We start from the raw sequence: 288,358 nt of genomic DNA on the forward strand, positions 1-288,358 counted from the left end.
TCCCATAAACTAAACCAAGTATCATTCCTACAATTTCTTTTTTCCTAGTTTGTGTGTACTAAATAGGTCTTTGTATTTAATCTTCCAAGTTGATAGTCAGTCTTCTTTTTCTTCACTAATAGAGAAATCCTAGAAGTAGAACATGAAGACTACTGTTCTAAGAAAGTATCAAAAGATATACTACATCATCTTACCTGGAAAAGCAGCAGATCTTTTAAAAAATCTAACACCTCGGGGCGCCTGGGTGGCTCAGTCGGTTAAGCATCTGACTTTGGCTCAGGTCATGATCTCGCAGTTTGTGAGCTCGTGTCCCACATCGGGTGAACCCTGCTTCTCTCCCTTTCCCTCTCTCTCTCCCCCTCGTTCACTGTGCCCTCTCTCTCTCTGAACCCCCCCACCCCCCAAAAAACCCCCAATACCTCAAAGAGAAAACAAAACCAGAGAAGTTAATATTAAAAAATGTGAAACCAGTTTATCCATTTGACAAATGAGTGCTACTATGGTTTATTAGTACTTACATGTAACATATATTTTGAAAATTAAGAAACAAATAGGTGAGCAGCTTTTTTAGGGAACTTGTGACCATTCTGTCTGCTTCACAGGTTCCAGGGGTCAGATGGGTTCCAAACTGGGCGGCACTTTACTCCTCCAGCTCCCTAGATTTCCACTCACGGCCCTCCAGCAATCAGTAAATAGTACAACTTGGGAGAATTTCAAAATACTGCTCTTTGGCCATAAAGAAATTCTCCCAATTGAAATTATAATTTGATAGGTTTAATTACTTTATAAAAGCTTCAAGTGAGATCATGAGGCTAACCAGATACTGATTTATTATACTAAAATATAGGCACGTTTTCCTTTAAATATTTGAGATCCTATCTACAGTGCCTCCGTTATATTCATTCAGATTATTCTTATATTCTAAAACAATGAAGCCTCTAAACTGGTGGAATGTTGCCAGAGGATTTCAACAGAGTCTGAAGGCAACATAACCAAAAGGCATAGTTTAAATTAGCTTAGGGAATGAATGGGCTCCTTATCAGGGCAGCTGAAGGCTGTACATAATTAACAGCCTCTGTCAACATTCACAGGGCCCCATATAGAACAGGCAGGCCCTACAGCCCCACCGAGCAGCAACCTCCAGCTTCTGGCACCTTAAAATCCACAAGACCTCAACAAAAAGACAGCCCCAACCCCTCACTAGAAGGATACATTTTAGTTACACTAGCAGGACCACAGAGCAACTGCTAATTAACGTTAATTACCTGGAATGATTGTGTTCACATTAGCATTGAGACTTCCAATTAGCTAGCTGTCCACAAAAATATAAAACACTATTTATGGAGACAAGTTTGTATTTGTAATTACTGATTTTATTTTATTTTTTAAAATTTTATTTATTTTGAGAGAGAGAGAGAGAGAGAGAGAGAGAGAGAGCATGGGAGGGGCAGAGAGACAGAGAGAGCATCCCAAGCAGGCTCTGCACTGTCAGCACAGAGCCCGACTCGGGGCTCGAACCCACAAACCATGAGATCATGACCCGAGCCGAAATCAAGAGTCAGTCACTTAACCGACTGTGCCACCCAGTAAAATCAGTAATTACCCCTGTAATTACTAATTTTAAAGTCTTTCTTGTGTTATTATTTATGAAGGGTATGAGAATGACCTATTAACCTTCCTTTTTTTATGACGCATCGTCCATTTAATTCAGCTTGGATATTTCTGTATCAAGAGTATTAAATTCATTCTATGGCAATTCTTAGTTGTTTTCGTATATATTGATCCCATTTCCCTCACGAACATGTACAAAAACCGAACCAAACCAATCCAGAGGAAGTTTCATTAAATAAATTTATTTGTTAAAATAATTTAACTCCAAATACAACTGTTGAATTTGCATTGAGTTATAACTACAATCCATGTTTTAATCGAAATGTCAAGGTTTAACAACTGACATTGTTACAAAACAATAAACTGTTGTTCAATTTTAAATGGTCAGTTGTATTAGAGCTCAACAATGAACTGTGAACTATATCTCTGGGAAACCCCAAATCAATAATGATAAGTCTGTTTCCAAAACCCACTGCGGTCATTCTTGAAACCCTGATCAAGATTTAATAGATGCACAATGACACGTTAATTAAAAAAAAAAAAAAAAAAAAAAAAAGACCCCCATAATCTCAAACGTTTGATTGGCCAAGGAGACAGGTAAAGCTTACCAGCGTGAACACAAGGCTAGTGAGAAGAACAACTAAAAACCAAAACAAACCAGCGGAAAACCAACAGCAACAAACAAAATAAGCACTTTCACATTCAGACATACACGGACAACATTCCCATCGGAAAACTCCTGAAAACACACAGCAGACATCCTTAGGCAACATTTCTTCACAAAGAAAAGCATAAAATATCAGTAGTTTTTCCACAGAAGAGTGACGGCAATTCTAGCACTTAGTCAAAAATTCAGTTCTAGTTCTACGAACCAAAGGAAAAGATCACGGAGCACCTTTCGATAGTTTAAGGAAGATTTTACGTAACGCTTTTGATCCGATGCTGGCGTGTATGTTGTAAATTGAACAAAATGAAAGGCATCCGTTACCATCACTATCACAGCTTGAAAAAGAACCCCCCCCCCCAAAAGCTGCAACATAAAAGGGGGGAAAAAAAGAACTTAAAAAACGCTGCCTGTGTTGAAAGTAAAACAACACAAAAGGAAAACAAAGGAAAAAGCTTATCACAAATAGCTAAAGAAAAAGTGGGTCTTTGGATCAAACCATAACATTTTTAAGGCATGTTAGAAAAACTTTCACTTATCTAGGTGCTAGTCTGATCAGGGCATAAAATAAATAGCGACACAAGGTCACCAACTTTTCTCTGTAGCCACGATGATTTGTGTGCCAACAAATTTAATCCTCCCGTTCTTAAGCTTGTTATTAACATCTCAACAAACACATTCATTCAAACCGAGTTATATTCATACCAGATGAAATACCAACAGTTAAGAGCACAAGAGGGTTCCCATGTTTCTGGATATCTTTGATGCTTTGTCACTAAATATGAAGGGCTGTGTGCAGACGCTGATCAGGCAGCCAAATCAGTTCTTATCAACATCTTTACAGTGAAAACCCACCTTACTGTCTGACGCAAACACGGGGGACGAAAATCCGGATTTTTAGTTAATCTTTCCACCTTACATTTTGCCATACTTTTCATATTTGACTTCTTTTTCTTGTCTGCATGGCAATCCATAGTGTAAAACTGTAGTCTTTACAGATGTTTTTAATATGTGCTCTTAGTTGTCTGTTAAATATGGAATTCTAAAAAAACAATCATTCTGAGAAGTTAGACGCTTCAAGTCTCAACCGATTCACTAACAAATACTTCTATTTTTCAGTAGATAAATCGTACTTCTTGAATCTCTGGTTTCTCTAAAGGTTTGAGTCAAATCAACTGTTACATACTGAAATCTGTTTCAGTAAAATGGGTTAGAACTTTCCATCCTGTAAACAAGGTGCTTCACAATTGGGGGTTATAAAAGAAACAAAAACAAAAACAAAAACCGATATTGAAGAATGCAAATGTTCACAATTCAAAGATTTTTAACAATCACAGCCTGGTTGGATCCACATATCTCTGTTTTCTCACCTATGAAAAGTACTATCCACCTTTCTGCTATTCGCTAAGCTTAATGCCAGCTCACTAAACACTTCGGTGTTACCAAGGATTTCAGAAAGTGTCAAAAACACGCAAATAATTTAAAAAAATGTTTTTCTACACTATATTCTGCAGTCGGGATGCTCAGTGTAGGCAATGATCTCTGACTTGTGCCAAATTCTCAGGAACAATAAACACACATGCACACGCAAACACACACTCCTCTCTCAGGTACCCACAGAAGACCAGCGGTTACTTGCCCAAGTGTGTGAAAGCAACAAAGTGTGGGGCAGGATGCAGATCGCAGGCTCAGCGCTATTGCAGTTCTGAAGGCCAAATCTATCTCCAGAGGATTCGCTCAGGATACTCTCTTCAGCATTTACAGCTCTGAAGTTTGCTCAAAACCCTTCTGCACTTGATTGTAAAACCTACGAATAGGTTTTTCCTGTGCCACTAGTCATGCAAATGATAAATACTTCACGGCTATGAAAACCCAAAATGTCAGAGCTTGAGCACCTTTTCAAAAGAAAATATTCTCTCTAGCTTTATTTGCCACTTCAGTAATCAGGGCAAAATTGTTATAAGAAAATCTTTATATAATTCCCCAGGAAAATTAAAGATAAAAGGGTTGGTGTTTTTTTGTTTTTGGTTTTGGTTTTTTTTGTCCCTTACCTTCCACTCTATAATTTATGTTCTACTTTTAAGCCCCAATTCACATGGTTATTCAATTTTTAGATGCCTGCAATAAAGCTCTGCTATAGCAAACGTGATTTCGAAAGCAGGTTAGCCAAGAATCACACCACAACCAGAGCCCTTAAAGGCAAGAAGGTCTGCTGCTTTAACGAACGTAAAAAATGCAAGATGTGTGTACTGTCCTGCGAGGTTTCTGCAAACGGGAACACGTGGATGCAACATGGCTTCATTTTCCTTACACGATGGTACTAGTTAATCTACCAGAACGCTTCTTGTGAGTAAGGCGAGGCAATCTTCCCATCACATCGTTTTCTTCTTGTCAATTAAGACCATGCCCGCTTTGTTAACAGAGGGTGGGCTTGGGGGTTGAATTTGGATCAAACCCTTGTGAGAGCCTCCATTTTGGGTGGCAAAGCAGGTGATTTAACACATTCGAAAGCCAGATCGTATTCGTACACAACCTGTTCTGATTTTTTTTGCTCTAGCAAGGATCGATGCACGAGTTAGTTCTGCGTCACACGTTAGGATAACATCTACAGTTAAGCATCAATTTTGAGGAACAGAAATGTGTCAGCTGAGGAAAGAATCTCTCCCTGTAATGCCGTTGGCAGGTCAGCTGTTACTGACTTGACGGAATACATTGGTTAGAAGCACTATCTCAAGTCCTGAAATTTCAGTACTCTCCATAGGAAAATATTTCTCCTTTACTTATTTTTTTTTTTTTTCAAAGAAGACAAAATATCTTAACCGCAAGTGGTCATAGGGATTCTTCCGGTTTCTCTCTCATGATTATTTTGAATTTATACAATAGTTGCTTCTGTCAACTCGGTGACAATGCCACCACAGCTTCCGAAGGAGATCACCCTGTAGACTGGCTATGCCTTCAGGTTGCAGGTGCGTCCAGGAGGCCGAGGACAACGGTGAAGACTGTAGCTACTGACCCCAAGTGGTACTCAGAGACCTCAACTGACAATCACTGCTCGACGCCGAACGAGGGTGGCCGTTGCACTGCAGAGTCACCCCCCACACCCTGCGGACTCCGCAGTCGTGTGGACGAGGTGCGCCCTCGCCTGCGGTAGCGGGCAAGGCCCGACCGGGGCGGCCGCATCGGACGCTATTGGATGTTACAGGCGGAACAGCACGGGTCGTCTTTGTTAGGCTGCGCGGCGTAGTTCATCTGCCTCACGATTTCGGCAAAGAGTTCGTCCACCATCGTTTTGCTCTTCGCAGAAGTCTCCATAAAGGGGCAGCCCCACTCTTCGGCGAGGGCCCTGCCTTCGTTGGATGACACCTCCCTCTCACTTTCCAGGTCCACTTTGTTCCCAACCAAGATGACTGGCACTTTCTCATACCTACAAGAGAGCAAACGAGACACAGACGTTATAAAAGTTGGCACTCAGAGGCTAAAACGTATCTTCTCTCTTTTCATTCTATTCTACCACAAACATTCTCTTTAGTTGCCCGAAACGTCATTTGCCTCACTTGGCTTGACATCTCCCTGAGGGCATTCAGGTGCTGCCCTCACAGTGGATAGTAAATGGGGTTTTGGAAACGAGGCTTTACATGAATCAATTATACAGCTTCGAAAATCAATTTACCTTTCCAGATATATTTGGAAAATTAGTCTCAGAATCTCAGAATAAATCCTGTTAGGTGGCTTAATTTAAACTTTTTCCATTCTAAGAGATGCTTACTCAAAATTTCGGTTGATGAAGTAATAGCTCTACTGAGCAAGCAAACGATTTATAATTGTCAGCATTTTACTCCGCTCCATAAATATACAAAACTGGTCATGTTGGAATAGTTCCTAAGACAAAAGACAGTAGAAATCATTAGGATGGAAACTATCAAATATGACTACATTCTATCCCTTTGATAAAACTGTTCCAGATTAGCCAGTTGAAAGACATCATGGTTCTTTTCAGCCTGCAAGGAGTAAACATTTCAGTCATTAGCTTTATTTGATGCCGTCCCTTCCTTCCTAACCAGCACAAGTGTGCCACAGGCCGAATGTTTGTGCCCCTTCTTCCCAGTGTTGAAGCCTAAGCCCCACTGTGATTGTATTTAAGAGTTTGGGGCTTTGGGGCAGTGATTTCATCATGGATGGGATTGGTGCCCTTTTATATGGAAAAGAGATAGGGGAGTGCTCCCTTGCCCCAACCCTATGTGAGGGCTCAGCAAAAAGATGAGTCCAAGAACGAGGGAAGCGGGCCCTCACCACACACAGAAGCTGGCAGAGGCTTGATCTTGGACTTCCTGCCTCCAAACTGTTGTTTAAGCCCCACATTCTGAGGTTTTTTGTTACAGCAGCCAGACAAAGATAAGGCGTCTGTGAGTTATGACATCTGGAAAAAAGCTAGACTAATAAGGATAACAAAACGGTATGAAAAGAACAAAGTAAAAAGGCCCTAAATCATTTTGATACCTAAAGCTGATCGATTCTCTTTATGATTGTTACTCACAGTGTAAAAATACATGGTGCTACTCTGCATAGTTATTTACTAATATTGTTTATGTTTGTTCTAAGAAATGTTGCTAATATATTTTCCTAAGGCTATCATTTTTACTTTAAACATCATTTATTTATTTTCTAATTTTTTTAAGTTTATGTATCTTTTAGAGAGAGAGCAAGAGAGCACGAGCAGGGAAGAGGCAGAGAGCCAGGAAGAGAGAGAATCCCAAGCAGGCTCCACGCTGTTAGTGCACAGCCAGACAGGGGCTTGATCTCATGAACCATGAGATCACGACCTGAGCCAAAATCAAGATCAGATGCTTAATCACATGAGCTACCCAAGTGCCCCAAATATCAGTTTAAAAGCTTCTCGTGATTTTAGTATAAATCAGTGTGTCTCTCTGTGTGTGTGTGTGTGTGTATGTGTGTACCTTCCCCTAAGCAGAATGCATCTCTAATCTATAAAGGAAGTAAACCACACCATTGCACATAAGGATAACAAATGTGACAGGACGCGGCCACTCCATCAGAAGAGAAAACTAACCACATAGGACTTCACTGAGGCGGGGTTCGTACAGAGTTTTTATCATTCAGGAAACTGAGTGCTGGGCAGGTGGTTAATATGAGTGAGAATCCTTCCACGGTCTCCTCACTCGGTGAAATTGGTTCTCTCCCCTCACTCACGCTTGTAAAGCAAACTATATTCCCACCAGAGTCTCACTTCTGTGTCTGGCACTCGGTCAAACTGAGAACTGTTTCAACAAGAGGGCTCCCAGCAGTGCGCCACTTAGCAATCTGGAACATAAAAACAACTTAAAAATGTGTGGGGACAACCGTATCAAAGGTAAATCTAGAACTTGGGTATTCTTTTGCAGGAAATGGATTTGGACAAACTCCAATGTGTATCAGTGGCTTTATCTGAATTTACTGTGGCCCAGCTGGGCCTTGTGCTTTGTGGCCTCAGATCCTACTGCGAGCTCTGGCCGTACGACACGCGGGTTTTTCACACCTTCTAGGACTCTTCCCTACAAACAATTATGTGTGCCCGGTGGCCTCTGCAAGGACAAGTGGCAGCAAGGTGAAGCTGCATTACAAACGCTGCGGACCAGCTGCTTTGCATATGAGCTCTCTCAGCCTTCCGACCTTATTTTACTCGCAAGCTTTTAACTGCATTTTGGTTTTCCTTATGAGAGTATATACACCGCAGCGTTACTTTAAATCACCTTGTTTGGCAGGGAAAGAACATAAACATGAATACAATCCCGAAAAATGTATTGGTTGAATTTAATCGGGTTAAAAATTAATTTCAATCTCTGTGGACCATCCTTAACAGGGAAAGTGATGACATCACTTTCTCTTATTAGTTAAGCAGTAAGTGTTTTAGAGACTATGTTTTTAGTTTAAATAAAGTATGAAATCATGTTTTATAGGTAAAGAAATAGTTCTTACACTTCTAACTAAACGCTACAGCTGTGTGGATTTTCAAAACTTGCAAACATATCAAATCATTAGCAGTTGTATCACACGCCGTTTGAATCAAGAATCTGAATAAATGTTGCCAACGGATTCTCAAAAGGGCAACAGGAACACTGCAAACATAAGTCCGTATGTAACAGCATTTAGTTAACTGTCCAGTGAAGGTGACAGTTTAGTAGCAGAGAGCCTGGCCATTATATCACTATCTGAATGGTCAGTGGTCTTCTCTAAGACCGAGATGCTAAAACGGCTGGAGCAATTCAGACTGATGTCCTCAGAAGACTTTCAAAGGTCTTCGGGAAAAAGAAGTATTCTCTACATCTCGGAATAGCAGACGGTAAGAAATTGTGTCTCTTGCTGTTAACATTAATACATGACACCGCAGAAAAGATTCGAAACTGGGATTTGGAGGCTCGGCTTCCAGCCTGGCCACTGAGGCTGCAAGACTGAGCAAACCTTGCACCGTATTCACCTGTAGTCACTTCCTTGTCGGTAAAAAGGGTGTCAGGGGATCTGTTCCCACTGAACGCACAGGTTGCTGTAAAGCTCACAGGATGCGCTAGAAAGCCCCGAGTGCCGGGGAAACGCGGGGCAGTGCTTCTTTCCTGTCCCGCCTGCCCGCTGCTGCGAGGACACAGCTTCTTAAAGTGTCAGAAGGGAGGTGAGGAGCTCCTGAGGACAGACAGGCAGGAGAGACTGACCCCGAGTCAAGGAACAAAGCAGCCACCTGCCGCCAGCCTTCGCCTTCTCCAGTCCCCTGGGCTGAGCAGGAGGGGAAGAGGAGCAAGCAGAGCAGGAAAGGCTTCTTTCTCCAGATACAGCTACCTGTGCGGAAGGGGAGGCGAGGCTTTGGGTTGGGTTGACGGAACGGGTCCTGTGTGGAGGGGGTAAGATTTGGGGAAACCAGGATCCTCCTCAAGGCGGGCGGGTGAGAAGGCAAAGGGAAAAAAGCAAAAAAGCCCTGTGTTGATGCAACAGAGGGGGAGCGTGGGGAAACCCTGCTCCCTGCTCCAGCAAGGGTGTGCTGAAAAACCAACAAAGCCAGACCAGGACTCCGGTCCCTGAACTGCCTCTAGCTAGTTCTGTGAATTTAGCAAATTAACTTCATCTCTTGGTTCCCAGTTTCTTGAACTATAAAGTGAGCTGGACTAGGTTTCCAAGGCGCGCTTCAGCTTCGAAGCTAAAAATCAGGACCTAGTGGGCCATTCCCACAATCAGTACGTATCATTGACCAAGTGATGGCTGACAGCTTAGCACTCTTCTTGGCACAACACCCAACAGGATGATCTTTTTTTTTTTTTAAGTGTTTAGTTTTGAGAGAGAGAGAGAGAGAGGAGACAGAGAATGGGGGAGGTGCAGAGAGAGGGAGACACAGCATCTGAAGCAGGCTCCAGGCTCTGAGCTGTTAGCACAGAGCCCGATGTGGGACTCGAACCCACGAACCGTGAGATCATGACCTGAGCTGAAGTCAAGAGTCAGACACTTAACCGACTCAGCCACCCAGGCGCCCCTCCTTGGTATTTCTTTTAAGAACGTGAGCAGGGTTATGGTCATGCAGCTCAAATAATCTTATATTTGTTTATAGTCTGCAAACAGTTGTTTTATCGACATGATTTTTACAGTGTTTATTGTATTCATGAGCATGATTACATGACGTATTGATGAATAAAACTAGCTCTGCCTAATGCACTGAATGGATCATGAGACACTCAGGCTTGAGTATCACTCAGCTGTAGAATGCCGACAGGCTTCTCAGTGAGGTAGCTTCACAGAGTTCACAACATTTGATGCTTGCCAATGGATTCCAGTGGTTTTTTAATGGCTTTCCAATAGTCTCATGTTGTTTTCTCTTTTTTGGTAACTGTCCTGATATGTGTGTATGCATATGTATGTGTGTATGTATGTTTTACTTCTGGTTGTGCCTAAACTTGGCCAATTGCCAAAATAATTGGGAATTTTAAAAAGTACTGATCCCCAGGCCCTACTCCAGACCTACTGGATCTGAACTTATGGGACCAGAGACCCACAAAGAGGCTATTAAAAAATATATATATCTACATGTGTAAGCTCTGAAGACTACTCGTGCGGGTCAGCAGGGTTTTAAAGACACTGGCCTAATCTGTTGCTTCGTGACCTCAAACCATACTGTGTTGACATAGTTCATAGTTTTCCACTGCGGCAAATCCAGAATCAATTCCTTCTTCCCTTCATTTATTCACCAGTGATAAGGTGTAGACAGAAACCACTACGGTCAGCGCCTTTAACTTCCTTTGGAGGGAAGCGTAGTGCTGAGGCGCCTGGGTGGCTCAGTCGGTTAAGTGGTTAGGCTCTTACCACTCTTGAATTCAGCTCAGGTCACGATCTCACAGTTTGTGTCATGCTGCATTCTTCTAAGTCACTTTTGCACAAGCAGGTTGAAGTACAATTGTCTCTGAATTCAGGAATGAAAATCAGGAAGATTTTTTTTTTTTTTTAACGTTTATTCATTTTTGAGACAGAGAGAGACAGAGCATGAATGGGGGAAGGTCAGAGAGAGAGGGAGACACAGAATCTGAAACAGGCTCCAGGCTCTGAGCTGTCAGCACAGAGCCCAACACGGGGCTCGAACTCACGGACCGTGAGATCATGACCTGAGCCAAAGTCGGACACCCAACCGACTGAGCCACCCAGGCGCCCCAAAATCAGGAAGATTTTTATAGGTCCCCTTAGTCAACCTTCCCCTCATGTTAAAAATCTCATCTACCAAGAGAGTCTCAAGGCAAAATGTCAAACCACTCGAGGCTCCAACCACTTCCATGACAACCTCACCAAATGGCTATATTTGAACATCATTAGTGATGCGGAACTCATATCTCAAACAACCCATTCTGTCCTTTCTGTCAGTTCTGTTAAACATTAGTGTTAAAAAGCCAGTGTTAAAAGGTTTATCCCTGTCTCGTGAGCTGTCATTTGTAACATCTTGGCCCTTCCCATAGGTCCTAGTTCTTGTACTCTTTAGAATATAGAAATCTGTTTCTCCAGAATGCAAATAGGTTTTCTTTCTCCTCTCCCTGCTCAAATTAAATAAGTACAGTCGACCCTGAACAATGTGGGAATTGGGGCGCTGACAGCATACAGACTTCCCCAAAACTTAACTGCTAGTAGCCTACTGTTGACTGGAAGCCTTACTGATAACAAAAGCAGTCATTTAACACATACTTTGTTATATGTATTATATACTTTATTCTTATAATAAAGTAAGCTAAAAAAAGAAAATGTTAAGAAAATCCTAAGAAAGAGGGGCACCTGGGTGGCTCAGTCGGTTAAGTGTCAGATTTCGGCTCAGTGGTTTTTTAATGGCTTTCGGTTTTTTAATCGGCTCAGGTCATGCTCTTGCGGTCCGTGGGTTCAAGCCCCACGTCAGGCTCTGTGCAGACAGCTCAGAGCCTGGAGCCTGTTTCAGATTCTGTGTCTCCCTCTCTCTCTGCCCCTCCCCTGCTCATGCTCTGTCTCTCTCTGTTTCAGAAATAAATAAATGTTAAAAAAATTAAAAAAAAATCCTAAGAAAGAGGGAACACATTTACAGTACTGTACTCTATTTATTGAAAAAAATCTGCATATAAGTGGATCTGCACTGTTCAAACCCATGCTGTTCAAGGGTCAGCCATAATAATGATAAAAATCCCAGCGATATTTAAATAGGTAAGGAGGAAAATGAAAGACATTTTTAATCCCATTTCCATGAGAATAATCTAACTTTCTGGTATATATCCTTCCAGACTATTTTCCTATATGAATCTACATAAACATAGATATTAGTTTTTGTAAAAAGAGACTATATCAATTATATTTGAAATTTCCATTTCAATAAATGATGTAAGTTTTATTAATGGCTAAGTAGTATTACATTTTATAGACTCTATACTCTAACTGTACCATAATTTAATTACTTCTTCCCCATTAATGCATTTTTTTTACTGATTCATTTTTTTTTTTACTAACATAAACAGCAGTCTGATGAGCTACACTTAGACGTGTGATTTCTGTCTCAAAGGTATATGTAATATGTGTGTAGGTGGGCCAGAAAAATCACATTTCTAAGTTCATCAGATTGTTGTGCACACACACAGAGTCTTAACTGGCATCCCAAAAGTTGTATTACAACCAGTAGTGTGTAAGTTAAGAGTGCCTGTTTCTGCAACCGTGGGACTGATATTTTTAATCTTTCAGTAAAGTATTGTGGCAGTCCTGAAGAAAAAGGATTGTTTTTGGCTAGGAGGTGACAGCTTCTACCACAGCTTGCTAGCACGAAATATCAATACTTCTTGTAAGGATGGAAACCATGAGCTAAGTAAGGCTGCTCTCTTCCTCTAGACTGACTTGTTTTGAAGTGACAAAATATTTCATCTTAAAAGGGCACTTCTGGTAATTTAGCTTGAATAATGAAACCACAGTCCTCTGCTCTGACTTTCTGCTGGTTTCAGAATGCATCCTGAAGAAGAGAGAGAAATCTGTAAATGTAATACAAAAATTAAGCATGGAGAATAATGACACTAAAAAGACATTCAAAGCTATCAGGGATACTCCACACCAAGGTTAATAAACATAATCTGCCTTCCTAGAAATTAAGAGCTGGCACTGTATCAGAAGAATCGATTCCTCATAGTTTGTGAGGGACCAATTGATCATGACAATGCAACTGAGGCATTTTAAATGTTGTATTAAAAACCAACTGAGGGAGAAAATATTTTTACATCTGATAAAGGATTTATTATCCAAAACATACAAAGGAGTCTTGAAACTCAACAATAAGAAAACCATCAACCCAATAAAAAATCAGTCAAAGACCTTAACAGACACCTCATCAAAGAAGATATACAGGTGGCAAATAAACATATGAAAAGATGCTCTACCATCATATGTCATCAGGGAAATGCAAACTAAAGCAATGAGATACTGCTACACTCCTACTAGAGTGGCCAAAATCCAGAACACTGACACCACCAAATGCTGAAGGATGTGAAGCTATAGGAAATCTCATTCACTTCTGGTGGGAATGCAAAATGTTTAGCCACTTGGGTGGTTTCCTACAAAACTACACATACTCTTACCACACAGTCTAGCAATCCCAAGTATTTACCCAAAGGAGCTGAAAACTTGTGTCCACATAAAAACCTGCACATGGATGTTTGTAGCAACCTCACACATAATTGCCAAGATTTGGAAGCAACCACGATATCCTTCAGTAGGTGAATGGATAAATAAACTGTGGTCCGTCCAGACAATGGGATTTCATTCAGCAGTAAAAAGGAGTCAGCTATCAAGCCATGAAAAGACAGGAAGGAACCCTAAATGTACATTACAAAGTGAAAGAAACCAATCTGGAAAGACTACATACTGTACGATTTCAGCTATATGATATTCTGCAAAAGACAAAACTATGGAGACAAGTTAACAGATCAAAGGTTGCCAGGAGTTGGGGTGGGAGACGGGAAGGGATGAACAGGTGCAACACAGTATTTTTAGGGCAGTGAAAATACTCTGTAGGATACCATAATGATGGATGCATGTTATTAAACATTCGTCCAAATCCACAGAATGTACAACACCAAGAGTAAACTCTAAGGTAAACTGTGGACTTTGGATGATTACGATGTGTCAATGCAGGTTCATCAATTGTCACAAATGTGCTACTGTGGTGGGAGATGTTGATAATGGGGGAGGCTATGCATGTGTAGGCAGGGATTATATGGGGAAATCTCTGTATGTTCCTCTCTTTTTCTTTTCTCCTTTCTATCTTCTGCCCACTTTGCTGGGAAGATGACCACAACTGTAGAAACTGTGTAGCAGTGCAAAAGGCTATTAAACAATTTATCTAACATTTATAAAACACTCCATGCAACAAAAGCAGAATATATTCTTCCCAAGTGCTCCTGGAACATTCACTAGGATAGACCATATTTGGGCTATAAAAACTGTAACAAATGTCAAAGAATTGAAATGATACAAAATATGTTCTCAGACCATAATGGAATTAAATGAAAAATTATTAACAGGAAGATATGAGAAAATCTACAAATGTTTGGAAACTGAACCATATACTTCTAAATAACCCATGGCTTAAAGAAGACATCACAAGGAAAACTAGGAAAGATTTAATGGAAAGAAAATAAAAATATACCCAAATTTGTGGGACACAGTTAAAGCAGGTCACAGAGAACTATCATAGCATTAAATGTCTATATTTGAAAAGAAGAAATGTCTCAAGCCAGTGATCTATGCTTCTACATTAAGAAACTAGAAAAAGCACAAAATAAATCCAAATTAAGCAGAAAGTAAAAATAATAAATAGGAAAAATCAAATAAATCAAAGACAGAAAAACAATATAGTAAATCTAAATAGAAATAGACCTAAATAGAAAACTAAAAAAACTAGTTCCACATCAGTAGAATTGACAAACCTCTAGCCACACTAAGAAAACAAGGACACAAATTAATGAGATCAGAATGAAATAGGAAAAATCACTACAGACCCTACAGACCTTGGAAGAATATGCTCCTGAAAGAGAAACTTAGGTGAAATGCACCAATTCCTTGCAATGATTAACTTACATGATGTCATCCATGCTCCCCTACTCAGGGGCTGACAACAGCTTTCCACTGTTAACCATGTCATATATAAACTTTTCCATTTAGTTCTTCAGCTATCCAAACTCTTGCCCTTCATATCTAATTCAACCTTATTTCCTACAACTTTCCAAAGAGAATCTTCTGCTCTTAATTCTGTCTCCTTGTTCATGGTGGTCATCTAACTATAGTGGTCCTCACCAATCAAGTTATTTTCAAGGTTTTATTTAAATTCCAATTAGTTAACATACAGTGTAATATGAGTTTCAGGTGTAGAATTTAGTGATTCATTACTTCCTACCAGTCAAATTCTAACTGCCATTCAAAGCTCAGGTCAAATTTCATCTCTTTTAAAATCTTCCCTTACTTTTGTAACCAATTAGTTCGGTTGTCTGAACTCTTATTTACATTTTATATTGAGCATAGGAGTGCTGGGTGTCTCTCTTTGTTGAGCATCTGACTTTAGCTCAGGTCATGATTTCACGGTTGGTGAGTTTGAGCCCCGCAATGGGCTCACTGCTGTCAGCATGGAGTCTGCTTTGGATCCTCTGTCCCCTTCTCTCTGCCCCTCCCATGCTTAAGCTCGCTCTCTCAAAAATGAATAAAACATTAAAAAAAAGAACTTGGGGTGCATAGGTTTTCATGAATACATCTCTTGAGTACCCACTAGGCATTGTGTGAGGCACTGGAGATATACGACAAATGAAGTCCCTGAAGTTTACATTCAAAAATTGGAGGAAACACTATACACAAACAGACAATATAACGCAAGACTGTGATGGCTGTTACAAAGAAAATCGATATTACTATGTAATAACCTGCGTAGGCCAATATTAATTACACTGGGTGATCAAAGAAGGCATTTCCAGGAGATGAAATCTAAGCACAAGCTTGAGGATTGAGAGTTGAATGAGCCATGGGAAAAACCAGGAATGATACCTTTTAGGCAGAAGAAGATTTTAAAGATAGGCAGTAGGAAAGTAGTAGGCTTATTCAAGGAACAAAAAGGAGACTAGCATGGTTACATCATAAAGAGCAAGGGGAGAGAAGAGCATGAGGGATGAAGAGGACCGATGGCTACTATTCTAAGGACAGGAGAAAGAGGAGAAAGCTACTGAAGGACTTTCGGCAGGGAAGTTACATGGCGTATGTGTTAAGAGATCAGTGTGGCTAACATACAGAAAATGGATTTTAGGGTCACGAAAGTAGCAGGAAGATAAAAGACACCTGAAGTGGTCTAGGCAGGAGACAGCAAGGACTTGAACTGGGATGATGGCAATGGCAGTAGAAAAAAAAAAAAAGACATAAAATATATTTGGAAATTGCACCAACAAGACATACTAAGGGCTGGTTGAAAGACACAGAGCAGGTAGTGGTTTTGACAAAAAAAGAGAAATCAGAAATGACTCATAGGTAAACTATTGTTTTTGTAAGTATAGTTTTATCGTATGACTAAGAATATAAGACCACAAAGGGAACTACCATATGCCTTCTACTACCCTGTTTCTAATACACTTTCGCTGTGACCGTGTTTAAAATGATCCTGGCTATCCAAATCACTACTTCTTACAAAGAAGATTCTGGTATATCATGGAGTTCTTAATGAGCATTAAAGACCACCTCCTCTTAGCATTTACAAAATGCTTAGAGTTTACAAAATGATGATTTTCCCATAGAACCGGCTACTTCCTTTTCCTACAAAATTTTTATTTTTAAAATATCCTACTCAGGTTATTCACTTCATGTTTCTATTAATATTACTTTAGATTTCCACCCATCCTTCACTGATTATACCTGGGAGTCTCTTTAAAGGCCTATATGTTTTTTCCATATGTGACATGTTATCTTACTGGGTAAGGTAACAATCATTTGCCACTCAAATTTTACCTTATTAAAGGTCTTCCCATATACTCTCAACTTACTATTAATAAAAAGAGAATGATATTTTAGCCTTCAACTCTTACCAGTTGGACATTTTGTTTACTTCTGAAAATCTGTGAATGATAATCATGCAACACTGTAATTGTACTATTTTTAAAGCTCCTTCTAAATTATTGCTTTAATGAAGTCTTAAAAGTCTTAAAAATATATTAAATAGGATACAAAAAAAGAACTAACCAAAAAAGGAAAGGTTAATAAACTGGGCTTTATTAAAATTAAGAATTTTTTTTAAATTTTTTTTTTTAATGTTTATTTATTTTTGAGACAGAGAGAGACAGAGCATGAACAGGGGAGGGGCAGAGAGAGAGGGAGACACAGAATCGGAAGCAGGCTCCAGGCTCTGAGCCATCAACCCAGAGCCCGACGCGGGGCTCGAACCCACGGACCGCGAGATCGTGACCTGAGCTGAAGTCGGACGCTTAACCGACTGAGCCACCCAGGCGCCCCTAAAATTAAGATTATGTTCATGTAAAGAAACTATTAAGCAAGTGAAAAGGTAAGCCAAAAATTGGGAAAAGGTATTTGCAATACATGTATCTAACACAGGACTTCTATCCAGAATGTATAAAGGACTTCTACAAAAGAGAAGAAAACAACAATACAATTTTTAAATGGACAAAGCACTGGAGTAGGTATTTCTTAGGAGAAGACACCCAAATCATCATGAAGCAAATGAAAAGGTGCTCAACACCATTACACACCAGGGAAACAAAAACTAAACTCACAACGAGGCACCACAGGAATCTTCCCAGGTTAGCTAAGATTAAGACGACTGACAATGTGAGCGCAAGATTAAGTTGGTACAAATACTTTGGAAAATCATTTGGCAGTATTTACTCACGCTGCAAATATGCATTCGTACCCAGTAATCCCATTCCGAGGTATACCCCCAAGAGAAAGTGTACATGAGTGCAACCCCAGATACGTACTAGAATGTTCACAGTAGCGTTAATGGTAACGGCCCCAACCCCCCTCCAGAAGAGATGACGGAATCGTGGTACGTCCATTTGAGGGGAACTACTGCGGCTTAGGAAAGAATTAGCTCCTGCTACCAGCAGCATAGATGAATCTCACGAAGGGTACCTGGAACAACAGAAGCCAGGAGCCCAGGAACAGACGTGACTGATTGTGCTGGTCTTTGGGCCTGCAGTGACAGGGTGGGACACAAGGGAAACCGCTGTGCTGCCTGAAATTTGTGTCCCGGACATTCAGCCGGGATTTGACTATACGGGAGAGGCATCCAGCTGGACATCTAAGATGTATGCACTTTACTGCACAGAAGTGATACTTCAATAAAAAATAATAATAAATTAAAACAGAAAAAAAATCAATAAAGAAGATAATTATCTAAATGATTTCCTCATTAAAATTGGAACAGAAAATAACCTTCAGGACAAATTGAGCGAGCATGCATGTTGGCTACGGGGTTTTTCAGTCACAGAAAGTGCAGGATTCAGTCGATCAGTTAGTTTATTACTCAGCTGAACACTGCTAATCAATTTTACATTTCTGTCCAAGTTCTGTGCTGTTTAATTTATATTCAAAATTGCCTGAGGACTGAAAGCGTAAGGAATGCTAATACTAAAGAGCACGTCACTGGAAATAAAAATGATAATTTTGAACATTTTCTTCACTCTCAGATTTATAAATTGGATCCAACTAACCTTAGTTCTTTTTGGGCATATCAAGATACCACAGTACTTCAAATACCTATGTTAGAAAGAAAAAAAAATCTTGATGACTACATTTAACCTGGCTTTTTATATATTAGAAGTGGGCATCTTCTACCCCAGGAATGTGCGTAAGGAAGTGTTCACAACTAGAAGCCTAAAACCTTGTCACTTAAAAACCAAATGCAAAAAATTAACCAGTTGATTCTCTTTTTTTTTTTTTTTAATTTTATGTTTATTTATATTTAAGAGAGACAGAGACAGAGACAGACAGACAGAGCACAAGCAGGGGAGGGGCAAAAAGAGAGGGAGACACACAATCTGAGGCAGGCTCCAGGCTCCGAGCTGCCAGCACAGAGCCCAATGCGGGGCTCGAACCCATTAACCGTGAGATCATGACCTGAGTCTAAGTCAGTCACTTAACTGACTGAGCCACCCAGGCGCCTTATTTTTTTTTTTTTAAAGCGTAATATCCAAGATACCCAAAATAAGGTATTAGAAAGCAGTTGTTGCTCTGTATTTGATACTTTAATATGCAGCTAAATTTTAGTGTGTGTTTTAATGTATATTTGGTCTACCAAATCAAAATCTATCGTTTTAAAAATCTGTCAACAAAGTATGGGTCTTCCTACATAATTTAAATAGCAGGGAAAGTTCACGTTGAGACACATAAATGAAGAACACACAGCTTTCATCTATCAAAGGAACAAATGTGTCCAGAAATAAAACGTGCGTTTTACCTTTAGTGAGAGTTGAAATCCGAAACCTGTGCATCACAAAACAAGTCCCGCTCTTGTTCTTGAGAAGACTACACTGAGTCAGCTGCTCAGGCACATGCAAGTTGTCTGAACGGTTACCTAACTCTCCGTTTATTAACTTATGGAATACGTCTTCTCGACACTTCTTCATTTTAGCATTTCTGATGAAAATGTTTATGAATGAGAATTCCTCTGTAGCTGGTACACAGTTAAAGTTCAATTACAAATACTTTTCAGAAGCCATCTCTCCGAATGGAGACGATTTAAAGATGCAGCAAAGCTATGAAGAGCTAAAACTTTTTAGGAACTTTTAAATTATGAACAAAAGAATATTTGCCTTGGGAGACTGTTCCACTATTGTAGTAAGATAATAAAATATTTCTTACTTTCCAAATTACAATACAAACAGCACCAGAAACACCTGGGTGGCTCAGTCAGTTAAGCGTCCAACTCTTGATTTCTTTCAGGTCACGATCCCATGGTTCGTGGGATCGAGCCCTGCACTGTGCTCTGGGCACAGGAGCCTGAGGCCTGCTTCGCACTGTACCTCTCCCTCTCCGTCTCTCTCTGCCCTTCCCCTGCTCGCGCTCTGTCTCCTTCTCAAAAATAAATAAACATTAAAAAATTGCACAATGAAGGAGCTGGAAACTGTCACCATTGGTGGAGATTATGGTGCCCGACAGCAACCATTGGAAATGAAGAGCTACAGATACTGTGGCAGAATTCAAACCAACCCTGAAGTGAAAGAAGTTATAAACCGTTCTAAGAAGTCTCTGTGGGAACCAGCAAGGGAGAGTGGCTGGTAAGCAAAAAACGTCTTCAACAGTCTTTAATAGTCATCAGGTTTGGGATGAGGGGCTGTAGTAGGTCTAGTGCGGTGATTACAGAGGATGAGGAGAGCAAGGATTATTGGACGTGAGACAATCTGTCCCTTCATTTACATTCCTGCTATAGAAACCCTTCCATTTCCAAAATAACTCATTCCTGAGCTAAGTAACCGCTTCCTAACTGGTCCCACCTCCAATTCTTCACCTCTGTACTCTATCCTATATGCCACTTCCACAACTATTATCTTAAAACATTGCACAGTTTTCTCCCCATCCCCCCAAGCCACTTGACTAGACAAGGCTTATCCCTAGGCTAAGAGTCAAGGTCAACTGCAATTTGGTCAACGGCTAAAATCCTCATGGAGTGCATTATAAGGGAGAGAGAACTGGATTTGGGTTTCAGGTAACTAGAAAAAGCCGAGCTCTGCTCCCTTGGATGTCATGTGACCTTTCTGAGCTGCAGGTTCCTTATTTGTGACAGAAATTTTAACGATACTTAGGAATTATGTTGAGGAACACGATGGTGATGACTTTACTAATAATAGCTAGCATCTGTAGACGGCTTAGTAGGGGCCAGTCACTGCACTAAGCACTTTACGTGAATTAGCCATTAAAGTATTATGGATACTGTAAAATACTACAGAAATGCTGATTACTCTTTTCTAAGTTCTCTCAAACCATCTGCCAGTCAGTCAGTTCTAGAATCTTAATTGTGGTGATATAGCTGTAAAAATGTACCAAAAATGTCAGACATAGTATCTTACCTCCTCTGTGTCTGGCTCCCATTCGCCTGGCAAGGACGGCCAAATCTAACCGTCTGCTGAAGACCATTTGGTTTTCGAAGAAAACAGAATAAATACTACTCCTTCTAATATCAAAGGCTGACAATCTTCTCCAAACCGAAGTTTCTTTTCTTACTCCGGTCACCTTCTCACCCCAAACACCGCTAAGTCGTTAGTATGAACCATGGCTCTGAAGCCCTAGTAAGTTAATGGAAGAAAATCGAAAACAAAACAAAACTCTAGGCCGAGTGAGGAGTTCTGAGATAAAGTCTTGTTTCTGCTTTACACCAGCTCTGCTACCTTTGCAGTTACATCAGGGGCCTCAGAAGGACGAGGGCTATGAACGTCCTACATATAGCTCTACCTCCAGTGCTGGAATCAATCCTCTTATAGACACACAAAATAAAGTGAGTTAGGGGCACCCGAGTGGCTCAGCTGGTTGAACATCTGGCTTTGGCTCAGGGCATGATCTCATGGTTCATGGGTTCGAGCCCCATGTCAGGCTCTGTGCTGACAGCTCGGAGCCTGGAGCCTGCTTCAGATTCTGTGTCTCCCTCTCTCTGCCCCTCCCCTGCTCGTGCTCTCTCTCAAAAAATAAAAAGCGAAAAAAATAAAAATAAAAAATAAATGGAATGAATTAATGAAATGATGATCTTCCAAGATGACAGCTTTTGCATGTAGACTACGGTGGAAATGTCACAGAAACAATGCAAGCATATCCAGGATCACCAGGCTGAAAAAAGCATTTTTGGATGTATACTACTGAGAATAGTTTCTTTTATGTTCTTTATCATGCCTTGCATTAGCTACTGAAATGCTTAACATGATTCATGGTGGCATGGGGGGGGGAGGGGGGTCTCCAGATATTTGGGAGCAAGAGGGCCAAAATCCAGAAATGTAATGACCTGAAGGGACCTTTACTAATTTGGCAAACTTTCTAAGTGTCAGGTGCTGGATAGCAAAATGGAAGCAGTTTAGCACCAAATAAATACATGAAAGAAACTTGTCTTGTTAACATAGATGGTAGTTTATGTCAAAGGGTATAAACCTATGCTTAGATTTTTCTGCGGAAACTAAACTTTAATATATTATGTTCTTAATACAATCAAATCTGCTCTTCAAAGTTAATTGTATGTAGGTGGGAACAGTAAAATGACACGGGGCAGGTACTCTGTGAGGACACGTACGCTGTGAGGGCAGGTGGTAGGTGCTCACATCAACCTGCCATCTTTTAAGAGTTAAGATACAACATCAACTCATTCACTTATTGTTTATCTTTAATAATATTTTAAGACCTTCACAGAGAAAGATAGTGCTCTTCTATCAAAGTAACTTCTTAAATAACATGTTTACCTAAACATGTTTTGTTGTTTCAGATAATTATTGCTGCATTTAAAAACCAAACAAAAATCCTGCTCCAAAACTTAATGGCTTGACATAACCATTTTCCTATTATTTCAGGAATTTAGGCAGAGCTGAGCTGGGCAGTTCTTCTGGCGGGGCTCACTCAGTGGTGCTCGGTTAGGGTTGGGCTGAGCGGAAGGTCAAAGATGGCCTCACCGCCAGCCTGGAATGTTGGTGGGCATGGCTAGTCTCCACTGTAGTCTCAGCCCTCTTCATGCATTCTCCAGCACGGCAGCTCAGGGCTTCCAATGACCATGGTGGAAGGTGCTTAGTCTTGTTAGTGACTAGGCCCAAGACTTGCTTAGCATCACTTTGGCCACACTCTGTTGGTCAAAGTAGTCGCAGGCCAGCCCAGATTCAAGGGGAACGGAAACGGATCCTCCTCTCAATGGGAGTTGTGTCAAAGAATGTGCAGCCATCTTTAATCCAGCATGCTTAGAGAAAATGATGTCATCTTTAAAAACCGAATAAAACGTCATCAGTATTTGTTGATCCAAATTAACAAATGCAGTACAAAAGGATGTTGGCCAGGTCAAAGGAAGAGACTCTATACATAGACTAGACATCATGAACATCTATTTAAATTGTGATGATACTAAAAACAGGGGATTTGAGGTAAGAGTGTAGAATGGGCATATAATTTATTGCCCAGAGACACTTCTGAGATAGAAATGGGTACTGTAAATAATGTGCCATGGACACAGGCAGACACCTGAACTGTCCAGGTAGTCCCCTTTGGAGAAAGGGGACCAGATCAAAGCAGTGATACTTAATCAAAGGAAAAGATATAAGGGATTGTGAGAAGCCAATCAGTATGGTCTACAAAGAAAAGCTTCCAGACTCATTATTTAAACAGGATGTGCTGATGAGAGCCATGGACCCAATCTCCTTTCCCCAAACAGTCCCTTCTTCCATAAACGTCCAAGCGTTTCTTTCAACGAAACCAGATGACGTGCTCAGGGTGGTCTTAGGAGTAAGCGTTTTCTGTCATCAAGGGTAGCCTTTCAAAGGTACGTACCTCTGGGACTGGGGTGCTGACTTGTTAGGCCTGGGTGTAAACGTGCCATGAGGGCTGCTTTCCTCTGGGCAACTGCTGCTGGTGGCCACGGCATGGTCCCTGCCGAGCCCGAACGCAGCCAGAGGATCCTTCCCACCCAGCGCCCCACGCAGCAGCTCAGGTCCTTCCTCACTAAAGGCCGCAGCACGCCGAACCCGGTTAATGGCCATTTGAGAGCAAGGACAGAGTTTATGCAAACGTTACTGTTCCTCAGCGTGAGACCACCGAAAAAGAAGTTGTGTGTCCTTACAATAGTGCACAAACTGAATTAACCATGAAGAAGTTCTTTCCTCATCTCCTGCTCTTCAAAAGTATGCTAATAAAGTTGTCTCAATTTCCAGTTAGCTCTGAAGCATGTGCGCATACATGTATTTAACTATCTGTCTGAGCCATGGCATCCAGCCCTCCACGGTACCAACAGTACTGATGGCCGGTGTTTGTTTGGAGTGTTGGTTCAAAAGCAGATAAAGAACAGTCTTGAGTGTATGTGGGTCATTTGAGTGGAGGTGGGGGTGACATTCTGGATAGTATAATTTTACATATACCGTATTTGGACATTTCAGTTTTGCTAAATGCAAAGACAAAAAAGATACAAAGGTAAAGCTTATTCATTTCTTTTTTTTTAATGGCTATTTATTTTTAAGAGAGAGCGAGTATGAGCGGGGGAGGGGCAGAGAGAGGGGACAGAGGATCCCAAGCAGGCTCTGCACTGACAGCAGTGAGCCCGATGTGGGGCTTGAAACCACGATCCCTGAGATTACGACCCGAGCAGAAGCTGGACGCTCCACCCACTGAGTCACTCAGGTGCCCCTACTCTTCATTTCTTAATCTATGTTCGACTATCCTTGATAATCAACTAGTATCTTTAACTAGTCCCCAGCTATCTTCCCGGAGGACTAGCTAATCTACTGTTCTTAATTTTCCACAAATTAGTTTACTTTTCTAATGCTTTCTAAAATAACAATTCTGCTCAAACCATTTTACAACCAAATATAAACAGAAAATAAGATTTCATTTCCAAGGAGGATCAAAATACACTAAACATAATGAAGTAAATATATAATCGTTGGCATTACTCTTACAGGCAAAGTTTTCATTTCTACAATGAGTTACAACACATGAAAAAAGTCCTTAGAAAAGGAGGTCCTGGTAAAAGCAATGTTTTTTGGTGGAAAAATATTTTGGAACTTAGAAATCAAATTGTTTTAAAAAGCATTTTGTCCCTCTCTCTATATATGTAATTAGCTCAACACTGTCAAATATATACTCACTTACAGTACATGCTGGCATACCAGAAGGCCAGATACTATCTTGTACTGATTTTGCTTAATGCCCAGGGCAATGTTATGCAAATGAAGATGAAGTGGGTTAAAGCATAGTATTTAATGTTGACAGTGATGACTTTTTTTAAAAATTTTTTTTAATGTTTATTTATTTTTGAGAGAGAGAGAGAGGAAGGGCCAGAGAGAGAGGGAGACACAGAATCTGAAGCAGGCTCCAGGCTCCGAGCCGTCAGCACAGAGCCCGATGCGGGGCTCGAACTCACGAACCGCGAGATCGTGACCTGAGCCGAAGTCGGACGCTTAACCGACTGAGCCACCCAGGCGCCCCGACAGTGATGACTTTTATACAAAGACAAATAAAACTTCTGGAATCAATTTATTAAAAAGCTCGGTCAACATTTCTCGGTCTCTAAACTATCTATCCCTACCTACCTACCTATCTAAACTGGCCATTGAAGAGTGTTAAAATGATCTTTAACCCCATGAATAGTTTCTGGTATTCATAAAAAGGTCTATTACCATTACCAACATTTTCAAGAAGAAGTGTTATTTAACAAATACTTACTATATGCCTCATCACTTTTTGTAATGTGTTCTTTGTACTTAAAATATATGTACTGAAAATCATCACAATTCTTTGTGAGTCACAAAAACATACTGTCACCAATTATAGCCAACACAGTCTCTACTGGAAGGCAAAGACAAAACCCCCAGAGTCTATGCTATAATTTCTATAACATACTGTACTAGGACTTCACACCCAGACGAGAAAGCAGTGGGAAAAAAATGGAAATGCAATACTAAATTAGCTATATAGCTATCTAGATACGGTAAGGCAAGTCTAACTCTGAAGAAAACGTGGGGCAGTATACTGTTTTATAAAGTCAGATGAATACTTAGACTTCATTCCTATTTGTGTGATTTTTGGCGAAACTTTACTACTGATATTTTAGGGTTACCATGTAAAGAAACACTACATTCATTACCTCATCAGTATTATACCCATATTACAGACAAGGCCGTTGAGATGCAGATAATGTTAACTTGCCTCTAATTACATGACTAAGTACTGCAACTCAGCTTTAACCAGATTAACACTTGCCATCTTTATAAATAAGATCAGTTTGCATAAAAAAAATAAAATGCCAAATCAGAGCAATTATCATATATACGGTAGTTGTTATATTCCCTGGAAATCTAAGGATGGATGTATTTAGAGTTTAGAACAAAACAACAAAATTCTCCATCCCGGGGCAGAGAAAAACACCTGAGATTTCATTTACAGAAAGCTGTAAAGATCCCTAATAGAGAAGAAAATACGAAAATGTAATGAATTATTAACATGATGAGGTATTTCCACATTTGAATTATTAATTTGTAAGGGTTGCTCCTTAGAAAAGCATGAGAGATAACACTCCTAAATGTTTTAAGTAAGGGTTTATGATGTTTCTCTTGGGCATTTCTCCTAAGTGATATCAAGATATATATATATAATTATGGTCATCTTTATCTATTTTTACTGTCACAGGGAGAGCTGAATCAATATCATCCTGGACAGAGGCAGCAAACCTCTTATAAAGATCACTTTCCAAAGCTTCTTCGGCAGCCTGTGGCAAAGCTGGACCATCCTGCAATCACACGTTCCAGTCTGAATGTCACTACAGCATCTCTTTCTGTCTTAAGTCTTCATGAGGCAGGAGCTATCCTGCCTTACCAGAATGAATAAAATTACACAAGAAATGAGAAAAATGTCATGTTTTTAACACGCACAAACACATGCTTCTTCAAAAGGCAGACTTTATGTATCTTTTTGTTTAGTGTCTGAACTTTATCTTTCTCTGTAACAGAGGTTAGCATGTTACTAACTCAGGTTAGGAAGTGTTTCATTTTTGTAGCATTTATGTAGGGCTGCTGGAAACTGGGAAAGCAGGAAGAAAAGATAAATGTTGCTTCAAACTATTACTGAGATCGTTGTATTTATTTTTTCTTGGAGGACAGACATTCTAGGACAGCCCTTTTCAAACTGTGTGATGAGATCAATTGAGTGGATCAAGAAGAACATTTAAAAACAATGAAATAAAAAAGAATAAAGTAGAAAAAATATTACAAGCAACATAGGAAATTTAACTATTATTTCACGAAACTCTGGTTTTAGTTAGACATATTTATGCTGTGCTCACGCATGTGTGCTGTGTCACAATGTAAAATGTATCTCTTAACTTAGGGCCACGATTAAGAAAATGTGACAGCCACTGCTGAGTGAATGCATGGAAGCAGATACAGAGATGTGTTATTTTTTCAATACTTTGGTTTTTTTGATAGATTATAACAATTAAAAAACAAAACATAAGCTACTGACGAAAGAAACTGAAGACACAAATAAACGGGGAAAACACTCCATGCTTGTGAATTGAAACAATACTGTTAAGATATCCGTACTGCTCACAGCAATCTACAGATTTGGTGCAATCCCTATCAAATCCAATGCCATTTTTCACAGAAATAGAACAAATCTAAAATTTGTGTGGAAGCACAGCCAAAGCAATCTTGAGAAAGAGCCAAACTGGAGGTGTCACACTTCCTGATTTCAAACTACATTCCAAAGCTAGAGTAACCAAAATTGTATGGCACTGACATAAAAAATAGACACAGAGATCAATGGAACAGACTAGAAAACCCAGAAATAAACATATGCATACATGGTCAACTAATTCACAACAAAAAAAGCCACAACTATACAATGGGGAAAGGATAGCCTCTTCAGTAAATAGTGTTGGAAAAACTGGACAGCCACATGCAGAAGAATGACACTGGATCAGTATCTCTACCATACACAAAAATCAACTCAAATAGATTAAAGACTTGAACAGAAGACCTGAAACCATAAAATTCTTTGAAGGAAATATAGAGAGTAAACTCCCTGAGACTGGTTTTGGCAAGGATTTTTGGGATTTCACACCAAAGCAAAGGTTAACAGAAGAAAAATAAATAAATGGGACCACATCAAACTAAAAAGCTTCTGCGTAGCAAAGAAAACCATCAACAAGATGAAAAGGCAATCTATGAAATGGGAGAAAGTATTTTCATACATAAATCTGGTAAGAGGTTAATATCTAAAATATACAAAGAACTCATACAACTTGATAGAAACAAAACTCAATTAAAAAAAAATGGGTAAAGGATCTGAATGGACATTTTCCCAAAGAGGATGTACAGATGGCCAACAAACATATGAAATGGTGCTTTAATCATCAAGGAAATACAGATCAAAACCACCATGAGATATCACCTTGCACCTGTTAGAATGGCAATTATCAAAACGGCAAGAGATAACAAATGTTGGCAAGGATGTGGAGAAAAAGAATCCTTGTGCACTACTGGTAGGAATGCAAACTGGTACAGCCACCATGCAAAACAGTATGGAGGTTCCTCAAAAAGTTAGAAGTAGAACTACATGTGATCTAGCAATTCTACTTCTGGGTATTTATACAAAGAAAACGAAATCACCATCTTGAAGAGGTATCTGCACTTCCACGGTCACTGAGGCATAATAGCCAAGACGTGGAGAAACCCAAGTGTCCACCAATGAATGAATGGACAGGGAAAACGTGGTATGTATGTATGTATGTATGTATGTATACACACACACACACACACACACACACACACACACACACAGAATATTATTCAGTCACAAAAAAAGAAGGAAATCCTGACATTTGAAGCAACATGGACAGACCTTGAGGACATTATGCTAAGTGAAGTATGTCAGAGTAAGACAAATACTGTATGATTTCACTTATATGTGGAATCTTAAAACAAAAACCTGAACTCATAGATACAGAGAACAGATTGATGGTTGGCAGAATGTGTGTGTGTGTATGTGTGTGCGTATGTGTATGAGAAAAAGAGAGAGAGAGAGGTAGTCAAAACGTACAGATTTCCAGTTATAACAGCATGGTGACTACAGTTAGAATAACTATATTTGAAAGCTGGTAAGAGAAAATTGTAAAAATTGTCATCACACACACAAAAATTACAGCTATATGTGGTGATGGATGTTAATTAAACTTACTGTAGTGATTGTTTTGCAATATATACACATATCAAATCATCATGTTTAAGGGGTAACAAACACTTCTAAATGTTTTAAATAACAGTTTACAATGTTTTTCTTGTGTAATTTCACTAAGTGAAAAAAATTGTCAGTTACAACTCATTTTTTATTTTATTTATATATATTAAATATATTATAAAATTATATATTATAGTCATATTACATTATATATATTATATTATAAAAAATTTTTAAGAAACAGAAAAATTATAAATCACTGTATTTTCCCTTAAGAAATCAATTTTAGTATGTTTTCAAGCCTTAAACATATTAAGATATTAGAGAAACTAAAAAACAGAACAAAGCAAAAACAACACACTATCCAATTCTGACAGTGAATATCTTTCAGCATTTTGAGTAAAAAGAATGTATAATTTCAAAGTGTACTTAATTTACACACTGTAATCTATTTAAAATAGCTTATTCAGATACAGTTTTTAGCAATGTGTAATATTTTCAACATCAGGTCAAAATGCATCAGATTCCAAAGACTTCCAATGTTGCTTTGTTACCGGACTTACCAAACCAAGACTTCAATACAATGTGCTGTTGATATTTGATTCAGAAACTCAATAATCTTCTTTTGATTCACAGGCCTAAATAAATTTTATTTCACAGCTGTGACCATTAATTTAAACTGAAATATATTAAAAATCAGGCTAATGTAGGTGTTTTGTTTTTGTTTTTTTTAGGGTTTTCCTACAAGAATAAAAGGTGAAATAGTTGGAATATTAGGTCCCATATTTCCAAAGAGATTTCAATCTTTTTTTTTAATTTTAACGTTTTTATTCATTTTTGAGACAGAGACCGAGTGCAAGCAGGGGAGGGGCAGAGAGAGAGGGAGACACAGAATCTGAAGCAGGCTCCAGGCTCTGAGCTGTCAGCACAGAGCCCAATGCGGGGCTTGAACCCATGAACCGCAAGATCATGACCTGAGCTGAAGTTAGACGCTTAACTGACTGAGCCACCCCAGGCACCCCAAGATTTCAATCTTTTGGAGGTTTACAGTTAAATCTATTCAAAGAGTATTTAGTACATACCATGTTAAAATCTTTGCGACTAGAGATATGTTATTTTTAGGTATTTTGATAATCTTAAAACTTTACCCATATGTTTATACCTAACTTATATACTTTATTGAAATGCAGTCATCTAAAGTCATAGCATTACCATTATTGGTATTATTCCCCCAAAAGGCACAATTTGATCTGGTAAAGCATAAAGGTATGTTTTAACTTCTCTGTCAGGCTGACAATAATTTTTTTAAGTGTATTTATTTTTGGGGGGAGAGAGCAAGCATGTGTGAGCATGCCCAAACAGGGGAGGGACAGAGAGGGAGGGAGAGAGAGAATCCCAAGCAGGCTCTGTACTGAAAGCTCAGAGCCGTATGCAGGGTCTCTATCCCATGACCATGAGATCATGACCAGAGCTGAAATCAAGAGTCGGTTCTCAACCAACTGGGCCACCCAGGTGCCCCTGAGAATAATTTTTAATATAATAAGCCCAGCTGTCAAAGTAACAAAAAGGCAAATATATATGGTGTATTTCTGCACGCTATTAAAATTTCATGATGCATTTCTTACAGAAATATCTCTACATTTATACTTTTGTAACTATTCTGTCTCTATCATTTGTATCTCGTTAGAATCTACTCATACCCAAACTGAAATATTTTTCCAAAAAAAAATGTAGCATACTTAGAATTCTTTTTATTCTGTAGGCCAGAAAAATATAAGTATATATGAAAATAGTAGGTAAGAACAGATGGAGAGAAACAGATAACAAGGAAAAGTCAAAACAGAAGCAAAAAAACCCCCTTAAGAGTGGAATCACACATCCTTCCCCAGGGGCTTAGGTTTGAAGACAATGGCTAAGAAAAAAAACTGTGTAACATAAAAATTATCCTTGAAAAAAAATCTCTTAAGTATGATATACATGCCTTTATGTCAAGTTCATTGCTTAGAAATATGTGTAAATGTATAATCTATGCATTGTAGTGTGCCACATATAATTTCCTGGAAGAGGACACAGAGAAAACACTCAAGTGTATTACTAACTGAAAAACTTTAACAAATAAAAAGATTCCAGCCTCGTTGGCTCTGCCTATTGGTTGAGTCATCTAGAACTATCTTATCAGTTCCTCCACCTCCTCCTTAGTGACCCTGTTCATTACCTGATCTTTTCCTAAAGGAACACTAGAAAGTCAAAATCATCCACTTGCCTGGTGACCAGAGTATTTCTCATTCAGTGGTCGGTGGTCAAATCATCCGTTTGTTCTTGTCAGAGGACTTACCAATATGCAGGGACAGTGGTATCTTTTGTCTGTGTGCAGTAGAATGGTTGGCTGGCTACTTAAATTACTTTTGACCCCTCTCCCTTAAAAAAAAATTATAATAATGATCTCTCTGATTACAGATTTCATTGACACAACTGTCACCAAATCTTAACCAGACAAGACTTGCAGGTCATGGGCTGCTGATTCTTTAAGGTTCATATTAAACTGTGCCTCTTCCCTCACCACGTCCACTAGAGAGAAGAACCAACAGAACGTTAGAGCCAAAGGGAGATCATCTGCTCCATCTGCAAAGTGAACTTAAAAAATTCCAGTCTTGGGATGGCAAGGAGAAAACTACAATATTGTAATGTTCTAATTTTACAATGCAGCAAAAACAAGTTTCGCTTCCAGGAAAACAACACTTGGGGCTATAAAAAGTGATGCATGGCTTCTAGGCTCTGTACCTTGGAGGCCAAACTTTCAATTATAATTTTGGTTACTGGAGGTATCAAACTGGGGAAGGATGTGTTTGTACAGTAAAGAATGGTAGCAGACTCTAGAAATTTCACTTACTTGGGACAAACAAGTCCCAAGTCCCTGGTTTCGGCTCTACAACACCAACCTGTCATGGGTCAAGATCTATGTGTAGAAACTGACAACCAGCTTCTGCTTTAGAGAAGGTTTTTATAGCTACTTATTGTGAAGAGGAAGAGTGCAAACTATCAGCTGGGTCACTTACAAACGATCACTTAAATGATATAAAAATATTAGTAAATATTAGAAATAATAGTAAAATAATAAAAAGTAGTAAAATAGTAAAAATATAGAAAAAAAATTTTACTTTGGGTAGTACAAATCAACCACCTTTCCCCGTTCTTCTTCCCAATCATAAAACGCCCCACACCTTCTAGCCTCTAGTAATGTGCAGTCTCCTCTGTATATCTTACAAGTTTCAAGTTCTATCCTTGGCCATATTCACTTACAATTTCTATTCCTGGCCATATCCACTCATTTCTCTCTCTTTATGTATACTCTACCCAGGAGGTTTCATCTACTCTCCACATCTGAACCACAGGGATGACCCTGAGTCTTTATATTCATAGATAACGGGAACAGATCTTTCAGGCTTTATCCAAATATTCTAATTACTTATTAGGTGCATCTATATGGATGACTGCCATGTCCAATGTTGAAATCATCTCCCCCAGCTATCCCTCCATGAAAGAAAGACAGAATCTTTCTACTTGGCACAGAAACTAGATTATCACAATATTGCACGACTATTCCTTCTGACTCTGGTCTATTGCCACTAAGCGGTCAATCACATCACCTCCATGTTACCATTTTTTATACCAATTTTGACCATGGTCCTTCACTACAAGATCAAGTCCAAAGTCTTCAATCTTCTGTAACTTAGCTTTACATTTTTTTAGCCTTACCTCCTTTCACACTTCTATATGAATTCCTAGTTTAGCCAATTTAGTCTATTTAACAGCCAGTAAACATATTCTATGCATTTCACATGCCACTTCCGCAAGACTCTGTCCTCCTGATTCTTCAAGGTTCTTATTAAACTTCACCCTTTCCGTGTCACCCTAACTAGATACAAGTGCCGTCACAGAATATTAGAGCTGAAGGGAGATCATCTACTTCATCTGTAAAATGGACTTCGAAGAATCATCTCCTCCATCTATAAAAGCAAAATGTTTGGGGAGGGGCGCCTGGGTGGCTCAATTGGTTAAGCGTCCGACTCTTGATTTCAGCTCAGGTCATGATCTCACAGTTTGTGAGTTTGAGCCCCGTGTTAGGCTCTCTGCTCACAGTGTGGGAGCCCTCTCTCTCCCTTGGGATTTTCTCCCTCTCCCTGCCCCTCCCCTGTATGCCCTCTTTCTCTCTCTCTCTCAAAATAAAAATAAATAAAACTAAACAAAACAAAAAAAAAAAAACTGTCTAGAGAAACTGAAGCCAAAGGACAATAAAAACACTTTTATTTCCAAATACTGTTTTTTTCCAATACATTTTTCCTGAGTGTTTCCTCTGTGCCAGGAGCTGCACTGGCCACACAGAATGAGAGTTTAATGAGAAAGACTGATTGCATGTCTATTATCACACAAATAGCTAGACTTCGGTGAGTGCTACGAGAAGAGGGAGTACAGCATGCCACTTATGTCTGAAGTATGACGGCTCAGGGAAGGAGTGAGGCATGAGGTTAACCTTGTGTGTGAAGGAGTTAACTCAGTTTGGGAAGACGAAGAAGGCTTCCCTGAGGAGGAAGAAATCTTTTAAGTAAGGGTGAAAGTGAGTAGGAATTAACTGCACAAGGTAAATGATTGCTACATGTAGAAGGGAAGCCCAGGCAAGCACTTCCAAGGAACTAAAAGAAGGTGTGGGTGCTGAGAGCTAAGGGACAAGGAAGACTGCACAAGGTGAGGCCGGAAAGGCAGGGATGGGCAGGAGCACACTGCACCTGGGAAGATCATGTGAGGATTCCTGGGCTTTATTCTAAGAACAACAGGCCTGGGACAGCATGTTCCAAGATACTTCAAGTCAGGACGATGGCTTACCCTAGGAGGCATGGGAAAAGCAACGTGAAATCAGAAAAAATTCTACCAGTTTTATTTCAATTGAAACATCTTCTGTATCCCTATCACACTTCCTGGAGTGTGTGTTCTCATCTGAAGTCATGTCAAAAAAGGGAACTCAGGTCAAAAAAGGAAAGCACGTGAATTTATAAATACTGCCATTTTTTAGTTGGTCCCCTTGGCTCGGACAGGAGGTAGTGTATGGATATGAATGTCTCTGCACCTGTCAACACTTAAGGCAGTACAGGCTTGTTTGACATTTTCTAAAAGCCCAATACTCCATACAAGGACAGTCCAATAAAAAGCTCTATTTCACTATCTGGCCATGAATTGGTGCTACACTTGAAGTTAAATCTTCATTCTCTTCCCCTTTCCCATAAAACCATTAATAAGGGAAAATATTTTGAGAATATACCAACAAAATTTTTTCAAGGTGTTGTTTTAATCCCCATTGCTTTTTGTTCTCATCTTGTCTACACCAGGTAATGAATTTCAAAATGCACTCACAATTTATTTCCTCTAAAATTACATTTATATCAAGGATAAAATTTAAAGAAGGTTGGGTGACAACGTTATTAATAAAAGAACAGGTGGAATTTTGGAGTGATTTCTCTGTTCAAGGTATTGTGCTAGACACCTGAAAATGGGTTATCTCATTTAATCCTAATAAAGACTTTGAAAGGCGCATCTATCTCACAGATAAGAAAACCGAGGCTTATTGTTTCCCTACAATATATACACCTTACACCTGTGTTGTCAGTATGGTAGCCTGCAGCCACATGTGGCTACTAAGCACCTGAAATATGGCTAGTCTGAATGAAGATGTGCTGTGAGTGTAAATTACACACCAGATTTCAAAAATTTAGCATAAAAAGTAAGATTTCTCAATTTTTGAATATTGATTACATGTTAAAATGGCAATATTTTACATAGTGTGTTAAATAAAATGCATTATTAAGATTAATTTTATCTGCTGTACTTTAAAAAAAATAAGCTACTAGAAATTTTTAAATTACATGTGTGGCTCACATTATACTTGTATTGAACGGTGCCAGCCCAGACCAAAAGCTGGATACTGAATTTGTCAGTAAACAACAAGTTCAAAGGCAGCCCGGTATAGAAGAAAAGAGTATATGGATTCTAACAGAACTCGGTTTAAATCCCTCCATCAATGACTAGTCTTGGGTAAAAGATCCAACATCTCTGCACTTCACCTTTGTCACTGGCATTATGGTGGTATTAAATATCCCCAAACAACTGTTGTATGTAATTATGTAAAGCAGCTAGTGGGCAGAAGGGAGGGAACACTTACTGAATACTTCCTATAACAACTAGTTAATTTAAAAATGGATTTCCCAAATGAGTAGAAAGTTCACTTATTTGAAAATCATATTTTATTCTCTTTAAGTGGGAAGAGTTAAATAACTAGCACATTTAATGCCTGCTTTAGCGTAGTATATGCATTATACACTGTACTGAAATATATATAATATACACAGATTCTTTCTTTCTATATAAGTTATTTAGAATATGTTCTAGGCTGGGGGGCCAGATGATAAAGTTAGGATGAGGTATAAAACGTGAGGACACAGAAGGGTCCACGGGGCCCTCACAGATACAACGGACGAATGCCAGTGAAAAGAGTTTATGAACTCTACTTCAGCTGATCCCTGGTCTTTTTACATCAAGAACTGAGACTAGTGAGTAAAAAGACATCTGGGCAAGTAGAATTTTCCTCTTTTCATAGGCAAACAAATAAATTGTTCAGTATGTATACCAAATTTAGACTAGCCTGCTATTAGTAATCTCCACTAAATCGTAAGAAACTACAAAATTACGTGGACTAAACTAAGGATATTTTACCATATTCTGTCTCCTAGGCTTTTGTCAAGAAGTTTGTCCTTTGTATGTGACTTTATCAATGTCTGAGTTATATGTATACGTTTAAATGTATACAGTAGTATACATTTAAATATGGAGCAGTTGGGGCATTTACTTTACTATTTGACATATGTTTATGGCTTAAGATTGCCATGTGACAATGTATCAGACTGCCCTGTTCTGTATTGTTGTTGTTGTTTTTAGTAGTATGGGGGAAGTATTAATTCAGGATTTGAGTCACTTCAACGTAGCCCCTTAAGAGTCAGACACCTATTAAATTTAGCACCAAAACTGTTCATTTGTTTCCTATAGCAATTAACTCTAAGAAAATGAGACTGGAGAAGTAAAAAGCTATCAGATTTGAAGATTTTAGAATAGCAAGAGGAGCCATGAAAATATTCACTTTATTCAAAAGTTTGAAATTTAACACAAGAAACTAATATACAAAATTTTAGTTTAGCTATTAAAGTGCATGTGCAATGAGTTAACAGGGGGATGGGGACATATGTTGCATTAAAAATCCCCTGTGATTTCTTATGTTGCATTAAAAATCCACGTCTTGTAATGAATTTTTGAGTACCCACTGAACACACGTGACTTGGGCTTTGCTCTTCCAGACTGACTTGAAATGTGATTATACCTACAGTATACTTACAACTACCTTTCAGTAAGTGTCTTCAAATGTGGAGCTACAGCTAGAATTAAGTAGGGAAAAAAATTACACTAAATCAAAATTATTAGCAATTATTAATAAGAATCAGACAAAATAATAATGTGTAACTAGTAATTAGAAAAATTTGCTAAAACCTTGAACTAAGATATTATTATCTTTCTGATGCTGGAAATTCTAGGAAATAAACATAAGAGAAAACAAATACTCGAAACCATTTAAGCTACCAACCGTATTTTCAAAATGCATGCTTAAAAAAAGAGTTCATATCAGGAAAAAGCTTACTTGCATTAACTTTAAATTAGCTAATACTTGAGTTACACCTTTGAAGAAACTTCTGTTTTGTTTCTAGGAATGCTTTTTTCACTTCCTTTTCTTTCTTTCTTCTTTTCCTTTCTTAGGGGGGGTAAGGCAGTTGGATTAAAAACAAAAAAGTTAAGCCACATTCTTTAACGTGAATGGCATATTTGTGCTCCTATATGCTAATAACTCTGAATCTCACTGAGCTGTTACGATGTCTTCAAATAATTTAATAACGTCTTCAAAGTTTCATCTTAATTGCAGAGTTCATTTTTGTAAAACGCCTTGGCACCACTCGATCTTTTAAGAGATGAGAAAGGTCTCTGTCCTCTGGACTTGACATTTTTTGCCGTATATGCGTGAGCAATTTTTGCTGTCAAATATTGCAAAGGTAGATTTTTTGCTGTTGCTCAATCTGAAAACGTCTCCACTATGCTTGCACAGCTCCCCTCTTCCCAGTACAGACCTGCCCAACCCTTTTCTCCCCCTGCAAGTTTTAAACTTTGTTTCCTTTGGGTTTCTGTACAACTGCTACTAACAATATCCAAGAGACAAAGAGCTGGGCTGTGGGTTCACGGGATGCCAAATTTGAGTTGTGAAACAAAGCACTCAAATTTAAGATTCAAGATGATGGTGGTGGTGATGCTGGCAAAACCCCCACATATTATTATAGAGCATGAGACCCCAGAGCCATCTCCCTAGACAGCTCCCCCTGCCCACCGCCACCCAGAGCACTGGGGAGTGCTGGCCCCGGGACGTCGGCTGCCGGCCGCATCGCGAAGCCCCCTGCCCGCCCCCGGCCCTCTCACCGCTTCACTCGGATGATCTGGTCCCGCATGGGCTTGATATCCTGGAAGCTCTGCTGGTTGACGAGGCTGTAGACGAGGATGAAGCCCTGGCCGTTCTTGATGTATAGGTCCCGCATGGACGCGAACTGCTCGGTGCCCGCCGTGTCCAGGATCTCCAGCACCGACGGCGACGAGTCCACCTCGATCTCCTTGCGGTAGAAGTCCTCGATGGTGGGGTCGTATTTCTCGATAAAGGTGCCGGTCACGAACTGCACGGTCAGGGCGGATTTGCCGACCCCGCCCGAGCCCAGCACCACCACTTTGTACTCGCGCATCGTCCCTCCGCGGCCGCCGCCGCCGCCGCCGCCCGCGACATAGACCTACGCCCGCCGCGCTGCGCCCCCGGACCCTGCGCCGGCGGCCGGCCCCGCCGCCTCCCGCGGCCGCCCCCACCTCACGGCCGCCGCGGCCCCCCGGGCGCCGGCGGAGGGAGCAGTAGCCCTGGGCATGGGCCGAGCAGGGCGGCAATCCGGCCCGCGGGCGCCGGCAGGCACTGAGCACGAGCTGCGAGCGGGAGCCGCCGGAGCCACCGGAGCCGCCCGAGCCGCGGGCCCGCAGTGCCACCCGCCCGCCCCGCCCCTCGCGCCTCCACGCCCAACTCCCCGCCCGCCGCCGCCGCCGCTTCCTCGGGCGCCGGAGCGCGCGCCCGAGCGGGAGCCGCAGCGCTGCCGGGGGCGGGGCCCGGCGGCAGGAGGCGGGGCTCCGCGGCGCAACCCCGCCCCTGCTCCCCGTCGCCTAGGCGACCGGCCGCGCGCGCTCCCGGGAGACTGCGCGGTGCGGAAGCCTCGGCTCGCGCTTAGATAAACAACCTCCTCTGCCACCCAACACCTTACCCCGCACGCCCCGTCGAACCCCAGGGCCTGCGTACTGGGCATGCGCAGTTCGTCTGCCTGAGCCGGGAACCTGGTCAACTTGAGAATCCCACGCTCGGCATTAGGGCGGAGGCAAGATGTTAGCGGGGCCAGAGCAGTCTGCAGGCTTTAACGTGAGGCTGAGAGTGAAAAGAAGAAACGGGCAAGGACCAAAAGGAGGTATTAGGGATTTTGCTTGACACCACCCAGTCTCTCTGTACCGCTGAGGGCTTCGGTGTTTTCTTGTATAAACATAAAGAGAAGCTTTTTTAAGAGGGCGCAAATACAACGGAGTGAGCCTTTTTTTAAGCATCAGAACACTGAAGGAGAGGACATACGGCCCCCAAAGCCACTGCCCGAGGCGGCAAAGGCGAGTCCGCGGAAGTCAGGCCCACGCCCGGTTACGTCGCCGGGGTCCCGCCCACCGCCCCCAGCCCCGCCCTTCTCCAGCGCCGGACTGGTGTCGAGCTCTTCCCACGCCCTCTCAGCTACGGGCGCCTGGAAAACCGGGAGAACAGAGCTCCAAGCCGCAAGAGAAGGCCCAGGGCCACCTCATAGCAACAGCTAGCTGGGGCACCTAGTAGGAAGCTGGATTCATTCCAACCAACCAGATCACGTTTCTGTACCCCATGGTACCATTCTCGGCCAATAGAGAGCCGCTTCATACCACGTGATGCCCACCCGTCAGCCAATGAGGAAAACTCTAGTCGCAGGATCAACCAACTCACCTCCCCTCGCCTGGCCAAGCTGGGCGTTTGTTCCTGAGCACTCTCTGCCAACCAATCGTAGGTGAGCTGACGAATGACGGAGGCTCGATCTGAGCCAACCAGGATTCGCGATTCCCTTGCCACCTAGAGCCGGTTGTATGGAGACGGGGCCACTGGTGGGATCCGGGAGGGGTCGGAGGATGAGGGACCGGTCGCTGTGCCCTGTGCTGGCAAGGAGCAAGGTGTGTTGCAGGCGAGAGTGATGAATTCAGACGTTTAACGTCGTCTGCTTGGCATTCTGCCTAAGTGATGGGCTTGGAAATGGTGCTGAGCGATGTGGGCTGAATCGTGGGATGAATAGAGAAAACAGGGACTTTTGTCTTTAGGGTGAGAAATTTCCTGGTACTTAAGGAGACGTACTGCAGCAGTTGGCACGGATCTTCCATGCGTGCCTCCTGAAACATTTTTTTTTTTTTTAACTACTTAGTTTTAAAACTTACCGTTAGGTCTTTGTAGCCTTGTATGTTACAGTGTCTCACGTCCATAATGTTAAATTTAGGAGAAGTTATATTCCCAAGTACTCCTGGATTGTATTTTGTAATAATGGGTTATTGGATTTACTTGATTTAAACTATGTCCTTCTCAGACTAGTCTACGTCCATAAGTTGCTAAATCACATTTCTCGGGAATAATAAATTTCTGCAGTTCTTACGTTTAGTCGTGGCATACCTCTTCGCCCTTTCCCTTCCCTACAAGGTCATCATGTAGAAAGGATTTTGGTCTGAGTTTCTCGAAAAACCAGGTGTTTCTTTACCGTCTTTTCTGCCAATTATCAAACTACTACAAAAGTGTACTCAGATTTAACAGTGTTCTATTGCCCTGTCCGTCCATTATATTAGAATGAAGAACTTAAGTTTGCATTATCTTGCTATAGAATAACATATACCAAGTTTTGGCTTAAAATAATTGAGGGCAAGTGTCCTGTCAAAAAGTGTAGTAAATATAACTCAGCCTTTATTTCTTGATTAAATATCGTCAAAGTATGAGAGGTAATATCCGAGCCTATGGAATCTGCAGATAAAGCAAACTGCAAAAGAACTAAGAATCAGAGGAACGTTTTAAGAGCATCGAAACTAAAGAGAATTCTAAACTAGTAGTGTGGAAAAGTGAATTAAAATGAAAGGAGCTCACATGGATGCATTATATCTGAGCTTTTTGGCAGGGATATTTCAAGAAGATGTTTATAAATGCAGTGTGCACCTAGCTTTTTACAAGTCTCATGTTTTGTGTGAAACATGTATGCTTATTTGAGATTACTTTAGCTTAGTAACAGCCACACTTCTTTTAAGAGCAAAGACAGACTGTCTCTTTAAGATCCAAATTGTGAATCATGGTGATAAGTTCCTAGGCTTTTTGAGGGTTAAATGGAGCCAAGAAGCATCAAACTTTCTTTGTATAGAGCATTACAACCCGTGTAGTACCTTAATTACAGTGGAACTGAAAAATCATTTACTTTGCAAGCAAAAAAAGATCCAGTGGCAGTTCGTTCTTTCTTTCTTTCTTTCTTTCTTTCTTTCTTTCTTTCTTTCTTTCTTTCTTTCTTTCTTTCTTTCTTTTTCTTCCTTCCTTCCTTCCTTCCTTCCTTCCTTCCTTCCTTCCTTCCTTCCTTCCTTCCTTCCTTCCTTCCTTTCTCTCTCTCTCTCTCTCTCTCTCTTCCTTCCTTCCTTCCTTCCTTCCTTCCTTCCTTCCTTCCTTCCTTTGTATTATTTTTTTTAGAAATTTCCATTGGGATTGTGGATCAAGAATGTAATCTTAAGCAGTTTTTTCACTTCCCAGGTCGCGAGAAGTTGAGAAGCTCTAGACTGTTGTGCATCTGATAGGAGTTGTCACACACAAAAAATAGTGAGTGGGCTCTCTAGCCACTCCACTTAGCATAATAAAGAATAGGAGAGCTTTTTGACATTTTTCAGGCTGTTTTCCCTGACCTTTCATTACTGCTGACTTTTCTTGATAAGGAGAGGTATACAGAATGCAGCCTCATTTATATTTCTCACGTTGATGTTCGATATTCATTCTTGATGAATTCATATTCATTTGATATTCATTCTCGATATTTATTCTCAATGTTGCCTTAAAGGTGGGTTTTTGATCACTAAGAGGCAAAAGAAACATGATAAGTAGGGCATATTTCCTTTTCTATTCTGCCTTATATGTGGTGGTACTTACCTAATTTGAAGCTGTATGTGAAATACTGGCTGAAGGATTAGCTGCCATAGGAAAGGATGTCAGAACGTGTAGAGAATTTTGAAGATCTGGTTTGGAGATGGGTATTTGTCTCCTGATTCCTTAATCGTGTTCATTTTTATGCCAGCATGAACTATCTATTCTGACAGTGATTTTGGAAATAAAAACTTATGTCTCCATTCATTTGTTTGTGGGAAAGACAAAATAGAAATGAGATACAATGAAATTGAATTTTCTCCAAGAGCTATAAATCTGTATGATAGTGAAAACACTGTATACTGACACTTTAGGGTCTCTTTAGCTTCAGAAGGACATTGCTGGGAGAGAAAAAAAAAAAAAGGAAAACTTCATTTCTCCACACTAAATCTGAGAGTTATCTCACCTATGCCCAGATAGCCTCAACTGTCACACTTGTGTTACCATGGAAACCTAGCTCCTTCCTTGGCTTCTGTGAAAGATGTTGGGAAAGGTGGGATGAGGTGGGAAATACACCGTGTTCTGGGACTTTCTAACTAGAGCAACAAGCAAGTATGCAAAGAATTTAATGTAAACAAGTTGGAAGAGGACGTTTGCAATAATAGCAGTGCTTCTTGTCTGTAAAACCCCAATGCCTATTGCTTCCTATTAAAGCCTGCATATATGTGATTAACCATAAAGGGGAAGGACAAGTGAAGTCTATTTTGCACCTATGAAATGCAGGCTGGCAGTTATAAAGAGAGCAGAAGACATTTTCATGGCCTCTGAGGCTCCTAATACAGTTGAGAAACAGAAATATATATATAAACAGTGGAAAGGAAGGAGCAAAAAAAAATGTTTCTTTTTAAAAAATGTGATGTGTTTTAGTGGTTTTGAAAAGAAAGAACTGAAGGCAGAAATTAAATGAGGATGTAAACAAGTCAATGAAAAAACCTTCTGGTCGAGATAGTGTTGCTGAAGGAAATGGCTTAATGATTAAGATATAGGAAATAAAAAGAAAAAGCTTGGAGAATCCTAAAAGCTTGAATGTTTGGAGGAAAATAGAGCTTCAGTGTGGTTTACTTAACACGGCCAAAGAGGAAACATGGTGTTGCTTGCATCCCCAGCAGTTTCCCTTTCTTTTGGCTGAAAAACATGGGATGAAACAGGATTGATCGTTAATGGCAGTCCTTTCCTCTCTGCCCCATAGTTAGTCCACAAGTAGGCACAGGACTTGGTTCTCATTACAACGGGAAGAAGTCCTTAGAACGGGAAGAGCTGGGGGATTCCTGGGATTCTGACAAGAATGAGTAGACATCGCCATTGTTTTGATGTCACTCCCCCTTCCTGCCTTGTACATTGAAATAAGAGACTGTGGCTGCCGTCTTTGGGCAATGATGCCTTATGGCTGAGGTTGAAACCCAGCAAGCTTTGGATGGTGAGGAAGGTGGGGAAGAATCCAGGCCCTGGAAGACAACACTGAACTGTCATACCAATGCTGGAAATGCCCACCTTTGAACTTGTTAACTAAGTACACAGCCAGCATCCTTTGGTTTAAGTCTGTGTTAAAGTCTGTTATGTTTTCTCCATCTTGGAGTCAAATATGTTCCAACTCTTATAGAAAGTGTGAGAGTTTCGAGACAAAATGTATTTAAAAAAATCAGCAAGCACTTGTGAGCCCTTTCATTCTATGTATATCCTGAATGGTATTTCAAAGACATTAGGGAATTAACTGAGCACTTAGTATGTATATTTTGTAGGTTCTGGGGATACAAAAATAGACAACTATCCAAAAGAGCTCGTAGTTATAGACATCATAAACAGAAGAGACTGATGTTGAACAACTGATCGCACACTTACATTACATAATAAGAGCTGACAATTCATGCTAATAAGAAAAAATTAGAGATTGCAAGGATGCAATAATAATATAAATAATAAAATATCACAAAATATATAACCACATAACTGAATAAAATTATAAAAACATACACTTTCAAGGACATGATATTATGTGTAGTTTATATATATGAATTCTTAGAGGCCAAGAGAAAGAGGAATAAACTGAAGTGGGTTTTAATTATGGAAATCTGTCTGAAGGAAATGAATTTGGAGCCAGGCTTTGATGGAACTAGCCACAGAATAGACAAGATTGGGCAGAAGGGAGCACTCTGGGTGCAAGGAGCCGTGAGCAAAGGAAGAAAGCAGAATGATGTAGGAGCAAAATAAGGTAAATACAGAATCACCGGATTCTTTAATTCTCTATAGCAATGCCATTCTAGGGACAACTAACTATCAGGGGGGAAGAATCAGAAGCTGGAAGTCTCAAGGCAAGATTACAAAAGGTATAAAAATAATGCAGGAAAAAATAATACAGAAGAAAAAGAAAGTACAGGGGTAGGTTTCAAGAAGTTAAGGCATTATTCAAAATGATGAATAATTTATACTGTAGGCATCATGAAATAAATGTCATAAGAGTAATTATGGACTTGAGGGCATCAAGAAGGTGGAATTCAAACTTTCACAAATAGAAGTAGAAGGAAAAATGAGGAGTAGCAAAAAATGAAGACAGCAACACAGTTTTTGCTTATGGGTATTTTTTCATGTAGCTGTTACTGGCGTGCTTTATGTAAAAATGAATGGAGTTTGATTGAAAAGAAAAATTTCAATGGGCCAGTAATATATAAAGATAGTCTTTTAGGTAAATAATGTAATTTAAAATGTTTTTCCTAGAGTGCCTTTTTGTACCTTACCATAGAAAAGTCTTTTCACTAAAGAAGCTGTAAGAAATAGGGGCGCCTGGGTGGCTCAGTTGGTTAACTGAGCCAACTTCAGTTCAGGTCATGATCTTGCCGTCTGTGAGTTCGAGCCCCGTGTCGGGCTCTGTGCTGACAGCTCGGAGCCTGGAGCCTGCTCCAGATTCTGTGTCTTGCTCTCTCTGCCCTTCCCCTTCTCGTTCTCTCTCTCTCTCTCTCTCAAAAATAAACATCAAAAAAAGAAAGAAGCTGTAAGGAATAATAAGTTACAGATTAGTGACGCATTTTGGAAATTAAAAAAAAAACACATTGATGTGCCAAATATAATAGTATAGCAACAATAATAAATACTTGTAACAAAAATCAGAAGCTTGCCAGATTTTCTGTGGTGTCTGGTCAATATGGTTGTCGCAATTTTTCTAATGCTATTTTCTGTACAAATATAAGAATATTTCTTAAAAATTAGGCTACAATAGGCATATGAACATTTCTCGATATTGTTTATAATAATGCAGTGAATAATTATTGTGCTTTGCCATTGCCGGAGCATGTCCTACATGTCCAAGAAGCTTTTCATTTTTTAATAAAGAGTGTAAAAATGATTAGGAGCCATCATACAAATTATGTGACTCCAAGATGCTGAACTAACATTATAACATTATTACTGCCCCTTCCTGCAAAGTCATGGAAGCTCTTCCTCAAGTGAAGAAAACGAAGAGGCGATGAGAGGATTTGAGGGAGCTGTTTGGTCAGGGGACTGGGAGAAGAGGGTGGTGGTTCAGGCGCCAGTAATGAGCAGCCAGCCACCCCACGGGAGAATCAAATAGGAAAAGAACATTACACATGTGCTTGTGCTTCTCACTCACTGGGAAAATCAGTGCCTGCCCCAACACGTGTGGTGACCCAGAGCTCTGGCCCAAACGGACTCAAGGGGAAAATCAGGGCCACACAGAAGCCCTCTGCTTGTCAGGAGCCAAGAAACTCTTAGGTCCTAACCAACTTGGAGCATTTGCCGGCCCACACGTTGTGCTCTTCCTTCCCGGGACTTGTGAACTGCACCCTCAGGGCTGTTCCTCTCTCCTCTCAGGGGAAGCAGAAGATGATCTCTAGACCTAAAGAGCGATCGGCTGTGATTTGCTTGGACTTGGGGTTCTCTGCTCTAGAGTTCATTTATTAAGTGACTCAGAATGGGTTCTGGAAAGGTGATCAACCATTTGGTTTACCTGGGATGGTCCTAGTTTTAGTCCAGCAGCCTGCAAAGCCTCCCTGAACCCTAGTGGGTCACCCTATGTCCTCATATGCTTTTGCAGAGGGAAGTGAATGCCCATGACAAGGTATTTTGAGAAGTACAACTATTTCAAAGGAGAAAAAGATTATAGATGCCATCAGAAGCACAAACATTAAAATGGACCGAGCATTTAAAATTAATCCAATAAACATGCTAAAAAAGGTAAGGGATAATGGGAGACTTATGAAAACAAAGACACGTAAAAGGAACCAAGTGGACATACTACAAATGGAATGTATAATCGTTGAAATAAAGAGCAAGAGAGAGAGGATAAGATGGCAGAAGGGACACCGTTAAGGAACACAGGAATGAACTGGAAAACCAGATTGAGGTCATCTCACAGAAGGAGAAACAGAAGTTCAAAGAAATAGAAAAAAGAATAACCGAGAGATGGAAAACAGAAGTGGCAGCATACAGATAATAGGAATTCTCCCAAAAAATGACTTCTTAGAGAAATGATAATGGGAAATTTCCCATGAATGAATGGATGGATAAACAGATAAAACACCTCAGGTTGAAGTTTCAACCTGGAGTTTCAAAGGAAAGTGATCTGGAAAACCTACACCTACACATATTATAGTGAAATTTGGGATATCCAAGACAGAAAATGTTTAGAATTTTAACAGTATGAAAGATTAACATCAGATTAAACATCAGACTTCTGAATAGCAGCATTAGAAGCAAGAAGAACAGTGGAGTAAGGTTTTTAAAATATTGAACAGAGAAGAGATTTAGAAACCGAAGTGTAATATTCAGCCAAAGTGACATTCAGGTGTGAGAATAAGGTACAAATATTCATAGGCATAGAAGGCCTCAGAATCTCAGAATATTGCCACACAGAGGCCCATGTTGAAAACAGTGGATAAACCCCTCTTACAGTGCATCTTTCTCAATTACTGATAACTCAAGCAGACAAAAACTACAGGGATACCAAAGGTTTGAATTAATAAAATTGAACTAGCAGACATATACAGAAAAATGTAACCTATGATTAGAGCATACATATTTGTTTCCGAGCACCTACAGAACATTTGCAAAAATTGATCATATGCTGGATCATAAGAAAACCTTAATACATTTATAAGAATAGATATCATTCAGGGGCGCCTGAGTGGCACAGTCGGTTAAGCATCCGACTTTGGTGCAGGTCATGATCTCTCAGTTCGTGAGTTTGAGCCCTGCGTCAGGCTCTGTGCTGACAGCTCAGAGCCTGAAGCCTGCCTCAAATTCTCTCTGTCCCTCCCCCTGCTCTCACTCTCTCTCTCTCTCTCTCAAAAATAAATAAACATTAAAAAGATATATTTTAAAAAAGGTATCATTCAGTCTCTGAATTCATAATTACATTAGAACTTTAAAAATAAGACAGACGAAGAACCATATATTCAGAAATTTAAAAACTCATAATCCTAAGTAACTCATGGGTTAAAAACAAATTTAAAAACACTTGGAACCTAGTGATAATGAAAATACCATCTATCAGAACTTGTGAGATACAACAAAGTGGTTCTTTGATGGAAATTTAGAGTTTTAATGTGTATACTAGAAAAGAAGATATCGGAAATTCCTGAACTTAACCTTCTCTCATGGACATGCTGCGTCTATAGCGACATGCAGAAAAATCCTCTCTTAAAAAAACCTAAAGGCTGTCTGAGTGATGACTATAAATTGGGCAAATGAGAAGAAAACCACACTGAAATGAGTAGGAGAGGCTGGAACACAATCTCTCTAATAAGCCCCGTACCTGGCACAGTGTCCCACAAGTAGGAGGGAACTCAAAATCCAGAGCTTTTTCCTAAGTAGTGAAGGGTTCAAACCCCACAGCAGAAAATTAAAACACTAACTCAAAAAGATATCTGAATTCCCATGTTCATTGTAGCATTATTTATAGTAGCCAAGACATGGATACAAGTGTCTATCAATGGATGAATGGATTAAAAAAAAGGTAGCATATATCTGCAGTGGAATATTATCCACCCATTAAAAAGGATAAAATCTGGCCTTTGTGACAACATGGATGGACTTTGAGGGTATTATGCTAAGTGAAATAAGTCCGAGAAAGACAAATACCATAGGATCTCTCCTATATGTGGAATTAAAACAAAACTTAAAAAAAAAAAAACAAGCTCACAGATGCAAAGAACAGATTGGTGGGTGCCAGAAGTGGTGAGTTGGGAGGTAGGAGAACTGGGTGAACTGTTTTTGTTTTAGTTTAAATAAATTGAATTTTTTATTTCATTTATTTTATTATTTAAGTTTACTTATTTTGGGGGAGAGAGAGAGAGAGATTGAGAGAGAGAGAGAGAGAGCAAGTGAGCATGTGCAAGTGGGAGGGAGAAGAAAGAGAGCATCCCAAGCAGGTTCCACACCACCAGCACAAGCCAGATGCAGGGCTCAAGCTAACAAACCATGACCTGATCTGAAATCAAGAGTTGAATGCCCAACTCACTGAGCCACCCAGATGCCCTGAAATAAACGGAATTTTTTTAAAAAGAGAGGCATCCTACAATTTAACTGACCAGTGCTTCTTAAAAATAAGAAAAGCCTGAAAAACTCTCACAGCCAAGATGAACCTAAAGAGACATGAAAACTAAATGTAACGTAACATCCTGGATTGGGATTCTGGAACAAAACAAGGACTTTAGGTAAAAACTAAGGTAATCTAAATAAATTATGGACTTTAATTATTGACATTGTATGACAAAAAAGAAAACCCTTGGGTTTTTAAAAATTAAATTCCAAAATAAAATACAACGGATAGCAAAAAAGTCAAACATAAAATTAATATTTAAAGTGTATTTTGCTTAATCCGATATATTATTATTTCAATGTATAATCAGGACAAAATTATTAAGATACTTTACCTTTTTTTCATACAAAACCTTTAAAATCTGGTGTGTGTTTTAGGCCTACAGCATCCTTACTGGACACATTTCAGATGATCAATAGTCCTATGTTGCTACTACATTGGTGATAGATGGTGAATTGTTCAGGGCAGCAATGGAGATAAGATTGAGAATCTGTTTTCTAGATATTGACAGGACTAGATGATGGTTTGGATGAAGAGGTAATGGGAAAGAAGAGAACTCAAGGAAAACTTTCAGATCTTTGGCCTGAACATACTAGTCTGTGTGTGGTCTCTGTGGTTGGGTCAGATTTTTAGAGTGGCTTTGCTTGGGATTCTCTAGACTTTTATTTCACTGGTTCCTTCCTATTTCCCAGGTTTCTCTTCAGATATCATCTCTTTGGAAAGACCTTTCTGAACCACACAATCTGGAGTAATCCCTATTTCAGGACACTGTGTTATATTACTGCTTTTTATACATCCATCATCACTCTCTGAAATTACCATTTAGATTATTTCTTCATTGTCTGTATACCCCACTAGAATGTAAGGTGTTGGTCTCTCTTGTTCCTTTTAATCCTCAGTACCTAGGTCAGTGCCTTGTACTAAGCAAATGCTTAATACATATCTCTTGAATGACTGAAAGGAATTTAGGTAAACAAATTACAATTCTTGCCAAAAACTTAGAAGATCAAATATTTGAATATCAATACTTCAAAAGTCAAAAGAGAATTAAAAAGATACCTGTGTTGGGGCACCTGGGTGGCTCAGTCAGTTAAGCATTGAACTCTTGATTTCAGCTCAGGTCATGATCTCATGGTCATGATCTCACAGTCGTGATATTGCACCCTGAGTCTGGCTCCATGCTGGGTGTGAAACCTGCTTAATATTCCCTTTACCCCTCACCTTGTGCATCCGCGTTCTCTCTCTCTCTCTCTCTCTCTCTCTCTCTCTCTCTCTTTCTCTCTCAAAAAAAAAAGATATTTGTTACAAAAATGTAAATTCTTACAACTCACATTATGCTATTTAGTTTCTAACATTAGCATTCAAGGGATAATTCTAGACGACTAACTATGTGTAAGGTACTATGCTAGGAATAAAAGGTGATTTTCTCCTATCAGATAGATAGATGGATGGATGGATGGATGGATGGATGGATGGATAGATAGGTAGGTAGATAGATAGATAACCAAGCATAATGTTAAAGATTAGATTTCACTTTGAAAAAGTGGCTTACAGAAGTGTAGGTGCAACCTTATTTAGGATACATCTCCACGTATGTATGGCCTATTCTCTAATTTTTTTCTTTCTGGTTTATGTTTAGGTTGTAAGTTTCACAATCCTTAGCATACTTTTGTGGTTAACCTAACAACTTTGATTGAGAACATAATTTTCCAAAATTACTTTTCCCATTTGAAGTAAGGGCAAGTGCTAGTTTCTTGCGGGGTTTATACTCTTCTTTTTTACACAGTGGGAGTAATGTCTTCTTTTTAGCTCGTATAGTTGTGTACACTGGAGATAGAATTTACTGCTTATTTCTTGTGACCCCTGCTGTAACCCTGAGCCGACTTCTGTCTTAACATCAATGGCACATTGCCATGCTGTCTTCTCTACTCACTGAAGATAGGAACAGTGTTCTGTTCATTTGGGTTTTAGCAGCACCTGGCACATTGTGTAAAACATTGTGGGAACTCATAAAATGTCTGTAAATAAATGAACGATTGAATGGACTTATAACTTTGCTTCTAAAGATCCTGTAACATCGAGGAGATGAAAACAAGGGAAGAGAATGGGGAGTTTCTCAATATCAAGGAGAGAGAGATATAAATATTTCTCTAAAACTGGCTTTATATCCCCCAAAGAAACTTCTAGCTCAGAAATAGGTCTGCAGTAGGCAAGGTAGGTGGCCGTCTTTGGGCTTTAGAAGTGCCAGGAATGATTTGGAAACTCAGCTTTTCTATTAACTGACTGCCGCCTGAAATTTTATACCTATGGTTTTAGTTTTTCGATGTGAAAGCTTTTTTTTTTTTTCCAGTTAAAATGTAAGTGGGAGCTAGGCAGTTAAATTGTACTATCTTTCTATAAACTCTGGGGGCATTCAGCTGTGCTTAATGGTCAGGAAGAGAAAACAAGGAAAATAAAATAGAAGAAAAGTAGTTAAATGGCACAAGTGCAAGTGTGTGTCGAAAGTGACCATGAGCAGGTCGTGGGGACCCATTATATTTTGTGCCATATAGTAATTTTTTTTAATAAGATTAATCTCCTCGCACGGTGTAACATGACTAGTAACAACCTTCTCAGTTACTGGATTCTTAGATGTGATTCAAATAGTATCTTTTTTCTAGTGATTACAAGAATTTTCCAGGCCTTGGAACTGTATCCCTCGTCTGTTTCCATCCATTTCTTCTGCTTCTCACACTATTACATTCAACAGTGATTTGGGGAGCCCTGGGGAAGACAGAGCAGTCACAGCTGAAGGCCTATCTGATTGTTCTTCTCAGCAGCCAGCCAGCTATTTTGTCAAGGAGAGTTATCCATCCTTCTTTCCAGGGTGATCTCCTCAAAACTCAGCTTCTGGCTCTTAACAGAACAGTACCTCCTCTTTTATTATTGTCTAGTTAATGCTTCTCACCCAGCTTCACAAAATATTAGCACTTAATGAGTAATTAACCACATGGAAATGGCTGCACTAGCGGAGAAGGAGAAATCTTGTTTACTTAATCAAAGCACTACCTCTGTGCAAATGGCACTGATGGCAAAATTGATTCCAGTTTACATCTGAATGAGAGAAGCTGAGGGAGACATTTCAGGGATACTTAGCCTTTCTATTTTCCTTGGCATGCCAGGTAGTTGAACAGGGTTAAACTATCCCATCATGCAAGTTGCCTTGACTTCATTCTGTGGGGGACTGGTCTCTGGGATTTTTTTTTTTTTTTTAAATGAAGACTTTGGTTATTTCCCATGCAAACTACTGTTGTTTCCAATGAAAAGATGCCACAACATATGTAAATTATCTAAAAAAATATTAATCTGTCAACATAATTAAGTTATATGAACAGCAGTCAGCTCCAAGACTAAAACCGAACATGTCCGTTTTGCACCAGATACTGACAAAGTCAAAGGAGCGAAAATAGGCAGCTTGTGGTGTGCTAAGGTTATGATCATGGCACTCAAAAGAAAGCAATTCAAGTAGAATTATTGAGAAAGGAGATCAATCAACAGCATATGTTACTCAGGTTTTACACGGAAAATGCAAAGCTCGAGGGGCTCAATGCTGCCTGTATTAGGGCTGTACATTGTCTGAAGCTGGAGCTGTTCTACCTGGATCTGTGACTAACGGAGTCAGGGAAGGGCTGAGACTCAGTAAGATGTTTAACTATGGCTGGGTGAATTACCTGTGCATAGGATTGGGCCTGTTTTCAGTATTCCTCAAATCCTGGCTCTCCAAAAGCAGAAATAAAGAGCACTAATTCATTCAGGTCACTAGCTATCCATCCAGATATCTATCATCAACTTATTTTTATTTATTTATGTATTTTTGCTCTACAAGTTTCCAGAAAGGACTAAAGTACATTTCATAAATACATCTAAGATAACCTTGAATAAAAATTAACTATAATGATACATTTTATAATTTTAAGAGTTAAATCATATCTTTCCAAGAAACTTGAACAGTTATCTGTCCAAAAAAAAGTATTTATAGAAACTATTTCACATTGAAGTTCATGTTAAAGCTTTCACCATGGCATTCACACTTTGTCTCACTTTGTGTGTGTGTGTGTGTGTGAGTCCCACTAGTTAAGAATATGGGGGACACAGGAGTGGGCTTATGTTTTTTGAGAATTGCATATTTGACAAAATATTCTAGATGATTCTGACACACCTCTGTGTTGAATATCAACGTGCCATACTAATTTTGTATTTTCTGAGGTAAAAATCATGCTTAGAGTAAGTGATGATCTTGAAAATTACTACTGAGGATATTGAATAACCAGATTACATACCTCAAGTCCAGAACCTAGTTAAAATTCTCTTTCCTCGTGTGTCCCTCAAATTAGAATTAATCTCTCTCTCTCTCTTTGCATTCCCCAAATACTTCATACTTCTCATATTTACTGCATTTTCTCTTGTATTTTGTTTATTTTACCTCCATCTGTTATGTGGACTCATGGATTTTTGGGCCAGTGGGGGAGAAGGATGGAGAAGGTACATTCCCCCCCCCCCCCCCCATCTCTTAATCTCTGTAATGCTTTGGCTAGTCAATAGTATGTATTCAATATATGGTGACTGGATTAAACATGAAATGATATTAAAATTATGATCAAGTCCCAAATTACTGAATTATTGTATTGCCCTCTCTATTAAAAGGTGTTATTTCTACTTTCATAGTACTTAAAATCAGTGATGTTTTAAAAATGAGTGAAGCCAACTAAAATTATAACAGAATATGTCTTCAAAAAGAGTAACTTTGGCTTAATTCACAAGAACGACAACTAAGTCACATCCTTTAGGTAATTATTTGTTAATTTTCAAGCCAAATCTTACATTGAAACACAAACTCTGGATTTGACAAAATAGTGGAAAATACAGAAAAGCGCCCATTTGCTATCTCGCTGTATATACATTCATTCTTAAAAGGAATCAATCACATCATGCTCTACTTCAGGAAAAATCACCAATAAGACAATTATAATCAGGTAAAAACACAATTATAAAACAAGTCACAAAGGCAAATGAGCTTTAAATGATATGAGTCTTCAAGTTTAAAAAATTAGGTAAATTTATAAAAACTCAAGCCTTTGGTATACTTTTGTCTGTGTCCTCTTAAAATTTCAGGAGCTTTTCATGTTGGTTGGAAATCGAGGATTTCTGAATGGCAAGACTAGAAAAGCTGCCTAACAATATATCTATTATGTCTTAAACCCTTTGTCAAAAAGACCCTATCTTCCCTCCAGCCTAAGGTCTGAGGTAAACAGGATAGGAAAACTTGGAGAAGGTGGGAGGCCCAGGAGTTTCATGGGGGCTCAGGCAAGAATAGCCAGATGACGACAGAGTAAGGAGTAATGAACACCACTGGCTTCCTCACTGTGAGTCCACAACGGGTGCCTTGGATGGCGCTCCTTGTATTGACTCTCACGAATTACATGATCTGATCTTCTGTACGGACGTTTCAGAGCATAGTTGAGTGTGCTAAAATGGCATTACTTTCTACTCAGAACCTGATGTTTTTCTGTGCCTGTTTATGGCCAACTTATTTCCAAATGCATTTTGGAAAAATAAAAAATAGGCTTCCTTGGGACTAGAGAAGTACAGTTAAAATGCACACAACCATTTTATACCCATTTGTAGGTTCCTTTGGGAATGTTTGCTCAAATCAGGCTCCTGAGGACCCATATTTGTATTTATTTATGTAAGTTCTCTTTGGTCGTAGCTCACTGGTACATCATGCCCAGCTCATGGGCCAGTCAGATTTGCTTCCTCCTGGGAATTTAGAATTGTGATCTAAGGGCTGGGTGTTTGAACAAGGAAATGACAGAAAGCTACAATGAGGATGCCTTTTGGGGGGCTCTGTATACAAAGAAATCAGCAAAGAATGCTAATATACAGAGGAAAGCCATAGAATGAAGCAGATTTATGTAGAAAGGTAGAGAAAAGCAGTGGTGACCCACTTTATTCCAGAGGTCATAGCTCACTTAGTTACTGAGAGCTTTCTGCCTCATGAGGAGATCTGATCACATTTTCCACCATTGATGTGTCTGATGCCTCTCCCACTCCAACCTTATACTAAATTTTTCTTTAAGCTAACATCAGTGGATTTTTATTACAACTGGAATATTCCTGACAAAGACAAGCTTATTCCATTAGGATGTGTTCCGCTAAACCTCTGGTAGGCTTACGCTGGAAATGAACAGCATTCTGCTGTCAGTGTGTCAGCATGAATTATATGTAATAGCCCAAGCGTTGTTCAGAACCTAACTATGTTCATGACAGTGACTTTAGGAGCTGCCGCTTGATGGTTAGTTAGAGGGTCCTGATATATTCTCTGGAGGATATCCTGCGTCCTTTCTGTAATGATGGAAATATTGTCCCTCATGTGTGTTACTATTTGCATTAATAACAGAATGCACCACAGAAGCTCCAGGCAAAAGCCAAGTCGTGCATTGTGAGGCCTGGGATGCGGCTTATCTCACAGACCCAGGCAGACGGGCCTCCAAGAGTGGACAGTCCAGGAGGGTTTGAATGTTTCCTGCAGCTATTCACGTAGAAGGAGGTGTTTTGCTTCAACTTAGCATGTCTGTTGTTATGTAAGTAGTGTCGTTGTGTTCTGGAAAGACTAAAAGTTCATCTGAAATCTTCTAGTTCCTCTGTAAGACAGCACATGGCTTACCTGGAACACAATTGGAGTTTTCTCCTGTGAACACAGGGAGCGCCTGCTGTCCTATCTGCAGGGCATGGAGGCTTCTAGATTGTAGCCTATATTGCATGTGTAAATTTGCCATCATCTCTAAAATAGCTTTATATTTAAATTTTTAATCAATTTGAAAATGAACTGCTTAGACCATACGTTCATCCATCCAAATTGGGACACTTTCTAGAGTAAAATGGATGGTATTGATAATAAAGCTACGTCACCAAGCACAAATTGGGGCCGCCCCAGGCAAACTGGATAGTATTGTCACCCTACCCTAGGCTTTTTTATTCACTTTCTGAGTACTCATGTATTGCGAAGCCCATGAAACATTTCAATTATATGTTCATTCGAAACCAGACAAGAACTTATACAGTAGGTGAATACATGTGATTGTGACTAGATAAATCATGTAGCGAGTGAAGAATGCTGTTGTTGTGCAGTGAACACAAAGACCACGTGTGTATGGATATAAGGTTGACCAGTGTGGTGGGGCCATTAGATTCAGTCCCCTAATTTTAATATAGTCATGTTGTTAACAATGATAATAATAACCTAGCTAACATTATGCTACACATAGTGCTATTTGTTTTGTTTATTTTATCTTCACAATTGGTATGGCTTTTCGCCAAATCACATTTTAGCTGTCATTTGGAAAACTGTTCACGATCTCACCACTAGTCAGTGGCCATATAAATTTGAACTTCTCTGGGGTATCAGTTTCCTCATCATTAAGATTAAGTGGGTTGAGGGGCACCTGGGTGGCTCAGTTAGTTAAGTGTCCGACTTGGGCTCAGGTCATCATCTCACAGTTTGTGAGTTCCAGCCCCATTTTGGGCTCTGTGCTGACAGCTCAGAGCCTGGAACCTGCTTTGGGTTCTGTGTCTCCCTCTCTCTCTGCCCCTATTCTGCTTGTGCTCTGTTTCTCTCTCTCAAAAATAAACATTAAAAAAAATTTTTAAAAAGATTAAGTGGGTTGTACTCCATAAGCCCTAACGTCCCTTTCAGCTTTTAACTGTCTGTATTCAGACAGATAAAATTCAAGATTTTATTTTTTTGCGGGGGGTGGGGGGGAGTTTTGATTATTTTGATTCTTGTCCTTAATACAAAATAGAGAATATACATGTTGATGAAAGAATATATTATAAATATGTTTTGTACACAAATACTTAGTATGAAAGCAACCTTAATGATGCATTTATAAAGTCACACTGGCAGTATGGTGTAGCATCAAACACCTGGACTAGAATTCAACTACTTACTTTCTCTGTGAATTTGCTAAAGTTACCCAGCCATCCTAAGCCTGAATGACTTCAACTGTAAAATGAGAATAAGAATAGAATCTTCTCAGTGATATTATGTGGATTAAGCAGTATGTAGTATGTGAAGTGTCTGCTATATACCAGATAAATAGATGTATCCAATCAAGAAATACTTTTTTCCTATCGGAATGATAGCATCATTACCGAATATTTATGTCATAAATGTATACCACATCTTCTTATAATTAAACTAAATATTGCCAATGGGCATCTCTATTGTCAATATTGACTTTTACTGTTAGAGGCAGTAATTACACTGGATAAATTTTTTTTTTTTTTTTTTTTTTTAACGTTTATTTATTTTTGAGACAGAGAGAGACAGAGCATGAACAGGGGAGGGGCAGAGAGAGAGGGAGACACAGAATCTGAAACAGGCTCCAGGCTCTGAGCTGTCAGCACAGAGCCCGACGCGGGGCTCGAACTCACGGACTGTGAGATCATGACCTGAGCCGAAGTCGGATGCTTAACCGACCGAGCCACCCAGGCACCCCCAATTACACTGGATAAAAGCACATCCATGATAATATACATTATCAGGGTCCAACATACCTGGACCCAAATGCTTTTCTCACCTTCCCAAAATGACCTTGGGAAGGTTGCATAGTCTGTTAACTCATTTGAAAGCAATGAATGAGTACTGTATATAAATTACATGTCGCAAGTCCTTGTTTACAGTTAATAATATGCACTATCATTACAGGTAAGATAAAATTGGGGGTGCCTGGGCAGCACAGTTGGTTAAGCATCTGATTCTTGATTTCAGCTCGGGTCATGATCTCATGGTTTGTGAGTTTGAGCCCTGTGTCGGTCTCTGCACTGACAGAGGGGAGCCTGCTTGGGATCCACTCTCTTCCTCTCTCTGCCCCTTCCCTGCTCTCTCTCTCTCTCTCTCTCTCTCTCTCAAAATAAGTAAATAAACATTAAAAAAAATAATGGAGAACAAAAGTCAAGCTAAACAGAGATGTTTCCCTAAGAAGAGCTTTATATGGTGCATGTACACTACCAAAGTGTCTGTAAGTGAAGAATGGTGTTTGAGAGAAGGAACCCACGGGCACTCCATCAGCACTGTGTTGTTCCCACAGAGCAGAATCTCATTCCCGGTCGTTGTTGAACCATCTGTCATGGACGGGCCGTGATGCTGCGACTCCAAAGAATCCCAACCGCTTGAGATTTACAGTAGGGTTGAAGTTACGTTTCTCCACACAGGGCACCTGACAGTGAAATCAAAGGCCTGATCAATGAACTCTGTAAACAGTGCTAAGCTGCCCTTAATCATTTTATTGATGAAGCAGAACAATTTGATTAATAATAAGCCAATCTTGCCTGAGCCCTACTTGCTTCTCTTGTGAATGTACTTTTGGGGGAATTCATTTCTATGGCTTGTTAATAAGAAATCTCTGTGCAGTTTTGATGATCATGTTTAGAGAATTATAACTGAGATATTAATTAGGACAGATAATGTGGATGATGATGGTGATTCATTTCATGTGCATAAGAAACAGAATTAACAAGGGTGCCTGGGTGGCTTAGTCGGTTAAGCATCTGACTCTTGATCTCAGCTCAGGTCATGATCTCATGGTTTGTGAGTTCGAGCCCCACGTCAGGCTCTGTGCTGACAGCTCAGAGCCTGGAGCCTGCTTTGGATTCTTTGTCTCCGTTTCTCTCTGCCCCTTTTCCGTGCATGGTCTCTCATTCTCTCCCTCAAAAATAAATAAGCATTTTTTAAAAATAAAAAAAAAAAACAGAATTAACAACTTGCGTTTACCTGCACTGTCTCAGTTAGTACTTATTTTTAAAAAAATGACTTCAACAAGGGTCAAATGTATCACTGTTTCATAAGGATTTTGAATTTTCTGGCCTTTTCCCCAGGCCTTTTCAACCGAGTCTTAAGTTTGCTGTCCAATTCTTCTTGAGGAGGAGGATCTAGACTTAGTATATTTTTGGTCAACTTCTGGTACCTACCTCATGAATTTGGCAGATGCCTTTGGGTTCTTTGCTGAGGTGGAAACTATGGAAACCAGATGGATGCTAAAAGCCCAACCTGGGGGCGCCTGGGTGGCTCAATCGGTTAATCGTCCAACTCTTGATTTTGGCTCACACAGTTCAAGGGTCGAGCCTTGTGTCAGGCTGTGCACCCTGACAGCAGGGAACCTGCATGGGATTCTCTGTGTCCTTTTCTCTCTGTCCCTCCCCCCCTCACACACTTGGTCTCTCCCTCTCAAAATAAGTAAATAAACTTTAAAACCCCAACCTGCTGGGGCACCTGGGTGGCTCAGTCGGTTAAGCATCCGACTTCAGCTCAGGTCATGATCACACAGCTCATGGGTTCAAGCCCCACACCGGGCTCTGTGCTGACAGCTCAGAGCCTGGAACCTGCTTCAGATTCTGTGTCTCCTTCTCTGCCCCTCCCTTGCTCATGCTCTGTCTCTCTCTCTTTCAAAAATAAATAAACATTAAAAAAATTTCAAACAAACAAACAAAAGCTCAACCTGCCCTCCATTCTCCAGGAGAACTTGTGTCAGGCTGCCTGGTGGACAGGCTAAGCCTCAATTCCTCCTTTCCATGCTAGGTTTGAATTTCTTCTCTGTTTCTGTATCCAGTGGTTTCCTATTCCATTTTCTAGTCTGGGCATTGACATAATTATATTTTATGTATTTTATATAACGTATATATGTTTGTAATGGGACCAGAGGCCTATCAGTTCCGTATTCAGTTTCAGCATAAATGAGGATTTGACTTCTCCTCATCTTCACATCTCCTGGAATACTGTGTCTACCTTGTTGCCATGAACAGAATTGGCACAAAGAAACCAGAGCCAATACCTAAAATCACAGATTCCATCACCACATGATAGGTTGTTTGGGAAGACAAAAGAAAGCAAAACAGTCTTCTTTCTACCCTAGAATCTTTAATATCTGAAATAAAACTCATAAACTTTAAACTTTGATGGCAGTGAGACTGCAAATTTTAACCTTTGGCGGGGAGTAACTGGGATTATTTGCTCTACTAGAGATAAGCACAAAAGGTCAGATAGTATTTGTGGAGTGTTCACTTTTGAGTAGGAGTCTCGCGGTCACCCCAGGAAGATACGCCAAATCCATGCAGCCTCTTGGGATGCAGAGTGCATTTGGGATAGAGATGTATGCCTACCCTTGTAGCGTCAGGGGTCGTCAGGGTTCCTACCCATCGTCACACTGTTCTCCATTTCTCAAGTTCTGCAATCTTTACCCCTTTTTTGTTTGGTACCCTTAATTATACTACTTAGTACCTTAACTGCCTTCTAGAGAAATGTAAATCTCTGCAGAAGCCTCTTGTTTTCCTTAAACACTAGTGTTCACATGTACACAGGGTTTTCCTTGTGTGTGTTTTCCCTGCAGGTTGAGCTGGCCGGCTTTTCTAGGCTCGGTGACAGTACTGGGCAGTCTGAGCAGGGCTGAGCTCTGACAGGGACAGATGAGACCTGGAGCAACAGAGATGTGCACAGACTAACAATATTCCGTTCTTTTTTTCCTTTCTGGTGTTTAAAAAGCGTCAGATTGCATCGTGAGTAAATCCATAGTGGAAGGTTGTTAAAGTGAGTGGGCACCGCTTTGCCAACTACGTAAATTCACGGGCTTCCCAGAGGAAAGCTGGCTGAAGGTCGTTTCGGGATGCCGGCACCTGCCTTCCCAGAGTCGGGTCTGTCTGTGTTCTGGTGCCTCTGATGGAACTGAGAGAAGGACTAAGTGAGGTTTTCCTGCACTTCCACTGCCCCCTCTCCTCTCCAGCCTCAGCACTCCCTTGTGAAAAAGGCAAGTTAGGAAACAACGGAAGTGTCCTTCAACAGACAGCAGATGTGGCCTAGCCATACACTGGAATATTCCACAGCCATGAAAAGGAAGGAAATCCTGACATATGCTACAACATGGACAAGCCTTGAGAAGATCATGCTCAGTAAAGTAAACTAGACACAAAAGAAATGTTGTGATGCCACTTACACGAAATATCTAGAATTGGAAAATTCATAGACATAGAAAGTAGACCAGAGGTTCCACGGGCAGGGACCGAGGGAAGGAGGGGCTGGGGAGTCATTGAGGTTCTGTTTGAGGCATGAAAACAGTTTGGAGACAGATACTGGCGGTGATCATACAACATTGTGAGTATCATCAGTGCCCCTGAGGTGTCATGTAGAAGTGATTAACCTGGCAAGTATGATATACATTTTACATTTTAACACACACACACATACACACACACACCACACACACACACACAGGGGCAAGTTAAGGGGACTATAACCTCTAGAAAGATGGAGTAGAATGCTTTTTCTATTTCTCCCACCAAGTACAGTAAAAACTCTAGGTAGGACATATCAAACTAAGAAGACTGAAAGGTAGAGAGAAGGCCAACCTGCCAGGGGCCTTGAGACCCAAGGAATGACCCAGTTGTGAGTTCTTGGGTTTTCTTTCTGCTTCTGTATACCCCACAATGGATTCTGGAGAAGTCAGCAGCCTGTGAACACCAACAGTTGTGGGCAAAAATATTCTTTTTAAGCCCTAAGAAAAGTCAGGTTGGCTTTGAAGGTGCCAAATTTGATGGGGGCAGGGCAGGGCTGGAGCTGACAACAGGGTGACTGTCTGTAGGCCTAGAGAGCAGCCCCCTGGGTTGTTGTGGCTACAAAACCTGCCAAAAGAGTCTTCAGAGACACCTATTCACTCCCCCAACACCCCCTTTGACTCAGACAGTGCAAACCCTGTGCTTTTTTTTTTAAATTTTTTTTTCTTAATGTTTTTATTTATTTTGAGACAGAGAGAGACAGAGCATGAACAGGGGAGGGGCAGAGAGAGAGAGGGAGACACAGAATCCGAAGCAGGCTCCAGGCTCTGAGCCATCAGCACAGAGCCTGACGCAGGGCTCAAACCCACAGACCGTGAGATCATGACCTGAGCCGAATGAGCTCAACCGAATGAGCCACCCAGGCGCCCCTGTGCTTTCATGTAAATTCTCACTCTTTTCTAATTGTCCCAGAAAATTTTCAAAGACCAGTTTAGTGCTACATGCAGTGAGGGACTTCTTGGTTATTATAGCTGAATACAATGCCTGTAGAGACCGAGCAATCTGCTATGTCTGAAGTCAATAGAGTAAATGTGGTTACTGGGGAGAATTTATACCCAGAGACATCAGTATTGTGGCGCTTTTAAACAAGAACCCAGGAATTCCTAAAATTCAAGCCATCATCTCTGGTAAAGATTAGTTAACTTTTAATCCTATGAGAAGAACAAAGTTTAACAACTTAAAGGACCCCCAGATGTAGTCTCTGCTTCTCCATAAAGAAATAGAATAGAGACTGAGATAAAGGCTAGAGGTTGAATTTCATTGTCCCTCACCGTCTTTGCTGCATTGGACAAATCACTCTGTGCTTTTGTTTTCTAATCTATAAAATGGGAATGATAGTCACAGTAAAGATTCTTCTAAAGGTGAAAAAAAGATAGGATTAGTTGCTTACAAGTCCATTATAAACAATTCTTCTAAATGCTTGGAAAGTAGAGACTCTCTTCATTTTTAGAATATTCCAGAAAAACCTAATCTTCTGCCTTGTAGACACTCAGGGAGGACTTCACCAACCCAGAGTCCAATGTTGTGCATTGAGTACCACCACTCAAGCACTCTCTGAACTGCTGAGGACCTCCCAGGACTCATCTGTTCATCCCTGGGGCCCAGAGATCCACACTGCCTGGTCACAGATCCTGCTCTTGTTGTTTTAGCGGCCTAACCACTCTTTAATTTCAGGCTGGAATATTCCCGTGGCAGGGCCAATGGGCACAGTTCTTCACTAAAGGCCCTAGAAAACAATCACATCATCCTTTATTTATATATCTCCCTGGGAGGATCTCGGGATTATCCTGACTTCCTCAAATCCAAATAAACCATGAAACCACCCTATGGAATGGACTTCTTATCCCTATCTTGCAAATAATGAAAGCTGAGGGGTTAAGTGATTTATGCTGATGAATTTTAAGCATGGGAGGATATAAACCAAGTTCATCACTTTACTCCCTATTTTATTCACTGGGTCCTACTCTCCTGGTTCCGAAGGAGAAGAATTCTTTTTTTTTTTTTTTTTTTTTTTTACATTTATTTATTTTTGAGAAACAGAGTGAGACAAAGCGTGAGCGTGGGAGGGGCAGAAAGAGAAGGAGACACAGAATCCGAAGCAGGCTCCAGGCTCTGAGCTGTCAGCACAGAGCCTGACACGGAGCTTGAACCCACGAATCATGAGATCATGACCTGAGCCGAAGTCAGACACTCAACCAACTGAGCCACCCAGGCGCCCCAAGAATTCTTAACACATATCCTTTTTGCTTGTTTTTTTTTTCCTTCTCTAGTTATGTGAGGGACTTTTAATTCCTGAAATCACAAGGTAGTAGTTCGACTCCAGTGTAAAAACAACCGTAGTCACAGTGATTCCTTTCTGAGGGGTCTAGATACCAAGAAAACCTCTAGATAAGGACAGATAACAGAATTTCCTTGATCTCTACACCAGTTTCTATTAGACAGTGGTTCGTTAAAATGTATTTATAGGACATCCTGAGTCAAGAGTTAATGAAATTTGTCATTTATTTCATCTGCTGTTGAAGGATAACCACACAACTTTATTCTTGGGTATCTTCTCTTGGTTATTTGCATGAATTATTTATTTTACGTCTGGAAATTTAATACATGTCATAGAGCTGCAAATTACGCAATCCATCTTAGGTTTTGTCGTTTGTTGTCTAAATGGGTCATCCATCTCCGCTATTAGTTTTATTTATTAAACCCAGCTCAAGAAGTAGAGGTCTGACCCCATTTTGCATTATGCTAAAAACATAGATACGGTTAGTCCGAGATGTTGGCTGCAGTGAAGGTAAGAAAGCAAACCAATTTAAGTGAGAGGTGAATTAGTGCTGTGCCAATCCTGCACAGCAGGACTCAATATTTGTTGCAGGGCTGTGGGAAGAGATTAATGTTATTGCGGGTGCCAGGGCACGAATCAAAACACGCTGGCCAGTAGGTACAAACATTGGACGAAATAACAGTTTCAAAAGTCATTCTGCATCAGTGAAACAAACTGGAAACGTCAAGAAATGTGCAGAATGAACCCGCTACTTTTTATCTGATTTTTTTTTTTTTTATCTGCTCTTTTCCATCACGGGATCTCCAGCAGAATGTACCAGAATACTACGTTAGCCTCGCTGGTAGGTCCGGTGACAGACTGCCCAGAGAAACGAGTCATGAAATCCTTTCTGAGTTGGCTTGTGCATGGCTGCCTTTCATTTGAAAGAAAAAGTACAGAATAAAGGAAAGGAAGATTTTGACCCTGTGACTGTGCATCTGAGCTCAGGGAGGAAGTGGAGGAAGCGGGGAGGAGTTTCAGAAACAGAAACAGAATTAAAAAAATTCAAACAGAAACAGAATTTAAAAAATTCAGGACACAGGTGTTGACATCTCTTTTTTTCCCTCCCTCCCTCCCTCCCTCCCTCCCTCCCTCCCTCCCTCCCTCCCTCCCTCATATTAGGACTTAGGTTTATCACCCAACTTCTTCAAACAGTCTGCAGTTTTAAGCTCTCCAAACTGCTAAGTAATTGACTTTTATTAAATAGAATAGTATGAAGGATCCCAGGAACTTGACCGCTGAAGATCTTGCAGACAGAGAAAGGAGAGGGTTCTGTGGTCACAATCATTGGCTTTTAAAGCTGTTTTTTCCTCAGTGTTCATAAATAGCTTTTCTCAAGGAGCAGAGCCTTTGTGTATGCTACTTTCTTGAACATCCCTCTCCTCACCCTCCCTGCAGTCTGCCGGTTTAACTTGGAATCAACCTTCAAATGTCAGAGGATGTGTCTTTTCTCGGAAGGATTTCTAGTTCTCTAGACTAACTCAAATTCCTTTGTTGCAGAGTCTCCTATACTTTCTTTCCATAAGACCTTCTTTCATAACCATTATATTTATGTGTGTCCAGGATTTTTTTTTTTTTTTTTGGTACCTGCCTCTCCCAACGGCAAGTAAACTCTATGCAGTCAGGGGCCACACCTGCTTTTTCTTATCATTTTGTCTCCAGCTCTTAGCACCGTGCTTATAGGGTAACAAGAACTCAATATTTGTTAAATAAATGGCTGAAAAGCAAGAGCAATTTTGCTTTTGAATTTGGTGGGAAGAGGAATGTAAAACACAAACTTTTGTGCCTTTCATTACAGAAGCAGTGTTCTCGTGACCAACACAAGAGTTCTCCGTAGTGTTTCAGCTCTGGGATGACCATGTAAATGAGCAGCACCTTCGTGATAAGAATGTCTGGCTAGTTTGGAAATAGTTATTTTACATGGTTGTTTCATTATTGTGCAACAAATACATAACTGGCTTTAAAACTCATGGCAATTTTCTATCATTTGGTGGAAAGAAGAGGCAGGAGAAAATTGAAATGGACCCATTGGGCACCTTGGTTACTTATAATTGTATCATTTCTGCCTTTTCCACCGTCATAACATCTGCTGACCTCCCATGACATATTTTATTGCCCTACTGAACAGAAGAGGTCAGCAACTGGACCGTCTTGTGGAGATTACAGTATGAGACTTCCTTTGTTCCATGACCTCCCCCTCCATCCCCCCTGTGACCCCTAATTCCTCTTTCCTTTGTCAGGGAAGGTGTCGTCTATGCGTTTCTTCTTCCAAACTGCAAACGAACTTCATAATTTTGTTCCTTTCCAGCTTGCTGCTTGGCTCAGTGACAAAACCCAGCTATTATTTTAAAGATAAATATAAAGTCGAGTGGTAAAAGTTGAGAAGAGTAAGAGGCTCTTTCTGGTTCCTTTTCATCTTCAATTAAGTCAATACATGTTTGTTGGCATGTCTTTGATACAGAAGGCACTATGGTATGTGTTGGCTAATAAAAAAGACTCACATGCTAATGGAGACATACAGGTGTAGCAATATAAGGCAGATGGTGATAAGTATTAAAATAGACAAAATATTATAGGAGCACAGGGGAAGGGAAGATTAATTCCAGTTTAAGGATTTTGAAAGACTTTGTGAGGGGTTTGGACCTTGAATGTGGGTTTTTAATAATGGGGAAGATTTCAGTGAGCTTAAAAAGGAAGAGAGCCTTCTAGGCAGAAGGAACAAGAGAAACTTGGACAAGAAGATAGGAGAACACAGGAAATACTTTAGAGATATATAATAATACAGTGTAACCGGAGTTCCCAATGTTTGGAGATAAAATGAGAGACGAGAAGGGCGCCTGGATGGCTCAGTCGGTAAAGATCTAACTCCTGATTTGAGCTCAGGTCATGATCCCATGGTTTGTGACATCAAGCACCGCATTGGGCTCTGTGCTGACAGTGTGGAGCCTACTTGGGATTCTGTCTCTCCCTCTCTCTCTGCCCCTCTCCCACCCTCTAAATAAATAAATATTAAAATATTAAAAAATTGAAAAAACTTCTAAGATAAAGCAGAAACAATAAAAAAGCTATAAGAGGCAAGACACAGTATGTATAAAGGAACAAATCAAATCAGCAGTGGACTTCTCATGTGTGATCTCTGAGTTCATAGATAACAGAAGACAGTGAAATATCTTTAAAATGCTTTAGGACAATTATGCTGTGTATCCACATATAGGTCATTCAAGAAAAAGCAAATATTCTCATACATTTCTAAGGAAGATTACCACTCACTGACTCTTCTAGTGGCTGCTAAGGGATTCACCTCAACTGAAAGGAAGCTGAAACTGAACCCAGAAGGATGGGTTAGGAAGCCAATATGTGTAGAAAATTGTTGATGTCTGAGCGGACCCTGCAGACCAGTGGGTAAAAGATGCATGGCTCACGAAATAGTGTGGAGCAGTCCATTATTCTCAAGGGAAAAACAAAATGAAATTGGGTACCTGCTTTACTCTAAATACAAAAATCAGTTCTCAGTGGAATAATTTGAAAGGCAAAATTATTACCGATGAAAATGTAGGAAGATATCTTTATGACCTTAGAGTAAGGAAGAATTTATTAAACTGTAAAGAAAAGGCTTGATAAATCTGACGATGTTAAAAACTCCCCCCTCAAAAAAAAAAAAAAAGATTAGCATGTAGAATAATTTTCAGAAAACTCAAATGGCCAGGAACTTATAGGAAAGAGGCTTAATGGTACTAGTAATTGGAGAAATGCAAATTAAATCACAATGGGATAGCAGACTGGCAAAACATATACATTGGCAATATCAAAAGTTGGAGAGGATTTAGTTCAAAAACTGGAAACAACTAATGCCCATTCATAGTAGTAAATGAATATTTACAGTATTTACTAATCAGGACATAAGTTATATTCACACAGTGGAATGCTATACAGCAGTGAAAACTAATGAACATCAACTCTATGAGCATGGGTAATTCTCATACATAATGCTGAGTGAGTAAAGCAAAAGTCGGGAGAATACATATTGTATGACATTTACATGAAGTTAAAAATTCAAAACAGTGTTGCATGTGGTTTGAGGATACGTACATGATAAAATTATGATGAGGTGCATGGGGTTGGTGTAGTTCAAATTTGGGAGGAAGAGGTATGCAATCTATCAGCGTTCACAGGAGTTTCCCCTGCCTGTACATATGTACATATGTTCCCCTTCCTGTACATATGTTATTTATTAGGCTGAGAGGTAGGTACATGGACATTTGTTGCTTTATTCTGTATACCTTTTTAAGTCTTCAATATCGCATAATGCTTTTCTAAAACAAGAAGTAAATCAGACATGAGGGAATGGAGGTGGCAAGTGAGGACTGTTTGTTCCACCGTTTTTTATACTGAGAAGGGAAGAAGAGAAGAGAATGTGTTTCTGTTTTTTGACATGAAATGATTTGGAAGGATTTGAAACTTTGTGCAGTTGTGTAGATAAATGGACACATGACGCTGCAAAATTATGAGCTCATACCCGATCTATTCAACTTTGTGAAGTACTTTTTGTTATTTGGATAGTGCTAGGTACAAGGTCTGAATTGTGAGACACACAACTTGGAATTGTGTTGAGTTGTTAGGAAACAGAGTTGTACATGATTTATTCCTTTTTATTCCTTCTTAATCTCTAAGTAACCTAGCTTTTTGAGAAGAACCAATAGGACACATATAGAAAGAGGACCAAAATTCAACATACTGAAAAAAAAAATCAACATATTGAATCATTGAAGATGTTTATAAAATATATTCTTCCAAAGAAGCTGAAATTTGATGATAGGAAGGTCTTAAAATCTGTCATCCAAATGTAGATTGTTTGTGGTTGAATTATTTTGTTTATTGTTTTCAATTCCATACACTGAACTGGGTATCTTTATACATTTTGTTTCATTTATTGGCCACAAAAGTTTCAAAAATGAAAGAACTCACCAACAGCATCCATATCTCTTTGGTAGGTTTGGGGTAGATATTTTTAAATGTGTGTTGAAAATTATATGCTTTAATTGCCTCCCCTTTAAAACTAAATCATTTTCTGAGTAGGGTACAGTGTGTTCTGTACCAAAGGAAAACCCCTGCTTGGAACAAAGGTGTTGCTGAATAGCTCTGCCAGAGACCTCTATTTCAAAGGCAGAATTTTATTTCACAGGAAATGTGAATCTGAAAGTATTTTACTAGTAATTAGCTTTTAAAATAGCAGAGACTTCATATTCTTCATTTATGCTTGGAAGCTGCACATGGAAAATGTGGGGATTTTTCCTGACTTGCATAAAATTGTTAGGAACATGCTCTATTCTAGCTTGGAAACCAACATATACCACACTTGGCCTTCACTTGAGACAGCAAATTGAGGGTGGTCTTGGGGAGGCAGCAAACCCAGAAGATGAGTAAGCTCTGGGTGTCCTCAGCAGGTGCTGTCCCAATCCGGGCCACCCCAAACCCCTTACACTTTCATCCTCATCTCCAGTGAAATTTTAAAAGAATTAGTAATCATAATAGCATTTATTAAATGTTCAGTCTTACTGTCCCCTTTTAGAGATGGTAAAACTCAGGCACAGAGAAGCTAAGGGTCTTGCAAAGGCCCACAGCTAGCAAGTGGCCAGAGTCAGGTTTAAACTCAGGCAATATGATTTCAAAACCACTCACTTAACCACCAGGCTATGCCTCTTGCCATATTTGAAGACATTAAACCACAGCACTGGTGTGAGTTACTGGTATAAGTAAGTTCTATCACAGTTTCGTTATCACTCCTGGCTGCTGTTATCACAGGTAAATTGGGGCTTCGATCTTCACTCCCAGCCTTTGACCCAAGCGATATGCTACTAGGTAGTAATGCTAAATAGTTTTGTAGAACAATGATACCAGTTTAAAGTCTGAACAACACTGTACGAGAGTATGCCTTGTTCCACATTTAAAGTTTTTACTGATCTGATGGGTGTGAAATGTTATCTCATTGTGGTTTTAAATTGCATTTCCTTGATTACTGATGCAGTGGAAAATTTTTCACATGTTTTTGGCCCATGCATACTTCCTCTTCTGTGAAATATCTGATCATGTCTTTTGCCCATTTTTACACTGAGTTGTTTTGTCTTTTTTCATATTGATGTGTAGGAGATTTTTACATATGCCAGATGCTAATCTTTTATCTTTACATATGTATCAAATATCTTTTCTTATTTGGGTCTTCTTGTCTTCCTTTAGATCGTCTTGATAAATAGAAGTTCTTAATTTTAAAGGCTTTAAATGTATCAGTCTTTTTCCTTTATGATTTAGAGCTTGAAAAAAAAATTTAATGTATCTTACCCTCCCCCCAAGATGGTGAAGATATTCTTACGTATTATCTTTTCAAAAATTTATGGTTCTGACCTCCCTCATTTAAGCCTTGAATCTAATTGGCACTGATGATTCTCATGTGTGGTGAGTGGTAGGGATCCAATCAAAAAAAATTTTTTTTATCCCTCATGGAGCCACATATCCCAGTACCATTTATTACATCGTTTCCCTGTTTCCACTGATTTTCAGGGTCTCTCTGTCACTCCGTCATGAGTGAATCTTTCTGATAAGGACAGATTATTTTTGGCCTTTTGTTCCATAGGTCTGCCTGTCTAACACCTTATCAGTTCCACATTGTCTTACTTACTATAGTTTTATAATTAGTTCAGCTGTGGGCTAGGGAAGTCCTTTACCATATTCTCCTGTGGGGGTTTTGGCATTCTTAGTGTTTTGCTTTTCCATATACATCTTGGAATTAGTTTGTCAGGTACCATAAACAACTTTGTTAGTATTTTTATTTGATTGCACGAAAGTTATCAGTTAATATGGGAAGAGGTGATATCTCAATGACACTGTTTTATGTCTCATTTGTGCACACGGGATATCCCTCTGTTTATTAAGGTTTTTTCCAAAAAGTTGAAAACCTTTCTCAAAAAGGTCTTGTACATCTTTTGTTAGAGAAATTCCTAGGTACTTTATACTTTTGTTGCTATTATCACTGATAATCTTGTTGAAAAATTAATTTTTAAACTGCCTTTGGGTACAGTTCTACAATTTTTATTTATTATGTGGCAGAGACAACCTTGCTTTTCACCCGAAGTGTTTCCCTTTCTCCAAGGACACACATTTTTTTCTCCCTGGCCATCCTTTCAATCAGGTTTGGTGTGGCCATATGACCTTGGCTGACCAATGGAATGTGGGCAGCTGTGATGTATACTTAGTTGAGGTCTGAGCCATGAAAACCTCCTCTACAGGGGCTCCTGAGTGGCTCAGTTGGTTGAGCATCTGACTTGGGCTCAGGTCATGATCTTGCGGTTCTTGAGTTCGAACTTCGCATTGGGTTTGCTGCTGTCAGCGAGAGCCTGCTTCTGATCTTTTGTCCCCCCCTCGCTCTCTGCCCCTCCCCCGTTCTCTCTCTCTCTCTCTCTGTATCTCTCTCAAAATTGAATAAACATTTAAAAAAATCTCTATAGCTCCCACTCCTTTTTGTATGTTGTTGGATGTTAATGCCAGGAAGGCTTCGGAAGCCACATATTGAATAGGGTGGCATCTCTATCAGCTGGATCCCTAAGAGACTGGGTGGAGCAGAACACTATTTCTCATCTGCTCCCACCGAATTAGCTTTACATGATGAGAAATGCATTGTTATTTTGTGAAGCTGCTGAGGTATATCTATTACAACAGCAAGATGATCTTAATTAATGCATATTAATTTTAATCCCAACAATTTTATAAGCACACCTATTAATCTACATATCTATTGATTCTTTGGTGTTTTCTGCAAAAAAAAAATCACGCCATCTGTAAATAAGGAGTTTTGTTTGTTTTCTTTCTTAGTTTTTCAGGCTTTATTTTTTTTCTTGTGCTACAGTACTAGCTAAGACCTCCTGTACAGTGTTGGACAAAAGCAACAATGGTTTGCAAGTTACCTTGTTCCTGGTAGTAAAGGGCAACTTTGAACATTTTATCATTAATTGTTATTTCAGGTGTAATTTTATGTCCTTTATCAAGGTATTGAAATTCCCCCTTTTATTTTTAAGTTTATTTATTTTGAGGGAGAAGAAGAGAGAGAGAGAGAGAGCGAGCCCTCACGTGCACATATGAATAACTGGGGGAGGGGCAGAGAGAGAGGGAGAGAGAGAAACCCAAGCAGGCTCTTTACTGTGAGTGCAGAGCCCCTTGTGGGGATTGAACTCACTAACAGTAAGATCATGACCTAAGCTGAAATCAAGAGTCAGATACTTAACTGATTGAGCCACCCAGGTGCACCTGGAATCCCCTTTTTATTACTAATTTGTCAAGTGATTTTTCATCACAAATGGATGTTATCTTATTTAATGATACATTTGCATCTTTCGGAAAAGCAGGGTTTTTTTCTCCATGAAACTGATAATGTGCTGATAGATCTGTTTTCAGGGGTGACATTCCCCATAATTTGAGCTGTCTTTTACTGTCCTTTCCTGATTTTGTCATTGTTTTGGTATTAACATGAATTAGGGCATGCTTCTATTTTTCTCTCATTACAAAAAAATTTGTTTAACATTGGATCTTCGGTTTCCTGAATATTTGGTAAAAATTACATATAAAGTTGGCTGTGCCTAATGATGTGTGTGCATGGGTGTGTATGATTAATTGGCTTTTTTTTTAACACTGATTCAATTATTTTGATTGACCAGTAGATTATAGAATCTGCTTTTATTTTCCATTTCTTTTTGGAGGAATTTTGGTAATTTGTGCTTTCCAGGGATTGTATTGGCATAAACTGTGTGTGTGATCTGTTTACTATCCTGTTAGTCTGCACTGTGATTTCATTTATGCCATTTCACCTTCATTATATTCTTTATTTATGCCTTCTCTCTCTGTTTGCTTGACTAATAATTTCAAAGGTTTGTCTGTTGAATTATTCTTTTCTGGTAGCTGCATATTTGATTTCCTGATTCTCTTTATTATAGCTTTTTTTTCTATTTTAGGGAAAATTTGTCTTATATTTATTATTCTCTTCTTGATGTGTTTTAGGGATTTTCATTGCTTTTTTTTTCTAACTTCTTAATTTGGATGTTGATTTACAAACTTGGGGCCTTTCTTTCATAACATAACTATTTAAGGGTATACATTTTCCTTTATCATTTTATTTGTACCTTTAAAGTGTGTGTTTATTTCATTATTGTTCTGCTCAGTGTTTTCTAATTTCCATTTATGCTTTCCCTCAGAGGACTATTTTTATATTTCTAAGCAAATAGAATTTCTCATTATTTTATCATTAATTTCTAACAGCTGCATTTTTTTATCAGAAAAAATGTGATTGGATGCGCAACACTTGTGATTTATTACTGAGACCTGCATTAATAGCCTGGCACAGAGTGAGTTTCTGTAAATATTTCCTATGTGCAAGAAGATAATTCATATTACTTCATTTTTGAGTTCTGTGTTTATTAGAACAAGCATATTGATAGTGTTATTTAGATATTTCAGATATTTCCTCATGTACTTGATCTTGCTTGATCAGTTAATTACTAAGCAGATATATTAAATTTCCTACCATGATGAGATCTTTCACAGTTCTATCAATTTTTGCTTATATAGTTTGCACTCATGTTTTTATGTACATACTGGTATAGAACCGATTTTTCTGGTGAATTGACCCTTTGATCATTAGAAAGTGACCTTGTAAAATCTCTAGTATTGCTTTGGCTTTAAATTTTATTTTATCTGATATCGGTGTAGTTATATCAGTGTTCTTTTGGTTCCTTTTTCCTAACACCCGCTCTTTCATTTTTTGATTTTCCAACTTTCTGTGTGTTTATGTTTTTGATATGCTTATTGTAAACATCATACCTAGATTTAAAAATAATCCAGTCTGGCAATAATAATATATACTAATAACATATTAATAAGTTATATTTATTGTCATTAGTGACATATTTATTTCTATTATCATATTTTGTGACTTCTATGTATTTTCTTTTTATAGTTTCTTTTTATTTCTCCTTTCTCACCTTCTTATGGATTGCTTAATTTTATTTTTCTCAACTTTTTTTTCCATTTGAAAGTTATACTTGCCATGGTTACTCTTAGTAGTTACCCTAGAATACTGTCTTTCAAACTGTGGGTGGTAAAATCAATTCCCACGGGTATTGATCAGGCCTTTCAAAAAATTCTATAGAAGAAAATAGTAAACAGAGAACAGTAAATAGAATAGTAAATGTATAATAGGGAAAATCTTGCTTTCATGACAATGTTCCTTCTCTCTGTATCTTAGAACAGAACTTACTGCCTCCTAAATCCATTGATTTTATTTTCAATCATTCAAACAATCACTCAAACACGGCCAGATTGCAGTTCCCTGTAGAGCCCTCTTGGAGCCTGAAGCAAAAGGAAGAATGTGTGCAATTTTCAAGATATCCTCTCATATTCTATATATATGCAATATATTTAATATATATATATATGTATATTAAAATAGCCTCTCACATTGTGGACCAAGGGAAAAAAGTTAATGAAAGTTCAACAATCGAAAAACATGACTACATATAGAGCCCCATGTGGCCTAATCTGATGTCAGGCCAGCGACTACCTTCACAAACCCACTTTGGGGTTGGGGGGTAGGGGGACCGGTGCCCGGATTAGAAAGGGCAGTTTCCCCTGCACAGTGACACTGGGCGGCAAGTCAAACAAATAGCAACAGTCTTTGTTCACGGTTTTGCTATTTTGTTCATCGTGGACTTTTTCCATTGTTTGGATTTTTAAAGATATTACATTAACAATTTTATTTAAAAATTTTTTTAATGTTTTATTTATTTTTGAGAGAGAGAGAGAGAGAGAGAGAGAGAGAGAGAGAGAGAGAACACACACTGGCGGGGGAGAGGCAGAGAGAGGAAAGGAGACACAGAATTGGAAGCAGGTTCCAGGTTCTGAGCTGTCAGCACAGAGCCCAACGCGGGGCTCAAACCCATGAACTGAGAGGTCATGACCTGAGCCGAAGTCAGATACTTAGCATACTGAGCCACTCGGTGCCTCTACATTAACAATATCCTTTATCTTGCTTACTGGTTTCTCTGGTGCCCAAGGCAGGCGAGAGAACATTACTCCAGCCCCAAAGGTAGGCCCTGGGGCTCTGGCTTCTGCCCACTCTGGCAGGACAGGTCCAGCCTTGCTTTTGGTCTCCTGGGCCACATGGAGATGCTAGTTCACTGGAGTTTGGGCACGTGCCACCAGGCAAAGGGTAGATTTGGTGCTAGCTCACAGGAAAGTCGTCCCTTTTTTTTTTTTTTTTTTTTTTTTGCCTTTCAGCATTTCTTACTTTCTTGATAGCTCCATAGTGCAAAGAGATGTTTTTAATATTTTATTCCTCTGTCTTTGTTATTTTCCACCAGGGACTCATTCATTGTATTTATTCTGTTGTGCCCCCAGAAATGCAAGTCTCTGGAAGCTTCATTACTGTGGGATATAAAATAAGAGGAGCTGTCCACTGAGCTCAGCCACTGTCCGATGACCGGCCACGCTGGTTTACCTCATTCCACTGGGAGGCAACCATGCTCTCCCAGTCAGTTTGCCAGGAGCACCAGGGAGAGGCTGTGTTGCTGGAGAAATGCTACACATGGAGAGAGGCTCCTTACAATTGGCTGACTTTTTCAAGTTTGATTTGGTTTTCAAAGCTAACTAGTGCTTTTAGGTTCCAGGCGCACCTCTAGGAGTTTTGTGTATATTAACTCACCTGCTTCTCATTGTCCCCTTATGTGCTCGATACTCCTGTTATCAGCTCCTTTTCACGGAATGAGGAGTTCATGCCCTCACTGAGGGTCACACAGACGGAAAGTGGAGAGCCAGGATTTGAACACAGCTTGCTGGGCTACCAACGCCACGCTCTTAACCACAGTGCTATGCTGCCGTTTAATGTCACAGGATGAAGTGTGGTTAGTGTTAGTCCTGACCAATGCTCAGCAAAGGGCTACCACACTGACCCAATTTCCTATCTCCCGCCATGGCTCCTGTGAGTAGAATATATGAAAGTTATAGTCCCCATGTTTTTAGCTAGTCAGGCACTAAATATATCAACTGATCTCTGTAAAGATATTTGCCAGAGCAAACCCACCAAATACGTGGTTTTTATTTGAAACGTGTTGATGACTCTTGGAGGAGTTGGGATAATCTCAATATTGATTATGTGTATATGCTTTCTTAATTACTCCTTGCTGTCTCAATGGAGATTTTCATCATCAATAGTGCATATCAACTATTAATTCCCAAGTGTGACCCACTTCAACTTGCAAATGCTATGAATGATATAGAAGAATCACTTCCATTAGCTTTGAAATGGCTTTGATGGGTTGAGCAGGCCACATTCTGGAGTTTTATGTTCTTTACGTTCTATAGCTGAATCTGGCTCTAGGATTGTAGTTGTCAAATGCAAACTTAGTGCGCTTTGTTTTAACCTTATATGAAGATGCTTGGCTTTCATAAGAACCAATTGGATCATTTTTCTGGTTTCTTTTCAAACAAGAATTGACATATAAAAGGAATATAAAATATTAAGAGTAAAAATTTGGACCAAGTTAAACCTGACTTTCACTGGTGTCTTTTTAATATAAAAGCTGTATTTCCCCTTACAGTATGTGAAATTTTATCGTGTTTTGGAATACATACTAGAAAATACTTCAGTTTTGACTTCTTTCTTATCATTCTCCTTTTTCTTCTATGATTAATTTGGTACTCTCTCAGGCAAGACACTTTTATAAGCAAATAATTTGTCAAAAATAATCAAATCATGACTTTAGATATATTTCTGGCCTCAGTTTAAAAGGAAATCAAATGCTTGCATAATGGAACTAATCAATGGTAGATTTGTTTCGGTATCAAAGTTTGGGTTCCCTGAGAAGCAGACTCTGAGGTGGAGAGTCCAACCCCATGTGGAGGGGAAGGGAGCAGGATTGAGCAGAGGAAGAAGCTGGGCTGTGAGACAGTCTCAACAAAGGCCTCAGCCCGCCCCATGGGCAGCAGGGGGTGAGCCTTCACTGCTGACTCAGTTGGGCAAAGTTGGGCCTGTGAACTCCATCAATCAACTGGACAAAGGCCATGCTGGGGAAGGGGGCAGATATTGGCCAAGGCAGCTCTCGTTAGTTCGTGAAATTCCAGTTGGTCAATGATTCTGCCATGTCCAGAGGGAGAAGACAAACATTTATGGCAAAGGAGCAGGGATTCAGGAGGCAGAAAGCTTCCAGAACTGGGAGAGAACACATTTCTGTTGTACGTGGCTCTCTGTGGTGTTTGTTTTGTTAGCCCTGGGAAACTAATCCAGTGTGCTGCATCCTTCCTCTGCTGCTCACAGGTTTATTTTTCCTCTTCCACCACACGGGAAGCTTCTTGAGGGTAGGGATGGGACTTTGCTTATGTTCACATCCCTTGAACAGCTTAACAGTGCTTAGTCAGGGCTCAGTGAGCATTTGTTGAATGGAAGTAATTGTAGGCTTCCACAGAAATAATGCGGTTCATTATTTGTTATTATAAATTCTCTATAATTTGCCTGTCAGCTCTTGACATTAATTGTCATCGACGAAATAGCAGAGGTGCCTCTTAGTTGCCAAGAGTTGTTTGGATAGGGCGAGGAAATAAATATTTACGGGGAAACACAAGAGCCTATTTTAATATTATTTTAAGAACAGTCACTAACATTCACTGAAGAGTCCGCTACGTGACAGGCTCTATTCTGTGGTCAGTGTGTATTCTTTTATTTAATCCTTACAATGTCCTGGTGAGGTAGACCCTATTGTCAGCCCCAGTGTACTGATGAAAAACACTGAAGCTTAGAGGATGTAAGGAAGCAGAGTTAAGAGTCCACCTTGGGCAACATGACTGGAAACTTGCTCTTAACCTAAGAGTCTTAACTTCGACTCTTAGGAAGCACAGAGCCTGATCTTCCCTTTGTGCAGAACTGAAACATCCTCAACTTTGTGTTTATGGATAACAAGTGTTTAATTTGTTCTCCATATAAATGTGTGTGTGTGTGAGAGAGAGAGAGAGAGAGAGAGAGAGAGAGAGAGAGAGAGTTGAATGTATATCTAATCTGTAGCGTGTTTGTTCTTTCTGTATATATCCTATCAGTTTGCTCAGACATCTTTAGAGCCTGGGAAGCAGGTCGTGCTGATGTACTTCTCTCCCTGTCTAAAACGACAGGTTTTCTAGTTAAGTGAGTGGGTCTCCAGCTCTGCACTGCCGAGTTGACCGGAAGCCGCAGCTCAGCAGGGGAGAGCCCCTCGCAATTTGAGCACGTCGCTCCTGTCTTGCCCGAGAACTTCTGTGGGGGAACGTTTTGTTTGAAGGAAGGCTTCTCTAGCAAAGGAAGAGTTAGACTTCCCTAATTTAGATCATCTTAGTTTACACATGAGGACTGGTAAATAAACTTCTTCCTCTGTTTATATAAACCAAAGTCCTGGGAAAACCCTAGTAGAGTTACCAGAGAGAGGAACACCACCAAAACCCAACTCCTCAGACTGTCTGGACTCAGGTTGGATTTTAGGGCTATGTGACCTCTGTGTGACCTTTGTCCAGAAATTCGTTCTTTCCAGGGGCTGCCCCATCATGATTTAATGACATGTCTTTCTTGAGAAAATGAGCAATGGCTTTCATTATTTTTTGATTTCAAGAGAAACGTATGGAAGCTTGATGAAAAAAGGGGGAGGGTGGGGAATAACACTGGAGAGGTGGTACAATGTAACATTCCTCCCAGGAGCCTCTGTTCCTAACATTGCCTTTTTTATGTTTATTTATTTTTGAGAGAGAGAGAGAGAGAGACAGAGCATGAGTGGGGGAGGGGCAGAGAGACAGGGAGACACAGAAGCCCAAGCAGGCTCCAGGCTCCAGGCTCTGAGCTGTCAGCACAGAGCCCAACATGGGGCTGGAACTCAGGAACCATGAGATCATGACCTGAGCCGAAGTTGGACGCTTAATCGACTGAGCCACCCAGGCACCTCTGTTCTTTTCTTTATTTATGTCTCTTAAAACAAAAAGGGGAAGAACGAAAAAAAAGAAAACCCCATAACCTTCTATGCTTTTGCTGTTGTTTTTTTAAAATTTTTTTAAACATTTATTTATTATTGAGAGAGAGAGAGACAGAGTGTGAGCAGGGGAGGGGCAGAGAGAGAGGGAGACACAGAATCCGAAGCAGGCTCCAGACTCTGAGCTGTCAGCACAGAGCCCAACGTGGGGCTCGAACCCACGGACCACGAGATCATGACCTGAGCCAAAGTCGGATGCTCAACCGACTGATCCACCCAGGCGCCCCACCTCTGGTCCTAATCAAGAACGAGGCTCCATCCCAAATCTACAATAGTACTGTGCAGCCATCGCTTCAAACTATTTCATAAATCATATTCTTGTGACAGGAAAGAAAACTAGTTTATATAACCTAGTAAAGGGTTCTTATTATAGTTTTACCTTAAGCCTGGACGGAGGCTTTAGTCTGATTCTTTTATGAAATTTTGACCGGAAGGGTGCTCCAAATAAACCTCATGTCAACCTGACCGTGGAGTATATAATAGCTCCTTCCTAATGCTAAGGAGTGTGTAAAGCATATGTGAACAAGGCAGAGTTACTGCCTGGTTATACCTTATTTCATGAAAACGGTTAGATGGGTTTTCACCAAATGTGGAGGAGATACCTGAATGGTTTGATTAAAATACAGGCCCAGTAGCACATGTAACATTTACACTGGGGGAGGGGGTGGATAGCGGGGCACCTCAAAAGGGGGGGGCAGTTACTTTTCAAAATAGCTGAATGAGAGGGAGACACCGAGGCCACACGCCATTGAAATGACCCAAGCCGAAGTTTTCGGCCGAGCTGTAGATCTAGTCAAACTGCGGACAGACGCCAAAAAGCAGTGTTGATCCAGAGTGAAGCTACTCTCACAGCAGAATCTTCTGTACAACTTGAGTAGGAATCTTTGTAAGTAGTTGGAATTTACATATCAGTTATTAGTAGTTCTGTTCAATGACACGGGGTGGGCTTGTTAGAAACCTATATAGACCGCTTAGCTTAGGACTTAGCACATAAATAGGTCCCTAGTGAACGTTCTCAATTCCACCCATTCTCCATTCCTGCCACCCACCTCCTCCACCAGGAGCATGTAGGGAAGCTTTAATCATGTTCCGTTTTGTATAAATCGTACTTAGTCATAGTGACTCAGTCATTTCTGTGGAGACAGACTGGTCCAACAACAATAATAGCCTAATATGGCAGACACGCTAGGATGTTTTGGGGGAAGAAGAAATCATTGTTTTAGCAAGCTAGTATCTTTATTCCCACAAATATTAGAATATTGAACTACATTTTGGTTTGCCCGGCTGCCCCTAAAGTGTTGAAAGTGCTGTGAAAGAACTTGAATTAATAACAAAAGAGCCGGGGCACCTGGGTGGCTCAGTCGGTTGAGCGTCCAACTTTGGCTCAGGTCATGAGCTCTTGGCTTGTTCGAGCCCCGCGTCGGGCTCTGTGCTGACAGCTCAGAGCCTGGAGCCCACTTCGGATTCTGTCTTCTTATCTCTCTGCCCCTCTCCCGCTCACACTCTGTCTCTCCCTCAAGAATAAATAAACATTACAAAAAAAAAAGACTTAAAAAAATAAGAGAGTATATTTTTGTGTTTGAAGCATTATTTTTAATTTGCCCCCACCCCAAACTGAAATGACGCTTTTTCTATTGGCAGATAAGTATAGAATAACGGATATTTTATATTGAAATATTTTCTATGCGGAGGAGATGAACTAGCCTTGCTCTCTCCCATTTAAGTTTCACTTTTGCTTTTGATGCGGTACCATAAAAAGTCAGTCTACTGATGGAAATGACACTTTATAAACCCAGGTGTGAAAATTTTAAGTACGATTTGTCTTAGATCTTTCCTTTAAAATAACAACTTGTTCTCTAAAGTCGATACCTTGAACTTAACTATTAACCGAGAATGTTTTCCTGTAATGCGTGACTGATATGATAGCAGCTTTTTTCTGCATTACGGTGAAAACATTGCTCATCCAGACAGGTAGCCAGTTTTTCCAACATCCACAAAGGCGTGAAAGTATTTTTTACCCATGGAAATCCCGATGGCACAGTTTAAAAATACAGGTGACTTTATTTTGCATCTGCCTGATGTGCTGCTGATTGTTTCCTACTCTTCCCTGTAAGGGCTTTCGTAACCACTCAGAGGGCTGAAGCTTCAAACCTGCTGTGGAGCAAACGTTCTTGTCTTCCCCCCGTTCCTGCCCTGGCACACAGAGGAGGTGATTTCTGCCAAACTCAGTGTGACAAGGACCGTTTCAACCCAACAGCTAATACCCCCCTCCTTGAGAAATACTGTGGGCCCCAAAGGGCTGAGGAAGGAGAAATGGGAGAAGGTACCCACCACCTCTTGGGGGAACTCTCTTTGTTGAACACCTGCCCTCAGGTGTCACGCTAAGTTTCTGTCCTCTCCTTAGCCCACCTGGCCAGGATGTCCGTATGGAACAGGACTCACCATTGTGCCTCTGCAGCCACGGGGCTGAGCCTGTTGTCCAGTCAGGCTCTCACCAGAAGCCTGTCTTGTGGATTAATGGGCACTTCCTTGTCTTAATGAAACATATTTTGTTCCCATTTGGTGGCTGCGGTTCTCTTCATTATCAGGCAGAATCCTGAAGAAGAGGGCTGAGTGGTGGGATTTATTGTTTATTATTTTTTAATTTTCTTAAATATGAAATTTATTGTCAAATTTGTTTCCACACAACACCCAGTGCTCCTCCCAACAGGTGCCCTCCTCAATGCCCATCATCCACCCTCCCCACTCTCCCACCCCCCATCAGCCCTCAGTTTGTTCTCAGTTTTTAAGAGTCTCTTATGGTTTGGCTCCCTCCCTCTCTAACTTTTTTTCCCCCTTCCCCTCCCCCATGGTCTTCTGTTAAGTTTCTCAGGATCCACATAAGAGTGAAAACATATGGTATCTGTCTTTCTCTGTATGACTTATTTCACTTAGCATAACACTCTCCAGTTCCATCCACATTGCTACAAAAGGCCAGATTTCATTCTTTCTCATTGGCAAGTAGTATTCCATTGTGTATATAAACCACAACTTCTTTATCCATTCGTCAGTTCATGGACAGTTAGGCTCTTTCCATAATTTGGCTATTGTTGAAAGTGCTGCTCTAAACATTGGGGTACAGGTGCCTGTACGCATCAGCACTCCTGTATCCCTTGGGTAAAATAAACAATAAATAGCACTGCTGGGAATTTACTGTTTATTTTAGTTTCAAGGAATACTAAAGGAACTTCCAAAGTGATCCCTTTAAATTGCTTTCCTTATGGTTAAAAAACCAAAGTTAAAAGCAAAACCTGTCAGTCTCCCATCTGAAGACCAGAGATTGCTCTTCTTTGAAGTCCCCAAATGTTTTCTGTGCGATTGTGGAGACTGTTTTGTTTGGCTAATTACCAGTCTGTCTCCACACAAAAAGGAGCAAGACTAGAAATGCTTTTAAATGCTTCTTTTATTTCATTGGTTGTACATTGGGTGAGTGAACTGAATATTACAACCAAAACATAGAGTTGATACAAATTAGACTCCTGTTTACACTGTAAGGTAATGAATGAGGGAATTCTTTAAGTGGTACAGAAAGATTTAGTAGAAATGTTACCAGTGGTATGGCTGAAAGAATATTTCGGTGAAGTGCTGTTATATCCTGAAAACCAAGAGTGAAATGTAGTTCCCATACAAGTGGTGAGTTCGTCTCTTAACTACAGTATTTGTTGAGTTGCTATCTTCGTGTCTTGGACATTGGTGATTTTATTTTTGTAATTAAACAAAGCATTTAAGATGTATTCATCATAGTCAGACTTCTGAATATAAACAAACTTTTGGCAAATAATATTTATACAGAAAAATAGTTTTAGATCCTCTCAAATCCCGGAATTATTCTATAAAATTACATTATAAATAAATAAAAAGCAAAATCTGTTGTACATATATTTGTACATCTATGCATTTGCCTTGCCTCCTCCTTATTGTAAATGGCATATTTATGACTCTTTGCATATTATAATCACAATTCTGGAAAATGGATATCATAGTAAAAATACAGTCTTCTATATTCATTTGGGGATACAGGTGATGTTTTTGATGCTGCATTATTAAAGGGCTGAAAATAGCTGTGTGCTAATAATTTTAAAAATCAAAATCATGAAACAAAAGAAAGAAAGACAATGTTACAACAATTAGTCTACAAAAATATTTCAGTGATTCCTGTAATTGACCTTTTAGTAACGCATACTATGTTTTCAATGAGTTTAAGTGAAATAACAAAGAAAAAAAAAGAAATGAAAAATGAAACAAGTTTGAATGTTTCAGGCAAGTTGTAGCATAACTACATTGTTATAGTTGAGAAAATTACAAATATCGATAATACATAAAGATGAAACTACCAAAGAAATACAAGTTAGATACGATACTTTCCCACAAATTAAAACAAATGCAACGATACAAGCACTATGTAAGATTACACTTAGAACGTGATTTTCTTTTGATGGGGTTATCAAATCTACAATAGAAAGAGAGTCATTAGACTTTGACCAACGTTAAGTAAAATGGCGGATTTCTTTTTGCTCAAACGAAAATGATATGGTTGGTGCATCCAGTTCTCAGAACAGGCAGTGATGCCAAAATTTAAAATATTTTACATTCAATCTCAAAAGTCAAAATACTTCAATCACTAATATGTTCACAAAGAAAATGGATGTTTTAAACAATTACACATAATATTCATTTATAACAGCTGTTTTGTTTTTTAAACAATAATTTAAAAACTATGTAGGTACTGTATAGGCTATGTGCAACATATAAAATGTGAAATATGAAATATTTGGTACGATAGTGCTTAAAATAAACTTTAAAACAAACTTTCTGAACAAAATTTAATTGTATCGCTATTACCTTGAAGATCAACCAAGTATTTAAAAAAGTAAACAACATTAAAATATGTTTCATCCATATATAGTATATATATGTATGTGTATATATAATATGTATGTACTTGTATTAAAGTTTTTTATACTTTTGAGACATAAAATATGCTTTAAGGTGAAAGAATTAAAAGAACTATTTTTTTTCCATGCTGTAGTCAGTTACAACCCTTTAATCCAACTTTTGAAATGCAAAACAGTAATGGATTTTTTAAAAAGTGAAGCTATCTACTTTTTGTTTACATAGTAATTTAGATTAAAGTCACAGTCAAATTTTCAGTGACTAAACTCAAACTTACTTAAATTAGAATATTATACAGATCTCCTCACCTACAGCTTCGTTGTTTGACTAGGTGTTTAGTTTAGAAGTTATTCTGTAACAGGCAACTGGATGGTGAGTTTGAAAAACTAATCCCTCCGATTAGACTGTTGGCATGGGCCTCTCATTCTGGTCAAGCTGGATGAAGTCTGGCAAAATCTAGGCACTTCTACAAAGTCTCTCTTATAAAACAACTTTAAAAATATACTTGTAAAATAATACCTTCAAGACTTTGTTTGGTGGGGTATGAAGCTCATACCGTGCAAAGTTTCTTTTTTCAATCTAGTTAATGTTATTCTAGAATCACATGATTCAATGCGGCATCTCCAGGCAAACCAAACAACCACACTTTGATGTGTCCCCCGTACTTGTGCTTGAACTTCCATTCAAATTTTAGACCTGCGGGACAGGCGTCCGTTTTACTTCACTTCCCACCTTTGCTGCAGCATTCATGTTGTGAAGAAGCGAAACATACTCTTTGATCCAGCGGGTAAATGAAATGACAGTAATTGGCGTTAGAACCTGCCCTCGGAATAGATTTTTTTTTTTTTTTTTTAACTAATGCTAATCGCTTATTGCTAACTTGGAAGTATTCTCAATCGAAATGAGTACATTGGTTGGACTTTCTGCATCAGCTATAGTTATGGAGATAAGACAATATTCCTAGGACAGAAACTATGTTTAGAAACCCTTGAAAAGTAAACTTTATTCTTTATGTCTTTAAACGTCACAGCTGGTCTCAGGTAGTTAACTATCTTAGGTTGGAATATACTAAGCATACCATATTTAATACTCATATATGATATAGCAGCACTAGCTTCTTACAGTTGTGGTCTGTCCAGAAGAACTAAATCTTTATTTAGCATGCAGTTTGTGGCAATTCTATTGAGGAGGAAACAGGATAGTATGTACAGTAACAATGTTTAGTTATTCTCAATGCGGATTCTTGGCATTCCATTCCGTTTCTGCTGATTATTTCAGAATTATCTGTTAAAGAAAAAGACAAGCATGCTTTAGACATCCTGCTGGGAGGGAACATAACGAGTTTCAGTTTTTTACTCTTTGAAAATAGGAATTTTCTTCAATTTCTCATTTTGATATATTGTGATCTTTTGATGCAATCGTCATCTTCAACGCTCCCCACCCTCCATGCTGAAAATTTTTATACTCAGGCGCTGCTGCTATGTGGCCGCTGTAAACAGCAGTGAGGCAAATGCACAGAATTTTATTTTCTGTAAAACTCTGATAGCGGATATGTGGGCATGCAGTGTGTTTAGACCCCTATCTCCTTTTTAGTCTTTGCCTCATATCTCTTTCTTGTATGTTCACATATTCATTCAATTAGTATTTGCTAAGGTGATCAGGGAGTCTAATCAGAGAATTCATTTGTACATGAAAAGTTGTGGGAAAAGTTTAAATATAAACATTTTTAAATGTATAACAAATTAAGTATTATCTATTATTTACGCGCATGTAAAATTCAGAGGTGTTTTCCCATCCAAAGTAATTTTGTTCCCAAGATATAATAACCAGTAGAGAATGTACGAACGTCCCAAATGAAAGAGAAAAAGGGACAATGTTCTAATAAAGCAGTTAAAGCATTCTTAATAAATCCAAAAGCACAGATAAAGCTAAACTATCAGATGCAAATCGTGGTCCCAGGAGTCTGATTTCCAAGCTCATTTCCAACTTCATACCTTTGCAAAAGACAGGGAGTTTGCCTTGGGTGACCCAGTCCTCTAAAGGTCAAGCATTTAAAAAGCCAAGCTTTTAACACGTTCTAACAAAAGTATTTATTCTTTGTGCAATACTTCAACCAAACTTTGTGCAATGAATGAAATATATATTTATCAAAGTGCTAAGAGTGTTTAGGAAAAAGCCAGTAAAAATTCTCTATGGCCAAGCTAATATTCCTGCACACTGGGATGCAACTCCCAATTAAAGCCTTACTTCTACAAGCATAATTTCTTATCCTATTATGTTAGAATTCACACGTGGATATTTTTTCCTTTTAAGTGGGTGCTCCTGCAGTTTACATAAAACAGTTTTAGTATATACGCAAATAGTACAAACTCAAATTAATTCCTCCCATGAAATAAACCATATCCTTTAATTTATTGGAACATACAGATGTGTGTGGAATTGATAAAAATAGAGGAAGAACTCATTTATATTAAATATTTATACTAAATATAAACTCAAAACTTCTCAGATACGTTCATTCTTTGTTTTGTTTTGTTTTTTTTTTTAAGTTCCTAGGAATTTAAAATTAACTGGGAAAAATAGCATTCCTTGTCTTGTATACTTATATACTGATGTCCTGGCACACTGATACACAAATAAAAATGAGATGTAATGATTTTATATGTAAATATTATCACAGTATCCTTGAAGAGCCCATTGCAAGTTGCTAATACCAAATTCAGCTGGTCGTATTGTAACTTCACTTTTGGATTTAGAGACTTGACTATTAAATAGAAATTATTCTATTTAATCCCTCAGCTTCAGTGCTGTCTATAAGGCTTCCAAATAAGAATGTGCCCCAGGACATCAAATCAGGTCCTTTTTCTCTTTATTCTTTTACTTCAGCAAGTCTCCCTAAAATATTTATGGGACAAAATTTTGCAATTTCTTAAACTGATACATAAATAATACATATTTTAGAATATATTTACATTCTTGCTTACTAAGTGACACTATATTGCCACATAGAGTGATATTCTGAACTGCCTGGAAAGGAAGGTATCCTACAGAAAGCCTAGCAAAGGGGAAATTTGTATGACAGAAATTAGTCGCAGCAACGCTTTGGACTTACATTTGACAAAGAGACATGTACAACCACTCGGGTTTAAAGGAATTGCAAATTAACCTTGAAGTTAACTGAGAGAGTTAACTGGACTCACCCAGCTTGCCTGGACCCTCCGCCTCAGTTTACCCAGGATTCGTTATATGGATAAAGACATAAACAAGAATGGCCGATGCTACTATCTGTCAGCTGTTACTGCCACCTGGCCTCTACACCGGGAAACTCTGGCCATGTCTTTGGCTAACTTGTGGACTATGGTATGTGGTATAAAAAAATGAATAACTCTTATGGCAGCCATGAGCTTCAAGAAGTCCAAGAGATTTGATTTTAGAAGAAAGCTTTGAGTGTTTCATTTTTTTGGATGGTAGCATTTTTCTTGAAAATGTAATTTGATTATTACTTTTTCTCCCCCCCTGAGAAATACAGCTTGCTGGTACAATCTGAATTAAGTGTACTCTGGGGTGAAATACAGTCTGGAGATGCAGACAGGAGTCCAGATGAGGAACAGTTACCAACTGAGTGCCTCTGATACAGCTACCGCCCATTTGACTGCTGCTTCTGATGGTATAGGATGTGGGACACGACAGGCCATGGGGCCCACGGAGGGGACAGAACAAGTTCCAGCTGGAGGGAGACCCCTGGAGGGAAGAGAAGAGCCAAGTGTGTGTGTGTGTGGGGGGGGGAGGGAGTATAGAGGGTAGGGTGTAGGGAAGCCATTTGGAAGTAAAGAGGACTCTTCTGTCTAGTTTGAAATCTGGTTTTTCTTTAGTCAGATTATATTTTTAATTCACAGCAAAGAAACATAATTTTAAAATAAAGACAAATAGGTACATTTTGTATGCTTCCCTGCTGCCTCTTCTCAGAGATTTTCTTACTAATTCTATATGGACATATAAAATTTGTTCTACACAAAAAGACTTCTTCAATCTCCGTTGTAATTTTAATGGCCAGCAGGATCAAAACCTTCCGTGGGTGTCTGAATATTTCAATTTAGGTACAAAATGTGCATTCTTAAAAGAACAGATTTATACGTGGCCCTGAAACATGGGCTATGAATCGGATTTTGACAAGTCCTAATCCTCAGCCTGTCCATTTTAAAGAGCAGTTAATTAAATCACAGTTCACCAAAGTGACCTCGATAGACTGGCTGTCAGTGGCACCCTTCTTGTCCTGCACTTGCCCAAACTGAGACTGATCTCCAAAGTTCCTTCCTCAACCTCCTGTGTTTTCTTGGAAGGGGCAATCGAAAATTCCCCTGGCCCCTGGGTCTGCCAGAATATATATATATATATATATATATATATATATATATATATATATATATGTCAGAGAGCTGGCTACCACACTGGATTCCCCAGAAATCTCCTCTCTGAAACATCATTGTTGTTTTGGTGTAATTTGAATAGATGCCTCCTTGATTTTCTGGGAGGCTCTGAGCGATTTTTACCGGAGCCCTAAGAGCTAGGTCAGTATTGCCAGTCGTATTTTGCAAACACACAGGAAAAGCAGCACAAACGGTTTTAACCGGCTTGCACGACGTACAAAGTGCTTGTGCAAACCAGCATGAGTTAGAGTTGTTGGCTCATTCTGTCTGCTGGCACGGGAGTCCCTTCCAGGGTATAGTGACAGTCTGCGATGACTGGGGAAAACAGTGATTCCAAAGGACATGTCTATACCTCTCATGGGGCCGGTGGAGATCAGTGCTCAGAAGAAGCCCTGTGGGAGCCTGGGAACCAGGGAAAGGCGGGGCCGTGGGCTAGAGTCTAGAGCAAACAGCATGGAGCCCTGTGTTGGAGGCAGCAGTGACTGTCCGCAGGAGCCATGTGGGGAGAAATTGCTGAGGGACCCTGGGGCTGCTTGGTCCTTGCCGGGGGAGGGGGTGGGGCGGCAACCACATCCTACCCAGGGCTCCTCCCGGTGGCTGTTGCACATGTGTCTGCTCACAGCAGTGGAAGCCCCTCCTCCCAGTCACAGGTCCACTGCTTCAGCCTCAGGGGACCCCAGTATGGTATGTGATGGGAAAGAAATCAAATACACTGAACAGGATGTACTTCTGTTCATCTCTCTGATAGACCAGTCTCTCAAATTTAAGTCTTTTCTCATAAAAGGAGAATCATGATGAAGAAGGGTCTAAAATAAGATTTTAGCCAATCTTGTATGGTAAATCAATATTTTGAACTTTTAAAAGTATTATTTTTAATTCCTTTTTCCACTAAAGGAGAACACACAAAAATGAGACTAGCTGATGTCCACAATATTGGGCAATTTAAAACATCTTAAAACTATTTTTAAAATAAAGACCCACACGATCTCAAATTATGAGGTCAGGGATAACTCTTTGGTGGACCCTCTAGTTGTAACAAGAGTATCAGTGATGCAAAAAATATTACTTGGCTGCAGTGGAGTCTACTTTTTAATTAGCATTTCCTTCAGGTGGTCAGATTTGAGAATCTGATGATTCTGCTTAATCCATATCCTTAAATTATTCCCATATGAACCCAGTATACAATTAGTCTAATACATATTTGCTGAAGACAAAGCATGAATGGCCCCAAAGAATATCAAATGGGTTGTTTTCTCCTCAAATGTGTTATGAGCAGCCATTTAATAATCTCTGCATCCTCCGGGAAGTGCGTATACCATTTGCTTCATAGTGCAACAGCAGTCAAATTTATTAAAAAGAAGACAGGGTCCCTGCATATTAAGCTGACTGACTGCGGGGCCCAGGCAGAAAATGCACATGAGTGAGTGGGTCAGGTAGGGAGTGTGGCAGATGGGAGGGCCCGTGCCTGGAAGGAATGGCGGAGCAGCTAGTCAGCTCCAGCCAATGGCTACCTGCAGAAACCTGGGCTCCACATTGCTTGGCCTTTCTGTTTTCCAAAAGAGGATGGGAATTCAGCAACTACTTGACATTATAGAAAACAACTCTGTGGGTCAAATATATCTTTGGGCTGAATGCTGGTTTGTGCCTTACTTACTGGGAGGAGAGATCCATTAAGCCTGGATTGCTAGCTTCCTGAGCCAGGTAACAGTCAATGCTGTAGGCAACACTGGGGAGTTAATCCTGCAACTTGCAGACATTTGACTTTCACCCAAAGGAATAGGGTACTTGACCAACAGGCACCCTCTAAGAAAAAAATACTGTCCCTCCCTTTACTGATTCACCGGATAGGAAATATCCACATTGCCTTCTCTCTTCCAAGATGATGTTAGATTTTGACTGAGCCAACCATATGCTCTTACCCTTGGTGGACACTTGAAAAACAGCTGGCCAGAGTAAGAAATGCACTTGGTTGAAAGCAAAATAGTCCATGCAGAGGCTGAAACACTGAACTTGAGTGCATCGGCATCATCCACTCAACCGCTGAACTAACTAGCCCTGGTTAGCTAGTTAGCCAAAGAAGAGAGATCAGCATAGGATTTCTCCAGGCTTCAGAGGCACCAAGTACTAACACTTTCTGAGTTTCCTGCCTCGTGATGGATAGCCAGGAACTGAACATATGAATACCCTAGGTTACAGTGAGCTTCCAGATGACTTCCAGAAATATTCATACTTGTTATATAAATGTGTTCATGACAAAGATTCACGGGATGCCAGATGAATTATCTTTCAAAATGTTAGCTCAATATTAAAGTCAGTAAGAACTCTTACTGCTTGGCTTAATTGATACGAAAAACATTTCAATGAAAAGACCAACTGTTCCTACGGATCCAAACCACAAAATAATTAGAAGAGAAGAACAATGTTTTACTTAAATCTTCCTGTGAATAGCCATCCAACAGTGTCTTTGTAGTGTTGAGTTTGATGATGTAGATAAAATATGCCTCATACAATGTTTGTATGGTTTTGCTGAAATCTGAAGGAATCTCAGTGGATCTGAATACTAGCATGGGATCTCTAATGCACATTTCTGAGCAAGGCTGTTGCATTAACTGGGTCCACAGCAAAGTTTTTAAGAATGAGGCCATGTTTCATTCATCTTTATATCTCTAGTGTCTAGGGAGGCACGTATTAACTGTTGGGTGCACGGAGCGCTTAAAAAGTATTTACTGAGGACACGATCCCACAAAGCTGCCATCAGTAGCATACCAACAGACCACTCACAAGTGCGATATAGTAATGGGGGCAGGAAAAGAACCCTTTGTGCAATATATATCTCTGCAGTCTTTCAGGGAAATTCAGGATTAGGGAATATTCGAGAAAAATAAACCATTCCCCTACTCCCTGTTATATATCGATAAGGGAAAAATATTCCAGGCTGGGGAAGAATCACTCACAAAGACGGAAACAAGGTGGATAAAAAAAAGAGCCACTTGAAGAAAACTTCTAGACTTGGTTGATTCCTTAGACAATCTGTTTCATGGTTACAAGGCCCTGTTTCCTTGGAAGGTAATTTTTAAAAGGATGTTTCGCTATCTTTTTAAACAGAACTTATTATTAATTAAAAAACTGAAAACCGAATGGCATTTCCTGCAACTATGGCCAAGCTAGGGAAGCTTGCTTGTTGCTCACCAGGCTAATATTTTTTTTCTTTATTTACGGGGTTTTTTTTTTCTTTCTATTCTGTCATGCATGTTCCTCTTCACTACTATCTACTGGCATCCCTCCCTCCTTCAGTCTGTCTACTGTTTAATATTCTCTCGGTCTTTTCTCTAGTACTTCTCATGTCAGTCACGACTGTCTGAAATTCCCTAATTTTGTCTGAGAGGCCAAACTTGTGAAGTATTTTGGTTGAGGCGAAATGTACAAAGGCAGAGGCCCATGGGTCCATTTTTGGCTGCAAACTCATTCTGTACTTAATCACAGAATGGATTACTAAAGTCAAAAGCAAAATGTCTTTGGTCTCAGTGACCATAACCTTATCAGAGCAGTTCTAATGATACGGGTTAATAAATGAACATTTGTAAGCACTCTGGCCTATTTCAAGACTATTTGTAAACTTGAACCACACAGACAATTCAAAGATAATTAGTGGTAGATGAAAACACACTTTGGAAAATAGTCCCAGTCATCATTTGGGGGAATAGTATTCTGAGAGAAGGCAACATCTTGTGCCACATTTGACTTGATTTCAAAATGGGCTTGCATGTATGTAGGAAGGCTAGGCACACGTGCGGGTTGCGGAAGAAAGTTCTCAAATATGGCAATGAGTTTCACACTCAAAAAGAGCAACCCAAGGCAGCCGGAATGCCCACAGTATTTAGCAGACCGTGAAGAGTAGTTTAGTCAGATGATTGTTTTGTCCTCTGTTCTTCACAGAAAGTTTACATTCAAAGTTCTAATTCCTTTGTTTTCAATGACATATCATTTTGCTGAGGACTCATTTCTAAAATTTTCTATCCTATAATATTTGAACAGAAAGATTCTTCAGATATACTTTCTAATACATAAAAATTGATCATTTAAAAATATTAATAATTGAGGTTTTGCATGAAAGTCAATAACCCTGGTCTCACTGAAGATTACTGACCAGGGTCCACACTGACAATTTGTATTATCTGGATTTATATGGATAAAATACATACATGGAAGTTCTTGATTTGAGTAAGACTGCACTTCTCACATGATTCCATGTCACATGTGGAAAAATCTAGATTCTTGTAAGTATGGGGTGAGGCTCTGCTCATGATCCCCTTATCTATCCCACACCTAGCCTCAACCAATCCAAGTCCCTTGAGGGGATTCTGAGGATCATTTCTGTTGGTTTTACAGTGAGATAGGAATCTAGCCCTCGTGTCGCCTAAAAATCCATAGATCATCCAAGGATGACTCTTTCTCCTGTAGGATGTAAATGAGAAAGAAGGAAAAGGCCTATGAGAGACTTTCTTTCCTCATGCTTCCCTGTAATGCTACAGAAGTGTTCAGGGGTGTTGGGTGCTCGTTCTGGAAGAGAGGAGCCATAACACCATGTTTGCTCTGCAAATGCCAGAGGAAGTCAAGACAAAACGAAAACGAAACCAGACCCTAGACTGGAAGGGCCACACGACAGCCAGGAAAAAAAAAAGAAGTGGGTGGATCAGGCCGTGGCAACCAAGGAAAATGGGAAGGAGGGTGGATGCATGCATCTGGTGGTCGGGTAGGGACAAGTCCCAGGTTTTCTCTTCCTATTCATGCCTGACACTTCTGTCTTCCACACTGTACATTGCATCCCTACCCTACCGACCTTCCCCAGCAAACATCCTAGTCAAGGAATTCACCGTGGGTGATGGTTCCTCTACTCCCAGAGGATAGAGAAAGTGAAGGACTTTTCTATCACACAGCTGTCTGGGGCTTTGAGTTAGGCATATGCTTTTGGCATCTCTCTTGAGTCTCAAAGATACAGAAATGTCCATGCACATGGTATTTGGCCTGTCCCATGCTGTTAGTACAGTATTATCCTTGAGCAATGTCATGAGCTAAGTAAACTATGATAGGCCAACCTGGAGACCTTACCATCAAGTTCCTCACTGTCTCTATGGGAAAATTATTTGAGTTTCAAACCAAGTGACAAAGGGAATTTTGAACAAACACTTTTAAAATCAAGGACTTTTTGGGGCGCCTGGGTGGCGCAGTCGGTTAAGCGTCCGACTTCAGCCAGGTCACGATCTCGAGGTCCGGGAGTTCGAGCCCCGCGTCAGGCTCTGGGCTGATGGCTCTGGGCTGATGGCTCTGGGCTGATGGCTCGGAGCCTGGAGCCTGTTTCCGATTCTGTGTCTCCCTCTCTCTCTGCCCCTCCCCCGTTCATGCTCTGTCTCTCTCTGTCCCAAAAATAAATAAACGTTGAAAAAAAAAAATAAAATAAAATAAAATAAAATCAAGGACTTTTTATATACGAAAGAAGGCTAAATTCCTCTACTATATCAGACACAGTATACAAGATTGGTACCACACTATTTGAGAAAATATTCTGGGGTGCCTGGGTGGCTCAGTTGGTTAAGCTTCCAACTCTTGATTTCGGCTCAGCTCATGATCTCACAGTTCGTGGGTTTGAGCCCCACGTCAGGCTCTGCCCTGACAGTGCAGAGCCTGCTTGGTATTCTCTCTCTCTCTCCCCCTCTCTCTCTCTGCCCGTCCCCCACTTGCACATGTGCGTGCTCTCTCTCTCTCTCAAAATAAATGAACTTAAAAAAATATTCTAAAACATTATAGGAAAAAATTAGAAAATATTTTTCTAAATATGACATTTCATATTTAGAATATTTTCAGTGAGATGTATAGCAAGTGAGGCTACCAGGGATGAAATAGGCTGCCAACCTCGGAGGCTATTTCACGGAAGGTGACCCCTGGACATGAAGGTGGAATCCAAGAAAACTTTTTTTATGCCTTTAAAAATCAGTTTATGCAGCAATGGAAAAGAGATTTCCAGAGCAGTCATTTATACCTGCTCTTTTCAATATGGGGTTTTGCTTCCAGTAATAAATTGAAGATTTGGGCCAAGAAAAAAATCACAGAAACAAGATCCTGTTGGATTCAACATAAAGTCCTCAATCCTGCTCAATACCCTGCTTTTATATCCACCTCCATTATGTTGGACTTAGAATCCCGAGCACATTTTGGCTGTGGTGTTCATTTTAACAGTGGAGCAGAATGTATAATCCAGCCTGCTAAGAACTGGCTTTTAGGACACTTAAAGGCGGAAAAGTAACCAAATGCTAAGATTCGGTAAAAGGAATGGTAAGATTAATGTTGCATGCAAGCCATGAAATGTGTCTCGTACTCATCTTGCACATTTCTGGAATTGGTGGGATGACCCTGCCATCTAACAAAATTTCCAGCAAAATTAGTATTTTTTTTCCTATTTTAGTTCTTTGCCTGTGTGTCTGCATATGTGAGTCAGAGAGAGAGAGAGAGAGAGAGAGAGAGAGAGAGAGAGAGAGAGAGAGAAGAGAAGGTGGTGAACAAAACTACTTAGTTGTGTGTAAAATCATGGCGCAAAGGAAAAATCAGAGTCCTGGACTGGAATTTCAGGAGGTTTATCTGTGCCATCAGCAAGCTTCGTGACCTTCTGAGCCTGGCTTTCTCACTCTGCTTGCACATAGTTGGTACCTCTGCAGGCTTGTGGGTAGCTAAACCAGGTTACCATCTGTCTTCCCTAATAACTCCCAGGGGGAGTCAAAATACCAAAAATGGAGACCGAAAAAAGAAAATATATGAAGAAAGCTCCTCTATATTCTCTTTTATTTCTTTATGGCTGTCCTCTGTCAAAACTCAGTGGCTAGAACCATTCTTTGAGCATTTCTACTTTTTGAGATGATCCTTATTATATGAGAAGTGCTTGGACTGTCACTGTTTGCATGTGGGTTTACTGCCTGGCACCCTCATTAGGTAAGATTCATGAGAACAGGGACTGTTTTGTTCAATACTGTATTCCCAGGAGTGCCTGGATGGCTCTGTCGGTTAAGCGGCTGACTCTTGATTTTGGCTCGGGGCCTGGTCTCATGGTTCGTGAGTCTGAGCCCCACATCGGGCTCTGCACTGACAGTGTGGAGCCTGCTTGGATTCTCTCTCTGCTCCTCCCTGCCTCTCTCTCTTTCAAAATAAATAAATGAACTTTGAAAATTTTTTGTAAATGCTGTATTCCCAGAAATGTCAATTTTACATGAAACATACTAGGTTCTTAGTAAATGTCTGTTGAGAAAAGGTATGAAGGTGCATTGCCACCGAGTGAACACTGGGCTGTTGTTACGGCCTCACATCTCAGCATAGACCCCGCTTCCAGCGAGGATGGCTCACTGAGGACAAATCTGCTTGTGTACGCAGCTGCCTGCTTTACGAAAACAGAACTCTTAAAAGACAACACAGCCACAAAAAATAATTTGTCAGGTAAAAATAACTTTATGCGATGGACCTAATAAAAGTACAATCACATGTCTTCTTTCCAATCCTAATCCCTGCTTGGTTGGAGAAATGTCTATTCAGATCCTTTTTCCAATTCAGAAAATTGTGGCAAATAGGCATAGGTTAAAATTTGCCATGTTGACCATTTTTAAATGTACAGTTCAATGGTGTAAGGACACTCACTGCTGAGCAACCATCAGCACCATCCATCTTCAGGCCTCTTCATCATTCCAAAATGGAACTCTATGCCCATTAAAGAATAACTCCTTACACCCCCTTTCCCCCCAATACTTATTTCCTTCTTCCTTTTTCCCTCTCTTCTCCCCATTTTTGGCTTTAAAATGGGACCCCTGGCTCTCTGTTTCATACCTGAATTGTCATCAGCTTCCTAGACTCACTTTCTAATTCAGCTCCCCGGCTTGCTTACAACCAGACATCCTCCTAGTGGCTCCTTTGAGTTGCCTCCTCCAAGCCACCCCAAATGTTTATTCCCAAGTAGTGATGTTCAATTCACCTGAGACAGGTGTGAAGGTAAGGTTCTATGGAGACTGGGAAGAAAAACAGTGTCTCTCCTTTTAAATTATCGTTGTTTAGGAGTGCCCGGGGGTTAAGCGTCCAACTCTTGATTTGGGCTCAGGTCATGATCTCACGGTTTGTGGGTTTCAGCTCCACGTTGGGCTCTGTGCTGATGGTGCCGAGCCTGCTTGGGATTCTCAACCCTGTCCCTCTCTCTCTCTCTGCCCCTCCCCTGCTTGTGCTCTTTCTCTTGCTCTCAAAATAAATAAACTTAAAAAAATCTTAAAGTTATCATTGTTTGAAAAATTAAAAAAATGAAAAGCCCTGGATGAGAGGACTCCTCTTGGTAGACTCTTTCCAGCCAGAAGTTATTTGCCAGTTTACCATCCTGGTAAGGGTGAAATGGTGACCTTGTCCATCTGCTTTCTAGCTGTTGTTTTCTGGACTAAAATTTGAATTTCCTTATGGTTTCATCAACCAACAGTATTTTCAGACTATTTCTGATACTGAGCTTGGATTTCAAGAGGTTTGTTTCTATTAGAACTTCCTTCTTAAATGGTTACAACTTTAAAAACTAATAGTTAAACTCAATAGTTAGACGTTTTAAAGGGAACCATATAAAGAGATTCATCCCAATCCTACATTGACCATAAACTGCAATCTCATTCTATGGTGGAGACCCAAGAGAACAGGATTTGGAGGCCAGTAAACCTGAATTCTAAAACTGTCCAGCCACTTCCTACCTGCTTGAATCTTAAACAATTTATTCTTTAATTTTTGCTCTCCTCTGGAAAATGGATAAGACACTTCACAGAGTTCTGTTGAATAGTAAATAAAACAATGTATAGTAAGTATCTGGTTTTGTTAAGTGTTGGTTCCCTTTTCTTAAAAGGGAAGGGAATAAATAAAATTTCGTTTCAGCTTCCATTTAAAATGGACATTCAAATAATAATATTGTGCATTTAAGTATTATATGATCTGTATTGCACTCCATCTATGTTGTTAATAAACCTGATTTTGATGATTTTAAGATACTAAAAATGTCAAATATAGTTACTCTCCTTTCTATATTTGTGTATCCTGACCTGTCACTGACAACTAAATAAATATAAGCTGGATTTCTCTGTTTATTCATGAAAGTCTTGACTGTCACTCATATTGATCATTTTTCAAACTAAAATCTTTGATTATAAAAGCATCAAGAGTCATCAGTGTATGATGATCAGCGTCCACTGTAGTAGAAAGTTAACATCCAATGACAGGCAGGATTCTTTTGAGTTAGATCCCGTCCAAGCCCGCTCTAGGCCCGTTCGATGTGTTATACGGGCAAGTGATTCAACACTTATCATTCTTAGTGTTCCTCATTTCTACAGTGTGGATCAAACATTGTCCCTAACTCATGAGTTGTGTGGATCAGATCATGTATTTAATGAGTGCCTAGTGGTAGGAAGCACGTGCGACCACTGTTATTTGGTAATATTTCACCTAAGTTAGCTTCCTAGGCCAGGCCACAAAACATGGATACTTTGACAAGGTATAGACAGCATTTACTAATAATTTGTGTATCGCTCTGCTTAGAGCAAACCACGATTTATGGACACTTCTGCACACCAGTCTCGTCTAACACACGTCCGTGCTTCTGTCTTCAAACCTTCACCTGTCCTGTCCTGGGGTCCCCTATATACCTGTCCTGTCCTGAGCCCCACATACACCTGTCTTTTCCTGGGCCTCACATACACCGCAGACAGGGGACTTATGTTATGACCTTATGTTAAAAAAAAAAAAAAAAAAAAAAAAAAGCAACACTTAAACACCTTTTTTTTTTCCAAGGCAAAGGAGTACAATGGGGTTTTCTTCTCGTTCTTGACATATTCCTTAGCTTTCCCTTTTTAAACCTCTCTCCTTGTTCCAGGCCATCCTTCACATTGCAAGGGCCAGAGAAGAGCAAAGAAAAGGTGAACAATAGGAATAGATTCAAGCAATTCCTTTTCTCCCGAATTCTCATAACTAAGGTGGTTCTCTGGCCCTTTCAAACATTTCAGTGTAACAATGACAAATGTTGAAAGAATGACTCATGCAAGAGCTATGAAATTATTATTGGAAAATATATTTGGAGAAAAAGAAGGAATCAAATTTAACATCCCTGGGTATCTTTTTGATTCCTCAAAAACTTTTCTAAGTTCTAAGAAGGAAGCAAAGCTATTGATTGTTCAAAAACAAATGTGTAGCTCACATATTCTTGCTGCGTTGTGGTTTGACAGTGGGGTAAGTGCAGTGTTAGGAGGGAAGTTTCGAACCCTCATGTAACCTTGAGCAAGTCACTTAACCATTCTAGGTCTTTCTCACTGCGCAATGGAAAGTTAGGGGCTTGGAAAAGTTCTGAATCTGGTTTTGCCACTTGACCGATGATCTCGGACAAGCCTCTCAGCTTCTTGAAACTAGTTTCCTCATTTGCATACTGGGGATAAGACTAGTCCCTTACAGGGCCATTTTGGGTTTTAATAATTCATACACAAGGCTTATTAGCACAACGTCTGGCTCTTGGAAAGTCCTCCATAAAGGAGAGCTGTTGAGTTGTCTGTGTGTTTTCTCTGCGCTCTCTACTTTGTGGCCACGGGAATGATCAGTTAAAGCACGTTCTCAGGAAGGCAGTGTGGTGAGAGAGAAAAAGCAGTACTCTCAGAAGGACACAGATAATTGGGTGCCAGCCCTGGCTCTGTCAATATCTGTGTGACTTGGATAAGTTGTCCTGCTCACCTGGGCTCCTGTTCCAATTTGTAACTTGCATTTTAGTTTCCTTTTTTATATTACTGTGGGAGTATGGCAGGACTGCAGTAAATTTCTCTTACGGTGTACTGTCTTTCATGACTGTGAAGAGTTGATGCAGGTCTGCAGTCAGACCTGCAATGCCTGATGTAACCATGACTATGGAAAAATGGGTGACATTTACAACGACCAGCTTAATGACGCTGCTTCCAGACTGTGGTGAACAGTGAAGAGTGTCTGTATTTGATGACAGGAAGCTCATCAACATAAACTCTGAGGATCTTTGAAAACGCCAGAGTGAAGGCAATGATAGAAAGAATAATATGATTTGATCACTGAAAGTGAAACAGACCAAAAGCTCCAGCAGATTAGATTCTAAATGCTACACTTTTTCATGAACCAATGTCAGAGAATAGTGGTCAACAAACTGGTCCTTCATAGTACAAATACAAGTGAAGATGTGTCAACAAGAACTGTTCTTATGTGAGTCATTGGAGAGATGTCTTAGAGAAGGCTGGTGTGGCAGGGAGGAGGAAGTTGGTGAAATCCAGACACTATAGAAGCGGAAGAAGACCCTTGGGAGGCCAAAGGATCAAAACGCGCCTTTGAACTTTCCTGATTCTTAATTATCCCTCCCCATATTTCCTCTTTTCTCTCCATCCCAAGTTCATCTTTTCATTGATGAGGTAGCTTCCTCCCCAGTGAACCTGCCCTCAGCCTGTCCCAGCTAGTTCCCCCCCACTCACTTGTGGTAGATTAGCGTTTCCTAGTCTCTGATTTAACACATCACTGCCCTGCTCCCATCCTGCCCTCCTAAGCCCTCCGTAACTAATCCCTTCTCACCTCCACAACTGAACTTTCTGGCCCTGCCCAAACGCACCCTCTCCTCTTTCTCCCACTCACTATGGCCTAGAGCTCTTCGTTTTGCCCATGTGAGCCAGGGTCCACCCGCCTCCTTTAGATCTGATAAAGTAATAGCTGTTCCATCTGCCTCTGTTGTAGGATAAAGTCCAGGACTGATTTTAAAACTCTTGTGTGAACCACATAGGCTACTGAGGAAGAATGCGGGGCAAAGGGGGAGGCATAGACTTCAGGGTCAGATGGACTTGGGGTCAAATGCAGGCTCTACTACTGATGGCACATGTGGCCAATCTAAGCCTTGATTTCACCACATGTAAAAGAAGAATAGGACCCGTCTGACAGGGTTAAATATGAGGACACACGTAAAGCAGAATGGTGGTACGTTCATATGGGTTGTCCCCTTTCCCCCTCACCCCATGCCCATCTCTGCCCCTTATGCTTCACAGTGGTCGTTATCTGTCAAATTCCTACACACCCCTCAAGACCTACTCCCCAGCCCCTTTAGGGCTGAGGCCCTGCCACGGAGCTTACCTCCCATATAGTAACGTTTGAGTATCCGACTATTTTGTTTGCTGGCATTCTCCCATTGCTCCGTGTTTCTCTGACTGGGCAGTAAACTCCTGATATCTAGCCCCTGTCCACAGTGGCAGCCTCCAGAATGATCAGCAGACTCAGCCAGGTCTGACCTTGGAGTCGTCACCCCCAGCGATGTGGCCCAGAGGGAATGCTAGCAGGGGCTGAGAGGCCAGACCAACTGGCAACTGTCTGTGACACGTGGTGGCGTCAGATCCAGTAAGTGAAGGAACAGTCGGGTCAGCTGGCTGTCCCTCCCCCCTCATCAGGAAGCGGTGGGGATGTCTCCTCTCCATCTGCCCACACAGAAAGGCTGCCAATGCCCCAAACATGCTGGTAAGAAGTGCAGGAAGGCGGGCGGCAGCGGTAGAACTTGGGGAGCTAAATGCCTATAAATCAAAATTGTACTCTGTTCCTAGCAACTTTTATTAAGAATGAGACCCCATTCATCTTTCAGCCCTTGAAAATGGATTTGAATTCCTGCGTGGTAGCTAGTCTCTTTCCGTGCAGGTCTACAGCTGAAATAAACACACATACAGGATGAACAGTACATTCACTCTGCTCAAAAGCGGAAACCTCAAATTAGGAAAGTTGAGCATGATTTTATTACCATCAACAGAAGCCAAAATACTACTGGGAAAAGAACTTCTCAATCTAAAAAGATTCCCCCCAAATTCCATCAAAATGCAAAAGAGGATGGGATTTGAGTCATAATAAGTAGGACAATCCACCAGGCAGTAAAGTCCCACATAAGGACCCTTGACATTTTCTCTTCAGCTGCACAAAATTGGAGCTGATATGTCTTTAGGTGCTCCATAGAAAAGAATTCTACCCAAGTTTCTCACCATGAGGTGTAAATTATTCATGAAAAATGAAAATGCACTAGATTACGACACTTACATAACTTAGCCTTTCCTTTGAGAATCTGCAGACACATTTATGAACTGAACCTCAGGGTCGTTTGGCCTGCAAAGCAGCTGCCTCTGAGGCAGAAAGCTAAAAGATCTATTGTCTTCTTATTTTCTGATTTCTTGAAGAGCAAAAACAATCTGCTTCTGTACGGTTCTCCTAGATCCAAGACCCACCCCTCCTCCAAAAGTGTTCTGACCCGGATCGTTCCCTCTGGATCCTGATGCCTGAGCTGCACTGCGCCATGGAATTTACACTTAAATTGTCAAGCAGCTTTAGCCAATAGCGTTAACTGAATGCAAGTCCTGCAGTTTCAAACATTTAGCTTTTTTTTTTTTTACTTAGAGCTATAGCAGGCTCCAATCTACCCCCCCCCCCCCCACGCTTATTCACTGCTGCCTCTTTCCACAAAATATTTAATATGGCAGTTCTGCCTCATTTGAAGCAACCTGATCCATTACTGAAACGGAACCCCCTTCTATTGTTAGGACATGAGCAAAACGTGCAAGGTGGCTAAGGAGCTTTAGCGGTGGGAAGTTAAATGCTGAGATGGATGTTCTCCACCTGAGTACTATTCACAAGGGCTTGATTTTGACACTTGCCCTCTGTGCCTCTCTGGAGCACAACATAGTTGGGTCCCAGCTGCTTTCTACAGTCTGTTCCCAGGAATGAGCAAATGGTGAGAAAGGAATTCGAGCATCCATACTTGGAGGCCAGTTACCACCGTGTGTTTTGGCAGAGGGTCTCCCAGGAACCCACTTCCCCCACACCAATGCTTTACAGAACCAAGATTTTTCTTGTGGGGGAAAAAAAAACAGGCTCCAAATGGGTCAAATGGTGAATAGTGGGGAGTGTTTAATGCCTCCTACGTTTATCTGAATATAGTCCTGGCAGATGGCTTTGCATAATAGATGTTTTATAAAACTCTTTGAGATGAGAGTTTAAGTAAAACATGACCTTACCTTTCTAGATTTCTTCATTAGTACAGGCTAACTTACATATCCAAAAATCTTTGTACAAATAGCTTTGAGGTTGTGTTCACATTTATTTGTGAGAAGTAAAATTTGATGCTTTTAATCTTTATTCTTCCCGCTCAAGTAATTTGTAGCAGGCCAGATAAAGCATACTATTATGAATCTAGTTGCATGTAATTTTTTTTTGGTACGATATTATTGAAGTTGATTATCAGATACAGTAAATTTATAACTGGCATGTATAGAAAATGGGATTTTTCTGACTTAGATATGTTCTCATAAATAGAGAATTATATGTGTATATTACTAATTTTCAATAAACTCTTCCTAAGGTCAACTTTTTGTTAAATGGATTTAATCTTTGGAGGAGTGTTTAGAAGATGTGACAAGACTTTGAGGTCATAATTTTAAACCTGAATCATCACTTTTTGTAGATATGACTGAGAGATTTTTAACATATTGCCAGAAATATAATTTGTTTTCCCTAGCTTTAAAGGTACTGGTTGGGGGGTGGGCACCTGGGTGGCTCAGTCATGATCTCACTCTTGACTTTGGCTCAGGTCATGATCTCACAGTTCAGTGGGTTTGAGCCCTGCATCGGGCTCTGTGCTGAAAGTGCAGACCCTGCTTGGGATTCTCTCTCTTCCTCTCTCTGCCCTTTCCCCCTCTCTGAAAATAAGTAAATAAACTTAAAAAAAAAAAAAGTTAACTGGTGGGGTGCTCTATAAAAAGCTTCCTAATATCCAAGTTCAAGAACTTTTTCTTCCTAGCACAGGCTCATTTCCCAGAATGAATTAGATGGATAATCGCCCTCACTGCCCATGTAGCTCTCACTGTGGAAACATGGGCGGTGTGTATTCACTCCAAATCTGGAGGGGCTCTTTCTTTTGAGCAAAGGCTTGGGAGGTCTTTGAGCTTCTGTGGCTCTGAAGTCTCATTTAGGAAGAAGTGGAAAGGCACATGTTAGGAGTAAGCACGCTGGAGACATGGGACCAGTGAGTCCACTCAACTGCTGTCCCTGAAGGGACTGAATTCAGGTCCTACGGGAGTGACTTCCTGTGGCTAATCTTTCACCTCAGCCCGAATTTCTTTTTGTGCCATAAGATCTTAATATTTGGATGCGTTTGCCATGGGATGAGTTTTTATGTTTCTCTTTGGTTAAAAGTAACTCTCCCCATGTATGTGGCAAAGGCAAGACAAAGTATGCCACTTGCCAGTGGCCACCGTCTCAGTTAAAACCTTTCAATGGTCTCCATAGACTCTCCGGCCTCAAATCTATCTGTTCACTCTCCCCAGACTTCTGTTCTGTCAACTATCCTGTTTAAAGACCTCTATTGGCCAAATCAGGCAAAACCCTTTGCCTTGGTCCTGTATGGTCAGAATCAAACCCAACTGCAGTCACCACCACCCCTCCCACCGGAAACTAAGGCTCTGACCAATCAGATTGCCTCCTCCCCGGAAACTGAGGCTCTGGCCAATCAGATTGTTAGGTCTTGGCCTCACCTTTTACACGCCCCCTGCCTGCCTGTGCGGGTGTGCGCTTGCCTTCCTTCTCTCCAGCGATGCTCCGAGGAGCGTGCAGGTAGAGTCCTTTCAGAACTCAGAGGCTAGAAAAAGCACTTCTAGCTGCCGGGATGAAGGGAAAGACTGTCAGTATAAACTGTATTTTAACTGGGTCTTCAAGGATGTTATTAGGTAAACTGAATGAACTCTGTATATAAATGAACTAAAACTTGAAGTGTATTTGTTCGGAAACTGTTTTCTCCCCTCTTGAAACAGAATGTAGGTTTGAAATAAAACATAGCAAAGCAATGACAGCATAGAGTCCTATAATAATTCAAGTTATAAGAATTTCAATCTGTACTCTTGTTAAATGAAATTTCTTGCAATATGAAAAAAAACTAGGCAATCCATATACTAAGCTGTATACCTCTACGTCTTTTAATGTGTACTCTGAGATCAAATATTTCCCAATATAGGCATCTATAGATTGATACATTCTATCTGTTGGGCTGAAACAGACCGCTTTATATGGTATTTTCATTTTCATGTCTGACCTTCCTTGTTACCAGGCCATTTGTTAGTTGATGGGCAGAAGTAAGAGTCAAGTCTGGGCAAGGGTTTCACCCAAAAGAAGCCCGTGAGCCTGCTTCACTAGGACTAAGGACGAATTCTTTTTGACTTTTTATCTTCTTACTTCTTATCTTACGTGTATAAATCCTGTTTGTAATTTTCACTCGACTCACTGTTATAATATTATGCAGAATATTCATATGTGGTTATATATTGCAATAGTGGATATCAGCTGTATGGTTTCCAAACACGACCTGGCAATTACATAACTAGCTCAAAGCTCAAGTTCAGGCCATCTCCCACCCCCCACCCCCACCCCCCACCCCCACCCCCCTTAGGATTCACCATAATTTGAGCTGCACAAGCAAGGCTTCTTCATTTCCTCCTATAGCAACAGAGTGTGTTGCTATTGGGTCTCACTTGAAAGATAGTTTTATTTGGGGAGGGAACTGACTTTTGTGTATTTATAATTATGAGAAAGGTGGTGTAGCACGGTGGTTAAGAGCAAGGCTTCTAGAGTCAGATTGCCCGGGGTTCAGTTCCAGCAAGACCCTTCATTCGCTGTTGAACTTTGGCTAAGGTAGTTAGTTAACCTCTGTTTCAGTCTTACCATCTGTGAAACAGAGATGCCCAAAGCTGTGCTCATAAGACTGTGATTAAGGCTTACATGAGTATATCTATACATACGTTCCCTCTCTCATATAATATAAAATATATGGCATGATATATAATGTAACATATATGAGAGAGAAACCATTTAGAATAGTATCTTGTGCAAAATAAGTAGTTGGTAAATAATAATCTTATTAGGTAATGATTATGTAATGTAATTTCTATAGTAAGGCCCAAAGACCTTAGCTGAAAGAGGAAATAGCTGCTAATAAATTTGTTCATTGCATCTTTGTTTATAAAGCTATGCCCAGAGTCAAACAACCAAAAGGATTATTTTATATTTCCCCCCAAATATTTGGATTTTGTCTTCACTGCATTTCAAACTACAAGGCTAAGTTCATTGAAAACTTTCATTGCTGGCCCCTTGATTCAGCCCTGAGAACATAATTTCGAGGTTTGTACCTGTTCATCTTGGCTCACCACGGGCTCACGTGTAAAGGAAGCCTGGACCAAAGGGTCTGTCGTGGGATGTTTTGGTCTATCTTTCTTCTATGAATGACTTGTCTCTAATTACAAATGCCTGTGAGGTTTGAACTGTTTGAACTGCCGGTATAAATTGATCAAATGCACTGAAAGACTGTCAAAACCCTAGCGCATTTTTTGTTAAAGACAGATCACTCCATGAAGGAAAAAGAAGGCAAGATGCTTATTGTGCCCTGAACTCTGAAATCGTTAGCACTACTTGCCATTCCGCTAGTGTCTAGCTTCATACATCCGATACTTTGGGTCCAGCATAGCAGCGAAGGGACCACAGGTTTTCTGGATCTTAGGGCTGAAAGGGACTTTGGGGTGATCTAATGCTGGGCTCCCTCTCCCAACTGAGGAAACTGAGACTTACTATGTTTAAAGGACACATCATTCACATGGATATGATTCCATTTGAGTTTAAAGGGTGAGATTAACAAGACAATGACTTGTCATTTAACGGCCATCAGCATCCTCTGAATTCTGAATTGTGGGGCACTGGAAGACATTCCAAGTTCTTGTTTGGCTGCTTCACTCTTTGAAACTTGTTGAAAATACGTAAAAAATATTCTATCTGAAAAATTTATATTTACGACTATTTCTTTTTCTGTGGTTTTCTTGAGCAAGCTGACCTTCCTGAAGAGCTGCTAAAGGATTTCTCTTCATCACTGAAGTGGAGCCCAGCAACTAGTATATCTGATAAACTGTAAGACACAGATTTAGGATTCTCGAAGCTACTGTCAGGTACTCCTTTAATAATATCTCTTTAAATGTAGCTGGAGTTAAACTTGTCAGTTCCCTTGCCAATCACAGTCTGCTGTAAAATGATATATCTTAGCCTTTGCATATCCCATGCTTCCTACCCCTGCCACCCTCCCACGTACAGAAACCCACACACGTGTGTGCAATCTCTCAAAGTTTTTCCCAGGAAAGGGAGCCAAAAAAAAAAAAATCACCAGGCTGGAAAAAATATTTATGATATGTGATTAAGTATTTACCATATGAATGGAACTTATGCCCAAACTCCACAGTGTTTCTTTATCTTGACTTCCTTTCCATTCTTAGGAAAGATCTCTCAGCATTAGAAGCACTTAGCTTGGGGTGCCCGAGTGGCTCAGTCGGTTGGTTAAGCATCCGACTTCAGGTCATGATCTCACTGTTGGTGGGTTCAAGCCCTGCGTCTGGCTCTGTGCTGACAGCTCCGACGGAGCCTGGATCCTGCTTCGGATTCTGTGTCTCCCTCTGTCTCTGCCCCTCCCCAACTTGCTCTACGTCTCTCAAAAATAAGTAAAATGTTAAAAAAAATAAAAACCCAAGTGCTTAACTTGCCATAAAGTATAGTAAAATTCCATCATAATGAATGCCAGTATATGATACTTCAAACTTGTTTGTTTAGGAGAGGACTTTCTCACAAAAATTCTGTCAACAACCACAAAAACATGGTTCAAGAAGGCAGGACTCAGACCTAAATATCCAAACATCCAGCTTCCTTATTACGAACGAGCAAATGAAAGGGAACCTAGTTATAGCTGTGAACCTAGTTATAGCAGGGATGAAAATTGTCTCTCCCTCTTCCAGGCCATCCTTTTCTTCTGAATCTTCTTCCCAGCTAAGAAACTTACTTGCTATTCTTTATCATATCTGTCTGGAAGCTGAGTTGGCTTTCCTTAGAGGTAATGTGGCACTTTTGAGGTGGTGAGGGAGAGCTGAAGCGTTATCACTAGTTTATATCTGCCTCTGAGAGCACGTGTGGGCCCCCCCCATCCCTGTCCCGCTTCATCACATTTCAGAGGACACAGTCGGACCTATCACGGGATTTTACTTTTATTCCTTCATTCAAGTACACTCACACTTGTCGCTTCCGTGATGGGACGCATAGCACTGGAATCACTTACGCACTTGAACATGGAAAGAAAGTGTGAATCGGCCCTTCTCACCTGCAAAATGCAGTCTGGAATCTGCATTTATGCCCTGACGTGATTTCTCCCAGTTTCTCCCATTAGCTCAGACCTTCCCTCCAGCCTACTCCTATATCTATTTTTATCTTTTATCAGTACGGTCGATTTTACTTTAAAAAAAAATTAAGCTAAAAAGCAGAACCAAAACCATTGCTCTTCTATGAAGGGAGGGCATGCGCAGTAATGTGTTTTTCTAGGCGAGGTTAAGAGTTTACCCTCACCAGTCCTCATGTGCCTCTCCCATGCGGGAGCACATGTTTGCAAGTTGGTTGGCTGGGGTTAGGGTGACAGTCAGCCTGTGATTACAGAGTGGGAAACAGCCAACTGGTTCTCACTGAGAAATAGGACATCCATGGTCTTTCCGGCACATGCGTTAAACCAACAGAGTTAAACACCCCTAATTAGTTATATCCAGCCTTTGTGAACTCAGTGCCTAGTATTTCTCTTCCAGTATGCTCTGGTTCTTAGGCCAATATCTCTACACAAATTGTGAAGTGGGGACCAGTGAGTTTGGGAGCACATACGACCAAGGCGAGATGTGGACAAGAATCATTCAGACCTCAAATTTGACATGAAAGAAAAAGGGGAGACTTTTCTCAGAGGAGAACTTTTTTCCTCCCCAGCAGGTGATAGGGTCTGAATGAACCGAATCGAAATATAGCCAGTTTTCCGGCTCAGCTTTTACAGTTTCTCTGTGGCAATTCACAAACCACTGGATACGTAATGCTGTACTAAAAGGAATTTAAGCCTGTCAGGTTAATTACACAATATTAGGTACGAAAACAAACAGTGCAACACAAAACATAGCTACATCATTATTTGCAGTAAATGTTAACTCTAAATAAGTGCAACCTGTCCATAAATGCTGGCTATAAACTAATTAAAAAAATAAAATTTGATGGATAAACATGAAAAAAAAATTCTCACCGAGAATTTTTTTTTTAAATATCAGCACTCATTTAGAGTTTGGGATTTGTGAAAGAAAGCTTTAAAAGGAGCAAACCTGATTGGCTGTGGCTGTTGCTGCGAAGGGGACACTTGTTGCAGGAGTTGTTGCTGCAGAGACAGTGGCTGACGTAGCGCTGTGCATCATGGGTACTTTCAGGAGGGGTACCATGGGAGCAATGAACAGGAGGGTGTAGCATTATGGTAATAGAAGTGGTATTTTGGCATGGTGAATATCAGAGCAGCAAGCCATCATGGGTTAAACCAGCAGATGGCATGCAATCACAATGCAAAGCAAGGAAGCATGGGAGAGAAATAAAAAAGGGAAAATAGCTTATTACAAGTACAATTAAAGGAAGTTTTAAAACATAATCAGTGATTCCCAGAAAGGCCAAAGCGGATCACTTTGGTTGATGTATTCATAAACATTTTACTTCTAACAATAGATCATTCCCAATCCGGCGTCTGTGGTTGTTACGTACTAATGGTCTCCTCTAAAAAAGTGACATGTAATGTCCAATGAAGTAAGGGTATACGATATTCATTTTTGTCATTCTAAAACATCCAAGGCTCAACGTGTAGGCCCAGTTTGGGGTAGGACATCCTTTGGAGTTCATTGTGGTGGGATGGAAAATTTTTGTCAATTTGGGGCTGCTTTTTTGAACTGAAATTGCTGGAGGTTGTGGGGTTTTTGGGGTTAATAAATGGTAGAGCAAAAACTCGAGGCCTTGGTGTTAATTCTAACACAGTTGCTGTGAAACAGCTCAGGAAATTTGGCCAATGTTTATTTCTCTTTATTCTAAATGGGACGAATCCGTGTGTCCTAAAGACGGACTTTTGTACCAAGGCACTGGATGTGTAGGGATAACTATGGATTATTAAAATTTAACATCTAAGGGAGTGCTAAGGTACAAATCATCATCACAAATAAGTCAACACTTAAAATTAAAAAATCGATAATAAAGCAAAGCAGTTCAGACATTGGTTTTCAAAATACATCCATTCATAATTTTAAAAAATAAATACTTCTGGGAAACTCTGATAACTCTAACACACAGCAAAGAGGAGATAAAGGCACACCACTATGAAATTTTAAAACACTGATGAAATTAGCCTGCCTTTCTGATAAAGTAAGCTTTTCTTTTTCTTATGCTAAACCATATAAACTATAAAGAGAAACAGAATACAGATCATTAAAAAAGCAATACTTGTGGTTTTATGTTTTGTAGTGGTTGCTCTGCTGTTCTGGTCACATTGAAATGGTCATTTTCTTCAAGTTACAAGTACATTTAAAAAAAAAAGAAACCTATACATTAACTCTAAAGCCAAATAAGCCTTCAGATCTACCATTTCCTCAAGCATTTCTACCATCTTGGAAATAAATTTCAAGCAAGTGAAGGTACTGTACACAATATAAAAGACACATAAAAAAAGGTTGAAACCTACCAATACTGGTAGCGGGTGTCATGCACAAAACTGACCCTGCATGTCATGCAATGGCAGGTGGAAAAAGTGAATAAAGGGAAAGAAACAGGTTAGCGGTTTAGAGTTAACATTCAAAGTGAGATTGAAGCACAACCAGAAATCAGTAGGGTTAGTTAACACAGTCTCTTAGAGTTACTCACATTTTTAGTACAGACACAAATATATCTGACTTATTGGAAGCCAATATTACTCAAAGCTCACTCTTTACTTTTCACACTTCTTATTCACATCCATCGAAATGATTCTTATAAGAATGACATGTGACAATGCTACAGTGTCCTTCCTCTAAGACCTCAAGGTATTTTACAGACAATATCAAGGTCATCCTCTAAGGTAGGAAGTAGGTATTTTACAGATGAAAAATCTGAGGCATAGTAACTACTCCAAGGTCATGCATAGTGTGAGTCAAGGGTAAGGCTCAAAATAGAATTCTATTCCTAAATCCAGGTCAGGTTTTGTATTTACTAGATTACGCTGACCTTACTGCATTAAAACTGTGCTTGTTTCGTGTCAAAAACAATATGAAAATAAAAGCAGTAATTAAGATTCCATATCCTCCAAATCAAATGCTCGCAGGTCATGTGAATTTGGGATTATTGCTCCTAAGCCCTACAGTTTAGGAAGACTGACATTCTTGTGACAAAATGACCTCGATGTGTATGTGATCTGTTTTCTGCTACGAGATTCATCATTATAAAGAAGTGGTGCTGGCAACAAAGCTTGAATAGCGTAGAGGCAAAATAGTGCAGAACTGGGGCTGAGTTAGGACCAGGGCTAGCGATTTTGTCATGGCTACTAGTCGGTGATCTCTGAGGGAGACCTTTGGCAAAACTAGGAAATCAGGTTGGCCTCCAGGTGGAGGGAGGGAGGGAAGATTTCATTCCTTCCAGGGGAATAGCTGCCTTCTCTGGGGGTGGTCGTATTAATGTGCTTGAATCAGAAAACTCTGACCATGAAGAGAAATGTGTGTTGTAGAGTACCGAAAAAAATGAATGACCTACTTCCGGTTCAGTTCCTTAGACTAAAAATCAAGGTAATGTAATATAAGATACCTGAAGGTTGGGGTCATGTAGGTGACAGAACATTCATTTGTAATGAATAAAGGAAAACTCTTTTTAACGAATGGATGTACACATTTAGGGTTTTAGAACTGTCTTCTGAGATACTAGGCGAAGAATCTGAGATGTGAAGGCCTTTATTCTCTCTGCCAAACTGTTCACACCTGACGGGTACTTTCTGCCTGATGTACATTTTGGTCAGGCTAACATTAACTAGTCAGGAAAAGAAGCTATTTAACTGGGCTTTTAATGGATTCTTCAGCAAACACGTGCTAATATGTCTGATTTAGCACACACACATACACACACACGCACATCTCAAAATCCTGTTGACGACAGGATTCTTTCTCCTTCTCTTTCTCTCACCCTATCTCTCTAATCTTCATAACCGAACTTCTGAAAAGTTACCTGCACAATAATTTTCACTTCCTCGACCCCACATATTCTTCAATCTTTTCCACTTTGGCTTTCATTTTCACGTCTTCCCTCCAACTGCTAATGTCACCAAGAACTCCGTATTTGTGCAATCAGTAGGAACTCTTCCACTTTCATCTAACTTCCTGAGTCTTGGTAACATTTGGCACTCAGCCCCTCCCTCCATAATAAACTAGTCTTTTCCCTTGGATTTTCTGATAACCCAGACACACACGTGCATGCACACACACACACATACTCTATATCTCTATATGCTGGAGTTTTTCAGGACTCACTTCTGGCTCCTTTTCACCTACTCTATGCTTTTTCCAGGCATCATTCAATTCATGATACCATTCAACCCGGGATTTAAATACTATCTATGAGCTCAAGGCTTCCACATTTATGCATCCGCCTTCCCTCTTGAAATTCCCTGCTCCGGCTCACCCAAAAGCCAAAGCAATCCTGCTTCTAAAATGCATCTTGCATTTGTCCGTCTGTGCGTCTCTACTGCCACTTCTCCGGTCCTGATCGCCATTGTCTCCAGGCTTGGCCCTGTAATGATGTCCTAACTGGTCTTCCTGCTTGCCTTCCTGTCTCCTGCCTAATCCAGTCTCCACTCTGCTGTCAGAGTAAACCTTTCTAAATACAGGTCTGTTCGCTTCTCCGCTGGAAACAATTCACTGCCTTCTCATTGCTTTTAGGATAAAGGTCCCCTAGGGTCCAGTGTCTATCTCCCTGGCTTGTTCTATACCCCTCTCTGGAGGCTGGCACTGTGACCCGGGCAGATTAGTCTATCATTTCTTTGAACCGAACACATCGCACTTTTGTCCTACTTTTGGGCTTCCCACAAGCTGTCCCCTCTGCCTGGAATTATCTTCGCCCTACTCTTTTCATCTTCCAGGTCTCAAGGCACATGCCACTTCTTTAGAAAACTGTTCAATTGCTCTTTTACCTACCTCCACATGCCATTTAAATCAGTTTTCTATTTTCAAGCGTATTGAACTCTACTTTTTCATTCATAGGATTTATAAAACATTTAAGTTACATATTTATACGGGCATTTCTTGAACATCCATCTCTCCTCCTCTGCTGTTAACTCTGGGAGGGCAGCGTTCATTGTCTGTCTAGGTCTTTGGGGCACACGGTAGGTGGACAGTCGGTTGAATGGGTGTTCTCTGCCATTAGTGAGTGCAGTGGGATCAACCTTTTCCTAAAATGTATGTACCCACTTTGTAAATGATTTCATTTCAGAGTGAACCATGGCTGGATTCAAAGTTAGGCCCATAAAAATTCTGTTGCATTCCCATGTGGAGGGGTTTTCTTGGAAGGCTTTCTTGTGTCACGGATGCGAATGTCACTGGGTTGAAAACCATCTACAGCAGCATCAGCAGCCACACTGAGCCGGGATTGAATGTGTCACTTCAGCTTCAGTTCAGGATGTGGTTGAAATGCTCAACCAAATTAATTTCATGAGCCTCTCTTTCTCTCTGTGTGCTCTACAAACGATATGAATATTGGAAACAAATAGCTTTTGCTCTGCGTGGCTGTCTTACTCAGTGCCAGATTCTGGTTCTCCTCTTCTTTTCTGCCCTTGCACCCTCCTCCTGCCCCTTAAATACTTTATGCTGCAGCTAAAACGGATAACTTGCTCGTCCTCGAATATGCTGTCCCCAACCTAGGTTGTCTCCCCTGCCTGGGATGCTCTTCCTCCGCTGGGAAAACGTTCCTTTCAAAGTCCTAAGCAAACTTCTTCTCCTTTGGAGAGTTCTTTCCTTCTCAGGATCCTTTGTCACCACCACCCACTGCACATGCTGATGGCCCTAATGCATTGCCTCTTGCTGCCCTCTCAAATAGCTTTGCTCATGCCCCAAGGGGCCCTTAACGCTCTGCATTGTATTGATTTTTGCCTCTTTGTTGTATTCTCATTACTGGATCTGGAACCCAGAACTTACTCTGTGTTCAAGAACTGTTTGCTGAATTAAGTGGGACAAATAGATTCTGCTGTGGTTGTACAGATACAGTTTCCACTGAATGCTGACAAATCTTTCACCAAGGTGTGTGATAACCTTACATAACATTATGGTTTCTGATCATTAGGCAATATTTGTGCTAACACTTTTCCTTGTTCTGGTTATTCTGTACATCCAGTACAATGAAATATATCAAGGAAAGAGTCGGTGGGTCGTTTTGTTCTGACCGGCTGAGGCATTTCACTAAGGCACTAACTCTCTCAACAAAGACTTCTCAACTATTCTCTGCTTTGGTTGCAGAAATATTCCAACTCTAGAATCTGTGAGTTAGGGTTCTCTGGATATTTCCATTAATTATATTTTCCACTTTGCAGCATAGATACAGCCTCGGTTTTTCCATCTGCAAAATGCCAATAATTACGCCTGCTGCTGCCAGAATGATCTTGAAGAATAATGAGAAAATGCCTATAAGAACACTTAGAGTAACTCAGAATAAACCTGTCAGAGAAATGCCAAGAATCATTACCCTGCTATTTTTGTAAGTGTGTGTGGTTTTTGCTGCTTTCCTAACATAGCAAAGAAAAAGTATAACTCCTAGATTAAAATAATCCCTATCAAAAAAAAAAAAAAAAAAAAAAGGGAGAAAAGGAAAAGTCCTACCCACCACAAACGTGCTAGGGCACCAACCAAGGTGATAATTATGTTAGCATGGTTTGGGAGAGGAATCCCATATTTTGCATGATATTTTACATTACTATCTCCACAGTCTGGAGGCAGAATTCCTAACATCCAAATTCATAATTCATACTGTGTCATTGGGAGAGTTCTAGTAACATATCAAAAACTTCACTATGGGTGACAGATGGTAGGTAGACATACTGTGGTGATCATTTCACAGTGTATACAAATATCAGATCATTATGTTGTACACCTGAAACTGATAGAGTGTTCCATGTCAATGATACCTCAGTGGGGAAAAAAAAAAAGAAATAAAAGTTAGGGATCTTAAAAAAAACAACCCCCAAAATTCCACTATGAATGACTTTTCGGTAAAGGGTGGCCTCCAGGAGAACACGAAATGCTTTTTGTTTCATATAGGATCGATATTAATATAAAGTAGTTATAGAAAAATCAAAATCTGTCATGTTAAAAATAATGGGCCCACCCATCTGCCAAGTTACAAAACTTATTTTTGAACATCATCACTTAATTTGCAGACGTTTAAGACAACAGTGATTAACAATGATCATTATCATTACCATTTTAAAATTAAGTTGAAAATGTGGTTTATGAGAAAGAAAGCCTGAAATAAAAGCTAGAGCCAAGGTAAACACTAAAATTTCTGTTCTGGGTTTAAGTGGGGGAAAGATTACACTAACTGCCTTTTGAGAAAATTATTTTCTCTTTCATCATTTAAGAAAAACATGTGAAAACTTCTTAGAAGTTGATATACCATTTCAGAGCACGAGAGCCACATGGTTGTTCACTATGATATTGATATCATGTTACAGATGGAAACACTTGTAACTCACAGAATTAAGTGGGCTAGGACCCACTTTTCGGCTCCCAAAGTGCACACAATTGAGGGTTGCCGGACACACGGACAGTTTTTAAACAATCCAGCAGGGGGCAGAAGTACTCAAGCACAGCAACCAGTACAGCCTATCGCTCCTCGATACAATCATTTCATCAGCAATAATCAGGTCACTGCATAAAGGATGTTATCCATTCTTGCTTTGGAAGTCTTTAAATGGTTTCCAGGTGAAACATTTTTAAGTGAGGGTTCTTTCAGTGATTTAATAGAGCAGTCATTATTGGATTGAAGTGTTAAATACGAGTTAAGAGGCCTTCACATTTTTACACGACTAAGTTCCAGGGTTTCAAAGGCATTCTCAGGAAATTGTTCTGAAATTATTACCCAGTCTCCAGAAACAGACTTGTCCTTTTATGTTTTACCCCTCTGTACATTCTTCCCTGATTTTTTTCTCTTCAAATATCTAGTGACGAGGTCTATAAAATAAGACGCTTCTAGAAATCCTATGAGACCTCAAGGTAAGTTTACCTACTAGTTATTATTTTACAAACATGTTATATCTAGTGGATTACAATGACAAGTCCTGCTGTGCTATCCCTGCACTGAAATGTCACTAGTTAAGGTTGTAATAGAACAGGAGGGAAGTCCCAATAAGTACTGATATAGAAACTCACTCCACAGGTCTATGAATCTACTTAAGAGAAAAGCGGAAGTAAAATAGGAAAACTAAACACTAAGAACCATTTTCCTCACATAACTTGTATCTTTACTGTAATAAATATTGTTAAAAGGTTGACAATTCATTTCAAACTGTAACTTTTACACAAAGAATACCACAGAAATAGCGATTCTACTCCCTCCCACGTTAATTCCTGATATGCTACAGGATTTAAAGAAATGGAAAATAAACCCAAAAAGTCCAACCATGTGGATTAGGACCAACAAGCTCTTTTGGATAAAACTGTTGTTCATCTATATTTACCTTCCAGTCACTATCATGGGATGAAAATTTTGACTTCCGAACTAAGAACTCAGTGGACCGTCTTCTCACAAAAGCCTAAGTCACTCTCTGATTCTTCTTCTTCGCTTTTTTTTTTTTTTTAAACAGTAGGAGGAGACTTTATTTATTTTGGGGACATTATCCCTGCTTCTAACACAGACTAAAAAGTCAATACCATGGTCAATATATGATGACTTTGTGTTCGTATATGGTGTGTGTAGGTCTGGGGTCAGGGAGGTGGGTACAAAAAGGAGGAGGGTTGACATGCTTTGCACTTCTGCTTCTTCACTTTTATCTGATGTTTTATGTCTGCCGAGCTGTAAGGGAGAACCCTGTGACTCCACATACGGAAGCCGGGTGGTGTCATGTCCCGGTACGTCGGACCGGTCACGGGGAAACTAGGTGCTGGGTCCTTGTCTCATTAGCTGTGCCACCTTGGGAAGTCACCTCACATTTAGGGGGCCTCAGTTTTCTCATCTGTAAAACGATTGACTGGATGAGGAGATCACTAAGAATCCTTTAAACTTCGAGATTCTGTGATTAATAGAATTCATCTTTTAGTGGAATGATACAGTTAATGGACCTGAGCAGCTAAGACTATCAGGCATTGGCTTAGAAACTGCGAGTAAGAGCCCTATCTATTTGTGCACTTGGTGAAGCTGAGAACGATGGAGAAAGAGAGAGAATGGATGTAAAATATGAGAAGAAGATCGCTTTAATTTGAACAGCCTTGGTTTTTTGTTTAGTGCTCTGAATAGGAATAGGGAAAAAAAAGGTTAGTATTTACTGGAATTGCTGTTTTTAGGTCATTCAGGGTTAATGACAAATCTGAACTGTCACACATAAAAAGGCCCTACTGACATAAACAATTTTACACAGCATGTGCAGATACAAGAAACCAAGAGGCCTAACTGACCACTCTTTGCGTCTCATGGGTTCAGTCTGTCACTCAACTCTCTAAAATATTTGGCTTTAGAAACCTGACAGTCTTTCACTATCATCCAAGCAAAGTAAACGTATCTAGCTAGCTAGGACAATGATGAGCTTCAGGCTGTACTGACTGTACCTTTACAAGCAAACTAGATGCCACCGAACAGCTTTGAGGGATGAGGAGAAAGCACATGACCGGAAGGGCACACGGACACGGGACTTGGAGCTGTCAGGGCACGTACCTGTTGGAATAAACGCCGTGTGTTGCTGCAGCTGGGCGCTGGTGAGAGCCTGCTGGTAGTGCAGCACGCTGGGATTGAACACCGTGCTGGCACCGTTGTTTTTTTCAAGTGCTTGTCTCTTTGGTAAAGGATGAAGAGCACCGGGGGGAAAGGCCTATGAGGAAAGAATCGGATAGGACATGTATAACTCAAAGTAACCACACCTTCCGTGTCCACAGAGATCATCAAGTCCAACATTCTCTTTCAAAATGACAGCTAAGGAGATGCCTCTGCCATGCACCTTAATTTAAACAGCGGCAATGTCGAATGAGTGAGAATTTGTTATTGAGAGCGGAAGCATGATTTCTGTAACCCAAAACGGTAGCATCTCAACTAAGGAAAAGAAAAACTATCAAGCAACACCAAAATAAATAAATAAATAAATAAATAAATAAATAAATAAATAATAATAAAATAAAAAATGACTTCAGCTTTTAAAACGAGTTAAACTATTCTAAGGGGGGAAAGAAGCATTTGTGTTATTATTAATACCTATTCTCTTCGTTAACTAAACGGCAATTTCTTGGATTTAAAGGTTAATAAGAATTATAATGCACATTTTTCCGAGGCAAGTAATCTAAATTTGCTTCACTCTTTTGGAAAAGGTATTAAAATTTGTTAGGATTAATTTATTTCACATATTACGTATGAAAATGAGATGGCTAAACACCTTATTTTTTTTCCATTAATTAATAATAATGATCATTTGCAACCAATTTTTACAAGTAATACAAATCTCAGATGGTTCTCTGAAAAGCTACATGCAAAGCGAAAGGTGAAAGGTCAAAGTACCAGGTCTACAGATGCTTCGAGAGGTCGCTTCATTGCTTTGGCAGTCGACTGAGTCTTTTAATAACAGGCAGCGAGCACATGATGGCAGTGGGCCAATGGGATTCAAGCGAATTAACATACAGGTAAACAGCAAGCAGAGGTGCATCATGGGAACGGCATTGCATTGTGGATAGGTGAGAAGGAAAAAAATATTCTGAATGCAATATACAACGTACAAAACACTAGGCATGCACAACAACAAAAATGTTCTCTAAAGAAATGAATATTACACCTTAAATTAGTATTGAAGCAAAAATGCATCTACTATACCTTAGTTAAAAGCATATAAGAGAGTAAAATATAGATGTTTGAAATTCAGGAAAGTTAATTAAAACAGCAGCTTGCATACACACCATAAGCATTTTTTATATTGCTTCAGAAAAAAAATGCAAAACTTTCAAGGGCCATAGGATTGATGAACTTCTGATAAGTTAGTTTTCAAACGTAAAATAATGAATGTACTAAGTGGAAGATCCAAGTGAAAAAAAGATATTATCTTTAACGTTCAGAAAAATAATTGTTAATGAAGATCTAGCCTAACAAAATGAAGTGGCAAACTGAGACAAAAAATTCAGGCAAAAAAATATTCAAACACAAGATTATTTGGGCAAAACTGTTTGGGTTTGGATCTTAATTTTTTGTCTGAATCATGTGGATAATTGTCTCAATTCTTCTCTTCACTCTGCTAGCATGGATCTGGCAACACGGAATAAGGTTCCAAACTTAACAAGTTTTGAATTTGAATAGTAAGTTTCTCAAATTTCCCACTCTCATCCCATTGTACTGTTTCTAATGACTAACTTATCATCCATTCTGTGTTTTCCACTACATTTGAAATTATAATTCAATTTATCTCAAACAACTTACCGGATTATGCTAAGAAAATACCCTTTAAAAAGGTATTTAGTGTTCTCAGGTATCAGAATAATCTCTATTTAATAATTCTATTTGTAATTTCAGCTATAATCAGTGACCAACCCAGTTAATGAGAAGTGGAACTCGTGGCTAGAACAAGTTACAACAGCTAAAAAGAGCAAATAGCTAAAAAAAAAAATAGCCAAGGACTGCTTGAAATATTAGATGTAAAATAATATTTTTAACTTATAACCATATTGGGGGGCAGACTGTCTCATTTAAGCAGCTGAAATAATAACAAATATTGATCGATTTAGACCATGGTGAAAAAATGTTCCTATTCCTGGATCATTGCTGTAAAAAATGGAAAATTCTATGATGGAATTCTGTGAAAATAAAAATAAAATAAAAGGAGTAGCTCCAATGCAAATAAAAAATGAAATACCCCTTTTTCAATGGGTAGCACAATAGGTAAATCCCTAAGGTTTGTGTAATCAATACAAAACGTGATATTCTAAAGTTCTGAGCTGGAACCATGGCATTTGCAATAATATGAGGTACTACTAAACTCTCAAAATGGGAAACAGTTAATGATATTTTCCTCTGCAGATAGAGGTCTTTTCATCATCATTTGATGATTCGAGATCAAAAGTATAGAGGTGCCAGGAGGTAAAGACGGGCAAGGTAGGCAGAAAGAAAGTGGGTGAGGAAAGGATTGAAGGCAGAGAAGAGATTTAGAATGTCCAACAGAGAAATGTTTGGGAAGGCAGTCTTAATAGAGGCCATCAAATAATATAAAATGAGTGTTCTGGAAGTAGAATTACAACATTTTTAAAACCCAGAGAGCCTCACAATAAGAAAGCTTCTTTGTACTGGATATTCTTTCTTCAGACGGAAGTTCCCCATTATGTAACTTCCATGACACCACATTATTTAAGATCTTCGGTTGCTGCAGAGTCTTGACACTGCTTGATAATGCATTTCTTTAAGCTTAAGTTTGTCTGTGCTAACTGTATAAGGCTGCACAGCCCGTTCTCACAAAGTGCACTGAGAACACAAACTCAGAATCAGTTTGGTCTCAACGTTCTGGACTCAGTTCTTCTCTTCCCTTTTCCAGTCCTTGGGAGTTCCAAAGCAGGTCTACTGTTGGGTTGATTTTGTCTGCTATGCTAACTGGAAGAGTGATCATGTCTCCAAAGGATGGCGTTTATGAATGAAATTTTGATTGAACAAAGCATCATTCAATGACGTCTCCAAGTAGAAGAAGAAATAGTAAACATGTCTCCCTAGGATCCTCACCTGGAAGGTTAATGCTCTTTTTTTTCTGATCTTAGATTGATGAAAGTTCATGTCCACAGAAATCAGAAGAACCTAGGAATGTGAGGACACTGAGAGCTCTAAACTGAGCTGGCCAGCATCTCCTTTTCTCCCACTGCATACTGTGAGTTATCTTTCCTAGACACAAATATTGTCTTTTCCTTTTTTTTAAAGTTTATATTTATTTATAAATAAATAAAACATCTCCCAGACAGGTTCTGCACTGTCAGCGCAGAGCCCAATGTGGGGTTCCAACTCACGAACCGTGAGACCGTGACCTGAGCCAAAGTCAAAAGTCGGACGCTTAACCGACTGAGCCACCCAGGCGCCCCATATCATGTCTTGTCAAGGAAACAGTAAGTTTTCAAAGGTTGGGCATACATATTAGTATCTTGCACACCTCATGCTTTGAAGCACATGCGTAGAATAAAGCTTAAAAAAATCTGTATGGATTAATAACCACGTTATAGTATGGCTTTGTAACACAGAGATACTCTGAGGTAGAAGAATGACTTGACTGCTGTCATATGTTTACCTACATTGAAAGGTCTTCAGGCTTAGACTAGACCAAGCATGGCTGGTCTTAGAAGCTTCCTTAGGTACCTAAGCAGAGAAAGACGTTCTTTATTTGGGCCTCTACTATGTGCCGGACACTTGGCATCCATTCCTGCTGGCCTCAACAACGTTTTGGACCCTCTGCCCTTTCTGGACCACCTGCAGGTTTGTGTACATCCAGCCAGATATTTCCTTCTCTGGATCAAAGAACAACTCAACCGCGAGTCAAGGCACGCAAACCAAGGGCCCGTGCCAGGCATTGTGGGCGAAGACCAACTCTGAGGAGTCAGAAAACCCCGGTGACAATAATCAGAGCTGCTGCCTTCTTGTGGAAGAAAGGGATGTAGACAAATAGGATGGAATTCAAAGTTCCTGTACATGTTTTCTTGAACGGTTGAAGCTTATCTAGCTGACGGCAGCTGGCCCTGTTTCCTTTCACAAAACAGGACTCTCCCATGTAGCCCCATGTTGTAGGATTGTGAAGAAAGACGGCTTGCTTAAAGATCACATACCCTTTGTGTGAAAATTACCAGAGAGACGCTCTGTCTGCCTTGTTTTCACATTTAAAAAAATTCTGGTGAGGATGAGGCCCACGTTTTAAGACGTATTATGAAAGAATAAGGCTCTAAAGGAAATAAATGTCTCCTTTTCTGGAATCAAAGCTTTAAATGTGTTTCAGGGTCCAATTAATCAAAAGAAGGGGAAATCCCTGGACAATAATACAAATTGCATTACAGAAATTCTTTGTGTTCAGATATGGAGCTCAGGTGAATGGAATATTAAGATCTTCTGACTGCAATCATCACTCTCATTTGTTCTTTTACTTAAGGAAATAAAATAAGAGGTTTTTTTTTTTTTTTTTCCGTGTGTTGGGCAATCTTGTTCCTAGAGTAAGAATACTTTGACTTTACCCAACTGCATCTCAGTGGGTTCACATGAGCCTCTCACTTCAACTAAAAAGACATGACAGACTCAATAATTTTCATGTCATTGTCAGAAAGAAGCTGGCTTTTCTTCTGAAACTACATTCCTTTGGCTTGTCTTTGACGATGTTGCAAGATCCCCTGAAATATCAGAACTCCAAATTTGGGTACAGTATAACTATCTGGGAAAATACGGTAACTACATATACTGACAGCCACTGCAATACCTCTTTGCATCTTGGTAAGTGTGATGTGAAAATGCGCAGAAGGGCACGTGGAAGTGCACACAGAGAAGGAGTCTTGACTTTAAAATACCAAGCTGAGGAAGGACGTGTTTGTGTAAATGCCTATTTCTTCTCTTATCCCCACCAACCCAAGTCACCTACCATTGACATAGAGTGGCTGCATTGTTCCTTCAGTGACTGAAGTATAGATAGATAGATAGATAGATAGATAGATAGTGGACATTACAATTGCTGCTTCTAATAAACAGCCAGATACAGTCAAGGCTCAGATAAATTCAGGGCTTAGCCCTAAGGTCACTATTACTACCAGTGGCTTGTTGTATCAACAGGTATTTGAGATAGAGGGACTAATTTTTTCATACTCCCAGAACCTCGTCGCCTACCCCAGTGGCCAGAGATGGCTGTTGTGACCCAGGCTGAGCCAATCATAGCACGCTCGTACTCTGACCATGAAGACAGCCCCCAAAATGACCTTTCATTGCTTTTTTAGTTTTTCTAATTAGAACTGCTGTAGTAGATACTGTTTTCTCTCTTGTTGAAAGACATAAGAATGTATCCCTATAGGTGTCTGGCCGTGGTCAATGTTGCATTGGAGAACTTGGTCTTAGAAAACAGAGTTGATACACCAAGAGAGGCAGAAAAGAGAAAAAAAGAGAGACCTACTGTTTTTCTAGTTTCTGGATGCAGGCATCCTGATCTCTGTTTTACTTCTACTCCCTTTGGAGGGCACCGCATGAAGTCCAAAGTTTTTATTTCAGCTACTTCGGTTGGGTTTTTGTCTCCTGCAACCGCAGTCCTCAGAGGAAAAAATGTGTTCTTTGGGCCTAACTGTCAATACACCGGTTAGGATAAATTGGGGCCGGCCTAAAACAATGATTGCAACGAAAACAGTTTTACTTCTTTTTTTTTTTTTTTTTTTTAGTTTTTTATTTATTTTTGAGAGACAGGAGGGGGCAGAAAGAGAGAGATTGGGAGAGAGAGAATCCCAGGCAGGCTCTGCACTGCCATTCCAAGCCCGAAGTGGGGCTCGATCCCACAAACCATGAGGTCATGACCTGAGCTGAAATCAAGAGTCGGATGCTTAACCGTCTGAGCCACCCAGGCTTTCACTTCTTATAGGATGAGATCTTCACTAAGAGGATGGGAAGGCAGATTCCACATAGGAGAAAGGTAGAAAAGACCCCACTTGCTCACTAGAAGAGTTCCTTTTCCATCAGCATTAAGTAACCAATTTACTCTCCTCCCCACCCCCACCCCCACCCCCATTCGGTTCCCAATTACAATCAGTTTTGCAAACTGCTCTTTTACTAGAACAAAAGGGAGGGAGAATTTCTCTATATTGTACGACAGACTCTCTCTCTTGTGGTTGCATACACCTGTGCATATATATAGAAACTCACACATTCAGAAAAATCACTGTTCTGTCCGGGGACATAAGACTAAGAAGATGTGAGGCAAAAGCACCAAAGCCTCAGAGACTCTGAGGAGAAACCGTGGGAGACGGAGGACCAGTGCTCAAGCCTCTTTGGAACAGGATCCGATCAGAAGGGTCTGTGTGACCACGCACCGCGCCCTACGCGGTCATCACGTGAGGGCAGGCTCTGTGCTCTTCTCTCTGTATCCCCGGCACTCACAGGTCCAGGCCTTTAAAAACATTTGTGGGAAGAATGTTGAATAATAGGGGCTTTTTACGTGTAACAGCTACGCTTGCATTTTGATCAGTTATCCAAGTGTGAGGTGGCAGTCGCTAGTTAGAATACTGTTTTATTAAAGTATACCTTTCATCTCTGAAGCCCCGTCTGTCTCTTCCGAGGGAGCACTGGCCACCGAGTCTTTCGTTCCCCGCTGGGATCCATTATGCATTTCCATCATCACGGAAAGGAATGCTGCTCTCACTAAACTCCAAGCTCCTTGAGGGTAAGGAAACCCGCTTAATGTGTGTATGCTCCCAGCAAGTGTTTGCTGCATGGCAGGTCTCATTAAATGTTTTGGGGGCGCCTGGGTGGCTCAGTTGGTTAAGCGTCGGACTTCGGCTCAGGTCACGATCTCGCGGTTCGTGGACCTCAGGCTCTGTCTGTGCTGACAGCTCAGAGCCTGGAGCCTGCTTCTGTGTCTCCCTCTCTCTTTCTCTGTCCCTCCTCTGCCTGTGCTCTGTCTCTCTCTCTCAAAAATAAATAAACGTTAAAAAAAACTTTCAATGAATGAGTGAATGCGCAGTGTCTATCTTATATTAAAGTGAGCTTCTGATAAGCCAGAGACCTCATATTAAAACAAATTAGAAATTTCTACAGCCTAGTGTGATGGTTCTCATGCTGCACAGGAGAATCCCATGAGAGTTTCCAAAAAAAAGGGCCACCGCCCAGGCCACACCCAGACAAATTAAATAAGAAACTTTGGGGGAAAGGACCGGTGTTGAAATCTTTTAAGACCCCTCAGGTAATTCCAAAACATAGCCACGTTTGAGAACCAGTGTTCCAGGCAGGTGCTTGTCAACTGTTAATGTGGATACAACCCCTCCTGAGCATATTTTAGAATTAGAATTCTGATCCCAAAGGTCTGGGGTGGGGCCTGAGAGTCTGGAGCTGTAACAGCTCCCCAGCCATGATGATGATGATGATGATGATGATGATGGTGAGGAGGAAGAGTGGAGAGGAGGAGCAGGAGGAGGTGGCAGAGACAGCTGGTCTCTAAGGGACAGTACAGTGACTCAGGGACTCCAGGCTGTTACCCGCCCCCTCCCCCCCCCCCCCCCCCCCCTTTAAAGCACCAGTCAGTGCAGCTCCATTTTCATCTGTTTCGTGACTGGATGCTCTGCAGACAATTGCATTTACGGGGCGGGGTGGATAGTTTGAAGGACGGGGTGGGGCGGGGGGAACAGGAGTAGGAAGAGCCCGTCACTGGTCACCTGTTGCTAGCCTCCCCGCCCCCAGGGCCGCGCAGCGCTCAGCCGCATTTCCCTCCGCTAAGCTCTGGAGCCCACCTTCCCGCCAGCGCCGGCCACGGAGCCCGCTCCCAGGAGGAGTCCAGGCCAGCGCAGGCCGGACTCACAGCAGGACGGGCCCCGGGGCGGGGCGCTGACGCCTCGCCGGGGTTCCCTGCGCCCGAGGGATTTACTTATTGTGCTGAAGGAGGGAAGGAGGGGGAAACAAAACAAAACAAAACGGGGGGGAAACAACAACAGAACTTAGGCAGCGGAGCAGCAGGAATAGCAGCCTTCCCTAGGTCCCGATCGTTTGGGAGAGCGTCTGAATCCCGCGGGGAAAGCGCCGCCCGGCGCCCAGGGCTCCCGGGCGGAGGAAGGTGCGCGGCGGGCGCGCCTCACTTACCATGACTGTGGCCGCGGCCGCGGCTGCCTGGGCGGCCACCGCCGCTTGGTTGGCTTGGTGCTGCGCAGCTTTGATTTTGGCCTGCAAGTGTGCAGGAGGGTGAAAATATTTGCATTTCTCCCTCATGCAACGCCCCTTTATGTAATCCATACAAACGGTTACGGTGTTGTCGTTTGTGTCGATCATGGTGCTGTCTGCGGGGTGTGCAAAGCGGCAGTCGGTCTCTCCCCGGGCACAGTTTCCTCGCTGGAACTCCCTGCATACCTAGGACACAGTGGGGAGAAGCAGACGATGCAGAAGAGAGGCTGATGGCCGCCGGGAACTACCTCTGCGAGCGCAGCCATTTAGGTTGAAAAAAACAAAAAAGGAATAAATGCTTTTCCTTTCTTTTAATGGGGGCTTTCGTGCCATTTCACTAGAAATTTGTTATGCAGAGCTCAAGTAACCAGAGTCCCTGACAAACTAATTTGAGTTTTGCTTCGCCCTCTTTGCTGGGGTGGGACTCTGTTGAGAAAATAAGTCAAAATGCGCAGTTTTCGCTAAAATAACAAAAATCAACAAAGCCTCCATTTGTCCCTGGGCTAGTGTATATACATCTCTAATAATTAGGACATAATATATGTATTTAACGACATATAGTATATAATTTGGACATCTGTAAGCACATCCAAATCTTTTCCTACTCTGACAACCCTGGGATGCCATAGTTTTTTGGTTGTTTTTTGTTTTTGCACGGAGGGATAGTTTCCTCACAGGTCAAGCCACCAGGTCACAGCTGTACAACTCCAGAAGGGATTGGGGGAAACAAGCTTGTTCCTTCTCCGAGGATGGCAAGTGGGTGGGGTGAATCTGAATACTCCTGTTTTCCCCTAGGACGCCCGGGCTCTAAAAAGATAACTTACGCTTATAATCATAAGTCAGAACAATCGAGGCCGAGACGTTGAAACTTGCATTTAAGATCACTCTATTATTATTTTTGATGGCACCGGAAGAAGATAAAAAACAAAGAAAAGACAAAAAGGAGAGAAATATGGGAAGAAGGGGAAAGAAATAAGTGGAGGGAAGGAGGAATAGAGTTCCAAGTACTCATGTGTTGTTGCTATTGCTTTTTTAGTCCTTAATCCTTAGTTACCCTAAATGCTCCATCACCTAAGAATTCCGATGCATCAAGAGTTTATTGTATAAAGAAAATTTTCTTTAGAATTTAAAGCGCATTCTTGATTCTGCCCTGAATATCGATAATATAAGATGACATGACTGACCTATAGACATAACACTTAGGTTTATAAATATCGTTAGCAGGACAGAACTACGGGTAAAACTGTAAGTTATTTTCCTTTTAGGCTCTAATTCCAAAGCCAGTAAGCGGTGGTTGGCATCTCGGCCATCAGTGACGTTCGTTATATGAAGGGTCACTGATGTGACAGTCAAGCTCTGTGACAGTCAAACTTACTTGGGAAATACAGTTTCACCGACCAGTGGCCAAGAGGGTTTGAAGGGTAAACAGAGAAGTCGCAAGATTGCTCATCATGTCCTCCTGCTTTGGATATAAGCCAATATTCCGATCTTTAGTTCATAAAATGTACAAATAAAAATTACTAAGATGTTCCCATCAATTCCGAGTAAGCCTTCCTCTCTAAATGGAATCCTCCAGTCTGAGACCACATCAGAGGTACAGAGCAGCCGTCAAGCATTTACCAAGGGTCGCCATGTGCAGGACAAGAGGCTTCATTCCTGGCTTGAAATGAACTGCATGAAGACCTGCTAAAGTCGTTGTAAATTATTTTTCTATGTCTTTGTCTACCAGTCCTGTTGGGGAGGACAATTTGTTCCCAACTCAGCTGATTTAATTTGTTTTCTAAACCACACAGTCACGAACTGAACACTCCATGGGTCCAGCAGGTGGAGCCCCAAACACTTTTCTAGACCATGAAAGGTCTGTTCTATATTCACAGGGGCAGGCTAGATCAAAACAGCAGTGTTAGGGTCTTTAGTCTTTTCGTTTTGGGATTCATATGCTCCAGAGTGAAGCTGATACCAGGCAGCAACATTGTATTGCCCTCAAGATTTACTGGGTAAATATTTAAGCAAATGCACATTGAAAGAACATCTTCCAGTGATCCAACGTAAAGCACCGTGTACATCCTAACCATACATATATCACCTAACAACTTAAATAGGTAATGGAATTAAAGGAGCTCTTTAAAAAATCTATCAGAATCTTTACACTACTGCATAAAGTGCTCTATTAAATATCACAGGATATAGTAGCTAAGATAAATCCTCTTACTCTGATTAAAGAGAAATTTTACCCAGTAAGGGTTGGCTTGACTCATGACTTAAGAATCATCTTCTATAATTATATGAACGTGTTTTCTTGACTTTTACCGAACACTTGAACTTAAGTTAAAGAAAATATCTCAATCAATACTTAATACGCCCAGCTTCCAGTTCCCCTGTTTACCAACAGTACAACCAGGGCTGATATTCTGGAACGTTCCAATATAACCATATTAGCTCTTAAAATATTGAAATGTCATCATACCAAATGGTCAATAGTCATAGTTCCACTTACCCCTACCCCTGTCCCCAGGTGTTTCAAATTTTTCTGATTTGGCCATTCTCAGACCTTTCTAGGAGCCATGAAAGGTTAATGCCAGCACAGCTGGAGGCCTTCAGGAGCCATCTCTATGGCCTACACAGTGATTGATTCAGTGTTCCACTGGTTGTTAAATATTTTGCCCCTGAACACACATTCCAAACAGCTGAATTTTGTTTGTGCTAAACTAATTCTTTCCCTACAGACTAATTTCCTTTATAACTTTGCCTTAAATTGAAACCACAGAATTATGAATGCATGGCTTTTAGATGAATGTGTGTGTGTGTGTGTGTGTGTGTGTGCACATGGCTGTTTTGCAAGACTGAATTAATATCTTATAAGCATTCACTTACACAGAAGTACACTTCTACCCCAGATGCATCTCAAACCACAAATATAATGAAGTACCTCCAGTTTGTCAGTCCTGAGAAGTTTCTGAGTTGCAGTTGAGCCCGGGACAGTGACGGGTGGACTTCCGGGAACAATAACGGGTGTGGTGGGTAGAATTTCCGTTGGGACTAACCCAACTCCAGGGGTTACAGGTGCTAAGTAAGGAGCAAAGCTAATCGCCGTATTTGTCCCTATTGCGGGACCTACAGGAAAAGTGGGCTGTTAAAGGAAGACAACACAGGACAAAGATTTCTTTAGAATAAAACTTTAAAAAATCACCAGTAAGTGTCATTTGAGCAAAACTTACTCACCATACACAAGACCCTTTGTGTTACTTGCGTAAATCGATGCTGGCCTGTGAAAGTTCATTAGATTGCCTGTTTTGTTTTGCTTAAAAAAAATAATATCCATGTATATCCTCTCTTCCTAAAACCATACAAAAACATGCGAGCACATTATAGAAACCTAATTACAGGGAACGGATTAAATTTTTATTCCTATGAAAGTTTTCTCAAGAAAAAACAATAATTTTCACTGTCATTGCTCATCATTCCAAACAGTGAATGTTATAACAGGAAGGGGGTAAACCTATGGAAAACTGACTCCTAATCTTTGATTTCTCCTCCTTGCATCTCAAAAAAGGACAGGAGGAAAGAAAAACCTTGATTAGAACCTGATTTTCAAGTTGATCGAGTACATACATTCTCAAAAATTGGGGATTATCTGGGACTGTATTTGCTCTGATTCAGCATCATGTTCCCACATTCCGTCACTAGCCTGTATGTAGTGTTCATATGGACCTGCTGTTTCTCGATCCAGTTCAACTGTGTCTAGATCTAACCTTCCCTGCCTAAAAGGTTGGATGAGAGAACATGAACTTTTTAATTGGCCAATTTTTCAACTGGCCACTAAACGGTGGTTTGGTTTCCTAGGTTAAAATCAATGCAGCAGTGATAAAGGCATACCGTACTTCATTTAAACTTCTCGATCGCTACACTCCTTGTCCAGAGATAAGAAAGAACTGCGCTAGGGGGTTGATGGGATAACAATTTTTAAAAGCCCCACCTAAAAATATGCTTTCCAGAAAGGAAATAATGTAAGAGAACAATAAAGTTTGCTTCACTTTTCTAGAACCAATGTTAAAAGTGTAAGACGCTAAAGATTTTTGTTAGAATGAATTTTACACTAAATTGTCCCTGAATGGTTTTATTGGTTGGTTGGCTTTTTAGCTAGTTGGTGACTTTTACCCTCTTTATTTTTAGGAGCAGTTTGCAGATATTTGCAATCACGTGTTAATGCAGTTTTCTAATAACCAAACTGTGCTCTCGGCCATGTCACGCTACCCCTCTATTTATATATTGTGAGTAACATTCTTGTTTTCTATTTACGGCTCTGAATGAGTTGTTGAACATATGGGAAAAATAACAATCTATGTTTATTATTAAACAAATTTTTTGTTGACAGCAATAACGGAAAAATACCTCTTATGGATGCTCATGTTAGAAAACAGTGAGTTACTGATAGTTTGTTCAAGGAGCTCTCAGAGGTTCTGGAGGTCTTTAGCGAAGTGGCTGGGGGCTGTGAGAGGTGATTCTAATGGCCTGCGAGGGCTGTTATAGCCCTCCCACGAGGAGCTCTTAGATCTTTATGGCTCAGACATCAAATTCACTTTGGGACAGGGTTGCAACATGAGGTCTCAACATGGGAAATAGATGGCAGTTAGGATTTTTTTTCTCCCAAATTTTATATGTGTATGTTTTCCATTTTCAACCCATTGAGCCATAATTACAGAAAGTTGCGGTTTTCAGTAACTATAGTTTTTATGAGTTAGCACCATTGAAAAAAAGCCAAGTGATTTAAATGGTATGACTATCTAATGTTAGAATTAAAAAAAAAATCAACTCTGAAAGGTCATAAATCACAACAGATCAGGGATTCAAAGAACCAGCTAAATCAGAAATGCCTGAGGGGAATTTCATAAATAGAAATATCGCCAGACTCGATAGGTCTAGGCAGGGACCCTGAAATTTGCATTTAAAAAAACTTACTATGTGATCTGATGTGTGGCCCAGTTTGGGGACCACTGTCATAGATGGAGAGTGAAAATAGGTATTAAAACACTTGTACTGAATGTGTAATTTAACACAGAGACCATTATCAAAGTAAACATTCAAAGAAAACAGCCCTCCCCCACAGGCCCGTTTTTGATTTTCTGCAGCAGCAAATTCCCAACCCTCCCTCTTGTGGATCATTTGAAGCCAGGGTCAGTGTGGTGACATAAATACAGGTTGTACCTTGACTGTCGGTGGGATGTCAGAACCTCAAAACTCATTTCCTGAAACCTTTTTGGATATCAGTAAATCTATTAAAATCAGAAAAATTTTGCTTTCCAAAATGTAAATTACTTGTTCATCTAATTTAATGATCTAAAATGAATGTTGCAGGGGCGCCTGGGTGGCAGTCGGTTAAGCGTCCGACTTCGGCTCAGGTCGTGATCTCACAGTTTGTGGGTTCAGGCCCTGCGTCGGGCTCTGTGCTAACAGCTCAGGCCTGGAGCCTGCTTCAGATTCTGTGTCTCCCTCTCTCTCTGCCCCTCCCCTGCTCATGCTCTGTCTCTCTCTCTCTCTCTCTCTCTCTCTGTCTCAAAAGTAAACATTAAAAAAAAAAACCTTAAAATGAATGTTGCAGTTTACTGATGATAGCTGTCACATAGCTCAGAGAGAGTATTATTTCAAAAGAAAAACACAAATTTTAGACCGAGAGTGATCTGGATTCAAATCTCAAGCTCTGCCAGTGAACTGTTATCCTAGGCAGTGAATTAACCTCTCTGAGCTTTAGTTCTCTCAAGGAAGTAAAACCAGTTGACTTGAAAAGTTGGGCTGAACAAAGTGCTACCTCTTCCCCACTTCCCACGGTCAGAACTCAGCAAATAGCAGGTGTCGCGGGTAGAGTAAAAATTGGTATTAATAAAGTTTTCCCCCCCAAATCATCCACTGATTCTATAACAGGCATATAATCAGCATGGCAATATAATAATAGAGGTATAAACTCTTATTTAATGATAGCAAATGTTTTCTCCTTTTTGAAATATGGGCTGGGGAAAATACCTATTTTCTTTCGTGTGAAGCTGACAGTTAAAAATTGATAGGACAGATTCAATGAGATATTTTCTCTTTTTTTAATACAGTGTTTTTGATTGAAGGTGATTAGTAAAAAAAAATAGTTATAGTCATTCTCAGAGACAGGCACTCCATTATTATTGTTGACAGTGCTGCCTTACGCGTACATAGGAGCCGCTGTTTCCAAAGCACTGTCACACACACTGTCTTCTTTAACCCTCTCGTTATCCGTGAGGAGCAAGTGTGGCATCACAGTAGGTGGAAGCAGGTTGGACTATAGACTCAATAGATCACCCAAGGTCAATGCTGCTGTGGCAAAGCACTCAGGACTCCTGACTCCCAGGCTGGGGCTATTTCCATTCTTCTGCACTCCCTAGATTTTTTTTTTTTTTTTTTTTTTTTTTTTTGTAATTTCTTAAAACAGAAAAGGGGAGAAAAAAAACCCCGGCCGCCCTGATGTGTTTGAGGGTAAAGCCAGAGCCTTGGCAGGGAGCCCTGTCCCACAGTCAGCCGGTGCCTTCTCCAGACGGGAGGGTGAGGCTGCTCTGAACAGCAGTGCCGCTGCCCTGGAAGAGTGGATCTCAGATCCCGGATTCAAATGAAAACTCCCCAGGTAGAGTCCGGGCTGACACCGCGTCCTCGCTTCTGAATTCAGTGCTTTGCTGCAGCTGAGAAAAGAGAGAGGTGGCATCTCCAGATGATTCCGTTCTGCACACCACCAGCTAGAGCCCCGGGGGAGTCGGCCCCGTGCTCTGTGCAGAACGGCTGCTGCCAGGCTGTCTGAGATGGGATCCATTTGGTCCCCGGCATCGCTCAGAACGAGCGGCCGCCAGAGAGGCCAGAAGACCAGAGCTACAGAGTCTCGTGGGAGAAAATGGCTTCTGAAATGCTGGCTTTGCTGTTTCTAACCTCTGTTCTTTACTTCACGCTCCTGTGTTTCTCTCTCCTTAGCGTTTCACACGCTGGTCTTCTTGTTCAGTGCACTATACCAGTGGATCCAGGTTCCAAGATCCTCTCTCTCTCTCTCTCTCTCTCTCTCTCACACACACACACACACACACACACACACACACATTCAGCACGCGTTCTTTGATATTTTGTAGTGGCAAGGAAGGATCAGTGCTGAGCAGTAATGACTAAGTGGCCTGGGGTGTTTTATGGTTCTAAAATTTAGTCAATTGACTTTTTAAAACAGGAGCATGAGAGTTCATACATTTAGAAAGCTTTCACTTCAAAGGGTAGGTATTTGGCACTCAAACTGAAAGGCTTAAAACATGGCATCCCTTAAGCCTCCTCTCTTTACTTCCAGAAGCATCTCTGGAGGGCAGAATACCCAATGCAAGACCTTGTCCCCAAGGACTGGGTTGTATAGGCTTTTAAATCTCTATCCTCCCCCACCCCCACTTCTTTTTCTTTTCTTTTTTTTTTTTAAATTGAGGTAATACCGACATACAACATTCTATTAGTTTAGGGTATACAACACAATGATTTGATATTTGTATATATTGTGAAATGATCGCCACAGTAAGTCATTAACATCCATCGCCATATGTAGCTGCAGAATTTTTTTCTTGTGATGAGAACGTTTCAGATTTGTTCTCTTAGCAACTTTCAACTATGTAATACAGTATTCTTAGCTGTAGTCCCCGTGCTGAATAGTACGTCCTCACGAATTTCTTTCTTTTCTAATAACTGGAAGTTTGTACTTTTGACCCCCTTCACCCATTTTACCAGTTCCTCTCCTCTGCCTCTGGCAACCAGCAATCTATCTGTATCTATGAGCTTGTTTTTTGTTTTGTTTTGTTTTGTTTTTTAGATTCTATGTACAAGTGAAGTCATATAGTATTTCTTTTCTCTGTCTGACTTATTTTGCTTAACATAATATAATGCCCTCGTGGTCCACTCATGTTGTTGCAAATGGCAAGATTTCATTCTTTTTTATGCCTGAATAATATTTCATTGTTTATATATATCACATTTTCATTATCCATTCATCTGTTGATGGACACTTGAGTTGCTTCCATATCTTTGCTGCAATGAACATAGGCGTGCAGATATCTTTCCAAGTTAGTGTTTTCATTTTCTCTGGATAAATGCCCAGAAGTGCAAATGATGGACCATGTGGTAATTCTATTTTTTAAATTTATGAGGAACCTCCATACTGTTTTCCATAGTGACTGTGCCATTTCACATTCCCAATGCAATGGATTTCCTTTTCTCCACATCCTGGCCAAACTTGGTACCTCTTATCTTTTTGATAATACCAGTTTAATAGATGTGAGGTAATATAGTGTTTTTTATTTGTAAGTCTCTGATGATTAGTGATATTGAGCACCTTTTCATGTACCTGTTGGCCACCTGCATATCTTCTTTGGAAAAATGTCTATTCAGATCTTCTGCCCATTTCTTAAATGGGCATAGGATTTTGTGTGCTTGTTTGATATTGTGTTGTATGAGTTCTTTATATAGTTTGGATATTAACCCTTTATTGGATCTATGATTTGCAAACTGTTTTTCCAATTCCATTGATGCCTTTTCATTCTGTGGCTGGTTTCTTTTACAGTGCAGAAGCTTTTTAGTTTGAAGTAGTCCCACTTGTTTGTTTTTGCTTTTGTTGTCTTTGCTTTTGTTATCAAGTCCAGAAAATCATCACCAAGACTGATGTCACCACTTATATTTTCTTTTAGGAAAGGAGCTTAATGGTTTCAGACTTTACACTCATGTCTTTAATCCATTTTCAGTTAATTTTTGTGTGTGGTGTAAGAAAGTGGTCCAGTTTCATTCTTTTCCACGTGGCTGTCCAGTTTTCCCAACACCATTTATTGAAGAGACTTTTCCCATTGTATATTCTTGGCTCCTTTATTGCAAATTAGTTGACCCTATGTGAGTGAGTTTGTTTCTGGGCTCTCTATTCTGTTATATTGATCTATGTATCTGTTTTTATGCCAATACTATACAGTTTTGATTACTATAGCTTTGTGATGTAGTTTGAAGTCAGAGAGCATGATACCTCTGGCTTTGTTCTTCTTTCCCAAGATGTCTTTGGCTATTCAGTCTCTTTGACTCTATATCAATTTTAGGAATATTTGTTCTAGTTCTGTGAAAAATGCCATTGGAATTTTGATAGGGATTATTTGAATCGGTAGATCCCTTTGGGTAGAATGGACACTTTAACAATATCAATTCTTCCAATCCATGAGTATGGGCTATCTTCCTACTTATTTGTGCCTTCTTCAATTTCTTTCATCAATCTTGCGTTGGTGGTATAGTGGTTAGCATAGCTACCTTCCAATTTCTTTCATCAATCTCATATAGTTTTCAGTGTACAGGTCTCTTATCTTCTGGGTTAAATTTATTCCTAGGTATCTTATTCTTTTTGATGCAGTTGGAAAGGAGACATTTTTCTTATTTTTTCTTTCTGAGAGTTCATTATTAGTGTATAGAAAGATGACAGATTTCTGTGTATTGATTTTGTATCCTACAATATTAGTGAACTCATTTTTTAGTTCCAACCACCAACTTCTTTATCTTGAGTGTACATGTGAAGGTTGTGTGTTGGGGGAGGTGCAGCGTGTGAGGAAGGAAAGGAAAAGAATTACTCCCATTAGGAACTGGGGAGCGAAAAACTGCCAGGAGGAAAAATTAAAGGGGACTTTCAAAATACAGTGAATTGGAGACTAAAAGGAAAGAATGGTTTGTGTTTTCATTCGGTAAGTATTTAATGGTTTAAACATTGTACAAGGACACTGTGTGCACATTTACTGAACTTAAACCCTAATGGGAAAGAACAAACAAATAAAATTACAATTTATTTTTATGGATAAGCAGAAATGAGAAGGCCTTACTCATAGTGATGGAGATTGGTGGTAGGTCGCAGGGGATAGATTTGGAGTCCTTATGCATAAGATGAAGTTAACATGTGAAGAGCAGTAGGATAGATACTTCCAGCAAGATACTTCCAGCCATGAGGCAAGCAAGAGCTTTGTGTATGTGTGGAACTGAAAGTTCAGTTTTAGTGAACACAGAAAGAGTGGCCCATGATGAGTTGGTGAGCTGATGGGACCAGACCACAGATGACATTATAGATCATAGTCATGGTTACATATTTGGCTTCGTCTCTAATGAAATGGGAAGGCACTGCAGGGTTCTAAGTAAGGGAGTGGTATGATGCATTTATGTGTTAAAAATATCCCTCTGGTTGCCGTATGCAGAATACACTGGAATAAAGCAAGAATGGAAATTGAGAGATTAGAAAGGAAATGCTTCCAAGGTATTTTGAATGAAAGATTGATGGTGGCTCAGATGGGAGTTTGGGGAATTCGAGAAGGGAATAGACTTGAAAGCAGATATGACAGGACTTGCTGATGAACTGGATGTGAGAGAATCTGCTTAATTTTGGTTTTGAAGCTGCCGGTTGCATTTACTGAAATGGGAACTTAGTCAGATAAAGAATTTGGAATTAACCGTGTCAAGTTCCAGGGAGAAATATAAAGGTGAGTCCAGTAGGAAGTTAGATATGCGAGCCTGGGGCTCAGAGGAGAGGTCTGGAAACATATTTGGAAGTTCTCAGCCTGCAGATGATTTACAGCCATAGGAATGGATGCAACCATGAAGGAGAGGGTCAATAAAAGAAATGTCCAGTGCTGCGAACCTCAATGTAGAGCAGCTTCAACATACAGCAAAGGAACATAATGGGCAACATCTCCAGCCTTTTCCAGAAGAGGAATACAGATTAAAGAAGAAGGAGCATTCCACAAAGGAGAGGCTGATTACATATGTCGCATATGGCTAAGAGGTCAAATGAACACAATGAAGGCAAAAGTGACCACTGGTTTAGTAATATGGCGGGCGGTGGTGAGATAGTCAATGGATTAGGTCTAGGGTGGATGGAAGTCAGAGGGAGTGGAAAAAATATCCGTTTGTTTTTTTTTTTTTTAGAGAAATTTAGCTTAGAAGGAAACCTAAAAATGGCGTGGTTCTTCTACTCCCATGTTTATCAGTTTATTTGTCTTAAGCAATTCCTGCATGTATTACTTTCTTGTAGCTAGTCTGAGAAATTTCCACAAACTTGGCAACTTAAAACAACACAAAATTATCCTTTGATTGTTCTGAGGGCCAGAAGTCTGAAGTCAGTTTCACTGGGCCCAAATCAAGGTATTGGCATTTCGTGCTCCCTCTGGAGACTCCAGGGAAGAGTCTATTCCTTGTCTCTTCTATCTTCAGGTGGCAGCTGGCATTCTTTGGTTTGTGGCCTCGTCACTTGTCTCTGCCTCCATGGGCACATTGCTGTTCTCCTCTTCTCTATGTGTCAACTCTCCTTCTGCCTCTTTCTCATAAGGATACTTGTGATTGCATTATTTCAAGAGGATTGCCCCATCTCAAGATGCCTAACTTAATCATATCTGCAAAGACGACTTGGTTTCCTTAGAGGTGACATGTACAGGTTCCACGTACCTTTCAGGGCCATTATTTGGCTTACTATACTGTCCGACGTCACTAACGCATTCCTGAGATTCTGAAGTTATTTGTAGAGTTGATGATTTGTAAGTTTATCACACTTTTTATTCTGAGATTTCTTGTGATTTAGAAGCGTCTACTAAAATATTTAAATGTAATATGAAATGTAATATAAATATTAAATGTAATATTAAATGTCTTTTTCATAGACAAATCATGATTATTAACTTCTTTTTTTTTTTTTTTTTTTTTTAATTTTTTTTTTTCAACGTTTATTTATTTTTGGGACAGAGAGAGACAGAGCATGAACAGGGGAGGGGCAGAGAGAGAGGGAGACACAGAATCGGAAACAGGCTCCAGGCTCCGAGCCATCAGCCCAGAGCCCGACGCGGGGCTCGAACTCACAGACCGTGAGATCGTGACCTGGCTGAAGTCGGACGCTTAACCGACTGCGCCACCCAGGCGCCCCCATGATTATTAACTTCTAATTAATATTTGAGACAATATATAAACATAACTTTCAAAAATGATTTCAACTAACAGCTAACAACGGGAATGGGCTTTTCTTATTAACATTGCCACTGTTGGGGGGGGTCAATCTTTATGAATTCTAAATAAATAAGAAGTGAATGATTAAAGTGAGTGAGACAGACACACAATACCGTGTGACTGTGTTGATCTCGGTGGTTCCAAATTTATTCCTACAGACATTATTCAAGACGAAAAACTAAATTATTTTAGCCTTAGGTAATTTAATAAAATAATTTATGTGCGAACATCAATAGAGAACCATAAATTATACATGTGTGTGTGGTTTTAAACAGATCCACTTAAATGCCTATATTTGGTGTTAAATGTATGCAGAACTCTGTCTATGTTGTCCTTACATTTAGGCTCCCAACTACTCATCCTTTGGGATACAGTTATTTGGGATTTTCTCCAAGTAGCATTTCTTGCCTCATTCAAAATCATAATTCCCTGTGCCTGAATCTTACCTCGCCCTTCTCATGACTCTGTCTACCCCCCAAAGACTGTATCTTATTATTGCTGGATCCCCATGCACCTGGATTCCACCCCCCCCCCCTCCCGCCTTGGGCAGAGCTGGGTCCTGGCTACTTTGTCCTGTCCACCATTCTTGAGCAGAAGCACCAGCAGAGCTAAGGATCTGCCCAGATTCTCCCTTCACCAGGGCCTTCCCACCCTCCCCACCTCATCCCGCAGACACTCAAGAAAGTACATCTCAGCTGCAGCGTCCTTTTTAATTTAGCAGCCTTCAATCACAAGGACTTTTCACACAATAAAGACTAATTTTTAAACAATAGTCTTTTGTGTATGTACTGCTTTGAAAAAGCAAGTATCTCTCACTTTACTGGCTTTGTTGTGTGTGTGTTTTTTTAAAATTAGCTTGTTTTTGACAAATAATTCACAGATGTAAATGAATTCCACTGAAGCCCAATGCGCTCCTTTCCCCCAGGGCCTCATTCCTAAAACAATTTCCAGACCTTTAAGGAAATACTTTCAAACACTGAAATCAGGGAGAAAATATGACACAATACATATTCAAAGCCTGAACTCCCTTGAGCATTTACTCTTGGGGCCCTGGCCACAGCACCACACCCTTCCCAGGCCTCTGAGAGGCAGCGGAGTGTGGGTGGCTAAGGCAGCCTCCTCTCTGGCTGCTGTGGGGCTTCAGGCCCAGCACACTGCAGACAGCGCCCTGCTCCCAATGTCTGAGCCCCAGTGCCCCACCCACAGCGTATTAGCTGCAAATACCATCGGGTAAATGGTTCAGCCTCTCGGGTTTCTCCCTTCGCTCATCCTTAAAACGACACCATTGAACGGAAGAGTCCACCTGCTAGATTGCTAACAACGTGCTAGGCATCGAAACCTGCTCTTCACATAGATCATCACTTCGTACTCTAAATGAAAACGTCGAACTCTTTCCGTTCTAAGATGGTTCAAAGGTGGAGTTTACCGGTGAGCCCGAGTTGGGAGGGACACAGATTTCCCAGACACTGCTTAGAAACTGTCTTTGCCTACTGTTTCCACACACACTTTTTCCATTTAAATAATTTCAAAAACCCTATTTTCAGAAACCATTTAGCTTCAAAGCTATTTGCTTTAATTGTAGCCAGAGACAAAGTAGAGAGAGGCCGTTTTAGGTCAATGTGGCGCTGCCCGTACCAACACTTTAATCATCAAGCCCATCATTAGATGCGATGTACTCACCACTGGATGGAGTGGGGTTCCTGGAAACATAAATTGCATCTGCTGGGCAAGCATCGCTGCAGCAGTTTTTTGCTGGATCAAATTGTTCCTCCCATTAATTTCTAGTTGAGTTTTTAAATGTGTTGGAGGATGAAGATACTTGCAGTTTTCTCGTGAACAACGGCCCTGTAAAACGAATGTTTTGGTTTTAGGACTGTTAGGAGTAGTTTTCATCTACTGTCAACCATTTCACAATCGCTCCATGTATACAAAGGCAAGGAACCCGTGTGTGAGTGTGGGCGTGTGCGCGTGTGCACGTGCACGCACCCTCCCGGTGGAACATACAACAGACTTGGAACATACAAGGAGTGAATCAGGCATTAGGTGATTATCAATCTTGCTGAAACCTGTTCAGCAGAGAAGCTTCTTGAGATTTTTTTTTTCTGTTGTTCTTTCTAGCGGATTCCCACTCTGACAACAGACTCTAAAGGAATGTGAGGGCTCGGAGGAAAGGCAGACCCTTAGCCTAGGCAGTGTGGAAGGCAAGCAGAGGAACGTATTTATCGGGACTTATCAAAAGGAGTCTTTGAACTTGCTCTGCATTGGTTTGTGCATGACCAAATATGAATAATCATGTACTGAGTGTGTGCAGTGGGGACAGTAATACTAATTCCTTGAAATGTGTGTTCCACATTGGCTGAAGATATCCCTAATTCAAATCATTAAAGGAGACGCAATGGAAGTATAGGAGTGGACATTTCTTAGTAATCGATGCATTAATGAAATCTCCAGGCATAAACTCAGATCATTACCTGCGGCTAATTTGTTTGGTACACAAAAGTGGTTACCCCATGGCCCTGCCCTGTTCCCATGATGACTGTATCAAATGTAGTGTCCGAAGAGTGCTTATGGCTAAAGTAACATTTGGATGTTAAAGTTGGCCCAACAACAACAACAAAAAATAATAATTGGGTGGCAGGTGTGCATAAAACCCGTCTTGGAGAGTAATCGCTGATGCAGGGTTCATACTGAGTTCCCAAGTTTCCAGAAGTACCGATCGAGACAATCATGTTAACGTGTGACTCATGCAATTTCTGGAGAAAGAAGGGCAAATACTCTTTTCTTCTTTACAAGAGCCAACTGGTATGAGTATTATCATTCCCTAAAGAATTAGTCTATTTGCAACCAAGAGAATATGACTTTGTTTACCAGATATAAAAATAATTTTAAACAGCAAGCTTGGTGGATCTGGAGAAACAAATTTGTTTATAGTCATCCTAATTCTAAACATCTGGAGTTCTCACTCTGTCTCCCACTAATTCCGGCTGCACTTTTGACTGTGTTGGTTCCCTCTCCAGTCTGAGCCTTTCCCCACCGCAGTGGAGAGGGGGCAGATGTCGGTCGTGGGCTCAGTCCTAGTGGTCTGTGGTCATCAACCAATGCTGTCCTCAGGCTCTACTATTAGCAGCATTAAAGGTTGTGTCACCCACTGAGTGTAGGACATAGTCAGGTACTGGGGACATCAGAGGGAATTGGTCACATTTCTGCTAATAAAATTCTTTAACAATGGTTATATGTCAGTGTGTCCCCTTGGTCTCAGGCTCATATTGTGAAGGTGTCATGCAGCTTCCTATGTGTGAAATTGCCATCCCCGGTCAACTATTGGAAGGTCTATTGTGAAGACAGATAGACTGAAACCACAATGAAAGAGAATGTAAATCAAAGTGGTCTAGGAATCCCTTTCTTTCTCTCTCCATCTCCTTTTGTTTGCAATTCTGGGGGATAGTTTTTATCCTCACTTCACTTCGCTCTTTGTTTTGTGATGTCCCAGGGTCCCTCCAGCCCTACCAACTTGCTTTAGGTTTCTCTTGGTTTATTTCCCTTTCTGTCCTCCTTGACAATTGCCTGCAAGTTTCTGTTTGCTGAAATCCAGTCCCGAAGAGGCATTCGTATCGGGCCAGCTCCTACCACACAGACGTGTGGCCAGTCTCTGGATTGGCTGCCTCTCTGCCAAGTGCCCACATACACTCCTATCATCTGTGATGGGAGGTGGTTCATGGGATACAGGACGTAGCTGCTGCCCATCGGCAGGGGTGGAGGCGGATTAAACAGAATGATATTTCTCGTACAGAAGAGAACGCACCTCAGGCTCCTCTGTGACAACCTCAATCCACACTCTTTCAGCACAATCATTTGACCTGGAGGCTGACCCCAGCAAGGCTCAGGTATACAGAGTACCTTTACAGGCCTGTGTGCACAGACATACGGCTGGGCCCAATGCGGGGGATTCCGGGAAAGTAGAGTTCCATGGAATGGTGAAAGAATTTGTGACATGTCTACACTTCTACCAGTTTGGCTCTTCGGTGTTGCTCACTCATCTAATTGTCCATTTGACCCACTGGTCTTCTAATGTAATCCTTTGTAGCTACATGTAAAAATTTCGATTAGGCTAGAAAAATATGGTTTTCTTGTAAATGCTATTATCTTTTGATAACAGCCGGGACACTTAAGGAATGGTATAAACCATTTTCAGCCAAGAGAACATGATTTACAACATCAAATTAGTAATTTATTGATGGGACCTTCTTTTTCATGAGAATTAATGTAATTTCCTAGTGTTCTCATTTACACATTCGGAATAAGGCGCATTATTGATCACCCACGTGCCAGGCAATTTATACACGGTTATCTCATTTTCCCCTTACAACAGCTATCATGATCCCATCTTACAAAATAACAAAGGGGTTCACAAATAATTAAGGAACTTTCCCAAGGTCAGCTAATGGGTAAGTAGTAGAGCTGGATTCTAAATTCAGGTCTTCCTGACTCAATTACATCACTATACCAAGCTAGTTCTTGGCAATAGTTAAAATCTAGGAAAGATTAAAATCTAGTGTTATCCTTGATAAAATAACATGGGCACATATATATATAATATAATAGTTAGAATGCATAACACAATTTAACATATAGTAAAATATATATGAGAATTCGGGAATAGAAAAGATTATTTGCCTTGGTCTATTCCTTGGTAGTGGTCTGTCCTTCGGTGGGGGAATAAAGAAATGGTTAAGCTCACGGGCTCTGGAGGCAGACTTCTAGGCACATAACTTGGTTCTGTCCCTCCTCACTGCATAACTTTGAGCAAATTACTTGAATTTCTTGTGCATCAGTTTTTTTAAATCTGTACAATAAAAACAATTGTGTTTTCCTCTAAGGGCTGTTGTGGGATTAAATAAATTAATATATGCACAAGGTTTAGAGGTACATCTTCTTGGTACATGGTAAGCGTTGAGTAAATGTTGTTAATATTACCAAAAAAGAGAAAATATTTACATATGGCATTTTATTTACAATAAGTATGGATCACATTTAATTGCACTGGCTTTTTGGTTCTTCTGTGGAATAGAGTTTTACTTAAAAACTTGATGAAAGCTACTTAATTATGCTTATTCAAGTATTTTATATTTAAATTATTTTCAGTTCTACAGGGTATTTCTGCAAGTACCCATACTTAAAAACACACCCCTGCACCATAGTTCAATCTAGCGTAAATATTTTGAAGCGTGTTGCACCATGGATGTTTGGGGCATACTAACTCAAGAACTGGGAAAATCCAGGCAAAATCTTATTAAAGGATCCTACAGGACTCTAAAATCCTAAAGGAAAAGCTACTGTCAAAACATAACGAGCTATTTGACACAGTAAACAATTTGTAAGGAAGTTTTTGTTAAGGCATACGATTCGTGGGATACGCATCATCGCACAAAAACTGTTGATTATCATAGCAAGTTGTCATAACCGAATGGGAGAGGGCAGCGTGCAGAAATGTAAAGTGTCTTTGTTTGTCATTGTGAAACACAACAGAAGTGTCAAAAGTAATGTCTCCTGATTTTAGTCCAAGAAATAAAGATAAAAATGTCTTGGAAAAGTCTTCCTGTGGCCGCTAGGATGTTTTTTTGTTTTGTTTTGTTTTATTTCAACTCTTCCTCCTTTTTAGTTCTTGGTTAAACACTGTTTCTGAGGAAATGAGAGAGGTAGGGTGCAGCCTCTAGAGAAGGGGACGGTTCGGCTTCTGTGGGATGGAGATCCGAGGATGCCATTGCAGAATCTGTGTGAAGAGTCTTAGGGAAATAAACCTCAGGAGCCCAGGCAAAGGCAGGCAGATGGGCCCATAGGAGGGGCCGATGTGGGGATCAAAGCTCCTGAGACCTTAGCTTCAGGTCGTATGGAAACCATAAGTGGTCTGGATCACATTCACCATTGTTCTTCGTGTACTTTCAAGCTTGGGTCTCATTCATTCATTCAACAAATATTTATTGAGATCCTACTATGTGTGTGCCAGACATTGTGGTAAGCGCAACACCCTGCCTACCTTCCTAACGCCTGCAGTCTAGGGGTGAACAGGGGTACTAACCAAATAACGACACCCATAAATGTATAATTACAGATTGTGATACGTGTTCTGAGGAGAACGCTGAGACAGGAGAGTGGGAGATGGTCAAAATTGAGACAGGTGGGTCAGGGAAGGACGCTGAAGAAGTGACATTTACACTGAGACCCAAAGGATTTGAGAAGGAATGAGGCAAAGGAGTGAGTGGTGCCTGGTGTGTGTGTGTGCATGTGTGTGTGTGTGTGTGTGTGTGTGTGTGTGTGTGTGTTGAGGGGAGAGAATACAAAAGGAGAACCAGAGGAAGAGAATGTGCGAGATGAATGCACATGGGGTGGGGGCGGGGGGAAGGGGCTCGCGTGGTTTCCCGAGGCTGGAGTACAGGAGCGGGTGTGGGTTGGAGCAGGAGTGAGAACCTTTAGAAAACAGGCAGCAAATGGAGCCACGTTAAGGGGTTTGAACTTCATTGCCCCGGAGTTTTTAAGCAGGAGAGTAGCACCATTTTCTACTAGCTACATGCAGAATCTCACCGTGGTTATTGCATTTTATACTTTTTGTTTACTACTTTAATTTTATTATAGTTTGCATTGTCTGGAGACAGCTTATTTTAAAAGAAGAGCAGATTCTGACAGAGTCTACGTAGGGTTTGTGCAGTTTATTTTACCTTCACAATAATCTCTATTCCAGGAATATTTAGATTAGGGAGTAGCGAGTAAAAATTTCAAGCCGAATTAAGTTTATTAAAGTAAGTGACCGTGGAAGATTCTAATACAGAGTATCTGTGTTGATTCTCAGCAGAATGGGGAAAGATGCTAAATAACTATAATCTGTAATTTGGCAGAACAACAGATTGGAGCCATCAGAATTACACGGCCATTACATTACATGGCGTGGGATCGAATAAACGCAGCCTTGGCTAAGAAAAGATTTCAGAATCAGGTCGGTGTGGGGGGGGGGGAGGAAAGTGTAACTGGAAAATGAGATTTTCTAAATGCTTATTTTAAAACAAGTAATTTTTAGAATCTTTTTCTAATATGCTCCTAATTGAAAAAGTCAATTAAAATATGGAAGCCAAAAAGAAAACAGATTAATTAGGAGATTGTTAAAGGGATTAACAATAGGAGTTTTTGCCCACAGGAATAGCTCACAGAACACGTCCCATTAGTTTTCCATGGGAAAGCTATGGATTTTATATATAACAATTCAAACAGTTACGAAGTTCCCTACGGTACATATCACTTGGGAATAATTGGAATCGTGTCTTGGTGTGGGCTGAGCCACGGATCCGCAGACTCTAAAAAGATCCTTTTGGGGGAGAATCATTCCAGGGGAGGTTCGGGAAACACAGCCTGACCTACTGAATTCTGCCTCTTCCAGTTGGGTCCTGGCCACGCCCTGCTTTCAGCACACGGTGGTATTTTCCAGCGAGCGGCCACCTGTAGAATGGCAAGGGCTGACTCTAACCATCGAGGGGAGACGGCATGTGCTCTGAGACTGGCCTCCGGGGATACTCTGAGTCCAGGGGTCTGCCTTGGACCCCAAGGCTGGCCGTGAGAGAGGCTCTCGGATTCCCTTGCATTCCACACGCGTGAGGCTAGCTTAACGGAATCCTGTTGTGACGACAGATTCTCGTCCTGGAGTGACACTCCTGAGACCTGTTCTGTCTCGGAAACCCTTTTGGAGGAGCCGTTTGAACTAGTGGTAAAGGGAACAGACTCTTTCCTGAACTACTTTGGCCCCAAATCCAGCTTTGCTCTTCTTGCCACGGAGCTTGGTGGCCTCCAGTCGCCACATCCGCAAAACAGACATAACAATAGTTCCTACCTCTACACTTTGAGTAAAGATTATGAGTTGATGCCTGTAAAGTGTGTGAACAGTTTCTGGCACCTAGTAAGCCCTCCATAAGTTTTTGATATGATTACTCTTATTATTTTCAGCCTCATCCTCACCCTTATCGTTACTATTACTGTTAACACCGTCATTGCACAGTAGATAAAGATAAATGGAATTAAAAACAACTTCGCTAATCCTACTTTCGTCTCTCCATCCCTTGCTTCTCTCTGGCCTGTCTCCCAAGCTCTTTAACCCTTTGTTATTCTTGTTGTCACAGAACAATGGCCAACACAGGCCATTTCTGTCTTCAGAAGAGCCTCAGATCTGTTTTTCTTTGGTATTTTTCCTGCTGAAACTTGCCAGGGCTGATTGACATGGCATGACTAATCTAGAATCAAAAGCAAATATGCATTATAGTGGGAAAATCCTGACATTCTGGTTGTGGCTTCATCCCCAAATGGCTATACTAACTTTTACAAATCATCATAATGGTCTGTGTCTCCATTTTTTCATCTGTTCAAATGGGGGCCATCGTATTCCCATATCTCAACCCCTTCTGATGGTTGTGACAGCTGGAGAGATAGCAGAAGTTGCTCTGGAAATATCGTAATTTTCTATGCATTGTCTATTCCACATCTATTTCCTCTCGAATGTCCCTAATCTAGTGAAAGGGAAAACTACGGACAGCAACAGTTACAGTAAAGAGTGACACCAGGGACTTCTGTTGGCAACAGCTCCAACGTGTTCGAGAATAGTTGAGAAGTCTATGTGACAGACAAGGCATGAGATGCGCCAACAGAAGTGGCAAATTAAGTCAGGCTGATTAAGTCTAGGAGGATTTATTAAGTACCTACAGTGGTACACAGCTTGAAAGTGAGAAATTCAGTCAGACCACCGTTTGGTTCTTGTGCATAGAAGATGTCCAGCAGACGTTTCCAAGTGACTGAACTGGCCTGACGACCCACCCGCCGCCTCCATTTCCCTACAATTTCAGACCCTTTCCAGGTTTTTTTCAAAGTGGGGAAAAATAAAGGTCTTCATTGATATTTATATTGGGCCATCATTTTTACGGGTCGCTGTCAGGTGGCAAGAGGCTGCATTTAACATTTGGCCTAAACCTTTTCTTCCTTCTGCAGCACATTTCCGGAAGGATATGGGTAAGTAAAAATGTAGGGGAATAAAACGGTTATTCACATCAGGGCCTAATTTATAATGTTAACTATGGGGCTGAAATAGCTGTACTCTAAGGCAAGTGACAGATTAGGCTTTTAAGCTTCTTTTGAATTTAAATAAACTAATTGAACCACATGAGCTCCTTGTATTATTAGTTCCAACTACATAATAGAGCAAATAAAATACAACCACATAAGGACTTTGGAATTAGAGGAAACTGAATTCAGGGAATCGCTATAAGCAAATGATAACCAGAACTTCCATCAAAATGAGCAGTTGCCCAGATCATCAATATTATGAATGAATTTAAAATAAGTACTTTCTGTTTATTAGTGATTTAGTTCAATTTGTACTACAATCTACCTTCTATGGTCCATATATGCAATTCTCTTTTGGTAAAGAGCATAAAACATTGCCCTTATTAAAGACAGATTAAAAAGGGAATATTTATGATCTGATCTTCTCTTTTCTAGGGAGTGTTCCTTTATCTCTCGCTCCCACAGTATGGAGGAAACGTGTGGGAAGATAGAAGGAAGGCTGGAGAAAGTAGCCAGATGGGGAAACGAGGGAAAATCACAAATGCTGATAGGCAGCTACCAACACCTCCAATTTTACCCGCCTTTGCACAGCTACGAGCTGGGAGGAGGAGGGGGAATGAGGAAGCCTGAATCTCACTGGGTAGATGGCTGGCCCAAGTAAAGGTGGTGATGGTAGCATTTTCTTTCCAGAAACTGGCATTGCCTGTCATTCCACTGCTGCACCGGTGGGGTGATATTCAGAGCTCTCCCCCAGTGCTAATGCTTTTTACCTTCCTTAGAGAGTGCTTCAAATGCTTCTGAGTCTTCCCATCTTTAGATATGCATTTAGGACCTTTTATTATGAATAGAGGGCTGGGAAGACCTTAGGGCCATCCCCAGTGTCTCCTCAATAGATTTGTGACTCAGGCTCCATTATGCCAGTGCAACTGCCCTGTTCTTTGTTTGTATTTTTAATTTTTCAATGGAAGTATAATTAACATACAGTGTTATATTAGTTTCAGGTGGACACTGTAGTGATTCAACAATTTGATACATACTTAGTGCTATTAGTCCCCCTTATCTATTTCACCCATCACCCCACTCACCTCACCAGTCTGTTCTCTGTATTCAAGAATCTGTTTTTTGTTTGTCGCTTTTTTTCTTTCTGCCTTTGTTTTGTTTCTTGACTTCCACGTATCGGTGAAATCATACCCTATTTGTTTTCCTCTGACTTACTTTACATGGCATTTTCCCCTCTCAGTACATCCATGTCATTGCAAATGGCAAGATGTCATTCTTTTTTTACGGCTCAGTAATATTCCATTACACATAGACACATCTTCTTCACCCATTCATCTATGGATGGACACTTGGGCTGCTTCCATATCTTGGCTACTATAAATAATGCTGCAACGAACACAGGGGTGCATCTATCTTTTTGAATTCATGTATTTGCTTTCTTTGGGCAAAAACCCAGTAGTAGAATTATTGGATCATATGGTAATTCTATTTTTAATTTTGGGGGGAACCTCCATACAGTTTTCCACAGTGGCTGTTCCAGTTTGCATTCTCACCAACAGTATAAGAGGGTTCCTTTTCTCCACATCCTAACCAACACCTGTTGTTTCTGGTGCTTTTGATTTTAGCTATTCTGACAGGTGTGAGGTGATAGTTCATAGTTGTTTTGATTTGCACTTCCCTGATGATGACTGATGTTGAGCATCTTTTCGTGTGTCTGTTGGCCATCTGGATGTCTTCTATAGAAAAAAATACCTATTCAGGTCCTCTGCTCATTTCTTAAATTGGATGATGATGATGATGATAATGATTATTATTATTTTGGTGTTGAGTTCTGTAAGTTCCTTGTATATTTTGGATATTAACGCCTTATTGGATGCATCATTATTTACAAATATCTTGTCCCATTCAGTAGGTTGCTTTTTTGTTTTGTTGATGGTTTCCTTCATTGTGACAACTGCCTTATTCCTTCAAGCACTATTGGTAAGTGCCATTAAGACCTAATTTTGTGGGGCACCTGGGTGGCTTGGTCAGTTAAGCATCCGACTTCAGCTCAGGTCATGATCTCACGGCCCATGAGTTCCAGCCCTGCTTTGGGCTCTGTGCTGACAGCTCAGAGCCTGGAGCCTACTTCTGATTCTATGTCTCCCTCTTTCTCTACCCTTCCCCTGCTTGCTCTCTCTCTCTCTCTCTCTCTCAGATAAACAAACATTAAAAAAAAAGTCAGAAAAAGACCTAATTTTGTAACCATTTTAAGTAGGCAAAACATAAAAAGTGATGAACGAGGAAGAGAGACAAAGAGGGTTATTTGTTTGTAACTTGCCATTTCAAAGCACGTTGAAATTTTTATTTTCTTAAATGGATTTTGGTTGCCTGTGCAGTTTTAGTTTTCTGGTACCATTTTTGTCATGTATTTGGAAAGAGCTGTTTGTCAGTTTTAATTAAGGAGCCACACCCTGTTTTTACTGGTCTTTCCAGTTCATATGCTAACTGAAAATGTGCCAATTAAGAGACATCAATGAGACTACAAACTGCCCCCGTGTTCTCGAGAGATTTAAGGAAACTAATATCTGGGCATCAGATGCCTTATTTGAAAATTATTTTGTTTAATTGGAAGGTAACTGTCTTTTGTCACAGAGGTACATTGGTTAGTGGGAACTGTGATAAAGTATCAACATAACACAAAACCAGTCTAGTGGTTGTTTAATTCCATGGTGTTTAGATAGGCTAACGTGTATTACCATGTCCATGGGTGAAACAGAAGCTGTATGAAATATTAAATCACAGCAGTAGCATTTTTCCTGTGGGGAAGGGCAAACCTTTCTAGTCTATTTATTATACCTCTCCTGCAAATATCTGCAGTACAGGGACTCTTAGAGAGAGTGCACGTTATCCAATGATTGCCCTTTTTTCTTTTTGATAAATCTTCTTGAGCCCCTTCTATGTGCCAAGCCCTGTGATATGAAATGGGCGACTAACACGATTGACCCATGCCCTGACAGGAGGAATTCAGGGGTGCTGTGTGGACATACTGTAGGGAGCCCCAACTAGTTTAGGGCCCAGGGATCGCTCTAAAGGAAGGGACATTTCACATCTAAACTAAGATCTTTATCAGATTCTCTAGTTGGATGTATGTGGAAGGGGCAAATTAAAACAAGCCAGACTAATTCACAACCACTCGGTGGGAGTTACATTCCTGAGGCCTTAGAAAGGCCTTCGAACAGCACCTGGAGCAAAGTAAATGCTCAGTAAACACTGGCTGCCGTTTTTATCAGCAATTCCAGAAGCTGGCCATTTTTTAAAAAATAAGTGACATCTATCCAAAGGCATAAAACATTATTATACATCTTCATTTTCCTACAGACTTTTCCAGTCTGATTTGTAAAGTGAGTAGTGAATCACCTACCCCCTCGGAGGTCTTCCTGGAATTCAGACACAAAGAGACCATCAGCCATAATGGCTGATGTTTAGGGGGTATGCTCCTGTATAGCTGTGCTATTTATCAAAATGCTGGAAGTTCTTCTGTCCCAGTTTAAAAAGCAGCTGCTGTCCTGCTGCAGTTCACTCCTCTGGTCACTCCAGCCACCCCCCCCCCCAATCCTAGCACCTCCCCCCACCACCCCCGCCCCCCCCCATCCCAGCAATGGAAGTGTTAAATCCTGCACAGCAGGGGGCCTCCCTGAGCCAACTCTGGTGCCACTGACTGGTGGCTACCCACCTGGGAGGTATTTATTTTAAAATATCTCGCATATCACACCTGATTATAAATATACTTGTGACAAAGCTGGAGTGCCCTGATTGCTGGTATTCGGGCTGGGAGGGCTGCCAGGAGGAGGTGGGGGCGGGGTGGGTGAGGAATGGTCTGAGCCTAGGGAAGCGGTGGGCAGCAAGGGAAGATGAGAAAAGACAGCAGGGGAAAGAGGAAGACTGGGGGAAGAAGCCGTGGAAGAAGATGGGAAAGCTAGGGGGCCCTTTCAAGAGTGCGTTCGTTTTTAGCAACACAAGCAGAGAACACTTCTCTCGGGCTGGTCTGCGTTACTTGGTGGCGGGGGACTGGCCTGCGAGCCAAACTGCAGCAGAAGGAAGCGGCACTTTGTTCAGAAAAAAAAAAAAAAAAAAAAAACCGCCTGGGCAGGTGTAGGCATAGCGGCCTGTCCACAGGTGTGGGGCTTATCCAGGCTGTGCCCTGTGGGCACAGCCACATGCCTCCGTTCCTTTATTCACTCGACAAACATTTTGTAGAGCATCTGCTCTATGCCAGAAGCTGGGCTGGAATTACACACAGGGTACTAAGACGTGGTCCCACCCTCCATAAAAATAGCTGAGGCTTATATAACAGCGCGCGCGCGTATCATGCACCAGGCAGCTTTTCGTAGATTACATTCTAATCTTCAATACAAGATCTGAACAGAGGTGCTGTTCATGTTCTCATCTTCTGGGATGAAAGGGAGGCCCAGAGGGGTAAATAACTTCCCAAGGCCACACAGGGAGTAATGGCAGAGCTGGGCGACCAAGGCCGCTCTCTGCAGAGCCACTATTAGGAAACTTGAAGTCCAATAGAAACATTTTTATCACACCTTCAAAAAGCATTCTTGAGACCCAGTAGCTTCTTACAGCTTCATAACATTCTTGTGATCTGGCCCCCTAATTTAAAGGTAAGGAAAATAAAGGAGGCTCAGAAGGTTTGAAGGTACTACCCAACGCCGGGTCAGAGTCAGCCAGGACTAAATTCTGGTCCCAAGTTACTAAAAAGTGTGCCCTCTCCACTGTCCCTGGAGGTCAGTGGAAGAACTACGGTTAACAGTTTTTTGGCCCAACATACGAGAGCTGTGTTTAGGACAGAATTAGCAGCCTCGTGTGGCAATGGACATCAGGGAGGTGACACTGGATGGTCAGTGTTACAGGGTGCATTGTGTCATCCCAGAAGGGTACATTGATGTCTTAAGCCCCTGTACCTAGAATGTGACTTTATTTGGAGATAAGGTCTTTACAGAGGTAATTAGGTTACAATGAGGTCATCAGAGTGGGCTGTACCCCACTTAGACTAGCGTCCTTATGAGAAGCAGAAATTCAGACACAGACACAGGCACAGGGGGAAGATGATGCAGACACAGGGAGAAGTCGGCCATCTCTAAGCCAAGGAGCATCTGAAATGACCAGAAGCTGGGAGAGAGACCTGGAATAGATCCTTCCCTAGTTCTTCAGAGGAAGCATGGCCCCACCACGCATCAAGGACATGCTCCTCGATTTCAGACTTGTAGCCTCCAAAACTGTGACAGCATACATCTCTGTTATTCTAAGCCACCTATTTGGGGTACTTGGTTGAGCGGTCTGAGCAAACTAATACTGTCACCCCTAAGAAATGCTAGATTATGTAGTGTGTCATGAGACCTGAGCCTTTACCAGCAAAACACCCTGCTATCTCCTAACACAAAGATTCGGGTCTGTGAATGTGTCTTCTAACTTTTTTTCATGAACTCGGCTAACAAGATCCCCTTGCCTGATCAAAAATGAACTGTAACAACTCCTAAATCCTTCCCAAGCACAATGATTTTCTACAAGTCAACCTAGCCAGCTTAAATGCTATCAGATTTTTCACATGGAAGATTTAATAGGAGAGATTTATTTTAGTAAAAGACAAAATGTTTCACTAAAGAACTCATTAGTAATGCATAAAGGCCTACTGAGTCTCTGAAGATCCATTTTCAAAGAGAAATGTTGGGATAATTTTTATATCCTGATTACAGAGAAAGACTTGATAAAAATTGTCCTTGATATTAAAATTGCATGGAGTGGGGGTGGTGGGGGGAGAGTCATTCAGTGAAGCAGGAGGGAAGTCAAAGAAAATGTGTAAATTTGGCCGGCATTTTGAAGTTGCTTTTACAAAGGTCGATATGCATTTCTGTGGTCTCAGGAGGTGAGGCCACCTTCGAAGGCAGTTTGATGCACCGAGGATAGATGGTTGAGAAGAGGGTACAGAGGAGAGGCCTGCTGTGTTCAGCTCAGGTTTCCTGTTATTCCCGCCCTTCTGAGCTCCTGACCTGTTCATTCTTTCCCAGGTTCCTAAGACAAATCCTGAACTGAGACTAGGTCTTTGCCCTGGCTGACAACGACTCAGCCTCCCCAGTTTTGATGGCTGCATGGCTGTTCTGGCCCAAGCTCCAACTTTCTGCCTTCCTTTTGACCTTGTTCACTCACTGGGCGACCTCGCTCTCTCATGCTAGATAGGGTAACACAGGCTTTCTCCCTTCACGTCCCGGTTCCAGGCCTGAGAACCTGCCTCCATTCAGGCTCCTTCCCTGACCGGAGCTTTGCTTGGCCTCTGCATCTGGAAAACTCTGCTCCCAGTTTGGGGCCTGTGGTCCACTAGGGACAGCGGCTCCCCATCCACAGACCCACCAAAGATCGTTTTCCTGATTTACCCTCACTGTAACCCAGCCTCAGTAGACAGACACCCTGCTAATTTTTCTCAAGCTCCCTGCTGCTCAGTGTTTCTCCAAAATGTACGGAGGAGGGTAGAATCTTTGAGACAGAACTCTTGGGTTCATGGGAAGCATCTCTTCGATCCAATGGGCAGAACTGTCGTCAGAGCCTGGGGTCCCTTCCGGTCAGATCTAGCCAAACATTGAGATATGACATTACTCCCTCTCCCTCCTGGGTCCTCCCCATACCCAGTTTATGGAAGAAGTATTTTCTCTCAGCAAACCCCAAATGTTCCCCGTCTTTTGCTACTGGTTGGATACTTAAGCTTCTGATAGTCCAGAAACTGCTGGTCAGATTTATGTATAAACTGAATCAATTTATTATTTGAGAGCCTAATGTTTTTTTTTTTTTTAAAGATACTTTCATGATAATAATACTTGGAAACATTTAGTGAATGTAGATATATACTATTATTATCATTATTATTATTACTATAATAGTTATCATAATATAAATGTACATAAGAAAGTTATTATATCCATGCTAGGCACCGTGCTAAGTGCTCACACGCATTGTCTCAGACAGATCTATGAGACACGGAAGTACTGGTAATACCTCCTTGTGACAGATGGGACAACTGAGTCCTGGGGAGATTAATGACCTTGTCATAGGCCATCTAAGTAGCACGAGATAGAACCAGGAGTTCAACCCAGGCAGTGTGACCCTTGAGCCACTGCTCTCAATCACTGCGCTAATCTCACATGTTCATATAATCATGAAAATTATGTCTAGCGGATGCTTATGACATGCCAAGCATGGTGTTAAGTGCTCTGTATGAATGATCTTGTTCATGCTCATAGTAAGCCTCTGCAGTAGGTCTCATTTTTATCCCCATTTTGCAAGTGCGGAAACTAAGGCTCAGAAAGGTTAAGCTACTTGCCCCAGGTCACACAGCTGGGGAAGATCCAAGATTTGAATCTACTTAGCCTGATGCCAAAACTGCCACGCCCTAGGAATATAAATTATTGATTTCTACCATATGCCTGGTATGATGATGCTAGGCCCAAGTGAATACAAAGATGAAAAATAAATTGTTCCTATCTTTGAGAAACTCTAGACACAGAGATTTGCAATGCATATACATATGAAACGAAGAAAGGAAAGAAATCACAGTAATAAGTAATAGTTAAGCCCAGTATTAGCCGGAAGGATCTATGTAATGTTTCATAAATCATACATTCTCACAAATCCAATTAAAGTGACTGAGTACATTTTATAAATATGGTTGAATTTTAATACATCAAACTAATAATTGAAGGGAATAACCAAAGTAGGCCACTCTCAGCACCTCTCCATGTATTAGAACAGCATGATGACCACTCCCAGCCCCAGGAGCTATCCTGTTAGGAGGAGATTGCAAGCTTTCAAAATCAGTAGGTGAGGCCCTTGGATTTCAGGGAGATAAATGGATTATACATGTATCAAGCTATAGTTTAAGAATTATGGAAGGGGGCACCTGGGTGGCTCAGTTGGTTGGGCATCCAACTCTTTATTTCGGCTCAGTTCGTGATCTCCTGGTTCGTGACTTCGAGTCCTGCATGGACTCCTGCCTACAGCTCGGTTCTTGCTTGGGATTCTCTCTCTCTGCCCATGCCCTGCTGGTGGTCTCTCTCAAAATAAATAAATAAACTTAAAAAAAAGAATTATGCACGTATGTTTTAGGCACATATCTATGCTTTGCTTATAGGAAAGGCCGAAAGCCCCAGGGGAGGGCAGTTTCCCCAGGAAGTTTCTACCTCCCTTGGATGACCCCAGTATGATACTTCTGCCAGTACAGGGCACAGAGCTGTTTTTATAGGGCCAGTATTTTCTTCATTTTCATCTACTCAGTTTCACCTAGTTGCTTCCGTGATCAATAAATAAGGACAGTTTCTGGCTCTAGAGCACAGTGAATTTTATGGGACCGTGTGGCATGGATCCTGTGACTGGTGCTTCATCTACTACAAAGCCCCACGTCTCCCACATGGGGTTATCTGGCCCTGGATACATGGCCACTAGGTCTCCTGCATCATGGCTCACTTTTCATTCCCACTGTCACCTTCAGGCTGGTGCAAGCCATTGAATGTGGCCCGATGCTGACAACAGACCGTCATCCACCTCCCCTCCAGCAGCGCTCTTTCACCCAAAACTCACAAATACCCCCGTCTTCATGGAGCTTGGCTTCTATTTGGGACAGACAGGCAATAAGCAGTGAGTATTAGAAGTAAGTACATTATAGAGTAGACTATGCCAAGTTCTGAGGTTGGGGGGGCGGGGAAGTGAGGTCAGCGGTGGGCATGCTGTAGTGGGGTGGGGAGCCTTTTTTAAATTCAGTAGTCTTTTTAAATGAGAAAGTAATTTTGGAGCAAATACCCAAAGGGAGTGGACAGCTGGGCATGGCCTGTGTCTGGGAGAGGCACGTTCTAGGCAGAGAACAACCACTACCAATGCCCCAAGGAGGAAGCATGTTTGGCATGTCTATGGCCAGGGAACCTGGAAGTGTACCAGTACCTGGAGTACGCTGAACCAGGGCACAGCCAAAAAAGACGTTGGAGAAGTAACAGAGGTTTGGTCACGGAGGGCCTTGTAGGCCACTGGAAAGACTTTGCTGACTTTGAAGGGATGGAGATTTTGAGCAGAGGAGTGACATGATCTAACTGACATTTTTGGGAATAGACAGGGGAGCCAGAGTAGTCACGGAGACCAGCTATGCTGTGGCAGTCATCCTGGAGAGGGACCATGATGGTCTAGACCAGGCTGGTGGCAGTGGTGTGAGAAGTGGTGGGTTTCGGTGATGTCTCGAAGGAAGACCCAACAGTGTTTCCCAACACGCTGGATACGGAGCGTGAAAGAGATCAGTGAGAGGACAGTGAGGGTTTGGTCCTGAGCCACTGGAAGGGTAGAACTGACATTGACTGAGATTCAGAAGGCATTGTTCAAGCAGGTTTGGAGAAACTGCAGGAGTCGTGTTTTGGAGATGTTGAGGTTGGGATGCCTGTAGCTTACTGAAGTCAGGGGTTTCAAGCAAGCAGGAATCTCAAGTTCAAGAGAGAGGTGTGGTCTGGAGATGCACGTTTGGAAGGCCAGGGCATGTGAAATGTACTGACCGCCATGAATGAACCTCCTGAATTATGACCCTGGGTGCATTTTCCTCCCCCTCATAACCTCACAGAAACTCCATTCCTTCCTGAATCATGTCCAGATGTCCTTATCTGTGGTAAAGGCCTCCACACTCAGACAGCAAGCTTCCTTTCCAGGCTCACATCTGCTAGATCCACACATCCTAGACCCAACCCCAGTTGAAGCTGGGAAACCCAAGGCCTGATGACTTCCTGCCTCCTCTATGGCCATGTTCAAGCTGTTTCCATTCCTAAGTCTCCTTCCCCATTTCAAACTGTCCAATTCTACTTCCCTTCCAAGGCCCAGTCTAACCGGCGTTCCTCCATGTGAACCATTCTCCAACCTCTCCCCAGCCACCCTTGAGAAAGTATTTTTGCCTTCCCTGCACTTCTGGAACAATCTGCACTTCTTGGGCAGCACCTAACGCCCAACGCCTGCTCTTATCATTAGGGCTCAGTCTCAGGGCTTTATTGCTAGTTGTTCCTGAGGGGAAGCTCTCCCACTTGCCTCAGGAAAGTCAGTCACGGAGAGCACAGTGCCTGGTGGAGAATGTGTATGCCATCAATGTTTGTTTAACAAATGAATCTTTGGAACACACGGATTTTGCAAGGCCAGACCCTCCTAAACCTTGTGAGATGACATTTGGAGGTGGGGGAACTGATATAACTGGAAGATGATCTTCACTGCTTAAGGGACCATTTCTTCCTATTTAAGGATCCTTAAGTAGTACCAATCCACACTGGAACGAAATACAAGTGTATATAGGAGACTTTTTTTTTCCTATAAGGACAAAAATACTATTGCAAGGAGTTTTAAAATAGACTCAATGTATTCCCTAAAATGAAAACGCCAACAAGCATGTGAATTTCTACTTTTACCAATAATGCAAACAGCTACAAATTAATACAAATGATGAACATGTATGAGAATAGCTTTCACTTTCATGAAGGCTTGCTATACACCTGCTGTTTTATGGACATTGGCCCTGATTCTCACAACAACCCTGGACTTTTGTATCATCATCTTTCTTTCACATATTGATTAAATTGAGAGAAACCAGTCACCTATGTCAAACAGCTTGTCAGTGGTCACAGAGCTAGTGGGAGGTAGAGTTAGGATTCTGACAAGTCTCTTGAGAGCCAAGGGCAAAGCTTCTTGCACCTTGTCCCCTGGCCTCCCCCCCTCCACTTGGAAGCCTCCAGACCTAGTGTTGTTGACCTCGGTGCCTAAGCTGCTGATTTTCTCAGTAGAGGAGAGCTGTCATAGCAAGATGCTTCCAATCGTTATGTCCCTGGACTACCATCTCCAGTCATTCATTCACTCAGTGCATATTTCAAACTTCCTTTGTAGCAGGCAAGCCTCTCAGCATTTGAGAAAGAGTGATGAGCAAAAGAAGCAAAAGTCCTTAAACTCAGGGAGCTTCCATTTTAATGGGGCAGGACAGACCTTGAACAAAGTCAGCAAGTGAATTACAGAGTGGGTATGATGCTGATAAGTGCTAGGGAAAAAATATATCTAAGGGGGAGAGGAAGTGGGTGGGTGGGTAACTTTGCAGTTTTTGTTAGGCTGTCTGAAGGAGGTCTCGAGGAGGACTTTTCAGGTAAGGGAATAAGCCTGGTAAGAGGAGACAGGAAGTACAATGATCCTGAGGCGGGACTTTGCCTAGAGTATTCTAGAATGGCAACCAGGACAGTGTGGCTGGAGCAGAGCAAGGGCAAGAGTGGTAACCAAGACTGGAGAGGTGAGGGGAGGGAGGTGCAGACAGGGCGGGGGGGGGGGGTGGGGGATTGGGGGGGGGAGAACCTCATGGGTCATCAGAAGTACTTTGGCTTTTACTCTGATTGAGATGCAAAATCAATGGAGGGTTAATGCACTGGACGATATTACCCCGAGGTTTCCATGTTCTTCACAGATTTTTCAAATGTATTGCAACTTTAATAAATTATGAGGAAGTGCATTATGTCAGCCTCCCAATCACTAAATATTGCTGATCTCATACAGATCTCCATTTAGCACTGCTCTTGTGATCAGGCAGCAGGCTGGAGGCCAGGAGAGCACGAAGAGCTTAAATACCAGAAACGGGGGCCACCATATGCCCGGCCAGCCCCCAGACCCTTCCCGCTCTCCTCCTTGAAAGGACGTGGGTGGCTCTTCTGCAGCCTCCACCTGGGCCTTAAGACCCAAACAGCCGATCAGGCCATCGGCACCATCCATCAAGGGCTGCTTAAGCAACAGGCTGCAGGCACTCCTCTAACAACAGCAAGAGGAGAAAAGATCTTTTCAACAGAGCACGGAAAAGTCCCGGTCAAACTCTGCCAACCCCATTTACACCTTACAATGTAAAAGAATCCTCAAACCTCATTGCCCCCAGTTTTTCCTTCTGTTCAAGAAGATCCTTCTCTTTTGGAATTTGATGAGTATCCCACAAAGAGAACATTGACTATTTAGAACACGGGTTTCTCCGTTTGTGCAGGGGCCTGACACGGTGTGGTGAGAGGGCAGGCATGGAGCTGGATGTGTGGAAAAGAAGGAAAAAGCAGAGAAAAGCACCAAAAATTTGCCTCAGAATAATCAACTTGACAGCTCAGTTTCCATTTTCAGGATTTAAAGTGAACACGTTGGACCTACCTTTAGCCTGGCAAATGTTAGGATTCTGAGAGACATTAGACCTTTAGAACTTAAGGTGTACCACTGAGAGCCTCCATTTTCAAGTTCATAGTCCTGAGGTAGTGGGTCATTGACTTCCTTTCAATATAGGTACATGCAATTCCTTCTAAGAATTTTTTGGAACTCACTTGACTTTGAAATGATCAGTGGAGGGGAGTTTTTGTCAGGGGAACATGGATGCATGTATCACCAAACACTGCTGGAGAGTGAATAAAGAGTGTCCTGCGAATACTATGTATTAACAGCCTTGGAGGTTATAAAATGCTATTGTTGGGAATAAAATGAAGATTCAAACACACAATAGTTCATTGAATTCACAGCAACCTTCGTAAGGTGTGTTCTCAACATACAGATAATAAAAACATAATTGGGAGTATAGGGGCTCTGGGAAAAATGTTCAGTGTTAGAAAAGGAATTTGAATTCTTCAAAAATGTGTACATCATAAGTGATAAATAATAAATGAATGTAAGTTGGGGCTACTGACATTTCAATTCTAAACTCAGTGGCTGTTGCTGGAGTAAACTAGGAGTTAGTAAGACAATGGAAAGAAGCAACATTCTGCTTTCCTGGGTCTGAGCCTCACCATGATAGACTCATTTCTGGGGATATCTCCCACTCTTTTTGGTCCAGGCCTTTTAATGAAAATGACACTGAAACTATTAAAACTTCAGTGTGAAGTAATTTCATAATCACTTTGCTCAGGTAAAGGAGAATAATAGACATTGTGGAAAAAAAAAACATGAAATTGGGAAAAGAATCTAGAAAAGAGAGGTGAGGAGGGAAAAATACTACTCACAGAAGAGGAGCTTACCTCTTTGTATCACGAGAGGTGCTGGATTTTTTCAAGTGCTTTTTCTGCATCAATTGAAATAATGTAGATCCTTCCTCCTTCATTCTATTCATGTGGTTTATTACATCGATTGTTTTTTGTGCGTTAGAAGGCGCTTTGCCAGAGGCCTGGCGGGTCTGTGATACATGCACCTATACTCTTCTTCTAACCAACATTCCCAAGTTATCGCCTAGGCTGGCTCATTTCTAGACTGTTCTCATACGCCACGGGGATTTGAAAATTAAAACATTTTCAATGTTTCAACTCAACGTGAAGAAACAGTCCTTGGTCATAATTAGTTGGTTTCAGTCAGACGAATACCAGGGGTAGAAGCTCTTTCCCTTTCTTCAAAGAAATAACAAGAGGGAGAGGAGGGGTACAGAGGATTAGTATCTGTCATGAGCAATGGAGCAGGCTAAGCAGAAGGAGGAATAATGGCGGCTGGGTCACTAGAAGTGATTTAACCAAGGGGTGGAGGCCTGGAGGGTGCCGCGCACAGATGACCAATAGACCTAACCCATCACCAGCCCCTGACTAGGGGACATGAGCTTCGTTCAGCCGGCTGCAGTCACCTGGAAGCAAACAAGGAAGGCTTCTGCATGACTGTCAGGGCCCACTCACGTTTTAAAAAAAATCATTTCTGAAAACCAAAAGCTAGTTCAAGAAATTAACAACTTTTTCCAAATAATACAATTTCAGTTTGTTGTGTTCGCATTTTTGAAATCTTTTCCTTTCCTTTTAGCTGAGCAGCAACAACAAATGTAATCCCATAAAGCACAACATATGTGAGTGGCTCGTTCTTTTCAATTGTAAACATTATTAAAAATTTGGGATATATGAAGGGGTGATCACTCTTCAGAGTTAGTATTATTGCTGTGTTTGAGGACTCCCTTTGATGTTTTCCATATCTTTATGTAGTTATAATCTTGGTGAAGAAATCATTTTATCTCTTGATTATTCTCATGGAGGCTATCATCAGCCAGTTCCACTCAACAGCTGGGGAGTCTTGTTTACGATGCCTATATTATACCGCCTGCTTGGATGCATCACAATTAAGTTAAACTATTTCTCCCGTTTTGGTGTTTTACAGTTTTACACATTCACAAATAATTTTGTGACAAGCGTTTTCTCCCACATGGCCCCTCCCTCCTTTTATTTCCTCAGTGTAAGTGGAATTATTGGATTAAGAAGTATAGATTTTTTTTTTTTTTTTCCGTGATGCTTAATGTATCTTGAATCGGTGTATTTTTAAATGTAATCTTATCTGAGCACTCAGCATATCTAGATGTTTTTCTCAAGAACTAATCAAATTACATGGATTTTTATCAGACAATGAGCACATGCTTTTTCTTTGCCTTCACTGCCAGGAAACTCAGAGTTAAAGTTCAAATACAATACTGTAGTGAGTTCACCTTAGATGACTGTAATAAGTTTCTCATTTCCTTCAGATTGATTTTCTACTTTGTTGTCCGTTTTAAAAAACAATGATGCTGAATTCTGAAAGTTCCCTCAAATTGCTCCTAGAAACAGGTTGGAGCTCACTCTCTCTCACACACACTCACACTCATACACACACACACACACACATACACGCATGCGTATTTATCGTATCTAACATAAAACTCATGTAATTAGCATTGTAAAATCAAGACGTTCTTGGATGTGGAGTTTAAGATGAACTGGTGCAATCCCCTCCCTCTACGATGGGCACACTGGGCCAGAGAGAGGGTGGGACCAGCTTGGGATCAGAGCCTGGACCAACTAGGACCCTGGCCTTTTCATGCCTAGTCTGAATGGTGAACAAAGAACCAGGAGCCCATTATTTGCTGTACCTGACACCTTGACATTTCTGCCAGCAGCCTGATCAGGAAGCACCTCTCTCTGCGACACTGTCATGGCTCTTTCGCCTCTGATTTCCCATCACCACCATCCTGTGAGGCCACATCTTTCATTCCTGGAGCACACATTCTGTAGCCCACGTCACAGACAGTCGCTGCATGAGTCTGCTGGGGCTGCCTAACACAGTACCCCAGCCTGGGTGGCTTTAACAACAGAATGTGTTATCCCACAGTTTGGGAGGCTTGAAGTTCAAGACCAAGGTGTTGGCAGGACCACTTGCCCTCTGAAGGCTCTGGGGAAGTGTCTGTTCCAGGCCTGTCTCTGGCTTGTAGACGGCCGTCTTCTTCTTGTGTCTCTTTGCATTGTCTTCTCTCTGTCCGTATCTCTGTGTCCACATTTCCCTTTTTAGGGAGAACACCAGTCCCACTGGATCAGGGCCCACCCTAATGACTTTGCTTTAACGTGATCACCTCTGTGAGGGCCTATCTCCAAATAAGGCCATTTTCTGAGATATCCAGGGTTTGGACTTCAACATAAGAATCTGGTGAGGTGATGGAATTCAACCTCTAACAGTCATGAAGGTCATTTCTCTAAGTTTTCATCTCCCTGTTCAAAATCTTTCATTGTACCATCTTACCAGCTTAAGTCCAAATTCCTCACTTTGGTGTTCAGGCTCTCCCACAACCCTGTTTCAACATATCATTATTATTTTATCTCCCTACATGCCCTATATTCTTCTATGCTGCAGTCCACCTGGACTGCTCTCAAATTCCAAACATCTCACACTTTCCTGTCTCTACCCCCACGCTCATGAGGCCCTTTCTGCCTAAAATGCCCTCTTCCTCCTCATCTACTGGCCCATCTCAGGCACCCTCTCCTCCACTACACCTTCCTTGTCCCACTCAGGCATGTCTTCCCCTCCCACAGGGCATTTTCTTGTGTACCTGGCTGACAGGGAAGGAATTGGTCAGTGTATTGCAACCAGTTTGTGTCCCCTCCAGCTGGCCTCTATCCTCCGTAAGAGTCAGGACTTACCCACCATCTCATCCCTCCCAGTACCTTTTCTTTTCTAACTTAGTTAGAAAACATACAAAATAGTTGCTGCTGCCTTTCATGAACACACGGGAAGTAAAAGAGATATTCTGCTATAGAGATCAAGAATATCACATAAAGGGTCATCAGAGGCAACTCTCATCATAGTAGTATGCCGATTAAGCATCATGTATGTTAATAGTGGAATAAATAAGGATTGGATGTATCATTTAAGATTGTTGGTTTGTGGGCATGGCCAGTGTTGAATGGGTGACAGATATTTTTACTAAGAGATTCCCTTTGTCCTCACCATTTTCCCCTCTTGACAGAAAATTCCATGAAGTTCATTTCTAAAGAAAAGTAAATATCCAGATGGCCAGAGGAATGACCTTTCTCTAATGGAGGGGATGAATTTGTTATCCAGCCAAATGTTTGAAATTCTTCTACCAGCATGCATAATTGAGAGAGATGTGTTAATTACCCTTAAGTGACAGCTGGTAGGACTTCCTAGAAAACTCGGAGAGGTATTGATCTGGAATCATTGTAAGTCACTGTCCTGTGGTGATATACAGGTAAGGCCCTCGCAACAATTTTTGCATGGGCAGGCCAATGCACAGTTCTCTATGAACCGGGGCCTGCAGGCACTATGGCAGCTGGCCAATGCTGGTCCGGCAACAAAAGCACCAGTGTAGCTCTTTGTATGACATTTTGATGAGTGACATAGGGAAAACCCCAAAGATGTAATCCCTATTGTTATAATAGCTCTTGTATGGGTCAAAATGGGCTGTTACCAAAGAGAAAGGCAATTCCAGAAAGTGAGGCTGAAATCTTCTTTCTGCCCCCCTATAGCCATGACTCTGTAGCAATGATCCACATCATTGATTATTACTTAAAGGAACTGAGTGCACATCTCTTGACTCAGCACTGTGGACATTTTGAAGAGGAAGCAAAAAATACAATCCTTGCCCTAAAGGAGTCACCATCTTGGCATTGGGTGGAAAATAATTTAGCTCTCTAAGGTCTTTTCCAGATCCAACATTCATGACTCTATGATCATGACAGGGGAACTGTTTTGTCTTTAAACAGCAAAAATGTCACGATTATTCTTTTGTCTTAAAAGTAACATACTCCTTGACTAATATAATTTGCCATATTGCTTCTACATTAAATTGTTCAGTTTTTATATCACAAATCTGAACAAGAGAGCTTGTGGATTTACTTTTCCTTTTCCTGTTGCTGACTAAATATCTTTTCTTTCACCTGGAGTCATATGAAATATGAAAGTACCTGACCTCTCTGAAATCCAATATAATGGCATGTCAGCTGCTAAAGTAACCACTTTGTTGTTTATTCATACATTTCTGGAGAAACTATCTGGTTTTGGTTTAGTCTAGGGAAAACACATTCAAGTTTTTCCCCCTTAAAATGTGTAGAAGAAAAATATACATCTCTTTTAAACAACTGGAATCAATTTAAGGCTTTGGCACACACAATGGAAAAATCAATGGAAGTTAAAAGTTGAAAGGTAAAGCTTGCTTCTACAAGTGTCACTAAATTTGGGCCCACTAAGAAAAATAAAAGGAAGGTCTTTGACAACAAAGTAGAAAGGTAGATCAGATAATCAATCAATTAATATGGTTTTATTGACGATATGCTGAATGCTGGGAGGTAGGACTCAGAAGATTTAGGCATCCTTTCTGTCCCTCAAAAGAGTTTTCAATTTAACTAGGGAGAGAACAGGAATATGCACAAAACAATTCTGAATAAGACGCTATGTCGACAACAAGAATCAAGATTCTGAAGGGCTAGGCATGCTAGAGGACTCATGAACACTGAGTGATCTAAACCAAGGTTGAGCCTCCCTATAAATTTCAGAAATCTCGTTTGAGAACCCATCCAAATATGCTTCCCAGCTAGAAGGGAACTTAAAGTCCTTGAGCCTTGTTCTTGTTGCTTGGCAACCAACATCAGTCTATATTGAGTCCCAGGAGACCAATGTCCAAAGGCTCTCTACTTCCCATGAATGTTTTTCCCATATGGAAAATGAACTAATAAGTAGGACACCTATCTTTCTCCCTCCCTTTCTGGTATTGGGAATCCCTTCAGGTTTTTCTAAAAGCATTTGCTGCTTTGTCCCTTGCTCAGAGGGGGCAAGTTAAATGAGGATCACCACAGGGTGAGCTTTCCATTTATGTCCCAGGCATTTACACTGGTGGCCCAAGGCCAGCTTCCCAATAGTGCCAACAAATCATTGCAGTACCGTGTAATATGTTTCATATAAGTTACAGTGATGGCAAGAAGAAGCCATCACCAGTTTGGTCTCAGATGGTAATTAAAGGCTCCACAAATAGAATTCTTGAAGGAAAGGAAAACAAAGAGAGTGTAAGGCGTGGACAAACTGGTACCGGGTAAGAAAGTGAAAGTGCCCAACACTGTCAAATACTGCTGAGAGGTCAAGTAAAATTAAAAGTTGCAAAAGTGATCACCGGATATGGCGTTTAAAAAGTTGTTGGTTGGGGCGCCTGGGTGGCGCAGTCGGTTAAGCGTCCGACTTCAGCCAGGTCACGATCTCACGGTCCGTGAGTTCGAGCCCCGCGTCGGGCTCTGGGCTGATGGCTCAGAGCCTGGAGCCTGTTTCCAATTCTGTGTCTCCCTCTCTCTCTGCCCCTCCCCCGTTCATGCTCTGTCTCTCTCTGTCCCAAAAATAAATAAATGTTGAAAAAAAAAAATTAAAAAAAAAAAAAGTTGTTGGTGATCTCAACCAGGTTAATTCTGGTGGAACGCTGGGAACAAAAATCAGGTTGCGGTGCAGTAAAGAAGGGTTGGGGAGTGGTTATAGAAATGTTCTCAGTTATTCTCCCTTCCTCTGTGTAAGGAGACAAATGGAATATGTGCACACCAGCAGTGGGAGCCGCTCAGCCGGCTGCCCCCACGCTTGAGGCAGAGAGAGCTCCACTGGAATTCTGCTCTGTTGTGTTTTCCCTTAAGCAGTGTATGTGTGCATGCGTGTGTGGGTGCACGCATGCCTGAGAGCATGCGCGCGTGTGTGCGTGTGTGTATGTGTGTGAGAGAGAAAGCGGGAATGAATGCATTCATTCTATTCCTTTCCTGTGCCTTCTTCACCTCCTCCTCTGCTTAGTCCCTCTTAGGAATGTTAATGACTGATGGAGGAACTTTGTGTCAAATGTCTTGAACTCTTCATGAGAAACCTACTATAAGAATCTGAGAAAAAATAGAGATAGCTTGCAGATACATGATTTGAAATTTTGAAGTAACAATTTAGGCTTTTAAGCAGTTAATCTAAGATCATATCAACCCAATATTAGCTGAGCACTGGGGACTGATCAGTTTCATGATTTGCTCATTTTGTCTGATACATGTGTAAGTCTAAGATTTCACTCTTATTTCCAAGTAATAGATTGTAATTAGCTACAGAGGAATTCTCTTATTATAATAATTTCTTAATTATGCATAGGGATCGAAAGAAAATTAGAGAATAATAGTAATTCATCTAAAAACACACTTTAACCATTAGTTTTAAATTCACCCCAGGAATTTAACTAGAATTCCTGATAAGAAGTCAAGGAAGGAAACTAACTGGAATTTTACCTTTTTAGAATTTCTATAAAGGTGATAATGAGCAGTTACTTGTTTAAGGTTGGGCTGGCAATTAAAGAAAGAAGAATGTGGGCAGCAAGCCAAATAGAACACAGAAGAGTGATTTTCAACCTCTTTTCTCTCCTCTTCTTTTCTTTTCTTCTTTTCTTTCCTTTCCTTTTCTTTCACTTTTATTTTTTAGCAGCGACTTTCCAATGAAGCCTTAAGCAGAAAACCAACATATAAATCATATAGAAAGTAGAAAAGTCAAACAGAGCTTTGTCTACATTAAGCAGAGTTAGAATCCCTCTCACTTCTCCCCTTGGGGACTGTTCTAGAGGAAACAACATAGAGCTTCTTATTTTAATTCTATATGTAATGCATTTATTTGTAAGCACTTAATAGTTCTCAAAGCACTATCATTTTCAACACATCATTTGATGCTTCTGAAATTTCTATGAGCTAACAAGCAGACTAGATATTAGCATTGTTATCATTTGTTTGCAAATAACCTGCTTAACGTCAGCTATCTTATTAATGATAGATATGGGATCCAAACAAAGCCAGGTCTTCAAAGATCTTATATTTGTCTTATCATTACACTCCCAGCCCAGGATACATGAGAGAATTTGGACAACATACCAATAGCAACATACCAATAGCAAATATCATTACATTAAAAATTAAAAGTAAATAAATCTGTGTTTATATGTTTGCCCAATGTAAAAAGGTACACAAAAATTTTAATATAAAATTTTAACTTATCATTGGTATAAGCAATGATCAAATAAACACCTCTCTACTTAGCCCAACTAGGTCAATCCCTACAAAGTTGAGGTAGATAAAATATGTGACAAAGCTTTCCTCTCTGAAAAACATAGAACAGTGTTTTCTAAATTTGACTTTCCAAGAGAATTAATCGGAGAACTTTTTAAAAATGCAAATCCGTGCCCCCACAGTTGAAAATATAAATCAATAGGTCTAAATTGGAGCCATTTTTCAGATGGAGGGATTAGGATGGCAAAACACATATAAAATCATAGCGTAGACTCAATTTCCCCAGTTACTGGCAGAGAGTGAGCTAGAAGTTTTGGGAGAGAGCTTTTCAGGCCACAACAGTATCATTTATTCAATTATAGCATTAAATTTATCCCAGTGACCCGAAAGAATCGGTGCATATCCAATTATGCCTAATTTATACCCTGGGATGTGCTGGTCTGGCTCAATGTAAAATCCTGGTAGAATCGCAATTTAACAAGCTTGACAGGACATCAAATTGCTATGTTGTTTCCAAACCTCATTCAATGGGAGCCTACACTTTCCTATAATGTTCAGAGGGAATATACACTATTATTATTTTTCTATTTGTTTATGTAAGGCAAATGTTCAGCAAATACTTTATCGGAAAACCAGTTAGAGGCATATTTTCTGAAAACGGCATTTACCACCCAAAGTAATGGGTGCCCAAGAAAGTAAATACTTCATTGTCCTTTGTGATTACAGCGTGTAACGGAATGTAATATATTCTTTATGAATTTGACATGATTCAAAACATCACAGTAGCAGCCTGGGCTGGCTGGAGTGAACTGACAGCTGGCTGGCTGAGACACGCTTGGATTCAGAACTTTTTGGACATAGCCTCCGTGTTGGGAGTCTCTGATCACGGCACCCTCGTATTTTCCCCTCTGGTGCTATCTCCATCTCTTTTGCTGGTGCCTATGGGTTTTCCTGGCCTCTACTTGTGGGCAACCTTGCTGCCCACCCCCAAGTGCCCTCCTCTTCTGACTCTACTTGTTTTTCCCTGAGGGGCTGGTGTCGACCTCATGACTTCTGCTGTCAAATTGCATGCAACTCCAGTCCCCAGATACCGAAGACATTTCTACCCAAACAGACTCCTGCCACCTCACCCTCAAAAACCTTATCGTGCCCATGCCTACTCACATGTTTTTCTCCCTGAGGATTTCCCCACTTCTGGGAATAGTATTGTGATTCCCAGCCCCCCCCAACCCCCATCCCCAGGGCTCGAGCTGGAAGCCATATTGGAAGCAGCGCAGTAAGGCGCCACAGACACCAGACTGGGAGGCACACAGGGCACAATTCAAGTCCCTGCTCTGCTATTCGGGAGACGTAGAGTTATCTCAAATCTCTAAACCCATCTCCTCAACCACAAAACGGGCAAATAAGATCTTTTCCACAAAGTTATTGTGGAGATTGAGGACATGACCATGACCTGTGTCTGGGTGCTCACTAAGTGTCTTCTCCCTCTGTTCCTTGTCTTCCTTTTTGCTCTCAGTCTGCCAGTCTTTCCTGTGAATTCTCCCTCCCTTCCTTTCTGTTCTATTCCTGGAGCCAACAGAATCTGGAGTCTCATACGTATGGACTTCACACCAGTTTCTGTGTCTTCACTCTACGGACATATTTGTGCCTGTTGCATTTGTATTGAAATCCTTGAAATCCTTGTGTGGGTCTGCCATAGGAAAATCGAAGTTCTCTAAGCTTCAGTTGCTATAGGCACAAAATGGGCACAAACTTCATAAGGTTGGTGGTGAGGATTCGGTGAAATAATGTTTTTCAAGAGCCTGGCATAGTGCTGGGCATATATTAATACTCGGTAATCGTGGTGAAACACAGTCTCTTTTTCACTTGAAATTAATCCTACATGCTGTTACCAGCCTGCACATTGTAAACTTCAATTTTATCCCTTTGTTGTCCTTCTCAGGGACCCCTAAGGTTTCCCCAAGACCCCGGCAACACCCCAAACTAAAATAGCTTTAGGAAAAAGTGTGAACTATGCTATTTGGCATTCTGGTCTTCCGTAATACAGGATACTCCTGCCATGTCTTTCTAATTTTTTAAATAATTTTTTAAAAGTTGATTTAATTTTGAGAGAGACAGAGACAGTGTGAGTGGGGGCGGGACAGAGAGGAGGAGAGAGGGAATCCCAAGCAAGCTCTGCGCTGCCAGCACAGAGCCCGATGCAGGGCTTGAACTTACAAACCCGTGAGATCATGAGTTGAGCCAAAACCAGGAGTTGGATGCCACCCTGGCACCCCCATATCTTTCTAATTGATTGAGATTCTTTTCTCCCATTTGACCAATCAGAATAGTGAGACTAGTTCTAGAGAAAAGCTCTTCAAACAGCATTTGGGACTTGTTTATGTACGGTGTGGGTCAGAGAATGAAAGAAAGGGACATAGCGAAGGAAGAGAACTTTTGCTTAGGCTTTCCGGATGAGAGGGGCTTCATGACGAAGAGGCAAGTGAAGATGTCTGCAGTACCAGGGAGAGACAGACGAGCAATCTCCAAGGCCGAGGATGTGCTAAAGAATGACTACAGAAATCTGGAGGTGTTTCAGAGGGGATATTCTCTGGGAAGACACTGCAATACTGTCACCGTATGAAGAACTGAGAAAGAGTCCAACTAGAAGAAATGGGACAGGAGTAGGTGGAGCTTGCTCTCCATCCCACATAGGTCTGGGACACGAAGACCCTGCCTGCTCTTGTTTCTGGTGACCACAAGTAACCTGGTGCAATGCAGGGCTCTCATCACCGTTTGCTATTGGTGAGCTAATATAGGGGGTGTTTTCTGTAAACTAAACCCCTTTTCTAAACTGATTAAACTGTTCAATTGGGCCAGTGGAGCCGGACTGACTCGTAGAGCTTCTTCTTCCCAGGGCTGGGGGAGAACTCAATGGCAAGCAAAGGATGAGACAGCATTTCCTTCAAGTAACTCAATCTTCTTGTCCCTGAGCATTCAGACAGCAGGGTGACCTCAGCCCCAAAGCATATGTAATGACATTCTGCTGCTGAGCGAGGTCTCTTCCCTGTGCCTCAACAGACCAGGCTCAGCTCCTTCCCATCACATTGCCCCAGCTTTTCCTCATGCCTGAAAGGCTCTGAGACACAAAGAAGTCATCAGAAAAAAGACAAGTCTAGATCTATCCAGAAAATATTACTGTATCATGTATGGTATAGCATGTTATATAATATATAATATTTACATGTGATTTATTTTACATAATCATATATAATATTGATAAATAATATAGTATTTAAATATATAACATATATTTATATGTTATATATATGTTATATATATGTATTACATATATAATATATGATATATATTACATGATATATATAACATATATTATATATTACATATAATATATATTACATATATAATATATATTACATATATAATAGGTACATTATATATGTACCTATAGAAATCTATCTTTTGGAATGTAAAGTTTTTAAATGTTTTATTTTTGAGAGAACACAAGTGGGAAAGGGGCAGAGAGAGGGGAACAGGGGATCTAAAGCAGGCACTGACAGCAGTGAGCTGGACGCAGGGCTCGAACTCGCAAACCTCAGTATCACGACCTGAGCCGAAGTGAGACGCTCAACTGACTGAGCCACCCAGGTGCCCCTGGAATGTATTTTAAATGCAAACAGCTAATAGTGTACAGAATACTGCAACTAGCTCTTTTTTCCTACTAAATAATATGCTTTGGAGATTTTGCCAAGTCAGATGTGGATGTGTTTGATATAGATGTTAGAGTAATTCCCCTCAGTTTTTAAGTGTCACGTGTATTTCAGAGTATCAGTTATCCAAAGCTTATTTAACCCGTCCTGGATGACCTCAGTGATTAGTTTTGTGATTGTTTTTCACTCTTATTAATACTGCTGACATGAACATGTACATGCCTTTTTATATGCATATGTAAGTATTTCTTTAGCATAAATATCTAGAAATGGAATTGCTGACTTGAATGCTATCAACATTTAAGAATATAATTTATATTTCCACGTTGTCCTCCAACAAGTCTAAGCCGTTTTAGACTTCCATAGCATATGAGAGTGCATAATTCTCTATAACACTGTCAGTATTAGGGACCTTTAATTTTGTCCAACTAATGGGGAAAAATAGAAAAGAATATTAGAGAAAGAACCAGAAAAATCTAGATCTAGAGAGATGAAGGTAGCTGCAATCTAGTTTGATAAACTCCCCAAAGCCTCAGTGATCACACTTTGTAAAACTGAGTCACTTAGACTCTTCTGATGATCACAGCAGACTGCTGCCTTTCTCCCAAAGCAGCCAGGCTCATGACAAGTTAGGCACCTCGTTTCGCTCGTGTGCTCGAAGATTAGTCGCCCACACGTGCCAGGTCACCATAATGATCTTAATGATGAGGATGAGTCGTGACACACCAGTGAGTCTGTCTTTACATTTTAATAATGCAAATAAGTCCTGATGAGGAGACTAAGCTTCATTGTCCCAATAGTCCAAGGCTCGCTGTGGCTGTAGGGGACAAGCAGCCCATTCTGTGTACTCCCCCGTTCTTCCGGCACAAGCAGGAGGAATAAAACTTCCCCATTTCTGGGGCACTTGGGTGGCTCAGTCGGTTAGGTGTCCAACTTCAGCTCAGGTCATGATCTTGTGGTCCATGAGTTCGAAGCTCCCTGTCGGGTTCTGTGCTGACAGCTCGGAGCCTGGAGCCTACTTGGATCCTGTGTCTCCCTCTCTCTCTACCCCTCCCCCACTCATACTCTGTCTCTCTCTCTCAAAAGTAAATAAACATTAAAAAATAAAAAAAAAATTAAAAAAAAACCCTTTCCCATTCCTGTTCCCCTCACCCCCCTTATTATTTTTTGGGAAAGTTGATAATTGCCATTACTAATAGGTATGTGCTAAATATTCACCAATATATGCTATTGTGCTAAGTCTTTTCAACAAAATTATCCTAGTGAATTATAGAGAGCTGAGTATCTCTGAAACTTGAGCAGGCCTGAGATAATGAGAGAATGTACAGAAGAAAAGGCTTGACTGGTGTGATGTAAAGGGAGGAAGAACACGGGTTGACCTGGGATCAAGTCCTACATGGTCTCGGTTTATGTGTGATTTTGCATAAAATACTGAATTGTGCTGAGTCTCTGTTTCCTTGTCTTTTAGAGGCGGCACAGCATTGAGTGCCTGCCACGTGCCGGCCTCATTCTACGTGTTTGGCATATGGAAGAAAGCAAAATGAAGTGCTTGCCCTCAAGGAATTTTATTTTCTAGGGGGTGAAGGAGGTGAGAGACAGCCACCAAGCACACAGAAGCATTTATATCTTCATTCATTCAGGAAATAGTTACTGAGCTCATAGTTTGTGCCCAAGACCGTTCGAGGACTTGTTTTAAGAATCCTGTGGGGCGCCTGGGTGGCTCAGTCAGTTGGGCGTCCGACTTCGGCTCAGGTCATGATCTCGCAGTCCGTGGGTTTGAGCCCCGCGTTGGGCTCTGGGCTGATGGCTCAGACCCTGGAGCCTCCTTCTGATTCTGTGTCTCCCTCTCTCTCTGCCCCTCCCCTGTTCATTCTCTGTCTCTCTCTGTCCCAAAAATAAAATAAACGTTAAAAAAAGAAAAAAAATAAATAAAAAAGAATCCTGCCTTCCAGGATTGTTTTCAGAATTACATGCAATACCCGAACAATGGCTGGTACAGTTGACAATGTGTAGATATGCTTACTAAATGGCAGCCATGATGGTGATGATTATTTTCTTTCATTCCTCTCTTCTCCTTTCAAGAAACATTTTGTTTATCCATTTTAAAAAACTTCTTGAATGTGTGCATGTATTTATTGCTGCTCTCTCTATAGGTTAGCCTTTTGTCTTTAATTCTTGTTTTAGGCAGTTATTTCTTCTTTGGAGAGGCAAGCGGAGCCACAGTTAGGATTTCACGTGTACTTGTGTACAGACCTCTTGGAATCACTGGGAGAAGGAAGAGTCAGACCCCTTTCTCAACCTACAGCCTCCTTCCACCTGCAGCAAGGCCTTTACACAGAGCTTATTCGTCATTGTCCTGTAATAGTTTGCCGGATGGCCCTCGCAGGGGCTGCTCTAAAGCAAATAATGGTCCAGTAGGGAGACACGGAAGATGGGAGTCATGTGAAACCAGGCAAAAGGACAGAGATGGGGTGACTAAGAACACAGGTGGCCTCATGGAGTCAGAGAAGGAAGACAGAGACGGCGCGTTCTACCCTCTTACCCACTAACGCCACCTCCATTTTCCTACTTAAGTCCGATGAGAAGTTTCCCTCACCTCCTTAAGCCCCAGTCTGAATTGGCTAGCCCCTAGTATGCTTCCAGAGTACATACCCCGGAACTTCCCATGCTCTGGGGCACACAGATACCCTTCCTAGTACTTATTATACCGCATTCTAGATGCCCAATACTCATTTCTGACCCCACCTCACCCCAACCCCCAACCATTAAACTATCACTGACTTGAAGTCACGATGATGTCTTCACTGCTGTATTCTCTGTACCAAAGACAGAACCTGGGATATATCAGGCTTCGGTAAATTTTCTGATGAATGAATTAGGCAAAGACAGAGAGAGAAAATAGAAAAGTTAACAGGTCGGGGCACCTGGGTGGCTCGGTCAGTTAAGAATCCGACTTCAGTTCAGGTCATGGTCTCGCGGTTTGTGAGTTCAAGCCCCGCATCGGGTTTCTGTGGTGACAGCTCAGAGCCTGGAGCCTGCTTCGGATTCTGTCTCCCTCGCTCTTTTCCCCTCCCCCGCTCATGCTCTGTCTCGCTCTCTCTCAAAAATAAACATGAAAAAAAAAAACCAATTAAAAACAAGAAAAGTTCACAGGTCAAAGGCTTAGAGGGAAGGCCCAGGTACCAAATGAATCTTCACAATGAGTAAAAAGTAACATAGGCCTTCAAATAGTGACTCTTATCCCACAGTTCTGGATAGACAGAAAACGCCGAGAGAAACTCAGAAAAAGGGCTACAGAGAAGACCTCCAGGGTGGGAAGACTTCCCATCAGAGAAGGTGAAATTGGACTCTTGCCTTCTGAAATCCACTTATTTGTGTTTGCATCCAGTCTGTGTTCAGCCACTTAAATGGCCCTGCTGTTTAAATGGCAGTGATGAAGTTTCACACCATGCTTTATGCATAAAGCCTTTTTGAGTTACATGGAGTCAGACTGGATACTTGGGGCCAAAGATCTAGAGATCTTCTGCAGGTCGTGCCTTCTTCATTTTCTTGTATGTATAGTGAGATAAATAGACCTTCTCACCTAATAATAGCCTTTTTTCCCTCTTTTCAGTACTGTTTGCAACTACCTGCAAATTTAAGTGCTAAAGAAAAATGGACGGCATCCTCTTTGCTATCTTATTAAACCATACTTCTATGTTCACTAAGGTGACAAGAATAGATACATGAAAACTTCTATAGCATATTAATGTGTGAAGCATCATACCATACTTAGTTCCTGATATAATTTTGAGTTTCCTCTGGGGGAAAAAACAGTTCCTCTGGATTCTTTTTATAAAAAAAAAAAAACAACAACAACAAAAAAAAAAACCACCTTGAAAAAGCTTTCAGATACTCAAAGACATGAATCTTGCTCTAGTCCCTTGTGTATATCTGATTTAAAGGTTAATAAGTAATTAGGAAGAACACTCATCCAAAAATTACCAATTAATATACCATCATTTTCATTAAAAGTGCTATTAATTATATTGTTGTACAAATGTCCTAGACTGGCTAATAAAAAGTTACCTAAAGCAATTCTAAGCCTTTTGCGGGGGGGGGGGGGGGGGGGGAGGGGAAGAGAAATGAATCAAAATCAATCACTTTTTAAAATTATGATTTGGGTTTAAGAGGTCAAACAAAAGAGGGTGTTAAAATAAAAAAATCAGAGGCCAGCCTTGAAAATTTCCTGAGCATACACAACCAGTTTAGCCATACAAACAAAGCTTAATTTATCTTATTTTGCAAGGTTAACTTGACCTGGATCACTTCTGGCTTATGACTCTGAACATCGTAAGCAAAACTGGGAACTATTTCCCGAGGTTGATATGAGGTCACCACTGACCAGTTCCCTATCATTTGAGAAAATTCTAGTATTGTGTCCAGTCACTGTGAAGAATAAACTTTCTCACTATATAAGCTGCTTTACAACAATGCGCCCTGGAGCCTCATTCCCTGTTTTGGACTGAGTGCTCCCAGTTTGCAAACTGTCTTCTTGGTTGTGCGCACAGTAAACTTATACTGATTACTCCTTCAGCGATTGGCCGGTTTTACTTCTGTTATTTATGATCTTTTGACAAGGGGAAGCGAATGTCTCCGGTATTTAGTATGGATAGAATCTGATGGGGTTCCATGATTTATTTTATGTACCCAGTCATTATCACTAAGAAAACCTGCCTAAGAAGATATCCTGGCAGATGTTTAATGTGGAAGCTTGACAAACAGCTGTTCTTTGGTTCTTATAATGTAAAGCAGTCCTTTATAAATGAGACCAAACTTTTAACCCATCCACATATGTTTTTGTCAGTTTTCTAGGAGACTGTGATTAGAAAGTTATGATTGCAGTATCTTACACATTTTGTTCTACACCTTAAACTTTGCTCTATACCATAAATGCTATTAGTCATTTATTAGAAATGCACACAAGTCCGAGGTTGGAGAGTTCATGATTAAACCTGTACCGTCACACTTAGGGTTCCACCAGATTTCATTTGAACCGTTGTACATATCTCCAAAAGTATTGTGCTCTCACCATCTTATCCTGTCGCCTCCTGTATGGACCAAACATCTATTACTATTGTGTGCCTTTGGGCTCGGCGAGGCAGCTGGCTAGTGTTCGGCAAAGATCGAAACTGTGTAAAGCTGCAGCTCAGCACCATTTTGATATGTAACAGACTATAACAGGAATACTTATCATCAATGAAATGAACCAAGTGTGGTATTAGGAACTATACAATCAACCCAGACGCAAACTAAGGATTTTCCATTGCATCATAGATATTTACGGGTTGCTAGGCAACTAAATATTCCACCACTGACACTAGGGAAAATTTCTCTTGCTAAGCTAGGATTGGCCGTTTTAGTAATTAGTTCTGCATGAGACTGCCTCTTAATATCCCCGGCATAGAACATTTTAAAGGACACAATACAAATCCCAAGCTTGCATTATTTGAGCAGTTCCCTAGATGGAAACTCTTATCCCTCCGGGCATGTTCAGATATTTTTTTACTCATATTGAACAAATACCTGTCTTCATCCTTTCCACAGAGCAACTTTACCTCTTCTTCACCATTCCAACTCTGAGTATTTGGCAATAGCTGCCATGTTTTCTCTGAATCTGTCTTTCTTCAGAGTAAACATACCCAGATCATTTGCTGATTCATTCCCATTGCTTCCCATCCTGGTTGCTCTCCCCTCCCGGTGGCACCAATGGCAACGACTGGGATTGGCGGCTGTTGTTTTACGGTGCACGGTTACGGGTAATGACTTGTAGTCTGTTGTGTTGTTGGATATTTCAACTAAAGTGGGCACAGGAATAAGAAGTCAAAGGCTATGGAACAGGGGGCTGACCTTTTTTATCCTGACTTGGAAAATGCTACCTGTGAGACACCATACTTTTGTGCCGTCTTGGAACCTGGGGAGACAAGTGGAAACTTTAAGTAAGACTTTCAGGGATGCTTACTAGGTTCATGCGGTGTTGAGAACAAGCAGTTTCAGTGCGTGATGAGGTCATTTGGAGCAATACTTTCGAAAATGGGCATATGAATCACTGGACAGCTTCTAAAAATACAGATTCCTGGGATCCATGTACTCAGTCTTACTGAATAGGTGCCTCCAGAAGTCCCCAAGGGAAAAACGGGTAGAAGCCACAGTTATAGGGTATCCAACGTGAAGGTCAGCCATTTCTTTCAGCTGACGTCTACATAGCCTGTGAGGCTCTTTTCCATGACATGCTCTGGCTCCCTTTTGCAGTCCCTCCTCCTCTTTTCTCAAAAGGTCTTTTTCCAATAATTAGTACCAAACAGTTTAGTATTTAGTTGTTAATTTTGCATGGCTCTTTGTCTCCTCGGCTATTTGAGAAACCCCGTCAGAGCACGAACTCCGTCTGACACGTCCATGTCTCTCAAGGAATATGGCACAATATTGAACAGCCATTGATGGATGGCGAGGGGTTTTGGAGGCTGTGGAAAAAGAAGTTAAAAGACAAAAGGGAGCAAGATGCAGGAGGCCAGCTAGAAAAGTTTAAGATTACAGAGATTAAAGAAGTCTTTCTTGTGAAAAAAGTTTCTTTTTTTTTTTTTTTAATTTTGTTTTAATGTTTATTTATTTTTGAGGAAGAGAGAGAAAGATAGCATGAGAGGGAAAGGGGCAGAGAGAGAGGGAGACACAGAATCTGAAACAGACTCCAGGCTCCAAGCTGTTAGCACAGAGCCCGACTTAGGGCTCAAACTCATGAAATGTGAGATCATGACCTGAGCCAAAGTGGGACCCTCAGCCAACTGAGCCACCCAGGCGCCCCTGAAAGAAGTTTCTTCTGAATTGCACTTGTGGCCTGCTATTAAGTGATAGGGTTCATGCAGGGTATTGGTCTCTCCCCATCAAACCTGATCTTTGGAGACATCAGGCAGTAATTCACAAGACTATGTTATATAAATATGGCCAGGAGATCTAGAATTTCCTGCATTCCTTGCCCATCTGAAACACCGGAGGTAAATGAATTATCTCTCTTCTGGTGCAATTCCATCATCTGACAAAGCCTACAGCAAGGATACCGTGGGCCACTGATAAAAGTTCCAAAATAAGCATAAAGGGGTCCCTTAGACAGTTACGTAGGCTTTTTAAAAAATATCAAAGACACATAAGATTTCAAAATTGCTTCAGTCTGGACGATGGGAAGACTCTCCAATGATGTCATGGCCTGGCCTCCTTCTGCAATTCCTTCTCCAGGCAGAGTGGCCTTCTCCTGAGGCAAACGGGAACGTGTCAACCTCTTGTGGAAATCTTAGTATTGAGCATAAAACTCAGACTCTTACATGGTTTCTCTCTTATTCATGGTCTCAGGCTTCTGTCCCCCTGACCAATGGATTGTGCTGTAGTTGCCCTGCCTCGTTTCTAGAAAGAGGGAAGTACTTTTATCCCAAGGCTTTGGAGCTCCCTTTTGCCCATGCCTGGGGAAGGTCTTCTCTCCATCTGGCTGCCTCCTCCGTGTCCTTCAGATCTCTGCTCAGAAAGTAACTCCTTGAAGACAGCATCCCAGGTCACGTTTTCTATTTAAATTCTTCCTCGATCACATTGGCTTCTATCCAAGTTTATTTCCTATTTAGCATTTCTCACAACTTGAAAATAACTAATTTTTTCAGGATGGGGGGGGCACTGTTTCTAGCCATTTGATTTCTGTCTACTCTCGTTAGAACAAAAGCCCCATGAGGTCGAGAAACCGGGCTGCTTTTAGAACAGGCTGTATTGCCTGTGCCTAGCCCGGTGCCTAGCCCGGTGCCTGTCATTCTGTGGGCGCTCGGTATTTCCTGAATGAAGAGCGGTCTTGATAAGTTGTGATTATTTGATTAGTTTGTTTACTTTTCTCTTGTTTCCTTCACTCGACTGCGAGTTCCATGGGAACAAGGTGTCTGTCTTTTTAGGCATCAAACATAGTGCTCAGCACTTGGTGGTGGCCCAATGACTCTAGAAGAAGTAAATGAGCAAAGACATTGAAATTCTCTAGGAAACGAAACTTCTTCCTCTGTGGCTTTATATACCACTCAGAACATCTGGAGCTACTAGAATTCTTCATTAAGAATTCTGCTATCCCAATATTTTCCCGCGATCACAGTTCCTGTTAACAACCAAGTGCCCGACGGGAGCAGAAGGGAAGCGATATGAATTAAATTTCGCAAATGAGGTTGCTGACGATTAATTTTACATCCTGAGCATCTGGGTCAGGGCTTCGTTTCATGGCAGGTGTGGAAATAATATCTTTGGTGTCATTATTCATGATTTTACTAAGGGCTGGGAGCACTTGAAATGTTCTTCTGAATGAGATTTGAGATGTGGACCAGATGTATAATTTTAAGTTTTTTTTTTTTAATGTTTTTTATTTATTTTGAGAGAGAGAGAGAGAGGAGAGGGAGAGAGAATCCCAAGCAGGCTCTGCGTTGTCAGGACAGAGCCTGACAAGGGGCTCGATCTCACAAACCGTGAAATCATGACATGAGCCTGAAATCAAGAGTAGGACGCTTAACTCACTGAGCCACCCAGGCACCCCAACCAGATGCTTATTTTTAAAAAACCTGTATGTACTGTATTCTCCTTTTCGGGAAACAAATTTTCATATTAAGATGGCTCATTAATGTACTTTGGTGTCCATGGCACTTATTCAGTTGAAAACTACAAGTGATTAATTTTTTAAAAAACACAAAGTGTCACTTAGATGACAGCAGACTGAGTGAAATGTAAACATGCCTAAATTTGAAGCCAATCATTTCGTTTTGCTTGAACTGGGTAAAAACCTCCGAGTCATTTTCCCTTCCTCCTTCTCCCGGCATCATCTCATTTTCCAAGGGGCCTGCCATTCATTGTGGACACACGAACTCAGTCCTAAGAAAACGGTCTCATCAGACATATCCCCCTAATGCTGGTTGGTCAGGCAGGAGAGCCAGGTACGGCTGATCACAAATAAATATGTCAACATCCACTCACTTCCTGAATCCCAAAAGTGGTGCTCTGGGGGCAGATTCGTCCTCTTATCAGTTTTATTCTTCTTGGTCTTGACAGTGCTGAGAAAGGGTAATAGAAACTAGGCTATAATCTTTGAGCCAGAGGAAATTGAACCAAACCAAGTGGAAAGAATATGCTACTTAGCATTAGCAGGTCAATTCACGAGGAAATTGTGAAACAGGTGCAGCCTGTCACTGGTAAAGCTCTGCCAGAAGAGGCCTGGTCTCCGTAGCCCCAGAGGAGAGCCCCCTGCTGTAGTTTAGGCCCTAGTATTGGATGCCGGCTACCCTGGGCTTCTGGGGGACCTGCTCTCATACACTGAAACGGGTATGTTCTAGGTCTGTTCTATGTCTCTGTCTCCGCTCGGGCTCATTTCCCACCCCCAACCCCCGCCAGTGAAAATCCACTCATTTGATGGATCAAGCTGTCTTTGTTTGCTAAGAGAAAAAGGCTTGCAGAACTTCTAGGCTTCTTTCAGGGAACGTGTGGACTTATCAGTGACTTTGTGATGACAAAGCCTTCTCTGTGTGCAGGGTCCAAACGAGTGAAATGGGGATTTCAGGCAGATAGTATGAGCCGGCATATCCCTACCTTTCAAGTTTATGGAGTTAATATTTCCAAGAAGAATGGAAAACTGACATAGAATTGCTCGCTTTTTCTTTTGCTGAGTAAGGCCATTAGGGGAAAAAGAACAAAACTCATCTGCTAAGAAAACCTCTTTTGGAGACAAAAGGAACATTATAATAATCAATTAAAAAAAAAAAAAAGAAGGTACAGAGACGCCTGTGCAGTCAGTTAAGTGTCCGACTGCGGCTCAGTTCATGATCTCGCCGCTAGTGGGTTCTAGCCCCGTGTTAGACCCTGTGCTGACAGCTCAGAGCTTGGAGCTTGCTTTGGATTCTGTGTCTCCCTGTCTCCCTGCCCCTTCCCTGCTTGTGTTCTCTCTCTCTCTCTCTTTCAAAAACAAATAAACATTTAAAAAAAATTTAAAAAGAAGGTATAATCTCTGAATAAAAAAGAAACTTTGAATTGAAAGAATTCAGCTTTATTTAAAAAAAAAACCATTTTGTACAGTTTCAGTTGTTTAAGACGGATACATCCTAGAGTATTACAATAGACCACTATGCCTGTAGATAACAATACGGTGTCGTGCCTTTAAAAATTTGTTACACGGGTGAGGTCATAGCTCGTGTTATGTGTCCTTACCACCACAAAAATAAAACAAAACTAAGAAAGAAAGTATTTCAGTGTCCTTATTTTATAGACTAGTGAAAATGTCGTCCAATGCCAGCGTAAGTCTATAGCCAGGCTTTCGGGATCTGCTGAGTTGCCCACGGTGGTCCAACAAGCCACTCCATGAATTTTAACAGCTCTTCGCTGACACTTGTGGGCAAATCTCCATGTGATCTGTCATTCCAGAAACATGAGCATGACCCAGAAACACCTTTTGGGTTGTAAAGCAAAAAGCTTATTTGTACAGAACCTTTAACTTTGAGGTTTTATCTGTCTGTGGGTAGACAGAAAAAAATTAAGCAGTGGGTAGCCAGAAAAGCGATTTGAATTTTGTTGGAACAGTGGCATTTAAAAGTGTAAGAATTAAGGATACATTTATGCATTTGCAAATCTGATTGAGCACCCTGCACGTGCTGGCTGCAGGGACAGAGCAACGAGATCCCTGCCTTACAGCCTCACCGTCTCGTGGTAGAGACAGACGCAGAGGAGACACAGAGATAGATCACATCCCTTAAGGATAATTTCTGAGGTTGCTTTTGTGGGTAGATGTGGGCCATGTAAGTAAAGTCCGGATGAAAGTGGAGAACCGAGGCTTGCAGCTACATGGGGGAAGAACATTCCACGTAGAGGGAACAGCTGGTGCAGAGGCCCTGAGGAACAGAGAGGCCACTGTGATAGGAACACAGTCGTGAGGGGGAGCGTGGTCGACTTATGGGGCCAGAAGTGCAGCAGGGAGCCAGGGCACAGGGGGCCTTAAGGGCTGTGATTGCATAAGTGACACGGACAGCTACTGGAAGGTTCTGAGCTAGAGGATGACGTGACCTGACTTCCAGGTCACGCCGCTCAAGGAGGGAGTCGCAAAAGTGTGAGCTACCGTAGGCTGTTACAATAGTCCATAGGAGACACATGGTGGCTTGGGCCAGGGTGGTCATGACAGAAGTGCCAGAAAGTGCTTGGATTTAGGATGTCTTCAGAAGGTGGAGAAAGCCGGGCTTCCTGATGGACTGGATATGGTGGTGATGGTAAGAGAAGATTGAAGCTGGGTTTTAAGATGTTTTACTTGATCAAGCAAATAAACAGCACCATCTACTGAGAACAGGGACAATGGGAACAGGAGGTTGTAGGGGAAACCAAAAACTTAGCAGTCCTATTAAATGTGAGACGTCACTTAAATATCCAGGTAAAAATGTCAGGTGGGCAATTGAATACATGAGTCTAGGGCTTAGGGGAGAAATCGGGGCCAGAGACAGAAATTACGAAACGTTCAACATACAAAAAGATGTCTACAGCCACTGGGTTGGATGAGGTCATCTAGGGAGTCCAGCTCTCTGGAATATGGGCCAGAAAGTACAAAGGTTCTGAGGCAAGATCATGCTTGGTGAGTTATAAGGGTAAGGGGGGTCACTGTAGGTGTGAGGAAACATAGAGACGTTCAAAGTCTGGAATGATGCCAGTGTTCAGAAGGAGGAGGATTCAGGAAGGCAGACAGAGCAGGAGTGGCCACTGAGGTAAGGAGAAACCAGAGAGTGAATCACCCACACTACACACGTAGGGTCTTTCAAGCTTAGGTCCTTCAGAGCAGTTTATAATTTTGCTCTGCCCTCTGTGATCTCCGCTGATGGAAGAAGGGGTGAATGCTGTTCCACTCCCAGTGTTCACCAGCACCTGTCCCATGATCAATTATTGTTCATTTGTTTTGAGCAGAGGTTGAATGCGGCAGTCTACAGATGGAATCCAGCCTGTAGATGTGTTTTGCTTGAACTTCGGGGTCTAAAAAATATTTTCGTTGGTTGCCAAGGTTTAGGGATTGGGAAACTTCACACCAAAATATGTACCTCTGGTTCTTTTTTAAAAAATCCCCAGGAGTCTCAGAAGGCAGGCAACAGCTGTTTGTGGCTGAGTGGTGGCCGCCACGGTCGGGGGGTCACATGCTTTTCAGTTACTTTCCTGCAGTCTGCAGTCCTCCTTGCCTTTCCCCCACAGCCACTGGTGAGTGCCTCATCCCATTTCTTGCTGAGTCCTGCGGATTTTGGTTTGGACCTCTTGTTCAGTGAAAGAGGGAATGAATGAATGAATGAATGAGCGGACTAAATGAATGAGTATTTACCAATGAGGCACCTGGAGCCCGCTCGGAGAGGTGAAATGAAATAAGATTATGTACAGGAAAGCCAGGGCGCAGATATAGACTCCCAGGCCAGCACTTTTTAAATCTTTGCTTCCTAGTTTGCATTGTATTAAAAATATTCTGGGGCGCCTGGATGGCTCAGTCAGTTAAGCATCAGAGTTTTGATTTCGGCTCAGGTCATGATCTCGTGGTTCGTGAGTTCGAACCCTGTGTTGGGCTCTGCACTGACAGCGGGGAGAATGCTTCAGGTTCTCTCTCTCCCTCTTCCTCTGCCCCTTCCTTGTGCTCCCTCTCTAAATACATACATACATACATACATACATAAAACAAAACCACATTCTAAAATAAAAGCAAAAGTTTGAACGAAGGAAGGAGGGTGCTGACAAGATGCTATTTCCATTTTCAGAAAAAAACTAGAATCTTAAACAAATCATGATAAATGTTTCTTTCTCCTTAAGCTTTGGTGAGAAATGGTTTCATAAGAAACTGCTACACAGACTAGCAAAAGTTAGCATCCCTGCCCAAGGCTAAGTGAATAATAAACAAATGTAATTATTCAAGAACGTAATTAAGGTTAAAAGTGATATTTTGCTCTGTTTGATTTTTGGAGAAAATAAGTTTTGCCAGTTTGCTCTGCGAATTATTTTAATCTATTTTTACATGTTTCAAACACAGATTATTGTAATCACAGAATGTCAGCTTATCATCTTTCTTTCGTCTACCCAGTACCCAACACTGGAGTTTTTCAAGCCTCATCTCTCTTGCCAACTCCAATGATGGCTAGCGGCTGTTCTGAGCAGTGTGCACAGGTAGACTTTAAAAGTAGTCTGGGCTCAGGAGTTAGACTACAGTGTTTGGTTTCTGACATTTTCTAGGTTTGGATACGATTCTTACGGTTGAACGGTGTGCCCCTCTACCCAAAAGATGAATTAAAGAATTAACCTCTGTCCTCCAGACTGTGACTTGATTTGGAAGTAGGATCGTTGCAGATATCACTAGTTAAGATGAGGTCATACCAGAAAAGGTGGGCCCCTAACCTAAGGTAACTGGCGTCCTTGTGAGATGGGGAAATTTAGACGCAGACTCAAAGGGAAGACCATGCGAAGAAACACACGCAGGAAGACAGACATCAGAAGCTGGATCCAGAGAAGACACTGAGTCACCAGAAAAGAGAAGAGGCAGGGAAGCGTTCTCCCACGGAAGCTTCAGAGGGAGCACGGTCGTACCAACGCTTGTCTGGACTTGGAGCCGCCCCGAACTGGGGGACAAAACATTTCTGTTGTTTTAAGCTGCCCAGTCTTTGGTAGTTTGTTATGACCGCCACAGGAAACTAACGTAGAGATTATTTTGTCTACCTCTTAATTTTAGACTGGGTTAGAATGCAGGTGTCTTGAGGGTAGAAGCCGTGTCCCTAGGAAGGTGGCATCACCCATAAACGCCATAGATGTGCTATCCCTGATAGGACGTTTAGGGAGATGCCACCTTGAGAATCCTCATTCCTTTGCTCATTAAAGGCACCGAAACTGATTCCACCTGCACTGTCCTCCTCTTGGCCCTCCTCTTGTCCTGGAAGCTACAAGTATATTCTTTCTTCGCATAGAAATATCTTGAGTATCAGGAAGAATCTGGTGCTAATTTTGACCCTAGGCAAATTTGAGAAACAGCCAAAAAGTATCTTTAATGACCCTCTGGTCATCTTGTGCCCACTTTAATGTGTCAGACTTCTCTGTAGATGAGACTTTCTTAACTTGCAGTCCATAGATAGTTTTTAGAGGCCAACATGAAACCCTTGAGATCTTAAGATTTGTTGTAATAGTCTGTATCTGGGTAAACATTTCACAGTTTAAAAATTTATTGATTCTTAAAGTTTATATATTTCCCTACAACCAGAACAAGAAAGAAAAAGAAAGACTAAGGATCCTCGGCATGGTGGTCAGTATCAAGCTAAGGTTTTGTGCCTGGGGAACAAGGCACATGGAGTGGGATGATGACTGGGGGTGGATGAAGAGTTTGGATCTAGGAATGTTCAACTACAGGTGAGTATGGACCCTGCCTACAGGGTGTTTGGTGGGCATTTTGGCCACGGACTTGGCCAGGAAAGGGCACGCACCCAGAACCTGGATGGATTGACACAGAGGTGGGAATTGAATGCTGAGCGCAGACACCCTTTCAGAACTCGTCACCGACCTGATCTAGGAAAAACCAATGCTGAGTCTTGGCAAGTATCCACAGTGAGGAGCAAGGAGAGGACAGGTGGCATTAGAGGCGAGATAGGAAGGAAGGTTGCAGTCGTAGAAGAAGTAGGAGTGGGGGAAAGAGGAGGAAAGAAGTCCAAGGAGGGGCTGGCCAGGCTTGCAGAACAAAACGGAGAAATTAAAGAAAATGGTGAACAGCCACGCAGAGCAGTTTGGTGTCTGAGGTTCACTGGCAATCATCAATAAGTTTGTTTTGAAAAGTCGTGGGGATTCCTTCGTTAATTTATGCACTTTTGGAATGGTTATTGTTGCACCTCCTCCACGCATCAGTGCCACGCTAGGTGCTTGGGCACAGAGATGACTAAGACACCATCCTGTCCTTGGGAAGCTTACGGGCTTGTACGGGGACACATACTTAGAGGAGAGAACTGTTACATGGAGGTCTTCATAGTATCACAAAGGGGCAAGTGGTTGATTTGCCCCGGAGGGCAGCAGTCAGATGATGGATACATGGATCTCTTACACAAGGAGTAGAATTGGTGGTCCGGGCACCGTTAAAGTAGAACATGTCCTTCACTTTATCGTGATATCTGAAATCCTATGTGTCAGAATCGCACGGGCACACACACACACACCAACACCTTGGACCAAAACTACTTTTGCTACTGAGACCTAGTAAGTGATGTATAATATCTCTAGACAAATACAGACAAAAAGAAATACATGTGCCTCACTGTCTCTCCTTTTCAAATATGTAACTTTTTAGTACCTAGATCAGTTTATTCCTGGGGGCTTCTATTTTAGAATGTTTTTGACACTTCCATATGCTAAATTTGTGAAACATGGATATTGTTAAGATATTAGGAGTTTTAGAATTCATTAGACCGATGAGTTATTCTATAAGAGGAATTAGGAGGAGGGAAGGGATGGGGCGGCTTTGGAGTGACACTTACCTTGGATCATGTCTCTTCCCCACCATTTGTAAGTTATTTGTTTCCAACCTGTATCCCACAACTGTAATGGTTGACTGAATATTTACCTTACAGAGTCGTTGGAAGGAACTGATAATTCATGAAAAATACCTGGCAGAAAGTAGCCTCTTTGTGACTACAGAGATTTCTATAGATAACAAAATAATTGTCTGAGATTATATCTTCAAATCAGGCCAGAATTGAGCACATAACTTAAAAAATCCTCAAGCAATTTCTGCAAAGAATTAGCTTCTATTTGAAAGCAATTCAAGAACATGAAGTTAAGGCCAAGGCCAATGACATACATTTTTTTAGTATGTTTTGAAGAACTGTCCCAAACGATCACATATCTACTACCATATTCGATTTTAAAATTTTCACCCATACACATGAAGACTAAAATTTTATTTGTCATCAGCCAACTTATAGCCAGCATCCCACAAATAAGTGAGTAGGATCTATTTTTATACATTTTCAAACTTAGAAAGAATGGGAGAGTAATAGTAAGTAGTTTCTGCAACACTTCAGAGAAACTGAAGTAATTTACTTGTCAATTACTTGTCAGTTTTCTTGTCAATTTTCTCATGTTGTATTACACTTCCATGCTGTATTATACTGGGGCCTCTAATTCCTTCACAGAGCCCCCTGATTTTGAAATCTATTGGACTATTGAGAACAGGGCCATAGCACATTGTCGTACAGGTTGTGCACTGCACAACTCCAGGGGGTGCCGGTCACACAGACCATATTGAGAAATGCACCCACACAAGCCGTATGCAGCAGCCCTACCTGAGAGGCTTGAATCCTTTCCTAAGGAACATGCTCTACCATGCAACAAATACTTATTGAGCATCTAATACGAAGGAGACACTGTTCTAGGCTCTGAGGACACGGCAGTGATCAGAAAAGATACCATCCCCATCTACATGGACCTTCCATTCTAGCAGAAGGGAGGGGGACAGATAATGAACCCAAACCAAGTATGTGTTCAGTTTACCAGAAGGCGGTGTTAGGGAGAAGAAGAAAGCAAGATGGTGAGTAAATGGAATCACAGCCACGGGGAAATTACTATTTGAAATAAGGTTGGCAGAAAGGCTTCACTGTTGGCAGTTTGGATCAGAATCCAGAAGGGAATGAGGGATAAGCTGTTCGTACAATTGAGGCAGGAATATTCCAGGCAGAGCAAAGAGCAAGTGTAAACACTCTAAGGAGGAAGCCTACTTGGCACAGCCAGGGGCCAGGATAGAGGCGGGGTGGCTACAGGGGACTGGATGGGGGGACAGTGGTAGGACAGAAGTCAGGGGGTTGGGGTGAGAGTCAGATCTCCAGGGCCCAAACAGTTTTGTAAGGATCGGTCTTTACCCATGTACCCAGGCGAGCTGGGAAGCCACTGGGAGGCTTCCAATGGAAGAGTGACATCATCTCACTCAGGTGCTCAAAGAATCACAGGGTCTTTGAACTAATTTTTATTATGTAAAGCCAAAACAATTTCCCCAAAGACTCTAGGAGTGCTTTTTGTTTTTCTTTGGCCAAAATTAGCAACATGATTTTTTTAAAAATTATTTCCTATTTTAATTTCAGTTTGAATTAAAACGTTTAAGCAAAGACATTAAATACTTGATGAAAGTGGTAAATGCCAAAACCTTTAGTCCCAATAAGCATGAAAGCTAATTCATTTATTCCCTTCCGGGTGTTTCCGTCTGCAAAACAATCCAGACTAGTTCCTATTGGTTACAGGGAAAAGAACCTGAAAAGAAAAATCTCAAACATCTCAACTGTGAGGGAGACTGTTTTATGGATTATAAAGGAACAGAGATGGGGCCAACACGGTCAAGGATACAGGGAGGTTAGCTGCTCACGAAGCAATTTGCATTTTGTCAAGTTAACTTATCTTGTGGAACACCATGTTCCAGGCCTTCCAGAAAAATTTAAGCAACTACACTGTTAAAAAAAAATATCACAAATGCCTTTTCTGCCCAGTGGTTTCATTTAAAATGCAACAAGGTAACAGTTGTAAATAAAGCACAGTTGTCATTGTAAGAACTGTGCTCTATTTTCTGAAACATTTCTACAAAAGTATTTATAGATGTACAACTCTCTTTCCAAAGACCTCAGCAAATCTCCTTTTTAACCACCCACTAATTTCTTTAGTATGTTTTTATGGATGTTTCCTCATGGATGCAAATAGTCCATAACAAAAACTGAAAAACAAAAAGGAATATGTCAGGCTTATAGTCGACTGGTCTCTATATTGGTATGCCAACACAGATTCCTCTTCCCTATTTTTCTGAACAAAAATAGTGCACAGTCCTTGAGAAAATACCTTGTAAGAAATACTAACCACAAACATAATGTCGGTGTCAAACTTGACTTGCTTTAATGTCATGACTAATTTGTATCACTGAGCTGTTATCACTCACACAGTAGATTCTTAAGAGTTTGGACACATTAAGAGTTGAACGCTTTGAGTTGGACACATCCTGTCTATAAAGCCAGTCATCAAAATCAGTGTCTATGCTGTAATACTTTATCATGAAGGGAAAATAACAGGAGCTGGCTCTACTATGTCCCGCCCTCTGCTAGGCATCTGGCATATCTTAGGCCAGGTAGTCTTTGCAGTAACCTTATGAAGTTGGAATTATAATATGAATATTGAATAAGAGGAAACTGAAGTCAAGGAGGTAAAATAATTTGTCTCAAATGCTATAGCTCACTTCTAATCAGCCAGAACTCATTCAAGCCCTGGCCTGACAGCCAAGCCCTTGCATTTCCGTCTGTCGTAGGCTGGTTCCGCGGAGCAACACTGTCTTATTTATTATATTAAATGAAATTAAAATTAAATAGCTTAATTATTGTTGTCATCATAATTTTTCTCTTTAGCTACCACTGTTGAGTGCCTTTTTTTTGAGAGAGAGAGAAAGAGACAGAGACAATGTGAGTGGAGGAGGGGCACAAATAGAAGGAGACAGAGTCCCAAGCAGCCTCCACACTGTCAGCACTGAGCCTGATGTGGGGTTCGAACTCACGAAACCATGAGATTATGACCTGAGCCGAAACGAAGAGAGCGTGACGCTTAACCAACTGAGCCACCCAGGTGCCCCTGAGTGCCTTTTTAATTTACTCGTCCTTATTGTAAGAACTCGTCATTCTTACATCCACCTTGCAAGGTGAATATGCCCGCATGGTGCCGGGCAGTGTGCATACGTTAGCCAATGTCACTGGCAAATGTTCTCATTTCACTGATGAGACAACAAAGCTAAGAAGTGACAAGGGACCCACCCAAGTCGGGGAAGTGGTTGAGCAGGTATTTATAGACTCGGGTATGTCTTACTCCTATGCTATGGGCTCTTTTCACATTCTTCACAGTTTGACAACTTTAAAAATAAGTGACACCATGCTCAAATTAAATAATCTGAAAATGTACAATTCTAAAAGGGAACTGATAACTTAAGGCAATCTGTAACCATGCTTCAACACTGCAAATGATTCCACTAGACACTTATGAAAATGGTCCTTAAAACTCAAATCTTCATGCTTGGTTCATGCTTTTATGTTAAACTTAACTGTTCTTCACCCTTTCTCCATGGGTTGGAATTCCTCCAACAACTGTGGTCCCGGAGAATCCACATTGAGGTAATAAATTGTAAGGACCTGGAAGTTGCTGTCCTCTTGATATTCAAGAAGTACTTAGCCTTAATGTGTTGTATATATCTCCCTCATATTTCCTTAACTAGCTGAAAGAATTAAGTTTTAAGACACTTCCTAAGACGTTGGTTTCCTAGTCAATATCCAACCAGTGAAGGCTTGGATCAATAAAACAAAGGAAGTAGGATGACCTGGGAAATGAATTTCTCACCTCTGACCTGTTTCCATATCTTAAAGCTCTTAAAATCTAGGTTTTAATCTAAACTGCTTTTTATAGTGAATGTTTCCATGGGTGATGACCATAGAAGCAAATACGTACTTAGGTTACTTGTTTGACTAAGAGCAAAATAAATGCTATTATAAAAATATGCTTATAATGTTATACTTTATATAACTGTGATTTATCCATCTGTTTATTTCTGTGTAGACAAAACAATTCATATTTTTAAAGTCTAATCTAATAAACTTTTCATGATAAAGAGGAATAAAATAGGGAAAGTTATGGGGATAAATGGCATATCTAATTTTTCAAACTTTAACCCTTAAAAGACTTCTCTTGGGCTACAAATGTATCCTTCTGCTTTTTAGTGTGTAGACAAATTTTCCCTTTAAGATACACTTAAATACACAAAGTCTTATATTTCAACTTCGACTAATAAATATCATAAGACATAACTTTTCACTTTAAGATGAAATTCTCCCTCAAAACATACCCAATCCTTCAATATCCAAGAATAGGCTAAGGTCACTATTTTGTAAACTCACAGCACTAAGATTTCCCAAGAGCATGGACCACCTTTTTTTTTTTTTTTTTAACTCTTTGGTAAGCTTATTTATATAAAGTTTTGCAGAGATGTAAACATTAAGCTCTTATCTCCATTGAAAACTATATCATGATGATGTTAGGACTGTCCTAGACAGTCTGGGATTCATAGAATCCATATTTTAGGGCAAAATAAGCCTCAAAGAATTATGGGCTAAGTCACACCTACTTCCTTCAATTAGATATTTCATCATAATTCCCCCAATTTCTGCAAGTCCAAACCCCACCTGACTTAGTATACACCTCAGGTTGCAACAACCTTCTAGAACATGTCTTGAAACAGTCAGCTGGAAGCCAGTTCTCCCTTCTATGGACCCACATAGAAGCCTGTTTCTCTCTTAAGGCATATGTCCCTTTCTGTCTTGCATTATAGTTACTTGCTGACATGCTGTATTTTCCCTCCTAGACAGTGAGCTCAAGGATACCATCTTGAATCACATTCAATTCTTCCGTGATGCTGTTAACTAACACATAGTGGGTTCTCAAGGAGTACCAAGTATGTACTCAATGATTTCTGTTAGCCATGGCAAATCGTCAGAAATGAATGAAAAACCTATTAAGAAGTATTTTAGGAAGCCCTTGGTCAAGAAAGAAAAGCATAAGAGTAGAAAATTCTTCGAGAGGCGAATCAGAATAACTGGCACATAAAAGTGACACATTCAATTTCTTCACCTTTATATAACCTCCAGAAGATCAAACGTTAATAAAATATTTATCTTCAGTTGTCACAAGCCAGACTTTGATTTAAAACTCTTGGGTACGTGAATGTCATGCCAGACCCAAAATATACCGTCATGTATTTTTAATTTAAACATGGCTCTGTAAAAAATTTATGTATGCCTGATATGAAAAAACGTGGGTGAAGATCTCCCAACAGTCACCGCAAACAAGAAAACAGAACCTAAAAATGACTGTTGAACTTTTGTGAAGCTACATGGGAAAGCATTCCATCCGAGAGTCCACTGTGCCATCAACACGACACAGGAAACGCATCCCCTTACCTTCAGGGAGTCAAAGCAGGCGATCACTCTTCCGTTCTCCACCTGGCAGCTCTTGGGGGGGTGAGCAAATTTGCACTCCTCGTCGGAGCGCGAGCACGTGCCCCTCTGGAACTGCCTGCAGACCTCCAACGTCAGCCATTTTGTGTCTCTGACGGGGGCCACGTTCAAAGCCATGATGCTTGAGCTACTGGGATTCTGTTTGTTTGTGTCAAATGATGAAATCGATCCAGGTCCCAGTGATTCCGAGACTACTGTTGTGAAAAACCCCACATGTGAGTCTGAAGGTAAGTGATCAATTGCTTAGGGAGGCCCAATCCAGGAAGCAGTGAGGAGAGAATTTATCGGCAAGCAGTCACTCATCAATCAATATGCCCCACTTGAAGACAGTGGGCCGCAACAGAAGCACACTCAGTGTCATCTCTGGCGGTAAACGTCCGAGTCTCTCGACCGATCTGCAGACACAACTGTTTTTAATAAAGTGACTTCAATATCATGGCACTCCTCGGGAGGATATTCAGTTCTGACACGTGCAGCTATTGACGGTGCTGGAGAATAAGCCACCTAGACGTTCAGATCTTGGCAAGATTTCTCTTTCTTTCCACCCTTCTAAATCCTGAAATCGAGCAATTGGCAAAGTCAGACAGTTGAGGTATCTTCATCCACCGTAAGGTCAGGGCTACGTGCATTTGACGGAAGAACAATTTGAACACAACAAGAGCTCAGGCTGCAGTTTCCAGCGAAAGTGACTTCACACAGGCACTTTGAAATCATGAACCTGCAGAACACAAAGAAAACATCAACTTACACCCAAACTCAATGGAATCAACACTTTGATAAACTGTTTTAGGTCTCATATAGAATTTGCAAAAGTGCAGTTCAGAACTTTGAGGTTTAAGGCTAGTGAGGAAAGTTATGCATTAAAGAGGGAGAGAGAGAGAGAGAGAACAAAACTGCAGCCGTATTGCAGAAATCTAGGCAGCAGTCCAGAAGTTAGGAATGACTCAAACACATGAGTGTGGCAGACACAATAATTAAGCATTCTGAAACAATCCCATCTAATGTGCTTCATCGCCAAAACAGTGTATTAGAACCGTAGCTTCAGATTAATTTCACATTTAGGCCGTTGATCTTATTGTTGGAAATGCTATAAACAATTATTCGGGATGTGTCTTCCTATGTAATAAGGGTACTATGGGCTCCTTATTCTTTATATTTTTTCTAGTTTACAGAGATCTGAACTTAGAAATGGATAAGGAGAAGCTTCCCAATATTTTTTAGGTCTCTTATACTTTCTCTCTACTGTTATTACTTGCTTAATGTTAGTATTCCCCTCTCTGCAGTAAGCACTCAGATGGTAAGGACTATTTATATTTGTCATTTCTGTGTCCCTAGTGCCTTAGTTCATGGCTATTAGTTCCTGAAAAAATATTTACTGACCGATTTAACTGGTGACTGGCTCACTGACCAGAGGAATGAATGCAAGTTCGTTTTAGTTTTAGTTCAGTTTAGTTTTTAATGGACTCACAATCTCCATTCTGTGGAATGCTGGAGTTAAATCATACACCTACAACAAAAATATAACTAGAAAATTCACATTTCTAAAATTATATTTCATTTCTTTTAATGTTTTCAAGGATTATGAAGTAGTTAAAATGTTAAAAATTTAACATCGTTGGGTCCAGGAGGAATAAAGGACTATATACTAGAAGCTGATCGTTTTCAGATATTGTATATGCTGCCAGCTACCTTAGACACATGGCCTTGATGTCCTTTTAAAAATTTCTTTAAGTAAGAACTTAATGGAAACTGGACGTAGAGTATTTAAAATCAGCATGTATGAGTAAGTTCAGACAGCAGTAACTTTTGAGTGATTCACAAATGTCCCCTGAGGAAAGTAGGTCCCATGATAATTAAGTTTAGCTAACTCCAGGTAAACCAGGCTGAACACGCTTCTTTGCAATAGGGCTTTTTTCGGTCTTGAACGAGTCTCCAATAGAGTAAGAGAAACAATGGTGTCTCTCAAGCTTATCCGATCGTGGAAGGTTTATTTAGCAGGACGTCTCTTGGGATGGTAGGCAATGCTGCTTCATCCCAGGACTTCATTTACTTGCTAGCAGAAGTGTGTAAATCGGTAATAACTATATGTGCATGTAAGGAAATTGGCCACCTTGACGGCCATGACACATGCCTGACTCCGGCTGTAAAATACTTGAGGGGACAGGCAGGCTACTGCTTGTCTGTTTGGCAGCATTGTGTTCCCAGCAGCTAACATCAACTTGCTTAACTAGGCAGTTTAAGAAGATGAGTTTAATAACCAAATTTACTCTGGGTCAGGTTTCACAGACCAGCCTGAACCTGCACCTCCATTGCCTCAACCCCCATCTCTAACCCCCATGGAGAACAAAGGATGAGGGCAGCAGGGGACAAGAAAACATTCCTGCCTGTGTATTCAGTGGAGCCGAGGCACTAATAATGAGGTTTAAAATGATAGGTTGGACACATCTAGTTTATATTTGTACGATATTTTATAGAGTCCCTGAGTCCTACGGACCAGGGTCTGATGGGATTACAGGATGACAAAGATCCAGGAGAAGCTCAGCCCTAAAGACAGCATGGCTTTGGTCACGGCTTTTCACGTGTAGGAAAAGAAACGGGTAAACTTGTATTTAGGCACAGATGGCAAAAGAATAATTACTCAAGTATTCCTAAAAAACCACATAGAAACAATGCTCTCAACCCAGTCCAGTGAATGGGGTAGACTTTCGCGTGTATTTTCAGGTAAGAAGTAATTGTTTTCCTGGGAGAAACAGATTGTCATTTGTAGTTACTATGAAAATCCAACCAGAATTTAGATAGTCAGACTCGAAGGAGATGAACTTGCTTTATTTTTATTTTTATTTTTATTTTTATTTTTATTTTTTTTATGTTTATTTATTTTTGAAGGAGAGAGAGACAGAGCACGAGCCGGGGAGGGGCAGATAGAGAGGGAGCGACAGAATCCAAAGCAGTCTCCAGGCTCTGAGCTGTCAGCACAGAGCCCAACGTGGGGCTCCAACTCATAAGCCATGAGATCACGACCTGAGCCGAAGTTGGATGTTCAACCGACTGAGCCACCCCAGGTGCCCCTGAACTTGCTTTTAAAAGCAGAGGAGCCACGCTTTCTGCTGGCCAGAGTCCTGTGTAAGTCAATGATGTTCCAGAAGAAAAAGAAGGCACATCATACTATACATAAGTATATTGCTATCCTCTCACAAATCCCCTCTTCCTTCCTACTTATTCTTGGTTTCTATCCTAAAAGTTACAGAGCTAATGTTATCAAAGACACTGCCTCTCTTGGCCCATCACAACCTCCATCTTCTGAGATGGATATAAGCAGGCAGTTGTGGGAACAAGGAAGAGAGCACAGACTTGAATTAGGTTAAGGAAGGCCACCAAAGAAGATGGCTGATGAGGGATAAGGATGGAGAAAACCAACTTTTGACACGGTTATCAAGGTACAAGACTAACCTCTGCTAACACACAGACCAAAGCACATATTGGATCTGCCAGACTAGATTTCTTGGGAGGAAGGGTTGTGTTAGGGCTTCATTCTCCTGTATAGGAGCCGCTAGCTACATGTGCCTACTGACCACTTGAAATGTAGCTAGTGCCACTGAGGAACTAAATTTGAAATTTGTATTTATTCTTAATTAATGTAAATTTAACTAAAACGTTGATCCTCACTTTAGTTCCTGGAAACCTTTCAAGGGGGCTTGGACTGACCTGAGTACATAAATCTACTTTTCAGTTGTAAATTCTATGAAATCTAAATACAGATCAAGAATGTCCAATGAGTTCAGCTCCTAATTGAGTTGTGCTTTGAGTATAAAATACATACCGATTTCAAACGCTTCGTATGAAAAAAGAATGTGAAAGAATCTCATTAATATTGTTTCACATGTACTACATGGGGAGTTGATAATATTTTAAGTAACTGGTTTAAATATTATTATTTAGCTTATATTAAAATTAAGCTCACTTGCTTCTTTTTAGCCCCTCCAAAATTCAGAGCTACATGTACCTCTCATTATATTTCTACTGATGGCAATGTCTTACTGGCTTTTGCATTTTGTTTTCTTTCAGCCAACACAGAACATTCTGGAATGGTGGAAAGTACCTTGTCCTAAGAGCCAGCGTCAAGCCTTTGTTTTGCCAAGGTTCCTTCATGTGACCTTGAGTAAGTCAATTTCTCTAAAATGTTGATAATAGTTCCTACCTACATTACATGATTGATGCCATGAAGGACAGATTATAGAGAGAACAAAGAATACTTTGTAAGCACTAAAGTGCTGTCCCAATGCAAGGCAATGAAAGGAGGAGCTACTCTATAAATATTTATTGAATAAATCCACTTTCAGGCTTCCTCTCTCTCTTCAGTCATTCTACATCAATGGCCAGGCTTATGCCTTGTGCGGATCTGCTCCAGCTACAGAAGCTGAGAGCAGGGCGGTGCCTTAGAGATCAAAGGGACCGACAGAACTGTGTACTCAGGCCACTTATCCGGAGCATCCCTCGGTTCTCAAACTGATTTATTTCGCAGCCGGAAGGAACCCACAGAGAAGTTGCCCCAAGTACAAATCCCACAGTGTTCTTCTCACAAAGGCCAGACGCTTGCTTTCTTCCCTCAGTTGCTACTAAACCCAGAAGTGAATCAAACACTTTTAGGGCCCAGGCATTGACCCTGGGTGTGATGCCTAGTCCAAATATGCGGGGAGCACTGCTGGGGTGCCTACTACGTTTGAGGGCTTGCTGGAAATGCAGCGACAGATGCTATCCTCCAGTGCTCTGGGTGAGCGGGGAGGAACCTGGGGCATTTTCTAGTTCATCTACCCAGAGGGGCCCCTGGGAAAATGTATCTGAGTGGAGAAGGCACCCTTTTCTCATTCTCAGAAAGGTCCCATATATGCTGCCATTGGCCCTGCTTATATGCAAGACGTTTCTGGGTTGCCCTAAGAAGCTGGGGCTCCTGCCTACAATATTTTATGCTTCTATTTTTCCACCTTTTTTTTTTTTTTTTTTGACTTGTGCTTCAGTTTTATTTCCAACATTGCAATCAATGCCATCCCAGTTAGCTCCTTCCGGTGCAGAACCCAGGCAGAATTCAAAAGTAATTGTTCCCAATTCTTTCTCTGGCCTTGTTCCTTCTTTGGCGTTCCTTTCCTTGTCCTCCTCAGCCATTCAGCGGCCTCGTGTTCTCTCCCCCTTCTGGCTTTCTAAGCCCCTCACGGAGGAGGAGACGCCCTTGCCCTTGAAGGCTCAGCTGAGCACTGATCTGGCAGGCCCTCACTGCCCTGTACCCTGAAGTGCTGTTCCTGCTGACCTGCTTCACCTCCTCTGGTGACCTTTGGGTAGCCCACTTTCTGATAGTGCCTGGTGATGATTGTTAAGTATTACCTCCTAATTCTCCAGAACTTACACATTGACTTCTCCACCTGCCTGCCCCCAGCTCAAGGTTTCGCCCTGTGTATGTAATAGACTTTGCCTATTATTTTCAAATCCTCAGTGCTCAGGTACGTGCCTGGTGTCAAGAATACACTCAACAAATGTTTGCCAAACGAACTCCTGATCCTCCTCCAAGGAACTTTTGCGTTTTAATGTGGACCGAAGGCTAACCTAAAGGAATAAGGCTCTGAATAGTGAATTTCAGTATTATCCTGGAGGAAAATTCCAGCAGGTGCCACTGGCTTACCTCGTTGCTGCCAAGAAGGCCCTGGTGACAGGGAGGATCTGCCCCCAGGACAAATTATTTGATCTTCGAACCCCAGCATCCTTAGCCCAGCGATTTGCAGATTTGCAAAGTGTAATACCTGGGCCAGCATGGCAGCAGCCTCTGGGAGCTTGTTAGGATGCAGATTCTCAGGCCCCGCCCAGAGGTACTGAATCAGAAAGTCCGGGGGTGGGGCCCAGCAAGCTGTGTTTGAATAAGCTCTCGGGGTAACTCTGGGGCACGCTCAAGTTTGGGAACTGCTGTAGTACGCATTTCTTGTTGCCCCCCCTCCCCCCACCCCATGTGCTGGGGGAACAAAGATGTCTGCCCTGAGTTGATCACAGGGTCTCGGGGTCACTGATTCCCCCAGAAATAATTGCAGGAGGGCTGGCTGGGGGCTTCTTCCAGTGGCTGTTTCTGATCGATGAAAACAAAACACAACTACGCAGAAAACATCTGAGAGATCTGTTCTCGACAAGACTTCATTCTATGAGAATTACAAGAATAAATGAACTCGTAGCCTGTAGGTTTGGTTCAGGATGAAGCGGGCCTTTGGTCCAGGTGAGTGGGGCTTTGTTGCTAGGACCCTTGCCTGAGGGAGGACTGCCTCAGAGGGCTGGTGGCCCTCGGTGACCAGCAGCTCAGTCCTTTGCCCCTTCCTCCTAGAGCTCTTTACAGAAGGGCTGATGTGTAGCACCCGGGTATAACGAGGGTGGAGGTTCACCACTGGACGCATCTTCAAAGGAAAGGCAAGATTGAAGTTCAAGGGTAAAGAAACGCTGTAGTATTTCCTGAAACACCAAAGGACTCGCTGTGCAACTCTACAAAACAATCTCAGTCTATTTTTAGGGGTTTCACTTACATGACACTTCATTTTTCAAAATATATTTAAAACCTTCCTAGGTGTTGGATTTTCAGAAAGCTGTGAGTTCTGACTATAGAACACTGAGCCGCGCAAGTTCCCTTGCAGCTGTTCAACGATGCGTCAGGCCAGTCTGGAAAGCGTGGCCTCCAAGCCAGGCCACCTCCCTTCGTTCCACACCTCTCAGCAGCCAGACAAGCCTGGGCCGGGGACCCCAGGTGTCCTCGCCCTGCTGACGCTTTGTAGCCAGTTTGTACATTTCTGAAGGGAAAAACATCAGTCATGTCGGATCGTGAGGCTGAGACTGATCAAAATGTAAGACCGCCTCAAGGAAAATAGTTGTGCGGTACGCGGCTCCCTCGCTCACTTTTTGGTCAGCTGTGGCATTTAGCCGTCTGCCAGACACCGGCCTCCTAGCGAGCTGATCAAAGGGTCCTTGCAAAACAAACCGATTTCTGAGTCAGACAGTCAAGGACTCATTATCCATTAAGTAATTTATGGGATGCCTTTAATTTTATTTTCCATAAATCTAATTACAATAAAGAAACGATGCCTCCTTGAGTTTCCTAATTTCTCATTTTGAGATTCTCTGGGTTTCCTCTTTTCAATTTTTAAATTCTCCGAATATATTTTTAAAGAATGATTTCTCCTCCCTGCGAGTCGCTTGATGTCTGAGCATCCCTACTTCTATTTCTGGAGCCTGATTTAAAATAGCTCTCAGTGTGCTCTCGCCCCTGATCAATGGCTGGCCTCAGCCCGCACCTATCAGATGCAGATGCCCGGGCAGGAGAGGAATCTCGAGATGCTGCTGGCTGGCGTGCTGGGCTGAGAGCCACTTGACCTCCGGGAGAGGGTGTAATCCTGCCCTGTAATCACAGCCACTGAGAAGAGGTCCCTCACTGGGGCCTTCCCACAGGAAGCCCTATGCACCAATAAAAATACAGAAACTAGAGAGGCCCCACTGCAAAATGAATAAAGGACCTAGTTGACTTTTTGAAGAAAAGGTTTGTAAAGGGAGCAGAAGTGACAGTCCTTAAGAACACGTTTCTTTATAGAACCTTGAAACTGGTTTCTTTATAATTTACTGGAAACGTAAGTTAAATGGCATTTTGAGACTTCTGCGTGGTTTTGGATGGAGAATCAGCTTTTCTACACGGGGTTCTAGTTGCTCCTCTCTCCTGAATAGCTGCGTAACGTCTTGAGTTACGCTCTCTGAGTGTCAGTTTCCTGTTTGGAATCAAGGGGTTGAAAATACCAAAGCCATAAATATATGTCCTGCAACCAATATAGACGTAGTAGTATAAGTCCTCTCTATACAGTATTATCAACATTAGATACAACATCTATATGCTTTACATCTATGTGCATGTACACACACACACACACACACACACACGACAGGTGGAGATAAACTTCCACTCACTAAAAGTTATAAATTTCTGTAAAGTAAATGAAGTTTGAGTCACAGAAACTAGAAAAGTCCTTTCTATGAAGTTGGTACACACTATGAAATCCTTCCCAGAAATTAGTGAGACAAACTTTTGATGGATGCTCTTCTGAGACGAATTCCAAACACACATTCATTCTAAGCAGAGAAAGAACCGAGGCTAACAATGATGCCTCCATTTTATATGGTACTTTGTTCTTTTGAACACACTTTTAAATACACTTCAATGAGAAAAACAAAACACTGGCCACCCAAGGTCACAAGGGCGGGTCTGCTGAGCCAGTGTTCATGACAACAGTAATAAAAGAAATTCCCAGCTACAATTTTTCTCTTGTATCTTAAAATACAAGCGAAAGATTCATAAAATCCAGGTCTCATTTTAACACATGAAAATTTCCAGTCCATTTTCACTGCAGTTTCCAGGAATGGGCAGAGAAAGAAATCTCATCTTTAATTAGAAGAGGAGAAATTTCTAAATATAATCCTGAAACTACAGTCAGATATAATATATTCAACACACATTTGTATTCAAATTATGTTTTTTTCACTGTGTCTGTGTTTTCTATCTAAACATTTATAATTCAGTTAGGAGACGTTCTTATTAGAATAAACACAATTGTATTAGATACCATTTAAGGCTGACCGCACTTACCGGTTTCCTGGACCCAGTGGCTGCTGTCAGAAAAAAATGATTACTGAGCGGCAGGCTGCAATCTAGCCCCTGAATTCCCAGAGAAGTCTTTGCCAGAACCTTCCATTTCCTTCCCTGGCCACCGCCCCTGGTGGACAGGACTGCTTTTCAGCTGACCTTTTTCCTTTTCTGTCTCTCTCTCCCTCCATTATCACCAGCCAACTGGCTATTTCATCTGCCCGCACGCTTACAAATGCCTAGACCCCCTTTTGCGACAGAAGTTTTGTAGCATAACTTTCATTATCACTGAACAAAAATAATCAATAGTGCGGCCAACAAGCATATGTTACCATACTGGAGTAGAAGCTTTCAAAGGAAGTAATTGTTAATAAAATGAATAATGTGTGTTTTGAAATTTCACTGCTTAGGTACATACATACATGCTACCAAATAGAATGAGGCGGTCAGAGGCTCACACCTGTATGCATGTAGCATTATTTTCAGTGTGACAGGCACAAATGCAGACTGACAGAGGTATGACAAGTGATGTGTCTTTTCAAAATGTCAAAAAATTCCCGTTACAGCTCCTAACAAGTTAAAGAACAATGTTGCCTCAATTTACACAGGTGTTATGTTCTTAACAAATTCAGCTGTATTAAGATGGTCTAAAAGTAAAAAATAAATCAATTAAAAACACACTTTGTACAAAAAAATACACTTAAGATCTTGACCAAGATCACTATGAACAGGATTTTTATCTATGTGAATGTTCAGCAGGACACTCAAAGGTCATGAGCTACAGGCCGGTTCTTCGCTCTGAGGGAGTCACAGATAGACATCACAAGATGGCAAAATCCTTCACTCCTGCCCACTACATTTTTAAAAATATTTTTTTAATATTTATTTATTGTGGGGAGAGTGCAAGCAGAGGAGGGGCAGAAGAGGGAGACAGAGGACCCGAAGCCAGCTCAATGCCGACAGCAGTGAGCCCGATGTGGGGCTCAGACCCACAAACTGCGAGATCATGACCTGAGCCAAAATCGGACGCTCAACCGACTGGGCCAGCCAGGCGCCCCAGATTTTAGAGATGCTCCCTAGTCCTTTGGACAATGGGAAAAAAAATGTTCCCTTAAATCTCCAAAGAAATGTTTCCTTTCTTTACGGGGCAGTCCTATCCGCACTGAGAATGGTGTTGTAGGGTCTTAAGCTGTATAAATCTGACTAAGGTGACTCAGGTATAAAATATGAGGGTCACTAGTATGGTGGATTTGGGGGGGCACTGGAGGAACCCAGCTAAGACCCCAGCTAGAGGAAGCTCTCTCTGATAGCATCACCCAGGATGCATTAGAATGAGAAGGTCTCACAGGTGGTAACGCTGGATATTGATTATAGCAATGGTCCAGAGAAAAGGGATAATTGAGGCCCCAAATTACATTGCAGTAGTGAGAAGGAAGAGGAGGAGGGTGTGGCTGGGGTGAATTCACTAGAAGTGGATCAGCTTTGGGAATATAGACAGCAAGGGAGAGATCAAAGAGGACTTCAAAAGTTGGATCCTGTGTGGACACTGACGCTCTGCCCAGGAGGAAAGATGTCGGGAAGTGGAAGCCAATTGGAAATGGGGGCATTGAAGTTGAAGAGAGGGGACAGAGAGCGAGAGTGAGAGCGAGAGATTTATATCTGTATCTACATCTGTGTCTATATCCAGGGGAGAAATGAGAAAGCCTTGAACAGAGTCAAGGACAGTCTGTTCAGTTACTTAGAGGTGATGGAAAGAAGAGGAGCAAGCGAAACCATAGACCAAGAATGACGAGACATGAGATCCTCTGAATAGTGCAGGGTCAAGGGTGTGTGGGGAGAGTTTCAGAGCTCCAAGATGGAGGGAGTAGCCAGAAGAGTCCGCTGCCTCCAGGAGACCATGGGCATGTGGATGGTTTGGGGTGGCCAGACATCCTAACGAGGCTGCCACTGCTGACTTTCCAGATGGCAGTTTCCCTGGCTCACAGCTGTGGGGGGAGGGGTCAGGCCAGCTAGGAAATGAAGCCCTCGGTGCCTGGAGCTCTTCGGAGTATTTGGCGCTGCAAGAACACCACGTAGCAACAGGGGAGGCTTTGAACTGTCTTTGCTTTGCAGTCAGACGGGCGCTGATCACCTGCGTGCTCCCAGGGCGGGTGACCCTTTATGAGCCTGGGATGTGTTCGCAGAAGCGGAAGGAGGGACCAAGTGAAGCACCCAGGAGAGCGGGAGAGAGCCTGCTTCTCCTGTCTCACCTCCAGCCTCTCGTTCCTTTCCTGAGTGGAAAGAGGGAAACACAACAGCAGCTTGGGAAAGGATGGCAGACTGAGGTGCGGGCTCGAGAGCCAGAACTGTGGCCCAAAGGAGGGGGAGGGATGAGGCCACCAGCTCCAGTGGAGGCCCCGCCTTGGCGAGAGAGAAGATGCTCCTTTCTCAGACGCAGGGCTGAAAGAAGGTGGGGAGTGAAAGAGACAGCCGGGTTTTCGGTTGGAGAGCAGGAAAGTGACATGGGGCAGCTTCCGTGTTGTGGCCCCTGCCCTCTGGGTCAGTAAGAGATGTTCGACTTGCTGGGACAGGCAGGTGTGGGGCTGGGCCCCCACCAAGAGCTCCTGAAGCTTCCGATGGCCCTTGCGGGCAGCTGCAGCAGGGACAAGAGATAAAGCCAGAGAATGTCAAGTGGCCCAGAAGGCACAACCTCCACGCGATAGCATGAGCTTGCTCTGAGATGAAAGTTTGGTTTCGTCGCGTTCTCCATCTGCCCTTGGCATTTGAGAGCAGGGGCGGCGAAGGGATGCTGTCAATTTCAAAAGTCAAGGCCTCAGAGACGGGGCAGTTTAAAGCAACAAAAAGACCTGGGTTATAACAAGAGCACACACGAACGTGATGGGAGTTGAGGACGTGGGGGACCAGGCTGTTCTCTCCCTGTGGAAACTGGATACGCCATCAGGAGAGCGTATCATAAAGCATCTCGGTGTGTGTGTGTGTGTGTGTGTGTGTGTGTGCGGGGTGGGTGTGAGTGATGTCAGAAGCCGGCGTGGCCGGTACCCCCCACCAAGAGGGGCTGGATCAGATGACATGTGCTCTGGAAATGAAGAGCCACTGGCTTCCCTTAGATCAGCACAGAAGGGGCCATGAGCAGCACGTGTCTCAAAGAGAAGAAAAAGGCAGGGGCTGGAGCCAGTCTGCGTGCAGGGCAGACAGATAAATTCCTGGGACGTCTTTAGTGGCGAGATAAGACCCAGGTACTGGCTTAAAACAAACATTTGTTGAGAACCTTTTGCCAGCATGTTTTTGAGGTGAAAGGTTAATAAAGAGGAGGGAGATCAAAGCGTTTATGCCTGGTGGCCAGTGTTAGCTGGAGGAGGAGGGGGGGAGGAGGAGGAGGGGAGGAGGGGAGGAGGGGAGAGGCTAGCATACCTGCGGCTGGTGAATGTAGAGGGGGTGGGGAACAGACTAGAACTGCAATGCAGGCAAAATCCACCAGGCCTCTGGCCGTTCTCTCCACCGGGTGACGGGTGACGGCTCGAAGCCCACCAGACAGGGACAACTCCCCAGAGTTGTGCCCTTTCTCTGTCTCTGCCACCGCTTCCTCCCCCCTCCTCCCTCTCTCTGAAGGCAGCCCACATCTGACCCATTAGGAAGTTCCCCTGGCTCTGCCTTTCCAACAGATCCCGAATCCAGCCCCTTCTCACCACCCACGTGGTTGCCATCATCTGGATTAATGTCACAGGTCCAACCAGTGTCCTCTGCGGCTCCCCATGCCCCGCTGCAGCCCCTCCAACACATAATTCTGGGAAAGCCTTTGAAAATGGAACCAGATCATGTCATTTCTCTGCTCAGGAACTTCCAGTGGCTCCCCACCTCGAGTGTCAAAGCCAAGAGACTTATAATAGCCCATCATGACCAGCCCCACACCTTCCCTGACCTTCCCTTCGCTCCCCCTCAGCCACCCTTGCCTTTGGCCGGTCCTTGAGCTGTCAACTGTCGGCCTGCCTCGGGACTCTGGCCTCGCTGTTCCTTCTGCTGAGAATGCGCCTCTCCCAGAGAGTCATACGGCCCAGGTGTCAGCCTATGCGGAGGGGAGGTCTTTCCTGATGTAATATTGTAACAGTCCTCCTTCCTCACTCGGGGTCACCCTGCTTTATTTCCCTCCAAAGTCCTCATCATGATTGGAAACTCACACACGTAGTTACTGATGTTTTCGTTTTTCTCCGCCAACCAGAATATAACATCTGTAAGGGCAGGGTCTGTCTTATCCCTGACAGCTAACGCGACACGGAAACTTTTAAGGCATAGTAAGCACTCAGTGGATGTTTGCTGAATGAGTGTGCGGATGAATGGACACATAAATCAATGAATACACTACAAAGCTCATAGCTTGTGCCTTAAGGCTTGTTTGGTTCCATCCTCATGATGTGATTTGAAATATTTCTCATCCATTGTTGTTCTTGCCACTATGTCGGTTCTCTGGGGCTCCAACTTCTTTCTTAGCATCAAACTGGAGAGGGTGCGACAATATTTTAAGGCCACTTCTGCCCTGAAAGTTCTGTGATTGTACAGTGATTGGCAAGGCTGAGTTAAGGAGAAATGTATTTTTAGGAACTCTTCTGGAAATCTTATCAGCTCGGCTGGGTTTGGCCTAGATTTGTTAGCAGGCTGTTTGAGCTGTGAGATCTAACAGGAGCAACTGTACCGGGGAGGGGGGAGCATTTGGGGAGTCCATTGTGTTCCTGCTCCAGAGTCCAGATCCGAGGGGGCACCCAGGGAGGGTGCAGAGGTGACAGGGTTTTGCATTCAGCACGAGGACAGAGCAGGTGTTGAATACTTAGGCTCCGGTCTGCAAAAAGGACGCAGCTCTAGGGGCGCCTGGGTGCTTCAGTGGGTTGAGCGTCCGACTTCAGCTCAGGTCATGATCTCGCAGTTTGTGAGTTGGAGCCCCGGGTCAGCCTCGCTGCTGTCAGTGCAGAGCCCACGTCAGATCCTCTGTCCTCCTCTCTCTCTGCCCCTTCCCTGCTCTCTCTCTCTCTCTCTCAAAAACAAATAAACACTAAAAGAAAACAAGAATACATATCTAGGGGCTGTTCCCTCTGCAGAGAATGCGCCTCTCCCAGAGAGTCATAAGGCCCAGGTGTCAGCCTATGGGGAGGGGAGGTCTTTCCTGATGTAATATTGTATCAGTCTTCCCGGGGGGGGGGGGGGGGGTGTTAATACTTCTTCACATTTTCTCTTCTACTAGAACAGCACATAAAATGCTACTGTGCACCAAGAACTCACCGACACCCCCAGCCCAGTCGTCACGGTATGGTGGTCTCGGACTTTCCGGATGGGAGCAAAACTGGCTCCTGAAGGCTGTCAGCAGAAAAGTTTGCTGAAACTGGCTGTGAGTAAGTTCTTTGATAAGACTGGGCCCCAAGTGGCCCCATCCCTGGCCCTGGTATTCTTAGCAAGTGAATGCCCAAGTTTTGAGCCACATGGACCCTCAACACAGTGGACTGGGGGTTTGACATATCTCTGGAGGCAGACCAGAGAAACCAAGACTCCCTCTGCCCTTGTCCCCTGAGGCCATAGCCAGGTCCCCTTCTTCTGGAGGTTTGTAATCCAGCTGTTAAATACACCCCAGAGAGGTTCTGATAGGAAGAACCTTCTAGTTCTGCAACCTCTGTTCACGTCCAACCCCACTCCACTGACTTCGTAGAATACGATCATTCTGGCACGGAACCAGACATGGGGGATGTGGATTGAACAGCCCAAAGGTTCAGAAGACCCCAGAAGGATGCAGAATGCTACTGGTTTGTTTGAACACTGAAAAAGATACCCCGAGGGTCAGACATCCAGGTGATGGTATTTCATTAATATTTAACAAAATAAAAATTTCTCTACAGAGCACCATTTGACTTAAGCAGAAAAGTACAGAACCCAGAAATGCAGCATCAGGAAGAAGTCAATCTATGAAAGGAGGATTTTTATTTTGATGTCATTTCACTCACCCTAGAAGTTAAAAAAAAAAAAAAAAATCAATTTCCTGCCATAGTTTTTAGAATGGCTGTGGACAAGGAGTGACTCAAGCCCCAAGTATAAAGCAGGCTACACAAATGAGTCTGAGTCAAAGATTCCTCTTATCTTTCAGGAAATTGAACTAACTGCTAGAATTGAAATCAACAACAAATATTTACTGCACTTGAAACCCGGAGCTCTAATAAAAAAAAAAAAAAAAAGGACAAACCTGGCAACAAAGTGCATATTCTATCAAAACTTAGCGCGCTCTGATGTAAGCCAGGCGGGCATTATTAGGTCACACGATGCTAATCGCTGGAGGCTGGCAGCACCACAGGACCTGTCAGACCCAGGTCCCCTCCTCCACAACCCCCTCCCCAAGCAGCGTCTTTTGTGGCCTCTCCGCCCAGATGGGGCACTCCTCCCAGGCTAATCACCGCTGGCTCAGCCTCCCTGCTGCCACCGGTTGTGGTTATTTCTAAGCGACGTCACCTGGTGCTGTGTCACCATGGCAACAGCGGGCCACCGCTCTGAGAAGTGCAACAGGGAAACTGGGGGAAAGGAAAAATAAGTCACAGGGCTGCACTGCCCCTGGTCACGGGCAACTTCTGAAGTGGCGAACGTGCTTCCCATTTTATGGAAGGGGAAACTGAGGCGCCAGTGCTCTCCCCAATTTCCTGTGAAAGGAGGGGCAAAATGTAAAGCCTGATGATCACCGCCTACCCATGGGGCTCTGCTCCCTTGTGACTTGGAGTTCACTGGGTCATTTCAACAAGCATCAAATGTGAAGGAAACAAACAAACGAACGGGGGTGGGGGTGCTTTGGGATTATGTAGATGAATCATGAAATCTTCAGGCATCTATTTTAATGTACTAAACACGGCTCTCTCAACTACATATTCTGCGTATTTTTCCAAATACACAATTCTTATTTAAATGTACGTAGTTTGCTTTCCCGGGTGAATGACCCGTGGACTTCAGTCAGTTCCTTAATCTCCTCCAACAACTGCGTTTCTTTCACAAACGTATCCCTTTTCCTTTAAGTGTTTTTTAAGAAGCATACTGCTGAGCTGGAAAATTAATAACCTGGCATAACCTGTGATACCACCCTCACGACAAGCTCTCAAGTTACCTGTTCATTATTTTCCAAAATGATTTTATCACCTGCGTTCCCATGTGCATACTTCGATTGCTCGTCTAATGCTGCTTTTTTCTCAAACTGGTCTGACCTCCTTCTCTAAGAGAACCAATAGCTTTGAGTCAAACCAAATCTGACAAGATAAAATGAGAGAGAGAGAGAGAGAGAGGCAAAAAGAGAGAGTCTGAACAATACCTTTTCTGGCATGCGGATCATCACATGGCTACCTCCTTATACTCTGTATACACCCCCCTCTCCCCCCGCCAAAGTTTTGTCATTAACGGTATGCTATGATCAGGCAACTCCCCTATACAGCACTGCTTCTACATTTAAAGCATTATTTTGCTCATGAAGTCTCTTTTAAACTTGGGGTAAAATGCGAAATAATTTTTATGATTACAATGAAGCCTTGTGTGCAGATGTAAATGATGTTTTGCTCATTGAAATGAATCAAAATGACTTCTTAGGGTTTAACAAAAGTGTGTGTCTGGATGAGAAACGTATGACTCACTTACATCCGCAACTGCTAAGAGTCAAGAGATACAGTTTGTACAACCACATGCCATTGAGCCGACCACTGAACTTGAAACTTCATCGCCCCAGCTACACTGTTGTTGCCGAGCCTCAAGCGGTGGACTGTCTGTGCAGGAGTCTGGACGACTGGAAGCAGAGCACCACTATAAGGCATCTCATCCCTGGGGTCTTCATGGAGCCGGGGTAGGGAGGTTGCAACATCGCTGGTGGAAATTTTGGTTAAGGCCACACAGATAACCCCTGCAGCACTTGGCAGAGATGATCCTGTCTGCACTACTTTTTCCAGTAAGAATGACTCAGCAGCAGAAAATATTTATTATGCCTGGTTACGACTTCTGCACGGTGCAAGGCGCTTTCTCTAACTCCCTGTCAGCTCTGCGAACAGGCCTCCCGAGGTTCATCCAGTTTCTCAAATGGTACCTGCAATATTTTCAAAGAGCCGCTAAGGATGGAGATCCTGTCCCTAAGCCAGCAGTTTTGAAGGTTCCCACTTATCTGCCTTAGGCCAATGCTTTAGGCTTTCCCAAGGTTTCCTTAGAAGGAGAAGGACTCTTGGTTTTCAAGAGTCAGGAAGACGATGGAGAGCTTGAAAACACATAGGTAACTGGCTCCCTCACCACACCTCCTACTAAAAAACGCACTTAGCTCACTAGATCCCAGGAAGTTTCTAGAAAGAAAGGGCCATCTGCACTTCTTTTCCCAAAGTGGGAAAGTGTAAAAAGGAAAGGCCCTCCGTCTGAAATACACTTTCCTACCCTTGGGGAGTAGCCCAATTGCCTAACTATCAGCAAACGGGCAGGGCTGGCACTTAGGAAAGCTGAGTTAGTTTTCACACGGTCACAAGGTAGGCAGGAGACTTGGGGTGAGTCACAGCCCCTCTCCAGGCCTTGGCTTACCCAGCCATGAAAAGGAGACGCTGGACGAAGCAGTGGTTGTGAGACCCGGGGGTGAGTAGCTACATAGCCACAGGTAAACATATACTGTAGTGTACGGAAGGATCAGTTTTACTAAAAAAAAAAAAAAAAAAAAAAATTTGGGACAGAAAGGAAAGTCAAATAACTTCAGGGGTAATTTTAAATTTTTTGTATTAGAGCAGACATACATAATGGAGTAGAAGACACCATTTAGAGACTTCAGATAAATAAGAAGCCTTCTTCTGTCAGTCCTCCTAAACCTCAGGAGACCATCTCGTCTCTCCTCTGTTTTGAGGAGGTCTCAGTGGAAACACTTGAGGGTCTCCAGGGCCCCTTTGGCCTTGGACACGCTAGGAGTCCTGTTTCTTGCCTAGTAATGACAGGGATCTTTAGGGAGACACCTGTGGTCCGGTGGGGTTTGCCTGGTTCCCCTGCAGCAGAAACACAAAGTTCATTTAAGCTAAAGATTTCATCTGCATCACTAACCCTCCTCGGGGAAGAAAAGAGTGCTTCTCCAGATCATTCACATGCCTGAAATGATCATGGGGGTACATGGATTTAGTATCACCTTTGGGGCTGGGAAATCTAATGTTCTCACTTCTTCACGACAACATCAGAGACAGCCAAGGGCACCTGGGATGTTCATGCCACTGAAAAGTACATCCATTTGGTTTCAATTGTGTTTGCTCTCACTTATTAAGATCAATCTTGATTTAGGAAATCCATCAAATTAACTAGTTTTCCTAGGAGTTTGCACTATGACTGAGGATAATATGTATTTGGAATTGTAGATCATTTTATGTTCCTACAAGTATGAGAATTAAATATTAAAGGGGGGACTAGATTTAGGGTCAAAAGAAGTTAAAACGCAAGTTCAATTCAAATAGATTGAAAATTAATTTTTTTAATGTTTATTTATTTTGAGAGAGAGGGTGTGCATGCATGCACGTGAGCTGAGGAGGGGCAGAGAGAGAGAGAGAGAGAGAGAGAGAGAATCCCAAGCAGGCTTCATGCTGTCAGCACAGAATCCAACAGTGGGGCTCAAACTCACGAACCACGGGATCATGACCTAAGCTGAAATCAAGAGTCGGATGCTTAACTGACCGAGCCATTCAGGTGCCCCAAATATATTTTCAAAATAGAGACAAACGCTTTGCAGAAAGCATTTTAGAGATGAATTAGAGTAAATGCATTAGAGTAGGTTAATGACATTGGTTTTTGCTTTAAACTTTTACAACCAAAATTGTCATGAGCCCTTCCTAGAACATTGCTTACTGCCTTCCTCTTTATCATAGTGTAACAAAATCTTCCATCATGCTTCAGAAATCAGTATATGTTATATTTTACTTTATTTTTAGGTGTGGATCACAGTTTGTTTTTCAAAAAGAAATCATATATATTAACAAACTTGAAGATTCAGTGTTATAATATGTTAATATAAGTATCTAAATGCTTCTTACTCAACATTTGTCCATCAAAATTTTATTTGCTTGAAAAATTTTATTGGAAAACATTTCGAGAATGTAAGCTTCCAAAAAAAACTATATGATAATTTCTATAGTATTAAAATCAGTATGGTGGTGGGGCACCTGGGTGGCTCAGTTAGTTAAGCATCTGACTTCGGCTCAGGTCATGATCTCGCAGTTTGTGAGTTCGAGCCTGCCGTTGGGCTCTGTGCTGACAACTCAGAGCCTGGAGCCTGCTTCGGATTCTGCCCTTCCCCTGCTCACGCTCTGTCTCTGTCTCTGTCTCTCTCAAAAGTAAATAAACACTTAACAAATTTTTAAAAATAAAATGAAATCAGTATGGTGTTATTATAAAAAGAAAATTTTGTGCATCACTATTTTACAAAGGGAGGATTATTAATGATTTTTTATTGTGTTTTTTTTGTTTTGTTTTGTTTTTTAATGACATAGAATCTGAAGCAGGTTCCAGGCTCTGAGCTGTCAGCACAGAGCCCAACACGGGGCTCGAACCCACGAACTGTGTGATCGTGACCTGAGCTGAAGTCAGACACTTAACAAACTGAGCCACTCAGGTGCCCCTCAAAGATTTTTTTTTCTTTGATGCATGTGCAAACCAGTAAACTTGAAACGCATTTACTTTTCCCACATTCCCCTGTATAGCTGCAGACTTTCCTCAAGTGAGAAAATAAAAGAACGGGACAGACAGGCAAAAAGAGAAGCCTTCTGATAATGAATGAACAGGATCCACAAGTGATATTTGGTTTTACTCACATGTCACAAGTGTTTGTTTTCTGGAGAATCAAGTTTTAACTCCGAAGCATATAATTAGTGTAATAAGAACTTAAGTATATAAGTATTCACTCAATATCATTTAATCAAGCCATGAACATTTTGGGGTGCAGTTATGTGAGCAGAACTATGCATCCCTAGTAAGTGTCAGCTGAGAGTCTGTAGGGTTGGGACTAGACTTTTCCATTCTTTTGCTTTGAGCACAAGGTTCAATAAATATTTGTTGAGTAGATAAATGGATGGATGGATGGATGGATGAGACAAAGCAAAAGAAAATAGCTGGCTCTCTTTATTTTAAATTTATATACCAGAGTGATATTTTCTACGAGGCAGGAAACTTATGTGCAATCAGTCTAAATGGACTATCCTGCATTTTTTAATATCGTAAAACTAATATTTATGAGATACTTAAGTGTCTTAGATTTCAGTTAGCAAGATGAAATATCTAGTGCTGGTTGCTATAATTAGTTTAAAATTCCCTAGGGAGCTTGCATTCATAGCAGGATATAAAATATAGAGAAACCTCTGTCACTAACCATTTATTTTTGAAAATTTTCAGAAAATCAGCTCTTCAAAAAAATTTTTTTAAGTCAAGACATAGTGCAGGCCAATATGTTAATATGTAACAGAAATATATGGTTAAGAAAGAGGAGAAAATGTTGTCATTATCTTGATTTGATATGATTATATACCCAGAAAATTCAAGAGAATTAAATGTGAGTCTCACAAGGAAAAAGCGAACTCCGTAAGCTGCCAGAAATGAGGAAAATAAATAAAATTAAATGGAACCAAGTTTTCTTGCTTTCTAGCAATAATCAGGTAGAATACATAGTAGAAAATGTATCATTCATAATAGCTACATAAAACATAAAACAATTGGGAATAATGCTAAGTGAAAATGTTTTGGACAGACAAAAAATTAACAAATTTTACTTGGAGACACAAAGCATTATTTTTTTAATTGAGAGATATTTCTGGATTAGCATTCTTACCATTTAAAGATGTCAGTTCTTACCAAATTAATTTATAGATTTAAGACAGTTTTTTTTAATGTTTATTTATTACTGAGAGAAAGAGAGAGAGAGAGAGAGAGCACAAGTGGGGGGAAGGGCAGAGAAAGAGGGAGACACAGAATCCGAAGCAGGCTCCAGGCTCTGAGTTGTCAGCACAGAGCCCGATACGGGGCTCGAATCCACGGGCCATGAGATCATGACCTGAGCCGAAGTCGGACGCTCAACTGACTAAGCCAACCAGGGGCCCCAGGTTCAAGACAGTTCTACTAAAGTCTCAAAAAGAATTTTTTTTTGTTCTTGTTGGAGAAGGTTTTTATAAATATGGAAAGAACTTAATGATTTTGAGATTTTTCTAGAAAAAGAAATAGATGAAGACAGAATCATAATATATGGGATCGGCCTTAGTAGATGGATGCATGTAGTGTCAATAAAAAACAATTAAAACAGTTTGTTACTGCTGAAGAATAGATAGCCGAATCAATGCAATTGACTAAACGCATCTTGAAAGGGATGTTAGTGTACCCAAGAATTCAGGATCCAAGATAATAAGTACCACAGGTGGAGAAAGCATGTCTCATTCAGGAGGTACTATTTAGGAAAATTGGGGAAAAAAGAGAGGATAGATTGAGTTTATTAACTCAACTTGTACTATTCACCAAAATAAATTGCATGCTGATTTGATTAAAAAGATAATCCACAAAAGGGCAAAAGAATATATAGGTCAATCTTTGATAACAGGCATCTAAGTCTTTCTGAGAATAAAAAACAATGCAACCAACAAAAGGTCAATCTATTTTTAATGGCTTTGATACATTTTAACTAAAAACTTCTGACTTCTTGGTACACTGTCAACTTGAGCACATGTAGCTATTTAATTACCCCCCTGCCAAATCCCCAGTGCAATAACTAAAGGTTGATCAACATACAGAAAAAGGAAACTTGAAGAGTGTTAGAAATAGGGAAATGGTATCAGTTACATGGTTTGAAGTCTCTACCGCTCCTAGTTTACAGAAAAATCCAACATTTTGCTGAGTAGCCACACTAACTTGAAATCCAGCAGCTCAGTGGGTTTGTCTCCCTTGTACCATGGGAATAACAACAGTAAGGAGGCTTGGCTGAGTCGGAAACTTGGCATGAAGGCCAAGCAGAGGAAGAGTGGGTAGAGAGTAGTAATCCCTAGGGCAAGAAACCGAAGCCAAGATGACACATCCCTGCTGGGTACCCCACGGCCCGAACTCCCTCCTCGCTACACCCCTGTATACCATACCACTGAACTCAATCTACACCCAAGAACCCTCTGCCTGCCATCTGAGAAGACGGTTCTACTGACAGTCAGGTGGCAAGTGGGGAGCTATAAAAAGGTTTCTGTTCCCTGTCTTGAATAAAAAGAACCAGGCCTGGACAGACCTCTTTCCATTCAAGATGGATGAACGAGTAAAAAGACCAACAAAAACTTAAATATGCAACAAAGATCCAATATGACACCAGTCATACTACAGAAAGAGTTTGCAAATCAAAAAAAAAAAAAAAAAAAAAAGTCAAGATGGAGAGCTTAAGGTCTATCATAAAAGAAAAAGAAGAAAATGTTAAGATAGCATCTTGCTTTGTGTTTTCAATAAAACCCAGGGAAGCCCATCCTTTCTTCATAAACTGAAACAGGGAAGGAAAAAATGGTAACTGAACTGAAACGGGACTGAAACAGCCACGGATAAAAATGGCGGTTGGATGGCACAAGAAAGGAATGTGAGGAAACCAACATTTCAGTAGCAAAATTAAAACCTTAATGTTATACAATAAAGAACACTGTCAGTGTACAAAAATGGAATCAGTGAGGTGAAGAATACACTTGAGACATATTTCTAAAACGAAGAGAAAAAGGAAAAAGAAATGATCAGAGAGCTGCTTATAGATCTGGAGGCCAGAAAACAAAAATCTAAACTACGAATGATTCATGTCACTGGAGAGATAAAAATAAAGGAACAAATGAAACAGCATAATTAAAAAATATGGACTAGAAAATTTTTGGAGTTCAAAGGGAGCCAAGAAAGAAGAGATTTCCGTGTCCTAGGCAAAGCCAATGAAAAGCTCTGTGAACTTAGAATATTCTAGTAATCACCAAGACAAGGGGAAGTTTCTAAAATGATTTAGCCCCTCTGTCCCAAAAAGAGTTAACTACAAATAAATTGATCAGCTTCTCTTCTGCAGTACAAAACATTAAAAGCCAATAGAAAAATGTCTATAGAATTTTGAGGGAAATTGTTACTCTAAATAATATACTCTATCATATATTTCCTACATGAAAGTGAAAAGTATTCTCCAACATTCAAAGGATGAAAAAATATATAGTTCATAGAGATCCCATTTTGAGGGATTTATCCTAAAGGAATCAGTCATGGGATTAAATATTTACATATCAGGATGCTAACCGCAGTATAATTTATAAAAATAAAAAATTAGAACCAATGTAAAGTGACAGGAAATGCTAAAACAAATTATTGTACATTCATATTATTAGATATTAAGCAGCTCTTCTAACAATGTAGAATGTCAGATCCAAATGCTTACCATGTGATATTGAATACTGTATATATTTTCTTCAGGAAGCAACTATCATCAGAAAATAAAACAAAAAAATTGCAAAAAATTCTAAAAATGCCTTGTGGGCTTTTATGCTTGCAAACATGTCATTGTCTCGTTTAAAACTGAATAATAGGTCAAATGCTATGAAGATCAAGAGACATTTATAAAGTGGATATAATTTCCAGACTGAACATCCTAGAAGGCAAGCAAGTAACCAACTAGGGAAATCACATTATTTTGCTGAGTCTGGACACACTTTCATTGACAGGACCCTTGCCCACTTAGTTGATACAATAAGCAGACTGCGTATCATAGTCTGTTGTCCAAACTGCTCAGCAGAAATTATAATAATGTTGCTGAAAAGTAAGTCACAAGTAAAATGCAGTTTAATATTTAAACAACTTGATGTTAATTTGAATAATTCAAGCTCACAGTGAGTAGGTTGTGGTAGGGGGCTGGCCAACTTTTAAGGAAAGAGATTAAATAAAAGAATGAACAGAGTGACAATGGCTTGCAAATTGTAGCTTCCTAATATAGTAAAATTTGCATAACACTTTTCATAGAACTTGGCATAAAAATGTTAAATTATAACTCCTTATTATTACATCTAATAATAAAACATAACTAGTGTAAAATTAACCACTAAGGCACCAAATGAGACAGTTTTAACATTACATTTCAGATACAACTCCACCTTCTCTTTCCCTCCTTTGATTTTGTAGGGTTTCAGAATAAAAGGGGAGATTCTCAGGAAAAAAAAAAATCCACTATCTGGATTTTATTATTCTTAACAGCAACAGTGAACATGGAATTTCTTTTTGTACGTTACGTGGTTGAAGATATCATGGTATGGTTTGACCCCCTTGGGGACTTAGAGCACATATTTCTAGAAGGGTTGGCTAAGGTCTGGAATGGAGCATAAGTCCATGGTATCAGCAACCCATAATCATGGTGTCTTGCTTTAATCAACTAAGCTATTCAACCATGTAGAAGAGCTTCAAACATGTCTGTGAAATACTACGAAAAGTAAATTGTTATGCAATATGAAAATAATTACATGTTAAATCCAGGACTACTAATAAATGGCGGGGAGGATATTTGCCAAGAAACACTGTTTCCAGTGCAACATCAAACACTGAACAAGAATGAGACTGTCTGATGACAAATCATTTTAGGCTTAAAAAGTATAATGAAGGCGGGGCACCTGAAGGTAGGTCAGTTGGTTAAGTGTCTGACTCCTGATTTTGGCCCAGGTCACGATCTCATGGCTGTGAGATTGAGCCCCGTCCGTCTCTGCACTGAGTGTGGAGCCTGCTTAAGACTCTCTCTCTCGGGGCGCCTGGGTGGCGCAGTCGGTTAAGCGTACGACTTCAGCCAGGTCACGATCTCGCGGTCCGTGAGTTCGAGCCCTGCGTCAGGCTCTGGGCTGATGGCTCAGAGCCTGGAGCCTGTTTCCGATTCTGTGTCTCCCTCTCTCTCTCTGCCCCTCCCCCGTTCATGCTCTGTCTCTCTCTGTCCCCCCAAAAATAAATAAACGTTGGAAAAAAAAAAAAGACTCTCTCTCTCTCCCTCTGCCCCTCCCCAACTAGTGCGTGTGTGAGCTCTCTCTCTCTCTCAAATAAATAAATATTAAAATTTAAATTTAAAAAGTAAAAATTAAAAAAAAAACTTTTAAAAAGTATAATGAAGGATTTGCCTTAACTGCTTTGATGCAGACTAAATGTTTTCAAAATTTGGGCACACGTATGTTTTGGGGTAAAAATCACAGGTTGAGCAATTAGTCTGCAGATTCAAATATTAACTGCTTATGAAGTGTCTAAAATAAAAACAATTACCACCGAACCAAAATGTGATTAAAATAGAGTAAGTGACATTATTAATCTTCCAACCACTCTGCTTTTTTTTTTTTTAGCTGTCTGACTAATGAATGAACTAAAAGCATCTAGAGTTCTAAACAGTTTTCACGTAACCAAGAATACCACTGCCTCAATAACCTCGACGCTTTACATCTGAATCCACACAGTAGTGTCCCAGATCGTATCATTAACTTCAGCCAAGAGGCAAGAGAGACAGGAGAGAAATGATGCTTTCCCAAAGAGCTCTGAGAAGAACTACAGGAACATTCTTCTAGAATTAAAAGCTCTGCTAGACCTTAGGAAATACCTCTTTCGCCTGTCCCTCTTTCAAAGGGAATCAAAAGACAATTCAGAATTTTAAAACTCAGGGTACCATACCATTTTAAAGACAAAAAAGTCTCAGCCTGTTCTCTGATGGCTTTTAGTGATTCACATACAGCCAGGATTCCGGTGCTGTTCCTCCAAATATTCTGGACCATAAAGAAACAAATAAAGCACACTGCAGTTTTTAATGAATTCTCTTTTTCAAGAAATAGGGTGGGCAATCTTAGAGCTCTCTTCATGTCTTAATTAAAATTTTAATACAGTTATTATCATTAATATTATCAGCTGGCATTTATGGAGCATCTTACATAGTGAATAAAGTGCTTCCCGCACACAGTGTCTCAGTGAATTTCAGAGGAAGACAACAGGCACTCAAAGGATTAGTTTGGAGACTAACAGCCCGCACAATTAGAAAGAATTCCAATTACTAGTTTCATTACTGAGTCTACTTAACACTTCTCCCCAAGATTACCAGTATCTGTCTCATTTTGACCCCATAAGTGATTCAGATTCATGATTGCCCCCGTGCTATTTACAGAACAGCAATAAGTATATTAAGAAAATCTACTGGCTTTGCGATAAAGCTGACCGTAACCAGCTCATAAAGCTGCTATCTGTGTCCTTCAGCAGGAAGGAAAACTCGCTTCTGGGGGAGCCTGTCCTGTTGTGTGGTTTGGTACAATAGCTCTCTTTTTCTTTACAGGGTCAAAAATTCAGGAAAAGAAATTAATAAAAAACCTTCTCAGAGAAAAAAGAAAAAAAATAAAAGAAGTTTCTCTCTAGCGCCAACCCCATACTGCCCCCTCCCACCAAAAGAGAGCTGGAGAATTTTAGAAACAGGGGTTTATTCACAGCGTTTAACTAAAAGCAGACTTCCTCTGGATTAGAACTACAATTTACAAACTGTATGAAATGTCGGATGATATTCTAGTTTCTTACACACACTGCTGATTTTATTGCATACTTTGTAGTCTTTACCCTCCTATAAAAAGTTACCCTTTCTAGGTTTAGATAATTCTCTAACATAAAAAGTAGCCATTCACTTTTTCTTGAAATAAAAAGGCAAAGTGGTTTGCAATAAACATTTGAAGTTCCACAGACATTCACTACACACACACACACACACACACACACACCTATGTATGTATATGCGCACACGGGAGAAGAGGGGGAGAGAGAGAGGGAGAGAAATAGTAGTAGCCAATATTTACTGAGGACTCTCAAAATGCTAAAGTTCTAGAATTACTTGTCAATATTTAAAGTGTCACCGCAAAAGTCCTGTTTAAAAGTTGGCACAAGTGGCTTATGTTTAAATTCTGAACTTCACACAGACATTTCAGCCTGCTTTAGAAGCGGGTTCCAATTTAAGCTCCATATTGACCTAACAGCTAACCTGCCTAAACCTCATTTTTCTGATCTCGAAAATGGGACAATATTCTGTATCTCTCAGGGAAGTTGGGAGCATTAAATATATATATTTTTTAACATTTGAAAACGGTTGTCAAGGTGCCTAGAACACAGTGGGTGCTTTAAGAGAGCTGGTTCCCTTCCTGTGTCCTGTGTGTTATTTGTTATTAAACTTAGAAATGAAAGAAAATCAGCCTGTCCTGTGGACCTGGCCCTGAGTTTCAGATTTGTTTTAATGAAGGGAAATAAGCACCTGTTCACCTTCTTTCCAAAAAATGCAACAACTACGCTTGAAATATCAAAACGCCATTTCGAAGGGCTCATCCCCGTGGAACAGCCCCCCTACTCCCTTTCCCCAAATATCACACCCAGAAAGAAGGGTTGTAAATAATTCTGTTCTTCAAACTTAGGAAGAGTAAAAATGCATTTCTATAGCTATACTCGTAAATTCAACTTACTTTTCTTACTCAGGGTTCAGGCGGGTTAAGATACTTCAACGACTACCATTCTTGTAGAAAGAACCTTCAACTGTGGATTTTGCAGGTACCTACCAACTGCATTGGTAGTAACTGAAGTTACTATCAGTTTGCAGTGCGTTCTGGAGATGGCTTTGTGACAATGCCATCTGGGCAGCACTTTTGAAGGCTCCAGCCAAGGGTAGCAAATGGATAGCCCTCAGTTCCCCTCTTCCCACCTTGCCTGTCCACAGCAGGCATGACTAATCAATCCTAGCACTTTCTCCCTATGAATCTAGACTTGGCACTGGAAGATTTCTCAAAACAAGTTTCCAGGCAGGCAGCCACCACCAACTGATCAGAGTTCCCTTGTGAGTTGAAACCACCCCCAGACTAGGCTAAAGGTTACCTTTGAATTACTTACGAAAAAAGGGGGGCAGAAGGGGTGTGCGCTTGCTGAAAAATTAATAGTCTTAGCGTCATTCTAATGGGATTATTTACCCTACTTATGAGACCAAACTTCCCAGGCATTTCATTACCATTCATTTAGATATAAATACCTGTAAAACTACTTATAAATCATTCTTATCTCTTCATTAATAAGAACTTCTTAAGAGCCATTATGAGAAATACTCTTGGCCGGTACAAATTGCTGTATGTTGGTATAATTAATAAAAGTGTACATCTTTATGCATAGCCTATAATTCGGGCTCTTTAGTAATTACATTGAAATGAAGTCTTATTATATTTCAATTTCATTTTCTATAGTAGTGGATACATGGACGCCCACCCCAGTGCAGACCTGGGGTATCTTTCACGCAGATGAGCCTCTGTTTTTATAGGCAGTGTAAAGATGTACCTAGAACTGATTTCTTCAAAACAAGCACCCGTGAAACAAACGTCTGATTCTTTGGCCAGTGTGCATCAGCAGCAAAACAAACAGGCCATTATATTTGTGGCAAAGAATGAGATCGCAAAGTCAATGAGGAACAAGGCACATTATCAGCTGGTCTACATTGTAAAACAATGGCACAAAAGGGCTGTTAATACACGAAAAAGCCAAAGTTTCATGGTTCTCAGTGAACTTCAAGGGTTCGTGGGACCATCCTGAATATAAGTTGACTTGTCTCTATTAGTTTCCAGATTTTTCTTAGCTTTCCTGATCATGTTCAGTTTGGCAGTACTATTGGGCACTGGTGCCCTTTTCCCTGTGTATCCCTCAATTTGTTGCTTTCGAAATTACAGCCGTGTTTACTCAGGAGAGCTGAAAAAAAAAGTCACGCAGGCAAACTTCAATTCATTACAAAGATCTTCACAAGTGGGGTTTTCCTTGGGGCGTGTGGTAATATTTGAAACAAACTGAACAGAACTAAATAATCACATTGGAATTTTACAGGCATTTCTATGACCTAATCCTGTAAATCAGCCTTTAAACTATGAGGAATTTTGAAACCGCCATGATCCGATGTCATGTGAGATGAATTGTATTTTTATTTCGTCATTTTAGCCAGCGGGGAGGGCAAAATACTATCCACGCTGTGGCCAAGAGAAGGGTGTGGTTCTCTTTCCTGCCTTTTTGATGCTGTGGGAGACAGAGATGTAAAGAGAACAGGCAGGGATCTTCAGAGAAGTTTGCACTCTAACCCCCCTTTTTTTTTCTTGCTGCTTCTGATGAATGATAACAAAACAAGATCTATGATGGAGGATAAAAAATCTCCCTAAATATCCAGCCGTAGCCATGCTGAATAACACAGTTTTGCTTCTGTGCGTACATATTATGCTGTTTGCTGGCAAATTAAATCTTTTTTTTTTTTTTTTTAAATTTTTTTTTTTTTTCCAACGTTTATTTATTTTTGGGACAGAGAGAGACAGAGCATGAACGGGCGAGGGGCAGAGAGAGAGGGAGACACAGAATCGGAAACAGGCTCCAGGCTCTGAGCCATCAGCCCAGAGCCCGACGCGGGGCTCGAACTCACGGACCGCGAGATCGTGACCTGGCTGAAGTCGGACGCTTAACCGACTGCGCCACCCAGGCGCCCCGCTGGCAAATTAAATCTTAATTCATGTGTTTTTCCCTTGAAGGGTAGGGAGGAAAAAAGCAAAAAAAAAAAACCCCAAAAAACCAAAAAAACACAAAAAACACAAAAACCAAGAAAACAAAAAAAGCCCTAACTGCCTATTAGTTTTAGTTTACAGATGAGACTTGATAAGCCTCAGAAGCCGCTAATTAGAAGGCACATGCTAATTAGAAGGAGATTGTGACACCCTTCGCCCCTTTCTTTGCTTGCTGTTGTCTGGAGCATCTCCACTGCCTTGAGAGCCGCTCACCCTCCCGGCCCATGGTGCCCCCCTCTACTCTAGTCCTTATGTCCTTGGAGTTGATCTTGTTGCTGTTGTGCCTCACCAGAACATGATTTAAGGACCCCAATTTTTCATCCTCCAGAGTCAACTGAAAATCCATCTACCTAAACCGCAGCGGAACCTGAGATGTTCAAGAAGCACAGTGCACTTTCTGGAGGGCTTTCTTTCCTACATTCACCGCGCACGCCCGCCACTGGCCACTGCCGCAGACAGTCACCTGGGGGAGGACGGAGGGAGGATGCCTGAAGCATACCATAGCTCTGGGGGTTGAGGCAGAGGCGGGGAAGAGAGCACGATGGACGCTCCTTCACGGGAGCACATCGCTGGGCCCCATGTCCAGCGTGGAGCCCTACTTGGGCCTGCACTTTGCCTTCTGTGGGCACTGCTTTCAGAGATGACGTCAATAGAAAGGACTCCATGATACATGCCACTTACAGTAGCATCCCCACAAATCCAAGCTCAACTGTACTCAAACTGTCAATCAGGCAACACAAAGGAGGAAAAAAAAACCCCACAAGTCCCGATCATTCCAAGCTTTTAAACAATGCATAGGTGCCCCCCCCCCTCACCCCAGGGGCTCAGTCGTGCCAGGGAAATTTCCATTTCTTATGATGTTTAATGAAATGAATGCTCTTCTTCTAGATCCTAAAGTCTTTGGGGGCTGGGAACGTCATGCCTGTTTCTGTGTTCCCCATGAAGCACCAGGCCACACCAGGCTGTACCCTAGAGAATCGAAAGCTCATGGTCAGGATTGTATTTTGGATAGAAGCTGGCAGGTAGCAAGACTGTTGATGCCACCATTGTCTAGCTGAGACGCCTGCATGTAAAACCTGTCTGAGCCCAGCAAGAAGCCTTGTCCCAGTTGGCCTGGCCCACCCCAGGAAGCCAAAAAGGGCCCCAGAGAGGAGTGGGTCTGCCAGGCTGAGCCTCAGCTGCCTGATGGAGCCTGAAGAATGAATGAGCTTTACCCAAAAAAGTATCCAAACATTTGAGCCAAGTGCCTGCTCCCCACCTTCTCCTAGATCCATATACCTTAAAGCACAAACAAGAGCATATGGAATCACCTTTTGGGTCCCCAAGGACACATCTTGTGATAGAAGTTTCTAGAAGTCTAAGAATGTGGATAGTTTTGCTAAAATCCTACCGGTTTCACTGCAGCCAACCCTGGCTTGAGAAAGACACTCTCCAGGTTGTGGGAACACAGGCCCGGCCTTGCCTTGTAGCTTCAGGAGGCATCGGACGTGTCCTGAATCAGGCAATTTCCTTTCTGTGGAACCCCATGTGTGCACACAATACGAGCTCATTTCCTCCTATTGGCTTTTGTTTGAACAGTTTCCTCTGATACGGGATGTCTTCCGCTCTCCTTGGCTGTTACCTAAATCCAGGCATCCTTCTCAATTCAAGACCCACTCCAATGGGAATTCGGCCCGACCGGCCACATTCTGATGGCCTCTCCCTCCCTCCTGCCTTAGATTAATCGTTAAGTGTCTGGGGCCCCCAACCCAAACAGGGCGAGTCTCAGGGGTCCCCCACTGGCTTTCGCAGTGAGTGCCTGTGTGCGTGCACACGTGTGTCCTAACTCCTCACGGCGATCGCTGGCTACCCATCAACTTTGTTTTGCTTGCTTTATGGAGCATCAGTGCACCAGCAGACGGCTGGATTTTAATCAATGCTTTCTGAGCAGAGGGAATGAGCATTTTGAAAATGATTCACAATGGATTTGAAGATTTGCAGATATCCCTTGATTTGGAAACATTTAGAAATCTTCCCCAACTGCAAGCTGACACGGAGACTTTCCATTTTGTACTCCCTCCTCTATTTTTGAATTTCTTTTTCACTCTTCTGTCCTTAGGTTTTCCCGTGGGCCGATCAAATCAACGGACTCCACACCACCCTTCTTTCCTCTGTGTTTGTGTGTGACCCAAATCTCATGACCCGGGGCACCAGCAAGCACCTAACTTGTGAAAGCATCTCTGCTGTCGAAGGGTTCTCGTGGGGGGAAAACAGGACATGCCACATCGAGTCTTCCAGCACAGGCAACTGGGTCACTAGGGCCAGGAAGGAAGGAACGCATGGTTGCAGGAAACACCTTGCAGCAAATCCTTGCTTATTTGTTCTCTAAGCAACAAAGGGCCAACCTTTCTCCGGGGACCAGAAGGCCAGGACGGACTGGCAGATGTCAGGAGTGTTTCTTGGCCCCCGAGGAAATCCATTCATTTATTCATTCACTTCCAAAAGTTTAAGTTCAGGAGTTTGGTCCCAATGTGAGCCAGTTACCATCTGCTCGAATGACCTAAAAATGGCCCGAGTGGGGACAGAATCAATTTTATCTGCCGAAACAGCTCAAGGCATGGGCTGTCACAGGGCCAGGTCAAGTGCTCCATTTTCACACACGCACTGTATGAAGCTTTCTGAATGTGGCCTGGTCCTCCTGTTGTCAAAAGCAACCGCACTCCTCTGGTTTAGGGAAATATGCCTCACTGTCTTACCATCCCTACCAAACGTAAGTGTGCCCAGAAGTCCGGCCTAAAATGATTTTGAGGAACAGCCTTCTTGCATTTTGTGGCAAAACCGGTAATGCTTTGTGAGCGATACAAGACTGTAAGAAATTGCAGAAACAGTCACGATGGAGTCGCTGCTCCTTCTGGAATTGTCTAGAAGGTCCGCAGTGTTCCTTGGGGACCATTCCCCAGTAGCTTCGTGTTGGGTCAAAGAAATACAGCCAAAATTATGTGTTGTTTATTCTGTGCAGGATAGAAAGTTCTTGGCATCGGTGATCCCCTTTAAGCCTAATCGTCACCCAGAGAAGTATTATTAAGTACATTTTTTCAAAAAGTTGAGATTCAGGTACAAGTTAAACTTTGCCTGAAACGGAGCCTGTAGTCTGTGAAACAACCGGGATCTGAGTACAGGGTTTAAATGGTCTCTTTAACCCCTGGGCCCAGAGGTCTATTAGTCATTTGTGTTCACATCACTCTGTTTCTGTAATAAATGTAGATTCCTGGGCCCTGTCCCACACATCTCAAGTGAGCATCTCAGGGGCCACGGCCTAGGAATCTGTCACCTGCTTTTTAAACAAGCTTCCGGAGAATTTGTGCAGCCAATGAAGCCGGCGTTTGGAGTAACTGGTAAGGGCTTTGAAATGGGTTGGGAAGGAAACCACACTTCTTTCTTCTCTAGGAGCTGGAGGTGGGTGGGGCAGCGAACGCGGAAGAGAAATAGGACCTTGTCCTATGGCTGTAGGAGCTCATTCTGGCCTCGACTGGGGGCATGCCTGTCCTTCACTTAGTTTTCAAGTGGCCCTCAAGGGTAAATCAATAGGCCAATCCATCCTGTGAGATGTGCTGGATACACTGTGCAACTGAACGTCAGCAGAAGTATGCGTCCTACAGCAATTAAGCAACTAAAACGTCCTGTGAAAGTTAAGGGGCTCCAAATCCCTCCTCCATTTGTGTGTTTTGTTCTAAGTCTCTGACCGCCCATTGCCTTCATCAACTAACTACTCTGAGGCTTAAATGCAAAAAAACAACCCTTGGCCGAAGGGGCTGGGGCTTAGCTGGCCTCTCTTTCAGTACTAAAGTACAGCTACACAGACATGTGTGCAGTCTCCTGGGGGCAGAACACATACCCTCTTCATCCGGAATAGAAACTTCTGGGTGCATTTGGGTGGAGGATGGACTGTGAGTTTCTGTAAGTATGACTCACAGCTAATAATCATCTATACAAATGCCTGTCTTACTAATAAAACACTTCAATCATTCCACTGCATTCCATGCACATTTAGTGAACATCTACTACCTACCAGGTTCAAGTTGAAAATGCATGGGGGAGTGGGATGATAAGGAAGCTTTACAAGTGGCATCTATATTGGCAGGTTGTTATTTAGGGGAAGAGTGCCAGGCCCGTGATTATCCTTTTGCTGACCCGAAGCAAAATGAGGGGAAAAGCTAAGGAAAATGATAAAAAGACAGAAGAACAACAAAAAGCTTCGACGTAACACTTTGGAAAGAAGCCACAGTCGAGCAGGTGCCATGTCATAGAGAAGCCTGCAATGAGGTAAAGCCTATCTCTCACTAATAACTGGGGATCGATGCCGTATGTCGGTAACCCCACTACAGTTACTTTGAATAGAGCAGGATACATTTCAAAGCAAAGGCTTCTGGGACTCTCCCTGGAGAAGCATTTGGTCCTCAACTTACTCCTTTCTTCCAATTTATCGGATGTTTTTCACCTTTCCTGTTAGAGCAGAATCAGACCTGTTCCCACAAAGTTTCAAAAACCGGGTGGTTTCATCCTATCCATCACTCTGCCAGCCTAGTCAACCTCCCTTCAGTCCTACACGGTCTCACCTTAGCCCTGATTCCTCTCCGGCTTCCCTCCGTCATCCCTTCGACTGCTTTAAATATCTCACTCCCTCTGAATGATTTCACCTCCACTGTCCTGGCACCTTGCCTTTCAGCCTCCCAGTCACCACCCTCCAGCTGTCTCCCAAAGGTCAGGGTGCCGTCTTAACTTCCGCACGTCAAGGTACCAGACTGAGTCCTCATTGTCACTGAACTTTCTTTCTTTCCCATTAGCACTTGGTTTTAGGAGAACCAAATACTCATCCATATCACATCACCCGCCCACGTTATTTCTAGGACATAGTGAACAGCATGATTGCTTCTCACAGATCCAAGGGCATTGAGAGACGCCCTGAGGCCCACACACCTGTCCCAAGAACACCTGCTGTCTCTGCAAGGCTCTTTGCTTTCAGATTCCCTGCCACCGGGAGTGTGCCTAGGAGATCCCCTCAAATGTAAGTGCTCCCCAAGGCTGTGCCATCAACCATTTTCTAGTTCTCTGAGGGAACCCCTTAGCTATCTCAAACTCCTTTATGATTTCAAATTCCACTCCTCTGTGGATGAGTCCCCAGTGGACTCCCAGCTCTGCACTCTATGGAAGCCCAGACCTATACTTCCATGACAACATTCCAACTTCAAACTTCCAGTGACCAGAACCAATCTCATTATCTTTCCCCATCCTCCTGCATGTGTCTGTCTCCGGTGTCATGAATGTTTCTGTCACTGAAGTTCATGGTCTCCGGGTCATCCCGGACTTCCCTCCCTTTCCCTTGGCTTCCAAGGGTCCTGCCCCAGCACCTGGGAAGCCACTCCTGTATGAGTGCATGACCCCCGCCGGATCCTTGTCACCTGCTCTCTCCTCCATGACTTCCTGGGTGCCCACAGCTCTCAGCTCTAAGCTGTACTCACAGAATTATCTCCCCAAGCAGTGTCTGACGTCTCCCCCGGGCTCCCCCACTCACCTGCTCACAAACATTTGGTGGCTCTCCGCCGTACTTGGAATAAAGTTCAAAATTCAAAGTTTGGCATTCAGGGTCCTCCACAATTGAGGCATAATCATGCCAAACATTTTAGCTGTGCTCCCATGAATACTCTCTGGATTCTGCCCTACTCTCCAGAGAAACCCGCATGGGTGCTTTCCTTCACAGGCCGCGTCAGAGGCTGCCTCCTCCAAGAAGACTTCCCTGCTTCACCTGCACAGCAGGAGTCTACTGACAAGGAACCTTATACCTCCCTTGTGGCACGAATTACCTTCACCGTTGCGGTTTATTTATACATCTTATCTGTCGCACCAGAGAACAAATTCCATGACAGGAAAGGAAATGAGGAAAATTTAAGACATATTTCCTCAACCTATCACAGGGTACTTTTTTTTTTTTCTGCAAATTTTTCTTTTGTCAAGAAAACTTCACTAAATAGAATGTGTTTGCCCCGGCAGAACAAGTAAAGATTAAGTGAATGATGATCAGCCTGTTGACACAGGGCTTTCGCTGTGTGCAGGGGCACTTCTGGTATCTCGTGGCCCCAAATCTAAACAAAAATCCTGAAACACGGAATGATCACCTTGATCGACTGGGCCAATCAGGAGATCAAAGTTCCAAGGGACTTGTGACTTTTGTTCATCCTAAGTAGGGGAAGCCAGGATTCAAACCCCTGTGGATGGCCCGCAAGCTTTACATTCTTGCCATCCTTAGTCACTCTTATTTATTTTTTGAGACCTGCACTCCCTTGACTTATACGCACTCCCACAAATCTAGGGTTACACGGGAAGAAAGGGCAAATGGTGCGGCCATCTGCGGTCCTCACACAGTTCCTTCCCTCCACTGGTCTTGTTTGCCAAATAGGATTAAAAAAAGAACCCCAAAACACTTTAAGCACGACTTGCACGTGTTTGTAAGACATAAAACATAAGCACAGGAGGAGAAAAGGACATGCTTTGTAAACCATACCAAAGTGGCACTATTATTATGGTTATTATTTGATGTGGATGATGATGATCTCCTTTTCAAGTCTGAATGTGAAGCATGAACTTCCCCCTGGCCCGGGGGTAGGATGCGATGGTGCTTCAGGGACCTCACTAGTCGTGGGAACAGAGCCCACTGCTAGAGCCCAGAAAGAGGGGAGAACAGATAAGGAGGGGGCGGGGCCGCAGTGAGAAAAGGATATGGGGTGCCGTCCCACCCACTTCCCTTTATCTTACAATACACAGTGCCGGGTAGCCAGCTACACTTTTAAACATTTTATTAAAAACAGAAAGATCAACACATCCTAAGTGTCCAGTCACTGGATTTTCACAAAGTGAACACATCTGTGTGACCCACCCCCAGACTGAGGAATAACGTATTAGCAGGACCCTGAGAACCCCTGTCGCCAAAGGGTAACCCCTCTCTTGAACTAGCTACTACATCTCACTAGCTGGCTACATCTTAAATTAACCCTTTGACTGTTGTGGAGAGGACGGCAGTGGGTTCTTGGAGAAGCCCTGTCTGGCAGCAATTGCCATTTCAAAGCAGGGGGTAAAAAAAGTGTGTGTGTGTGTATGTGTGTGTGTGTGTGTGAGAGAGAGAGAGAGAGAGAGAGAGAGAGAAATTTTGCATGTAGGAGAAAAGTGTTTCTAATTTTCAATCCTGAAAATGTGAGGGGAAGAAGGAAGATGGGAAGAAGGGAAATAAGTCAGTAAATGCAGTCTCTTTCTGCGTCCCCCACTAGAAGCTGAAAGGCTCCAGCGACGTGCCATTTTGAGAAAGGAAGCAAACAGAATGGCCCTTCTCTACCTGCCTCAGCCTCCGGCCGGAACAGATCAGCTCCCGTGCCTGTAGCCTTCAAATATGGGGCTAGGTCGGCGGTGATTATTTGATAGCACAGTGTTCACTAGAAGCCTGATATTCTGTGGAACATATGGTTTTGATTTTGGTGGGGTTTTTTTTTTTTTCTGTTTTTAGCCAGTGAGCAAGATGGAGAGTGTCACAAACCTAACTCCAGAAGGTGCTGGGATTTGCCAAACTGTAAAGGGAAACTAACGCCCGAGCCCGTGTCCCTCCCGCTTTCGCAGCTCGGGGGGGGGCCCTCGGGGGAGACACAGAGGGCCAGGATGGAACTGCACTGACCGGATCTACGACAGAGACTCCCTACCGTTGACAAAGCACAGAGCCCAAGTCGTGGGGCTTCCCACGACTCTCTGCACTAATTGTCAGCCTGGAAGGAAGAGATCAGAACATCAAATAAAAATCCACAGGCACACAACCATTAACTCAAGACCCAACATGTATCTGGCTAAGAAGACTAATGCTGACTCTGGTTTCCACCATGTTTTAAGCAGCAACATTCTCCAACTTCCCATCTTGGGTTATCAGCTGCCAACATTTCCCAAAATAAGCACTCCTCTCAGTTACGTTCTCTGATCAATTATTTAGCACGGTCTGGGCGATACGACATCAATCTTACCCCGAGGGGGAAGAAATTTATGCTCCCTCGTGGTCAGCTAGAAAACTTGTAGTTTTAATTAAAAAGGCACATTTTCAGCATGGACGAGAGTGCTGGCTGGGTTTATGGACATTAGTAAGACTAGTAGTAAAGAGAGGAAAAAAAAAAGGCAGAGTCGAGGCCTGGGGATCTTTAGGTTAAATATCAACCTGGGAATTTTCCTAAGAGAATCTGGAAGGCTTTTCTCACTTCATGTTTGAGAGCCCTTGAACAGGCTTTTCTCTAGATGAAAACCTGGCCAGCTAGTCGGGAAACAGTTGACCAGCCCTTCCTTTGTTTGCACAGGGTGTCCCTGAGTAGGCCCCAGGCGGAACTGAAGGAGAAAATCCTTCCTGGTTTCTCCCTCTCTGAGGAAGGAGGACAGGTTAGTGCAGCTCGCTGTCGACTGGAGCTGGGATTAATTAGTTCCTTCGGTGACCTTGGCATCTGCTGATGGCGGAATATGTCTCCAAGCTGTGGAGGGGCTGTGCTCAGCCACGGAGGGACTCAGGAGGACCAAGAGCCACGGTGACAACGATCACCATTTTGTTGAGTCCCAAACCAGAAACAACACAACAAAAGAACACCCCGAACAAGTGCTTTAGGTCTAAAAGCCGCTTTAGTGTGGTATTCAAATTGTGTGGATTATCTGTCTGTGTCTGTATACACACTAATCTAGATCTGTTGTTGTGTGTGTACATATCAATGTATATATCTCTGTGCATATATCTATCTGTGTATGTATATTAACCTAAATACATAATATATATTAACCTAAATCTCTACCTAACTTTATCTGTATATACAAATATTTATCTGTAACTATCTACATATATTAATCTAAATCTGGGTCTACAGCTCTATATCTGTTTATGTATATTAATGTCTTTCTCTACCTGTCTCCATACATATATATCCATCTAAATCAATCTGTCTATCCATCATCCTATGGGTGGTTTTGCAAGTCAATGCCCAGCATCTTGCCAGGTATTTCCAAAGGCGTCTATAGCCTCTTGTTGGGATTGACAAAAATTTTAAGCATCCCACGCCATTGGGGAAGATGTCTGACCTTCCTCACTTCACCTGCACAGAGCTGAGGGAACACGGCGTGCCCCACCCCTTTCTCTAACACAGCTGGTTCAAGGTTCAAGTAGGATGGCAATGTGGGTCAATGTGAGAAACTCAGAGCGACCCAAGAGAAACTCAGAGCAGGCTAAGTTGCATAAATAAATGTATTACATCCTAAATAAGGGAGCTGCCAGCTGCTCCTATGAGAGGCAGCCTGATTGCCATCTTTCAATGCATGAAGAGACTCACCCACTGAAGAAGCATCTGGGTCACTCCAAAGGCCCAAACGAGGGCCGGAGAGTGAAGGTCACTGGAGTCACATTTCGTCTCAGCACAAGGCTGAATTTTACAACAGAATGTTGTAGTTCGTAAGCACTCTGGGGCAGTGATTGTCCAGTCAACAGAGGGGAAAGAAGCCATGAGAACCTGGGTAGCAGGGCTGTGGTAGGGGGTAGACATGAGCTGTGCTAGATAATCCCTCCAATTCTTCCCAATTTGGGATTGCCTCTGATCTTCACCTTATGTTTGTGGGTTTTGTAAATCGGGAGGAGGGGCTGTTAGGGTCTCGCGCGTGTGAGGAGCCCCTCCTGAGGCCCCGAGGCGTCTCCCCAAGCTCCCGCAGCCGCAACACCTGAGCACCAGCGGAACAGAGAGGTGCAGGTGAGCAGATCACAGGGAGTAAGGAGTTAAGGAGACCAAAGTTCTTGGTGGGTCCCTGCAGCCCCAGAGGCAGCTAGTTCCCTTTGATCCTGACTCTTAATTGCAGCCTACTAGCAAACAGGGAACTTGAAAGAAAAGAAACAGGGGAACTCTGGAGATAGGGTTTGTTTTGTTTCCTGAGGGGATGGTCTTTGTGATGGCTGCCAGGAAGCTGATACTGTAGGGTTGGAAGGATGGGCTTCCTAAGGGGGCAAATAAATAGACCTTTCTATCAGCTAAGAGCCAGGTGTGAGTGGAACCCCAGGAGCAGTGGGCAACTACGTGTGCCCGTTAGCAGGGGTGCCCGGGAGAGATGCCTCGGCAGAGAGAAGAGCAAGAGAAAAGAGACGATGGGCTGGCTCAGGAGCAGGCCAAGCAAGAAACAGGATGGTGGGTACACGCACTAGAAACAAGCAGCACGGGCCTCGGCAGAGGATGGGAGACACTCGTGTGAGAGAAGAGGGAAGGCGGGGGACAAGAAAAGCAGTTTCTAAGAACTTTCACAGAGCACAGCAGAGCCACAACACAACACATCTCCCTCCTGTACATGCCCCACAGCCGATAATGGGCTTTTACATATGTTATCTATTTAAGGTATCAATAAGTTGACGTCTTTAGGTCTTTAAGCTTCTTACACACACACACACACACACACACACACACACACACACACACAAGATTCAAGAGTAAAGAAAAGGCCAACTAATGACAACAAATAACGGAGAGAAGGCTCTGGCCATCCCTGGCGATTTATCAGGTCCCTTTGGGAAGGGGAGCTCCTGGCTGAAACTGAACTCATGCCCGAACAGTATGCCAGTAATTGCTTGTTTGTGGTCTGTCTTACACACAAGTGTAAGTGGAGTGAATTCGGCTAGCAGTATATGCAAATGTAAAACAAGTTTTTCTAAAGCAAACCCCCAAGGAAGCACCTTTGGAAAAGGTCGGGGCCTTTGGAGACCACCGACTGGGGTTTCACCGCTTGCTCTGTCACTTGTTAGTGTGTGACCCTCGCAAGTAACTCAGCTCCCGGGACTTTATTTTCTTCATAAAAATTCTTCATGGGTCAATGTCCACAAAGCTCCCAGCAGAGGGCTTGGCATAGAGTAGGCCCTCAATATACTCAACCCACACTCGTTTCCCTTCATTCTTGAAAGGCTATTGGTTAAATTAAAAATGCAAGAAAACACCAGCCATCTGTGTGTGAACTGAACCAGCATCTGGGCAGGGAAGACTTCCTCCAAATCAGTTTAGCTTGACTCGGCCCAGGAAAGAGGGGCCACGTGCAGATGGACAGGAAAATGAAGCATTCGAGGGAGGAAAGACAGATGGACACAAGAGAAGGTGTAAGACTTGTGACAAGATACAAAGCTGTCCACAATCAGGCCTGGACGTTTCCCTTAAGCCACCACCTTAGACAGCTATCATTTCTAAAACTGTCTTCACTTCTACTGCAAAACATTAAAAGTAGCATTTTTAAACAGATGCGATCTTCATCACCTTTAACACGTCCTCTCTATTCTTCATATTCTTTGGAGAGAATAAGGGAAGAATGACATTCTCTGCACCATGAAGGGAGATGATGAGTTGGTCAGAGTTCCACTACGAGCATGGGGAGACATCCACAGACCAGCTGTCTAAAGCACAGAACTCCTGGAAACAGCCCAAGGCCCTGCCTTTCACCCTTGACTACAGAGGCTTTGGGGCAAGGCCCACGGCATAAGTCAGTTCACCCTCGCCCCACTCTGAGCCTGAGCAGTTTGGAAAAGCTTACTGTGTCAGGGAGGTAGGTCCTGGCTCCCAGCCCCAGAGAGCACTCCTTGAAAATCACGCCAGACGCAGTGGTCTGCCGCCATCTACATTTATGTTAGCAAAACTGCCATTGTGCTCTAGAGCTTTGCTGATGAGCAGCGTGTTCATCGTCCGGGAGCTTGTTAGAAATGCAGACTCTCAGGCCCCACTCCAAATCTGTTGAATCAGAATCTCATTTTTAATAAGATTCCCGGCTGATTCCCTATGCACGTGGAAGTCTGAGAAGTGGTGCTATGGTTTACGTACTGCGGGGGTCTGCTATGAGGACAGCAACCGTTTACCCACTTTGAGTGCTTTTCTCATTTTCTCGAGCTCCTAATGGCTGGGTTCGGCAGAGACCTGCTGGATTCAAGAATAAACAGACCTCTGGGTCTGTGAGAATAGGATGACCGGTGTCCAGAGAAATCTCCAATCGCCCTGGAATTAACATTCAAACCAATGACACCACCCCAAAAGGTGTATTTCAAGATACAGACGCTGAAGTCTTGATAGTTGCTGGTTTTAAGTGTTTTCTTCTGGTTATTACTGAAAATCTATTTTTTAAAAAAAGGCTACCATATATATATGAAAAATGCAGCAGGAAGATCTCCCTATCCATCCAGTATCCTGCGACTCTCACCATTACAGTGAACCAATATTTGCCTTCAAGAGGGCCATGGCTTGAGCACTCATGCCAAAGAGGGTCAACCATGCGCAGCGGGATAATGCAGTGTGGGAAGCCGCACTGTCATCCCGTGGAACCACAGAGACTGCGGTACGGTGCTTAAGAGTCTTGGAACTCACTTTTTGGTTGACAATTTTGCTCTTTTGTGGCTGTTTATTTTCCCGATTCTTTGCTAGCATTTCTGCTCTTCTAGGTCTCTGGCAGTCCTCTCCCAAGGCCCATCCTTGGTCATCTGCCTGTCTCCATTTATGGTCCCTTTGCCTTGGAGGTTGTCAGCATCCTTGGCTTGGATTATGACTGCAACACAGGTATGTCTCCATTGACATTTGAAGCCCTGCATCTAAGCTGTTCTCCGTTCCCACATTGTCAGATGTCTATGGAATATCCCACTTGGATGACCCACCATTAGCTAAAACACCACGACCAGAACGCGCCATGCATCATCTTCTTCCATTCCACCACCCCGCTCCTACTGACTGGTTCCTTTTCCCATCCGCCCCTGTTTTCTGTTAGGGTTCCACTGACATTATTCCTGATAACTCCAGTGCCATTTTGGCTCTTATAAGCTCTCACTAGTTTCCATTATTTTCTCTTCAAGGACCTTTTGGATTTGCCCTTTCTCTTCTATCCTCACAATGCTATTCTAAGCCCACTTTTTCCCACATCATACCTAGAATATGGCAAAAGATTTTTTTCCCCCGGTGGCATCATATGTTACAAATTTTCAGATCTCCAGCCCTCTCTTACAAGTTGTAATTGAACACTTTTAAAACACGAGATATGATGTTATAAGTAACAAAATTAAGCTTGACATAGCTCTTCAGGTCTTCCATATTCGGACTTCCCCCACGTTCTATTTCCCCACTAACCCTATTTCCTACTGCTCCCCAACATCTAATCCCTGCTTTCCAGAGACAAGTTTAAGCTTCCGCACTGCCCCCTACATCACATCATGCTGTTTCCTCCTCTGGAGATGACTTTCTTGTCTCTAATTCTGACTCCTGTCCTCTCCAAACTTTGTTGAACAAATACCCCTACCAGAAAAATATCTTTGAGCAGGCACAACTGTCATGAGGTTGTTACTTATTTATAAATGTTACACTTGCATAACAATGCTAATATGTTACATACATTATCCAGCATATGTGAAAATCGACATTTTAAAAGGATGAGCTAAATAATGTAGAAGACACAAGTTCAGCTATTCCTTACCTAGTGAATCATCTTGCCCTAGGTCGGGTGTAGACCTCCCACTTTAGGACCACTGATCTGGACAAAATATATCCATTCAGAGCTACAGGATAGAGCTTCCCTCTATAAAGTTATCTACTACTCCAGCCCAAACAAAGTTCTGCTTGCTTGAGCAACCAGGGCATTTAAAATTACAAGTAGTAAATCACTAATATAATGTATGCTTCACCAATACTTTTTAGTTGATTAATTGAAGTTTGCATCTAGGATGCCAGAAATTTATAGATTTTTCAAATAATTCAATATCTTAATTAAAAACATTACTGTCTTTCCAAAATTGCTTGGGTTGGGCTCTATCCACTGTGCAACATCCATTACAAGAAAACTCCAAGTCAGACTGCAGTGTGACTTCATTTAAAGACTTTTATCTCGGGGCGCCTGGGTGGCTCAGTCGGTTAGGCGGCCGACTTCGGCTCAGGTCATGATCTCGTGGTCTGTGAGTTCGAGCCCCGCGTCGGGCTCTGTGCTGACAGCTCAGAGCCTGGAGCCTGTTTCAGATTCTGTGTCTCCCTCTCTCTGACCCTCCCCCATTCATGCTCTGTCTCTCTCTGTCTCAAAAATCAATAAACGTTAAAAAAAATTAAAAAAAAAAAAGACTTTTATCTCATTGAATATCATGTGCACAGATTCCCATAGCTTTGAGGACTAGCTTTTCTGCTTTTTTTGGCTACTGAAAAAAAAAAAAAATCTTTGAACACATTGGTTAACCTCACTCAAGTTCAGTTTTTGTTTAAATTATAAAACAGGAACAAGAAGGAAATGTTGTGACCATTAAAGAGATGATAAAAACTGAAGGGATACGTACCTGTAAGACATCACTGTTATTATCTCACCTAGCACTTTGGTGTCATAATATGAACTGTATCAGGCATATCTAGGATCTCTAAAAACAATTGCCCTCCTACTTCCACCTATTTCTTTCTGAAAATGAATGATTTTTATTTTCTCCTTTTCATTTGCTCAGCTGAAAACACGGTGCTGCCTACCCTGTCAGGGTCTGAGCTTACATACTGGCTCTAGCAAGTATTAGCGATGGGCTCACGGGTGTGTTATTGAACCTTTGGGAACTTCTCTCGTTCTATGGACCATCATTAACTTTGCGGGGAGAGCATTAACGTTGTGATATTCTTCAAAGGCTCAAATTAAATGAGATATGTTGTAAAATATTAATTTCTCCCCCACCCCATTAGCAGGCCTAAGAGGACTCAATGAGAAGCTCTCGTGGGCAAAAGGAATACTTTGAATTTTGGTTTTTCCCACGTGTGTGGGCAATTTACAACCATTAATGAACTTTATGTTCTAGAAGCACCTCCCTGCCATCCATAGCCAAACTTACCTGGCTACTATGTGGCTAGGCTGGTGCACGAACCCAGGATAGGTTTTGTCCCCTGGCACCTTCTGAACAGTCAGAGCTGAGAAAGCAAAGCCAATCAGCCTCTCTTCTTGTTCTGCCTTGGGAACTAGGCTGTCTGCAGTACTGGTTACACGGAATTGTCCAAGAAAGCTTGTGGGGACAGGAGATAGTGACATGTGTACATGCACCAGGGACACTTAGAAGTTTTTCCTGCTTTTCAAAATTCAAGTCACTAACCACGGGCAAAAATAAATGAATAAAAGTTGTTTGTTTGTTTTTTTTAATCCAGTTTATAACTCATCTGTTCCAGGAGCTTTTACCCAGTGCTCTAATTTTAGGCTTCTGGATTTTTTTAAACCCTCTTTTTTGAACTGTTAATTGAGATAAGGTCTGTGAAAGCCCTTTGTAAAGTGTAAGAAACTATACATATGTTAATTATTCTTCTGAAGACATTTGTATGCTGACCTATTCTTATCTTGTTTGTAAGTATCTTGTTCCCCAGCGATCGTGGATTGCAAATGCTTAAGACCCAGGACCTGCAGTGCTGGGTGTTCCTTGCCTCCTCCCTCTGTCCTCTGAGGGGGGCTCACCCACCCCCCCCCCCCAAGCTCGTACAGCAGCCAGCTGCCTGGATGCTCCTAAACCTTAGAACAGCCCATCTGCCTGCCAAGACTCGTAACTAAAAAGACTTCTTTAGGCTCGTTTACGTCCCTCAGTCTCCCACTCAGTTCTCCACAAAGTGAGTCCTTAACCTTGCAGTTTGTCTGCACCCAGAAAATACACAGAGATGTTAGAGTAAAGAAAAAAAAAGAGTAAAAAGAAAGAAAGAAAGAAAGAAAGAAAGAAAGAAAGAAAGAAAGAAAGAAAACAACAAATAAGCAAAGGAAAGCAAAAACTTTGTGTTTAAAAGGAGAAACCTTTTTTTTTTTTTTTTTTTTTTTTTTTTTTTTTTTTTAAGTAACTCTGTTTTTAAGGGGAAAAGCGGGGTAGTTTAATCCTCCAGGGTGGGGAATCAGGTTTCCTTACTGGGACGGGGATGGCGAGATAATTACATCAGGGGCTCCCAGGTACCCCGAGGCTCTGGAGTATGGGAGAGGATCTAGGATTTCCTTTTGGTGACTGGTGTTTAAGGCTTTTTAGATGATGCGTCCATAGTCCCCAGTCACTTTGGGGCTGAATCTCAGCTTGCTGAGACTGGGTGATCGCTCTCAGTGGCCTCTTATTTGGGACTTTTCAGCACATTCTCATAGGTCTATTGCTCATCTTACATCTTTATAGGTTATTTAAACAGCATTTATGCTGAGGAAAGTAACAGAGGTGAGGAAAGTGCATATAGACATTTAAAACTCAAAATCCCTTCCCTTATTCTCCCCCCACCAAACAGCAAGAACGATCTGAAACCTACAATTAATGCCTGATAGTCAAGGTGAAATTAACATTAACCAATACATTTATTAAAGTCTTTAAAACTTACAATTTTGCATCATTTCTTTCTGCCGCTGATTTTGCACATACACTAAGTCAGGTATTAGGTAATTGACTCGTTTTAACTGAATAGCAAAAGCCAGAGAACCCAAGAGGTGTTTAATAAACACTTGTTGACTGATTGATGGAATATACTGACCTAGCATCTTCTAGACAATGCATTCTTTGTCAGAGCGCTAAGGTAAGTCGGTGGGTCCACTTTTATTACCAAGCGTTTCTCCCGCGTCAAGGGGAGCGGGCCAGCTGAAAGTTTGTCCACTGGCCTGTGGCTCAGGTTCACAAAAGAAACCCTGGGGCTTTACCTTTCACACCTGTTTTCACTCTCACAACAGAAGCGGGACTAGCCTCGGCTGCCGAGCCTTCGGAGGCACCGACCTGATGCAGACCCAGCCTTGACGCCACCCTGGACTGCTTACTATGAATGTTATCACAGCTGCAACCCCCAGTTTGCACACAAAACCTAAGAAACAACTGAGCTGAGTAAAAAAAAAACAGGAGAAAAACACTGTATTGTAACTAATTTAAAAGCCCAGCTACGTCTTCCTGACTCGTTCTTCTGAGAGAAACCAACGCGTGAAATATCAAGTCCCTGGCTCCACGCGGCCAAGCGCAACTCCGCCCATCTGGTTCGGTGGACCATTCCAGAAAGGACGCCTGGGCGCATGACCCCTTTGCTTCTCTCTGCAGCCCCTTCCTCTCTTTCCTTGCCAGGTCTTCGGGCAGACTTTGTGAAAGGACCAAAGTCCTTTACCCTGTTCCTCTCTGTCCCTGGGGTTCCGTGCTCACCTGGCCTGACTCTGGACCTACAGCTTTGCCCTGACTTTGCTACTGGCTGATGGTTTACACCCCCACCTTTCTCTAATGCCCCTCGCCTCCACTGCCCCCGCTCTCTCGAGCTGCCAGATTTCTCTGCCTGATATGACACAGTAACTGTTTCTGACCCTGTCAGCTCTCAGGAGCAGCTGTACCCAGAGATATTCAAGGCCCCCAAACTATGTTTTCAACAAACATGCCCCACAGTTTTATCACCTTTCATCAGTCACAATCCTTTACCCCTTGCAACGTTACCAACCTGCTTCTATGCTGACGATACGTTTTGTCGTTTTGGAAAATGTAAACAAATCAATATGCCTTCTGCCCCCATCTTCTCTCATTATCAGTAAGAAAGTGCAGGAGGAAAGGGAGAGGAAGGGCACGAGAGACTGAGCCTGGTCAGTCTATCGTCAGGAATTCTCTCAAACTCAAATCTAAATGCTTTTCTCCCAATTCTCGCTCGGAATCTTGAGTGTCTGATCTTGAATTTCGATGGCGCTCCCCCGAGCGCGGGACTGGCTGGTGGCCATGTGATATTGATTTGTTTTCGCCATAGCAACAGCAAATTAAAACAACTAGCAGAGAGGAGGCAGGCCGGTAACCAGTAAAGCTACATAACCAGTATATTTTGCAAGCGTATTTTCCTCTTTTCCTCATATTCTCTCTCTTATTCAATGTACTCTTGCAAATTTAATGCAAAGTCAAAGCAAAAATAGCACTAAATGCTTTGGGCACTACAAGGCCTACGTCTGAAATAGTCTGGTTGGCACAGCTTCTGGTATATTGCATGAGATCGATGGAGAAAATGCAAACAGCAATGCTCTGAATTCCTTGGAAATTTTGTTTGCTGGTTTAAGGATAAATAGCCCTAGAAAATTGACCTGAGCACACAGTAGAGTGAAGTGTTCTGGAAATATGACTATTTATCTTAATACCCTAAGGCATTTGCCAACCGTTTCATTAATACGGAGGTTTTATCCCTTTGTACTTTAAATAGCTCATTGTGGCAAGAGACAGATGACTTCTTTTTATTTTATTTTATTTTATTTTATTTTTTTATTTTATTTATTTTTTTGGTACAAGGTCAAGGCCTCTCAAAATGAATGCTGGAATTATGAGAGAAAAGTGTAGCAAGTATTACTCCGTTCTATTAAGAGAGAGAAAAACGAAGGTGGGTGACTGCTTACGGCTACAAGAGCAGCTGGAAAGGGAATGTAAACTAGAACCAGGAACTCCCCAGAACTCCGGTCTGTTCGTCTGGAAATTCTCCCTTCAGAGGCCCCACATTAAACGCTATCTTCCCCTGGTCTCTCCGACCCAGGTTACCACCTGTGACACAGATTAACAGCCTGCAGTACCGGACTTCCCTTCCTTCAGCCCGTCTGCACCAGGCATGGTGCTCTTTATGTAAAAGCAGCTGTTCCCACCATCACGGCCAGCCACGAACTTGGTGGCATAACCTTGGTCCTACACAGCGGCTCCGGGGGAACTGGGAATGAGGCCACAGGCACTATCCACCCAGGTGGCAGTACTGGGCTGTGCCAGGCGAAGTTGGGCCAGAAGCAAAGCCCGTGCTCCGCTCCCCACTGCTCTTCGCCAGCACGGCCAGAACCCTGCAGAGAACCTGCTCGGACCCGCCCGACGTGAGGCAGGTAGGAGATGCCCTATTTACGCTGGAGACGGGTTTAGGGTTTAGAAAGGACGGGCTAAAATATGAAGGCATAACTCAAGACCTGCCAAGTGAGAGTCAGAATGTTTCTGGCCAGGACGTAAAGCAATATTCCTCTCCACGAGCCTGAATAAAAGAACACCCAGCAGAAATAGTTGGGGGATGACGTCAGAAGTTCTGGGCTAGTGTCCTGCACTTCTCCTTGAAAGTAAAAACAGTGGGTCTGGAAGAATCTACGTGGCATTGCCCTTATTTAAATGAATATTTGAACTGCTCCTCAGAAAACAGGCAGGATACCTGAAGAAACTTCATCTTATTTAAAGATTATAAGCATGCCCTCCTTTTTTCCCCCCACTTTATTAGCTCCCCAATGCACTTATTACCAAATTAACAAATTGTCTTTCCACTTAACCTTTGTCTTTTAAAAGGACAGTAATGTTTCTCGAAGAGCATTCACGGTAGTAGTGGTTAGGCAAGTCAGATTTTTTTCTTCGCTTCAGTGCTTGCTAACTATTCTAAAAATGTTACACATTTATTGTAAACACATGCTTCCGAGGCCTAACAAAAAAGCACAGTTTCCTCATGCCTGGCAGAAATTTAAAACGGAAAAGGGCAGAAAGAATTCTTTAACAAATATATCATTTCCTTCTCTTGGGCCAAGTGTGTTAAAAATAAATCTCCATCATTTCTCCCTGCTGCTTCTCGGCAAGAAAGTTGATATGGTTCGGCATAGTGAAGACACAGCTTTAAAAGCTAGCCTGCCCTCATTAAATTATTCTGCTGGCTGTGTGTTCTCATTAAAAATGCATAAAGATCAGATAATTGCAGTAAGCATTATTAACCCAGCTTTACTTTTGAATATAATGGTTCCACTTTTAAGCTGGAAACAAAGGCTCAGAAAAAGAAATGTAAACATTGAACTACAGTATCGAAAACTTGTCAGAAAGCTACCTCTTGCTGGCTTGTTAAAAATGTGCTTTTGAAACTCAAAGCCGTGGCATTATAGGGCTAGGTGGGTCCCTAATTTCTAACACATAGACGTATTTTTGGCTAAACATTCAACCGATGGTTATTTACTATGAAGTTTTCCTTTTCTTCTTCATTACGAGTCCGTTTTCAAATAGCAGGATCAACGTAAACTTTATTTATTCGGGAGTGAACCGGGGCAGTAATGAAAATTTTCTAGAACAAGAAAATAAGAACGCTCCCAGGAATTCACAGTTTTTGTTGAGTAATAAAATGGATCTCTTCTTTGAAATAAACACTCGTTTTATGCCTCACCCCAGTCAGGCGGCACAGATTCAAGCTTTTGCCGTTTCTTTCTTTCTTTCTTTCTTTCTTTCTTTTTTTTTTTTTTTTCCTCAAATCAAAATGTTACGTAAAACTCCAGGGTCCCCGGCAAGTGTTACATTTGAATTAGTGGAATCCGGTTTCCCTGGCTTCCCTAAGCAACACACATGGAATGCACCATATACTGCAGCAAACTCTTTAAACATTCAAAAAAAAAAAAAAGGGGGGGGGTGATTCTCTTACCTTGTTTAGCTCTGCCTCTTTTTCCCTTTTACAGTAACCCCGGGAACATCTGGCAGAATCCAGCGGCCGAGGCTTCTCCGCTGCATCATGAGGCAGAAATTTCCATGTAAATAGTCCTCATTCCCTGTGTATTGTACTCTGGGAGCCGTCTGCCGTATCTGGAAAATTTTGCCTTCAGATGATGAAGCAAAGACAGTCTAAACTCTGTTGCTGTAAAGCTGCAGCCCTTCCTCCCCACAAATCCCTCCCAGCCGGGGGCAGCCAATCCCCGGGCAGCTCGTCAGCCCTCCTCGTCCGAAACTGGCTCTTATAGGATGAGTGACACAGCAGCACAGCACTTGCGGTGTGTGAAAACAGTGCGTCCATACTGATGAAAGAGGAATTTCCCTCTCCGAAGAAAGCAATCATAGCACCAAGACAAAGTGGCACATAATTGGCAGAGCCCGGAGAGGGGTAGCTGGAGAAAACACCCTCCAAGACAGCCAGCCCAGAGCCTGGGACTGCGCTGTAAAGACTTTCGACGATACCAACTCCGCAGATTCAAAAAAGAAAACCCAGGTTGTGCAGGAGAAGCTGAAGTCCTTCTCCCATCTGACAAAGCATGGGTTTGGTTTTTGGGTTTTGGTTTTTGAAAAGGGAGAAACAATTCAGCGTCTGCCGTGGAAATTAATACCTGACAGGGAGGGCATTTACAGCTGATTCCTATTAGTGAGGGAGAATGTGTGAGCCCAAGTGCATATTCAAAATCAAAACATGCTTAACCCCCTTGCACACAGTTTTCCTGTAGAACATCTGTTACTGCAGCGGTTAATTACTGTGGCTCGTACAGCTTTCATCTAAGTTTTCCAGCCACTGGGGTCTTCAATTAGGGAATTCTGAACAATAAAATTGATATCTACACATTACCCTTTTGTCCTGCTGGCAGGCCGCGGCGAGACGACTAGGTGTGCTTTCACCTAATCCTAAGGTACCTCAGGTACCATTTGATAAATACAGTGCCTTGGCCCATATCGTCATCAGTGAAGCAGTGGTTACAGGAGGATATTCACAGCTGAACACACACGGCACATGATCCAAGGGGCACCATTGGGTGCCATTCCCCAAAGGTTGTCTAGACGTGCCGAAGTTCCCTGAGATAAAGCAGGAAAAGAGAAACAGAAAGTTTAGTATGGGTTATTTATTCTTCCCCCCAGTCAACAGTGCTCCTGCAAGCTCTGAAAAAACTCATATGGCATTTGGAAAACACAAAAAGAAGCATACATTTTCCTTCCACTTAAACACAACATTCTGAATTTAAAAAATGAAGTGTCATGATTCCAAGACCAGACCAAAGCAGGAACAAAGCCCCATTCATCCGGAAGGTTGAACCAACGCACTATTGTTTATAAGCAACTGTTCAGTGCATCTGTAATGAAGTACCAGTTGGGGTGGGATGTAATGGTTTCCCTTGATTTTGCTAACTGCAGTTTAAAAACACAGCATTTCCTGGGATTTCTAGGCTATGTCTTCAATAGAATATCATACGTTATTCCCCTCTGATTTTATACTTACAATAATAATTACAACAGTTTTCATCCCAGTGTAAATCCGTCACGTATAACTTTTAGGTTTCTGTCTACTACGATCTTTTTCTGAAAATTTAAATAATCTCTACGGTCAAACAGGTAGAAAATTATTTTTAGCTAGCGATACACTCAGTATTATACTGCACGCAAATGGACAACCATAGGTTGTCTCCTCTTTCCCATCTCTCTGGTTCTGCCTATGAAATTACCATTCCCTTCATTTCGTTCCTGAAATTCGAGTCATCTTCGACTCGTTCTCCTACTCTCATTCAATGAAATGAGGTCTTGTTGATTTTTCCTCCTGGCTAGTGAAGAAGTCTGATCTGATACCTGGATAATATAAATGCCAGTAAGTTGGCCTCTGGGATCAAGACTCCCTACGTTCAAGAAGATTCCCTGTTGCCAGACAGGTTTTCCCATCATGAAAAGTCATGCTCCTCTCATATTCAATGCCTCCTTTCTTAAAATCCAAATCACAGACTCTCAATGTTCTTCATAACCTGCCCCCCCCCCCCTTTCTAACTCAACTTTTTCTACACTGTTTTCCTAAGCGAACCTCCTGATGGAGGCATGCTCATTTCTCCGGGACCTGGCTCCCACAGTCCATCCCCAGACCTGACTCCCAAGGGCTTCACTTAACAAAATCTTATCCAACCTTTAGACCTCAGCTTGCATCCTCATTTGTCTGTTATGGCTTCTCTGTTCACATTGTCTTCTCTGACGTTCTCCTCCTCTGAAAGCGTTCTGCGCTGTTCGTTTTACCAGGCCATTAAACCCCTAATGGTGAGCTGATCTCCCCACCTCGGAAGGCAAGGTTTGCCTAGTATATCAAGATAATGTACTTAAAACATCTATACGGTGGCTGACACATGACAAATGTTCACTAAACAATGGCCACTCTTACTGTTCTTTCTACATTTTCGTCGTATCTAGTGAGGTGCCATGAGTAAACTTGCTGATTTCATGATTCCTATCTCGAGAATTGCTATCATATCCATCCAATTGCACAAGCCAAAAACCTGGTGGTCATTCTTGATGCTCTCTCCCCAACTGCCATGCGAAAGCCATTATCAAAGCCTGTTAGGTTCAGTGCTAAATGTTTAGAAATGTTTCCCTTCGTTCCATCTCTGCCAATGCAGTTTTGTCCAAGGTATCTGTGTCTTTCACCACGACTATTGAAACAGACTCTTAGCTGGCCTCCTGCATATTTTCTTGACCCCTTCAGTCCCTTTTCCACACATCAGTCAAAATAAGAATTCACTTGAAAGTAGAATTCTGATGATTCTACATTCTTCTCTCTGCTCAAAATCTTTGCGATGGACTGAACTGCGTCTCCCCCAAATTCCTGTGTTGAATCCCTCAGCCCCAACGTGATGGTATTTGGAGATGAGGTCTTTGGGAGACAATTAGGTCATGAGGGTGGAACTCTCATGATGGAATTAGTGCCCTTAAAAGATAAGACATCAGGGAGAGAGATCGTTTCTCTCTCACCCAAGTGACAACACAGCCAGAAGCAGGCCGTCACCAGAACCTGACACACTGCAAGCTGATTTCAGACTTCTGGCCTCCAGAACCCCAAGAAAGCACATTTATGTGGTTTAAGCCACTCAGTCTACGTAGCATTTTGTTATGGCAGCTTGGGCTTGGGAACAAGACAAGAGTCCTCAACATGGCCTACAAGGTCCCATGATATCCAGCCCTAACCTACCTCTCTAGCCTAATCAGAAGCCTTTTCTTCAGGGAACTCTTCCCTGACCCCCAGGATGAGTTTAGGTCCCACCTGTTGTTTTTCTCTCACGGCCTGTGCACTCCAGAGCAGTGCTTCTCAAATTTAATGTGCGTGCAAATCCCCCAGGGATCTTGTTAAAATTCTCTCTCAGTAGTTCTTGGGTGAATACTGAGATTCTGCTTTGCTAACAAGGTCCCAGGTGATGCTGATGCTTCTGGTCCATGGACTACTCTTTGAGTAGCAAGATTTTATAGATGTTGTTTACTTTATAGAACTTTTTATAGGGTATGGAGATACATTTGTTTGGTAAATTACTGAAGATCTACTCAACCAGCTTATCAGCGTTAGAAGTCACTGTTGTTTCTCCAGCCTCTCATCTAGTATGTGCCTGGCACCTGACAGGAAGTGCCCAGTAATAAATATGTGTTTTGAATTAATGAATTGATCAATACAACATACTGCAGATCCAAGCTGGACTTTTCTTTCTTTTTCTTTTTCTCCCCTCACCCTTCCTCTTCTCTTCCTCCTTCCATCTGTAACTCAATATTGGAAGCCGTGAAACTCTGCAAAGAAAATTAATGTTTATTGAAGTCATGATATACTAAATAGAAGGGAGAATGATTGAGAAGCCAAATAGAACAAGTGCCAAGAAAGTGTGACCTATGTCAAAGTAAAGAAGGTGGACACAGGACTCAAAACCAAAGACATTTGTCCAACAGAAGTTGTCAGTTATCTCCTTCAGGTTGATGTATTCAAGATCTATAACTCCATCCCTTTCTCTTAACCTCTAGGCCCAATTTGTCACTTGAATGGACCAGAGATAACTCATTTTCACCTTGTCTGTAACTAAAATCATTGTTTATTTTATTGAAGTACATTTCTCTTACATTTCCCACTTGAGTGAATGGAGCCACAACCGCCTTTGATGCCCACCTCTGTCTCAACATCAATATCCAAACACTCCCCCATTCTATAAATTCCTATCTCTTGAATTTGCCCATGTCTCCCCATCTTCACTGCTGTGTCCCTAATTTAAGTCCTCATCCTCTTCTGTCCACTCTTCACCTCTCCGCTTCCAATCTTGGCCCTCACTTATCATGCTATTATCTACATAAAGTCACTGGGGGGTGCCTCTTATCTTCATGTGAATCCCTTGCCTATTTCTTGAATATATGCTCTCACCACTCCTCTTGAACTCACTTCCCTCCTACTTAATACCCAGCACTAATTACTAAACTAGTTTTATCCCTAAAATGTGTTATGCCCTTTCTAATTTACAGCCTGGATTTCTTCTGCATGAAACATCTCTGAATCCTTTCATACCCGTCTATCATCTTTCCGTCCATCAATACCCAAAATACACATCATCTCTTCCAGGAAGCCTTCCCTGACCACCATGGCTTCCTTGGCCCCTTGACATTATATTCACCATAGCAATCATCAAGATCTGTTGTAAATATGGTTTGCTTGTTTATGTACCCCACTAGTCTCTGTAAGAGAAGAACTCATGTCTTTCTTGTTCATCAGTTTATCTCCAGGACCTAGAACATGCAGTGATATAATAGCAGACACATACTAAATTGCTGATGAATGGTTAAACGGATAAACTTAAAAATAACACTAGTAATAAAATGGCAAAGAGAAATGCAGGGCTCAAACAAAAAATTGATAGTGAAGGCATAGGAACAATGGACATTATATATATATATATATATATGGACATTATATTTATACACACACACACACACATATACATATATTTAAAAAAGAAAGTTAGGCTAGAGAAGAGAAAGGAGAAATAATATAAAAACCAAAAGGCACAGTGCAGTTATGAGATCACTTCCTTTGTTGAAGGTACCAAAGTTAGCAAGCTCATAGGCAAGAGGAAAATTATCTCTGATGATGTTCAAAATGGAGGTGATTTCCATAGAAACAAAATCTTCCTTCGAGTGGAAAAAGATAGGTGTTCTGGAACAGATGGAAGTGTTGACTCTCCAGAAGAGATGGCTAGAAAGGAGGAGAAGGTTGTTTACTGCAAGAAGTGAGACAGGAATCACAGTGCAGATGGGCCTGGTCTGTGACAATTTGGTCTCAGGGCTCATTTCTCTCCCTGTATAATCTCTCAGTATACTCCCTCTAGCCTACACTTGTCTACTTAGTCCTTTAGTATATACTGTTTTTTATTTTCCTCTAGTTGTTTTGTGTATAAACCTTACCACAAGTCCCTTGAGGGCAGAGACCATGCATTAAAGTCTTTTCGTAACCTCCATGGTGCCTCATATGGATTAGTGCTGACTTAATTTTGGTTGATGGATTTTTACTGGTGAAAATGTGCATACTTTAGAAAACATAGGTGGTTTTTGTTTGGTTGATTTGTTTGTTTGTTTTTAAATTTTTTTTTTCAACGTTTATTTATTTTTGGGACAGAGAGAGACAGAGCATGAACGGGCGAGGGGCAGAGAGAGAGGGAGACACAGAATCGGAAACAGGCTCCAGGCTCTGAGCCATCAGCCCAGAGCCCGACGCGGGGCTCGAACTCACGGACCGCGAGATCGTGACCTGGCTGAAGTCGGACGCTTAACCGACTGCGCCACCCAGGCGCCCCAGTTTGTTTGTTTTTAATGTGTGAATTGTTGAAAAATGCAGCAGGGAATAGAAACATTGGTTTTATAATTGTCAGAAAAAAGTTATAGTGTTTTCCACTGAATTTATCACAAGAAAGATCAACTAGTTCTTAAATTTTCTCCATCGGTCCAGAGCAGAAGACTCTGGGAAAATTCAGGACTATAATTTCTGGGTTAAGGAAAATACAAAATAATTGCGAAAGCATGTAAATGAAATGATGTGAGAAAACTTCTGCATAAAACATGGCACATAATAAATTCTTAATATATGTTAGCTATTACTATTACTGTTTTTATCATCATCATTCTTAGGTTCTAGAATTCTGCTGAGATTTCACTGAAGAGTGATGATGTCAAAAAAATAATCACTAGAGGGGCGCCTGGGTGGCTCAGTTGGTTGAGCATTCGACTTCAGCTCAGGTCATGTTCTCCCAGTTTGTGAGTTTGGGCCCCATGTAGGGCTCTGTGCTGACAGCTCAGAGCCTGGAGCCTGCTTTGTATTCTGTGTCTCCCTCTGTCTCCCCCAACCCCCGCTCACATTCTATCTGTCTCTCTCTCAAAAATAAATAGGGGTGCCTAGGTGATTTAGTCTGTTAAGCATCTGACTTCGGCTCAGATCATGTTCTCGTGGTCTATGGGTTCAAGGCCCGCACTGGGCTCTGTGCTGACAGCTGGAGCCTGGAGCCTGCTTGGGATTCTGTGTCTCCTTCTCTCTCTCTCTCTTTCTTTCTATCCCTCCCCATTCCCACTCTGTCTCTCAAAAATGAATAAATGGTTAAAAAAAAAAAATTTAAATTAACATTAAAAAAATAATCACTAGAGTAGAGATTTCCAAACTTTCTTGATTTGTAGCACTTTTGATGTTCTGTATCTTTTTTCACCATGCTCCTAGGCTAAAAGAAACACCTAATTGTTTTATTTATTAAGTAATTAGATCCTAACAACTTAGTAAGTGTTTATGTTTTAACAACTTTGTAGCTGTTTGAAAAGTTAACACAAAAAGTTTGAAAGAAAAAAAAAAACTATTTTAATTTCATTCTTAAATAACCCTAATTAGTTATTAATGGATTGTGAGTGCCTATTGGGCACTGCATACAATTCTCAAAGCTTGAAATCAGACTGGAACCACTACTCCCATTTCCCGGTCCACATTGATCTTTGTGCGGTACTTGCTTTTTGCCTTAGCCACTGCTAAAAATCCAACTTTGCAAAGACAGATGGTATCATTGAAAGGAAAATGTAGTACGCGTCTCATACTGAAGCTGAATTACCTTGAATTAGTATTTTGCACACTGTCTGACAAATGTTGAGCATGGCTGTTTTCCCTGGAAACACAAAATGTCCCACGGAACCCCTGTGAGTTCACTGCATTTTCCCAGCACATGTTTCATAGCACAGTTTGGGAACCATGCACTAAGGCAAGGGGCCCAGTAGGCTGGCCAATGTCAGCCAATGTCAAGGGTCCCATTGTCTTTTTTTTTTTTTTTTCCTGGTGTGATACTTGCATCAGGCCTACTGTCCTGAGGCCTAAGAGCATTTGAAGTTGCAGAAAGAAGGTCAGGTCAGAGGTTGCGGGACATGCCCCGCCTTGAAACTGAGGTCATTTGAAAACAAGCTTCTGAAACGTGGGTGAGGGTAATAGTCCTCCAGAATTTCAGATGCTTGTGGGGCCAAGAGAAAAGAACATGAAACAAAGAGGACGCTGATGCTGCCAGCTATTCATGGGGAAAGGCACTTGCTCATAACCGTTGCCTTTCAAAATCGTGAATTCTGGAAATAAGTGCAAAGAGGAAGGAATAATGAGTCTTTACACATACCTTTCGCTGCTTATCCCCACCGTTCTCCTAGGCTGGCGGGAATGACCATGCTTCCTTCGTATGTACTGCGGTGTCCACGATAATTTGATCTTTTACCTATGATAAAGGATGAATATTCTTAGGCCCCGTCTCCTCCTCCTTGTATTAAAGCGGTGTTTCTGACGGAGAAGAGAGTCCCCCAAACTGTAAATGCTCTAGGCGGCTGGCAGGTTCTCCCTCCCGTGGGATGACTTCGAAGATTTGTCCATCCATTACCTCCTACCCAGCTCCTGAATGAGGGGTCACGCTGGCCAGGGGTCCAGTAGCCCCTGGATGGGAGGAGAGCTACTCGCTCTGCTTTCCCTTCCTTTCCCACAGCTCCGGCTCTCGCGCGTCCGGACGCGCATCGTGGCTCCCGTCCATCAAACGTGTACTTGATGTTCACTGTTTGTCGTTCCCTCTCTCCACTGGAGTATAAGCCCCTCACGGGCAGGGGGCTTTTTCTGTTTTGTTTAGTGGTATATTCCAAGTGCTGAGTACAGAACCTGACACATGGCACTGATGATGAATATTCGTTAAATAAATGAATAAAATGTGGAGGGACGGAAATATGGTACAGGATGAGTAAGAAACTGTGTTTGAGGCGGAGCATCCAAGCTGAAGTAACATCTGCTGAGGTGCTTCCCAGGGTCGTTAGAGTCACGTGTGTGAAGACCAGGGAAGAGTCACAACCCCCGATGGAGAACCACTTTGATGCCAGCTTTGGCGTGAGCTATTGCAGAGTTGGGATTTCATGCTTCACTGATGTCCCACGAGCAGCCCAGATCCCTAGGAGGCCTCTTTGATGGAACGGGAGTGACCTCTTTTCCAGAAGGTGGAGAAGTGGGTGGGATTGAGGAAAAAGGCGATGCTGGAGAGGTCACGATGAGCCTCTGTGACAAGCGGGGGTATGTGAGCTCACTGCCTAGGAGGAGACACCGTTATCCCCGAGTGAAGGAATGGACTAGCTTCAGGAAGTAGAGTCAGGTGTGTGTATAAGTGCAGCTTTGATTACAAGCTAGCATTTAAAAAAATAAATGGAACTGGTTTTGATTTTCTACCGTCTAATGTTCCTTAATGAAACTCTTTCCAATGCTCTGTCCCAACTCTGCCTCATTTTGCTTCTCCCAGCATTTCTGCCCTACCTGGATCCATTTCTTCACTCATCTGATTAGGATTTATCAAATACTTGCCATATATCGGTCCCAATCGAAACATGGACGATCTTTAGATGAGCAAGACACAGCAGTGACCCCGAGGAGCTTGAAGAATTACACAGTGATCCCCAAAGCAAGACAGTCTCAAAAAGTTCCCAAAGGAAACAGCCAAATAGGCTCAGGAGATGTTGGAGTCACCAATAACGTGTACTTTCACCAAAGGACTTCTCAGAGCTTTTATTCTGGGAATGTACTTTGTGAGTCTCCAAAAAAGGTTGATATAGTTAGCTCTGTTTGAGAATTTATTTTATCACAGACCCTTTTATTTTAAAAACATCTAACTAGTATGATATTCTGGGGGATGCATTTTGGGAAACACTAGTCCAGACAAATCTTTTTTTTTTTTTTTTCTTCCGTTCTTTGGGCCTATATATGCTCACCTCATTCAACTCAACATCTTCTTTTTGATGTTCAATCTTCCTACTTTATAAGGGTCCTGAACTTTGTCAACAACTCATGAGGCAGCTACCATAATGACTCAATGCTACTTTCTATTCATTTCTTAGAACCACAGTTACCTGGAAGTTCCTGTGGCTCCAGAATATCTTGGCTGGACCAGACTTTCTTCCCTGGTCAAATGTCGCAGACCATTTGCCCAGGCATTCCTGGCCAGCAGAGGGCCTATGGTGTTGGTAAAGTGACCTGGGGGCATAACCACCCTTTTAAATCTTAATCTCATCTAAACTCTACATTCTAAAAAAATTTTTTTTTCAACGTTTATTTATTTTTGGGACAGAGAGAGACAGAGCATGAACGGGGGAGGGGCAGAGAGAGAGGGAGACACAGAATCGGAAACAGGCTCCAGGCTCTGAGCCATCAGCCCAGAGCCTGACGCGGGGCTCGAACTCATGGACCGCGAGATCGTGACCTGGCTGAAGTCGGACGCTTAACCGACTGCGCCACCCAGGCGCCCCTAAACTCTACATTCTAAAAGAAACACCCATTTATAGAAAACATGTCACTTCCTTTGCTCCATCAAATGCCATTTGTGGCAAATGCTCCTGGGGAACTTCTACAGTCTTGGAGGTTGGAGGTGGGTAGAGACAATTTATTGCTTACACATGTACATGGCGATTACTATGTGTTGAGTACAACACTATGAAGTACATGCTATTATTATCCCAATCTTTTTTTTTTTTTTTTTTAATTTTTTTTTTTCAACGTTTTTTCATTTATTTTTGGGATAGAGAGAGACAGAGCATGAACGGGGGAGGGGCAGAGAGAGAGGGAGACACAGAATCTGAAACAGGCTCCAGGCTCCGAGCCATCAGCCCAGAGCCTGACGCGGGGCTCGAACTCACGGACCGCGAGATCGTGACCTGGCTGAAGTCGGACGCTTAACCGACTGCGCCACCCAGGCGCCCCTTATTATCCCAATCTTACAGACCGTCTCGTTCACCTTTCTGGGGCCACAAAGCCAGCCAGTGGTGGAGCCCATTTGCCTCAGGCAGGCTGGCTACATAGTCCATTTCTTTACCACTGTACTAGGCTGGCTCTAAATGTAACATAGGTAATACGGTGATTAAGAAGTGTTAAGGGAAGAAGGAGAGGGAGAAGAAGAAGAAGAAGAAGAAGAAGAAGAAGAAGAAGAAGAAGAAGAAGGAGAAGGAGAAGGAGGAGAAGGAGAAGGAGAAGGAGAAGGAGAAGGAGAAGGAGAAACAGTAGGATACGATCAGAGGGATCAGACGATCCGAGCGAGAGTTGGGGGTGACAGATTGCATAGACAGGACAGGCCACCTCAAGAAAGATTTTGCCGAGGTGAGGAAGCGTGTCGTGGGCCCTCGGGAGAAGCATGTTCCGAGCAGAAGATGCAAACTCCAGGGTCCAGGGAGAATTCTGGAAGACATTCATGTGGAAGGGGCTTCTGTGTTCAACTGTTCTGGCTGCCAGTTCGTCACTTAAGTTCTACCCCTTGTTTCTTAATGGTACTTCTTGGCTATGCCCTGCTCTCTCTCTGTTAACGGCACAATCCACCATTCAGTCTGGATCAGCCATCAGCCACAAAACAGTGAATTCTGTCTTTCTTTCTTAACACCCAGGACTCAGCTCACCACCTTCCCTCTATCAGCCAGATCTTTCTTTTCCCCTCCAGAAGGTTCCCTAGCTTCCCTTTCTGAATTCAAAATATGGCTACCTCTTTTCAGTTTGACTTATCAAACGATCCCATTCCAATACCCATTCAGATCTCGGTATATATTCTTGATAAATGAAAACTCCAAACTTCCAGACAATGTTCCGAATTTTCTTCCAAGAACATGTGGTGTGTTTTATAATAAAATTTTAATCTTTATTTTAAAAATAATTTGTGCAAAGAGAAAGCATCTGGCTTTGTTTTATCTGCTACAGAAAAGGGATCATGTCATGGATATATTCTTTACCAGAAATGGGCAATTATCGAGCCTTCCATCTGGATTAGAGAGAAAAACAGCTTCACCTTAGCAACAGCATTCTGATGCTGATGTCATCACCTTACATCATTTGGTCTCCTGTCACTGTGTTCTTTCTCTAACATCTCAAACCTTAAAAACCTCGGAGCTTTATAGATCTCTGCATTTAAAAGGCTTAATGAAAAAGGAAGAAATAACCGCATTTAAATATGCACTGAGTCATTATAATGTTGAACTCTGTTAGCAGGTCTCTTTGCTGGAGCAAAACAAAATGAGAATTGTTCTTTTTCAACTCACTCCAATTTTTGCCACTGTTTTGCCTGCACCCTTGTGTCTCCCGAGCTGATGCCCACAAGCTTCCCGTTGCACCCCCAACCTGTTGGACGGCCAGCCTCCCCAACAAGCCTGGTCACTTACAAATGTAATTATTTTATTTGGCAAAGCAGTCCAGTCCTGAAGGGATTGCGGTGAGATTACGATCGTGGATCCCAGGGCTGGAAGAAATCTGACTATTCATCTAGATTCCAGTCCCTTATTTGAAGGCGGGGAAACAGAAACACAATGGTTGGCTTTTGTTAAACACAGAAAAGATCCTAACCCTCTGGAAGTTTGTGGTTCCTTAAGATTTCAGTGAGGATTCTCACAACGTGTCAGACCATTCCGCACCCCCCACCCTCCATCAGATGTCCTCCCCCCACCTCCCGTGGCTCCCTCCCTTGCCCCTGCCTCCCCCCTCCCCCCACGGTCCCCTCCATAGACAAAAATTCATGTGGCTCTGAACCAGTGCCAGGAATCTGTCCTGCGCCAGAAATTGGGCTGAAAGACTCCTCTGCCTGGAAGTTGAAATACAGGCTCTGGTCTCAAAATAAATAACATTTGAAAACTCACAGTTGTGTGGAATCATTTAAGTTAGGGTTACTTACAGTAATAAACATTTGTATATATTGGCAGGAACGATTCGCTGTCGATGAACAGAACACTATGCACAGACAGATGCCACTTTGGCAAAATCAGGCTCTCCGTTTTGGAAACCTCAGGCCGTGCCCCAAAGACAGAGACTTCCTTCAAGAGCCCTCTTCACACGTAAACCACCAGGCTCTAAGAGTACTTTTACAAGTTCTCGATTTGCTGGATCCCTGACTAAGAAGCACACAGATGATATTTTTAATCTATTTTAATCTTAAAGTTATTTTTAACATAATTAAGCATTTATAACTTTGCTTTATATATACTTTGAGTTATATAACATCGCTGAGCTAATAATTTGGACTGCACTTTTAAAAATTCTCTATTCTCAAGATTTTTCACATTGAAGTATAATGAGGGAAACTGCCTTTTGGTTAGAAATCAGTATCTCCCTTGTAAAGGCCCTTTTAATATTGAAAACAGCAACACAAAAGATCCCCAAACTTCTCAAAAAATGTGTATTTTACCGAATGGGCAATTAGAACACATTTTTCATACTGAATCAACTAGTAAGTACTCACTGCCCCAATTACACTAACTGACACCTAAATACAGATTCTACCATTGTCCTCAGAGGAGACAAAAGGGCTGCCTAATTTGTCTTCATGTCTTCAATATTGGAAAGATTATTACTAAGCGTTCATTGCACACTTTCTTTTGGAAAGCACTTTACGATAATTTATCACTTCATACTCACATTCGATCTGGGAGGTCACTGTCTTTATCTTCATTTTATAAGCAGAGACCCTGAGGCACAGAAGGTCCAGGACTTTATCCTGGGTCTCTGAAGGACCCACCTCTTTTATTACTGGGTGACGGACTCACGCTCTGTGTAAAATTTAGGTCCCTCAGTGGCACAAATACCCAAGACTCGGTTTAATTTGAAACTTTGAGCAAGGGTTTGGACTCAGCGGACACGTTTTAGCAGGGAGTTGGCAAGCAGAACTTTGGTGGGTTCTCGCCTTCACGTGGAAGAAAATAAGAAGGGAAGAGATTATCTTGGAAATATGGAAATATAGAGAACTTCCAGAAACATTCTAAAGGAAATTCAGAGGTTTAATTTAAAAAATCATAATTAAGTTACCCAGATCATATCTGCATAATATTTTTAATTCAGTTCTTGTGTTTTTAGCTGTGTGGGTGGCCTGTTTGATTTTTCTGCTCCTACCTTTAAGAACTCTGCTAAACAGACAAACTAGCCACAGACTGACAGACCATAATGACACCTTGCAAAAACACATTTTCAGTTAGTTTACTTAGTTGCTGAGGTTAATGTCCAGGGCCACTGTGTACAATCAGGAAGGTTATGTTTGGCAAATCTCCAGTCCATAATTCAGGTTACAATCAATATTCTAGAGTCACCATTCTTGAAATATGTGCACATATTTGTGCAGTACACAACCTACTCAGCCATACATGTCTGCCCAGTTAACATCTTCAGACCAAGCGTGAGTGGGTAGATAATAATAGGGCTGGTCACAGACTTACTACTTTTAGATAATCTTTGTGTTTCTCCACTGACTCTTTTCCAGTCTTTTGTAAATCTTGTCATTTTTCCCTCAACTCTTTCTCAAGCCCCTGACCCATATACATCTACAACTGAGATTTTACTACACTGTCCCTAATAGCCTAAGGACTAGGAACTAGAGTTTCTGTATCCCAGGAGATTAATAAGATAAATCCATGAATCAGCTTTTACTTCTAGAGTTCTAAGAACAATCTAGTTCTGTTGTACAATCTGGGCCAAGCTGCAGCTTCCTCAAAAGGCTCGAGTTCCAGCTCTACAATGCAATCAGAGGTATGGTGCTAGTCTCACTGCCCTGCTCCCTAAGTCACAGAAACAATTCCAAGCACTGAGTCCTACATTTAATAATTGGTGCCACTGGAGTCCAAAACATTCCCAAGTATTTTCCTGGTAAATACTAGTCCTACAAGATGACCTGGGTGGGGGGGGAGGGGGGGAAGGATTCTCTTACAAATTTGTTTGGAAAACCTTGCATACCGTATCCTCTACTTGGAGATACATATAGTTCATTAGCATATTAAAGGCTCTGATAAGTCCTGCAAGAAATAAATCTGTTTAATTTTGTTTATCCCGAAACTTATTTATTTACTTTTGGTAACTCCTTTTAATATCAATAATGCACTTTGGGAAATGCAAGTCTACAGAGAAACAAGTTCTCTAAACAATGTTCCTTTACATGACTGAAGACTCTTCCCCTGATCTCACCCTCATTGATTAGCTAGTTTTTAGCATCCATGATAGTGTGCTGTGCACCATTTACATGTTTTCCTGAGCACTTTGCAGGTTTTTGCTGTACGATGAGTTGAGCTTTGCAACAATTTGCATGCAGGAAAGAGGAGGAGGGATACAAGGACTAGGGAGACAGGTGAATAGAGGGAAAGGAGCCAGACAGGTGACAAAGAGAACTCAGGGAAGGTTCCCTGAGTTTACCTGGCCACCCAGGTAAGATGAATGTAAATTCATCTTACATAAGGGGAAACTGAGGCTTAGGTAAGTTACATAACTTACTCTAGTTCACTCTACTAGTTTGATGCACAGCTTTAACAGGAACCCATGTGACTAACCCCAAATCCTCTATGCTCTCTCACTTCATTACATTTTGCACAGTATCACATTATTACGAATGTTGCCGCTATTGGAAAGGCATCATGGTGCAGCGGCCGAGGACAGGCTGTAATGCTTCCTCAAGTCCCACCTCTCCTGATGAGGAGCACATGACAGCGGTCCCCTCTGCCTGGGATTCCTCGTCTCTGTAACAGGGACAGTCATCCTCGCAGGGTCGAAGAGAGAAAGAAAGGAATTAGTGCTCAGAGAAGACTTTGAATAATTCCCATCAATATTCAAGTAAACACTGGAGTCATTGCCAATTGTTTTTGTTATTACTATTCATAGCTTAATTCCCACATTTTACAGGTTTCACAGCCAAGGCCTAGTTGTCGACTATCAGGAACAACTGGGACCGAATGTGAGGTATCATCTCCGCCCCCCCCCCCGCACCCCCCAACCCCCCCCCCCCCCCCCCCCCGTCCTGACTTTCCCATAAAACTGAGAGGGGGCTGGGAGGTCTTCAGGTGTGAAAGGTCACATACTTACTGAGTGGGTTGTATGACGTCCTCAGTCTCTGTGTAGTGAATGAAGAGTGAAAGAGCTGAGCATGGAAACAGAAAACAAAATACCCCCAGAGCCTTGGGCTCTGAGGCTCAGAATTGTATGAGTCACAACTCAGACACAGGGGTGAATTCTGCTGGGTCAAATGCTTTCTTGCTGATTCATTACTGTGAATATAGCTGATAGAGACCTGGGATGTTTACTGAGGGCTACAGCCCTGCTCGAAATACTCTCTGGCTTTCACATTGATTGATCTAATAGCCTGGATCTATAATCTCAAAAATAACTCCGAGTTGGGTGGTGTTTTTCCCCATTTCCAGTGAAAGGCTGTTAATACTCTCTCCTGATGAGGCAGACGGAGCACTTTACATGGATTAAAAACAAAAGAAAGTAAATATAAACTCTTTTCTACTATTTTTAACATCTCTCCCTTTGACCTTAGCAAGTGTGATTAAATTTAGAATTAAAATTTAACATTGGTAGTGCATTCAATGCATCGATATATTTTGATGACACATTACTGCAGCAGAGATGAATTTTGCCTTCTATTTAGGTCAGCTATGTAAATCAACCACATTAATGAGCTTTATTAAATCATCTTAGTAAAAGCTCCACTGTCTTTAATGTTTACTTAAATCCATGCCCAACAAAAAAACAGCTGTCACCTCCTGACAAATCTTATTCTGAGTGAGAGTTTCCTTCTTACAAGAGGAAAACTGATATACATTGTAGTCCAACAGAAATGTCATATTTAGACTCTTTTAAGAGGATACTTAGTTACAAAATGCAGGACTTACTGTTAAGGAAGAACATTGGTGAAGGGAGGAACCCAGGGGAAACACGGTGCGGCTGTCACATACTTTATATGCAGAACACAACTCTGCTGAAACCACTGAGTTACTTTATAGACCATTGCATTGACTTGAGGACCCAACTAGAAGGTTTGGTGAGACTGGATGAAGGAGGTTATGATGCAACTTCCTTACAACTTTCAAAAGAAAAGGCATTTGACTGCTACATGGTTTCATTTTTTTTCAACATTCTTAAGAAAGTATAAGATATTTCTTCCTTGAGCCATAAATTTAAAGTCAAAAATAAAATAAACAGTCTACGCAAGGTGATGTTCCCCCAGGAAATGAAGTGTATGTGTTCAAGGAAACAGAGCTAGGAGTTCCTCATATTGGTAATACTTGGTTAACAGCTTGCATTGATTCTGTGTACTTAAATGAACAAAACTGCCTTCTTTTGAACGTATTTTGTAAAATGTTGAAAGTTGATGTTGCGTTATTTCAGACAAGGCTTTTCCTAAGACATTTAATGACCGACCAAGGCACTAAATCGTAGTGCTGGCTTTAAAACTGTCTACAGGCAAGCTCGGGGACCCTATAACAAACAAAGTGCAGCCTCCACTCCGTGTGTGTGTGTCTCTCATGTGAGAGTAGGGTTTGCCGCATGGAGATGCTCTCACCTTGTAGGCCATGGGAGAAGTTCAGGTACCAGTGCTCCCAACAAGGAGACATCCATCACTGCTGTGAACGTCTGGAGTAAATCAGGTCCTCAGACAGACAGTGGGAACTCCGAAGACAGACCCTAGGTAGGCAGGGGAGGGAATTGGCCTTTGTCGGTTAAAAATGAATGCACCACAGCTTGTAATGGCAAGTTTTACACTTTTTAAAAAAATTTTTTTATTTTTATTTATTTTTGAGAGAGAGAGAGGGCATGAGTGAGCGAGGGGCAGAGAGAAAGGGAGAGAGAGAATCCCAGGTGGACCCTCTGCATTGTCAGCGTGGAGCCCAAAGCAAGGCTGGGGCTCACCCAATGCGGGGCTGGAGCTCAGCAACCATGATATCATGACCTAAGCCGAAGCCGGACGCTTAATCAACTGAGCCACCCAGGTGCCCGGACAAGTTTTACATTTATTTCCGTCCTTATTTCTCTTGTTCATTCGTTCATTATCATTCATTCCGTGAAATGGGTATTTGTTTAATAACTCTGTGCCAGGTAGCATTCTAGGCACTGGGGGTGTGTCCATTGAAGAAGTTATAAATACATGCCTGCGTGGGGTGGGGGAGATTCATAATTAACTGAGTAAATTACATAGTGTGTTAAAAGGTGATAAATGCTATGTAGCATAGTAAAATGAGGAAAAGGCTGGCAAACGCAGGTCTAGGTGGGATTCTACAGTATTCATAGGTTGTTGGGGAGGCCACACCAAGAAGGCTGTATTTGATCAAACACCAAGAAAGGGGCCACAGAGATACCTGAGAGGTCAGTTTTTGAGGTGGAGGCAAAGAAGACACAAAGACCTTGAAGCAGGGGCATACTTGCCTGGAGCTCGCTGGGGTGGTTGGTTAGAGGCCAGACCACTTACGGTGGGGGGTGGGTGTGTGTGTGTGTGTGTGGGGGGGGGGTTATGCAGATGGTGCTCCGGACAGTGAGCAGACTCACATAATATTCCAAAGACTTGGGTCTCTAGTCTTAGAGTTTTTAATCTGTTTTGCATCTATCAACGCATACATGAATTAACAATACCAGGTTTTTGTTTCCAAATGCATACACTTAACAGTGTCTAAAGTGGTGACGCTTGCACCCCCCCCCCGCCCCAAAGTCCTCTGCAAAGCCAGCACTTTATTAAAAGTGGCCTGTTTTGTGCATAAAGTGCTGTTCCTTAATTCTGCTCAAAGGCATCCTTTCCTACAGCTGTCCCATCTCCAGCACAGCCTTTGCAGACAAATCACCACTCTACCGTGGCTTTTCTCCGTAAAGAAAGGACAAGAAGGTCAGCGGTGAAAGGCGGACCGAGGAAGAAAGCAACACACGGAAGAGGACGACAGGGGTAGCCGAAGGGAGTCCACATTGAACAATTCCTTTGGCAATGAACAAAATCTGCTGGCCGTGACCGACAACACATGGTCCAGCCCCAGGCCAAAGCCACCTGTGGTGCCCACCGCTCAGCCCAGGAGAGGATATCAGGTTGCTGTGATTTTGGTACAGGTTCATCTTTACAATCAAGAGGATTTCTTCCTTCCTTCCTTCCTTCCTTCCTTCCTTCCTTCCTTCCTTTCTTTTTTCCTCAGAAATCAATAGAACAATTTAATTAAAAACTGATAGAGTATAAAAGAACAATCCTATCAATCAACTTGATCATATTTACATTTCTAGAATATTCTACCATCAGCAGAATACATAATTTTTTCAAATGCATATGGAACATTTACTGAAATAGACCATAGTCTGGACCACAGAGCGAATCTTAACTAATGTAAAAAATTCAAACCATACAAGAATAGGCAAATCCATAAAGACTTAGAAAGCAGGATCGAGTTGCGAGGGGCTGGAGTTTAAGGAAGTTTTTGTTTAGTAGGTGCAGAGTTTCTATCTGAAATAATTAGAAAGTTCTGGATAGACAGTGGGGATAGTTACACGGCATTGTGCATGTGTGTAAAGCCACTGAATTACACACTTAAAAATGATATAAAATGGTAAATTTTATCCTATGTACCACAATACATAAAAATCAGTTGGAGAAACAATTCACATGCACAGTGTGTTATCTGATCAGAACAAAATTAAGCAAGAAAACAATACAAAGGTATCAGAGAGTCCTCAAATAGTTGGAAATGAAACAACACTTCTGCATCCTGTGATCTAACCTTTTGTCTTCCCCACTGCATGACCTGAACAGCTGAGCGAGCCCACTTTCTATCTCAAATCCTGGGATAATAGTATTCACATCTTTTACTTACTTAACTTTTTTTTTTTTTTACCATTGCCGTAGCTGTGGAGGGGAAACAGAAAACAATAGCGATAAGGCATCCTTTCAAATAATGACGATAACAGTAATAATATATTAAGTAAAATCTGATGGATTACTATTGTGCCAGGGGCTGTTTTAAGGGTTTTACTATGATCCCATTTAACTTCAACAACCCTGTGAGGGAGTTGCTTTACGCCCATTGTATAGGTGGGGTAAGATGATGGCAGTAAGTGACAGGCAGATCTGGAAGGGAAATCTCCCTTGTTTTGACTCCAGAGATGCTTCTCACCTTAATGCTCCAAGTTGCAGTGTTTTGTTGTTTTGTTTTGTTTTGTTTTGTTTTGTTTTTAACTAACTTTCTGTTCTGGAAAAACTCAAATGTTAACAGAAGTAGAGGGAGCAGCACAGTCAACTCCTCTGTACGCGTCACCCGGTTTCGGTAATTACCAAATAAGGCCAGTCTGGTTTTATCTGTTTTTTTTTCTCCAAAACTATTTTATTCTGAAGCAAATCCAAGACATCAGATCATTTCATCTATAAACAACTCGGTATGTATTTCTAAAAGAGAACTGTTAAAAAGTATAACTGCAATACCATTTTCACATCTAAAGATACTAAAATAATTCATTAACATCATAACATATCCTGTCTCAAGCTGGTTTAACTACAAGGCCGTAATCTTATAGGTGTAAAATAATTCGGTAAAGATACAGAAGTAAATCTACCAGCCCCCTAATAGTATCCTTCGTTTTCAGGCACTAAAAAGCAAGGGGTATCTGATCAAATGACATGTTTTACATGCACGTTGCTGAGGCCATACACTGCTCCGAGTGGTAGAGTAGAAAACAAGAAGATGTAGGAAATCTAGGTTCAAGTCTGGCTCCTAAGCATGAGTTTATTACTTACTGTTTTAGGGTCTCACTTTTCTGTGTATAAAATGAGAGGTTTCACAGTGATTTGTAGTTCCGAATTCTCAAATTCTAGAACTTTCTGAAGATTACGGTTTATCAATAGATAGATAGAGCCCAAAAGGATCTTATTTCATAAAAAAGATTTTCTTAGTAGACAAATCTTTCTTAACCTGAAAATGTAGAATCATTGGTATTAAAAGGGAATACTAGATAAATAATTTCAAACAGCCCCTTCCTCTCTGACACTCAATATATTTATCTATCCTATCCATCCACCCATCCACCCATCCATCATTTATCCATCCTTCAATCTATGTGCCTACCTATATATCTAACAAGACATATGTCGAAAAGTAGTTTTTAAAATAACATGTGAAAGGAAACTATTATTTTTCACAGAACCCAAAACATAGTCATGCATGTGAATTATACCATTGTAAGTCTGATTGCTTTGTTATGTAATATGGAGAAAGAAAGAATTAATTGCAAATTCAGATGAGAATCAGACAGGAGGGCTTATGTGTTTCTAAAGATAAGATGCTCTTTGAAGTTCCACTTTTCTTCTTACGGGCAGATGACTATGACCCCCAGCCCTGTTTTACCAAGAAGAAAGTGATAGATCATTAAAAGCCCATCACTCAAGGGCTTCAAGGAAGAAGTGGCTTTGAAAGAACTTTTTTTTTTCTCTCTCTTTCTAGTCTATCAGCCTAATGAGCAAGACAGAGGAAATAATCTGAGAGAGAGGAGAGTCTGAGGTCAACAGTAGGGAAAAAGGACAAAAATGGTAATGAATAATGAACTTTCATAAACAAAGGTAGAGTTTAAAAAGGAAATAAGTAAGAGCATAGTATGGCAGGGCCTTGGGCAGAAGGTCAGGTAGCCAGGCTCTGTAAGGAGCCGCGTAGCCTACCTCCCTAATGCGTCTGGAACCTGTCTCCAGGAATAAAGGGCAGATCAGTAAGTCTAGTTAGTTTAAAATGTTCCATAATTGCCTTGTTCATCTTTTAGTGCTGTCTGTAGGTGGGAGAATATTAAATAAGACACTCAAATACAAGGAATTTTGGAGGGATTAAGTAAGTTGCAAATTTAAAAGAGTACGTGGCCAAAATTTATGTAAAGCCATTTATAGTCGAAATCATGAAAGATGTAATCCACAAGAATTTTTTGTTATTGTCATCCAACGTCTACCGGTATTTTATTATGCCCATTCTATAGATGCGAGAGAGATAACTTATAAGATACAAATATTGTGAGGAGCAGCTCTTACAACTGTGCTGTGTTGACTTATCTAAGCTGGAACTGCTCCCCTAGATTCCTTCCCTTGAAGGGTTCTGGGTTGGTACTGGCCACAAGAGACATTTGATGGGAATGTGGAAGGGAAGCGACAGCCATGTTTCCTTCCAGAGCTGAAGGGTAGTGCCAGGATCCGGGTACTGTGGTGGACCTGCTAGCTGGCCTGATGGGTATGGCACTTTGCCCAACTCATCACACCTCTAGCTCCTGGAAGATCTGCCTTCCAGATTTTCCAAGCCTTGGTACAGGTGCATGTGCACCTCTGTGCTGAAAGACACCAGGTTCTCCCCACCGTAGCATCATGGGAGAAGGTGGTGAGACACAGACAGGCTCCAAGTTATCTTGCAGGTTCCAATTAACTTTGTGGGAGTACCAGTTTATCAATGTGGGGTGCCATTTGTCCTTGCTGTCACCCATAGTCAGCTTTCTTCCCGATTTACCCGTCTGGTAAAGGCTCTACATGTGAGGTTCAACATTAAGTGCACAGACACAGCCCACAGAGACCCTGCCACCAGCCCTGCACCTGCACACAGGTCTAACCCCTATAAGGCTCCCTTATGTTTTATCACACATGGCAATTCCTCTTGATCCAATATTGGCTGATACAGCAACCTTATGAGGTAGGAGAACTATTCAGAGACTAAAATTCATTCAGTGCTTGAAGCAAAAAACATCCTCCAAAATTCACAGAGGCCCCCAAATTGGCAAACAATGTGAATATTGTGTATAAAATTGACACCAACATATTTATGAATCAGTATTCTGTTCAAATCTACAAGATCAAAATTAAATAATTCTAAAAATTAAATAATTCTAACAATTATTATTTAGTTAATTTCACAAAAAATGAATTCTAAAATTTAATAATTTTAGATTACATATTATGTCAAATATTAAACAATTCTAGTGAAAAATTAAATAATTGGGTTAAATTTATTTATTTTGAGGGACAAAAAGAGTGAGCATGTGCAGGAGAGGGAAAGAGAGAGAGGAAGAGAGAGAATTCCAAGCAGGTTCCATACTGTCGGCGTGGAACCCAACGAAGGGCTTGAACTCACAGACCGTACGTAGAACCACGACCTGAGCCGAAACCGAGAATTCGAATGCTTAACCCACTGAGCCACCCATGGGCCCTAAATTATTGTTTTTTAATAAAATAGTTCATTATTTTAAATGAATTATTTAATTTTTGAAGTAAATATTTGACCATTACAGAGCTTCTAGGAAAATAAATTTCCCACGTAACGAAATCCAACATCACAGATTTTTTTTTTAGCTTCATTGTGTATTTTTTACTTCACCAACTATAAATAAATTCTCAAAATTAAAGAAACAAAATCAAGGAGAAATGTCCTAAGACCACAAATCAAGAGTGTAGCAAAGGATTTCACGTACTTGCTTTGCTTCAGCAATCTCCACCTTTGGATGACCGTCCCCATAATGCCATTCTGAACTCCGGATCCGCATTCAGACGTCACTAAGTGTATTCCACTAAATAACGCCACTGGAATTCAACTCCAGACTCAGCTTTTCATGATCTCTGCACCTCCAACCTCTTTCTCCTGATTCCTACTTTCTGTTAGTAGCAGAGATTGGTGTTTGTCATAAATGCGGCCTCCAATCCTTTTTTAAATACACCTTTTTCCTGTCCTTCCTTGCTGCTCTGGGGAAGGCGTCTGATGGAGGCCACCACCCCACCTGTATGCAGGCAAGACTTCCACTTAGAAGGACCAATGGGACACACTAAGCACTATTTCAAATTCGTTTTTTGGTTGGGGCGCCCGGGTGGCTCAATAGGGTAAGCATTGGATTCTTGGTTTCTGTTCAGGTCATGAATTCACGGTTTGTGGGACTGAGCCTGTGTCAGGTTCCACGCTGACAGCGCAGAGCCTGCTTAGTATTCTCTCTCTCTCTCTCTCTCTCTCTCTCTCTGACTCTCTCTCTCACTCTGCCCCTCCCTCCTCTCTCCTCAAAAATAAATAAATAAACTTAAAAAAAAAAACCCAGAATTCTCTAAAAATAAATTAAATTCCCTTTTTTGGCAAAGGTGGCAGTTAGCTGCCTTTGGACACAAGGGTAGAGGCTCTGACTTCTGTTGCCCAGTTCTGAGGCGTGAATCATGGTGTCTGCTCCCAATGGAAACAGTGTGGTCTTTGCAGCATGCTCTGTGCATGGTTCTTGCTAAACAGTCTCTGGGCCTGATTCTTTGGACTTTCTGAAGATCTTATGAGCTACATAGGCAGGATCAAACGCTTAATCCAAGAGAATCCAAATTCTCTTACTTATAATGAAGAATATTGGCTGATGCAGGTGCCTGAGAGCAAGCCAGAATGCTCTTCAATTCTAAGTGGTTGAAAGACCTGGGCCCTTCTGCAAAATGTCTTCAGAATTTGTCCTCTTCTTTCTCACCCAATGTCCAATGTCACTACCCTAGTGAAGCTCAGAAAATAGCTAACAGAGTGCTTTCCATATACCAGAACAATCTAAGCTTTTTATACATATTAACTCATAATCTTCCTATCAACTCTATGATGTAGGCACCTTTAGTGCCTCCAGGAAGCAGATGAGCAGACTGGGTCTTGGAGAGATTAAGTAACTTGCAAGTATCTTGCAGAGCTGGGGCTGAAGGCCAGGTTTGTCTCCTAGATTCCATGCTTCACTGGTAACTTGCACACAGATATATCTCTGTCCTTCCTCCACACTGACCGGAATCATGTCATTCTAGCCATGCCCCTGTGCGATGCCTTCCATGACTCCCTGGTGCCTCGGTGTTAAGTTCACACCCGTGGCTGCCATCCGAGGTCTTTAGGGGTCAGGTCATGACCATCTCCTCTTCATCTTTATCTCAAGTTCCTCATGCATGTCCAGAAAGACCAGACACTCTGCTTGGCACAGGCCACGGGCTGTGTTTTCCCTGGTCTCCACACCCAGGGGACTTGTCTTGCAAGACCAACCATCCATCGAAGTGTGCCTTTCATGCCAGGCCCCAGCGACCTGTGACATATACGAACCCCTTCAGTCTTCACATGAACTCTAGGACACAGGCATTATACTGCATTTCCAGTTAAGAAAATGGAGGCGCAGAGAAAGATGAGGTGACCTACTGAAAGTCATGTAACTTGTAAGTGGCAAGGTCAGGATTTGAATCCAGGCCTGTCTGACAGAAAGCTCAAGCTTTCAACCACTGTGCTGCCAGCCTTCCATTCTATCGAAAAGTGGATCAAGTGCCTGGGTGGCTCAGTCGGTTAAGTGTCTGACTCTTGATTTCGGCTCAGGTCATGAGCTCATGGTTGGTGAGTTTGAGCCCCAAATCCCGCTCTGCACTGACAGTGTGGAGCCTGCTTGGGATTCTCTCTCCCCCCACTTTCTCTGCTCCTCACCCGCTCATGCATGAGCCCTCTCTCTCTGAAAATAAATAAATAGACATTTTAAAAAAGTGGGTCAAAGGTCCCTCAGGCGTGACCTGCCCTTGGTCTTTGTAGCCAGAAGTGATGTCTGTGCCCACACACACAACGCTGGTCTCAGACGGCTTGGGTAGCAATCATACACTCAACATTTAGCAATGGTCGTTCATGCCTATGCTTATTCATTCATTCAACAACCGTACTTTATATCCTGTGACTTATTTCGTTTATAACTAAAATCTTATACCTCTTAATCCCCTTCACCTCTTTCACCACCCCCAACCCCTCCCCTCTGCCAGCCACCAGGGTGTTCAAGTCTCTTTCTGTTTTGTTCATTCATCTGTTTTGCTTTTTAGATTCTACATATAAGAGACATAATATGGTATTTGTCTCTGTCCCTGACTTACTTCACTTAGCATGACATGCTCTAGGTCAATCCATGTTGTTGCAAATGCCAAGATCTCATTCATTTTTATGGCTAAGTAGTATTTCATTATATATATCAATCAAATTATGCCACGTTATACCACATTATACACACACACACACACACACACACACATATAAATATACACACACCACACTTTCATCCATTCATCTATCCTTGGATACCTTCACTGCTTCCATACCTTGGCTCTTGTAAATAATGCTGCAATAAACATTGGGGTGCATATATCTTTTCAAGTTAGTGGTTTCATTTCCTTTGGGTAAATACCCCGAGGTGGAGTTATGATATTTCTATTTTTAATGTAACTAATGAATTTTAAACTGTTTCTTAGGTGCCTATTCTGTACCAGGCACTGACCTTCATGTCGTGATACAGCAAGGAGGACAACACGCAGACTCCTTGCCCTCATGGAGCTTGCATTCTAGCGGGAAGACATCGTATTAAAGAGTGCATATATAATACGTAAGGTGCTGACAGCTGCTACAGAGAAAAGCAAGATCAATAGGAACTGTCAAAAAAGATAGGAATTGTTGATTTTCAATAGGGTGGGAAGGGAAGGGTTTTCTCACAAGGTGGTACTTAAGAGGTGAAAGAAGTAAGGGACCAGCTACTGGGTCTCTGGTGGACAAATATTCTAGGAAGAGAGAACAGCACTCTGCAAAGACCCGAAGCAGAAGCAGGCTTGGTGCATTCTAGAAACAGCCAGGAGACCAGTATGCTCAACACACATGGGAAGAGGGAAAGTGGAAGTGAACAGGCCAGAGAAGTAGCAAAGGCAAATCATGTTGGACCTTATGTAAGCAATTTGTGAGGTCCTTTGCTTTTACTCTGAGTCACACATAAGGCCTCTGGAGCATTTTGAGCAGAGAAGTGTCATGCTCTGATTCATGCATTGAGGGCAGGCAATAGGGGGGCAACGGTGGGAGCAGGAGGCCAATTAGAAGCCTACTGATTATTAGACAAGAGACAGTGGTGGCTTGGAATAGAATGGGAGTCTGGAGATAGAACCAATGGCTCTCTCTGGAAGATTGTTGTGGAATGGGATAGAATAAGATGGCTCCAAGGATTCTGGCCTGAGTTCTTAGAAGGATGGAATTGCCATTCACTGAGAAAGGGAGAACTGAGGTTAGAAGCAGATTAGTGGAGGGAAGTGAAAAGTTTGCTCAGTCTGAGATACCCACTGGACACTCAATAGAAGGCAGCTAAATGTGGGTCTAATTTCGGTGCAGAGGTCTGGGCAGGTGATACAATTTGCGTAGTCTTGTTTATACTAAAATCTTTATGACACAGCAGGATCTGTTCTGGCTTAACCTTTGCATCCAGCATAGAACTAGGGGCTCAGCACATAACCACAGTGGAAGAAACAAAACAAAACAAAACAAAACACCAAAAAAAACCCAAAAAACAACTAAGGGAAATGTTTAAGGAGTTAACAACCTTAGCTACTTTAATTGGGCCCTAATATCATCCAAATGCCCGTTAATATTATTCTCTAAGGAAACATTACATTAGTGAAATCAAAATTAGGGGGCTCATAAATACTTCAAATAAAGTAACGGTACATCTGTAGATAAAAGAACACAAATATTTTGTTCAAATGATTTTTATCAGGAGAGTTAAAAGTACAAGATGAGAGCATAGAGAATGAGCACAACTGACTGGAAAAAAAAAATGGTTAATCGAAAAAAATGTTTGAACAAATCAAAAACGATCTCGATGGCAAACGAAAAGAAAACCGGGTTACGGCAGCATACTTTTGAGAGATTATCAATACTATTCTGGGAAAATGAATAAACAGAAAGCAGAGTTTGACACACTAATGGAATAAACGTAGAAACTCAATAACTAGGAATTGCAGAAATCCTTTTTAGCCACGGATGTGTAATGGCTAATTTCAAGTACAAAAATGTGAATCTACCGCAGAGATCATGAATTCATTCTGCAGTTTGTTGTGATTTAGTAAAAGGGGGAGGATGTGATTCAGAATGTGCGGGCAAAGAACAGTAACTTTTTATTTTTTTATTTTTTATTTTTTTAAGTATTTTTATTTATTTTTGAGACAGAGACAGAGCATGAGCAGGGGAGGGGCAGAGAGAGAGGGACACAGAATTTGAAGCAGGCTCCAGGCTCTGAGCTGTCAGCACAGAGCCCGATGTGGGGCTCAAACTCACGGACTGTGAGATCATGACCTGAGCTGAAATCAGATGCTTAACCGAGTGAGCCACCCAGGCGCCCCAAGAACAGTAACTTTTTAAATAAAACTAGAAGCATGGTCTCCAGGCAGTGTATCTCCATGAGAAATGCAGTGTTATTTGTTATTCGAACTAGAGAAAAACGTTTCGCTGAGTTTACAGGTACCAGAATGTAGGTGGGAGCTGTCTGACCTCCCTCAGTCAAGTAGCAGGCTGGGTAATCAATGTCTTTTGAGGTTCTGTGACTCTGCTTTTTAATTTGCAGTATCACTGAAAGCAATTTCCTGGCATTCCACAATCTAGCTCGAGGGGCAAAGTAATTGGTGACCCTTGATCTATGTAAACAATCTGAATAACAAAGATCACAAAAGGGACATTAGAGAGACATTCAATTTAAACTGCAGGTTTCTAGGCTGGGGGTTTGTAAGGTGGCAAAGAATATGCTGGAAATGAGGAAGTTTCAAAAAAAAAAAACTGTGTGAGGGGATCAGGGAGCGGGGATCCTAGTAATTAGAATTGTGGAATTTAACTTTTTTTTTCTCCTTTTGCTTCTCCTTCAGCCTCACCTTTCTGGGCCCTGGAGTTGATCCTCTGTGGACTGCATCACTTGGACACCTGGAAGGAGGTATTTTCCTTCATCATTTTGAAGCTCATTTCTGGAAGTGACTGTGACCCTTCATAGCTCCAGGGCTGGCTGAGCCCCTCTTCCTTGCCCTCAGCCAGGAGAGAGATTGGTTTCCCACTCTGCCTCACATCTCCTATAGGCTGTCTTTACCCTGACTTCACCTTTGTAGTCAGTACCTTCTTTAAAGCCTTCTGAACTATTTAAATTGGATTCTGCTTCCTTAGGTAACTGGAGTGCTAAGCAATTTCTAAGTGGCAGCAAAAACTCAAAGGGTAGCACACACAAGGCTCTCCTCATGAGAGTGCAGAACCCAATCCTGGGGGGGGCAGGGCATTCTGCCCGGACCTTCCAGTGCCAGCCAGGGAAGGACGTTCTCTGTCAGGCCCTGAGACAGGAGCCCTGGGCATCAGGGGGCAGCCTAGAGAAGCAGTATGGTGCAGTGGCTAACAGAGTGGATTTGTAAAACTGAACAGATTTGTGCTAAAACCCCAGGTCTGCCACGGAGCAAATTCCATTGCAAATCTTGGAACTACAATCTCCTAATATATAAACTGGGGAGCTAAAACCAACCTCGTGTAATTTACAAATTTTAAATAAACTAATACAAGAAAAAAAAAATTAAAGGGTAGGGACTCTGTAGTCTGATGCCCCCTAACACCATCTAAGGTAATTCACACGCAGTACAATCTTCATATTTCTGTGTAAAAATGGTTGCTGGATTATAGCTGTATGCAACGCCGTTCACTCCCTGTATCAGCTGGATCCACCTCCCTCTAGACAGTCATTTCTCCATCTTTGAGGTTTCTATCATGCCCACGGAGCCTGCTGGAGGAACAGAGCTCCAACCATGCAAGGCACAAAAAGGTAGTTTATATTTGTTACTGTTTATGGGATTAATATAGGACACAGCGTGGGAAAGATTAAGGTCAAAATTGTTTGAAAATTAATGTTCTCTAGGCTGAGACAAACGTAGCCACTTATACGCATTTGTCTTGCCGAGACGATGGAAACCCTTTGAGATTATGCTCTGGTTACCTTTGACTGATGCTGTCCAGTGAAATGAATGTGTGCAGCAACATTTGCTGTACCGTTAGAGAGAAAAACAACGTGCTATAGAATATGAGTCTCCATAACTAAAATGGATTATCACCAAGCAACATGTCAATTGGCAATATTAAAAATGCCCAAGATTACAAAGAATCAACCCTTAGTGAAAATGCACCTAAAACCTTTTAAAGTCACTTATCACATCTAATTGTCTGATACCAGGCACAATTACGCTATTATATATAATTTTAGTACCATGGCTTACATCATGCTAATTCACCCTATACGCCATATTGAATTTCTAGTCTAAAATTATCAACATATTGACTTAAGTAAGACTCATATACGAGCAGTCTAATATAGTTGTTCTAAGAAGCTCCCAGAGAGGGATATTTATCGGACAAAATTTTCTGAGCACCAATTATGTGCTAAGGAGCTAGATTCTGATAATATGGTGACAAATAATATGTCCTTGAAGCACACTCAGTGCAAAGGAGCGCGGGATTGGGGAGAGACAAACAGCTCCAAATAGACAGCTGTGCCATAGCGGAGGAATATGAGGGGTTATGAGGGTGTCAGCTGGCATCTTTGGGGGAAGGGGAAAGTGGTTGAAATCATAGAGGAGATAATGCCTGAGTTCTCAAGGAGGACAAGGACACAGGCAAAATATTCCAGGAGTAGTGTCCTGAGACAGGATGTTCCATTTAGAGGTCTGCTAGGGATTGCTATGGCCACAGCACCAAGCTTAGGGGTGTCAGCATAAGGGCCTGGGTGGGTGGACAGGACTTTGTGTGTCAAGGGCTCTGATCTGCACTGTGTTACTTTGTGTACAGAAATTACTCTGTGTAATTTCTGGAGACCACTGCAGGTTTTAATCAGGTTAATTCATCTGGTCATGTAACAAGTATTTAAGGAGCCTACCCATGGGTGGGGTGTGTGCTAGGCACTGAGGATACAAAGGTGAGCCAAGTAGGAAAGGTCTCTATCCTCGTGGAACTTAGATTCTAAAGGAAGTGGGGTGTGCACTGAAAGAAAAACAGTTTTTTGGGTTTTTTGTTTAAAAAAATTTTTTAATGTTTATTTATTTTTGACAGAGACAGAGATAGAATGCGAGTGGGTTAGGAGCAGAGAGAGAGAGGGAGACACAGAATCCAAAGCAGGCTCCAGGCTCCGAGCTGTCAGCACAGAGCCCGACGCGGGGCTCGAACTCACGAGTTGTGAGATCATGACCTGAGCTGAAGTTGGACGCTCAACCGACTGAGCCACCCAGGAGCCCCGGAAAAACAGTTTTAATGAGTAAAGTCAGTACAAATTATGATTAATGTTATAAAATAAATAAAGTACTGGCATGGAGAGTAATGGGTCAGGAGAATGAATTTTGGGTGAGGTGTTTAGAGAAAGACACGTTTAAGGAGGCGTCACTGAAGGAAAGGCCTGAAAGCTGAGAAAGATTCAGTTATACACAGAATGGAGGAAAGAATGTTCCAGAAGGATGTTCCAGGTAACATTATGCCTGGAGACAGGTAAGGAGCTATACTTGCTCCAGAAACTAAAAGATCAGTGAGCCTGGAGCATAGCAAGAGGGAGGAGAGGGACCGAAGATGTTTTTGGAAAAGTCATCAGGAGTCAGATCAGGGGAGGCTGTGAAGTCCAGGATAAAAAGTTTTAAAGTCCATTAAAGATGCTAAATGAAGGCATTTCAAGGCAGTGAGCAGTGAGCTGACATGACATGACCCTGGCTACTAGGTAAAGAAGGGACTGCAGGTAGGCAAGAATGGAAGCAGGAAGAGCAAGCATATGGCAGTTGTCCAGGAAGGAAGTCAATGTGGCTTGGATGACGGTAGCAGAGATGGTAAGACGTGGATATACCTTGGAGGCAGCACTGTTTTGTCTTCTGTCAGCATTGCTGGGGGATGTGGAGAAAGCATTTGATCCCAGATGATTCCTAACTATATGGGCCGGAACCATGTTCGTGAAGCCATTTACCGCAATGTGGATACGTGTGGGTTGCATGGGACAGGAGACATAATAAATTTATACTTTAAAAATAAAATCCTGCCTGTAGTTTGATGGATCTATTAAGCTTTGTGGGGTGTGTGGGAGGCAGGGAAAGGTAGAAAGACTTCCAGACAGAGGAAGATTCTACATTCTAAGGGTAAGAAGGCTGCACTAACACACTGAGGAAATGACCACAATAGAGATGGACCCAGGTGAGAAACACAGAGCCCCTGGCGAGGCCAGTGGGACAGTGGCACAGTGGACAGGAGAGATGGCTTCATGGTGTGGAGAAAGTATGATATGCTCATGAAATGGATGAGCCGGCAAGGAGGGAGAGACGCCCATAGAGGAAGGGGGTGGCCAGCGCCAGGGGTGATGACGTCCTGCAAAGTGCCCACAGATTTGGCAATTAGATGGTCAGAGGCCCTGGAAAGAACAGCTGGAGGGGCAGGGAGGGGGGTAGAGGTACAGGTGAATGGTTGGTGAGGAAACGACAGAGTAGAGATGAACCTTGGAAACAGCTTCATTTTAAAGCAAGTTTGGGTTAGAGCGTCAAAGCACAGAGCAGATCACAGCGTGGGTACAGGCTACAAGGAGTGAGTCAGGGAGTGTTTGAAAAGGAAGGTGGATTGACAGAGAAAGGCCTGAGAGTCGAATAACTTCATAATGCAGCAACATCCGCTGTAAGGAATGTCTATGCAAAAACTTCCCGCCGCGTGACCCTGATGGTGGCATTGAGTCCCCACAGGTAGAAACTGTAATCATCTGCATTTGACTGATAACACGATAGAGACTCAAGTGTTTTGCCCATGGTTTCTCAAGCCAAGAAGCACCACCACCAAGATCCAAACTCAGTTTGGCTGTGGAAGGTGTCTCTTCACCCCTGTGCTGTGCTTCCTCCCCATTCCACCAGCTTTTTTTTTTTTTTTAATTTTTTTTTTTCAACGTTTATTTATTTTGGGGACAGAGAGAGACAGAGCATGAACAGGGGAGGGGCAGAGAGAGAGAGGGAGACACAGAATCGGAAACAGGCTCCAGGCTCTGAGCCATCAGCCCAGAGCCCGATGCGGGGCTCGAACTCACGGACCGCGAGATTGTGACCTGGATGAAGTTGGACGCTTAACCGACTGCGCCACCCAGGCGCCCCTCCACCAGCTTTAATCCCAGGAGAAGCCAGCCAGTTTGTGTCCCTATCAATTCAGTGTCCATCACTCATAGTTTTCAGCATCCTGCCTCTCTAGGGTTGCCACATATTGCCTTCAACTATCCTAAGGGCCCTCAGGATGTGACTACTGGCTGAGTACAATCGAAGACAGCGGATGGCGTGCATCTTCCCCGAGGGCTGGCTTCTCTAAGGAAGACGGTACTTAGAGGAACGCGCCCATCCTCTGAACAGTGACGCTGCTGTTACTTTTTCCATTTCCGACCCCCTCTTGATCATCTCCATCTGGCCCAGCCCTCCACACCAGGTCCCTGCTGCAACCCCCTCTCAAAACAGTTCCTGTCCTCTATGTAACCACCCAGCTAAAATCATGTCAGGGTTCTTCAGACTTGGTGGGGTGGGGCAGGGATGCGCAGCAGCTTGGGGCAGAGTTATTACATCAAAACACTCATTGAGTCTGTCTTGATTAAATGATCTTGGGACCAAAGTCCAGAATGGTTCTAGTTTTTATTCTTTCTCTGTTGGCTTCCTTGGTGGCTTCAACCAGCATGGGAAGCTGCTGATTGATACTGGACATCTGTACACCCTTCGACTTCACCTCCCCTTGATCTTAACTTACTCCCTTGTTGGTGTCACAGCTGACCCACTTGTTTGTGGGTGAAATCTAGAACTATCTCTTAGTACGGTGTTTTTCAAAGAGTGGCCCACAGGTTCCTGGGCCTGCCATAAATCGATCGAATCAGAATCTCTGCAGTTGGAATAAGTCTAACCTCTGGTGAATAAAAGCTCTTTGTGGCCTCTTCTCTGGATCCTGGTTTCCTGACTGCCAAGCCATTGATGGTAAACAGGGCAGCTTACCTGGGCACCTCTGAGATCATTCAGATTCAACAACTCATGGGCACCTTTGTCTACACTGAGGGACTCAATCTCTTCTGCTTTCCCGTGGCCTAACGCTTGAAGTATTAACTATTTTCTTAAGCTCTGGGATTAGCCCAGCTTTCAATTCCAAATTATTCAGTCTCACTTCTGCTTCTGATTGTTTGCACTTGATTCCTGCCTGGTGGATCAGGTCTGGTCTTATCTTCTCTAGTGACAGCCCAGGGTCCTATCCATCCTAGTAGCAAAAATAACGTTGGAAAGGTAGGGGCAGGGTCAGATAAAAGCTAAATTGAATAACTGCTTCTTTTTCGTGAAAGCATGAACAATGAAGTTTTCTCTCTTTTTTCCCCCTGAATAAACATCCTTCAATCTCATGTCTGCCTTCATTTCCGAAGGTGTTAGTTTCTTATACGGTTCTCTTCTGTTTGAGGATTTGAATGTTAAACTTGAAATGTTCAACCAAGCTGCCATGGTAACAAGGCTGACCATCCTAGGACCAGGTTATTTCTGTTTTTTGTTTTTGTTTTTGTTGTTAGATCTTACAGTTAAAGACTGCCTGTCTCATAAGTCAGTAACAGGGAATAGAAATTAGGAAATACATCAGAGTCACTCCCTGACCTATAAACACCTAAATTATGAATGTCCTATAAATAGAAATGTCCTGTACTGAGCCTCAAAGCATAGGTGCAGCATTTTCTTCTTTTCCTTTGAGAGGCCACGCAGATGCAGAGTGAAACATCCCTTCCCATCCTGGGTGCCACGTACCTGGAACAGCTACAGAGGGAATCTCCTTCCCCAGGGGCCGCCTCTCACTGCGGGGTGGGGTGTGTGTCTTCCCGAATGCTTGTGAAAATGGGAATGTGTACTCACAGCCACCTTGAGTTGCCACTCATGAGAACACTTTCCCATAGTGAATAAATAGATAACTGTGCTGGTCCACCAAACTCCTTTTAATCCCAAACACAGCAGAATTATTACTCTTCTACCCTGCCCACACTACGAGTGCCCAGGCATTGGTTGGGTTGGCCTGACACGGATAGCATGTTTTTCAGTGTAACTTGCGTTCTAAATCTCAAACAAACCAACTCCAAAGGGAGCTTTCGGAACACCATCTTCAGGTAAATTAAAAATACGCATACATAGGGTTCAGGTGACGGCTCTTTTCCCAGAACCACTCGTTCCATTGTTCTAACACAATAGCGTGACTTCATTACAGGCACGAATTTCCAAGTAAATGAAGAAATTTTCCGTTTCAGGTGACAATTTTTAATGAAAGTGCCCATCTCTTATGAAAACTTTGTGTTATCACCAGAAATCAAAACAGCAGGAGCTATCTTAGCCAACAGATGATAAGTTACAATAAAACAGCAAGCCAGTTCATGATGTATGAATGTGTAGTATGTTCCCCTTTGCATATGGGTGTTCGGAGCTGAAGTATTCTACTGACACCGTAAACTCCGACTCCGGCTTCAAACTCTGTCACACTGGCCTTTGAAGAACAAACATCACAGCACACTACAGCCATTCACCATGGCGGCAGACAGCTCCTATCAGAGCACTTCCGGGATGCCTGGGTGGCTCAGTCGGTTAAGGGTCCAACTTCAGCTCAGGTCATGATCTTTCGGTTCATGGGTTCAAGCCCCGCATCGAGCTCTGTGTTGGCAGCTTGGAGCCTGGAGCCTGCTTCCGATTCTGTGTCTCCCTCTCTCTCTGCCCCTCCCCTGCTCACACTCTTGTCTCTTACTCTCTCAACAATAAACTAATAAACATTATAAGAATTAAAAAAAAAAAAAGAGCACTTGAGAACTGACAATTTTCTTTCATATGCACCACCTCTTTGGACATACAAGGGGAAGATATTTCTTTTTTAGCAATGAGAATATCAAGCCCAAGAAAGCAAATGACTTGTCCAGGTCCTATCAATGTCTGCGGACAAACTTAAAATACCTTCTGTCTCTAAGCCCATTGTTTTTCTACTGTATTGCCCCTCTGTTTTGGAATAAATACCCGATCCAAAATAAATATCACTTTTTCAGGCTTATCATGAGTAATTTGGGAAATCAAATTTACCTCTCTATTCTTGTTTTCTTCATTTTTTTTAAGTTTACTTCTGAGAGAGAGCAAGTGTGAGCAGAGGGGGCAAAGAGAGAGGGAGAGAGAGAATCAGAAGCAGGCTCTGTGTACTGTCAGCTTGGAGCCCACCACAGAGCTCGATCCCATGAACCACAAGATCGTGACCTGAGCTGAAAGCCAAGAGTCTGCCATTTAACCAACTGAGCCACTCAGGCGGCCCCTGGGTTTTGTTTTTGTTTTTTATTGAAAAAATTTAATATTTATTTCTGAGAGAGAGAGAGAGAGAGAGAGAGAGAGAGAGAGAACAAGGTGGGGAGGGCTAGAGATAAAGAGGGAGACACAGAATCTGAAGCAAGCTCCAGGCTGAGCTCTCAGCACAGAGCCTGACGCGGGGCTCAAACCCACGAGATGTGAGATCCTGACCTGAACCAAGTCGGATGCTTAACCAGCTAAGCCACCAGGCGCCCTTGTTTTTTTTTTTTTTTAAACACATTTTGATTTTCTTCCTCTACTATTGTGGAGAGCAAACAAAATAATGTGTGTGAAACACTGAATAAACTGTGAAGTGCCATCCAAAGGAAAAGGAATTATTCTGGTCTTCATAAACCATTTTTCTATCACTGTTGATGATGGTTTCTTTTTAAAATTTATTTACACAGGAGAAGCGAACTGGAAAATTTCCTCAGAACGTTGTCAGCAGCAGCAAGGCCATGGGTTGGGTTCAAGAAGGGCTGAGCCTCAGCTCCTGTCACCTACTGTGGCCAGTTGGACTTGCTTTCTGTCATGCTAACACAGCACATGGAAACTAAGCAAGGGATCCGCTGAGGCAGGTGGCCAGAGCCCCATGCCACCTTACATGCCGCGGACACTCATGGTTTGAACTCCTTTGCCCAAACACAGATGAAGTGGTAAATTACATACGAGGCTGGGATATCTGCTATTTTCCTCCCTCATCTGTGTAACCAGGTATTACTGGAGAAGCACCAGGCAGAGCATGGCCCATGCAGAATCGCTGGCTGCATATGCAGTGTACGTGGTTTCAAAAGTAAACATCCATAACCATTTGCTGAAAATTGGTTAGAAGGCCTTATGTGTCCCATAGCTGTGATCCTATTAGTTTCATTTGTGTGCACTGTGGGTTGTGTAGACATGTTGATAGATGATCTAGGAAAAGGAGAATATTTATGTATGTGTGTATACATATATACATGCATAGAGACCCAGTATATACATATAAGCCTATACACACACACATGCAGATATGTACATAGGCATGTATATGTACATAAACATATACATGTGTATGTTTCCTTCCCCACAGAAACAAAGAACTATTGTGGTTCTTCTCCTATTAAAACATTTAGTTTTATCTTAAAAAAGCAAAATGTACTACTTCCATCTTGAATTTCCTTCCTTCCTTCCTTCCTTCCTTCCTTCCTTCCTTCCTTCCTTCCTCTTTGTAATAGGCATTTACTGAGTTCTAGCGTGTGCCAGGTCCTTATAGAACAAAGATGGAAAGTACAGTCCTCTACTCCAACAGTAAGGGACCCAGCAACTAAACTGACCTCTAGAACTCAGTGGGTGGGTGTTCTGATGAGGTAAATACGAGCAGCATGGACCACACTGCCCACTTTGGAGTGATAGCATATGGCCTCATAGGTCAAGGTGTGCACGAGCTGTTTGAAAGGATAAGGTGGTATTAGCAGATGGGGACAGGAGAGTCCCACAGCGGGAGATGAGCGTGTGTGGATAATGGTGTGGAGGCCTGCGAGAGTAGGGCTCTTCCAGGAATTTTAGGTAGTGTTGACTGTGAGTGAAGAAGTTGGCAGAGAGTGTGGCCTGGGTTGGGGGAACGGAGTTGAGGGTGGAACAGTGAATGATGGGCCAGGAGAGACTGAGCAGGAATTGAGTAATGAAGAACACGAGATGTCACAACAAGGAACTTAGAATGCATGCTCAAGGAAGCCCTGGCCTATGGCCCAAAGGACATCAGGGTGGGTTTAGTGAAAAATAAGGCTTCAGAGATATGTATTATCTTTGCCTCTCCTCCTTTTGTCTGGGCTTTTACGTGGATCAGTATTCCAGGGCAATGATATGTGCATCAGCTGTATGCAGATGCGTGGTTCCCACAGCCAGTTGACGGAGAAAGCCATAAGGAGTGGCAGGTCAGGTTAAGGAAGAGGCCCCATGTATTTCATTATGTGTGTGGCAGATGTGGATTCTCTGATCGAAACAGAAACGCGGGCGGAGAAGCAACTGTGTGTGTCCCACAAACTTTCACTGCTCTGAGATGATGGGTGTGATTGTGGCCCCAGGAGGGATGATAATTCCTGATATGCATGACTGTGGTCATCGCAGAGTGCCCTCATGCCCACTTACAGGATGCTACCAGGGGAAGCATCCGTGCAGGGTCTGGAACGTGGATTTCTAGCCCCACTCTGCAGAGCAGGAAGCCCAGATCTGGACAGGTGATGGAATTACCCTGTCTTTTTGATAATGGCTGCAGTGGAGCCATTTGTCAGTTGGAGTGTCTCCTAAGGACCTTCTCACCTTTTGTAGCTTCATTTTAAGGACAATTATGCTGTGGGTGAATTTAGGGAAAATATTCCCTCTGCAATCGACAGCAGCCTTGCTCCAAGCATGAATCTGTCAGTGATGGCGATGAGAAACACAATGTTCCCCCGCAGATTTTTCTAGTAAATCAAGGGCTACATCAATTCTCCGTGGGTTAGGGGCTAATATCTCAGTCCTCAGTGCATTTAAGGAAAGATATTGTGTTAGTTTCATTTTCATTTTTTTTAGCCACGTACTGCACATTTTGAGGGTTCCCAATGGCAGAAGGAAACAGATAGGTTTGGCTTCCTAATTACATTAGGGAATATTATGTGTGGCTCTGGGCTCTGACTCCTTATGTTTGCTGCCACAGCACAAATAGAAGATTGCTTCTCCTATTTTTGAACCTTTTAGCTTCTCTGTTTCATGTTTTGCCCTCTGGCACAGACAAGAGCCTTTGAGTTACTTGCTACTTAGACAAAATCCTGGAAGAATATGAACCACATGTAAACAGTGACTAAATCTTAGTGGTGGATTTAAGATGGGATTTATTTTCTATCTCTTAGATTATACTTATTTTCATTTCCTTGTTGTGAGAATATATATATATATATATTTATCAACAGAAAGACAATAAGGCTGGAACCCCCTTGGAAAAATAAAAATTACTTACTCACTGGTCTGTGCTTCAAAAAGTACATGGTTTGTCTCTCTCCATACTGCCCACACTTTCTAAGTAGTCATCTGTTAGTAAAAATCAGGTAAGATCTTTAAGAATCTCATTGCCAGTAGGACAAAATGCCCAAAACAGGGAACCCAGTGGAGACAGACTTCTTACTATTCTAACTGAGGGTCAAAATAAGGCAGTGGAAGTCAATGGGACTCAACCCCAAACAAAGTCATTGGTCACGAGGTGAGCCCCTGGGATCCAATTTCAATACATCATCTCAAGCCAATAACACTTTTTGAGCACTGGAGGTGACAAGCGTGGAATGCTACCCTTTCTTTTACTGCATATGATCGAGATATTAATGCTTTATAACATGATTCACAATGATCATTTTTACTGTTATTATCAGAGTAACCTGGAAAGAGGAATAACCTCTGTAATACCAGACTGATATTACTATTACTATTATTATTATTTTTAATGATATTTATTTCTGAGAGAGACAGAGAGAGCAGGTGCATGGTGGGGCGGGGGGGGGGGGGGGTGGCGGTGGTGCAAGAGGGAGAAAGAGGATCTGAAGCAGGCTCTGTGCTGACAGCAGAGAGCCCGATGCAAGGCTCAAACTCAGAAACCATGAGATCATGACCTGGGCTGAAGTCAGATGCTTAACCGACTAAGCCACCCAGGCACCCCATACCAGATTGATATTAAAAGGAGGATTTGCTGTGATTTCCAGAAGAATCTGAAAGTATTCACACTAGGAGGGAAAAGAGTCTGTGATTAGACTGATAAGGTCCATAGAAGTCTTCTAGTTAGTAGGAGGAACTGCATTGTAAATTTAAGAACTCATGCGTTGAATATAGTTAGATTGTCACACTGGGCTGTTCTATTAATTGACAAACAATGTTAATGTTACATTTATATAAGAACATTATGTTAATTTTATTAACAGCTAATGACAGCTACATTATACTAAAATAAGAGCTATACTCTACTATAACCACGGTCCTTGATGGATTGTAAATTACAAATATCCCAAGGTAAACAACTGAGCAGCTGTCCATACCTGAGCATGAGAATAGTATGGACCGAGGGATCTAAAAATAAGTCTGAGGTTTGAGGAGGCGATGACTGGATGTTGCCAATGACCCGGATTGAGGATGCAAGGGAAGGGGAAGGATGTGGGGGAAACAGAGTTCAGTTTCAGGAATGTTGAGTTTAAGTACCTATGGGCACCTTCAAATAGACATGCCCAATAAGTTACTGGACACATGCACCTAGAGCTCAGGGAAGTTTGAGGATAGTAATAAATTGCTCATGTCTGATGGATATGGAAAGAGGAGGATCTACTCTCTTCTTCTGGACAAGTGTTACACTCGGTGCTGTTAGTGGCCCAGGATTCTAGGTAAGGCCAGACAGTGAAAAGACAAAGGCTGAGTTAGCAAGAGAGAGGATCAGGGAAGTCAACCAGGCTTACAAAATATAACTGAAAGGGTAAGGTAAAGAGAAAAAACACAAGGCATGGGGGTAAGCAGCAAAATGAGGAGAAGCAGTAAAATGACTGGTGGGAGGTAGAGTTCTGAAGGACACCCTGAGTCCCCAGAGCAATGTTTTGTATGGGGCCTCTAGAATTTTGGCCCTGAGTGTGGAAGGGGATTGTGCTAGTTTTCTGTGGCTGCTGCAACAAATTGCCACAAACTTAGTGGCTTAAAACAACACACATTTATTATCTTACAGTTCCGTAGGCTGGAACCTAACGTGTAGATGGGTTCTACACATTAAAACCAAGGTGCTGGAAGACCTGCATTTCTTGAGGAGGTGACAGGCGAGAATCCCTCTCCTTGCCTTTTCCAGCTTCCAGTGGCTGTTTGCATTCTTGGCCAATGGCTCCTTCCATCTTCAAAGTACATCACCCCAACCTCTGCTTTCATGGCCAGATTGCCTTCTCTCGCGCTCTCACCTCCCTCCTAGGACCCTTGTGATGACACTGAGCCCAACATGGATAAGCCAAAATAATTCCCTGGTCTCAAGATCCTACACTTACATCTGCCAAGTTCCTTCTGCCATGTACTGTAACATATTCACAAGTTCTAGGGATCAGGACTTAGACATCTTTGGAGGAGAGATTCTTCAGCCTACTGTAGGGATGTAGAGATTCTGGAAAAACCTGATTCCCATTCAGAGGCACTCCAGATACAAGAAATCTTTCTTCTGAAAAATTATTATTTATGCATTGGACAATACTGCATGTTAACTGCAGGCCACACACTTTGTAGTTAGCTCCCATTTTGGAAATTTTCTTAGAGTAATTCAGCCTATCATGGATATGAATTCTGTTCTTTATTGTGGATACCAAATATCACTGTAAATTAGGGTCTGAACACTCTACTGAATACTATACAACAATTAAAAGCTTGAAAAATACAAGGAAACACAAAAAAATAGTTGAGATAATATATGCAAAATATGAAAACAGACCAGAAGGAAATATATCAGTTGAATAATTGTTGTTTCATTAGAAATACGGGAATATAGTCACACGTTGGTCCTTTTTCTCTCTCACGTATTCTATAATTTGAAACTGTTTTTAAAAAGTGTCATACAGGGGCGCCTGGGTGGCGCAGTCGGTTAAGCGTCCGACTTCAGCCAGGTCACGATCTCGCGGTCCGTGAGTTCGAGCCCCGCGTCAGGCTCTGGGCTGATGGCTCAGAGCCTGGAGCCTGTTTCCGATTCTGTGTCTCCCTCTCTCTCTGCCCCTCCCCCGTTCATGCTCTGTCTCTCTCTGTCCCAAAAATAAATAAACGTTGAAAAAAAAAATTAAAAAAAAAAAGTGTCATACAAAAGAACTCATGTGTGTCTGACTCAGAGAGGAGACGGCGAGTAAGTCATCAATGCCAAATGCAAAAAAGGAAGTAAAGCGATGTCGAGGGAGGAGTCATCGCAGGATTTGGGAATGAGACGGAGATTGGTGGTGGAGGAGAGGTGCAGCGGGAATGCAGACAAGTAGCGGGACAGTGTTCGTGTCCACAGGGGAGGAGCAGCCAGAGGGCACCGGTTAGGAAGGGAAAGATAAGAGCAAAACATCACGGAAGTCAGGGAGCAGTACAGTCAAGTCGTTGTTTTAAAGAGAAGAGAGGGACCCTCCCGTCCTACCAAAGCAGCAGGCAGAGCTGTGTAACAAGGGCTAGACTACACTGACCGTACATTTGAGATTTTCCTGAGATGCTGCTCTCCTTACCCTGCAGCAAAGAGAAGCAGTGCCGGGGAGTGGAACGAATGTGAGAATAGTCTTTTCTCTCCCTCACGGTGGGTAGGTACTTCCATTTGACAGGCCTCAGTTTCCTCTTTTTTTTAAAAAAATGTTTTTATTTACATTTATTTATTTTTGAGAGACAGAATGAGACAGAGCGTGAGTGGAGGAGGGGCAGAGAGAGGAGACACAAAATCCAAAGCAGGCTCCAGGGTCTGAGCCATCAGCACAGAGCCCAATGAGGCGCTCGAACCCATGAACCGTGAGATCATGACCTGGGCCGAAGTCTGATGCTTAACCGATGAAGCCACCCAGGCGCCCCTCAGTTTCCTCATTTTTAACATGTGTGTTTTGGATCAGATGGTCTCTAAAAAGCACTGAAGCTATAATATTTCACACCCATCTCTGAAAACTCCTGCTGCATTTAAGAAGCCTTAGTTTCACCCTCTCAGAGTGATTAGACCAAAGCATAATGGCTGAAGACAGACTGCAGATCTTGTTTCATATCCAACTGTCTGCTTCCCATGCAGGCCAAACAATCAGCCCCCTCCCCCAGAAGCACTTTTATGCAAACAACTCACCAACTGGAAAAAAAAAAATGGCAATGGCCCAGGAGGTAGGATGATAAATTCTCCTTCTTAATGAAGACAGAAGGCAGACAAGCACCATCTATCTAGGCAAGGGTCAGAAATTACCATTAAGAGGAACCTTTGCGGGAGAAAGTGAGGGTGTTCACTGGAGGACGCATAGTCTACCTGGGGTCCGGGAAAGCCATGGGGTTTTCAGAGGTATACCCAACTGTGGGTGTGCAATTCTCCAACACCAGGTGTTTGCCGCTATGCATTTAGGAGAAATACAAATGAGTATCTGGGCAGAGAGGGCAGAGATCCTGTTGCGTACTAGACAGAGTATGATGGCAGACTGAGGAGGGCTGAGAGAAAAGAAATGGGACTATGGGAAGACATTGGCCAGACTGCATCTCCCAAAGAGAAAAACCCTAGTATTGTGCGATAAATGAAGGGAAGCAATTTTATGGGTACACTAGACACAGATGGAATCCTCTTTTGTGTACCTAAGAATAGAGGTAATTAGGGTTCAAGAAACATAGCTGCTGAATTTTGAGTAATTACTCTGAGAGACAGAATTTGCCACAATTTCCATAACAGAAAGAGGGAATAGTTGGGACAGAGACACACACAGTGATCACTGGTACTGAACAATCAAAGCAGAAGAGAAAGCCAAATTAGAGACACATCCTATAGCCACAGTTAAATTCAACTTTCTTCAAATCCTTGCGGAAAAGATGTTATAATTTATGAGAGAGCCCTCCTCTGTAATGTTTGATTTTGACACTCCTGCATTCAGATAGTAACTGTATCATAAACTGCATATACTTTCATTCTGTAGTGGTGAAATCAGACACTTATACCGACACTATAAAAATCTGGAGTTTAATTATTCTCCAAATACGGCAATAGCCACATGTATAGTTGGTGGAACTTGCTATGGACATTTGTCCTTTTTAATTTTGTTTTGTTTTTGGCTGCCAGCATGCATTCCCCTTCCCGAGATTAACTCTATTTCCTTGCCAAGATGAAATACACAATGGAGGGGAGTAATTCCACAGAAGGAATTCAGCACACTTTCGGAAAGGTGACAGTTCTGTGCAGGCAGCAAAAAGAAAAAAAAAAAAAAAAAAAAAAAAGAAAGAAAACAACAACAACAACAAAACTGATGTACACTTAATAGAGTCCACTTGCTTGCCTAAAATCCACCACATCTTTTTTTTTCTTTTTCTTTCTTCTTTTTTTTTTTTAGAGAGGGCAAGAGCACGAGAACGGGAGGAGCAGGGACCGAGGAAGGGAGAGAAAAAGAATCCCAAGCAGGCTCCACACCCAGCGGGGCAGATCCCATGACCATGAGCTCATGACCTGAGCTGAGATCAAGAGTCGGGAGCTCAACCAACTGAGCCATGTAGGCACCCCTTATTCCCATCTTGACAGTTCAAAAAAAATGCCCAAACGAACATAAGTTAACTCTCTTGACACATCAAAAGTGCACCGAAAGGAAGAGAACCCAGCGTCTTGCCAGTGACTCCATCCATCTCTAGGTTTATGTTATCCGATGATGCCCACCCCTTCTCTGCTTCCACCGTGTTCCATGTTCTTCTCAACAGTCTTCCACCTACGAGCTAAGTAGCATCAATGCCACTTATAGGTAGTATATGCGATAACATGGCTCAGGAAGAGGAGAGAGAAGGGAACCCAGGTAAAACACTGAATATAAGCATAGCACAGCAAGGAAGCAAATGTGAGTTCATGGTTGCAGTTGTTACTTCTGTGACTTTCCACTGGGTGAGAACCGAGGACTCACGCCTTCCTTCTTCCACTTCTTCATCCCTTTGGCTGGAGTCTTCTGCGATGCACATGTTTCTGAGTCCCAGGTGGGTTTCCCTGTTTAGATTGCATGAGTCATGCAATGACAGTACCACAAGGCAGCACCCATGGGACTCCCTGGGTTCTGTCCACACATTTTCCTTCCACCTATTGTCCCCTGATGGTCAGGGTCAAGGTTACCAGCCTACATGTTAACCCTTCTTTTGCTTGTTTGTCCAGTGGCATGCTGAAACAACCAGATTAAAAGGAAGTGGCTACTTCCTTGTCTCAAACAGCACATCTCAGAGTTACAGGGGCATGACTACCTCATTGGGCATAATCACAAAAGAGGTAACCTTCATGGTGGCTATGTACTCTGAGTACTGCAACTATGGCAAAGAAAGTCAAGGTGTCAGTACTTAGAGTGAGCAGACCAGGAAAAGCTGTACTCTTACCAAATGGTGTCTTTACAAAACTTGATACGCCATATACTACCACTCATGGAACTCTAGAATGCCTCCATAAAAAAGCTGAACAAATTCTCAAGATGCCAAGGTTCGGATATCATTTATTATTCATACACATGTTCAAAAGTGGCAATTTCTTTAGGGTCGAAAACACCTAAAACTTATTGGGTAAAAATAACTTGGATTCTGTGGTATTGTAAATTCCATCATTTTCCCTACCTCATCCATTGTACTTCTCTATCTCTCTGAGTTTGATTCTGTCACATTAGAGGAAAAAACATGTCATTTAAAATACTTCATTTGTGGGGCACCTGGGTGGCTCAGTTGGTTGAATGACTGACTTCGGCTCAGGTCATGATCTCACAGTCCATGAGTTTGAGCCCTACGTCGGGCTCTGTGCTGACAGCTTGGAGCCTGGAGTTTGCTTCTGATTCTGTGTCTCCCTCTCTCTCTGCCCCTCCCCAGCTCATGCTCTGTCTGTCTGTCTCTCTCAAAGAATAAATAAACATTTAAAAAAATTTTTTTAAACACTTCATTTGTTTTCTTTTAGTCACCTATTCAAAACATTTACAGAGTTGTACCTCTGTGGTGGGCAGAATGATAGTCCCTCAGAGATGTCCACATCCTAATCCAGAAAACTGTGAACATGTTACCTTACATGACAAAAGGGATTTTTTTCAGACATGATTAAATTAAAAATCTTAAGGTGAGGAGATTATCCAGGATTATCCGGATGGGTTCAATGAAACCATGAGGGTCCTTATGAGAGGGAAGCCAGAGGGTGAGAGTCATACAGGGAGAAATGACACTAGTAGCAGAGATCAGAAAGAGTGGGGAGTGGGGACAGAAAGACACACGGATTTGAAATGTTAAACTGCAGGACTTCAAGATGGAGGAAGGAGCTACAAGCCAAGGGATGCAGAGTGCAGGTGACCTCTAGAAGCTGGGAAGGCAATAAATGTCCATCAACTGATGAATGGATAAAGAAATTGTGGTTTATACACACAATGGAGTACTACGTGGCAATGAGAAAGACTGAAATCTGGCCCTTTGTAGTAACGTGGATGGAACTGGAGAGTGTTATGCTAAGTGAAATAAGCCATACAGAGAAAGACAGATACCATATGTTTTCACTCTTATGTGGATCCTGAGAAACTTAACAGAAACCCATGGGGGAGGGGAAGGAAAAAAGAAAAAGAGGTTAGAGTGGGAGAGAGTCAAAGCATAAGAGACTCTTAAAAACTGAGAACAAACTGAGGGCTGATGGGGGGTAGGAGGGAGGGGAAGGTGGGTGATGGGTATTGAGGAGGGCACCTTTTGGGATGAGCACTGGGTGTTGTATGGAAACCAATTTGACAATAAATTTCATATATTGGAAAAAAAAAAAAAGCTGCGAAGGCAAGGGAACCCATCTGCCAACACCATGATTTCACCTAAGGGAAACCCATTTTGAACTCCTGACCTCCATTTTGGACTCCTGACCTCCATTTTGGACTTTTGACCTCCATGTTGGACTTCTGACCTCCATTTTGGACTTCTGACCTCCATGTTGAACTTCTGACCTCCATTTTGGGCTTCTGACCTCCATGTTGAACTTCTGACCTCCATGTTGGACTTCTGACCTCCATTTTGGACTTCTGACCTCCATGTTGAACTTTGACTTCCATTTTGGACTTCTAACCTCCATGTTGAACTTTTGACCTCCATTTTGGACTTCTGACCTCCATGTTGAACTTTTGACCTCCATTTTGAACTTCTGACCTCCACTTTGGGCTTCTGACCTCCATTTTGGGCTTCTGACCTCCATTTTGAACTTTTGACCTCCATGTTGGACTTCTGACCTCCATTTTGGACTTTTGACCTCCATTTTGGACTTCTGACCTCCATTTTGGACTTCTGACCTCCATGTTGAACTTTTGACCTCCATTTTGGACTTCTGACCTCCATGTTGAACTTTTGACCTCCATTTTGAACTTCTGACCTCCATGTTGAACTTTTGACCTCCATTTTGAACTTCTGACCTCCACTTTGGGCTTCTGACCTCCATTTTGAACTTCTGACCTCCATTTTGGGCTTCTGACCTCCATTTTGGACTTCTGACCTCCATTTTGGACTTCTGATCTCCAGAACTGTAAGATAACAGATCTGCACTATTTTAAGCCAGTAAAGAGATAGAGACAAGTTGGTCCTTATCTAGCATCCTCTAGCTTTGACTGCCCCCACTGCTACTCAGTGTTCAAACAGGAAGTACGGGGGTCACACGGGAGATGCCTTTCTCTTTTCACTCCTAACCAGGTATTACACAGGCTTATTAATTTTACCTCCTAAATCCCTCTCTGTTTCAATTAACATCTCTCCATCTCTACCATCACCACCCTAATCCAACCACTGTTACTGTTGGATGGTGTTACTGCACCATTCTTTTTTTTTTTTTTTTAATTTTTTTCAATCTTTATTTATTTTTGAGAGAGAGAGAGAGAGTGAGGGAGGAACAGAGAGAGGAGGAGACACAGAATCTGAAGCAGGCTCCAGGCTCTGAGCTGTCAGCACAGAACCCCACGCAGGGCTCAAACTCACCAACCGTGAGATCATGACCTGAGCTGAAGTCGGCGGCTCAACTGACTGAGCCCCCCGGGCACCCCTGTTACTGCACCATTCTTAACCGTTTTTCTCTTAGCCACACCTTACACATTCTCTGCACTTCACTCAAACTTATCTTTTATGGAAATACAATCAAAACCATTTCATGCTCCAAACAATTGCACTCGTCTTAAATAAAAACACTAATCCTCAAGCTGAATCAAAGGACTTGTGTCATGCAGCTTCAACACCGTGCTCCAGCCTCATCCGTTGCTGTCTTCTCTAACTTCTGAAGTTCTTCTCCGGACCTTTTTTCTGTCCCTCTGGCGTGCATTCCTTCTTTCCTTGGGTCCGTTGTGCCTGCTGCTCATTTGCCTGGACAAGTAGAAACTAGATTCTCCGGTCCAGGAAGCAGTCTCAGGAGTTGGAGCTGGGCAGAGGAGTGAGCAAAAAGCCCAGCAAGTCAGGACATAGTTCAAGGGAAGCTGGTGACCTCATGTTAGATGAGGGCAGGTGAGGAGCCAAGCACGTCTGGAATTTAAGTCCAAGGAAGCAGAAAGAAGATATTCTGCAGAAGGGTCAGCTGCAGAACAGGATCCAGAGAGAGACCTGGGAGATGACATAGGAACTTAGTTACAGGTCCGTGGAGAGCTCTTTGGAGCACATTTGCATGCCAAATAGAAAAAGCAGCTTTGGAGGGAGTGAGGAGATGGGGAGTGAACAGAGAAGCACAGAGAGTAGGAGAAATTGTTGTAGGTAAGCCCCAAGAGAACGCTGTGAAACGCTGTGAAACGCGGAAAAGGAAGTCTTGGGGTTGGTCAATGTAGAGGTCAGTAAGCATGGTGGATGGATAAGAGGAGACAGACAGTGAGGGCAACTGCCATGAAGAAGCTAGTCTGTGAAGAGACCGAAATGGAGCAGCAGGCTGAAAAAGCCCAAATGTCAAGGAAGGTTTGTGGTGTTCTTTGTTTTAAGACAGGACAGACTGGTACATGCTTCAATGTCTGTGAATTACTCATTGCTCTTTCTTATTGTGGAAATGACTGATTTTTTAAAAAAAATTTACTTATTTAAGTAATTTCCACACCCAACGTGGGGCTGGAATTCACAACCCCAAGATCAAGAGTTGCGTGCTCCCCTTGACTGAGCCAGCTGGGCGCCCCCAGAAAATACTAGGTCCTTAATTTTGTGTATATGTATATATATATATACATACATACATGTACACAGTTTTAAAAAATAAAATGACATAAAGGTTAGTAAAAATAAATGTTAATTCCCTTCTCTCAAGCTTCCACCTCCAAGACTTACTCTCTGGAAACACATTCAATGATTTTAGCTGCTTACTTTGATATTTGCCATTGAATGTCTAAGCAATGTTCATTTTGGACATTTCTATTGACTCCTTTTTATGAATGATGAGGGGTACGCACTCAGAGAAATTCCATGTACCCCCCCCCACACATTTCTCTACCTCTATTTTTCCCAAAAGGTTATAGATCAATTTTCTTATTTAAATAAATATTCAGCATCTACTATGTAACTAATATTCATGGTAAGCCACAAAGTACACTGTTATTTATTTTTGTTGTACAGCTTTGTTTTTTCACAAAATTTCTCTGGGCTTGTCATTCATTCTTACCCAGCCTCTCCAATAGAATTGTATATTCCTCTCAATATAGTAAACACATAAATAAATCCATTCTGGTCTTGTAGTTGTTAGTGGCATTGAAGTCTTCCTTACTGTTCATCTGTCTGCTCCAATTCAGCCTAGCTACTCTCTCCTCATATCCAAGGGCTATACATTTTACCAGAATCCTGTGGATTAATTCCCATAGACCATT

General features: G+C 41.8%; 2 protein-coding genes and 1 long non-coding RNA gene across 10 annotated transcripts; 1 reads left to right on the plus strand and 2 right to left on the minus strand.

Moving 5' to 3' along the window:
- Window positions 1-1,828: 1,828 nt before the first annotated feature.
- RAP2A (RAP2A, member of RAS oncogene family) lies at window positions 1,829-37,695 on the minus strand. The gene is made up of 2 exons (XM_025924369.2): window positions 37,238-37,695; window positions 1,829-5,699 (listed from the first exon to the last, which is right to left on the minus strand). Exons 1-2 carry the CDS (start codon window positions 37,549-37,551, stop codon window positions 5,462-5,464), a joined length of 552 nt encoding a protein of 183 aa, XP_025780154.2. The 5' UTR covers window positions 37,552-37,695; the 3' UTR covers window positions 1,829-5,461.
- A 42,868-nt stretch (window positions 37,696-80,563) lies between these two features.
- MBNL2 (muscleblind like splicing regulator 2) lies at window positions 80,564-239,593 on the minus strand. Of its 8 annotated transcripts, XM_086709265.1 has the most exons (10): window positions 239,375-239,593; window positions 189,696-190,470; window positions 137,226-137,390; window positions 126,439-126,639; window positions 123,432-123,695; window positions 116,172-116,225; window positions 115,341-115,494; window positions 108,151-108,186; window positions 106,763-106,857; window positions 80,564-83,355 (listed from the first exon to the last, which is right to left on the minus strand). In XM_086709265.1, exons 2-10 carry the CDS (start codon window positions 189,867-189,869, stop codon window positions 83,341-83,343), a joined length of 1,158 nt encoding a protein of 385 aa, XP_086565391.1. In that variant the 5' UTR covers window positions 189,870-190,470; window positions 239,375-239,593; the 3' UTR covers window positions 80,564-83,340. The 8 variants fall into 8 exon arrangements, with proteins under 8 accessions (XP_086565391.1, XP_086565385.1, XP_086565419.1 ...); XM_086709259.1 differs by lacking the exon at window positions 106,763-106,857; XM_086709293.1 differs by lacking the exon at window positions 116,172-116,225 and having other exon boundaries at window positions 239,375-239,592.
- On the plus strand, window positions 104,121-204,615 carry LOC147584654 (uncharacterized). Its single transcript, XR_015252207.1, has 4 exons — window positions 104,121-104,545; window positions 193,818-193,911; window positions 203,630-203,773; window positions 204,276-204,615. It is a non-coding gene; the product is annotated as an uncharacterized LOC147584654 (long non-coding RNA).
- Window positions 239,594-288,358: the final 48,765 nt, after the last annotated feature.

Source organism: Puma concolor, chromosome A1 (assembly GCF_028749965.1).
Source record: "Puma concolor isolate L17-30 chromosome A1, mPumCon1.1.hap2, whole genome shotgun sequence".
Taxonomy (NCBI): Eukaryota; Metazoa; Chordata; class Mammalia; order Carnivora; family Felidae; genus Puma; species Puma concolor.

Excerpts from the sequence above, each read along its gene's own strand:
- RAP2A (XM_025924369.2), bottom strand. The coding sequence starts at position 37,551 with ATGCGCGAGTACAAAGTGGTGGTGCTGGGCTCGGGCGGGGTCGGCAAA. Across the intron at positions 5,700-37,237 it reads CAGATCATCCGAGTGAAGCG|GTATGAGAAAGTGCCAGTCA; the intron begins GTGAGAGGGCCG and ends GCTCTCTTGTAG.
- MBNL2 (XM_086709259.1), bottom strand. The coding sequence starts at position 189,869 with ATGGCTTTGAACGTGGCCCCCGTCAGAGACACAAAATGGCTGACGTTG. Across the intron at positions 137,391-189,695 it reads CCTGCTTTGACTCCCTGAAG|GGCCGTTGTTCACGAGAAAA; the intron begins GTAAGGGGATGC and ends TTCGTTTTACAG. Across the intron at positions 83,356-108,150 it reads GACACCCGCTACCAGTATTG|ATAATTCTGAAATAATCAGC; the intron begins GTAGGTTTCAAC and ends TTTCTTTAACAG.